This window comes from Bos indicus x Bos taurus, chromosome X (assembly GCF_003369695.1).
Source record: "Bos indicus x Bos taurus breed Angus x Brahman F1 hybrid chromosome X, Bos_hybrid_MaternalHap_v2.0, whole genome shotgun sequence".
Lineage (NCBI taxonomy): Eukaryota > Metazoa > Chordata > Mammalia > Artiodactyla > Bovidae > Bos > Bos indicus x Bos taurus.
The window spans coordinates 12165486-12453843 of NC_040105.1; the positions used below are offsets into that span (position 1 = coordinate 12165486).

Sequence of the window (288358 nt, forward strand, 5' to 3'; positions counted from 1 at the left end):
GTCCAACTTCATGTGTCCAACATAATAATTCAATATTTACACACACTGTGAAATGATCACCACAATAAGTCTAGGTAACATCTTTTACCATACATAGTTACAACATTTTTTTCTTATCATGGGAATTTTTAAGATCCACCCTCTTAGCAACTTGCAATACAGTATTATTATTATAATAGCAAATATGTAATATACTAGTGTTAACTATAGACACCTTGCTGTATATTTTATCCCCATGACTTATTTATTTTATAACTGGAAGCTTGTAGTTTTGACCTCCTTCACCCATTGCCTCCTCCCCCCACTTCTGGAAACCACCAATCTATTCTCTGTATTCATGAACTCGTTTTTTTTTTTTTAATTCCACATGTAAGTGACATCATATGGTATTTGTCTTTCTCTGTCTGACATTTCACGTAGCATAATGCCTTCAAGGTCCATCCTTATTGCTGCAAATGGTAAGATTTCATTCTTCTTTATGCCTGAATAATATTCCATTGTATATTTTCTATCCATTTTCAATTGAGATATAAATCACACATCATAAAATTCACCCTTTTGATATACACAATTAAATGGCCTTAGCATATTTGCAAAGTGTTGCAACTATCACTACTATCCAACTCAAGAGTATTTTTAGCACTCACCAAAGCCCCGTGTGATGGACAGGGAGGCCTGGCGTGCTGCGATTCATGGGGTCGCAAAGAGTCGGACACGACTGAGCGACTGAACTGAACTGAACTGAACTGAAAGCCCCATATGCATTAGCAATCACTCCCCATTTTCCTCTCTCCTAAGTTGCTGGGAAACACTCATCTATTTTCTATCTCTTTGAATTTGGCTTCAAAAAAAAAAAAAAAAAGCCACTAGCAAATTTCTGCTCAGTTTGGAGGGGGCTGATGGAATAAATATTCCAACTCACTTTGCTTCCCAACTCCGATCTCCTGCTGATGCCTATTGGCTGAAATCACCTGGAAACCAGTTGTCAATAAAACCTAATTTGTGTAGCCCATTGTCAACAGTCTCCAGAAGCTGGAGGGACACACAAGGAAAAGAGAGTGCCCAATGGCCCTATAGATTCTTGATGAGGAGATACTGGGAAGAGAATGGATTGCCAGACGGAAATGGAAAGTAGGTGTATGAAATCCTGGTGCAAAAAGCTATGACTCCATGGTGAAAGGACATGCCCCTGAGGATAATAGGTCTGTTCAACACAGTGGAATCAAGGGGTCTTAAGTCCACATTAAGATTGCTTTCAATGTCCTTATATATTAAATATTAAAAGATTAATCATGGCAGCCTTTCATTTCAATTTTTAAGTGGCTTCTGGAGACCAAAGAAAATGATTTACCATCCATTATTCACATTTTATTTTCATTTTTATCTGTATCAATGTGACTTTGTATACATGACACTGACAATTGCATTTACCCTTTCTTTATGGTAACCTATAAATAAACAGAAAAGCTTATTTTCTAAATATATGATGGGAGCCTGTGCAACTAGATTTTTCTAGTATTTACTTAAAAACTGATTTAGTTTTACAATATAATTTGGCCTTATCTTGAAAGCACTGCATTCCATAACAAAAACAGTTTTCCTTAAAAGGAGAAAGAAAAATGGTTACTCAATTGTTTCCATCTCTTTAGTTGATTACATTTCTTGGTGTGCTGGTCAAGAAGCAAACACAACTCAGTATTTTCCAGAGTCAGTCTTATGATTACATTAAATTATCTCTAGCTCTCTTCACAAATTTTTCTCTGACAAGAAAATCTTTCCTTTGTGTCAATTTTTTTAAAAAAATATGGAACGCTTGACGAATTTGCGTGTCATCCTTGCGCAGGGGCCATGCTAATCTTCTCTGTATCGTTCCAATTTTAGTATATGTGCTGCTGAAGCGAGCACCCTTTGTGTCAATTTAATTCTCCCCTCATTCATATTTAGCAATTGATCCAAGTCATTTGGCATGATTATTCAACATGCTTTTATTATTAAAGTTAGGAACTTTAAAGTTGAATTAGGTTTTCTTTTCAGAAGCTCATATGATAATTTCCCATCTGAAAAATAATAGGATCTTGCTTTCTTCACCTACAAATATTTTGTATACACTATCCATCATCAATGAAAAATATCTTTTTTCCCATGTTTTCCTAAACTAATGTGAAACACTGAATACAAATTATAATCCTCTCCTTGTGCTCAGTTGCTCAGTCATCCGACTCTTTGAGACCCCACGGACTATAGCCAGCCGGGCTCCTCTGTCCATGGGATTCTCCAGGCAAGGATACTGGAGTGGGTTGCCATTTCCTTCTCCAGGGGATTTTCCCCTGACAGAGGGGTTGAACTCACATCTCCTGAATTGGCAGGCAGATTCTTTACCACTGAGCCACCTGGGAAGGCCACCATCCTCTCCTCAGAATTAAGTAAACTATTATATATAAATGGCCTCATGTGACTGTGATAGTGGAAGCATTTATTCAAGAATAACAATAGCTTACATAGCTGGAGTCCTCAAAGTTTATATGGCCCACTAACCCAAACAGGGGTGGTAGACAAGGAAGGTGACACATCTCCTATTTTATTGAATGGAAAATGGAGTGCAGAGTAATTTGTCTATGATTTTAGAGCTAGTAAGCAGGAACTAGAATTTGGATATCCATCTTCTCAATTCTCAATATCACGTGCCATAAATGTACAAGCCTGGAGGGAAATAAGGTTTATGACTGACCCACATGTTTTTTGAAGGTTCTCTTAATGGAGACTCCATCCATTTTTTCCATCCAATTTACCAGGATTTCCCATCATTTATGTATCCTAGATCCATCCATGGCTACTATATGACTGTCCTAAAACACAGAGATAAACCATCTCTGGCATATTTTAGACAACAGACTTTATATTCTTGAGGGCAAGAATTACATCGTCCTTTTACATTCTTATATGAAGTGAACTAATTCAAGCATCTTGGTCTCTGAGAACCTGGAGTTAAGTGGTGGAGTGGGGTGAGAGGAGGAAGAGAGGGAAAAGGGAAGGATGATGAGGAGGAGGAGGTGAAGAGAAACTTTTGATGACTATGTTGAATACATTAATCCTATTTAACTTTTTTCCCCCTAGCATTTAATAACTTGTCAGGATGCCCCTCTGACTTTCTACTTCCTTTATTAACTCTGCTCGTCTTCATCTTAAATTTTCTTTCTGTTCTATTCCAGTGGGGTGTCATAGTGTAGCTTTAATCCAGATGATATGGGTACTATTCCTGGCTCTCTGTAGTAAGATTTTTTTTCACTTTAAAACTTACTTTTGTCTCAAATTAACATTTGTTGTTGTTGTTGTTCAGTCACTAAGTCGTGTCTGATTCTCTGTGACCCCATGGACTGCAGCATGCCAGGCTATCGTGTCCTTCACTATCTCTTGGAGTTTGCGAAAATTCATGTCCCTTGAGTCAGTGATACTATCAAACCATCCCATCCTCTGTCACCCCCTGTTCCTCCTGTCTTCAATCTTTCCCAGTGTCAGGGTCTTTTTTATGAGTCAGTTCTTCATGTCAGGTGGCCAAAGGATTAGAACTTCAGCATCAGTCCTTCCAATGAATGTTCAGGGTTGATTTCCTTTTGGATTGACTGGTTTGATCTTCTTGCTGTCTAAGGGACTCTCAAGAGTCTTCTCCAGCACCACAACTTGAAAGCATCAATTCTTCAGTGCTCTTCAGCCTTCTTTATGATCCAACTCTCACATCTGTACTGGAACAACAATAGCTTTCATTATATGGACTTTTGTTGGCCAAGTGATGTATGGCCTAGAGGTTTTCCCTACTTTCTTCAATTTAGGTCTGAATTTTGCAATAAGGAGTTCATGATCTGAGCCACAGTCAGCTCCTGGTCTTGTTTTTGCTGACTGCATAGAGCATCTCCATCTTTAGCTGCAAATACTATAGTCAGATTTCGGTATGACCATCTGGTGATGTCCATGTGTAGAGTCGTCTGGGTGTTTGTTATGACCAGTGTGTTCTCTTGACAAAACTCTGTTAGCCATTGCCCAGACTAACTCTGTTAGCTTGTTACTCCAGGTAGCTCCTGACTTCCTACTTTTGTATTCCAATCGCCTATGATGAAAAGATAATCATTCAGTTGTGTACGACTCTTTGCGAAAACACAGACTGTAGCCTGCCCGGTTCCTCTGTCCATGGAATTCTCCAGGCAAGAGTACTGGAATGAGTTGCCATTTCCTTCTCCAGAAGATCTTCCCTACCCAGGGATCAAACCCAGGTCTCCTGAATTGCAGGCAGATTCTTTACCAACTGAGACACTGGGAAATCCCATCTATGATGAAAAAGGACATCTTTTTTTGGTGTTAGTTCTAGAAGGTCATGTAGGTCTGGATAAAACTGGTACTGATATTATTTATTCATATTTACCAATCTATATAGCAATTTCTATGTTCACTACTTTTACTTGTATCTTATACCTTCCTTCTGCAGTCATTTTCTCTTTTTTTGAAATACTATTTACCTCTAAATTTTACTTCTCTTTTATCTCTTTTTTAAATACACACACACACACACACATTTGGCTGACTGGGTCTTCAGTACAGTTCAGTTTGTTGCATCAGTCGTGTTTGACTCCTTGTGACCCCATGGACTGCAGCACGCCAGGCTTCCCTGTCCATCACCAACTCGTGGAGCTTGCTCAAACTCATGTCCATCGAGTCGGTGATGCCATCCAACCACCTCATCCTCTGTCGTCCCCTTCTCCTCCCACCTTCAATCCTTCCCAGCATCAGGGTCTTTTCCAACGAGTCAGTTCTCTGCATCAGGTGGCCAAAGTACTGGAGTTTCACCTTCAGCATCAGTCCTTCCAATGAATATTCAGGACTGATTTCCTTTAGGATGGACTGGTTTGATCTACTTGCTGTCCAAGGGACTCTCAAGAGTCTTCTCCAACACCACAGTTCAAGAGCATCAGTTCTTCAGTGCTAGTTTTTTTTTTTTCTTTTAATTTTTATTTTTAAACTTTACATAATTGTATTAGTTTTGCCAAATATCAAAATGAATCCGCCACAGGTATACATGTGTTCCCCATCCTGAACCCTCCTCCCTCCTCCCTCCCTATACCATCCCTCTGGGTCGTCCCAGTGCTCTAGCCCCAAGCATCCAGTATCGTGCATCAAACCTGGACTGGCATCTCATTTCCTACATGATATTTTACATGTTTCAATGTCATTCTCCCAAATCTTCCCACCCTCTCCCTCTCCCACAGAGTCCATAAGACTGATCTATACATCAGTGTCTCTTTTGCTGTCTCGTACACAGGGTTATTGTTACCATCTTTCTAAATCCCAGTGCTAGTTTTTTTTTGTGGTCCAACTCTCACATTCATACATGACCACTGGAAAAACAATAGCCTTGACTAGATGGACCTTTGTTGGCAAAGTGATGTCTCTGCTTTTTAATATGCTGTCTAGGTTGGTCATAACTTTCCTTCCAAGGAGCAAGTGTCTTTTAATTTCATGGCTGCAATCACCATCTGCAGTGATTTTGGAGCCCCAAAAAATAAAGTCTGACACTGTTTCCACTGTTTCCCCATCTATTTCCCATGAAGTAATGGGACCAGATATCATGATCTTAGTTTTCTGAATGTTGAGCTTTCAGCCAACTTATTCACTCTCCTCTTTCACTTTCATCAAGAGGCTTTTTAGTTCCTCTTCACTTTCTGCCATAAGGGTGGTGTCATCTGCATATCTGAGGTTATTGATATTCCTGGCTTGGAAAATTTTGAGCATTACTTTGCTGGTGTGTGAGATGAGTGCAATTGTGCAGTAGTTTGAGCATTCTATGGCATTGCCTTTCTTTGGGATTGGAATGAAAACTGACCTTTTCCAGTCTTGTGGCCATTGCTGAGTTTTCCAAATTTTCTGGCATGTTGAGTGCAGCACTTTAACAGCATCATCTTTTAGGATTTGAAATAGCTCAACTCGAATTCCATCACCTCCACTAGCTTTGTTTGTAGTGATGCTTCCTAAGGCCCACTTGACTTCACATTCCAGGATGTCTGGTTCTAGGTGAGTGATCACACCATCGTGATAATCTGGGTTGTGAAACTCTTTTTTGTACAGTTCTTCTGTGTTTTCTTGCCACCTCTTCTTGCTATCTTCTGCTTCTGTTAGGTCCCTACCATTTCTGTCCTTTATCGAGCCCATCTTTGCATGAAATGTTCCCTTGGTATCTCTAATTTTCTTGAAGAGATCTCTAGTCTTTCCCTTTCTGTTGTTTTCCTCTATTTCTTTGCATTGATCGCTGAGGAAGGCTTTCTTATCTCTCCTTGCTATTCTTTGGAACTCTGCATTCAGATGCTTATATCTTTCCTTTTCCCCTTTACTGTTTGCTTCTCTTCTTTTCACAGCTATTTGTAAGACCTCCTCTGACAGCCATTTTGCTTTTTTGCATTTCTTTTTGATGGGGATGGTCTTGATCCGTCTCCTGTACAATGTCACGAACCTCCGTCCATAGTTCATTAGGCACTCTGTCTAATCAGATCTAGTCCCTTAAATCTATTTCTGTGGTGGATTCATTTTGATATTTGGCAAAACTAATACAATTATGTAAAGTTTAAAAATAAAATAAAATTAATTAAAAAAAATCTATTTCTCACTTCCACTGTATAATCATAGGGATTTGATTTAGGTCATACCTGAATAGTCTAGTGGTTTTCCCTACTTTCTTCAATTTAAGTCTGAATTTGGCAATAAGGAGTTCCCGTATACATATATCCCCTCCCTCTCGAACCTCCCTCCCATCTCTCTCCCCATCCCACCCCTCTAGATTGATACACAGCCCCTGTTTGAGTTTCCTGAGACATACAGCAAATTCCCATTGGTTATCTATTTTACATAAGTGTAAGTTTCCATGTTTCTCTCTATATACATCTCACCCTCTCCTCCCCTCTCCCTGTGTTATAAGTCTGTTCTCTATGTCTGTTTCTCCATTGCTGCCCTGCAAATAAATTCTTTGGTGCCATCTTTCTAGATTCTGTATATATGCATTAGTATACGATATTTATCTTTCTCTTTCTGACTCACTTCACTCTGTGTAATAGGCTCTAGATTCATCCACCTCATTAGAACTGACTCAAATGGGTTCCTTTTTATGACTGAGTAATATTCCATTGTGTATATGTACCACAACTTCTTTATCCATTACTAATAGCTATTTTAAACCATAAAAGTTTGGGGGATCATATATCATATATGATCTACACCCATCAATTAACAACTAAATGTGCATGACAGTCACATAGACAATTAAAATAGACAACATTTGCTCTAGGTATTAATTATTTTAAGTGTGCATAACATTAGAAACTTAGAAGATAATAGAAGAACACATCTGCATTATCACAATATTGATACTTGTAAGCCAAAAATAACAAAAAGCATAAGGGGAATATTAATAAATTTATATTAGTAATACAATAACCCCTTCATAGATCACAGGCTTGTCATGGCAAAAGGGCTTGCACAACTCAGTGAAGCTATGAGCCATACCATGCAGGGCCATAAAGGTTAACGGAGTTTTATCAAGAGAACACACTTTTTTCCACAAACCCAAGAAACAACTCCACACAAGGACATCACCAGGTGGTAAATACCGAAATAAGATTGTTTATATTCTTTGTAGCCAAAGATGGAGAAGCTCTATACATTCTGCAAAAACAAGACCTGGAGCTGACTGCAGCTCAGATCAGCTCATTATTGCAAAATTCAAGCTTAAGCTGAAGAAAGTAGGCAAAATCAGTAGGCCATTCAGGTATGATCTAAATCAAATCCCTTATGATTATATAGTAGAGAAGATGAATAAATTCAAAGGGTTAGATCTGGTGAAAGAAATAATTGCTCAGTCATGTCCAACTCTTTGCAGCCCCATGGACTGTAGCCTCCAACATCCATGGGATTTTCCAAGCAAGAATACTGAAATGGGTTGCCATTTCCTTCTCCAGGGGATCTTCCTGACCCAGGGATCATACCCGGATCTCCCACATTGCAGGCAGACTCTACCATCTGAGCCACCACGGAAGCCTTAGGTCTGGTAGACAGAGTGCTTAAAGATCTATGGATGGAGGTTTATAACACTGTAAAAGAGGTGGTGACCAAAACCATCTCCAAGAAAAAGAAATGCAAGAAGACAAAGTGGTTGTCTGAGGAGGCTTTACAAATAGTGGAGAAAAGAAGAGAAGTGAAAGGCAAGGGAGAAAGGGAAAGATGTATCCAACTGAATGTAGAGATCCAGAGAATAGCAAGGAGAGATAAGAAAGACTTGTTAAGTGAACTATGCAAAGAAATAGAGGAAAACAACAAAATGGGAATGACTAGAGATCTCTTCAAGAAAATTGGAGCTATCAGGGAACATTTAATGCAAGGATGGGCATGATACAGGACAGAAAGAGAAAGGACCTAATAGAAGCAGAAGAGGTTAAGAAGAGTGGCAAGAATACACAGAAGAACTATACACAAAAAAGATTTAATGACCTGGATAACCATGATGGTGTGGTCACTCACCTAGAGCCAGATATCCTGGAGTGTGACGTCAAGTGGCCCTTAAGAAGCATTACTATGAACAAAGCTGGTGGAAGTGATGAAATTCCACATGAGCTATTTAATTTCATAAAAGATGATGACTGTTTAAGTGCTACACAAAATATGTCAGCAAATTTGGAAAACTCAGCAGTGAGCCACAGGACTGGAAAAGGTCAGTTTTCATTCCAGTCCTAAAGAATGTTCAAACTACCATACAATTGTGCTCATTTAACATGCTAGTGTAGTTATGCTCAAAATCCTTCAAGTTAGGTTTCAGCAGTTTGTGAACCAAGAACTTCCAGATGTACAAGTTATGTTTACAAAAGGCAGAGGAACAAGAGATCAAATTGCCAACATTTATTGGATCATAGAGAAAGGGAGAAAATTCCAGAAATTCTTCTGATTCATTGGCTACACTAAAGCCTTTGACTATGTGGATCACAACAAACTGTGGAACATTCTTAAAGAATTGGGAGTACCAGACCACCTTACCTGTCTTCTAAGAAACCTGTATTCAGGTCAAGAAGCAACAGTTAGAACCAGACATGGAACAATGGACTGGTTCCAAATTGGGAAAGGAGTATGTCAAGGCTGTATATTGTCACCCTGCTTGTTTAACTTATATACAGGGTACATCATGCAAAATGCCAGGCTGGATGATGACAAGCTGGAATCAAGATTTCCAGGAAAAATATTAACAACCTCAGACATGCAGATGATACCACTCTAATAGCAGAAAGTGAAAAGGAACTAAAGGGCATATTAAAAAGCAAATACATTACTTTGCTGACAAAGGTTCATCTAATCAAAGCTATGGTTTTTCCAGTAGTCATGTATGGATGTGAGTTCACTTCAGTTCAGTCACTCAGTCATGTCCAACTCTTTGCAACCTCATGGACTGCAGCACAGCAGGCCTTCCTGTCCATCACCAATTCCCGGAGTTTACCCAAACTCATGTCCATTGAGTCAGTGATGCGACCAACCATCTCATCTTCTGTCATCCCCTTCTCTTCCTGCCTTCAATCTTTCCCAGCACAGGGTCTTTTCAAATGAATCAGCTCTTCACATCAGGTGACCAAAGGATTGGAGTTTCAGCTTCAACATCAGTCCTTCCAATGAACACCCAGGACTGATCGTGAGAGTTGGAGTATAAAGAAAGCTGAGCACTGAAGAATTGATGTTTTTGAACTGTGGTGTTGGAGAATACTCTTGAGAGTGCCTTGGATTGCAAGGAGATCAAACCAGTCAATCCTAAAGGAAATAAGTCCTGAATATTCATTGGAAGGACTGATGTTAAAGCTGAAGCTCCAATATTCTGGCCACCTGATGTGAAGAACTGACTCATTGGAAAAGACACTGATGCTGGGAAGGATTGAAGACAGGTGAAGGGGATGACAGAGGATGAGATGGTTGGATGGCATCACCCACTCAACATGAGTTTGAGCAAGCTCTGGGAGTTGGTGATGGACAGGGAAGTCTGGCATGCTTCAGTCCAAGGGGTCACAAGGAGTTGGACATGACTGAGTGACTGAACTGAACTGAACTGATGAGGGTGAAAGAGGAGAGTGGAAAAGCTGGCTTGAAACTCAACATTAAAAAAACTAAGATCATGGCATCAGGTCCCATCACGTCACAGAAAACAGAAGAGTTAAAAAGGGGGAAACAGTGACAGATTTTATTTTCTTGGGCTCCAAAATCACTGCAGATGGTGACTACAGCCATGAAATTAAAATCCACTTGCTCCTTGGAAGGGACGCTATGACAAACCTAGACATCATATTAAAAAGCAGAGACATCACTTTGTGACCAAGGTCTGTCTAGTCAAAGCTATAGTTTTTCCAGTAGTCATGTATGTATGTGAGAGTTGGACCATAAAGAATATTGACAGGTGAAGAACTCATGCTTTCTAATTATAGTGCTGGAGAAGACTCTTGAGAGTCCCTTGGACAGCAAGGAGATCAAACCAGTCAATCCTAAAGGAAATCAACCCTGAATATCCATCGGAAGGACTGTTGCTGAAGCAGAAACTTTAATACTTTGGCCATCTGATGCAAAGAGCTGACTCGTTGGAAAAGACTCTGATGGTGGTAAAGATTGAGGGCATGAGGACATGGGGGTGGCAGAGGATAAGATGGTTGGATAACATCACCAACTCAATGGACATGAATTTGTGCAAACTCCAGGAGATGGTGAAGAATAGGCCAGCCTGGTATGTTGCAGTCCATGGGGTCACAAAGAGTCAGACACAACTTGATGACTAAACAACAACAACAGTGCAATAAATGTGAAAAGCCAGAAACTGGAGAAAGATATCTGTAAATATTTGGCAAAACTAATACAATTATGTAAAGTTTAAAAATAAAATAAAATTTAAAAACTTAAAAAAAAGGTATCTGTAACATATATTACTAGCAAAAGATTGCTAGAAAATAGATTTTACACATAAATAAGGAAAAAGAAACAACCTAATTGAATAGTTTTCAAAAGAAAGAAACAGATTTTTCATAGATATAACACAAATGGTCAGTAAATATATTGAAAAGGTATTCAGGCTCATTAATAATTAGATAAATAAACATATACAGACTAAAAGCACAATGAGATGCTATTTAACATTGGCAGAAATTAAGAAGTCTGACAATGCCAAATGTTGCTGAGCATATAAAGAAACCAGAAACTTTCTCTCCTATGGTGAGAGTACCAATTATTAGAACACTGTAAGAGACAACGTGGTATCAGCCAATGAAATGAAGCTGTGTGTACCTTAGGATTCAGTAACTCTCCCTCCAAATATGCACATGTACGGGAGAAGAAGTGAAGAAGAATATTACGCAGCAGTATTTATCATAGCAAAGCACCTGGCAACAACCCAAAAGCCCATCCATCAGCAGTGGAATGGATGAATAAATTGTGAAATGCTCAGAGAACGGAGCAATACGGTGTGAAAATGAATGACTTCTTGCTACGTGCAATAACATAATATGGACCAAACAAAATAAGTCACAGAAAAATACAATCTCATTCAATTTACGTATGCATCAAAACATGAGAAACTACACAATATGTGTGTATGTGTGTGTTAGATAATAAAGCAAAGCAGGAATATGATGAGATCTTAGATTAGCATTCAGGGGGCTTCAGAAGTTTTGGTTTTCTATGTCTTACACCATATGTGGTTACATAGAAATTTGTTTTATCATTATTCTGCATATTCTATGAATATTTCACATACATATTTTAATAAAAACGTAATACTTCATAATATACCATTTTCAAAAAGCAACTTAAAGTATTAATCAGCCTGGCCTATGAGTGAGAGCTCAGTCGCATCCAACTCTTTGTGACCCCATGGAGTGAAGCCTGCCAGGGTCCTCTGTTCATATTTCCCAGGCAAGAATACTGGAATGAGTTGCCATTTACTCCTCCAGGGGATCTTCACAATCCAGGGATCGAACCTGCATCTCCTGCATTGGCAGGTGGATTCTTTACCACTGCGCCAGCTGGAAAGCCCTATTAATTAGCAGTGGAGTTGATTAGAAATAGAGCATGAAAAAGAGTAGTCTGAGAGCTTGAGATGTCTCCATCAGTCCATTTGAGATAGGATCTACTCAACTTTTTCACATTTCAACCATATGGTAGAGATCCTATACCTCTAATATCTCTAATTTCTGGTTTATCCCTGTTTATCATGAAACTTTCCAGGCAAAGTGCACACAAGAAGCTTACACATCACTCAGTCCACATGGGTTACGTGGCAGCCTGATAGCAACATTTTCATTCTATGTGGTTTCTATGTCAGGTTTATATTATATACAGTTAGTACGTCACATCCTAACATACTTGGGGCACAGAAAAGATTAATCTTGTGAACCAGCCAAGCTAATAACCAAAGTTTAAACTGATGAATCCATAGGCAAATGCCACATTTTGAAGCTCTTAGGTGTCAGTAAGCTGATCTCTGCAGATGATACCCTGACCTAGAGACCCGATTCCATAGTATTTATTTTTCTTACCTTCACATATGGATCATAAGTCTCTAGAGGATCAAAATACTGTTGTATTACTTTGCCTCATCTTCAGAGAAATACACAGTATTTTGTATATAGTAAATGCTTGATTAATATTTGTTGACTGGTTGATTGACAGAACTGTTGATTACCTATATTCTTTACTGTCAGTATCTATACTACACTTTACAACAATAATAAAAATGCCATCATTGAATACAATGAATGGAACTCCATTTCAACTACTAAGTGCTAGATTACTTGCAAATGTAAAACTATTGCTATTGTCCAACTGAAAATAATTCACTCTTTCAAAATCAGCTTCTTTTCAGTCTTCTGTGAACTTAGATGAGGCATTTTATATGGGTGGGGGCAAGCATCATCAAGTCAATAATGAAAAGTTAAAGCCTGAGAACTCCCCAAAAGAAAATTTCAGCAAGAGTATAATAATAACTAAGGTGATGTCGAAGTGGTTTTTGCATCAGTTGCAGAACCAAACTTAGGAAAGTCTAAGACAAGTGATACTGCAGCAGTCAATCTTATTGTTATTCATTATTTTCATTTTTAGAATTGTACCAGAGAAGGAACCTTTCTAATACATTCAAGAGGGACTATATTTGATTTATCCTCCAAATTATTGTTTGCCTTCTTCATGTTTATGAAAAGAAATGCTGTATTTTTCACATTAGCCAACAGAGAAGCAATCATTTGTATGAATCATCACTGGAAATAGAAATTGTTTCAAGTGCTGGACACATTTGTGGTCTGTAAACATTGAGCACTAATAAGCAGAAGAATTCCAATCATAAAATGATTTTTCTGACTTCTAAGTCATTTTATCCAGAAATGCTCTGGACAGACATCCAATTGTCTGCATGGAACCAAGAGCAGTGATTTCACATTTACACTTCATGGTCTTGAAGCCTGCCTCTCTGTATGTGGAGCATCTTTATTCATACCACAAGATTAAGAAGAGAGAATTTAGCTGGATTTCTAAAAATTAAAAAGAATAAATGTAGGGTGACATCAGCTCTTTAGGCATCCTTGCTCTGTAGACAATGTTGGACATTAAAAACAGCTTTAAAGTCCTGAATACTAGTAGCAGTGCGAACTATGCTTCATTTTTTTACCTCCATGCTAAAATTCCAGCCCTCCTATCAATTTATTTAACCCAATGCAATGGGCTCTACAGTGTGCCTTTGATTTCCGATATAACCACTGCAAGGAGATGAAGGACATAAAGGGCCAGTGAAGGACCATGCGAGTTGAAAGCCAGTTGCTGACTCTGCAGTGGTAGCTTAGAGATCTAAGATTTAAGAGACAGACTCTCTGTCTGATCCCTGAGATATTACATATAGCACCCCTCCGCCCCCCCCCCCCCCCAAAATGGCAGGAGCTTCCCTGGTGGCTCAGTAGTAAAGAATCCGCCTGCCAATGCAGGAGACACAGGTTTGATCCCTGGTCCAGGAAGATCCCATCTAAGATGCCACAGGGCATCTAAGCCTGTGGGCCACAACTATTGAGCCCATCCTCTGGAGCCCAGGAGTCAAAAGTACTGAGTCCACGTGCCATACTACTGAAGGCTGCGCTTTAGAGCCTGTGCTCCACAACAAGAGAAGCCTCCGCAATGAGAAGTCCATGCACCGCACTCCCCACAACTAGAGAAACACCTGCACAGCAACTAAGACCCAGCTCAGCCAAAATAAAGAAAGAAAAATTGTTTTAAATGGCAATCACTAATCATTGATCTCACAAGCTATACATTTTAACAAGTATCATAATAACCATGCAGGCTCATGTCAAAAGATTTTCTCACTCAGAAATCTATTCTAACCTAGGGCCCTCTAGTGAGGTCTTTTGGATACAGAAGAATTTCTCCTGAAATTCAGAAGGTGCATTTTATCAAAGTGAAATTGGCTTTATCATTTTCTGTGAGGAAGCATCCTTAAGCAACTAAAGATTTGGTAAAACAACTTCTTGCCCTAATTTACCTCAAACCTCTGCTTCTCAGTTGGTGTCAATTATAAATTAATGATTCCTTTCTTAATCACTACTTCATCTTTTCAATGGAAGACAGGATGCTCATATTTGAGAAAGGACCATGTCTCTTCATGAAGACCTGTAAGAGTTCATGAGGCAACCTGATGCAGGATATTGATCTATTAGACATCTTTCAACTCTTTTCCTAAGGAAATAGACTTTGAGACTCTTAATAATGGGTTTTTCATTTGACATTCGTGTGTATGAATTTAATGGAGACCAAAATTCCATCAAGAAAGAGGCATGACTGCAATGGAATTATAAACATAGTTTTAAAATAGTTGGGTATATAGTAGCTTCTCAGTGACTTGAAAAATATCAGTCATACATATGATAAGAAATAAGTCTGTTCTCTGGATAGGGAATATAGAAAGGATGACTTTGTCACTTAACAGTCATGTGGACTTGGGAGAATTGATCAACTTACATGAGCTTTACAGGGAAGCCCAGCATGCTGCAGTCCATGGGGTCACAGAGTCAGACACAACTGAGAGAATGAACAACAACAACAAATTCCTCACTGGAAAAAATAGTGAGAAATCATTGTTCTGCCTACACATGGTATGTATGTTTGTGTGCTACAAAGCACTATGTATGTTAGAAATGTATCAATGTCTGTAAACAATACTTATGTTCAAATGATACTGATGTTCATAAGAAACATCTCTTTGTTTACATCTATTTAGAATCTTTAAACATGTAGTATCATATAGACCAAATACTGTGTATTGATCCTTATGATGTTATAGGAAGGGTCAGAATCTTCTCATTTCTCTGATGAGTACAAAATGAGGGTTCCACATGCCTTAACCAGCTGTGATTTAGTGAATTAGAACCATAGGTGGATTTGACTTCGGGAGTCCATTGCATTGCAAATATGACCTTTTTCAAACTCCAGAGACTTACTCTCCTTGAAAGTGGAATTGTCCAAGGGACAGAGTGAAAACATGAATTTTAGCAGTCAAGAGATGCTAAGAACTGAGATTAAGAACCCAAAACACACAGTCAGCTATGATTTCATAAGACTTTCAAGAGTATTCTATATTTTATATAGCAATATTATCTTCCATATTTTATATATTATGACAGTGAAGCTCAAATGACTTGCCTAAGGTCATGTAACTGATCAGTGTTAGAGGTGGTACCTAAATTAAGGACATCCGGTTCATAGTCTCCTACTTGTATTTTCATTTCATGCTATAGACCCCCGAGCCACTGAGCTGGCTTTTCTTTCAAATAATTATATTCTCAACTTGTTAATCCCTTAACAAGTAATTTTTGACAGAATGATACATATTTAAGTATATTGGTTTTTTCAAGCAGCACTTTTGGGTGCTTTCAAAAAACTACATTCTAATCACCATCGATACCATTATGATTCCTGTCATTAACATTGAATGGATGGATATACTACGGTAGAAAAAAAACCAGAGGCCCTCCCCTCCCCCATCCATTACAAAGCTCACTGAAAAAATGAAAGTTGCTCAGTCGTGTCCGACTCTTTCTGACCCTATGGACTATACAAGTCCATGGAATTTTCCAGGCCAGAATACTGGAGTGGGTAGCCTTTCCCTTCTCCAGGGGATCTTCCTAACTCAGGGATCGAACCCAGGTCTCCCACATCACAGGCAGATTCTTTACCAGCTGAGCCACAGGGGAAACCCAAGAATACTGGAGAGGGTAGCCTATTCCTTCTCCAGGGGACCTTCCCGACCCAGGAATTGAACTGGGGTCTCCTGCATTACAGGCAGATTCTTTACCAACTGAGCTATCAGGGAAGCCCCACAAAGCTCATTATCTAAGCAATAATTGTACACATGTATACATGCAATGGTGACAAGCTCTTTGAATCAAAGTTGCTGAGTAGTAAAGAAATCTGTAATAGGGAGAGTTGACAGAGTCATGCAGGTTAGGAAAGCCCTTCTTGAGGAAATGACATTTGAAAACAGATTTGAGAAATAAGATATGCAAAAAAGACAAAATGAGAGGCATGAGCACTCTCTGGGATTATGCAAAATGGCAAATGTGAGGGACTAAAAAAAGACCAATATGGTTAGAAGAGAAGGAATAAGATGAAGGACAATGTGCTGCTGCTGCTGCTGCTGCAAGTCACTTCAGTCATGTCCGACTCTGTGCGACCCCATAGACGGCAGCCCACTAGGCTCCCCCATCTCTGGGATTCTCCAGGCAAGAACACTGGAGTGGGTTGCCATTTCCTTCTCCAATGCATGAAAGTGAAAAGTGAAAGTGAAGTCACTCAGTCATGTCTGACTCTTAGCGACCCCATGGACTGCAGCCTACCAGGCTCTTCCATCCATGGAATTTTCCAGGCAAGACTACTGGAGTGGGGTGCCATTGCCTTCTCCGGAAGGACAATGTAGGCATGGGCCAGACCATGTGGCACTTTCAGATCACGTTAAGTACTTTACTTGTTCTGCCCAAATATCAATAGAGAGTCATCATGTTAATCAGAGGGCATGACACAATCAGATTTTGATTTCTGAATAATTGTTCTGGCTGCAGTGTAATAATGAAGTGGTGGAGGATCTGCTGTTGGTGCGGGTAGAGAAGTAAGGTAACTATTGCTGCAATCCAAGCAAGAGATAGGATAGCTCTACTAGGGTCATGGAGGCTGAGACAGAAAGAAGTGGACAGACTTGGTAAATATTTGAGAGAGAAAATCAATAGGGCTAGGTAAAGACTGAATACGGTAGGTGATGGAGAGAGAGTCTTAGAGTTGATGCCTTAGCTTTTGTTTGGTGATAATGAAATAGGAGCAGCAGAACAGAAACAGGATTTGAAGGAAGTATTAAAACCTTGGTTTGGACATGTGGACTTTATGGAACCTTTGAGACATTCAATGGGAATTGTTTAGGAAGAAGTTGGATGTGTAGGTCTGCATGAAAGTGAAAGTGAAAGTGAAGTCGCTCAGTCGTGTCCGAGTCTTTGCGACCCCATGGACTGTAGCCTACCGGGCTCCTCCGTCCATGGGATTCTCCAGGCAAGAATACTGGAGTGGGTTGCCATTTCCTTCTCCAGGGGATCTTCCCAACCCAGGGATCGAACCCAGGTCTCCTGCATTGCAGGCAGACACTTTAACCTCTTAGCCAATATATTTGTGTGTCATCTGCATAAAAGGAAAATGCAAATTATAGATGTATATAGTATTGTCTAAGAGAGTGTAGAATGAGAAGATGAGAGGACCTAGAATACAAACTTTAGAAAATCCAACTAATATAACCCAGGAGGATGAGGAAACGCTTGCCAAGGAGACAATACACTAGGCAAGCCAGGGGTGTACTGTGTCACAGGGTCTAGAGAAGAAAGCCGTTGAAGAGAACAGAATGGTGGCTGCTAGGGGTGGAGGACAGGGAGAAATGAGGAGCTGCTAATCACTGGGTATAGTTTCAGTGATAATAAGATGAATAAGTTCTAGAGATGCACTGTATAGTTCTGAGCCTACAGTTAAGAACATTGTACTTTACACTAAAAAATCTGTTGAGAGAATAAATTTCAAGCAAAGAGCTCTTTCCACAATGAAATAAATATAAATTTAAATAAAAGAAGGGAAAAGAGATGTTAAGTGCCATGGAAATGTCAAGCAAGATGACAACAGAAAAAATATCCTTCGGCCTTAGTTACAAGGAATTCATTGGCAAACTCAGGGAGAGCCGTTTCTATAGATTGACAGAGCTGGAATCCAAATTGAGGAGAGCTGAGAAGTATAATGAGGAGGTTACATTAGGTCTTCTCCAAAGTTCCCTCCAACTCTAAAATAATATATACTTTGATTTCATGCTGCTAGCCAGAGTCTCCCTTTGTCACAGGTTTCCCTACTCACTCTACTCTCGGTTACTAACATTGAAAGAAATGACTGGCAAAGACTTTATTACTTGAAGCATCATTACAACCTCAAAAGCTTTTTGGATAAATAATTTTCCTATACTTTTACATATATAGTTTCACTTTTGGAAAGAATCTTGAGCACAAAAAAAATCTTGTATGATTTTTCCATAGCACCAACTGAAGAAATATATTTCCAGGAATTGATTTTATTTTTTGGGTCAGGACTGCAGGGATAAAATCAGGTCTAGAGTTTCCATGTGGATGAATTTGGAAGTGAACAGATTCAAACTGCAGTCCAGGGATGTCTCACTTTACACTAGACTGTTTTTCTTTTAAACTGAATCAGTTTTTCTGGGTTTTGTGAGTTAAGAAAACACTTTCAAAGAACTGATTTTGTATGTAAACAGAATGCTTGCGCACTGCTGCTTTTCATCTAAAGAAAGGTCCTATATTCTCACTGTCTTGGTGAGATAGAAATCTGATAAAAGGGCATACATAACATTGCCACTCAAAGTGTGATCAGTGGGGCCAGCACCATCAACATCAGCCAGGAACTTGTTAGAAATGCAGAATCTCAGGCACCACCTCAGACCTACCAGATCAGAATATGCATTTCAATAAGACCATCGTGATTTATGTTAAGATTAAAAGGTAAAAAGAATGTGCATTTTTTCTTAGAATTTCCTTTTTGAAATCACAAAATTCCTTGTTACTCTGCTATGATATTTAAACTTATCCATGCACATATTAGTCATTTATGGAATAAAAATTAATCATCTTATTTTATTTTAAAATTAAGACCTGCAGTGGAGTGCCAAGGAGACGGACAAAGTATATTTTGCAGACAAACAGTAGGTTACTCACCCAGCTCATGGCAGAACATGAATTTTTCATCTCCCCTTGCCAGAAGTTGATAATTACTTACACTGAACTATTTATCCTTCCTCTTTTTTATTAATAATATTTGTAAGTTTAATTTGAAATAGCAAGGTTACCTGTCATGCTTTTTGTACAGGATTTATAAACTTGCACTATTTTCTGTCTCTTTAGCCAATTTAGGAGAAGAACATTTATACTTTATGACTCATCCCTGGTGATTAACATCTGTAATGGGCAGAAGAAACTCAACCTGCAGTCTCACCCTTCCTTGCTCCAGCTCTTACTGGGAGCCCTAGTCTAACCTTTAACCAGGGCAGGAAAAGATTGCTACTGCCCCCTGCCGGCCCATTTTGTTTTTTCTTTATTACAAATCCGTGACTTGAAGAGGATGCCCAAGGATTTTGAGCCGCTAAAGAAAGCTCAGCGAAGGGGCTTTCCCTAGTAAAGAAGTAGAGAGATTCTTTGGGAACAGGTAGCTAAAATCAAATGAAAACACTCAAGGGGCGAGGAAGGTATAAAGGGCTTATAAATTAAATTATCGATCCTCAAGAATCATTTTCTGCATATGGGTTTCTCTATGCCAAGGAAATGTCCCCTCCTTTCAGCACAGGATTCCTCTTTTGCCTCTAGGTTCCACTGGTAAGGAGTAGACTACCCACTCCCCTACTGTAATTTCAGTACTATCGATTCTGTTCTCTGCTTCGCCCAATTTTCTTTTCCCACGCCTAGATCGTATTCCCTTCTTTTTTCTGCCTCAAACTCCCGTCCCGCCCACCCACCAACAGACTCGCATTTCCAGGAGCTCAGACCCTAGCCTCCTTCACCCTCTCCATCTATCCTGACCTCTGCTCCTCTCTGGTCATCACCGCACCCCTTCAGCAACCCTTCGCTGAACAGCCAGTCACTCCTTGCCTTCAAATAGCAGGCATGTCCGCTCTGGAATGCCTCTCCCCGACCCCCGCCCCAAGCGACTGAAAAAGGAAACATGCGCACTTCAGAGCTAGGAGCTGTCCGAGTGCTGAAATTTATCGGCTGGGTAAGATCACGTCTCCGTTTCTGTAGCCCTCATTCCAGCACAGGATCTCAGCAATTTTGCCCTCTTCTTCCTACCCACTCTAGCACGCAGAGTCCTTTCTTATCCCTCATTTGCAACTTCTTTTAAAAAGAGAACATTTTCTAGAGAAAAGAGATTCGCTAAATAGAAAGGACATAAAACAAAAGCCACTGCAACCGACTTCCAGCATGGCATTGTCACCAGCCCCCTTTGCATGGTGATGTGATTAAGGTAGCAGCATTTTTATTATTCAAGAAAAGCAGCTGGGGATCCATCAGTTCTAAGGCTTTGTCTCTCCTGGGTTAACTGATGGTCCTAAGCCCCCGTTTGACCTGACCACGATGCCTAGTACTGGTACTTTTTGTTTTTTCTCAGCAAACTGTACAAACCCAAATCTCTTTTTGATTTTCAAGGAAACTAGATTCCTGCCAAATTTTGAGTCTGGACAATAAATAGATACTTTGTCCTAGCTTCTTTCTGGAATCATTTCGGGAATATTTTCCACAAGCATCACAGATACAGGAATGAACCGGCAGCTAGTGAGCATTTTGACAACCTTGTTTGCATTTTTCTTAGAGACAAACCACTTCAGGTAGGTGAAACGACTTTGCATGCTGATATTTTCCACATGAAAACTGTTTGAAAGAGAATGTGCCATGTAATTTTTATCTATTTTCCTATGTCCTGGACCATATTATGCTAATTTTATAAAGGAGAGTTAGAGTTCTTTTGTTCTTTTAAAAAGCTTAATTATGGTGGGAAGGTGGTAAATTTTCACAAAGGCAAGTTTTACGATGCATAATCCTACTTTATGCACTTGAATGCTTTTTCACAGCCAATGTGGTATTAAGATACTCTGATGAGTTGCATGCTCTTTATATTTCTATATAATGGTGATTTTTTTGTTTTCAAATTCTTCTGCAAGTCATTTAAAGGGATTATTGAATGCAATGCTTTTCATATGGTGCAACTGATTGAATTAATTTGCTAGGAGCATGCTCATTTTATAGAAAATATAAAAGAACCCAAATTCTTAGCCAACTTGGGACTTCTATTGTATTTCAATAACTAGATGCATACTATGAGAACTACAATTCAGGAAATTTCTTGAAACATCAAAAACATTTAAAAACTCATGCTATCACTGTAGTCTACTGTTCAATAAATTCAGAAACGTTATTGCCTATCAAAACAAAATTAATATGACATCTTTGTATTTATCCATGCATGAGAAATGGACTATGCATAATTAAAATAAGCAAGAAATCATTATTTGCATGCTTGCATTTTCTACTTAATTTATAAATCATTTAATCAATTGATACCTCAAAATATCAGATTATTAGCAGTAAGTGAAATAGCCATCCTAATAGCTAAGAGGTTCTGAGACAAGATAGAGATAAGAGATGTTCATACAACAAAGTATAGGACTCTTCATTTAATTTTCACCAAATTTTATGGTATTTTTTCACAGAACCAAGAGAAATGGAACATATAGCAATAATGCTATGAGTACTGGGAAAACCCTCTATGTTCCTTTCAGGTTCACACCTCCTACTATGATTAAGAAAAATCGTAGGCTGGGTTTTATTAGAATCACCATCATCATCATCTTCATCACCACCACCATCACCATTATAATCAAATAATACTTGATTAATCAGATGAATCTGCTTATGGGAATGTGAGTATTTCTAGGTGATTGTATCAATTTTAACTTTTACCAAATGTCTGTATCATCTTTGCACTTATATTTAATATTACTTCTTTGAAAAACTGTCAAGAATGTGGTATTTTCTTAGTGATAAGAATTAACAAGATTATTTGTTAAACTATTGAAAATAAAGCTTGAAAATACATACTTTGTCGAAGAAATCAACATTCAGTCAACAACTATGTATTGTGAAAGAATTCATTACATTACAAACCAAATATGCTCTTTTTATAAGCCTTTTAAGGAAAATAGAAATCTGAGAAGTTGTCCAATTACCATTTAGTGTCTTAACAATGCAAAAGACAAACTGATTTAGAAGTTCTTTTTCATGAACACTTTACTAGAAAGTCAACAATTTAAATGCTAATATATAAATAACAATGATAAAATAGAAGTACAGACATGCTCACTGTTGACCTATTTTAGAAAGAAGTTAAATTTACAAGTGAAGATTTTCTTTTAGACAACACATTGAAAATAGCTGAAAGTTGGAACAGAATCTAGCAGGTGAGAAAATAAGCAATGGGATAATTAGTTCACGGTTTACTTTGTTCTGCCCATCTTATTATATATATGTAGAGGACTTACATTAGGGGCTGAAATGCTGGAAGAATATTTTGAAAGTCATGGGGAAAGGAGACAATCACATAAATTTTAGAAATTATCATTATTTCCCTGATGACACTAGAAAGAGCTTTATATATCCATAAAACGTATAACCTAAAGCTATGCATGCTGTGTCATCTTAAACATCTTATGGCAAAGTTTGGTAACTTAGGAAATATGACTCAGGATTTATACCACTTAAAGTTACCTCAAGACCATATACAAGTTAGGAAGTTGACCAAAAAGTTTATAATTTTTTTCTTATTAACATATCAAATATATTTATAAAACACAATGTCAAACATTGTGTGAACATTAGTTCTCAGGTGATAAGAATGGAATTGTTGCTAAAAGAGTTAATGATGTGTTTAGGGCGGCTTTCTGCAAAGACCATGACTCCAGGTCTGGAAAACAACCTTCACAGACCCTATCTCCTTCAGATTTCTTGGACAAATTAATGGGAAGGACATCAGGATATGATGCAAGAATCAGGCCAAATTTTAAAGGTAGGTTCCACTTAAACTTATGTTAATTAAGTCTATGGGAAGTCCAGATGCTTGAATACACTGAAAACAAGTTTTCAGGACTTTTTATTATGAAATGAAAACAAAAAGCACAGTATTCATTTCATTTTCCCATTCTTTCAAACTAGTTGATTTAATAGCTTAAATTTTATGTGTTGTTTGCACACAAACACATAAACTTGCAAAAACTTTCCTCATTTGTGTTATGTTCCACAAGGAAAACTAAAACCTGAGATTATTGCCACATTCCCTATGTTATCTTGAGTGGGAGTGTGACCAGAAACGAATATAAGAGCAAATGATGGATGTGATTCATATGAACGACTACACCAAGGTCTTTGGTTTGGGTTTTAAATACCTACTCCTAAAATGAAGTTTAAAATTCAATATATAACATGCCATTATATATACTTTCAAGCCCTCATTTTTAAACTTTGTAAGAAAAGGCTCTAATTGAATATATTACAAACTATTGGGTCCTCTTGTTTAAGCATTCTCATTGTTTATTTGAAATTATTTATCAGAAATTAACAAAGAAGATCATAGAATTGTAAAGTGCATATGTCAAAGATGGTGGATACTGTCTTTGTTTGATTAGAAACAAACCAAAAACTTTGGTGTTTTTGTATGTTTAGCATTACAAAAATGTAATTAATAGTCTGCAAAAATTACTTTTGATATATTTGATTAATTTTTATTCTGAATCAGAAAAATACTGAAATAAGAAAGAACCAGTTATTTATTGAATTGTTTTGATGTTTTAATTTTAAAACATATTTTAAATAAGTGCATTTTATTTTGTAATTTAATTTAAAATAATGCTGTGTGAAATATTTATAATATTTTATAAAATGATAAACCTATCTAGGTATTATGTCATAATTCATGCATTGCTTTGGTTTTGCTTATTAACTATTTAATTGGATTGCTTTCCTTGAGGGTTAATTAATTTTTATTATTGGCAAATATGAGCATGAAAACTAAATTCTAAATTCCTACCTTTTTTAAATGTTGCACCTCTGAATATACCCAGTGAAGGGCACATTACTTAAAGAAACATGTAAGATTTTTGACAAAACATTTTGATTTATAGATTAAATATAAAAAAGAGACAACAGAACTTAGTTCAAAGCTCAATTTTCCTAAAAATCTTCATGTTCACCCCATTTCATATTAATTTTATGGTTACTGGAAGTCAATATTTGAAATGAAATCCTATGAGTAACTAGTTGAGAATCAGCTTTGTCAATGAGACTGCTCACTCATACATTTATTCACTGAGCCATCTAATAACTTTTTAATCTGAACTACATACAAAAAACTACTGCATGCTTTGAAAACTTGAGAGATGTAACAGGTTTGGATGCTACCACCACAAATTTCAGTGGAGAGAGCAGATGTTACACAAATACATGTATAATAATATAATACATAATACTAGATAGAAAGAGATATTAGGAAGTACAGAGAAAATACTACAGGATTCCAACAAAAAGAAAGATGACTTTCTATTAAGCTATTCATGGAAAGTTTCATAGAGAAAGACCAGAGATGGAACTGTTTCAAGTTCATGAGAATCCTGTTTAATAGTAGTTATTAACATTATTTTCCAGAAATAATTTTTTGAAAGGGAAGAAAAGTACAAAGAGTAATAAAACAAACACCCATGTTGCTAGTGCTACTTTCAGTTCAGTTCAGTTCAGTTCAGTCGCTCAGCTATGACTGACTCTGCGACTCCATGGACTGCAGCGCGCCAGGCTTCCCTGTCCATCACCAACTCCCGGAGTTTACTCAAACTCATGTCCATGGAGTCGGTGATGCCATCCAACCATCTCATCTTCTGCCGTCCCCTTCTCCTCCCACCTTCAATCTTTCCCAGCATCAGGATCTTTTCTAGTGAGTCAGTTCTTTGCATCTACTTTAAGTGACCACAGAGAATAAGCAATACTTTTCACACCGTTTTTTTCTGGTTCTTTTGGGGATGTCACTCTTTGGAAATGACATTTCTCATGATTCTAAAGAATAAAGAAATGAGGAGAATATCAAGTATAGCAAAGCATGGCCATATTTTTTAGATCTGTCCTAAAGACCCAAGTACAGGATGTTTCAAAGACTTATCAAAGGGAAATAGGTAAATATAACTTAGGACTCTTAACATTAATGAACTTTACTGACTTTTCTCTCCCTTTCCCTTTAACTCTCACTTCAATGAACCCTGATACTCTTTCCTAAATGTTACTTAGATGGACTGTTTATATCAGAACAATTATAGAACAGCTCCCACAATTCTCTTTACTGTGAGGATTTTGGTTTTTCCTGGATGTAAAACATTCCCCACTATTTTAGACAGATGTGATCTTCCCTCATTAGTGTTCCCATGGAAGTTTATATGTCTAATATAGTTCTATTGCATATTTATGATTTATCAACCCATTGCCATACCACACCTTATTTTATATATATATATATATATATATATATATATATATATATAAAGAAACCCTCCTTTTCTCCAGAATGAGGAAATAAGGACCAAGAAAGAAAGGAAAATGCAGATCAATTTTTGAAAATTAGTGCTTACAATAAATTGTAGTAGAAGTTGAGGGCGGAGGGAACCTTTTTAAGAAATGAAGTATAATTCACTCATGGTATTTGTTAGTTTTAGGTGTACAGCATAGTGATTCAGGTTTTTTTGCAGATTACATTCCATTATAGGTTACTATCAGATATAGGTTACTATCAGATATTGGCAAGGGGTGGGAACTTCTGAGGAACCTACCAGTGGTTCTAGTGGCCAGCAAAGATGATTTTAGCTGAGTTGAGGAGAAAGAAATAAAATAGATAATAAGGAACTTGTAGCAATAAGGAGACTAGGAAAACAATAGTACTTACTATAGCTGATTAGCAATGTATCAATGAGAAATTTTATATAGTAGATAGATATGAAAGGTGATTAGGAAATGTGATTGTATCTGGAATAGTGATAGACTCCCTGTAAATGCCCAAACCAAACTATGATCACAATAAACATGGTGACAATGAAGACAATGATACTGAAAATAACAATAATGATGATTAATAAGAATACAAAAGGGCAAAATCTGACCACAAGAATACAAGCAAAAGCCAAATATGGGCTGTTGAGGAAAAGGGAATGGCTTTTCTAGAAGCTGTAAGAAATAACAGCATATGTCTCTGTTTTCTTTGATGCCATGTACTGGCATGGGAAAAAAAGTGTATATGCACAATTTTTCTTATTGGAAGAAATTTTTCCTGCATACTTTCAAGTCAGTAAAATACTTCATGTCTATTCCATATCCCTAATGGGCTCTGAAAGATGTCATAATGGGCATATATACAAGAAAGGAAGATGGATGTATGCTAGAAAAGGGAGCCAGAAATGATTCAGACTTAGACTCTGTAATTGAGAGCCATTCTTAGAAACTATCAAAAAAAAAAAAATAGCTTTTCTGATGTGCTGAAGCATAGTGTATAAACAAAGTCATGAGTCAGAGCTGCCAATTGCATTCCATCTATGAGATCCACAGAGACTTGGGTCAGATCTCGTCAAAACATAAATTTTGAAAATCCTCACTTCAGATAAAAACACAAGCTATATCTACTCACAGTTACCTGTGTTGAAACCATGGTAAATGTTGATTCTGTGTCAACAGAGAAGCCCTTTTCCCCACTTGGGTGATTTGTCTCATTCTCAGTTGATTTATCATGGTGTTATTCCATCATCCTATCAGATATTCCTTTGTCAGTATTATTGTATCTTGAAAATGCCACTTTAAACATTAAGCTTTTCAAGAAGCCAAATGAAATGCTCAAACCTGGGCATAATGCATTAGTTCTGATTTTCTCTCTTTGAAACAAAGCCTTTATCTATTTTAACGAAATTTTCTTTGAAAAGAAAATTAACTTAGAGTTATATCCTAAGTTTCATCCCAATGTGAATAAATGCATTTCACCAGAACATTCATTTTGGGATAGGATCTGGAATAGATAATGCCAGGAGATAATTATTCCCTCCACTTTTTTGTTCATGCCATGCACACTGATTTTTTCCCCATATCTGGAGACCTAAATTTGAAAGTGTGATGTGTGACATTAAAACCTACATTTGCATGCAATATGGTTTCCTTTATTTCCCAAGGAGTTATCAGCTCAAAAGGTGTTTCAGATGCAAGTAAGAAACAGATTCACTTCCAAAAACCTCGAGGTCTTCAGGTTTCTCCCCTTGAAAAGTCTCTTGTCTGTAGCCAACAGGAGCTCACATCATGTGTTGTGCTTATCAACCCCTGTAGGGCATGGCCTGAGCATAAATGTCCAGCAGGGACACTTGGAAAGAGTGATTCTCTCAGATGGTGGTAATGAAGCCCTAGCACAATCATTTCTTTGATCACCCTGGTAGATGCAGGCATCAGATATTACCATGGATTCTGAGAAAAAGAATAGAATGCTTACAAGCATCAGAAATATTTTTTGCAGAAGTATTTGACTTGAATGCAGAAAGCAATCAAAACCTTCAGACACCTAAAAGGGTACAGCCATATTAGAATCACACAACAGGAGATAAAAGGGGGAACTGGTTACTGAAAGGAAAGTCTGGCTGTATCAAAGAGAAATTTATATATGATAGTTTTATTCAGGTATGATGTACATGAAGATTTTTGAATATCCAAAATCTACTAGCCGTGTCACAATTTAGTTTAGCTTCATTTGTATATACTACCCAGAGAAGGCAATGGCACCCCACTCCAGTACTCTTGCCTGAAAAATCCCATGGATAGAGGAGCCTGGTAGGCTGCAGTCCACGGGGTCGCTGGGAGTCAGACACGACTGAGCGAGTTCACTTTCACTTTTCACTTTCATGCATTGGAGAAGGAAATGGCAACCCACTCCAGTGTTCTTGCCTGGAGAATCCCAGGGACGGGGGAGGCTGGTGGGCTGCCATCCACGGGGTCGGGTCGCACAAAGTCGGACACGACTAAAGCGACTTAGCAGCAGCAGCAGTATGGGCCTCCAAGGTGCTTGTCAGGAATTTGAGGTAACATCAAGAAGGAGGCATCTACAGTATTCTAACACACTCAGGCAATGTCTACTCCAAAGTATAAGTTCATTTATTGAAGTATGTCTTCCATTCCATGGTGACAGAGTAGTAGAGTGGGAGGGGTCTTGGACTTGGATCCAGAAAACCCAGGTACATGTCCTGGTTCAGCCACTTTGGAGAAGAGATGTCTCCATCTCTCTGTGACTCAGGTTTTATTCTGACTTTGCTCGCCTCATTTGGGTTGTTCTGAACATCCAAAGAAATCATAAATCTGAATGCTTTGCTTCTAACTATTAAAATTATAACAAGTAATTTGTATTATTATTACCAGTCTTCCATTTCTCTTTTATAACTGACACTGACTATGTATTCTCAAAACTTACCCTTCATGGTGATTGGGTCCTTAAAAGTTGTTTGAATTTGTTTTAAATGGGGGAAAAAAAAGAGTCAAAGAAGTTCTAGCATTTTAGAGTCCTACCACAGTAACCAGGATGTAGATGTCATATGTCTCAGCTGGTTCTTTTTTTTACTAGTCCAGTGGGAATATTTTCAACCTGAGAGGGCTATTGCATATTCCTAAATATGAAACAAAGAGGGAGCCATTTGTGTGAAGGAATTATCTTTATCAAATCTTTATTCAAATCTTATCCTTTATTATTTTCTTAGATTCATTTTTTAAATGAACCAAGTAAAAGACATAGAACCAATTTTGCTTGGTCTAGAAAGGACTCTGATGAATTTGATGCAAGATATGTGACTGTCCTTTCTGATGTATTTTCTTGTCCAGTTACTGCAGTTGCAAGGGTCACTGCACAAACGTGCTGAATTGATTTCCAATTTTAGAATAAGTATTTTAAACAGAACATTTAGTCTCTGCAACATGGCAGGTTAAGAGCACTGGAAATGGAAGCCCATAATTTAGTTTTTGAGAATGTATTGCTCCTTGGTTGATTCTGTGTGACTTCATATCCTTAATTTTCATTATTGAAAGAGCCTAAACATTTTATCCTGAGTTCTATAGTGCTTTCTGTTACTCCCCATGCTGAAGAACAATCAGTCCATTTTGTTGATAATCTGAGACCTTGTTTTAAGAAATAATGGCATATATATCAGGGTGTCTCAGTACTTAAAATGTGGACATTATAATGTGTCTAGTTGATATAATCAGGTTTAGAGAAAAATAGTTATCACCTTGTTCTTGGTGCTGTTGGATCAGACATGTTTGGTCTTAAAAATGAAAATATAGTTGATTAAGCCTCATTATAAGGTCTTTGGAAGCATTCTGTGTTCTCCTCGGAGTTAACACCTAAGAGGCTGTCTTGACTGTAGGAGGCAACGTTTTCTCATTGACTTTTTTCTTGAGAGGACTACTCTGAACACTTGTCACTGATTGCAGATACTTTAAGCCATGTGAAGCTCACTACAAGAGGGACATGAGTAAAAAGAATAGGTCTCTAAACTGGTGTTCTTAACTGTGAAGGACCTGTAGGAATAAAGTAACTAGATCTCCATTTTGGAGTTCTAGTCTGGCTAGCCAACCAAATGTGGTCGGGGGCAAGTACAAGAGGGAAACTGGACACTCTCTCTGACTCATGTCCTGGCTTATGCACCCTCCACTCCTTTATAAAGTACATGAGTACACAAAACGGTGGCTCTGTTCCATTAACATATCCATCCAAGAGGGAAAAATCAAATCCCGGGTCACGTCAAAATGTGGAAACCGAATAGGCAGTTACCATGAATGTGACTGAATAAGTCTTGTTTTCTATTTTTTTTTTCTGTTGGGAGATGGCTCATACTTTCTTGAGGAAAAATAAGCTACACCTGCCCATGCATTGTCAAAGCAACAGAATAAATTTGCAGCAAGGGAGCACAAAAAATTACATGTAAAGGTTTTCCATCTTTATATTTCTATCTAAACACACAATTCTTTTGTTTATTCCTTTAATAAATAAGCAGTGAGCAGTATCTATGTGCCAGGAACCATGTTCCTTGCTAAGTATACAGTGGTAAACAGAAAGTTAAGCTTTTAAATGTCAGTTCTCACTTTTGTAAAAGCTGGAATATAATTTGTAAGTTTAATGCTGTACCATCCAGGATCTTTGCAGGAAAGAGACGGCACATTCCAACTGGGTGTGGGAGAGTTTGGAAAAAACCAATCCCTAAAGGGAGAATGTAGTACTCTGGGACTGTCAACAGTAGACCTGAAGAGGCAAGAAAGGGAGTAGCTGCCAGAACCTCGAGAAAGTGGCTCGAAAGAGAAGCCACGCAGTGAGATCGAAGGCGCAATGGAGCCAGTATGTGCTGGCTTAGCAAGGAGGAAGCTGTGGATAAATATTCTGACCTCACTCTCCTCCTGCATTCCATTTTCTTGTGGACCCTCTCGTTGGCCAAATCCAACTAGAAGTCTGAAGGCAAGGGAGCTCAATGATGCAAACCCAGAAGGTCAGCTTCCCAGAGTACAGAGAAGAACAAAAAAGAGAAGACAGAATCTTGAGATGGGTGGGGAGTGGAAGGTAATCAGCATGAAGTCAGCTTATGAGCAAAGCCACCCTTCAACTTCGGGTGACCAGACAGACAGTTCCCAAACTGACAATAGGTTTAATAAGCCTTCCTTTGTCACTCTCGGGAAAGGATGGAAATGAAAACGGGATGCCACCTGGACATATTATCCCGATAGATACATGATACCTCCAAAAGCAGAGAAGAGAGAGGAAGATAATGGAACGTGATAGTTCTATTTCCTAAACAGATGAGTTAAAGAGGCGCAAAGGGGTGGTGGCAAAGAGGGAAAAAGGGAGGAGAGAGAGGTCTTCCTGTGGAATATACAAAAATAATTAATATTGTTTCCTTTCTCTCTGATTTGACATGTTTATATGTTTGCTAATATTGTTGTGTTTGCCCCTCAGTAATCCGCCCCCCTCCCCTGCCCCAGGCTTCCCACGCTGGAATGTGTTGTGGGCTTAGATTTGAAGCACAAGATTTAAATGCCAAGTCTCTTGGGGCAGCATTTCTGAGACACAGCCTTTCCTCCTTGCTCTTCTGTCTGTACAGAGCTGAAGAAGAAGTGTTAGATGCCTAGGGGCAGAGAAGTGTGTATTCTGAGGAAATGGTGGGTCTAAGGGACAGTTGCTTGTTTTCCACTCTTGGTTGGTTTGATTACTGCACCTGAAATACAGCTACTTATCATGGCAATTCTAACTACTTTAGGAAAACCTCAGAACCACTTTACCACCTAATTTTTCTTTCACTTTTAAAACCCAAGTGTACATAGAAGATAATATAATCTATCTTCTTCTGATTTATTTACATTTAAATACTTCAAGATGTGGGTTTCTAAGAACAAATTCACGCCCGACAAGGCAGCTGAGATTTCTTTTATCAGGCTTTCTCTTAGCAATAGATAAAGCACCCTTCCCCCTTAAATGTATTCAGAAAACAAGGAGTCTGTTTATTTAGCTTTGAATCTCCAAGTCTGAAAAGTGAAGGATACACACATTTGGTAAACCACACTGTAACAACCCCAGTAGGATGATAATTCAGGATAATTTATACATATACTGGAGTTCTCACAGTGAATTTCTCATATTCTACTTTTTCTTTTGAATTAACTGTGGTTTTAATACGTGAATGTTTTATAGAGTATGCCAAGTCAAATGACTTAGGATTTAATGCTAAACCAAACTGGCAACCAGTCAGATGTGTTTCTCAAACCACGCTTTTCAGAACACCTGCTTTAGAGCCCTGTGAGTACTGTTAAAAGGGCACATGGCTGGTCCCACCTTTCCAACTCTACCTCTCTAGAATCAACGAATGATGGGATGTTTAAACACCCACTTTAACAAATTCATTACTCCCTATAGTTTAAGAACTACAGGTCCAGAGTGAGAAATTTTGCTCCCGTAGCTGAAGAATAATATCTTCCTTATAGTATTTTTCCCCAAGATACTGTGTGCCAGTATTGCCTTACCAAATAAAGGTGGGGGACATCCTACAAGAAAAAAAATCTAAACTGAGACTCATGATGCCTTGTTTTAATTACAGTTTTGCCTGCTGTGACCTAGAGCATTGCCACCCAACCTCTCTGGGATTAATTCTTGTCATCTCCAAAATAAAAGACTTGGACCAAGATGTCTGTTTCACTTCTAATTTGGATAGTCCCTAGTCTTTACAGTCTAAGTGAATATTTTTGAGTATGTCCCTTTCTAAATTATTGATTCACCCACAGAAGAGCTTGGATGCAACCAATCTTCCCAGAGAACTGGTCTCTGAGAAATTGTTCTGCCCAGAATTCTTTACAGTTGCTTATATCTTATTTCAACTCGCAATACTTCAAGGATGATCATTATTCTCCAGAAGACTCTGGAAGCTTCCAAGAGGATTAGTGAAGGAATCAGCCATTCACAACTTTTTTTCTTGCTCTTAAAAGGTTTGCATGTAGCAAATTCATGTACAGAGGCTGCTTCTAGGAAAAGTAGCTATCGTGTTTCTTTAGTTCAGCATCTGGTCAAAGATGTTTCTCAAGACACTAGTTCCATGAAATGTTCTCAGATATAAGGTTTAAAATGTAAAATAAGAATGGAAATTCTGCAAAACATCCTCTAAGAGACTCTAATATTCATTAGCATGTTAAAATGTTTTGAAAAAAAGCTACAGTAAAAATATACAAATAAATATTTTAAAAACTTTTATTTGTAACACAAGGGCTTATCCTTCACTTATTTGATCATAGATTCCTTAAATGAGTAACATTCTCAGGAACTAGTGTTTTACAGACTGTACTTTGGAAAATGTGGTCTTGGTAAAAACTATGGGACCAACTGAAATTTTTTTTAACATGAAAATAGCTGCTGCTGATGGGAAACCTACATATATATATATATATAAAATGTGATTATCTGCTAGAAAGATAATATTCATAAGAGTAGGAAGGCCCCAGAATTCAGTAAACATGGCTTTTGTTTTGATACATGGTCAACATTAGCATTCCGATGCCACAAGAGAATTACGATACAAGTTAGATTATTATTGCAGACTATTTATCTCCTGCTTCATTTACATGAATAAATAAGCAAACAGTAGCATTTTGAAAAAACAAACATTGAAAACAAAAGAAAAGACATTAGTCAGTACAGCAAAATACTTTGATCTGATAATCACCTTCTGTTTTAGTCTTTATGATTCTTAAATGCTGAGTGACAAATATACACTTAAATAAGTGACCTTTAACCTTGAACTAAAGACTTTTTTTTCAGCAGAACATAACAAAATTTCATGGCTACATGGAAAATTTCCTTTTGGATTGCCATTCTCTTTCAGGCAGTTTTCCAAGATGAATAAATCTCGTATGATTTCCATTCCACTGTTTGTTAAGAATTTTTTTCCCTATTACTTCTTTGAAATTAAAAAAATTTGAATGCATACTATAAAAAAACTTCTTTTAACAATTGAAATTATGCAGTATTTATCTCAATGTGTGTAGATTTAGGGTTAAGGTATTCATAGTACTAAAATATATTCTAAGTTGGTCTGCTCAAAATTGATGCTTCATGTGCTGCTGCTGCTGCTGCTAAATCACTTCAGTCGTGTCCAACTCTGTGCGACCCATAGATGGCAGCCCACCAGGCTTCCCGTCCCTGGGATTCTCCAGGCAAGAACACTGGTGTGGGTTGCCATTTCCTTCTCCGATGCATCAAAGTGAAAAGTGAAAGTGAAGTCGCTCAGTCGTGTCCGACTCTAGCGACCCCATGGACTGCAGCCTACCCGGCTCCTCCATCCATGGGATTTTCTAGGCAAAAGTACTGGAGTGGGGTGCCATTGCCTTCTCCGGATGCTTCATGTAGTTAGATATAAATTCCCAGGAAGAACTATTGAAAATTGTTTTCAAAGAAGATAGATGCAGAAAGAGAAATGTCTTTGAAATATCACTAAATGTCTTGAGAAAAGAGTTACCTATATATAAAAGTTTTTAATTACTAGTTCTTCCCTTATACTTTCTCTGAATTTGTCAAATAAACAACTGATTTTTTTCTTCCTGTTTCTTATTTCAAGGTCTTAGTAAAATTTGGAAAACAAAGTAGGGGGTGGGAAAATACTAAACCTGTGCATGTGTGCTCAGGCATATCTGACTCTGCGACCGCCAGGCTCCTCTGTTCATGGAATTTTCCAGGCAAGAATACTGCAGTGGGTTGCCATTTCATACTCCAGGGGATCTTCCCAATCCAGGGATGGAACTCACATTTCTTGCATTGGCAGGTGGATTCTTTACCATTAAGCCACCAGGGAAGCCCAATACTAAAGCTCCCTTAGCCTGAATGGCTCCTGATCCACATCATTTACAATTGACTCTTGAACAATGTGGGGCTGGGGTGCCAAATCCCAGCAGTTGAAAGTCAATGTGTAACTTTACAGTGGGCCCTCTGTTATTCAAGTTCTGCATGGGTGGATTCAACCAAAGAGAGTGGGTTGTATACCACTAGTAGGCTTTTATTGAAAAAATATTGCATATAAGTGGGTCCATATAGTTCAAACTCATCTTGTTCAAGGGTCAACTGTATCTCATACAGTAGATGAAGACACATTGATGATGGAACTGCTACACATTCTATAGCAAACAAGCCCCTTATTTGAAACATTGCTTCAAGGTATCCATGTAATGGCATTGGTGCTGATATTCCACTGTACAACCCACAGATAATGGAACAGCAATTTTTCAGCTTTTCTGGTCATTGAGGGCTTCCCTCATAGCTCAGTTGGTAAAAAATCCACCTGCAATGCAGGAGACCCCGGTTTGATTTCTGTGTTGGGAAGATCCACTGGACAAGGGGTAGGCTACCCATTCCAGTATTCTTGGGCTTCCCTTGTGGCTCAGCTGGTTAAGAATCCGCCTGCAATGCGGGAGACCTGGGTTTGATCCGTGGGTTGGGAAGATCTCCTGGAGAAGGGAAAGGCTACCTACTCCAGTATTCTGGCCTGGAGAATTCCATGGACTGTATAGTCCATGGGGTTGCAAAGAGTCAGAAACGACTGAGCAACTAGCAATTTTTCAGCTTTACTGGTCATTGAAGGTTGGTATAAATTGGACCTAGCAGAGGAACTGAGTGAAGATGAAGTATAAAGAAGTGATTTAGCACACACACAGCTTGCTTGCTCTGTCTTCAGATTTTGTATCATATAGCCTGAGTGCCTAACTCAGATTCATTGCTATCATTTGCTTCCAGTATCAATGCAGCTTCTACATTTCTAGGAGGCAGATAGTGGCATTATACTGGGGGATGAGGAGATGGCTTTGCTGAATCCTAGTTATAGAAGTCATGGGATATGAAGATACGGATAACATTTTCCCTAGTATTTTCTGAAACTTGATAGTAAAATGATGTATGTAGTGTCTTCTCAAAGTATAAAAATTTAAGAAGAGATCATCTCTGTTTGAAAAGAAATGTCACAGAGGTCCAATGCCACACCTTGTGAATAGAAAGCCCTGGCACCACAATTTCTATTTTTTTCAGGAAGGTGTTTTTTTAATAGATAAAATGCCACTCTGCTTGTTCTCTCTAAAATTTGAGGTCATAGCTTGTTAACAATAAGGTTGCTATACTACTCAGCATTTATTTTCTCTGGAATATTCCTATTTTATTTTCTTGAGTTAGTGACCTCTCTGTGACCAGTGGCATACTTGACCTGACCCTTGCTAGACTAATCCTATATTATCAGACATGTTTCTCTAGTTCGAAATAGGAGGAATTACCCACAGTCTGGGATATGTATTCCTTTTATTTCCCCCAAGCACCTACATTTCCGATATTCACATTTGTTTATTGTGCACATATGCCTCATTTAAGCTCATCCTTTATTCAAATCTTCAGAGCAAATATTCCCACTTAAAACTCAGCAGGCAGCTTCCTGTTCCACAGATTTGATGCCAACCAAGTTTGTAACATGGAGGGCTTTCAGCAAAATGTATAAATCTCTGACTTGGGGCAAATATCCCAAAGCCCATAAAAAAAGAATTTCCTCAGCAAGAGAATACACTTATCTCAAGGGGAAAAATTCCACATTTCTACTTGTCAACAAGACTTTGCAAATGGCATAATCACATACACACACAGACACACACACATACACATTTTTTATTTCCTGCCTATGGCAAACTGGGCTTGCATGAGCCCCTGGGTGAAAAGGCTTCTTTAGCACCCATTTGCCTCAACTGTATTCATTTAAGAGATGTCAATGTACAATTAACAGCAATATGGCTTGTGTGAAGGAATCTTTGAAGAACTCAGTGGAAGTGGATGAACATGTGAGGTGTCCATGACTGAGTTATGTGTCCTTTACCATGAGACCTTCCTCACTCCTCCATACATTGAAAGAGCATAATTATTACATAAGAATCTGAAACCAGATGCTAATAACATCTGCCACAATAAACTGCATATGTAAAGTCTCAAGGAAGCAAGTATCACCTCAGTGTCTAACTTTCCACATACATGTCAGAATAAATTATCTGCTTCAGTGATGAAGCAAAGCAGTTGAAGGTATTAACAAAAAGTATCCATTAGTGACATCATGCAAAATTCCATATAAATCACAGAATAATGCCTCTGAAAAAAGTCACAGACTTTTGAGGGAGATGTGGCAGGTGCAAATAAAGCAAAGAATTATAGCATGAATAATAAATAGATTCTTAAGGAAAGCTAAGATCAGAAATAAACTCTTATACTTTTTTTAGAAAATCCATAGTGCAGCTGCTCTGGGGTGCCTGATTGGCTATGTCTCTATCTGAATGCATAGGAAAAGCAAGCTGAACTGTCATTTGAGGGAGTAAAGAGCTCAAAATACTAGTATCCTTGAATTTCTAGACCCTTCCATGACTCTTAAAACTCTCCTGGGACTTCTCATCACTTCCAGATAAAGTCTATACACCTGTACATGGCTTACTGGGGTTTTCACGGTTAGAGTTTAGACTACATCTGTTTGAGGTTGGGTTTCTGAGAAGCAGATGCTGTGTGGAAGTGATTTATTAAGGACAACTGAGCAAGGGAGACATATAAGAGAGTGATGAAATTAGACAACAACGGGTGGTAAAAACCCAGTTAAGAGCATGATTTAAAGCCAAGCCCAATAGTCGGTGAGTGTGACCTGATCCCTCAAGGGAACTCTGAAGTGTAAGATATACCCCAGAGTTGTTCTGACTAGAGATAAGAGAGCTGACTATTCATATCCCCCTCTGTTAGTTATTGGGTAAAGATGGCTCTCAGGATGTGTATGGGTGGGTGGGGAGAGTAAATTCCCAGATAGAAGGTGGGTAAAGTGAGCTTCCCTGGTGGCTCAGAGGTTAAAGCATCTGCCTGGAATGTGGGAGACCTGGATTCGATCCCTGGGTTGGAAAGATCCCCTGGAGAAGGAAATGGCAACCCACTCCAGTACTCTTGCCTGGAGAATCCCATGGAGGGAGGAGCCTGATAGGCTACAGTCCATGGGAGTCTGACAGGACTGAGCGACTTCACTTTCACTTTCAAAGTGAGTTCCAATAGCTCTGGAACAGCCCTCTGTAAGAAACCACACGTTCTGCCTGCTGCTGCTAAGTCGCTTCAGTCGTGTCCAACTCTGTGCGACCCCACAGACGGCAGCCCACCAGGCTCCCCCGTCCCTGGGATTCTCCAGGCAAGAACACTGGAGTGGGTTGCCATTTCCTTCTCCAATGCATGAAAGTGAAAAGTGAATGTGAAGTCGCTCAGTCGTGTCCGACTCTTCATGACCCCATGGACTATAGCCTACCAGGCTCCTCCGTCAATGGGATTCTCCAGGCAAGAGTACATGTTCTGGCTACTGGAAGCAAAAGCATGACATTTTGCCACATGCAGCAACATGGATGGACTTGGAGGGTATTGTGCTTAGATAACACAAACAGAGAAAGACAAATAGTGTATGATATGACTTACATGTGGAATCTAAAAAATACAACAAACTCAGGAATATATAAAAAAAGAAGCAGACTCACGGATCTAGAGAACAAACTCTTGGTTGCCAGTGGGAAGAGGGAAGAGTAAAGGGGTAATATAGGCATAGTGGATTAGGAGAAACAAACTATTATGTAGAAAATAAACTACAAGGATATACTATACAACATGAGGAATACAGCCAACATTTTTAATAACTGTAAATGGAATATAACCTTAAAAAATTGTGGAATCCTATATTGCACACCTGTGCGTGCATGCACGCTCAGTTGCTCAGTCGTCTGCGACTCTTTGTGACCCTATGGGCAGTAGCCTGCCAGGCTCCTGTGTTCATGGGATTCTCCGTGGGTTGCCTTGCCCTCGTCCAGGGGATCTTCCTGACCTAGGGGTCAAATCCCGGCCTCTTATGTCTCCTGCGTTGGCAGGCAGGTTCTTTATCACTGGCACTGCCTGGGAAGCCCTGTACACCGTAACTAATATTTTACATCAACTCTACTTCAATTTTCCAGAAAAAGCATACCGAGGTGAGGGGTGCACGATGATACACAGGATCCAAGGGCCTTGGGGGAGTATCAATATCATCCTCTTCAACGTCATTATTCCGCATCCCAAGCCATGCCTTCCCACTCTGTTCCAACCTTAATACCCTGTTTCCTGTTCCTCACACTTTTCATTGTTGTGCTTGGCACTTTCGTTTCCCTTTACCATGCCTGCCTTTTCACCAGCCTAATTCTTACTCATCCTACAGACTTCAGCGTCAGTACCATTTCCTCTAGAAAGCTCCCTTTAAACTGCTCAGTCCACCCTCTCTTACATGCGCAGTCTACAGTCTCTCTTGTGACTGGCTGCTTCCTTGTGCCTTCCCCTCCTAGACCAGGTCAAGGAGGCCATAGACTGGGCTTATCTCATTCTTCATTGTTTACCTCCAATACATGACAGTAGACAAGGAGCCAATAAACAAGTATCAAATGAATATAAGAATTCATAACACCTATTATTAATCCCAGAATCTGAAGAGGTGGCTGGGTGTGAGCAACGGAACTAAAATAATAAGTTATTATCTAACATTTGTGATTCTTTCAAAATGCATGAAGTCTTTTCCCATATATTATCTCATTTCATTCCTTAGGCATTTCTCATAATGGAAAGCAGCTGTAATTTTGCTCATCATTCTTGCTATTTAGTGGGGGGTGGGGGGGGGAGTTATCTTATTGCCAGACAGGATTTAGATCAACACTGCTCTCCAGATACATAAAGCCTAACCTGGAGAGGAATATCAATGACACTCGTTCTTGACCTGCAATACTTTATTGAATGTATTTGTAACACAGATGTCCCCCCTTTTCTATATTACAGAATGATTCTAATTTATCTTCAAAGCTGCAGGGTTTTGTGTATTTCCTGTCTTTGTAGGAGTTTAACAAATGTTTAATCCTGAATGAATGGATTCATTCGCATATAGATACATATCAAGCATTTACTACACACATGGCATTGTACTAGGTATGAAGTAAAGGAGAATTAAGAATTGTTAATGTACCAGCATTCTTATCCCCAGCCTTTCTATCCAACCCCTTCTACTTTACCACTATTCCAGGACCAACATCCCATGTATAAAAAGCTTTATTTCCTATAACCAATACTGAATAGGGATGTATGGTGGCATTAAGGTTACCCAAATAGAATCCACTGGCAACTCTCCTCTTCAGTGCTAGAAATGTTTAGTAAATAAAATCAATATAACCAATTGTTAATTTCCAACTGCTAAAGTAATGCTTGATGAGGGTGAAAGAGGAGAGTGAAAAAGCTGGCTTAAAACTTAGCATTCAAAAAACTAAGAGAATGGCACCCAGGCCCATCACTTCATGGCAACTAGATGGGGAAAAAGTGGAAACAGTAAACGGAAAAAACAGAAAAAGTGGAAACAATAAATAAGACTTTATTTTGGGGGGCTCCAAAATCACTGCAGATGGTAACTACAGCCATGAAATTAAAAGACACTTATTCCTTGGAAGCAAAACCATGACAAACCTAGATAGCACATCAAAAAGAAGAGACATCTCTTTGCCAACAAAGGTCTGTACAGTCAAAGCTATAGTTTTTCCAGTAGTCATGTAGGGATTTGAGAGTTGGACCATAAAGAAGGCTGAGTGCCAAAGAATTGATGCTTTGGAACTGTGGTGCTGAAGACTCTTGAGAGTCCCTTGGACAGCAAGGAGATCAAATCGGTGGATCCTAAAGGAAATCAACCCTGTGTGTTCATTGTAAGGACCAATGCTGAAGCTGAAGCTCCAATACTCTGGCCACCTGATGGGAAGAGCTGACTTATTGGAAAAGACCCTGATGCTCGGAAAGATTGAGGGCAAGAAGACATGGGGGTGGCAGATGATGAGATGGTTAGATAATATCACTGATTCAATGGAAATGAGTTTGAGCAAACTCCAGGAGATAGGGGAGGACAGAGGAGTCTGGCATGCTGCATTCTATGGGGTTGCTAAGAGTCGGAAACAACTCAGCGACTGAACAACAACAACGCAATGCCAGATTTACTGGCATCGTGGTTATAACATTTAACTCCTTCCAACCAGTGAGCTTGTGGTTGATTCTTCTAAAGAATTCTCCTTTTGGGCTTCATCTGCCATTCTCATCAAAAATTGAAAAGTGGTTCTCAAGCTACGGGATTGTCCCAGATTATGTATTAATGAACCAAAAATCTTTATAAAATCTGGGAAGTCCAACTAAGGCAGCTTCCACTGATGATAATGTTAATATTTCTCTGGAGCCCTTTACATGTAAGAGCTCAATCTACAGAGGAGAAAAAGAAGTAGTTCTAGGCTTCATATACAAGGTGATGTTTTAATTGGGTCTTCAGAGATGAGTAGGCATTCAAGGAATGGAAAAGGGAACTTCAGGTAGGGAACTCTCATGTCTGGAAAGAATTTGGCTAGTTTGGGGGATAACAAAACATGAGTATACCCAAAGAAAGTAAAAGGAGGGAAGTCATAAAAAATGAGGCTAGAGAATAAAGCTAGTTAGAGCTAGAGGGTCAAGTTGATTATTACGGCATTCAGATCTAACTGTAGGTAACAGGAAGGCACAGCAAGATTTTTAAGCAGAGAAGGGGTATGATTAGATGTAGATTAGATTCTAAGAAGATAATTCAAGATGCCTTTAGAAGGATATACTAGAAAGATGGTGGATCAGTGTATCATGACAATCATTCACAAGAGAGAAATGATGAAAGTTCAGGCTTCAGCTGTGGGGTTGGAAAGGAGAGGCTAAATTAACAGGATAAAGTGAAAGTGAAGTCGCTCAGTCATGTCTGTCTCTTTACAACCCCATGGACTGTAGCCCTCCAGGTTTCTCTGTCCATGGGATTTTCCAGGCAAGAGTACTGGAGTGGGTTGCCATTTCCTTCTCCAGGGGATCTCTCCGACCCAGGGATCGAACTCAGGTCTCCCGCATTGCAGGCAGACACTTTACCATCTGAGCCACCAGGGAAGCTAATTAACAAGATAAATGGAAGTTAAAATGCATTAAAAAGGATATAGAGGGTACAAGAGGAAGAGTAATGTTTGACTCAAGGTTCCAAGTTAGGCAACTGAGCAGATGATGCTCTCATTTGCTCAAAGAAGAGATGTTAAAGGAGGAAAATGCTGAGGAAGATAATGAGTTCAGTTTTGAGCATGTTTTTCAGATGACCGCCACAAATTCATGTGTCTAATCTGCTGTTGAAAATATTAATCTAGAACTAAAAACAGATGTTGGGGCTATCAATGCAGGGATGGAGTCATCAGATCATGATAGTATTAATTCAGATCACTCAGTGCAAATGTGTAGAATGAAGAGGGGAGTAAGGATGAGACTTCCATGAACATGACCATTGATGGCATGGGGACGAAAGAAGGACTGGACAAGAAATATGAACACATGGTCAGAACATCTGGAAGAGAATCAGGAAAAGATGCAGTCATTGATGTCAAGGAAAGAGAAAGCTTTTGGGTAAGGAAATCAAACCTGCCAAATGCAGCAGGAATGCTGAACAGAAAGAGGTAAGGAAATGGGCAACTGGATTTGGTCAGTGGGACGTTTTTAACCTTAGTGAGGGTGATATCTCTAGAGCAGCGAGCCCAAAGCCCAGATTGTAGCTGGTTATAGAGTGAATGAGATCAGAGAAAGTGGGAGGAAGTGTGTGTGTAGATTCCTCATTTAAAAGACTAATGCCAGCCAGAAAAAGGGAGATTAGATATTAATTCACAAAGTTTGAGGGAAGGGAAGTTTTTTGTTTTGTTTTTGTTTTTAATATTAAATGGCCTCTTTTCTTGGTGAAGCAGTGCTCTGTCATCTGGCACAGATGGGCAACCACCACCAGCTGGGCTGGCTGGTCCTGAGTACAGTAAGCATGAAGCTAAAAAAGCGCTAGGCCCTTGGTCGGAGAAGGCAATGGCACCCCACTCCAGTACTCTTGCCTGGAAAATCCCATGGATGGAGGGGCCTGGTAGGCTGCAGTCCATGGGGTCGCTAGGAGTCGGATACGACTGAGCGACTTCACTTTAACTTTTCACTTTCATGCATTGGAGAAGGAAATGGCAACCCACTCCAGTGTTCTTGCCTGGAGAATCCCAGGGACGGGGAGCCTGGTGGGCTGCCGTCTATGGGGTCGCACAGAGTCGGATACGACTGAAGCGACTTAGCAGCAGCAGCAGCAGCAGGCCCTTGGTGCTTTGTCTTGATGTCCTTCTTTACCATCAGGACAGACCACCCAGACATTCAGGAAACACTTGTAAAATTTAAATACATCATAAAATAGAGTTTTCTATGAAAATGTACTTCTCAGTAAGCTTCTTGAGTAGGAAGAATTTTTTAAAGTATTTTAAATGTAAGACTCACAAGATGAAGACAGAAGTATCAGATGCAATACTCAAACAGAAGATGAGGGGAAGTAAAGGGGCTCAGGGTCCAAGTTATCCATCATCTTCCTTCTTGACCAACACTTCACTACATCCGTCCATATACTTTGTACCATTTTAATTGTAGAAGCTCAGAAAGCATTAATAATAACGTTATTTATTTATATTATTTGAGTCCTTACCATGTGTTAAGCATTCTTCTAAGTACTTTGCATATTAATTCATTTAATCCTCCCAATAACTTTACAGAGAAGTACATGCATGTTATTATTATCTCTGCTTTAGAGATAAAGAAATGTGTTTGCTCATGATTATGTGGGTAATAAGGGTGCAGAGCTAGCTTTCAATTCCAGGCCATCTGGCAGGAGTCCATCCAGTTACCAGTGGTAAAGGCCTAGAAGATTTGTCTATTGTACACCAAGTTCATGAGTTCGCCTTATATCTGTTTCTTAATTACAGAGCTATGCTAGGAGCTACGAGTCTGGAGGCCTGCAAGAGCCTTTGAACATTTTGCTTCAGAATCTGTTTATTATTCAAATTTGCATCCTCAGATTCAAGCACATTATTCATCCTCCATAAATGTTTGATGAATAATGAAATGAATGAGAAAAGCTGATTCCTCTCCAATCACCCAACAGCTTTCTGCTTGGAATGTATTGGAACCAGCTTGTAGATCGTTTGAGGGGGAATGGGGGAGGCAGTTAGTGGCTGAGCAAAGGAGATGGGATACAGCAACTGCTACCTTGATGGGTTACACATTCTGTGATTCTGTCTCTGACTAATGGCATTTTGTAATCATTTACATCTCCTTTCAGTACAAATGTGTGAGGCATTTAAATATATTTCAGGAAAATGCTGACTATGACATACCAAAAGCATGTCCTTCCATCTGGCATTTTTCTCTAGTCCTATAGTCTGCTTCCTAGCGCAGTTTACTATCTGGGCTCTAGGAATGTTTTCATTTAATAATCTCAGTCGTTTGGGTGTAGTGGGAGAAAATGCTAAGTCTGAGACCAGAAGCTTGCAATTTGATTCTCTTTATGATTACTTTCCAACATATATGAGGAGTCCAAGCCTGCCAAGGAAGAGAGGAGGGAATGTTCTGAGTGCAGCTTACTTGCTAGGATAGCAGTGTTAAAGAATTGAGACTGTTACCGGAAACAATGTAAATGGCTGTTTCTCAAACAGAGGGAGTACTCACTGCTTATGTACAAAGTCAAGTTTACTTTGTAGCAAGCTACAAATGAACCACAAAGTTTTGTGCCTAATTTACAGGGGCTTTGGGAACTTACTGAAAGCAGTATCAGACAACCCCAGTCTTCTAGCAATGTGATGTCTTGTGGAGCAAATGAAATTGCACACAGAAAACAAGTCTGAGCAACATAAGCCAATTCTTGTCGTATAAACAGGCAGCTACATAGGGAATGATGCCATGGAAACTAGGAGTTCTATGTAAGTGGAGTTCATGGCTCAAGTATAAGGAAGAGGTAGGAAACAAGTGAGGGTGTGAAGTGCAGGTGGGGTTTACAGAGACAACGGCATGCATCATGACGTGCCAAGTAAATGTTAAGTGTGTTACACGCACGATCTCATTTATTCCTGACAAAATTGCAAAGTACCACTGTTATCAGTTCCTTTCTTCTAAATCTACACACTGATGCTCAGAATCCTTACATCTGGCACAGCTGTGAGAGGCAGAGCAGCCAGTCAAATCCAGGCTATTTGGGGCTGCAGCCTTCACACTTATCCACCACTCTTCCTTGTGGTGGTCTAGGCAGGCTACCACTGTCTGTGCGTGCACATGCACAGAACATCTGCCTGGAAGGGAACATTTATAGAGAGGTGTGTGTTGACTCAGGCTAAACCTCAGAAAGAAGACCTAGAAGGGTGGATGGAGGGAAGGGAGGGAGGCTCATGAGGGATGGGATGTATATATAATTATGACTGATTCATGTTGTTGTATAGCAACAGAAAGCAACAGAACATTGTAATTTACCTCCAATTAAAAATCAATTTATAAAAAAGAAAAGAAAAAAAGAAGACTCTCTTAGAAAGATTCTTGCCTTTTAACTTGAGGGACATGCTCTCTTCCTTCCCTGAGAGTTTGAAAATGGGGCCATTTCTCATCAAGTGATTTTCTTTGCTACAAAACTGCTCTATTGTGTTTGGTACAACACACCAAATTAGAACTTTTTTAGAAGCCTCAACAAATCTTGTCTCTAGTGTGAAAGGATTATGAGTACAAACCCCATTCTGTTTGTACCCCCATTCAAACTCCCATGTCTTCAAATTGTAAGCCTCTTGAGGTCCCAAGGGGATGATGCAGCCCATTGTCATGAGCCCATAAGAAGTGTTGGCATCTTGTAGGAAAAAGGCATTTTTCACTTTAAGCATAAACTCAGCTGTGCTAAATGCAAGGAGGCCACTTAGCTTCTTGACTCTTGGAGGGACAGCTCTACTCAGCTCAGTATCAGAAATCCTGTCACACTGAGATGGAGGTGGAAATATATGATATTAAAATCCAGACATAGGAAAGTTTCCCCACAACTTAAAAAAATCTCTAACAGCAAAATTTGAGGATCTTTGAATTTCAAGGAAGATATGCAAAACAAAGATCAATAACACAGGTAAAACTTTCAATGGCTGATTACACTTTCCTTGTGATATGTACTTTTTATAAAATAGAGCCATATCTCTGTCCTCCTTTGTATAAAGAAATTCATCAACATCCCTACAAAGATTCTCTCTTCTTCTCTCCCTTTCTCCTCTTCCCCTGCACAATTCATTGCCTCTTCTGCGACAGTTTTTTAACATGTTAGACATTACCATGTTACATCATAATTAGTCTAATTCATGTCTTTCTGCCATGACAGATTGTGAGCTTATTGAATTCAAGGATCATGTACATGTTGGTATTCCCAACACCACAGACACACTACCGTTTGCACTCAACCTATATCCCCAACCCCTTCGCATACCATGGTACTATCTGATTTCCCAACTCCATCACTTCAATTTCTTTGCTTGAGGGCTTTCTCCCACCTAAGCCACTTTGCCCACCCTTGTGACCAGCCAGAAGTGAAGATGAATTAATGCCCCCAAGAATATTCCTGTCTAATGACTGATGGGTGTTGATACAGAATAGCTTAGAAGAATGTGTCTGCCAGAGCTACTTATGGGATAAAGCTTCATGTGCCTTTGGGAGATAATGGATTCACTAAAGCACCTTTCCTTGGCTTCTTTCCCAACTCTGAATCTCTTCCCTACATCCCAGCTGGTGCATTATTTACCTCCTTTATAAACTACTTTTACCCAAATCCCTGATTCCAGGGTAACCCAAACTAGGTAAGCACCCCATATACAGAAAAAGTCCATTAAATATCATTTTAATTAAACTGAGTTACAAAGCTGGCTAGTATAGCATGAGATAAGAGAGATGGAAGCCTCTGCTACATAAATGCAAAGGGCCCATCAGTCAAATATGAGCACACAGACAGACAAGCACCACGATTTCAGGGCTTCCCTCTGCAGTAAGGAAGTGGCTGTCCTAGTTGTTAGTAGAGAAGAGTGCATGTCAGGAACTCTGGTTTCTATTTTTAGATAGCTTGCTGACATAGAAAACTTCTGTTTCCTCCCAATACAATGGTGACCTTCCTACCTCCGAGAAATGGTGCAGAATGCCTAATAAGGAAACAAGTTCCCATTTGTGAAAGTCACAGATGAACAGAGGAGGGGTGGGAGAGCTTAGGTACTATTCATTGGCAGACACGGTGTTCTAAGATCTCTTTTGACTGTGGAACAGGAAGTCCTGGGTTGCCTGGCACTGTCATGTCCTTGAGCAGGATTTTGGTCTTTAAGTTTCCACAGCCTGGCTCTGAGTCTAACAATTCCAAAGGGTGATAATGTTCCTAAAAATTCACATAAAAAGATGATTTTCAAAAAAAAAAGATAAAATCATAACTCTTGTGCAGATATAAAATGAATACGTGTTAAATATTTTAACTCATTAATCAATGAGAGAACCAGGCAGATGGCATAACCAGTTCAAAATAAAAACCTAAGAAATAGACACATTTATAGATGAAGAATATTGGCCTGAATGTGCAAACAGAGGCAAAAACCAGATGCTTTCACAGTGGAGGAGGGCAGTCACTTGAACTTCTTTGGGACAGCACATGGCAGGATTTGCATGTCTCTAAGCAAGCAATGGCAACCCACTCCAGTGTTCTTGCCTGGAGAATCCCAGGGACGGGGGAGCCTGGTGGGCTGCCGTCTATGGCGTCGCACAGAGTCGGACACGACTGAAGCGACTTAGCAGCAGCAGCAAGCAAGCAATATTTCCCATTGCTATCAGTTATACAATTTAAATAGTTGTAAAATAGCTCCCAGAGAATGAGAAGCAGATGAGAGGAAGGGGTATACTATAGACAATCCACAGTTTTTTCTTAAAGCACAATTTTCCCCTACACTCATGATTGTAAGATTCAGTAATATACTCCATCTCCAAAAAGAAGAGCTCTCTTTTTTTTTGCTAGAGATTATTTCAAATCCAGGTATTTTTCTTAACACAGTGAGTAGGGGTGAGCACAATAAAATGTAAAGCAGAGAGATGGTGCTTGAGAAAAGTACATCTGATTGTTAAATAAAGGGGAAAATCTCAAGGTTTAAGAGGGAGACCCTTCCTTGGTAGGGGAAGGAGATGGAAAGAGGAAAGAAGAAGGTGGCATATCACACACAGTATCAGATTCAGTCCTCCCAACAAACCTGTGATTTAGGCAAAGATTTTTTCTTTTATAGATGAGGAAGTTAGGGCCCAGAGTGATTAAATAGCCTACAGAGAGTTACACAAGTAGTAAAAAGCAGAGCCAGGTTTTAAATCCAGTTCTAGCTCTGAAGTTTATGATTTTTCCCCCCATTATTCCATGCTGTACTGGTGAGGGATGTCAGGAGGGAGGGCAACAGGCTAGAAGTTTCCCTAGCCCAACCTCAAACATGGCAGCTCAGTAGTAGTTTCAAAGGGCCATGTTGTACTGCTACTTGTTGGTGACTGTGATGTTTTTGTCATAATTTTCTCATTTTGTTGAGTGCTTTGGAAAGACAGTAAACAAAATTCACTTTTGATTTCACAGGCTGAGATGAAATTATTGATTTAAATGAAAGACTTTTTGAATGAACTCCCCTTTGGAGCTGAAAGGATGGAGGCCAACTGATGGGGTTAAAATGCCTTGTGTTGAAAGTAGCTCTGAAATGGAATGGGAATGCAGATTTCTTGGCATGCCACGGGCATCTACTTATACAAAAAGGCTTATATTCTGCTCAACAGCATTCACTGAGAATTTATTGAATGCCTACTACATGCTGAGTACTATAGAAATGCCTTGAGAAACATTACAGTGTATCAGATTTGAATCATACTCTGTCTAGAGCATACTAGAAAGAATTAGACAAGCGTGAAAAAAATTGACTATATTACAATATGGTAAGGGTTATGGGGCTCTAGAAGTTCCCAGAAAGATGACATTAAAGTGTGGAGAATCATGGGAAAATTCACTGAGTAGGTATTAATTGAAGAATAAGAAGATTTGAACATATGAACATATATGTATATATGTGTAAATTACACCCACCAATTTCATTATCGTAACCTCAAACAGAGCATACTTCCTTCTTAAAGATGGTAACAATAACCTGGTGTACGAGACAGCTAAAGAGACACTGATGTATAGAACAGTCTTATGGACTCTGTGGGAGAGGGAGAGGGTGGGAAGATTTGGGAGAATGGCAATGAAACATATAAAATATCATGTAGGAAACGAGTTGCCAGTCCAGGTTCGATGCATGATGCTGGATGCTTGGGGCTGGTGCACTGGGACGGCCCAGAGGGATGGTATGGGGAGGGAGGAGGGAGGAGGGTTCGGGATGGGGAGCGCATGTATACCTGTGGAGGATTCATTTTGATATTTGGCAAAACTAATACAATTATGTAAAGTTTAAAAATAAAATAAAATTGGAAGAAAAAAAAAATAAAAAAAAAAAAATAAAAAAAAAAATTAACTAATGCAAAACAAATCTATTTTCAATTTGTCAGGCCCTAACAAGTTGATGAACTTGCTATTCATTTTGCAAAGTAGTAGAGGATTCAATTAATGAGAGAAAGTCCTCTTTAATTCTATTTTTGTTACTTCCTAAAATGAAAGGAAATATCATTTGGGTTGATGAGAAATTCTCAGATCTCCTCATTTCAAAACTAATTCCAAATGGCATTTAAAATTGTCTTCTTCTAAGGCTAAATGGGCCTTTATTTATTATCTACCCTAATCCCAAGATAGCAAGAACCTTGTGTTTTCCAGCAATTCTCCATCTGATGACATTTTATTTATAGCATAAATAGAAATATATGTAGATTACACTTACAAATTATTCCCAACATGAAGGTTTCCACTTAGTATCTGAGATCTTTAAAATAGAAAATGAACCTTGTCACCACAAGCAAAGTGCCCTAAATCTCCCAGAACATAAACTGCTCACTTTAAGGGCACTATGATCCTGCAAAGAACAAAAAAGCAGCAGTTCACTTGTATTAGAAAGAGGCTTAACAAAAATGCCCTCTCTGTGATGCTTGGTTGAGCACACACTTTTTGTTTCATCTGACATTTCTTGCAGAATGACTCAAGGGCTTTTCAGCAAATTGTTTCTGACTTGTCCTTAATGCCCAATTTTCTTATATTTTGTCCCACAATTCACCACCTAAATGTAAAGGATAATTAGTACAAGACCAGCATATAATGGATACTCAATAAATGGTTGCTGATTGAGTGAGTGATGAAGAGGTATAAGATGGAAATGCACAGAATTTAGCAAATGCCTGCAGAGAGGCACCAAATTTAATTTCTTGATGAACACACCCAACAAAGGAGTACAAGTTGCGTAATACTGCCATGTGTTCATCCAAAGTATGTTTAAATATTTTTTAAAATCCACATTCTTGGTTGAAACACATGAGAAAGATGACTTTCTCATCAGAAAGTCATATGACCAAAAATATAATACATCCCTAGCATTTGCTTGGCTATGCAGCAGAATACTCTGAAGCTCCTTTCATTGTTATATAATGTTAAGTATTCTTGTTAAGTAGCCTTTCCACTAATCCTGCATTTTTACCTGACTTTTATAATCTAGTAGTTCTCAACCAGGAGTGATTTTGTCCCCCCTCCCAGGGAGGGGGCACTTGGCAATATCTGGACATGTTTTTGGTTGTCACAGCAGGGGCTGTGGGAGGGGGGGTGCTGCTGGTATCTAGTGACTAGAGACCCAAGATGCTGCTCAACATCCTACAATGCACAGGACAAACTCCCACAACAGAGAAAGATCTGTCCCCAAATGCCAATGGTCCTTGGGTTGAAAAACCCTATCTTAAATAAGGAAGCTAGCAGGAATGACCCCAAGTCTATAGTGCTGTTTAGTAGTCCAGATGCAAAGAATGCTTATGCATAATTCCTGGAAGCAAGCTACAATTTATTTAACAACTATTATGGGCTTTCCTTACATCACTACTAATTCTCATAATTAACATCAAAGTAAGCACCATTATTCCAATTTTACAGAATTAACAAACCCAGAGAGTTTCTATACTCTTTAAAGTTCACAGGTGATAATAAGCAAAGCTAGTGGCAAAAACAAGACAGACTGGTAGTTACCATACTTCATATATTGGCTCCTGTCTTATTCCTTCTTTTTTAATCATGGAGAAATCCACAGTATGCAAAGATAGAAACTTGTCAGCATTCTCAAAGCCCTCTGACATGGATCTGAGCTATGTGCACATATGTCCACTCACTCATCCTTGTGTGAAAGCAGGTGACAACTGGTAGCCATTAGTGGGAAGGCATCACAGGATCTGCCATTTGCTTCTCTATATTCAAGCTACCTTAGTGGCTAATTAATTGCTTTGTCTGGCAGTTCTAACCTTTTATCAACAAGGCTGGTCCAAAGCAAATGGTTTGCTAGACTATCTCATCAGGCTGTGGGAATCAGCACAGACCTGGATGTCAGCAACCAAACTGAATGCAGGGGAACTGATAAAATCATTCTGACCATGTGTTGGGCAGAAGAATCAACAGTATATAATTTATTAGTGATGAATTTTCAAGAAGATTTTAAAAATGCAATGAGTTAATTTGTGTGACTGTTTCTAATTAATGTCATGATGTTAAAAGAAAAAAATCTTTCTCCATTCTTTGAATTAGATGCCACAAATTACCCCTCACAAAGGGAGTGCCACCATGAAAAGCCATTCCCTCCCTTTGCAACTCTCTCATCCTCCAAGACTCTCTCTTTCATGGGCATCAAAGCACCATACAACACAGGAAGCTGTCATAAGAAACACTGCTTCCCTGTGTTCAAATAAGTCTCTGACCGTTAACTATACATCTTCTTGATTTCTCTATGTGCTTTATTTTTCCTTTATCACTTGAGCTAATGGTGAGACTCTTTTTGCTAGATAAAAATCTTCTTATTCCAAAAGAAATTTAATTTCTATAGATATCAAGCACATAGAGTTACTACTGCATTCCCACCCAGGGGCCCCACGCTAAGTCAACTGTGATACTTGAGGACACATTAAATTATTTAAAAGGAATAAAATGCAAAATCAAAATGTCATTCTTGTCTATTTGTGACAAGAGAGAAAAAATCACATTTTCATCTTAGAACTGAAAGAATGCTGGTTCTCAAGTCTTTTGCCCTAAAATGATGTTGGAAAATAACATAACTGAGGCAAAACTAATGAATAGTGACTAGTTGTTTTGGTGTTACAGAGATCCTCTACTCTTTTCTAGTTCTTATTTTTTACCTATGCTGTGGCCCTCATTTAAATTTTTTCAAGCTTTATTGAGATAAAATTGATATATAATACTGTGTAAATTTAGGGTGTACAATGTGTGGAGCTTATATATTGCAAAATTATTACCATGTAGTATTAGCTAACACCTCTATTATATCACATAATTACAATTTCTTTTTTATAGTGAGAACATTTAATATTTACTCACTTAGCACTTTCAAGTATATAATACAGTACTGTTAACTATAGCCACCACCACTAATACTGTACCTTAGATCCCCAGAACTTACTTATCTTATAACTGTGTGTATCCTTTGACCAACACCTCCCTATTTCCCCTCCTCCAGCCTCTGGTAACCACCACTCTAATTTCTGTTTCTATGAATTTGGCTTTTTAGAGTTTACAAATAAGTGACATCACACAATATGTGTCTCTGGTGATTATTTTTAAATAGAATCCATCACAAAGCTTTAAAAACAGTATGTATTGTTAATTTAGAAAGCTTTGTTCAATATGAATATATATAATCTTATTTTAATATAGTCACTATGAATAATAGATAAACCTTTCATTACCATGGTAGAAGTTATAAAAATCAGTTCCAGGTTTTAAATATGCAGGATACAGAGTGCTCTTTTCATTGATTCATTTTTATGAGCAAGTCTGAGTCATATTAAATATAATTGCTGAGTCAAATATTTGTTATCCACGTGATCTGTCCTGGCCTCACTTTTCTTCCACACTGCCTCCTAGCTTTTGTGACAACGCAGTGGTCTGACTGGAAATTGATGGTTTTCATCTGGGACCGCTACAGTGCAGCTGGCCCAAAGAATACCATTTCCCATAAATCCTTTCTGCTAAAGTGGATTTTACTCATTCATGCCACAATGCACAATATAAAACTATTTACTCACATAAATAGTTCTACAGACAGTCCCTATGATCCTCCATGTCCATGGCCAGTCCTCACTTACAGGTATGGAAAGATTATGGAATTCCGGGACAATTTCTGTTTCTCCTAATCTCCGACTCTGAAAGTTCAGAGGAAGGCCCAGCAAACTTGTTGTTGTTCAGTTGCCAAGTCGTGTCTGATTCTTTGTGACCCCATGGACTGCAGCATGCCAGGCTTTCCTGTCCTCCGCTATCTCCCAGAGTTCGCTCAAACTCATGTCCATTGACTCAGTGATGCCATCCAACCATCTCATGTTCTCCCACCTCCATCTCCTCTTACTCTAAATCTTTGTCAGTATCAGGGTCTTTTCCAACGAGTTGGCTCTTCATGTGAGGTGGCCCAAGTACCGGAGCAAACTTAGCCAAATCTAGTTCACCACTTGTTTTATGAATAAAGTTTTACAGTAACACAGCCACATTCATTTATTTACATACTCTTTATGGCTACTTTCACTACAAAGACAGAACTGAGTAATTGTAACAGAGACCTTTGTGGCCCACAAAGCTTAAAATATTTACCATCTGGCCCTTTACAAAAAAAAATGCTGCTGACCTGTCATTTAGCTCACTGAGTTTTTAAGAGAACTCATCTAGAAATTAATACATTTATAAAATCTGATTATAAGAAGAGTTTGTGACTTGCATCCCTGAATTACACTCCTAGACTACAGGACCATTACATAAATTGAGAGTCTTAGGCAAATACCTGGAAAAGATTAAGCTGATCTTTATTGATTCTTTGTTCCTCTTCCATTACTTCCTCATCCCAGGCACTGACGCTACAGCCCCCAGTACAACATTCCCTCCTTGTAGGATCACAGGGTTTGATAAAAACCTCTACAATTGTCTTTAGTCTTATTATTATTATCTAATATATTTATTGTTCAATAAGAATTTGTTAATTGAATTAATACATAAATTACTGTAGGTCAACATTTTCGAATGATGTTTTGAAGAATGCGTGTCATCTTCGAAATGTGCTCCATGAATGGGATGGCTTATTCTACATACAGAACAGACTTGTGCTTGCCAGAGGAAGAGGGGTTGAGGAGGGTTGGATTAGAAGTTTGGGACAAGCAGAGGCAAACCATCATACAGAGAATGGATAAACAACAAGATGCTACTATATATAGCACAGGGAACGACATTAAATATCCTGTGACAAGCCATAATGGAAAAGAACATGAAAAACAGTGTGTGTGTGTGTGTGTGTGTGTGTGTGTATATATATATAAAACTGAATCACTTTGCTGTACACCAGAAACTGACACAACATTGTAAACCAACTATACTTCCAATTTTTTTTAAAGGATGATCTATTTCAAAAAAAAACATAAAGTCTCCTATGTTCAAATCAAGTTGGGAAACAACAACACATACTTTGTTCTCCTTTAGAAGCACCATGATTCACATGAATGCATTAAAGTTTTGGGGAGGAAAAAGTTGACATCAACAAAACAGCAGAACAGGCAGCTCCAAGCTCTTGTTCCCCCACAGAAGTGTCAAAAAGTAAGTAAGACCTGTCAGAACTAATTTTGTTAGAGTTCTGGAAAATAGTCATAAGTCTATAGCAACCAAGAAACTACTGAATCAAGAAAAAGCTAACTTGAAAATGGCAGGAAAGTTTTGTGGTGTCTTTACTTGTCTTTGTCCCCTCCCCTCCCCAGTGGTGATTTTATTTTTGAATCAATGGCAACCTACATTTCCAGTGTGGAACCCTGGTCCCTCATTGTGGAGAGGGCAAAGTAAACAAGCAAACATTATCCACAAATTATTCTGTCTGTCTATTCTAACCTGTCTGTGTGCTACCAGAAGGACATATGCAAAAAGCTTGTATTAGTTTGCTAGGACTTTCATAACAAAATAACACAGGCTAGGTAACCTGAACAATAGAAATGGACTTTCTCACAATTTTTTAGGCTAGAAATCCAAGATCTATGTAATAGCAGTATTGGTTTCTCCCAAGGACTCTCTCCCTGGCTTGCAGATTGCTACATCCTCACTGCGTCCTTGTATGGTTTTTCCTCTATGCACACACATCTCTGATATCTCTTTTCCCCTCTTCTTTTAAGGACCTCATTCATGTCAGATTAGGAACTACCTTCATGACCTCATTTACCCTTAATTATCTCTTTAAAGACCTTCACTCCAAATACACGTACATTCTGAGGTACTGGTGGTTAGCACTTCAACATATAAAATTTGAAGGAACACAATTCAGCCTATAACAGTGCTCAGCTTTGTTCCACCTAATCCAGTAGAACTCAGGATAGAAAAGCAGTAGATATTGATCAAACACACTGCAAGAAACACTAAAAACATTCAGATACCTGGAGTAAAAGATTATAGTTGAAACATACAATAGACCATTTAAAGGCCTGAGAGCAAAAGCTGAGAAGTTTCTTAGGGAAATCAGGAAATTCAAAATCAGCCATGCATGCAGGAGAATTTAAAAAGCCACAGGCATTCTCAGGGCAAGATGAATACTCAGAAAGGATCTGAGCAGATTCTAAGAGTTCACCTTGGGCTGATCGCTAGATTCAGTTCAAGACTGTCTAAGTATCAAAGGAGTGCCCCCAGAATAGAGACAATGAATAAAAACTGGGAGAGGTATTTTTTGTTTGTTTGTTTGATTTTTTTTAGCCCTTGGTGTTTAAGAAAATTTCCATCAAAATCCTAGTACAGTACAAGCTGAGAAACAGACTATAATGGCCACACAAAAGTTAAGAAACATAGTCTTTGCAAAAATGGTGTTAGATAGTCACCAAATGGATGGCTTACAATAGCTTTCAACAACAACGTCAAAAGCATCCAGAAAACTCTGGCAAAGGGGAAAAATCTACTTTCCCCTTCTCCCCTTGAGTTACCAGTTATAAAAGTCAAAGGTCTAGTTATCAACAAAAATCACAAAGCATACAAAAAAACAGGAAAATATGTCCCATTTGAAGGTAAAAAATAAATGGACAATAATCATCCCTGAGGAAGTTAACACACCGGACTTACTAGATAAATTCTGTAAAGCAACTGTCTTAAATATGCTTAAAGATCTAAAGGAAAACAAGGACAAATAATAAAAGGAAATTAGGAGATTGGTATATGAATAAAATGAAAATATCAGTAAAGAGCTACAAATTATAAGAAGGAACCAAAAAGAAGTTCTAGAGCTGAAATGTGAAAAAACAGAAATGGAAAATTCACCAAAGGAATTTAATAGTATATTTGAACAGGCAGAAGAAAGAATCTGTGAATGTGATGATTGGGTAAGTGAATTATTGAGTTTGAGGAACATAAAAGAAAAAGAATAAAGAAAACTAAACTGAATCTAAAGGACCAATGGAACAACAACAGACCAACATACACATTCTGAGAGTGAGAGAGGGGTAGGAAGAATCTTTGAATAGAATATTTGAAGAAATAATGGCGTCTCAAATTTGATGAAAGATAGAAATCTACAAATCCACAATCTTCAATGAACATCAAGTAGGGAAGCCCAAAGAGATTCACACTGAGAAACTTTATAATCAAACTACTGAAAGCCAAAGACAATGAGAGAATATTTAAAACAGCAAGAAAAAAACCAAATCATTACTCACACGGGATGTACAATAAAATCATTAGCCAATCCCTCGGAAGAAGCCTGGGAAGCCAGACTACAAGAGACGATATATTTAAAATGCTGAAATTTAAAAAAAAAAAATTGTAGCTAAAAATTTATATCCAGGAAAATTATCTTTCATCAATGAAAGATAAATTAAGACATTCAGAGATAAACAAAGGCTGAGAGAGTTCATTAGAACTAGACTTACCCTACAGGAAATGATAAAGGGAGTCTTTCAGGTTGAAATGCAAGGATGCTGGACAGTAACTTGAAGCCTAACAAAGAAATAAAGTTCTATGCTATTCGATGTATAATAAATAAAGATACTATTTGTGACAAGAAAAACCTAAAAGGAGGATGATGTAACTGTATAAGAGTAGAGTTTTATATGTTATAGAAGTTCAGTTGGTATCAATTTAAACTAGATTGTTATAAATTCAGGATCTTAAATGTAATCCCCACAGTAACCACAAAGAAACTATCTAAAAAGTATATCTCTTTGAAATAAAAGAGAATCAAAATAGTTAACTAAAAGAAAAAATCAACTAAATACAAAAGAGGATGGCAATAGACAAAGGGAAAAAAAATGCTGTAAAATATAGAGATCAAATACCAAATGGCAGAAGTCATTCCTTACATAAGTAATTACTTTGCATGTAAATGCACTAAACTCTTTCACACAAAGGATAGAGATAGGAAGACTGTATAAAACAAACTATGATCCAATTATATGCTGTCTATAGGAGACTCACTTTAGATCCAAAGACATGAGTAGTTTGTGAAAGGATGGAAAAAGATATTCGATGTAAATAGTAACCAAAAGAGAGTGGAGGACTTATGCTAACATAAGTCAAAATCTCTTAAAAGAGACAAAGAATGACAATATACATTGATAAAAGAGTCAAATCATCAAGATGATATTACAGTCCTAGAAACACATGTACCAAACAACAGAATCCCAAAATAATGACGTAAACCTTAATAAAACTGATAGAAAAAATAATACTTTTCCAGTAATAGTTGGAAACTTTAATACACCATTTCAGTAATAGATAGAACATCAATACAGAGATTGGTATGGATATATAGGATATGAACAACACTAAAAACAAACTAGACCTAACAAACATATAAAGAATACACCACCCAACAACAGGAGATACACAGTCTTCTCAAGTGTACATGCAACATTCTCTAGGATAGATCACATATTGGGTTACAAAGTAAATATTAATAAAATTTAAAAGATTAAAATTATAAAAATATCTTTTCCAAATATAGTCAAATGAAGCTAAAAATCAATAATAAAAGGAAAACCAGGGACTTCCCTGGTGGTCCAGTGGTTAAGACTCCATACTTTCACTGTAGGGGGTATGGGTTCAATAATGGTCAGGGAACACAGATTCTGAATGCTGCATGGCACAGCCACAAGAATTTTTAAAAAAATTTTAAAAACAGGAAACTCAGAAAATTCACAAATATTTGGAAAATAACACACTCTTGTATAACCAACAGGTTATAGAAAAAAATCACAAGGGAAATTAAAGAATGGAAACAAAGATGCAACATACCAAAACTTATGGGATGCACTGATAGTGTTCAGAGGGAAATTTTTAAGGTAAATGCCTACACTAAAAAAGAAGAAAGATACCAAATCAATAACGTAATATCACATCTTGAGGAACTAGAAAAAGAAGAGCAAACTAAACACAAAGCTAGCAGAGGAAATAAATAATAAAGATCAAAGTAGAGAAAAAAATAGAAAAGCAATAAGAGAAGCAATACAACCAAAATCTGGCTCTTCTAAAAGATCAACAAAAATCACAAACCTTTACCTAGACTGACAAAGAAAAAAAAGACTCAAATAACTAAAATCAGAAATGCAAGTGGGGGTATTACTACTGACCTCACAGAAGTAAAAAGAATTATAAAAGAAGATTGTAAACAAATTAGATAACCTAAATAAAACTCAACATTCTGAAAACTAAGATCATGGCTTCTGGTCCCATCACTTCATGGCAAACAGATGTGAAAACAATGGAAACAGTGAGAGACTTTATTTTTTTAGGCTCCAAAATCACTGCAGATGGTGACTGCAGCCATGACATTAAAAGATGTTTGCTCCTTGGAAGAAAAACTGTTATCAACATAGACAGCATATTAAAAGGCACAGACATTACTTTGCCAACAAAGGTCCATCTAGTCAAAGCTATGGTTTTCCCAGTAGTCATGTATGGATGTGAGAGTTGGACTATAAAGAAAGCTGAGCACCAAAGAATTGATGCTTTTGAATTGTGGTGTTGGAGAAGACTCTTTGAGAGTCCCTTGGACCACAAGGAGATCAAACCAGTCCGTCCTAAAGGAAATCCGTCCTGAATATTCATTGGAAGGACTGATGTTGAAGCTGAAACCCCAACACTTTAGTCACCTGATGCAAAGAACTGACTCATTGGAAAAAACCCTGATGCTGGGAAAGATTGAAGGTGGGGGAGAAGGGAACAACAGAGGATGAGATGGTTGGATGGCATCACTGACTCGATGGATGTGAGTTTGAGCAAGCTCCGGGAGTTGGTGATGGACAAGGAAGCCTGGCATGCTGCAGTCCATGGGGTCACAATGAGTTGGACACGACTGAGCGACTGAACTGACCTGACTGAGATAAAATGGACAAATATCTAGAAATACATAATTTACCTAAACTGACTCAAGATGAAACAGAAAAATCTTGGGCCTATAACAAGTAAATAAATCTATTGAAAACTCAAAACCTTTCAACAAAGTTTAGGACCAGATGGCTTCACTGGTGAATTCTTACAACACATAAGGAAGAAATAACACCAACCCTTCTCAAACTCTTCCAAGAAATAAAAGAGAAAAGAATACTTCCTAACTCATTCTATGAGGCCAAAATTACTTTGACACCAAAGACAGATAAATATACCACAGGAAAATAAAATTAAGGACAAATAACCTTTGTGGATATAGATGCAAAAATCTACAACAAAATAGTATCAAAACAAATTCAACAGCATAGTAAAAGGATTATGCATCATGGCCAATTGAGGTTTATCCCATTAGAGGAAGTTTGTAAAGTTTGTTGATCTTTTAAGATAGTCAACTTTTGGTTCTGTTGAGGGAAGGAGGGAGGAAGGAAGGAGAGAATAGTGATATGAGTGATTAGATGTCTATATAATTCTTCTTCCCAGTCAAATTCTCATCAAATTCACTTTGGAGTATCTTTGCTGATAAACCAATTAGATGAGTTTAACTACTGTTAACTCTTTCTGCAGTTTATACAACACATTTGTTTGCTGGTGATCATATCTAAGAATGTGTTACTGTTAATTAGAACACCTTAGTAAAACACAGATGGAAGGTTGTGTTGGCACATGTCAGGATAACTCTTAACAGTGAAAAACAATTCTATTATTCAACCCAAAGAACTTGCAGACATTGTCCCATATTCAGGTAACTTCTATTCTCAGAGTGATTTTATTGGCCTCAGGCATTTTATCCTTCTAGTTAAAAAAGGTGTCCCTAAAGTTAGGCAATTTCTGCCTCTTACAAACTCTGTGACCTTGGGAAAATCAATGAATTTCCTTTGTGCCTCAGTTTCCTCATCTATAAAATGGGAGACTTTCAGTTCAGTTCATCAGTTCAGTCGTGTCCAACTCTTTGCAACCCCATGGACTGCAGCATGCCAGGCCTCCCTGTCCATCACCAACTCCCAGAGCTTGCTCAAACTCATGTCCATCGAGTCGGTGATGCCATCCAACCATCTCATCTTCTGTCATCCCCTTCTCCTCCTGCCTTCAGTCTTTCCCAGCATCAGGGTCTTTTCCAATAAGTCAGTTCTTTGCATCAGGTGGCCAAAGGATTGGAGTTTCGGCTTCAACATCAGTCCTTCCAGTGAATATTCAGGATGGATTTCCTTTAGGACTGACTGGTTGGATCTCCTTGCAGTCCAAGGGACTCTCAAGAGTCTTCTCCAACACCACAGTTCAAAAGCATCAATTCTTCAGTGCTAGCTTTCTTTATAGTCCAACTCTCACATCCATACATGACCACTGGAAAAGCCATAGCTTTGACTAGATGGACCTTTGTCAGCAAAAGTAATGTCTCTGCTTTTTAACATGATGCCTAGGTTGGTCATAACTTTTCTTTCAAGGAGCAAGCGTCTTTTAATTTCAAGGCTGCAGTCACCATCTGCAGTGATTTTGGAGCCCAAGAAAAGAAACTCTCTCACTGTTTCCATTGTTTTTCCATCTGTTTGCCATGGAGTGATGGGACTGGATGTCATGATCTTAGTTTTTTGAATGTTGAGTTTCAAGCCAGCTTTTTCAATCTCCCCTTTCACTTTCATCAAGAGGCTTTTTAGTTCCTCTTCGCTTTCTGCCATCAGGGTGGTGTCATCTGTGTATCTGAGGTTATTGATATTTCACCCTGCAATCTTGATTCCAGCTTGTACTTCATCCAGCCCGGCATTTTGCTGGGAATGGGAATGGGAGACATGGTAGCATGTAATTATTGAAGAATAAAATAAGGCACTTATTGGCATAGAGCAAGGTTTTAATATATGTGAGCTCATTATTAATACATGCATGTGAAAGTTACTTCTTTTTTCATTTCCAAGGTTTTATATCCAAATGCAAATGATTCTTAAGGCAGTGTCCAATGAAATGATCAGATGTAAAGGATCAAATTATCCCAGAAGTATATAAACCAATGAAAAATAACATGGTTTGCAGGTCAGAGGATATTATGCAATGAATCTAGTGCAGCAAAGTGATTGAAAATTTAGGATTTTGGAATCAGAATGATGAGACCTTGAGTCTCAGCTTCTTTAATTACTGTGGCATGACTTTAAGCAAGTTACTTAATTTTTCTAACCCCCAGTTTCCTCATCTGAAAATGTTTATTGGAGCACTAAAACAATTCCTTTTTTGTGAGGATTAAAACAGACAATTTTTTAAATGTGCTCAGTACAGTGTGTCAGTATGTGGTAACTTAAAAATTATTTTGAATTCTAGCAGTATACTCACACTGCCATGTACTGGGAAGGATAAAAACAGATGTATGATGGTATGGCCCAGCTTTCTAATTGGTTCCAAGCCAGTTGGGGAGGCCAGACAATCAGATAATCTACAGTACAAGAAAACCTACATTTGGATTTTCAAATTCCTCCTTTTAAGATCACGTTTCTCTCTTTCCTGTTTCTTTTCCCACATTATTCATTTTCTATCTCATATACAAAAATCCATGAAAGTTTTCCACCCTGAATTGGACCATCTAAAACGAAATATCTTGTTGTGAAGAGAGGAAAAAAAGTAATTTTTTACACACAATTTCTCATGACTTGACTCTACCTTCTCTACTTTATCTCTTACACACAGAGTCGGACACGACTGAAGTGACTTAGCAGCAGTAGCAGCAGCATAAAAATATATTTGTTATAGAATAAAAATCTATGGACAAGAAACAGACTCTTTTTTTTTTTTTGCTGGTTTTTTTTTTTTTTTTTTTTTTTTGAGTAACCTAAATAAGAAAACAAAATAAAGCAGAGCAGGAAGTGACCATGGAAAAGAAGTCATCTTAGCAGATGATGAATAACAAGGGGATAAACTAAAAAGACGTGGAATATTTCAAAGATGTAGGCTGAAAAATGTTTTGGTAATATGGTGATGTTTATGATCTGATGCCCAAAATCACTTTAAAAAAAACTATTTTTTCATTAAAAGCAGATAAGTTAGTTATATTAAAAAGAAAAACAGCTTACTACATCTCTTTTATCCAAATTCTTTGTTGCTTCTTTTATCAAAAGTTTCCTTGCCTGGAAATTTACATTAGCTGTTGAGCCCTTTTCTTTTTTTCATTTTGAGAACTCAACATGGACTTGAGAAGTAAAAATATGGCACTCAAGCATTGCTGCAGCTGTGTTTTACTATCAGCCTTTGAAGGAGGCTTCAAGCCAAACTCCTCCTCATTCAGATCCTACCTGCTTGTTGTGAACAGAGCCAACTGGGGTGTTGCTTGAACCAGGATACTGACACAGGAGAAAGCAATGAGTGAATAGATGGTTCATGGCAACATGAACCATTTCGTATCTTAGAAAGTATTATGTGGAAACCACATGAGGGCAATAAATACATTGCCCAGCATAACATGAAACTCGAAGTCATTGGAAAGTGATTCATCTATGGTCAGAGGGCGAAGAGTTTGTCGCTGTACCCTTTGAACGTGCCTGATTTTACCTGATCTCTGAAGCCAAACAGGGTCAGGCTGGTTAGTGCTTGCTTGGAGGAGAAACAAAGGGCAAGAGGAAAAGAGAGTTGTTCCCTATGTCTCTGGAGGGAAAAGCATGCTCTTTGTTCAAAGTACATCTAGGATTAATAAACCTCCATGGAATTTTCCAGGCAAGAATACTGGAGTGGGTAGTCATTCCCTTCTCCAGGGATCTTCGCAACCCAGGGATCAAACCCACGTCTCCTGTGTCTCCTGCATTGCAGGCAGATTCTTTACCGTCTGAGCCACCAGGGAAACTAAACCTTGCTTTCTACTACATTTATTGATGTAACAATCTGGACATTAAGTGACACTGCTGGGTTTCTTTCTTTTACAAAAAAAAAAATTGTTTGTTTATTTTTTTACTTTACAATATTGTATTGGTTTTGCCATACATTGACATGAATCAGCCATGGGTGTACACGTGTTCCCCATCCTGAACCCCCCTCCCACCTCCCTCCCCATCCCATCCCTCTGGGTCATCCCAGTGCACCAGCCCTGAGCACCCTGTCTCATGCATAGAATTTGGACTGGCGATTCATTTCACATGTGATAATTTACATGTTTCAATGTCATTCTCCATATCATCCCGCCCTCGCCCTCTCCCACAGAGTCCAAAAGATTGTTCTATACATCTGTGTCTCTTTTGCTGTCTTGCATATGGTGAGCTAATTTTCTTTGGTTTTGTATTTCTATACATCATTTCTCATTAGGCAGTCACAGGGTATAAAGAAGGAATGGGGTAAATTCAGAGGTATCATGAAAATCAAACTAGACCCATTGATTTAAAGGGTATTCCATAAAACGAGGTGGATATTCCTGACCCATCCACCATTCAAAATGTAGCTCCATTTGAACTCATGAGCCAGGCTATTTCATCGTCATGTGTACCCACTGTTGACATCTACAAGGTTGATGAGCCTAAGGTCAAAGAAAGCCACTCATCCAAAAGGCAATTTTGATCACAACTATTGACAATGAATTCCATTTAATAGTCTTCAGCTTATATTTTCCAAGTCCAAAACTCTTCAGGGTAAGTTATCATTGCTTAACTGTCATTATTTGAAATGCTAGTGGGAATGTTATTACTGTGAACCTCTCTGGGTAAAACTTTCTCTCTTTTTTTTTTTTTTGCAATCTCACCATCGTTTTAATTTTGTTTACATCTCTAGTCATTTGCACAGATGTTGATGGAGCTGTATTTTTGCTTCAATGTCTATTGCAACATTTTTATTGCGTTCTGCAGGTCCTCCAGTAAACGTTACTTGCAATATTTTTATCAACAGTTTTGGATCAGTCACAGAAACCACCATGGTAAGTGCTACAATGCCACTGGCAAGAGAAAAACATGACTTGATTATGCCATGAACACAACCTGTCAAATTTTCTATTTATTGTTCAACTTGCAGGACCTCCTGTAAATGTTACCTGCAACATATTTATCAACAGCTTTGGGTCAATAGCAGAAACTACAATGGTGAGTGGGACTGAGCATTGAAGCCATCGTGTGAAGGAATGGGATGTGTGATCAAAGAGCACTGTTGTACATTTGTGGGACATTTACTGAGTGCTAATTTCCAAGTTCATTCACCTCTAGAAAGCAATTAGTTATACTCTTTCACCTTAGGAATTCATTAGTCAAATATTCATTTGCTTAAAATTCAATAATCTTTCATCCATCATGCCAGAGAAATTTTGGAAACACTTGATGTTTGGTTATATTTAGGTAGAATTATCAGTAATGAGCTGGTGCATAATTAAGGATATTTAAATATTTGCATCTCCAATGTTTCAGAAATACAAATTTCAAAGTTTAGGAGATATTTTCATATAATGGGACACTTTAACATAATCAAGCTTCAGACATGCTACATTTAAGATATATGCCAAGAAGCTGACTGTAAAATGAACACACACACACACACACACACACCCCAATTTGATGACAGTAGAAAGTTGTTCCAAATCCACAGGAATTACATAACATGCATGACTCCCTCCCCCCAAAATAAACATAAAACTAATAAAACCCAATCATATTCTAAGTGCAGACATGTTTCACATACATGAAAAAGATTTCAGATACTTTAAAATTGAGATATTTTAAAATACTTTAAAATAAAGACTCTTTACTGGTGTCAAAGTGGTATTGTTGCCTGTGACACAGCCCATTAGATCAGTAACCTTAGAGTGCTAGGTACAGGGTGGAGATTACATTTTGAGTGAAATATTTTCTTAGCCTCTATATAATTTAAGTCCACTGACTGGTTCTGATTTTCATGACTATGTAAAAGTATGTTGTTGTATTAAGTCCCTTTAGTCATGTCCGCCTCTTTGCGACCCCATGGACTATAGCCTGCTAGGCTTTTCTGTCCATGGGATTTTCCAGGCAAGAATATTGGAGTGGGTTGCCATTTCCTCCTCCAGGGCATCTTCCCAACCCAGGAACTAAACCAGCGTCTCTTAGTTCTCCTGCATTGGCAGGCAGGTTCTTTACCACTAGCACCACCTGTATATGTAAAGTACACAGCTGTATTATTGGATGAGATCAAAATAAAATACAGTTGAGTCTGACTAAGTACTATGGTGGCTGATGTCCTAGAAACACTCAAGAAATGAAATAATAAGCATAGTGCCATTGAGAAGTAAAAAACGGTGCTCCACTGTGTTTATGAATTCTCTTTTAGACTATAGGATTGTGTTTAACAAATTACTGTACTTCTTGATGTTCTTGATGTTAGAAAAGAATAATTTACCTCAACATTCATTTCCACTGGCAAGCCAGACATAATACAACTCCACCATCCATTTTAATATTATTCAGACACAGCATTTTCCAGAAAAGAAACTTTTGGGACTTCGACCATATGTAGTGCATTAAGAATTTTACTCAACTAAGATAGTTTTGATAGGATTAGTAATTAACTCATAAGAAAATCTCAACACGGAAAGAAGACTCCAACTTTGGACTTGGCATTCAGTGTCTGTCCTCCCCTCTTGGTTTTATCTTGATAACAGAGGGGCAGATATTCCAGCCGCCCAAATCACTATCTCCAGCTTTACACGATGGCATTCAATGACAATACTTGCACGACCTAATGCTGATTGCATTAATTAGACCCCTAAGTTGCTTTGATTAAATTTCCTCATTGCATCTTATCCTCAATCAAAAATGTAAATATAAACCTTTTCAATGTTCATTAATGTAAGATAAAGCTAAACATTTAAGGAGATGAAAATGAAAACTATGGATATCCTTGTTTTCCTGTGTCTTTAAGAGCTACTGAAGGTGTTTAATAAATGGGCTGCCTAGGTGCTTCCTGGCCACTTACTAAAGTGTCCTTTGTCATGTTTCCTATGAGAAAACTTGGAAATCGTTGCCCGAGCGTAATATCAATGGCCTGTCTATTCTGCTGTATGAGATGTATTGAATCGCATGATCAGAAGAATGATGCCTATATGCTTCTTTTATTTTAATTCTTAGCTTCTGATGTAATAACAAACTGAATTTGGCTTTTAAAAAGTATCTTTATTTTCTTCAATCATGGCTCTTGTGTGAAACTAAAAAAAAATTTTGGAAACTCTACCACGCTTAAATCAAAGAATAAATTCTCATGTCATGTAGGGTAGTGACTAGCAAACATTCTCTAAAATGCCAGACAGTAAATACTAAAGACTTTGAGGACCAGACAATTTCTGTCACAACTACTTAATCCCACCCTTTCAGCATAAAAGCAGCCATAAACAACAGTAAGGAAATGGGTGTGGCTGTTCTCCAAAAAAAACAAAAACAAAAACAAAAACACTTTACTTATAAACACAGATTATGGCCAAATTTGGCCCACAGGCCATAGATTGTCAATTTTGGGATGTAAGGCATCATTATTTAACTAGACATTATGCAGGTGATCATAAGAACATGAGAATTGCTTCACCTTGAAAAGATCTTACCTTTCCAGATCTTTTAGGCTCTGCCTAGGTATCTACCTGATGCACCCAGAGAGTGTCATCAGAGCCCAAGTTTCCCTTACCAAAACCCTGAGACTCTGTGCTCATGAATATACTCACAAAATATGGCTCAAAAGATGGTCAAAAAAAATTAAACAGAAACAAATTCTTCCTTTAACTCTTTAGTTGACAAGACATCAGACTCTTAGTTTTTATGCACAGTAATGCATGTAGTTACTGAGGATGTTGATTAGTGCTATGAATGGGGGGGAGAATAATAGTTTTGCTTTCCCTATGTTTTCTGGAATGATTTTTTTCCAAGAATGTATCAGAATTTTGAGTTTCTAAACATGTTGATTTCTCTCATATCCCACTCTTATCCCACAACACTTGGCAGCATTATTGAAGAATTTAGTTTGGATGTTTGTTTCTAAATAAAAGGCAATAAGTATCTGTTTTAAGAACTCAGTATGACTTTCTTTTGGTGCTGTCCAGTGTGCCCTATTATGCTTGATGAAATCCCACTAAATTACTGTTGTTACTTACTCCCTGCAAAGAACAGGCTCACACAGGGACTCATATTGCCTCTTACTCCTTTGGTATATTAGTGTTGAAGACATGCACTCATAGGACAATATATTTGTGTTATTCTAAGGAATATTTTTATGGATCATTGTGGTCATACACAGTATTTCAAAATATATACTTCTGTTCATTAAAAGTCACAGGGATCTGTTGATGGTCATTACTAGCTGACCCTGTGTTAAGAGTATTCAGTGGGACAATTATTTGTTGTTGTTTATGATTCCAAAAGACTCATTAGACCAGAAAGGGGTGTATGATGAGACAGGTTATAATTTAGTTTTGGTATGTAAGTTTACCATTTCCTTTTCTTTCTTTCCCCTTTTTCTTTAGCTAGTGATGGCAAGTTAATTTACTGGATGACGGGTGTATTTACAAGCCCCTCCTTCCTAACACAAAGGCATAGTTCGGGAATACTCATAGTGTCAGTAAAGGTCAAGAATATTTGCATGCCATCTGCATGCAGCTGTCCCCAAGGTTGGGCCATTAGAAAACGGAGAAGAGACAGTCTCCTCAAACCTTCCAAATAACTGCCTGGAAGGATGTGGGTGAACAGAATGTGGCTTGAACCTGTGAGTGCTGGAACATTCCCCATGCCAAAGCAGCAGGAAATAGATTGCAACAGCAGGGAGGGGGTAGAAAGAGCTGAAAGTGTACAAAATGTGTCTACTCAGAGAGTATCTCTAGAATATGATTCCAGCTCCCCAGAATCTTCCCCAAATTCCACATCTTCTGCTGGTTACTGCTGCAGGGTGAAGAGTTGTTTTATCTCCAACCTGAAATCATGTTCCCAAAGAACTGGATAAGATGTATGTAGATAGCCCCTTAGGAGATTGTATGGTTGCTGTAACTGCTGGAATGATGTTACAGGCTCCTTTTCATTCTACAGCTGCATATGCTAACTTACCAGGAATAGCAGGTACCTACATTCTTTATTTCTAACTTCTTAAGGGAGAACCAAGAATCAACCTAACATTTTGTTAATCTAAGATGCAAGGTGACCTGGTCTCTAAATTTAAAATGCAATGTTAAAACCTGAATTGATCATAAAGCAACTGCTCCTCCCATAATTTCAAATTCAAAGCTAACTTTCCATATTCAAAGCTAGCACAAACTTAAGATGATGAAAACATTACTGCAGGGTAGCTGGAAGTTAAAACCAAAATGCCATATAGGTCTATGAAAAATCCACAAAGCATATCTTTGCACTGGGATGACCCAGAGGGATGGTACGGGGAGGGAGGTGGGAGGTGGGTTCAAGATGGGGAACACGTGTACACCCGTGGTGGATTCATGTTGATGTATGGCAAAACCAATACAATATTGTAAAGTTATTAGCCTCCAATTAAAATAAATAAATTTAAATAAAAAAGAGAAAACTTTATGACATAATTGGACTGAAAAATATATACATATAAAATAAAGAGAGAAGTAGTGAAGTTCAGTATGAATGTGGATGAGATAGAGTTGCAATCCCCAAGTACAAACGCTAGACTAAATATAACAAAATAATTCAATTTAAGGAAACAATCTTTGTGGCATGGGCATAGAATTAGAAGGTACCAAAATAGTAAAACTTTAGAAATTCTAAATTTGATGTGAAGTAATAGTATGGAATATAGGTACCTGTATTACCTGTGCTAAGAATATATAAAGATTCTATGACTTAAACATAGCTTTTGAAAAATAAAAGATAAATGTATGCATTTACACACATACAGACATGCACACACACAAATAAATAAATAAATATATATATATATATATATACACATACACACACACACATACACATACATTTTTAATTTAAATGTTTCCATTATCTAATCTAGTACCCAGGGAGTCAATCATAGAAAATCAAATTTTAATACAAGGAGATATGTCATTTACTTGAAGTAGAATCTGTCTCTGGAGAGACAAGGTAGTATAAAAGAAAGTTCAGTCTGCACTTAAGTATGTCTCTCAGTGTTTACTTCTCCTTTAATATTTCATTAAACCTAGAAGCAAAAATAAAGACAAAGAAAGGCTACAGAGCAATATAACTATCTTTGGTGGTTTGGAATATCTTGAGAGAAAAAACCTATCTGTAAATAAACAGAGGCAGTGCATGGATAAATCATGTGTCAAATTTGTACCCTATATTGAAAATGATAGTGAACTGAAAGAATTATACAGGCACAGCCCTGGAAGATCTTTTCTTTGGCTATCTACTTCTCTGTATCCTTGGGTGTTCTTTTCTATTCTTTAAAGTTTTAAGGGTTGCCATTTATTCTGGAATAATGTATCATCATCATGAACAAAATTAAGGAAAATTTTAATTCCTATACATTATAAAGAAAAAAATACTTCCAAAAGATCTAATAAAAGTCTTATTTTATATAATTCCTGTCACTATGGCATAAAATATATTTTCTCCTCTAACTTTTCCACTTATCCTTGCTTATGAACAGGCTAATTAATTTATTTTAAATTAACTCTTAGACATTAAGTGGTTCTATTGTGATAAGATAGATTCAGTGCTCTTTTTTATAGTTCTGATATTGGAAGAAAATTCAAAATAGAAAAGTAGGAAACACTGGAGAAGAAAACTTGTGGGAAAGACTTTTTTAAAAGATGTACATTAGCTGTGAAAATTTATATTGAGATTTTTTTAAAAAGGTCAATGTTTCATATTTTATGTCACTAATGTAATATTCTCTGAAATCTCTCAACATGCATATTTGAATCATTCTCAGGTTCAAAGGAGGACTATAGTGATGTTCTCCTGGTGATTTTGTTGCTGAATACTCACTCTCTGACTTTACATGGCCTCTCTCATTCTGTTTCCTTCCGGGGTAGGGGGTCTCCCTATGGCCTAAGAAATTTAACCCATTCATCTCTGTTATTTCCAGCTGTCATTACTTCCTATACTTAGAATTTTTCTACCTCCAGAATTGACTAAGAGATGACATCCTCTCTCTCCTACCTCCTGCTGAAACAATCTCATAAACCCTCACACAAAAATTTTTATTAAGGATAATTGGTTCCCACCCGAAGGAAAATAAAAGGGGTAGTTGTCACATAGTGGATACACTGCATTTTTTCCTTCAGGAAATCTTCAGAAAATATCACAGTTGGTCTATCTAGTACCTATTTATATGCAAATTGGATTATTTTATTTCCAACAGCCCCTGTTTTGGTTTTCCACAAATCACACATTTCCATTCTTTACTCACACAAAACTCCAAAGCTTCCAATAACTCCTGTTGCCAATGAAACACTGAAGTGGTCATCTATTTCCATTTACCATCCTCTGATTCCTTTCAGTTCAGTTCAGTCGCTCAGTCATGTCCGACTCTTTGCGACCCTATGAATCGCAGCATGCCAGTTTGGATAATTCCAAAAATGCAAAATATGTGATGGGGAGAACTTTTAAGATTTTGCCATTCTCTTGGTTCACTCTTGAAGGGAGGGGATAGCCAATGAGCAAATAGAATGGAAAAGAAGCTTCCCTGGGCCCACAACAGCACCCTCTTAGGTCTGGGAATTTGCTTCGCAGGTCTGGTATAAAGTAAAATGAAGTTTTTCAGTCGTGTTCGACTCTTTGCAACCCCATGGACTGTAGTCTGCCAGGTTCCTCTGTCCAATAATCCCAAATAAAAGTCAGCTGATAAAATTTTCCAAGTCAAAAAGTCCTTATGTTGTACAATAGAGAAACATACAATCATTATTAAAAATATATTTCAGCTTTCCCTAAGAAGCTAGGCTTTGATGACTGATTTCCAGAAGTTAGTAACTATTTGATTATTAGCATTCTTTAAACCCACATGGGGCACTCTTTCTAAGAACTGCCATTTCCAAAATACTCTACCAGCCTGATTGTCAAATGGCTGTATTACGGGGAGAAGTCATGAGAATTTGGAGAGTTTATTGATTAAGGAGAGGGAAATGGATTGACACTCTTTCATCCACCCTGATCTTTACAACCTAGTTGCGAGTTTTCTATTAGCTCTAAAGGGATTAACCGAAACAGACAATCCTGAGGTGGTCTCCATTGTACCTGATAGAAAAACCAACCATCCAAGTTTTGCCTATGCCTGAGTGGGTTCCCTGAATGTGGGACTTCTGAGGCTAAATTGGAAAAATTCTTAGGCAAACTAGGACATGTTGGTCACTGTTACAGAAAAGTAAGCAATGATCCAAAATCCAGATGCCAAAACACAGATGTGGAGACAAAGCAAATGAAGGTGGAAAAGGTAAAGAGAGTAAGATGGGATGAGTATATATCATCCCGAAAGCCCACAGGTGGCAGATGTGGACAAATGTGAGCTCTGAACCATAGTCCCGCTTAACTAGGGAATACTGTTGAAGCCTCTATTGGGTTTGCTCTGTCAAGCAAAGCAACAATTTCCATGAACCTAAAGACCTTTGAGTAAAAATCCTCTGAAGAGAAGTTACTGCCTCACGCTGATTCATTAGCACAGAAGAAAATTTCCAGGCCAAGTGGGAATGACATGGTGTACCTGAATTTCCACAGGGAGGAACACCTTTATCAAAAGGTACTCAGATTAGGAAAACATGAAAGAGATTTCTGTTTTGATGAAGCATCAAGTCGACTACCGTATATACAACCCATTCAGAGAAATGATAAAATATTTAAGAGTTTCAAAAGTAAGTAGCTGTAAGGGAATTATCTTGTCAACATGAAACATCTTAATATTTATGTTGATGAATTTAAAAACTACTGCCCCATCATATCAGAGTTTTATAATAAGATTTCCACTACAAAATTACAGAGTGGCTTTTCTTCTGCCTAAAGCATCTGAGAAAGATTGAAAACAGAGATCATGTCATTTCTGATTTGGAAAATATATCAGTTTTATCTGATAATCTGCCATCAAAGACTGACTGCTGTACTTACCATTATCTTTTTCTACAGCTAAATCGGATGGTTGTTATTTGTTTAGTCGCTAAGTCGTGTCTGACTTTGCAACCCCATGGACTGTAGCCCACCAGGTTCCTCTGTCTGTGGGATTTCCCAGGCAAGAATACTGGAGTGGTTTGTCATTTCCTTCTCCAGGGGATCTTCCTGACCCAGGGATCAAACTCACATCTCCTGCATCGCAGGCAAATTCTTTCCACCCAGAATGATTAAATTAAGTAAGAATTCAACCAATTCAACTTGTTCCATTAGTGTTCTGGTTTGGTTGAGTCTTCTTTTTTTCTCCCCTCTGTTCCCACTCCTAATAGAATTGAGTGGTTTATTTTGACCAAGATATACACAGTCTGGTTTATTCAGATACCAATATGGCATGCATCAAATCAGGGAGAAGAGTGAGGGGAAAATATGTCAGAGTGGTTGATAGATAACTCTTATGCATGGCATTTCTGTAGGACTACCGAGTGAATATTTTTCTGAGACAACAGTGGAATGATTCACGGTTGGCATATAGCGAGTACCCTGATGATTCTCTGGACCTGGACCCATCGATGCTGGACTCCATTTGGAAACCAGATTTGTTCTTTGCCAATGAGAAGGGGGCCAACTTCCATGATGTTACCACTGACAACAAATTACTTCGCATTTCAAAAAATGGCAAAGTACTCTACAGTATCAGGTAAGCTTCCTTCAGCTACCCTTTGCTCCCTTCTCCATTCTTCTCCTGACTTAGAGCCACCTGACTCTGCAGGGCAAGATGGATATGAATATTATCCTTTGTGGTCTCTTGTTTATTATTTGAAATTAAAGTCATTGAGCATGCCAGTGGTTCTCATTGTCTCAGAACTGCAATCTTCCACAACCAAAATATATTTGGTAGGATGTTGGTTAGGTGGTGGTATCATATAAATGTCTGCACAAATATGTTTTTTGATTGATTCAATAAAGGAAGTGCAGGCCATTTAGTTCAATTACTACTGAGCAAAGCATACAAGTTTTTGTATGTTTCATTCAACATACATTTCATTTCAAATAATTATGCCATTCTATAGCATTTAACCACACACACACACACACAGATTCAATGGTTCAGTATGGTCACCGATGGCATACTTATGCTCAGTGAATGGAAAACTGGTTCTAATCCCAGCTCTACTTCTAATTAAACATCTGACCTTCATCTGTTAACTTTTCTTGGGCTTGAGTTTGGGACACAAAATTCCTCACATGCATTTTCACTTTTGTATTCAAATATAATCTTCTCCAGAATCTTTATCACCCTATGATCAAAATAATCTCTCTTTTCTGAACCCTAATAATAATTTTCTGTGACTCTATAAGGCTCTGACTTCTTCCTGCCCCATATTTTGGCTACTTCTATACACAAATATAGCATAAGAACACAGATTTTTGGAACCAGATAAATCTAGAATTAAATCCATGCTTTGCCACTTGCTAAGTTACATAAGCTATACCTTCAGTTACCTTAATTGGAAAATGGGAAAATCTGTATTTATCTGAGTATTCTTGTGAGAACAAATTATATACAGCAGAGGTCAGCAAATATTTTCTATAAGGGCAGATAGAAACTTTATTTAGTTTTGCAGGTCAGACTATCTCAACGCTGTCATAGCTACTCAACTCTGCCATTATAGCACAAAACAGTCATAGACAATACTCAAACAAATAGATGTGGCTGTGTTGCAATACAACTTTATTTATAAAAACAGATGATAGACTAGATTTAGCCCTTTGGCCATAGTTTGCCAACCCCTGATATAGAGTATATACAAATACTTGCCACAGTTCTTGACACACATGGTATGTTCTCAATAAATGAAATGATGGCTTTTTATATTTTAAAATTAACATTCTTTCTAAATAATAAGTCCTTTAAAGTCAAGATATTTGGATTTTCCATCTTTTACACCCCCTCCCAAATGGCCAAGACTGTGTATTGTATAAGAGAGATATCAAATATATTGAATAAATATTGACATTTTAAAGATCACATTTTATATATTACATTATAGAATCTCCCTTTCTCTCTAATCTTACTACCAAAAAACAAAGTGGACAGCAAGTATCTCTGCAAATGATTTTCACAAGTTTGCAGACTCACCACTCACCACCACCAAAATTGTATTTCACAATTTTATATACAATTTAGTTCTGTACTGTACATTCCATTCTTAACCTAGTAATTTCGCAGCTTGCTGATAGTTGCAATGTCTTTTGGAAGTAAAGAGGCTGCTCATTTGTAAAAAGTGGCAAAGTCACTGCTTTCACAAAGAATCAGGGAAACTTCCCCTACTTTATTTTTAAGGAATTTAACTTTATTTTTATAATTTTTTTTAAGGAAACAGAATATTCCACATAGTGATGCATTTGGTATAAGATGCAGTATTGGGCACAACTTAAGTTGATGTGACCTGATGAAATGGGACATACGTAGAGCATGGTGCTGGGAAGGAGAGTTATAAAAAGCAGCACAGAGTATCAGCTGCTCCAGCTAACCCTCTGGGCCTTGGGTGGCATTTGCTCTAGTAAATACCTGGCATCAGGCACTGCTGAAATAAAACTAGCTTTTTTCCCCCTTCTGTTCTATAAAGCCCTTGCATTCTAGAACCATGAAGAATATAATTTTCGTCAGACTAGATCCAAAGGCAATTCTTCTATCTCTGCTTCCCAGTAGGCTCTGAAATACCCCCCAACAATTGTTTTGGGTTGGGTGGAGTTTGTCCTGTGACAGACTAGTTTCGACCTTTCCCTCATGGTGGGTATTCTATGAAGTGAGGGGAAAGACCCTTGGTGTAAGAGAACTTAAGGAAACATAGCTTTAGGCAGATTTGAACTGCAGGAATCTAATTATTTGTCAGGAAGGGTTTTCAGTGAGCCAGACACCGTGCCGGGCCTAGAGATCCAGAGCTGAGAAAAATGTGGTCTCTGCCCTGGAAGGGCTCCAGCCGAACGAGGCAGGCACATATCAGATAATTTAAGTAGCAGGAATAAATAGGAACAAGGGAAAGAAAAGTGGCTCTAACTCTGCAAACAAATTCTGTGACTCAAATATTGTTAGAATTTGGGGGTTGGCACCTACACTCCTGCTTATTTGAGTCACCTGGCCCATCTTAACTAGAGGGTAAGGAGGAATTAGTGCTAATACACGCCCAGCTACAGGTCCAACTCAAGTTTAAAGATCAGTTTCTGATGTCTAAAAGGTGTGGAAAGTCCTTGCTGACATTCCATGAGGAAAGACTTTCTCTTAACTCTCAGGTTTACAATGCAAATACCCGCAGGAGAGGGAACATGTTGTCCTCAATTCATACTAAACTATAAAGAACTGACACAAAATTTTCTTTCAGATAGTAGGTTTAATGTCTGTGAAGAATAGTGGAACAAGCATGTTGGATGCCTGAGAGGAAAAATCAGATAGGATGAAGAGAGTTAAGAAAGATACAAGGAAGGGATACAACAGAAGCACCAAAGATAAACTCATGAATTGCCTCCATCTGACACATTCTAATAATTACTTCAACACTGGTCCACATTAAAAAAAAATGATGTCCTATGGGTATGCTTCGTATTTGAATTTTCCTGAAACCTGAAGCATATGGATAGAAGTGCTGCATCCAGGAAAAATTCTACACTTTCTTAATTTTGTAGGAGCAGAATTAACTCTGCATGGAGACCAAAGCCCAAGGCTTTGACGGCCAAACAAAACACAATGAGAACTATGCAGCCACTGACTTTATAACAAGCAAGATCACACTTCCCACAATGTAATCTATCTTGTTAGTCTGAAGACCAAAGTTTAAAAAAGGGAGTAACAGTAGACCAGAAATCCATAAGTGTCCTGCAGATTCAAATACCTGGAGTATCTGAGTAAAATTTAAGCAAATACACAGTGATGCAGGACATAGTCTCTGTTGGCAAAAAAGTGTCAAATTTGTTCCTGTCTACTTAACCTCTGATTTCTATTTTTTAATTATTCACTTCCCTGACATGTTTGATCTTACCCTGTTTTGAAGCTTTTTTGTTGACCCACCCCATTAAGTACTGACCATTCTTGACCAAAGTGTAAACAAGGACACACATCTTGCTTTGTACAGTCTCTTCAGAGACACTCAAATTCTAAATTTATATTACTTAAAAGGCCAAAATCCATAGTGAAAGAAAGAAGTGAGCCTTGAGTATCATACATATTATTGCTCAAATAATATTTACTGAATCAAGTATAGTAAATTGTAGTAGACGTTAGGACATCATAGCATATGGTGTACATTATGAAAGAAAAAAGGAGAGGGTGAGCATTTTTAAAGAGAAGCAACTGGTCTCAAATGTCCACAATGTCTTTGCTAATATCTGTTTTCTTCCCTTCCTTCTCATTGCTCCTGAGAATTTTCTGCCAGAATGCTGACTTTTATAGATGCATAGGATTTTTTTTTTGAAGGTATTACCTTGCAAAATATCCTTATTTTACTGATAAGGAAGTGACTTCTTTCAAAAGTTAAATGAGTTAAAATAATGGAGCCCATAAATAGGAAAGCTCAGACCAACAATCAAAGCTCTTGACATCTGTTTCAGAGCTAACATCTCCTACCTCACATTAATTCTTCATTTACTCCAATTCCATTTAAAGACACAAACAAATACAATTCAAAAGACATATGGTTTTGGAACCAGTCTTTTGGGGACTCAATTTTCAATGGACTATTAGAGGAAGGAGGTAAGATTTAAGATGTGGATATAAAGTATCTTTGAATTTCACAAATGACCAAAAAGACTGTTTAAATTCAAGATGCCACAGTTTCGATTTTGTGTTTGTGCTCACTTGTGTTCGATTCTCTGCGATCCCGTGGACTGTAGCCCGCCAGGCTCCTCTGTCCATGGGATTTACAGGCAAGAATACTGGAATGGGTTGCCATTTTCCACTCCAGGGGATCTTCCCTACCGAGGATTGAGTCTGAGTCTCTTGTGTCTCCTATATTGGCAGGTGGATTCTTTACCACTGAGCCACCTGGGAAGCCTTTCAAATAGGAAGCTCATTTGATAGTTTTATGTAGCATGTATAGTTTATATAGCTTGCCTGGAGAATTCCATGGACAGAGGAGCCTGGTGGGCTACAGTCCATGGGGTTGCAAAGAGTCAGACATGACTTAGTGACTAAATGACAACACAAAACAAAGTTATTAAGTAAACTCCTTACCTTCAGGCAACTTGTTGAGAACTTATTCTATTTTTAAAGACCATCAAAGAAGCAGATTTTATATAAGTTACTCTAATATTGTACATAAATTATTACTTTTAAATGTATTTATTAGTTTTTGGCTGTGCTGGGTCTTTGTGGCAGTGCACAGGCATTTTCTAGCTGCTTGCCACGGGCTCTAGAGCACATGGGCTCAGCAGTTTGGACTGTGGTCTTCTCTAGTGGTGGTGCGTGGACTTAGTTGTACCATGGCATGTGGGATCTTTGTTCCCCAAGCAGGGATCATACTCATGCCCCTTGTATCGGAAGGCAGATTCTTAACCACTGGACCACCAGGGAAGCCTCCAGAACTTCTTCCTTCTATACCTTAAATCATATTTGCTACAACTTAAATTAGTCTCATTTTCCTACATTTGTTAACATGATAAACAAATAGTTACCATTTTTATAAGAATGGAGGGATTCCATCACTGATTTTGCTTTCATAAATTTTCATCCCCCCAGAGTTAGTGGACATATGTTTGGTCACCAATATTATGTTGCTGGTTTAATTTTACAGTGTGTAAAATCAGCACCAAGAAGTTCTTCATGTTGCAGTTTTCAGTTTGCTGCACAGTTTGAGGCCCCTACTCTGAATTTTGTGATATTGACTGCTATCTTGGTTCCTTCTAATATTATAGTCAACGAGGCTTTTAGAGTCAAATACCCTTGAGCTAGGGTCTCTGGCCTCAGAACTGTGTGACCTAGGTAAAATTTGTTCTCCCTCTGAACCTCTATTTCCTCAGCTTTGGAAAAGAGATGATTTGCTTAAAAGCTTTAGTGGAATATGCTATATGCATCAGTTCAGTTCAGTTCAGTCGCTCAGTCGTGTCCGACTTTTTGCAACCCCATGAATCACAGCACGCCAGGCCTCCCTGTCCATCACCAACTCCCAGAGTTCACTCAGACTCACGTCCATCGAGTCAGTGATGCCATCCAGCCATCTCATCCTCTGTTGTCCCCTTCTCCTCCTGCCCCCAATCCCTCCAAGATAGTCAAAAATGGCATTGCCCTCTGCTCTGGGGCCCTTGGTATTTTCTTGTAATTTCATGATTGTGCTTTCTGTCCCAGTCTGTAAGTCAAAGAGTAAACTGACCAGAATAGAGCCCCATGATTTCTGGACATGACTGTTTGCCTTCACTGTCTTCTTATTTGACTGATCAGGTAGCTGGGGGGGTCCTATGCTGTCTGCCAACTGCATAGAGTTCTCCAAACAATACATAGTTCTGCGATTCTTCCTCCATAACAGTATTCCATGTCACTCTCGTCATCAACTTAATCTGACCTGAAACTTACTCCTTTATGGTGTTAGAGGTGATTTCCTTGTTAATTTCTTTTGATTCGATTCATAAATCCAGGCATCGAGGATTCAGTGTCCCACCATCCCAGTAGTATCTGAGTTGCCATAGAGAACTCTTGGGGACTGACATGCCTTCTCTCTCTCTAATGATAGATTACAGGCAGCAATGAGAGTAGTTGAAGTGTAGATTTCTAGACAAGTATCCAACTGTGCTCGCCAAATAATCCTGTCTAATGACCTGTCTTTATCCACACACATAAAAGGTCAGCTTTTCTAACATCATCTCCTACTCTTGACTCATCCCTATGGCCTGATACAAGAACTTCAAAGATTCTAACTTCAGTTATAGAATGATTGTTATAGCAGAGGGAAAAAAAGAGCATGCTTTATTTAGATGTCAGAGCTGAAAATGGAGTGCACAGTGAACTAAGACCTGCCTAAATGTTACCAATGGTGATGCTTTGATTATCTTACTCTCAATTTTGATGAGACACATAAGCCCATATTTTCTATTAGAAGGCAGCTATGCAAAGCTGTGATTTCTTCTCTCTGTGCATATTTGGACCATGTTTATCTTTATATCCTATAATCCAGGCAAAATTACATTCTCATTTTCCAACTCTGTGTCCAAATCCTCATTAGTTTTGTGACTTGACTTAATGCAGTAATTAATGACTGTAACATAAGTGCCCACATCGGAATTAAGCAGTGAGGCTTCAGAGAAATGCTGGAAAATGCCATGGAAACCACGATTCCTTTCTTCCTAGAGGCAAGCAAGGTTAGGAGGCTGGGAGGCGCTGGCATGCATATGCGCTGGCGGCTTCAGCAGGAAACTGAGCTAAGTGGTGCAGAGGGGGTGCTTTTGGAGAGTGGGCCTCAAAAGAGGTGCTGCTGCTGCTAAGTCGCTTCAGTCATGTCTGCTCTGTGAGACCCCATAGACGGCAGCCCACCAGGCTCCGCCGTCCCTGGGATTCTCAAGGCAAGAACACTGGAGTGGGTTGCCATTTCCTGCTCCAATGCGTGAAAGTGAAAGTGAAACCGCTCAGTTGTGTCTGACTCTTAGTGACCCCATGGACTGCAGCCTACCAGGCTCCTCCGTCCATGGGATTTTCCAGGCAAGAGTACTGGAGTGGCAGCTGAGGGTAAAAGCATTAAAGTCTAGAAAGCATGTTCTGTACATGACAGATTCTCCTATAGCACAAGAAACTGCACTCCTGATTGCATTCAGAAATACACATACACTTAAGGGCATAATATTGGTTCAAACACAACAGAGTAAGGATCTTACCCTTGTTTGAAGGAAAAGAGGAATTATGCAATGAAATACAAGGCAGGCGGCATGACCACATGTCCTTGACTGTTGACCTGACTGGACTAGCAATAGCAACTGGTAGGGTATTCTCTTTTTGGAGGTAACTTTCCACTGCATTAATATTCATTAGAGTTTGCTCTGAAGGTGATGGAGCACCTTCAGAACAGAATACCAAGAAGGTAGCTTAGGGCACAGGAGCACCACCCTTCCTTCCATCATTTACTGTATCCTCTAGGCTCAAAGACTAGCCTCTCTAAGCCCATCAGTTTATCATTCTGAGTCTCACTTTCCTTACTATAAAATGAGATTGAACCAGGAGATTAGATGAAGTCTGAGGCTCTGTCCTAAGTCTATAATAATTTTCAAAATGATCTCCTCCTTCCTAAACCACAAGATTCCTTTGGGATGAGGAAAAATGAGTGGGTTCTTCATGTTCCTTAGGGCTTGGGAGACAGAATTAGGAGATTCTGAATTGTGAGGCCTATCTCAAACTACTTTTGGATCTTTGAACCTTTTTCTCCCAAACTGAGTATCTAACTTCTGAGGAGAGGAACCTGACTTTGGAGTTGGGTAGGGAAGGTTGGACTACTTGCTGTTTAAGAGGCAGCCTTATATTCAACATATAGTTTGCACAGAGACTAATACTTAATTCTAAGCTCCCTACTGAGAAATTTCCCAGTCGCAAATTAGATCATGCATACTCTCTGATTCAACCAGCAGGAGTATCCAAGAGATATTATTTTAGAATGTGTTCATGAATTATGGGTTTATATACTTTTAGACAATTATACAAAGATGGTTGACTGAGATAATTATTATCTGGATAAATAGACTGAAGGAAATCACCTAGTAGATTTGAACCAGTAGAGTTCAAGGGCTAGTATGCCATTATTCATCACCTGAATTTTCTTATGACAGGAAACCAAAGGAAATTCAGAGGTCCTGGTGAGCCTGCTCAACTTCTGTTGATGTAGGCTTCTGCCTGGTCCATAGTGCTCCTTTTCAAAGGCTTCCTGGATGGCATTAATCCCAAAATAAACACACATAATATCACCATGATGCTCATGAGACACACAAATTACTTTAGTGCATTCTCATAGTACATAACCCAAAGGAAGGACATTCCCATTTTAAAATGGGAAAATATTGTCCAGCCACAAAAGTCAGCAGGCCCCTATGTTAGCTGCTTGTTAAGAGTCAACTAAGGAACTGTACTTGGTTCCAAAGTGTTATCTAATCAAGAATGGACTATCCTTCCATCTGACCAATACTTCATTCTCTCTCCAACCTTAGCCGTGGAGAAACAGTGGCCAATAACTTTCCATCAGTTACTACAACTGAAGTTGTAATGCAGAAAAATGCTAGCAAAGTAACACAATTTTGCTCTCAGCTGTCAGCAGATAAAAGTTACTTTGGTTTTCTTAAAATCACATTGGCAGTTCTTTTTATTTTTTGCCAAAAGTAAAATAATCCCAAATAAAACAGTAAGAGAATTGCTATACAATGCTATTCCCTCTTTTTTCAACTCAGCATCACCATTAAATAGCTGTGAACTCAGACAACAGAGTAACCATGGACAAGTTAGTTCTCATTAATTTAATGTGCAGGTTAATAGCATTTTATCTTCATGAATATTTGGTGTATAAATAAATAGTAGCTGTTAAATGACTGAAATTTAAAACGTAACTAAAATGTGGGCAGAATTGGTTATTTGAATCTTTGATCATCTGAGCTCTTCTTTCTGATGGTGTTCATTATAGCCCTCTCCTATTCAACACCTTGATAACATTTTCGTTCGGGAAGCATCAAAGCATTTGGAAAAGTTTTAGCTGCAGATTTATCTGTTGCTCTCCAAGTTGAATCCAATCCATATTTGGGCTTAATTAACATGGGCCCACCATATGTGTGCACATTTTCTGAAGGGACAAGGCACAGATGGGAGCAGATATTGTATTTTTGTCCTTCCCAGCTAGTATTGCTGAATGTATATGGGTATTTTCTGTGATGCCTTTATGTTTGGTAAACATAGACCTTCCTCGTCAGCCACTGGTATTTTAGTCAGGGGAGAGGAGTAGAACAGCTGATGAACCAGCACTGTTGCCACTGACTCCCTGCAAAGCCCAAGGTCAGCATGGAGAAACAGGTCTTAGGCTTATTTGGAATTAACTAAAAGGATAGACTCTAATAGCAAAGCTTACTACCAACCTTGGGTTTAGTTTCAATCTTAGATAAAATTGAAGAAATGATTTCTCACCAGTGTCCTGCTGCTGCTGCTGCGTTGCTTCAGTCATGTCTAACTCTGTGTGATCCCAGAGACAGCAGCCCACCAGGCTCCCCCGTCCCTGGGATTCTCCAGGCAAGAACACTGGAGTGGGTTGCCATTCCCTTCTCCAGTGCATGAAAGTGAAAAGTGAAAGTGAAGTCACTCAGTCATGTCTGACTCTTAGCGACCCCATGGACTGCAGCCTACCAGGCTCCTCCGTCCATGGGATTTTCCAGGCAAGAGTACTGGAGTGGCAGCTGAGGGTAAAAGCATTAAAGTCTAGAAAGCATGTTCTGTACATGACAGATTCTCCTATAGCACAAGAAACTGCACTCCTGATTGCATTCAGAAATACACATACACTTAAGGGCATAATATTGGTTCAAACACAACAGAGTAAGGATCTTACCCTTGTTTGAAGGAAAAGAGGAATTATGCAATGAAATACAAGGCAGGCGGCATGACCACATGTCCTTGACTGTTGACCTGACTGGACTAGCAATAGCAACTGGTAGGGTATTCTCTTTTTGGAGGTAACTTTCCACTGCATTAATATTCATTAGAGTTTGCTCTGAAGGTGATGGAGCACCTTCAGAACAGAATACCAAGAAGGTAGCTTAGGGCACAGGAGCACCACCCTTCCTTCCATCATTTACTGTATCCTCTAGGCTCAAAGACTAGCCTCTCTAAGCCCATCAGTTTATCATTCTGAGTCTCACTTTCCTTACTATAAAATGAGATTGAACCAGGAGATTAGATGAAGTCTGAGGCTCTGTCCTAAGTCTATAATAATTTTCAAAATGATCTCCTCCTTCCTAAACCACAAGATTCCTTTGGGATGAGGAAAAATGAGTGGGTTCTTCATGTTCCTTAGGGCTTGGGAGACAGAATTAGGAGATTCTGAATTGTGAGGCCTATCTCAAACTACTTTTGGATCTTTGAACCTTTTTCTCCCAAACTGAGTATCTAACTTCTGAGGAGAGGAACCTGACTTTGGAGTTGGGTAGGGAAGGTTGGACTACTTGCTGTTTAAGAGGCAGCCTTATATTCAACATATAGTTTGCACAGAGACTAATACTTAATTCTAAGCTCCCTACTGAGAAATTTCCCAGTCGCAAATTAGATCATGCATACTCTCTGATTCAACCAGCAGGAGTATCCAAGAGATATTATTTTAGAATGTGTTCATGAATTATGGGTTTATATACTTTTAGACAATTATACAAAGATGGTTGACTGAGATAATTATTATCTGGATAAATAGACTGAAGGAAATCACCTAGTAGATTTGAACCAGTAGAGTTCAAGGGCTAGTATGCCATTATTCATCACCTGAATTTTCTTATGACAGGAAACCAAAGGAAATTCAGAGGTCCTGGTGAGCCTGCTCAACTTCTGTTGATGTAGGCTTCTGCCTGGTCCATAGTGCTCCTTTTCAAAGGCTTCCTGGATGGCATTAATCCCAAAATAAACACACATAATATCACCATGATGCTCATGAGACACACAAATTACTTTAGTGCATTCTCATAGTACATAACCCAAAGGAAGGACATTCCCATTTTAAAATGGGAAAATATTGTCCAGCCACAAAAGTCAGCAGGCCCCTATGTTAGCTGCTTGTTAAGAGTCAACTAAGGAACTGTACTTGGTTCCAAAGTGTTATCTAATCAAGAATGGACTATCCTTCCATCTGACCAATACTTCATTCTCTCTCCAACCTTAGCCGTGGAGAAACAGTGGCCAATAACTTTCCATCAGTTACTACAACTGAAGTTGTAATGCAGAAAAATGCTAGCAAAGTAACACAATTTTGCTCTCAGCTGTCAGCAGATAAAAGTTACTTTGGTTTTCTTAAAATCACATTGGCAGTTCTTTTTATTTTTTGCCAAAAGTAAAATAATCCCAAATAAAACAGTAAGAGAATTGCTATACAATGCTATTCCCTCTTTTTTCAACTCAGCATCACCATTAAATAGCTGTGAACTCAGACAACAGAGTAACCATGGACAAGTTAGTTCTCATTAATTTAATGTGCAGGTTAATAGCATTTTATCTTCATGAATATTTGGTGTATAAATAAATAGTAGCTGTTAAATGACTGAAATTTAAAACGTAACTAAAATGTGGGCAGAATTGGTTATTTGAATCTTTGATCATCTGAGCTCTTCTTTCTGATGGTGTTCATTATAGCCCTCTCCTATTCAACACCTTGATAACATTTTCGTTCGGGAAGCATCAAAGCATTTGGAAAAGTTTTAGCTGCAGATTTATCTGTTGCTCTCCAAGTTGAATCCAATCCATATTTGGGCTTAATTAACATGGGCCCACCATATGTGTGCACATTTTCTGAAGGGACAAGGCACAGATGGGAGCAGATATTGTATTTTTGTCCTTCCCAGCTAGTATTGCTGAATGTATATGGGTATTTTCTGTGATGCCTTTATGTTTGGTAAACATAGACCTTCCTCGTCAGCCACTGGTATTTTAGTCAGGGGAGAGGAGTAGAACAGCTGATGAACCAGCACTGTTGCCACTGACTCCCTGCAAAGCCCAAGGTCAGCATGGAGAAACAGGTCTTAGGCTTATTTGGAATTAACTAAAAGGATAGACTCTAATAGCAAAGCTTACTACCAACCTTGGGTTTAGTTTCAATCTTAGATAAAATTGAAGAAATGATTTCTCACCAGTGTCCTGCTGCTGCTGCTGCGTTGCTTCAGTCATGTCTAACTCTGTGTGATCCCAGAGACAGCAGCCCACCAGGCTCCCCCGTCCCTGGGATTCTCCAGGCAAGAACACTGGAGTGGGTTGCCATTCCCTTCTCCAGTGCATGAAAGTGAAAAGTGAAAGTGAAGTCACTCAGTCATGTCTGACTCTTAGCGACCCCATGGACTGCAGCCTACCAGGCTCCTCCGTCCATGGGATTTTCCAGGCAAGAGTACTGGAGTGGGGTGCCATTGCCTTCTCCACACCAGTGTCCTAGCCACATGATTTTGAGCCCTGTTATCCATCTAGCTTCATCCCTCCATTTGATACTCTCAGTATCAAAGTCTGCTCTTGGGGATATTGGTAAGGAACCTGAGAATCTATCAACTCACATACACAAAGGAGGAAATGACTAACAGTACTTGAAATACTACTCTCTCCCTAGATTTTCATCTTAGTAGTCAGGGAAGCCTTTAGCTAAATGTCTATTATCCCATTATGAAAGTGTTAGTAGCTCCGTCACGTCTGACTCTTTGCAACCCCATGGACTGGAGCCCACCAGGCTCCTCGGTCCATGGGATTCTCCAGGCAAGAATACTGGAGTGGGTTGCCATTCCCTTCTCCAGCAGATCTTCCCAACCCAGGGATAAGAGTTGGGAGGAGTTTGATCAGGAGCACGCACTGGAATCTTTCCAGAATCCTAATATTTTCCACACCATGACTTTTCAACCTTTACTTATATAAACAGTCTTACCAGGCAATGCCACATCTGCACCTGCCCGTGGATCAGGGGAACGGCTTAGGGCTGGAATGAGCAAGACCGTCTTTATGCTTTACATGATGCGCAAGGTCAAAGCAGCCATTTAATTACAGAGCTTTCAGAAGATGAGCTTAAAAACTTCATGCCTTACCTGCTTAGCCAAACTTGGACTGATTTACTTTTGTTCTCTGTGGACAAGGATCCTTTTGTGGGCACCTTGAGTTTTAACTCAAGATCATCAAATATTTATTGTAAGTCATACTTCCCTGACAGACCCAAAGGGCCCTCTAAGGATCTAGATCTGTAAGGTAGGTTATCCACTCTACCCAACCAGTGTAATAAAAGGGAGTAATGAAAAGCCTTTTACTTGATTGAGTTCAGCTATGTCTGATTTACATAACCTGGAACATTCTTTAAATGAGAATTTGAAAACAACTTTAAAAAGATGAATAATAAATGCACAACTATTGGAATAGACTCCATAAAAAGAATGCATATATGTATACATATACACACACATATATATTAATATGTTAGTGATATTAAACTATGATCCCTTCCAAGAAACTGTTATTTCAGGTGTCTGATAAGCATGATGCCCAATAAATGCTTGCCAAAAATTGCTGAATGGATATACTAGATTATACCCCAGATGGAGTTCTGTTTAACAGGAATCCCTCCTGACTAAAGACATGGAGCTGGTCTCCCTCCATGCTCTGTCTTCATCCCTGACCAGTACCAGGGGTTTTTATAAATCTTTAGTTGGGGATCATCCAGTGAATGTTGCAGCCACCACCCCAACTCTCTTTAAAATTTCTCAATGGCTCTCGGGGATATTAGATTTTCTAGTCAGAGACCAGAGACAGCACTCTGACACACTGCTACTGCCCTGAGTAGAGTTCCACTGCCTACTTTTGCACACTTGTGTGTGCTAACAAGCATCTGCTTTGGGTTCTTCTCTGCTGCACCTTCCACTCTTCTTAGCAACTACCCCAGTTTTTTCTAGTCACACCTACCATATTCTTGGTTGCCAATGAATTGACCTTGTGTGTTCTGCCTTGACCTTAGCAACTTGCCTCTCCCTGGTGACTGAGGTTCATGACTAACCTCCCTCACTGTCTCACTACCCCTGATCCAGTCACTTAGAAGTCTTCTTGAGCCTAATTGTCCAGATAAGGTTTTTAGTAGAAAGTCTTATTTTCCAAAGAGAGTGCTAATGCCACTGAAAAAAACAGACCTCTTTCTCAATCCCTGCCTATTTCTCTTTCAAAATGTTCTCCTCTTATTCCATTACACGGACAGTAACTAAAGTCCTCCTTGGGACATGCTGAAGTAGGGCTTCTTAAAATGTGCTCCACAAGATCAGCCCAGCATTAACTGAGTTTCTCAGGAGGGCCTGAGAATCTGCATTACTACCAAGCCCCTCAGATGATACCTACATCGACCAGAGTTTGAAACCCATTGTGCTAAAGAAGACCCTGATCAGCCAACTAGCCTAATGGTATCTTTTAATCCAATGGCCACTCTAACTCCTTTCCTCCATCTCCCCATATGTGTGGGTTGTATAAATGATGCATGTCTAACTTGACTTCTAACTTGCTCCAGGCTAATTTCACTTAAGAAGGACACTCTTGTTTAATACATGATGCATCCTGTCAGATCTCTCTGGCATTAGAATGTCACATGATTCAGAAATTTCCAAGTATACCTGAGAGGAAAGAGTCAACAGACCTACATGACCTACACTGTACAGTAAAGCTGTCCTTAACATTTTAGGAGAAAGAGTGAATAGTGTTCTAGGATGTGGTATGACAAAGCCCTACAGGGACAACAAATATAAACCCAGATTGCCAGAAAGTTCTAATTTTAAGAAGCATTATTATTTCAAATTAAGGCTTTCATCACATTCAAGAGTGGAAATTCACCTATAAGAGGAAATTTTTATGCTGATCACCTTCACTTGCAGTTTAGAATCATAGAAATTTTGAGTAGGATGGAGTTTTGGGTAAAGAATGAGGCTCAGAGATATAGTTAGGGTCAAACTGCTCTTTCTCTATAAGCCTGGTCCACCACCCAGGCCCCTGGATCCCCAGTCAATGATGCTTCTACTCTAGGAGGTGGCCAGGGGAGGCTAGAGGAGTTTTTAAAAGGAAAAGTCATGGGAAGCCTGGATAACTGCAGAAAATATGAAGACAACCAAGGTGTCTACAATCTATTCTGCTAGCTTTAAAGACAAAAGAAGATGATAAACTAGCAACAGATTCTAAGAAGGAACATTGTAGAGTAGAAAATAATAAACAAACTTTGACATCAATTAAAGTTGGGTTCAAATCTAACTTTGGTTGCTCACTGTTTTTGTGACTTTGGGGAAATGGCGTAACCTCTCTGAGCTCCAATGTGCTTATCTCAAAAACAGAGAATTCTCTCTGCCTCCTGGGATAGTACTCCACGACTACAAAATAATGAGAGCACTCGAGCTACAGCAGGTGCTCACAGAATGATTATCAATACTATGGAAATCACTTGAAGTTTTCTTTTTCCTTATTAAGCATTTTAATCCTAAAAGAACATAGGTTCTATACCCTCTGCTATTTCCATGTACCACTGAAGGTTTGCAATATGCTGCACAGAGTGTGCTACGCATGGTCCCTGAGAGAGGAATGGCAGGAATATACCCGAGACTCTTGCTTTTCCTAAAACACAAAAGCATCCCTTTACCCTTCCTGTCCAAACAAGACAGACTACTATATCAGAATTTACTCTCTGTGAATGTTGGAAATCTTTTCTTTAGGCAAGAAGATCCCTCATGACAATTTGTAATTCCATCTGAAAATTCGTTTTCTCTTCAAATGGCTTTTTCTTCCCTCAAGAATCTTTTACTGGGAATGGTCTTCCACTTACATGGAATTCCTTATGAATGATGAGTAGTTGCTTTACAAGTCAAGAAACCTTCTGTCCAACATGAAATTATAAAGTGATTAATATGCATGCTTCTAGCAATATGAGAACAGTCCTGGCCATGGACCCAGCTACCTGATCAAGGCTAGAGGACAGGTGGACATGGCTTTCTGGCTTTCTTTCCGTTTGGTTTGCCTTATTTCTAGTTCCCACTAGAAATGCTAGCAACTTACAGAGAGGGGCCAGGCAAGCTCTCTGGCTTCCTTTGCCAGTCTTGGAATTTGGCAACACCCCATGGGCTCTGGAGTGTTTTTATACGTATAATTATAATTACACATATGTACAATTATAACAATTACATATAATTATGATTTTACACTGTATAATTACGATTATACAGTGGAAGTGACAAATAGATTCAAGGGATTAGATCTGATAGACAGAGTGCCTAAAGAACTATGAACAGAGGTTTGTGACATTGTACAGGAGGGAGTGATCAAAACCATAACCAAGAAAAAGAAATGCAAACAGGCAAAAGGGCTGTCTGAGGAGGCCTTACAAATAGCTGTGAAAGGAAGAGAAGTGAAAGGCAAAGGAGAAAAGGAAACATATACCCATCTGAATGCTGAGTTCCAAAGAATAACAGGAGAGATAAGAAAGCCTTCCTAAGGGATCAATGTAAAGAAATAGAGGAAAACAATAGAATGGGAAAGACTAGAGATCTCTTCAAGGAAATTAGAGATACCAAGGGAACATTTCATGCAAAGATGGGCTCGATAAAGGACAGAAATGGTATGGACCTAACAGAAGCAGAAAATATTAAGAGGTGGCAAGAATACACAGAAGAACTACACAAAAGAGATCTTAAAGACCCAGATAACCATGATGGTGTGATCACTCACCTAGAGCCAGACATCATGGAATGCAAAGTCAAGTGGGCCTTAGGAAGCATCACAATGAACAAAGCTAGTGGAGGTGATGGAATTCCAGCTGAGCAATTGCAAATCCTAAAAGATGATACTGTTAAAGTGCTGCACTCAATATGCTAGCAAATTTGGAAAACTCAGCAGTGGCCACAGGACTGGAACAGGTCAGTTTTCATTCCAATCCCAAAGAAAGGCATGCCAAAGAATGTTCAAACCACCACACAATTGCACTCATCTCACACGCTAGTAAAGCAATGCTCAAAATTCTCCAAGCTAGGCTTCAACACTAAGTGAACCAAGAACTCCCAGATGTTCAAGCTGGATTTAGAAAAGGCAGAGGAACCAGAGATCAAATTGCCAACATCTGTTGGATCATACAAAAAGCAAGAGAATTCCAGAAAAAAAAAAATCTACTTCTGCTTCATGGACTATGCTAAAGCCTTTGACTTTACAAAGTCAAAGTTTGTTGACTTCACAACAAACTATGGAAAGTTCTTCAACAGATAGGAATACCAGACCGCCTTACCTGCCTCCTGAGAGGCAGAAGGGGACGACAGAGGATGAGATGGTTGGATGGCATCACCGACTCAGTGGATATGAGTTCAGCAAGCTCCAAGAGATGGTGAAGGACAGGGAAGCCTGACTTGCTGCAGTCCATGGGGTGGCAAAGAGTCAGACATGACTGAGCGACTGAATGACATGGGCTCTGATGATCCTCCTCTTCTAAATCCTTTGTGTTTTTCCATTTCTGCTGAATAAAAGCCTTACATTCTCCCACAGAGCTTGAGGATGCTGATTCATTCGTTCAACAAATGTTTATTGACTACCTACTCTGTTCAAGGCATTATTTTAGATGGTAAAAAGGAAAACTTGTAGCCTTTGTGGTTATTGCATAAGGGAAGAACCTTGCATAGGAGAGAAATAAGTAAATTTAAAAATTCATTTGATTTAAAAAACTGTAATATTAACGTGGTTTACAATGTCTGCATCTATCAGGCATTTAAACTTTAAGTAAGATATAAACCTAAGCTGGTATGATGAGCAAGGTAAACTAAATAGGAAAGTAGTAAGGAATGGAATGGGGGAAGCTGATTTCCTGTGCTTTGTCTTATCCTTTTGCTTTTAAAATAGAAATGTTCACTCAGCCTTCTCACTCTGTATAAAGAAGCAGGGTCTCTATAAGGGAACTTTATTCTTTCTCTTGGGCAAACAGGAGCATGGGTGCTCTGAATACCTGCATGTCTTCACAATAACAAAGGGGGACATGTGATAATGCTTCAGTAAATGAGTTCTTTAAGAAAAATCAAATGGGTTGGGAAGATCCGCTGGAGAAGGGATAGGCTACCCACTCCAGTATTCTTGGGTTTCCCTGATGGCTCAGCTGTAAAAGAATCTGCCTGCAATGTGAGAGACCTGGGTTTGATCCCTGGGTTGGGAAGATCCCCTGGAGAAGGGAATGGCTACCCATTACAGTATTCTGGCCTGGAGAATTCCATGGACTGCATATTCCATGAGGTTGCAAAGAGTCAGACACGACTGAGTGACTTTCACTTTTACCTAAAAAAGATGGAGAGCCAGAGTAAGGGAGATAAAAGATTGGTCACATTTTGGTATATGTTGTATGTGTCAGTCTTATCTGGTGCAATTTCTACATCTCTTGGGCTTCCCTGATAGCTCAGTGGGTAAATAATCTGCCTGCAATGCAGGAGACCCCGGTTCTATTCCTGGGTTGGGAAGATCCCCTGGAGAAGGGATAGGCTACCCACTCCAGTATTCTTGGGCTTCCCTTGTAGCTCAGCTGGTAAAGAATCCACCTGAAATGTGGGATACCTAGGTTCAATACCTAAGTTGGGAAGATCCACTGGAGAAGGGAAAGGTTACCCACTCCAGTATTCTGGCCTGGAGAATTCCATGGATGGTATAGTCCATGGGGTCGCAAATAGTTGGACATGACTGAGTGATTTTCACTTCACTCTGTATCTCTGTACAAAATAATATCAAGCTCACTTTTCTCCCAAGCCCATGTTTTTAAATTTAAAGATAGCTTTTAAAAATCAGTAGTGGTTACTTTGGAAGGTTCTTGACAGAAGAGAGCGCAAGGGAGTATTCTGCAGTGATGGGAATATTCTAAGTTTGGATCTTGGTGCTTGTTAAACAGGTGGGTATAGATGTAAAAAAGGTATCATGCTGTAACTTACGATTTGTGTATTTTTACTGTGTGTAACATATACTTCAGTGAAAAAGGAAAAAAATCTAAGTAAAACGCAAGTCTGTTTTAGGCCTGCAGATGTGTGGTAAACTAGACATCATAAATTATAGGCTCTGTGGTCCATGAAAGAACTGATTAGATCTTTCCAATTGCTTCCCATTTGCTCAGATGATGACATGATTTAGTAATGTGGGGAGCTGTTAACTTGCCTCCTTGTTATTGACACCCATTGGGTTCCCATACAAAACCTATCTAGAAAGGGAAATAGGAAAACAAGCAAGGAAGGAGGTAAACACACACGCAGTTCTCCACTGAGACTGAGATTCAGAGAGTTTCATGCTCTTCGGGAATTTCACTCAGCGGGGCTTTTCCATGGTGTTAATAGTTTTGACCCCAAGAACTCTGTAGGATTGTTACATCTGCCACAAAGCCAGAAATATCATGTCTGAAACTTTTTTCCCTAAATGAATGTGAAAAGTTCATAAAAGAATCCAATTAAGCAAACCTATGATTAAGAATATTAAAACCAGGTCACTTCCAATAGCAAACAAAATACCACTGAATTCCTTGTTGCATGTTTTAAAACTATTCATTTCTGCTATTATTAGTTTTTAATTTCTCAAAAGTAAACTTTTCAAAATCATAATGAAATCTCCAGGTTTTCTGGTTTTGATTCAATTAAACTATGCACATGTCCTCTGATTATTTTTATATGATGGACATATTTTTGTTTGATGAAAATATTTCCTCTGTAAAAAATGAAAAAAATAGATTCTTACTCTGTTAATAACAATTTTAAACTCACAGATCTTTTTGAAATTCCCCTCCCTTAATAAAGTGTCAATTTTTTTAAAATTTCTGATTACTAGAAATTTTCATTTTGATTCTTTTACTCTTCCTTTTGTTAAAGAGTTCATGGCATTGATCTCAATAAAATAAAACCTCAAAAAAACAAAGTCTTTATGCTAGGAAGAAATTTAAATATATTTAACTATATTTATATTGATATCTGTAAATGAACTCTACAACTGACAAAAATCATTTTTCTTGTCTAAAATGTTATTTTAACTTGGATATTTAGAACTCAAAACTATTGCTTTTCCTTTAGAAACGTGGTATTTGTGTTCTCAGAATAGCTCACAGAGGTAGGTTATTTATCTAGCAATGAAGGTGAAATACTGTATGTTTGTGGCAAAATTTTAACAATAATAATATAATTATAGTAATAGCAAAACATTACTGAATACAACATAATTTAATAATTTCACCTTTCAGCTATTGTTTGAAGAAAGGCATGCTTAATAACATAAAATTGATCATCTTCAAATAGCCTATACTTGTCAATATAAATAACACAGAATGAATAAAGAGTTAAAAAAATAGTATGAATCATCCCACAAACCAAAAATAACTACTCTTAATATAGTGCTGTGTTCACTTCTAATATTGAAAACATTTTCGCACGATTGGGAGTACGCTGTACTGTTTTTGTATCTTGCTTTTCCCTGTCATTGTTGTATTGTAATGATTTTGAAGACTGTCAGCATGGATTCTTTGTCTAATCTCACCTCAAATCCCAAATCTTTTCTTTCTTTAAAATAACTGGGCCACTCTTTTATTATTATTATTATTTTGCTTTGGATTGAATGGGTATAACACAAAGCTGAGAAAGGAAAGAAAAGGGAATCAGGAAGGGAGAGCATGACAGAAAGGAAGAGTTCAGGTAACAGTGCAAGAGTCAGAGGGGTCTATGGAGAGAAAAGATATTTGAGAGAAAACGAACAGAAACTTGGAACAGTGAACTTCAGAATAACATGGATTCTAGCATTAGAGCTAAATGGCAATAAGCACCATGTGATTCTACCCCATCATTTGATAGTGAAGTGAAAGTCACTCAGTTGTGTCCAATTCTTTGTGACCCCATGCCCTACACAATCCATGGAATTTTATAGGCCAGAATATTGGTGTGGGTAGCCGTTCCCTTCTCCAGGGGATCTTCCCAACCCAGGGATCGAACCCAGGTCTCCTGCATTGCAGGTGGATTCTTAAGGATGCATGTTTATCGAGTTTAATGTCTTGCTTTGGGGACAGGGACAGTTGGAGGCAGTTCTTGAAAGGGAACACAGATCTGCTGATTCTCAACCTTAATTTCCTTCTTTTAATCTCTGAGGTATAAAAAAACTGAAGAGCAAGAGGTGTGCAGCATTTCCTCGAGGACTAAGAAGGGAAATAGTGGAAAAGAGATGGTGAATTAATCAATATCCTGATAAAAGACTTGATCAGAGGTGGCTGGAGCCTGGAAAGTTAAGGAAAGGGAAACATAGTAGTCCCTCAAGGACGCAGAGAAGTGAAGACCATGTACAAGCTACGATCCTCAAATGGCATTTTCGATCCGGAATTACCCACTCCAGATTTGTGAAAATTCTAGAATGAATGCTATAATATACAAATGACCTGTCCATGTAGTTAGCAAATGAAAAGATAGTGAAGTATTTGCCCATTTGATGGAAGGAGAGCCAATACTTGCCACAACCAATTATGCTTATTACATCATTTTTTGTCCTTGAAGCAAAGCCCACCTGTCCAACTTCAAAGCATGATAAACTTTACATCTTTTGGACATCAGTGTGCATAAGAGCCCACTTTCCTGTTACATTATTTCTCAATGTTCTTCTTTATTTATTTAATCACCTAAATTATGTATGTATGTATTTATTTATGTAACTTTAAAGTTTTAGTATTGTAATCGGGGTATAGCCGATTAACAATGTGGTGGTAGTTCCAGATGAACAGCAAAGGGACTCAGCCATACACATACATTTAGCCATTCTCTCCCCAAACCCCTCCCATCCAGGCTGGCACATAATATTGAGCAGAATTCTGTGTGCTATATAATAGGTCTTTGTTGGTTATCCAGTTTTAATACAGCAGTGTGTACATGAACTTCACAAAATCCCTAACTATCCCTTCCCCCCAGAAACCTCTTCTTGATTCTAGAATAAACTTGAGACCAGTGCTGCTGGGGAGGTGACAGTCAGAGACTGGAAGATGGGAAATGGAGAGTAAGAGGTTACAGCAAAATTCTATAGTATTTTAAAAATTTACCAATGACTACTGCTCATTTGAAAATTAGAAAACATTGTCCTGAGTGACAGCTGAGATTTCATCATCTGTATCAGTGTCACTCTACTTAATACCAAATATATTTTTGGTTTGCTTTTCAAGAATCAGATCTCACAAATTAAAAACTTGTTTTCAATTTTCTTTTCTTTGCTAAGGCTCACCTTGACCTTATCCTGTCCCATGGACTTGAAGAATTTTCCAATGGATGTCCAGACTTGTACAATGCAGCTGGAGAGTTGTAAGTCATTACTACTTAAATAACCACCTGCTTGTTTTAAGCAATGACCTGGTTCTTTTCAGTGTGTTATTAAAGAGGAAAAAACCCCATAAGAGTCAATCTATACCTATTTAACAACTCCCGAGGTCCTAAGGGAAGGACAAGGAAAAGTGTGTGTGCATGACTTAAACCCAAGAGCACAAAGACCATTTTTCAAAGTAAAAAGCCAAATAACTTGACCTTCCTCAAAAAACAAGCCTGATTTAGTAAGCTTTTCTTTGAAATGAAAATGTCTCCTGGGAAAATTAAGATTATTAGTCATTCAACCTCTATAATGAATCACTCTCTAGTCAGAAAATTGTATTTCCTTCTATCTTGTGCTTGTATAGACCTTCACTCCAAAGGAATTTTAGAAGGAAGGGATAACTGATTTGAGGACAAGATACAGGGGACTTAGTTCAGTTCAGTCGCTCAGTCGTGTCCGACTCTTTGCGACCCCATGAATCGCAGCATGCCAGGGCCTCCCTGTCCATCACCAACTCCTGGAGTTCACACAGACTCAGGTCCATCGAGTCGGTGATGCCATCCAGCCATCTCACCCTCTGGCGTCCCCTTCTCCTCCTGCCCCCAGTCCCTCCCAGCATCAGAGTCTTTTCCAATGAGTCAACTCTTTGCATGAGGTGGCCAAAATACTGGAGTTTCAGCTTTAGCATCATTCCTTCCAAAGAAATCCCAGGGCTGATCTCCTTCAGAATGGACTGGTTGGATCTCCTTGCAGTCCAAGGGGACTCTCAAGAGTCTTCTCCAACACCACAGTTCAAAAGCGTCAATTCTTCGGTGCTCAGCCTTCTTCACAGTCCAACTCTCACATCCATACATGACCACTGGAAAAACCATAGCCTTCACTAGACGGACCTTACTCCAAGGAGTAAGCGTCTTTTAATTTCATGGCTGCAGTCACCATCTGTAATGATTTTAGAGCCCCCAAAAAATACAGTCTGACACTGTTTCCACTGTTTCCCCATCTATTTCCCATGAAGGGATGGGACCAGATGCCATGATCTTCGTTTTCTGAATGTTGAGCTTTAAGCCAACTTTTTCACTCTCCTCTTTCACTTTCATCAAGAGGCTTTTGAGTTCCTCTTCACTTTCTGCCATAAGGGTGGTGTCATCTGCATATCTGAGGTTATTGATATTTCTCCCGGCAATCTGGATTCAAGCTTGTGCTTCTTCCAGTGCAATGTTTCTCATGATGTATTCTGCATATAAGTTAAATAAGCAGGGTGACAGTATACAGCCTTGACGTACTCCTTTTCCTATTTGGAACCAGTTGTTGTTCCATGGCCAGTTCTAACTGTTGCTTCCTGACCTACATATAGCTTTCTCAAGAGGCAGGTCAGGTGGTCTGGTATTCCCATCTCTTTCAGAATTTTCCACAGTTTATTGTGATCCACACAGTCAAAGGCTTTGGCATAGTCAATAAAGCAGAAATAGATGTTTTTCTGGAACTCTCTTGCTTTTTTGATGATCCAGCGGATGTTGGCAATTTGATCTCTGGTTCCTTTGCCTTCTCTAAAACCAGCTTGAACATCTGGAAGTTCACGGTTCACATATTGCTGAAGCCTGGCTTGGAGAATTTTGAGAATTACTTTACTAGCATGTGAGATGAGTACAATTGTGTGGTAGTTTGAGCATTCTTTGGAATTGCCTTTCTTTGGGATTGGAATGAAAACTGACCTTTTCCAGTCCTGTGGCCACTGCTGAGTTTTCCAGATTTGCTGGCATATTGAGTGCACCAATTTCACAGCATCATCTTTCAGGATTTGAAATAGCTCAACTGGAATTCCAGTGGCCTTATAGGAGGATGTAAAAATGAGGGGCATTGAGATGACATGGAATAAGGGGATCTCCCTTAGATGGGCAATGGACATACAAAAATAAGGTGAAGGAAATAGAGAAATGCTACTACTTTGTGCCCTTTATGTCCTGGCTCTGATGCCACTGAAATCTCTAACATGTGCCATAAGTTGCTGATGCCTCCAAGGTAACGGAATTTTCAGTCAGCAGACATGAAATTTTTTTCTGGCTTGCTCTGTCAGTTGCTCTGTTTGTAAATGCAGAGAATAGTAAGTGCTACTGACCTACAGGGATGTTAGGAGATTTAATGAGGCAGGGGCAAGAAAATACTTTTAACTTCTTGGTTTAGAAAAATAATAAATGTAAAAAGACACATCAACTATTATTTAAAAAGAGGCGGTGACAGGGATTTCTTCTGATCATTTAAAATCATTGTAGATTTCCCTTGAAACTTTCTACAAAAATAAACAAAATAATGAAACATCTTTGTTTGAAGAGGATGTCAGGGATAAAATGAGAATTTCTGATTTGCAATAGGCTTTATGTATTTATTTTTCCCCATTGCCCCTTCTCTTCAGAAGATAGTTAAGAAAAACTTTTTCTTATGTAATGATTCCTTCTTTGTGTCTTCTCTACTGCTCCAAACTCTCCCCTACCTCAACTTAATACTCAGTTTTTCTATAAAGCAGCAACCATAGCTATCATCTGAGGTTCCTCCAAAGCTTAGTCATGTCTGACTCTTTGCATGCCCATGGTCTATACAGTCCATGGAATTCTCCAGGCCAGAATACTGGAATGGGTAGCCATTCCTTTCTCCAGGGTATCTTACCAGCCCAGGGATCGTACCCAGGTCTCCCACATTGCAGGCAGATTCTTTAACAACTGAGCTACTAGGGAAGCCCCCTTCAAGGCTTAAAAACTCCAATTAGTAAATATGCTTGGTGCTTGCAGGATCTAGAAGTAATGAAATCAAAGAAGCAGTGATGTGTTTACCACTAACTTTGACTGTGAAGGATGGGAAGTGTCCTTTACTTTTCTACCCTCATATTATACCGTTCTCCCCCACATTTTTCCCTCTTCTATTTGACCCCAAGCTGCAGCTTCCAAGTGGCTGACAAGGACTATTACTGTAGCGGTCAGCAAGAAAAGGGTGCTTGGCAAGCCTCTAGTATTTGGTGGAGATATCCAAGAAGTCCTCATACAGTACTGATGTGGAAGAGATAGGGTTGACCGCTCTCTTTGTGGACCATCAATGCTTGTACAAAGCCCTCTTTGTGACTCCTTGCTTGGTTTTAATTTCTGGCTTTGAATGGAAAAGGTGGTCCAAAGAAAGAGGAAAGTAGATTCCAATTAATTTTGCAATTGATTTCTGGGTAGCTTTGGTGAGTCATTACCTTTCAGTAAACAAGAATAAGAATCTATAACCTTAATAAACATGCTGGGGTTACTGGCTAGCCAAAACCTCACATAATAACCCTTGTCTGCCTCACTCTCCTTTTAGAGTTTATATCATACATAAAGGAAGAGGAGAGAGAACTGATGCCTGAAAAAAGAGTAGCCTTCATTTCCAGGGTGCAAAAAGATCCAGGAGTACCTGACATAACAACCTAGTTAGCAGGAGCTTGGAGACTAAGAGCTGACTTTGGTTTACTAAACTGATAATAATCTTACTTCGAATGGTTCAAGAGTCATGTAACAATATGACTATATAACAGAGAATCTGCTTTACTTCGTATTCAGCATTGTGATGAGTAGGCCCCTTTAGCAAGAAACTAGCACTAATGAATATGCTTAATTTGCATATTCTACAACTTTCTCTTAGGTTACCTACCTACAGCCTTTCCCATTTGCTAAAGTAATTGAGGATTGACCATAAGGACTTGAACATAAATTTTCTGAAAACAAAGGTAATAGACCCAAAGAGAGGAGCCAAGTTTGTAATGCAAATATTTTAAGCAGGGCTGTGATGACTCCATGGAGAAGGAAATGGCAACCCACTCCAGTATTGTTGCCTGGGGAATCCCAGGGACGGAGGAGCCTGGTGGGCTGCCGTCTATGGGGTCCCAGAGTCGGACATGACTGAAGCGACTTAGCAGCAGTGATGAATCCAACCTCATTTTTTAAAAAATGCTTTTCATTTCTCATACTGAGACTGGTGCCATGAACTGCATTGTTTTATTGGATAACCACAGACACAGCTCTTTCAAGTAAAGACAATCTTCAAAGCATTTCTGTTTGTTTACTAGTTTGTTCTTCAGAAGATTTAGTGGATAAAGAAGGCAGAGGAAAAATGGACTTTATAGATCCCATTCTCTCATTATACAGAAAAAAATCATTCAGAAATAGCTTTTTATCTTCAATTTCTTTGGCTCCAATGACATGTAGTTGTCATGATGATCACAGCTCTTTCATTAAAAAATGCTCTTGAATTGACTGATTATGTCTGCTTTAGATGACCCCCTTGATTGTTTCTTTACCTGGCTAGACTTTCAAGCTTTCTTGGAAAGATGCATTCAATTTTTCACTATGATTTGTTTGCTCCAGTTGGGTACACAATGAATGACCTGATATTTGAGTGGTTAAGTGATGGTCCAGTTCAAGTTGCTGAAGGATTGACCCTGCCTCAATTTATTTTGAAAGAAGAGAAGGAACTCGGCTATTGCACAAAGCATTACAACACTGGTAAGTTTCCTTTCAGCTGCTAAACTCAAATGGGCTCCATCTGCAGCTTGGCATATATATCATATCACCCTATTTTCTGCATATTGATCAAGAAAGTGGAGCTACAAAGAACTGCCCTGGGCTTGGCTCAAAATCCCTTCAGCACATAAGATGCCTATACCCCTTGGAATGGGTCAGAGAGCACGACAGGTAATTTTTTCAAAAGAGAGAGAGAAGAAAAGAGACTTGGGAATCTTGTGCTATTCTCTTGCTGACCATCTACTATCAAATGACTTTGAGGAAAGATGTATACTTTGTAAGTGGTACAGGAAATGTATAAATTTTGGCCCATTCCCAGCATCCACTCTTGACATTGGCTCCTCAGATCAATTTGCACTTTCAGGACTTCCGTGGGCCAGTGGTTAAGAATTCACTTGCAATGCAGGGGTCAAGGGTTCGGTCCCTGGTCGGGGAACTAAGATCCCACATGCTGTGGAGCAACTAAGCCTGCGTGCCACAACTACTGAGCCTGTGTGCTCTGGAACCCGTGTGCCACAACTAGAGAGACCATGCACCACAACAAAAGATCCCACATGACACAGCGAAGATCCTGCTTGCCACAATTAAGACCTGAGGCAGCCAAATAAATTAATACATCAATTTTAAATTTGTACTCTGCCTTAGTGGAAGAGAGAAATTATAGGTCTTTGCAAACCCAGAAATACAGCTGTTGTACTCTCCAGTCCTAAACAGCGTGCATGAAAATCAGTTGGTGGGAAGCCAGCTGGCTCTAAAAGCCATGCACTGTCACTAGTGCTGACAGACACATGGTGCAAGGGGAGAGTCTGAGGTAGTAGCAACAAGTGGGCATGTTGTTACCAGGAAGATTATTCCTGCTCAGTAAAGTCGACGGCTTTTCCTGGGATTGTCCTGGTCTTTCATATCACACAAGCTGATCAAGGAGAAGCAATTGAGACATGATGGTTTGTTCAGTGACTGCTCAGGGAGTCACTGCTGAGTAAATGGTCCATGAACATTTGTTCTAGAAGTCAACAATGCTTTCTATGAAATAACGAAAATCTGATTCTAAGGTCTTCTTCCTGAGCAAGAAGAACCCAACCCTATCTCTTATCATTTGTGTGGGCTGAGCCAAATTACCTCTGGGCTTCTAATGCCAAGCCAATTAAAAAGGAAGGGAAGTGGTAAGGGGCAGGAACATCTGTCTCTTAATAGTGTGTTAAAAGTTGTAATGTCTGTACATGTACTCTATTTTAGAGGCAATGCAACACTGTAAACAGATTCTAGGTATATTCTAAATGTCCTCAAGTAATTACACAGCAGATTATGAAATTTTTACAGTGATCAGATTAAATTCACAGCTTCTAAAAATGTCTATTTTTCTCTTGCTATTGCTAACATGAAGACAGATATACAATTATCCAAATCCTTTAGGAGCCTCACATGAACTTCACTGCTTAGGAAGGCATGGTTTCAACTATTTCATGTTATATGTTATGTATTAAATGCCATATAGTGTATGGTACACATATACACTGTAGGTTACATATTGTATGCTATATATTACATGCCATAATTCCCACAAAACGTGAATAGTCTCTTTCCACTGAACAGTCTAGAAAATTCTGAAGCTCTGTCTAAACAATCACACTGCAAGAAGCACAGATTTGGAAACTAAATATGCCATATGGTTTTGAGCCAGTGACTCTTTAGATCACTCATTCTCACACTGTCATTTTCATTACTGGTTGAGTTGGAAAAGAGGTGAATTGGGTTTGTAGGGTCAGTGTTTTGTGCAATCTTTCAAATCCATCTTTAAGGTTCTTTTTTAATAAAAATAAAGTGGGAGGCTGGAATGGGAAAGATGATTTCAAATTGGCTTTTAAATCATCATTTCCTGTTTCCAGGAAAGTTTACCTGCATCGAGGTTAAGTTTCACCTGGAACGTCAGATGGGATATTATTTGATCCAGATGTACATCCCCAGTTTGTTGATAGTCATTTTGTCCTGGGTCTCTTTTTGGATAAACATGGATGCGGCCCCTGCCAGAGTTGCACTGGGCATAACGACAGTCTTAACAATGACCACCCAGAGTTCAGGCTCCAGGGCATCTCTGCCAAAGGTAAGAAATCTCCTCACTTGACAAGTGACCTGAGAAGTTTGTCAAAGGTGTTACGGGCTGGAGAATTCTGTGAAGACAGAAATGTTTGCTCCTGTGCGGCACTGCTGGAGCTGCAAATGTAGTAAGAGAATGGAAAGCTAAGTTTAAGAGCATTAGAGTTCTTAGAACAAGGGGGGATCTTTGCAATCAGATTAATTAGGGGAAAGGAGATTCAGGGTTGAGAGAAAAGAGGAATGAGTGGAGGAAGAAACATGGCTCAGGAATTCTCAGAAGCCCGTGAGTACTTTTGACCCCATGTTGTTTACGAGGCATGAAGCTTGCAGGAATTGGAGTAAGATTGATACAACTTATGTTGTATTGTCAAGTATTTATTGGGGAGGCTATTGTGATTCATATACTCAGTGAAGTCATTTACTGTAATAAAAGATTGAATTTGTTCTTGTTTAGTGACTGAGTTGCGTCTGACTCTTTTGTGAACCCATGGACTGTAATTAAGCTACTGCAAATTTACACAGAAAAGCCATATGCAATGAGTGTACATAGGAAATGAACGTGCAGTATTAGGGTGCAGCAAATCAGATATCTGTTTGTTCACTATGCCTTAATTTACCTTAATGGCTAATAACATTACTATTTTGAGTAACATAACAGAGTAACATAATAGAGAATAACAGTGGAGTCACTGAAGATGGTAAAAATTCTGGCAACTGTGGCAGGTTTACAAAGAAGTATGGAGTGGATATTAGGGGCAAAAAGACATTTTGAAGTACCTCGAATAATAAATCATAATGGTTGCCTAATCTATTTTTATGTAAGAGTGGCCGTCTGCACTTGTAAATATTTCTCAGGAAAATAATGATAAACATCCTGCTTGTGAAATGCCTCAGCACCTCAGAATGTTCCTATGTATATTTGCCCCTTTCACTGAGTACATTGAGTCATTAGCCTCAATTTTCCAGGACTGTGAGTTCAATTTAGTATTCAGTATACACTGTCTCATACTGGTTTAGCAGTTACTACAAAATCCAGTTCCAGAAAGTAACTGAGATGTAATCCTCTATCTTTGCCGGCTTGGGCTTATGTTTAGTTGTGCTGCAACTGACACGATAAGAAATGTTATATCATGTTCCACATTATCGCCTGTGTTGGAAGATAAGATGACATATGGAAGAGTTCTGTGGCTTTAATGGAGTTTGGTTGAATAGTGGGGAAATAGTTATACTAATTTTTCAAGTTTCATGCCTCCAAAGATAAATACTAGATAATGTATGCTAATAGAGAAAGGAATAGATCTGTCTCTGATACTTTTTTACTTTATAGGATAACAAATAGTACAAAACGCTTATGTCATATTTCTACTGGAATACAGATGTCAGAAATGGTAACAGCTTTTTTTTTCAGCTACATAATCACATATTAGTATTGCCTAACATAAATTTTAATCCAGTCTGTGCCTCCTCCCAAACAGGTTGATTTGTTTATTTCCCATTATTTATTAGTTACCGCCATCACTGTATGCCATGCCATTTAACGTTAGGACACACAAACATATCACACAATTTAATAGATAAAGTATTGGTGGTACACTGCAAACAGATAATGTCAAAACAAGATATTTAGCCTCCAACAACTCATTGATACAAAAAGAATAGTCATTTATTTCAAAATGGGAGCTTGAGATTTTATAAATTTGTTATTCATTCTTATTAGCCATTGTGATTTTACATCACGGTCAAAACTATTGCTATAAAGGAGACTAATCAAGATGGTAGAGTAGGAGGACATGGAAGTCATGATGTATTCATTTGCCATGAATACATCAAAAATACATTTGCATGTGGAACAATATTCATTGAAAACTAAATGGAAACTAGCAGAAAGACTCTTGTACAAGCAAGGCTAAGAAAGATACATATGGAATCGAGTAGGAACAGGAGAAAAACAAGTCAGGGCCCATGACCCTGGGAGGGCTCTCAGAGGAAAAGAGAGATTACATGAACAAACACCAACACCAGCTTTGGGGAGTGAGCAGTGAAAACCACGGACTGGATGCCCCAGTCCGGGGGTCATACACAGAGTAGATGAGCCCTCTTGGCTGCTTGGAGGACACTGGGACCAACAGGAGGTCTGTAGGAAGCCTGGTCTCTGCTCCTGAGGAGTGCTTGTGCGCTAGCTTGCCTCGGGGTAGGGCAGTGAAGATGGTTAGAGGACTGCTCCAGGGGCTGTTTCCCACAGCTGCTTGGTGTTTGCTCCAGCAAAGCTTACTACATGTCTCAGTGTAGTATGTGATCTAGGGCTGCCACAGCCAGGGATAAAGCTAGGCCAAGGGATACAGAGATGACCTAGTCCCAGGGCAAAGGATGGGTGACGCAGCAGTAACTACTGTTGGCACATACTCAAGCATCGTATCAGAAGCAGCCCAGAACTCTGAGGGCGGCTACTCCACCACAGCTGACCCGGATACACAAAGAGAGTACACACTGGCCCCTCCTGCCCTTCAGTGCAGCTCCACAAAAGGGCGGCAGGGGCACAGACTGGGGGAACTGATCAGCAGTGAGGGACAAGTGGGACTTGGACCTGAGGCTGCATCTAAGCAGATAGAAATAATTGCTGGCACCTGCACAGGCAGCACGGAGAAGGCGATGGCACTCCAATCCAGTACTCTTGCCTGGAAAATCCATGGACAGAGGAGCCTGGTGGGCTGCAGTCCATGGGGTCATGAAGAGTCGGACATGACTGAGCAACTTCACTTTCACTTTTCACTTTCATGCACTGGAGAAGGAAATGGAAACCCACTCCAGTGTTCTTGCCTGGAGAATCCCAGGGATGGGGGAGCCTGGTGGGCTGCCGTCTGTGGGGTCGCACAGAGTTGGACACGACTGAAGTGACTTAGCAGCAGCAGCAGCAGCACAGGCAGCACATTAGAAACAACTCAAACTTCTGTCTATGGCAAAAATGAGCTGAGAGGGCTCACATGGGCTTCCCTTCTTCTGCAATTTCCATCTCTGGGGCGAAAGTCCCAGTGCTGGGAAAGGGAAAAGCAGACACCTAAATGGAACAGAGCCAGCTCAGGTCCAACCCACAGGGCTTCTACTCCAGCTACTTGGAGGGCAGGCCTGGCCATTGAGTAGAAGGAAAGTCCCAACTCACACCCAGCTACAGCTCTAGCTCCTCTGTCTCCAGCCTCATATCAACATAATAGCTACTAACATAATAGCTACCAGCACAACTTGAGGAAAGACCTCGCTTATGTCCAGATCAAATCTGCTCTCTCTCCAAAGGCATTAGGCACACACAGTCTGCATAGGGATGCTTCCATATATGACACCTCTTCCAGACTGGAATAGATAACTGTTTCACTTGAATTCATACAGGCAAAGAAAGTTAAGGAAAACAATAAAGCATAGGAACTACTCTCAGTTGAAACAGTAAGAGAAAAACCACTGAAAATACATAATTCAGGTCAGGTCAGTTCAGTTCAGTTGCTCAGTCATGTCCAACTTTTTGCAGCCCCATGGACTGCAGCACGCCAGGCCTTCCTGTCCATCACCAACTCCTGGAGCTTACTCAAACTCATGCCCATTGAGTCGGTGATTCCATCCAACCATCTCATCCTCTGTCATCCCCTTCTCCTCCCGCCTTCAATCCTTCCCAGTATCATGGACTTTTCAAATGAGTCAGTTCTTTGCATCAGGTGGCCAAAGTATTGGAGCTTCAGCTTCAGCATCAGTCCTTCCAATGAATATTCAGGACTGATTTCCTTTCAGATAGAGTGGTTGGATCTCCTTGCAGTCCAAGGGACTCTCAAGAGTCTTCTCCAACACCACTTTCAAAAGCATCAATTCTTCAGTGCTCAGCCTTCTTTATAGTCCCAACTCTCACATCCATACATGACTACTGGAAAAACCATAGCCTTGACTAGATGGACTTTTGTTGGCAAAGTAATGTCGCTGCTTTTTAATATGCTGTCTAGGTTGGTCATAACTTTTCTTCCAAGGACCAAGCGTCTTTTAATTTCATGGCTGCAGTCACCATCTGCAGTGATTTTGGAGCCCCCCAAAATGAAATCTGTCACTGTTTCTGCTGTTTCCCCATCTATGTCCCATGAAGTGATGGGACAAGATGCCATGATCTTCATTTTTTGAATGTTGAGCTTTAAGACAACTTTTTCACTCTCCTCTTTCACTTTCATCAAGAGGCTCTTTAGTTCTTCGTTTTCTGCCATAAGGGTGATGTCATCTGCATATCTGAAGTTACTGATATTTCTCCAAGCAATCTTGATTCTAGCTTGTGCTTCACCCAGCCCAGCGTTTCTCATGATGTACTCTGCATATAAGTTAAATAATCAGGGTGACAATATACAGCCTTGTCATACTCCTTTCCCAATTTGGAACCAGTCTGTTGTTCCATGTCTGGTTCTAACTGTTGCTTCCTGACCTGCATACAGATTTCTCAAGAGGCAGGTCAGGTGGTCTGGTATTCCCATCACTTTAAGAATTTTCCACAGTTTGTGGGGATCCACATAGTCAAAGGCTTTGGCATAGTCCATAAAGCAGACGTAGATGTTTTTCTGGAACTCTTCTGCTTTTTCAATAATCCAACAGATGTTGGCAATTTGATCTCTGGTTCCTTTGCCTTTTCTTAAACTAGCTTGAATGTCTGGAAGTTCATGGTTCACGTACTGTTGAAGCCTGGCTTGGAGAATTTTGAGCATTACTTTACTAGCGTGTGAGATGAGTGCAATTGTGTGGTAGTTTGAGCATTCTTTAGCTTTGCCTTTTTTGGGATTGGAATGAAAACTGACCTTTTCCAGTCCTGTGGCCACGGCTGAGTTTTCCAAATTTGCTGGCATATTGAGTGAAGCACTTTCACAGCATCATCTTTCAGGATTTGGAATAGCTCAACTGGAATTCCATCACCTCCACTAGCTTTGTTCGTAGTGATGCTTTCTAAGGCCCACTTGACTTTGCATTCCAGGATGTGTGGCTCTAGGTGAGTGATCACACCATCGTGATTATCTGGGTCATGAAGATCTTTTTTGTATAGTCCTTCTGTGTATTCCTGCCACCTCTTCTTAATACCTTCTGTTTCTGTTAGGTCCATACCACTTCTATCTTTTTTGTGCCCATCTTTGCATGAAATGTTCCCTTGGTATCTCTAATTTTCTTGAAGAGATCTCTAGTCTTTCCCATTCTATTGTTTTCCTCTATTTCTTTGCACTGATCACTGAGGAAGGCTTTCTTATCTCTCCTTGCTATTCTTTGGAACTCTGCATTGAAATGGGTATATCTTTCCTTTTCTCCTTTGCTTTTGGCTTCTCTTCTTTTCACAGGTATTTGTAAGGCTTCCTCAGACAGCCATTTTGCTTTTTTCCATTTCCTTTTCTTGGGGATGGTCTTGATCCCTGTCTCCTGTACAATGTCACGATATTCCATCCATAGTTCATCAGGCATGCTGTCTATCAGATCTAATCTCTTGAATCTATTTCTCACTTCCACTGTATAATCATAAGGGATTTGATTTAGGTCATACCTGCATGGTCTAGTGGTTTTCCCTACTTTCTTCAATTTAAGTCTGAATTTGGCAATAAGGAGTTCATGATCTGAGCCACAGTCAGCTCCAAGTCTTGTTTTTGCTGACTGTATAGAGCTAGAGATACTCTTTTAATTATTAAAATACATAATTAAATAGAAATAAATAATTGACCTGATAAAGAATGCTGCTGCTGCTAAGTCACTTCAGTCATGTCCGACTCTGTGTGACCCCATAGACGGCAGCCCACCAGGCTCCCCCGTCCCTGGGGTTCTCCAGGCAAGAACACTGGAGTGGGTTGCCATTGCCTTCTCCAATGCATGAAAGTGAAAAGTGAAAGTGAAGTCGCTCCGTCGTGTCCGACTCTTAGCGACCCCATGGACTGCAGCCTACCAGGCTCCTCTGTCCATGGGATTTTCCAGGCAAGAGTACTGGAGTGGGGTGCCATTGCCTTCTCCGGATAAAGAATGCAAAGCATTGCTAATAAGAATGTTAACTGAATTGAGGAAAACAATAGATAAATATAATGAGAATGTTAATAAGGAACAAAGAATATAAAAAAAGACTCAATCAGAAATAAGGAATTCAATAATGGAAAATAAACACACTAGGAGGAATGAAAAGCAGACTGACACAGAAGAATGATAAGTGATCTGGAAAACAAAGTAATGGAAATCACATAAAAGAAAACAAATTTTTAAAAATGAGAACAGTTTATGAGATCTCTGTCTTAGCATTAATTGTACCAATATTCAAATTATAGGGTTCCCAGCAGGAGAAGAGAGAGAAGGAGATTGAAAATGTATTTGAGAAAATTATGGCTAAAGACCTCCCAAACTGGTGAAAAAGGAAAGAGATATCCAGGTACAGGAAGCACAGATAGTTCCAAATAGTATACAACTAGACAGATATATCATAATTAAAATGGCAAAACTTAAAGACAATTTTAAAGGCAGCAAGATAAAAACAGACTCATATACAAGGAAACTTCATATGGCTATAAGCTGATTTTTCTGCAGAAATATTGCAGGTAAGAAGAGAGTTGCATGATATATTCAAAGTGTTGAAATGGAAAAACCTGCAACCTAGGATACGCTACCCAGAAAGACTGCTATTAGCATCAAAGGAGATATAAAACTCCTCAGAAAAGCAAAAGCTAAGAGTTCATCAATACTAAACCTACTGTAAAAGAAATGTAGAAATGTTAAAGGGTTTTCTCTTTGAGGGAGATGGGAAAAATGTAAGAATCTATAGAAAATTGAAGTTCCAAAACGAAAGGAAAGGAAAATACATAGTAAGGATTGAGGATCTACCACTTAACTAAGCCAGTACAAATATTAAAAGACAAAAAATTGTAAAAGCAACTATAACTACAATAAAGAGTTAAAGGGATAAACATGAAGATGTAAAATATGACATTAAAACACAAAATGTTGGGGAGAGGTGTAAAAAATGATCTTTTAAATGTGTTTGAACTAAAATGCTTATCAGTTTAAAACAGGTAGATTTGGTTATAGGTCAACATATATGAACCCCATGAAAACCACAAATAAAAAACCTACAACAGAAACACAAAAACTAAAAAGAAAGAAACATAAGCATATTATTACCAAAGAAAATCATCAAACCACAAGGAAAAAACCAAAAAGAAATAACCAGAAAAAACTATAAAAACAGCCAGAAAATAAGTAATAAAATGTCAATCAGTACATATCTATCAATAATTACTCTAAATGTTAAAGGACTAAATGTTTCACTCAAAAGACACAGAGTGGCTGATTGTATTTTTTTAAAAAAACAAGACCTATCTTCATGCTGCCCATAAAACTCAGTTCAGAACTAAAGACACACACAAGGCTGAAAGAGAGGAAATGGAAAAAGACATTTCACGTAAATGGAAATGACAAGAAAGGAGGCAGTAGTAATACTCATATCACACAAAATAAACTTTAAAACAAAGGCTATAACAAAAGACATAGAAAGACATTATAAAATGATAAAGTGATCAATACAAGAAGATATTACACACATTAACAAATGTGCATCCAATAAGGGAACATCTATACACACAAAGAAATACTAACAGAAATAAAGGGAGAAATGGACAATCATACAATAAGAGTAGGGAACTTAAATGCCCCACTTACATCAATAAACAGATCATCCAGAAAGAAAATCAATAAGGCAATACTCATCTTAAATGACATGATAGACTAGTTAGAGTGACTAGATATCTACAAGAAATTTCATGCCCAAACAGCAGAATACATATTGTTTTCAAGTGCACATGGACCTACTTCGAGGACAGATCACAAGCTAGGCCATAAAATAAGTCTCAACAAATTGAAAAGGACAGAAATTATTTCAAGCATCTTTTCTGACCACAACAGTGTGAAGTTGAAAATCTGTTACAGAAAGAAAAATGAGAAAAGAACAAACACGTGGAGACTAAAAAACATGCTACTAAAAAACTAATGGGTCAATGAAGAAATCAAAGAGCAAATGAGAAAAATGAATCAAGATAAATGAAAAGGGACACACAACTTTCCACCACAACTTTCCAAAATCTATGGGATGCAGCAAAAGCAGTTCTAAGAAATTTATACCAATACTGGCCTTCCTCCAGAAATCAGAAAAATCTCAAATAAAAAAACACAGTCTACCACGTAAAGGTATTAGAAAAAGAACAAAAAAGCCCAAATTCAGCAGAAGGAAGGAAATAATAAAGGTAAAAGGGGAAATAAAAATAGAGACCAAAAGAAAATATCAAAGAAAGTGAGAGCTGGTTTTTCAAAAAGATAAACTTGATAAACTTTTAGCTTGTTTCACCAAGAAGAAAAGAGAGAGGACCCAAATAAACGACACAATAAGTGAAAGAAGAGAAATAATGGACAATACCACACAGGTACAAGAATCGTAAGAGAATACTACCAACAGTATATGCCAACAAATAGTACCTCAAAGAAAGGACAAATTTCTAGAAGCATACACCTGCCAAGACTGAATCAAGGAGAAACAATTTGAAAAGACCAATAACGAGCAGAACCATTAAATTTGTAATTTTTAAAAAAACTAGCAAACAAAAGTCTAGGACCAGATGGCTTCACAGGAAAAATCTACCAAACATATAAAGAAGGGCTAATACCTATGCTTCTCAAACTATTCCCCAAAACTGAAGTCGACAGAACACTCCTAATTCAATCTATGAAGCCACCATTACCCTTGGTTCCAAAACCAGAAAAAGACACTGCAAAGGAAGAAAATTCCAGGCCAATATCACTGATGAACACAGATGCAAACATATTCAACAAAATATTAGCAAAATGAATCCAAAAATATATAAAAAGGATCATATAGCATGATCAAGTGGGATTTATCCCAGGGGCTTAAGGATATTTTAATACTTGCAAACTAATCAATGTGATACACCACATTAGCAAAAGGAAGAATAAAAATCATATAATCATCTCAAATAGCATTTGAAAAAATTCAATATCCATTCAGGATATTAATAAAAACTCTCATCAAGGTGGATATAGAAGGAATATATTTCAATATAATTAAAAACCATTTATGACAAACCCACAGGTAACAACATACTCAATGGTGAAAGATTAAAAGCCTTTATTTTAAAATCAAAAATAACAACATTCATTTATGATTAAAAACCCTCCAGAAAGCAGGCATAGAAGGAACATACCTCAACATAATGAAAGCCATATATGATAAACCCACAGCAAATATTATCCTCGATGGTGAAAAATTGAAAGCATTTCCCCTAAAGTCAGGAACACGAAAAGGGTGCCCACTCTCACCACTACTATTCAACATAGTTTTGGAAGTTTTAGTCACTGCAATCAGAGAAGAAAAAGAAATAAAAGGTATCCAGATTGGAAAAGAAGAAGTAAAACTCTCATTGTTTGCAGATGACATGATCTTCTACATAGAAAACCATAAAGACTCCACCAGAAAACTACTAGAGCTAATCAGTGAATTAGTAAATTTTCAGGATATCAAATTAACACACAGAAATCCTTTGCATTCCTATACACTAACAATGAGAAAACAGAAAGAGAAATTAAGGAAACAATTCCAATCACCATTGCAATGAAAAGAATAAAATACTTAGGAATAAATCTACCTAAAGAAACAAAAGACCTATATATAGAAAACTATAAAACACTGATGAAAGAAATCAAAGATGACACAAATAGATGCATGTCCTGATGAAAGTGAAAGTGGAGAGTGAAAAAGTTGGCTTAAAGCTCAACATTCAGAAAACAAAGATCATGGCATCTGGTCCCATCCCTTCATGGCAAATAGATGGGGAAACAGTGGAAACAGTGTCAGACTTTATTTTTTTGGGCTCCAAAATCACTGCAGATGGTGACTGCAGCCATGAAATTAAAAGATGCTTACTCCTTGGAAGGAAAGTTATGACCAACCTAGATAGCATATTCAAAAGCAGAGACATTACTTTGCCAACAAAGGTCCATCTAGTCAAGGCTATGGTTTTTCCTGTGGTCATGTATGCATGTGAGAGTTGGACTGTGAAGAAGGCTGAGTGCCGAAGAATTGATGCTTTTGAACTGTGGTGTTGGAGAAGACTCTTGAGACTCCCTTGGACTGCAAGGAGATCCAACCAGTCCATTCTGAAGGAGATCAGCCCTGGGATTTCTTTGGAAGGAATGATGCTAAAGCTGAAACTCCAGTACTTTGGCCATCTCATGTGAAGAGTTGACTCATTGGAAAAGACTCTGATGCTGGGAGGGATTGGGGGAAAGAGGAGAAGGGGACGACAAAGGATGAGATGGCTGGATGGTATCACTGACTCAATGTACGTGAGTCTGGGTGAACTCTGGGAGTTGGTGATGGACAGGGAGGCCTGGCGTGCTGCGATTCATGGGGTCACAAAGAGTTGGACACAACTGAGTGACTGAACTGAACTGAACCATGTTCATGGATTGGAAGAATCAATATAATGAAAAAGCAATCTATAGATTCAATGCAATCCCTCTCAAACTACCAACAGTATTTTTCAGAGGACTAGAACAAATAATTTCACAATTTGTATGGAAATACAAAAAACCTCGAAGAGCCAAAGCAATCTTGAGAAAGAATGGAACTGGAGGAATCAACCTGCCTGACTTCAGACTACACTATAAAGCTACAGTCATCCAAACAGTATGATACTGGCACAAAGACAGTAATAGAGATCAATAGAACAAAATAGAAAGCCCAGAGATAAGTCCATGCACCTATGGACACCTTATCTTTGACAAAGGAGGCAAGAATATACAATGGAGAAAAGACAATCTCTTTAACAAGTGGTGCTGGGAAAACTGGTCAACCACTTGTAAAAGAATGAAACTAAAACACTTTCTAACACCATACACAAAAATAAACCCAAAATGGATTAAAGATCTAAATGTAAGACCAAAAACTATAAAACTCCTAGAGGAAAATATGGCAAAACACTCTTAGATAAATTACAGCAGGATCCTCTATGACCCACCTTCCAGAGTAATGGAAATAAAAGCAAAAATAAACAAACGGGACCTAATTAAACTCAAAAGCTTTTGCACAATGAAGGAAATTATAAGCAAGGTGAAAAGACAGACTTCAGAATGAGAGAAAATAATAGCAAAGAAGCAACTGACAAAGAAATAATCTCAAAAATACACAAGCAGTTCATGCAGCTCAATTCCAGAAAAATAAATGACCCAATCAAAAAATGGGCCAAAGAACTAAACAGACATTTATCCAAAGAAGACACACAGATGGTTAACAAACACATGAAAAGATGCTCAACATCACTCATTATCACAAAAATGCAAATCAAAACCACAATGAGGTACTATATCATGCCAGTCAGAATGGCTACTATCAAAAAGTCTACAAACAATAAATGCTGGAGAGGGTGCAGAGAAAAGGGAACCCTCTTACACTGTTGGTGGGAATGCAAACTAGTACAGTCACTATGGAGAACAGTGTAGAGATTCCTTAAAAAACTGGACATAGAACTGCCATATGACCCAGCAATCCCACTGGGCATATACACCGAGGAAACCAGAATTGAAAGAGACACGTGTACCCTAATGTTCATCGCAGCACTGTTTACAATAGCCAATACATGGAAGCAACCTAGATGTCCATCGGCAGATGAGTGGATAAGAAAACTGTGGTAAATATACACACTGGAATATTACTCAGCTATTAAAAAGAATGCATTTGAATCAGTTCTAATGAGGTGGATGAAACTGGAGTCTATTATACAGAGTGAAGTAAGTCAGAAAGAAAAGCACCAATACAGTATATTAACACAGATATATGGAATTTAGAAAGATGGTAACGATGACCCTATATGTGAGACGGCAAAAGAGACTCAGATGTAAAGAACAGACTTTTGGACTCTGTGGGAGAAGACTAGGGTGGAATCATTTGAGAGAATCTCATTGAAACATGTATATTATCATATGTGAAATAGATCACCAGTCCAGGTTCAATGCATGAGACATGGTGTCAGGGCTGGTGCACTGGGATGACCCTGAGGGATGGGATGGGGAGGTAGGTGGGAGCAGGGTTCAGGATGGGGAACACATGTACAGCCATTGCTGATTCATGTCAATGTATGGCAAAAACCACTACAATATTATAAAGTAATTAGCTTCCAACTAAAATAAATAAAATTTTAAGAAAAGAACAAAACATCCCTGCTGCTATTTTGATCTGGGATGCTGAGCCTCCAGAACCATGAGAAAATAAATTGCTCCATTTAAGCTAAAAATAAAATAAAATAAAATCAGAAACAAGACAAGGATGCCCAGTCTCCTCACTTTTTTAAACATAGTATTGGAAGTGCTAGTAACAGTACTCAGATGGAAGGAAGCAAGAACAAGCATCCATATTGGAAGGGAAAAAGTAAAACTGTCACTTTTTGCAGATTATATGGTACTTTATGCAGAAAATCCTAAAGTATCCACCAAAAAACTAGTAGAATAAAAAAATAAATTCAGAAAAGTTGTAGGATACAAGGTTAATATATAGAAACCTGTTGCTTTTCTATACACTAATAATGAACTATCAGAAAGATAAAGAAAAAATCCTATTTAAATCACATCAAAAAGAATAAAGCATCCAGAAATAAAGCTTAACAAAGGAAGTAAAAGACCTGTACTTTGAAAAGTATAAAACAATGATGAAGGAAACTGAGGATGATATAAAGGAATGGAAAGACATCCAAAAACAAATGCTGTGATATCATACTCCCTGATTTCATATAATATGACCAAGCTACAGTAAGCAAAACATCATGGCATTGGCACAAAAGCAGACACATAGATCTGTGGAACAGAATAAAAAGCTCACAAATAAACCCAACATACACAGTCAATTAATCTATGACAAAGTAGGCAAGAATGAACAATGGAGAAAACACAGTCTCTTTCATAAGTGGTGGTGGGAAAATTGTACAGCTACACATAAAAGAATGAGATTAAAACATTTCATCACATCATATGTAAAAATAAACTCAAAATGGATTAAAGTCCTAAATATAAGACCTGAAAACATAAAACTCCAAGAAGACTCCAAGGCAGAACACTCTTTGACATAAGGCATAGCATTATTTTTTTTGGATCTGTCTCCTAAGGCAAAAGAAATAAAAGCAAAAATAGACAAATGGAACCTGATTAAACTCAAAAAAGCTTTTTCACAGCAACAGAAACCATAAACAAAACAAAAAGATGACTTACTAAATAGAAGAAAATATTTGCAAGTGATATGATTGACAAGGGGTTAATATCCAAAGTAAATAAATAGCTCATATAACTCAAGATAAAAAACTAAAAAACACAATCCAAAAGTAGGCAAAATACCTACATAGACATTTTTGCAAAGAGGAAAAGCATATGGCCACCAGGCACGTGAAAAGTTTTTCCACATCATTAATCATCAGGGAAATGCAAATCAAAGCCACAATCAAAACCTCACACCTGTCAGAATAGCTAGCATCAAGAAGCGTACACATAACAAATGTTGGCTGGTGAGGATGTGGGGAAAAGGGAACCCTCATACACAGTTGGTGGGAATGTAAATTTGTGCAGCCACTAGGAAAAACAATATAGGGCTTCCTCAAAAAACTAAAAATAGAACTACCATGATCCAGCAATTTCACTCTTAGGTGTATATCCAGAAAAAATTAGAAAACACTAATTCGAAAAGATACATGCACCCCAATGTTCATAGCAGCACTATTTGCAATAGGCAAGATATGGAAGTAACATAATTGTTCATCAATAGACAAATGGATAAAGAACATATTATTCAGTTGTATAAAAGAATGAAATTCTGCCATCTGCAGTAATGTGGATGGAGCTAGACAATATTATGTTTAGTGAAATAAGTTAGAGAAAGAAAGACAAACACTGTATGACATCACTTATGTTTGGAATCTTAAAAGTAAAACAAAGGAATGTATGTAGAACAGAAACGGTCTTACAGATATAGAGAACAAACTAGTGGTTATCAGTGGGGGGAGGGAAGTTGGTGGGGGAAGACAGAGTTATGGGATTAAGAGATTTAAAATACTATGTATAAAATCAAAAAGCAGCAAGAATACATCATACCTCACAGGGAATTCTAGTCGTTATGTTGTAATAACTTATAACGGAGTGTAATCTATAAAATATTGAATCACTATGCTGTACACATGAAACTAATATTTAAATCAAGTATATTTCAATTAAAAAAATGCTAAATAAGTGGTCACTGATTAGTCATCTTTGTATGAGAGGCAATCACGAATTCAGATAAACCTAAACAGAGTATAATAAAAACAATTTTTCATTCGGCTCTGAACTCATCATGATTATCCTTTTGCTACCACAGGTTTATCTTTCTATGTGTATTTTTATTAGGCTATTATTAAACATGGTTGGCTCTCAACTGACTGTGGGGAGATGTGACTCATATGGATGACAGTGAGAAAGGAAAATGGGATAAAAAATGAATCATGGAAAACAAAGAATTACTTACATACACACGCTCATTCTAATTTATACACATAGCAGTCCCTGAGAAAGTGCTTCACTCTACTGATCGCACAATTCCTCCAGGGCCTATGGCAATGCCCTATACAGAAGAGGTATGTGCATTGCACTATCTTATCTATAACAAGTAAGACATGCTTGTTATAAATAAGACAGAAAACACAGAAAATATCATTGACATTAATGAACCAGTATATAACCATTAAGATTTAGATTTATGTCCTTCAAGTATATTTTTCCATGTACATTTGTAGCCAAACCTCACACACGCACAAACAGAAAATTTAGATCAAAGTTGTATACATTTCTATATATTAATATGTGCCACTTCAAATCGATCATGACTATATTTGCAGTAACTTAACAGTAAATTTGATGTATTCAGTTCAGTTCAGTAGCTCAGTTGTGTCTGATTCTTTGCGGCCCCATGAACTGCAGCACACCAGGCTTCCCTTTCCATCACCAACTCCCTGATCTTGCTCAAACTCATGTCCATCGAATCGGTGATGCCATCCAACCATTTCACCTCCTGTTGTCCCCTTCTCCTCCTGCCTTCAATTTTTCCCAGCATCAGGGTCTTTTCAAATGAATCAGTTCTTTGCATCAAGTGGCCAAAGTATTGGAGTTTCAGCTTCAGCATCAGTCCTTCCAATGAATATTCAGGACTGATTTCCTTTAGGATTGACTGGTTTCATTTCCTTGCAGTCCAAGGGACTCTCAAGAGTCTTCTCCAACACCACAGTTCAAAAGCATCAAACCTCCAACACTCAGTTTTCTTTATGGTCCAACTCTCACATCCATATATGACTACTGGAAAAACCATAGCTTTGACTATACCAACCTTTGTTGGCAAAAAGTGTCTCTGCTTTTTAGTACAATGTCTAGGTTTCTCATAGCTTTTCTTCCAAGAAATAACGTTTTATCATTTCATAGCTGCAGTCACCATCTGCAGTGATTTTGGAGCCCAAGAAAATAAAGTCTCTCACTGTTTTCATTGTTTCCCTATCTATTTGCCATGAAGTGATGACACCAGATGCCATGATCTTAGTTTTCTGAATGTTGACTTTTAAGCCAACTTTTTCACTCTCCTCTTTCACTTTCATCAAGAGGTTCTTTAGTTCTTCACTTTCTGCCATAAGGGTGGTGTTATCTGCATATCTGAAGTTATTGATATTTCTCCTGGCAATCTTGATTCCAGCTTGTGCTTCATCCAGCCCGGCATTTTGCATGATGTACTCTGCATATAAGTTAAATAAGCAGGGTGACAATATACAGCCTTGACATACTCCTTTCCCGATTTGGAACCAGTCTGTTGTTCCATGTCCAGTTCTAACTGTTGCTTCTTGACCTGCATTCAGATTCCTCAGGAGGCAGGTAAGGTGGTCTGGTATTCCTATCTCTTGAAGAATTTTCCACAGTTTGTTGTGAGCCACACAGTCAGAGGCTTTAGCATAGTCAATGAAGCAGAAGTAGACGCTTTTTTTTTTTTAATTCTCTTGCTTTTTCTATGATCCAATGATGTTTCCAATTTGATCTCTGGTTCTTCTGCCTTTTCTAAATCCAGCTTGAACATCTGGAAGTTCTTGGTTCACGTACTGTTGAAGTCTGGCTTGAAGAATTTTGAGCTTTGCTTTTTTTTTTTTTTTGAGCTAGCTTTGCTAGAGTGTGAGATGAGTGCAATTTTGTGGTATTTTGAACATTCTTTGGCTTTGCCTTTCTTTGGGACTGGAATGAAAACTGACCTTTTCCAGTCCTGTGGCCACTGCTGAGTTTTCCAAATTTGCTGGCATATTGAGTGCAGCACTTTCACAGCATCATCTTTCAGGATTTGAAATAGCTCAACTGGTACTCCATCATGTCCACTAGCTCTGTTCATAGTGATGCTTCCTAAGGCCCACTTGACGTTGCACTCTAGGATGTCTGGCTCTAGGTAAGTGATCACACCATCATGGTTATCTTGGTCATTAAGATCTTTTTTGTACAGTTCTTCTGTGTATTCTTGCCACCTCTTCTTAATACCTTCTGCTTCTGTTAGGTCCATACCATTTCTGTCCTTTATTGTGCCCATCTTTGCAAGAAAAGTTCCCTTGCTATCTCTAATTTTCTTGAAGAGAATAATCACCATTTATTTTAACATCTGGAATATTTAAGAGTTTCTTTCCTTTTTTTTTTTTTTTTTTTTTTTGCATTTCGCCATGATGCTATTTTTTTTTTTAAATATTTAATCTGAAACTGGCTCTTTTACTCTCCTCCTTCATCCTCATCCAGAGGCTCTTTAGTTCCTCTTCACTTTCTGCCATTAGAGTGGTTATCACCCATATATATGAAGTTGTTGATATTTCTCCCAGCTATCTTGATTCCAGCTTGTAATTCATCCAGCCCCGGCATTTCTCATGATGTGCTTAGCATATAGGTTAAACAAACAGACAGCCCTGTCATACTGTTAGAAAGAAGTACTGGTGTTCATATTTTCATACAAAGCCCAAACTACTAAGGATACAAGACAGGTTCTCCTAGTAACTCTTACTGTCTGATCCCAGGGCAACTTGGAGTTTCAGCAGCTCAGCAGATATGACATGTGGAGGAGGTGCCAACCTCTTCCCTTACTGTGATAGGGGTGAACAACCTTCTCCTCTCTTCCCACCTTTAGAAGAGTAGGGAAAATGCCACAGCACTGTCAACATCCACAAATTCCATTATTTCAATTAATTCTTTTCAAATGTCTAGTCTTCCATATTACAGGGTGTCAGGTATAAAAGTCTCTAGATAGCAGTTCTTCTAGAAAGTCCTGCATCCTGAAAGCATATATGTAGATTCTCCCTTCACAGTGAGGCTTTCATAGAAATTCTGAAAAAATAAGCATCTCCAGCTCCAATGCTATTATCCTTATAAAATAAATAAATATGTTTAATTTTAGAGTTTTAGCCCTGTGAGGGCAAGGACTCTGTTGATTTGTCCATGTTTACATATCTACCATTTAGTACAACACCTGGCTCATAGGAGGTGCTCAGTAAAGAGTTGGTTAGTGAATGAATAAACAATGTTGAAAAGGCTTGCAGTCAAGAGGTATTCCAAGTATAATTTAATTGGTGGTTCATTCATCCATTCATTTATTCACCTTAACGTTTATCGAATATCTCCCCTGTGCTATTCACTGTGCTAGGGGCTGGGGAAACCAAAGATTAAAAAAGAAAAAAATAGTCCTTGCCCCTGCTCAGGGGCCTATAATCTGGTATGCCAAAGACAGATACGTGGAATGTTGGTTATTAAACAATGTGGAATACAGGACATCAGTGAAAATGCCTAACTTATTAAATGGAGGAGGATGAAACAGAGAGAGAAGAGGGAAGGAGATGAGGGGAAGGGAGCCAGAGAAGAGGGAAGGTGCAGTACTAGGAACATGACCTGAAGGAGGGATACTTAACTGAATCTATGAAGCCAACTAAATAGGTGAAGTAGGAGGAGGTAAAGGTCATTCCAGGCAATGAGGTCTTTACTATTCATAATATTTGGGCTACACTTATAAAACAAGCTTTCTGAAAAGACAATCTGGGCAGGTTTCCAACATGCTTCACGAATTTTAAACACATTTCAAGTAAGAAATTGTGTTTATTGAATCCAAGTTAATTTCCTGCCTTTCTGCCAACCAAAGCTTTTGTAGTTTTTATTTAGTTTGGTGTTTAGAAGTTCAGTCTCCTCCCTCAAAAAAGAAAAATGAAATAATGGCATGATATCTGTTCCATAGGTACTTTGCCATTTGAAACTATAAAATTGGTTTTTGAAATATACATTTTTTTTTTTTTACCAACCTCCAAGAAGAAGTTCTGCTGGTTATGTTCTAACAGTTCAGAGCATAGAACCCCTAGAGGCAGACTAAAGGCTGGGTATATTGTTGTCTTTTTGACCCACAGGAAAATATCAGGATGAACTGAATAGAAGGCTGTGAGACATCAGGCAGGCTTTGAGTGTGGCCAAGTGGAGTTAAACAATTCTTTTCCTTTATGCTGTTTGTTATTACAGCTAAATGATTTGCAGCCACTTGTAAGCATGTCTTGAGTCTAATTTGTGGCTACAGCCAAGAGGCTATAGAGCTGAGAGAAAGCACTGATAGGGGACAGTTGGGATGCAGCGTGCAGGTGACTCTGACAGGTCCATAACCATCTCCTTGGGGCAAAGTTCCAGAGGCATTATCCTTAGCCATTATTAATCAAGATGCCCTATTTCCTATATAAGGAAATTTTGCCTTACTTTTCAGCCATCTGGTCAACTAAGACCAGCTGGGCCATTTCAAGAAGCTGCCAAACCCAGGCAGCTTGGAATTTAAAACAAGAGTCCTGCCATGTTTGGTCATGCTTTATTCCCCATAAGAATGTTTCTATCAAGAGACTATAGCAAGACAAACTATGAAAGCAGCAAGATTGATACCTACAAAAGTTTTGAGATAATGAGTTTTGGAGGATGTCTGTTTTAACTTAAAAAAATAAAGATGAATGCTCCTAATCCCAAGCTAATTGGAAGGAATTTCCTAGGTCACATTGGTATTTCTGAAAGAGGCGGGGAACAATTCTGTTTTGAGAAATCAGGATTTTACTGAGCTCTTGGATAAAATATTGAAAAGTAACAAAGCCAAGCTTTGGCATATTGACCTTTGGGCCTGCTTGCTTCAGCCAGATGTCTGCATATATGGGAGATTTCATAAACTTTCCCTTCTGACATTTCCTGAGCCACAGCAAACTGAAGAATTGATGTAGTGAGTGTGTGATAAAAATATGCAAAGAGATGACGTGTGCAAATTCTCTTGGGAGAGAGCTGGAGCACTACTGGTACTTTAATTCAGGAATGTCACTGGGAGCCTTTACAGGGAGTTGACAGTAGGAGAAGCTATCCAGGCTGTGCCTCTGCTCACCTCCTGGTGAGGCTTATAAATATTTGGGGGACAGTATTTTGAGGTTCAGGATTATTTTGAATTCTCTTTCCATCTCACTAAAATGGGAACTCTATCTGGGTCATTTAACCTAAGTGACTTCAGTTCTTAAAAATGCCACACAGTGAGGAAAAGCTGAACTATTACGGAGCATGTACTATACACTCAGGATATAGACATGAAGAAACAGACTGATATATACATAAATTGGAGATTATAATTCAGTAAAGTAAGGGCAATGAGATAGAATTTTAACAAATATGGTTATAATAATCCCCTCTCTGTATCCATACCCTTTGAGTAATAGCCCCCTCCCACACTGACTGCCAACTTGGCCATGTGACTTGTCTCAGTCAAAGGAACAATGGCAGATGTGACATAAGCAGAGACTTGAAAAATGCTTGCACATTGTGGCTAGCTTTCTCCTACTGCTCGTAGGACCCTATGAATACCACCATGTGAATAAAGCCAGGCTAGCCTGCTGAATGATGAGAGACAGACGAGCCAGTTATTCAACTACCAAGATGGCAGCCAGCTAACCACCAACTTTCCTGCTCACTACTCCAGGCACACTAGCCTCCTTGCTGTTTTCCAAATACGCTAGGTACATGCTGTCATCCCTGGGCCTTTGCAGTGACTGTTCTCTGTGCCTGGAACACTCTGGCCCCAGATACTCACATGAGTAACTTCTCTACCTTTTCCAAGTCTTTATTCAAATCTTATCTTCTGACCTGTTCTAGCCATTATAAGAATGACTAGATGCCCTAGTCATTCACCCATGCCCTCATCAACACCTTGACCCAACTCTATTTTTTGATTTGTTCCCCCTGTATTTTATCATTTTAGAGCAACACAGATTTGTATCAAATTCTGTTATGTTGTCTTTATTGTATATTATCTGTTTCATTTAGCTTGAATATGAGCTCCATGAAAACAAAGGTCTTTATCTGGCTTGCTCCCTATAATAGCACCTATTTTGTGTGTGCTCAGTTGTGTCCCACTCTTTGTGACCCCGTGGACTGTAGCCCGCCAGGCTCCTTTGTCCATGGGATTTTCCAGGCAAGAATACTGGAGTAGGTTGCCATTTCCTACTCCAGGAGATCTTCCTGACCCAGGGATCAAACCCGTGTCTCTTGCGTCTCCTGCATTGGCAGGCAGATTCTACTAGTACCATTTGGGCAGGCGGATTCTTTACCAGCTAAGCCACAAGGGAAGCCCAAGAATACTGGAGTGGGTAGCCTATCCCTTCTGCAATGGATCTTCCCAACCCAGGAATAGAACCAGGGTCTCCTGCATTGCAGATTCTTTATCAACTGAGCTATCAGGGAAGCCATTATAATAGCACCTAGCTTATAGTATATGTTCAATAAATGTATGTTGATTGAATTAATGAATATATATAATACATCTCTAAAGTCTAGTAACTGAGAAGAATTCATCTATCCTTTCTCTAGGAGATAGAATAAAAGGGAAATCACATAACCAGGGGCCCATCTTTCCTTAACCAACTATTCTTCACCACTGAGAATCTTGGCTAACTACATGATGTCACACCAACATAATAATATTTTTATAAAGTTTTGCTTCTCTCATGGATTGTATCAAGTAGTGGTATATTCATTTTTCTTTGATAGCTGTTTCTTATAGAATAAAGTAACTAAAGAAACACTAATGAAGCAGCAATGGTTTATGTGAGAGGGTACACAGATGGGCTATTTTTATCTCCATTTTGTTTGCTTCCTCAGTACTATCTCAACCGATCTGGAGGTTTTTCAATGTGTTGATGCAAGGGTTCATCTCTGCTTCTAGCTCCTCCAATTTTCTGAATGCAAAGATATTCTTTGAATTCTGATAAAGGCATCCAGGGATCTCCTCCCCTGAACTGTCTACAGTCACTCTGGGCCAGAGGTGCAGCCCCCACACTCTTCCATAGGGGTCCAATCATCAGAAAACACCTCCTTTTCTTTACTGAACAAGAACCAAGTGGGTTTTTGTTTTCCTCTGATTTTAATGTGTCATTAAACAGTATCTGTGCATCTGAACCTAAGCATTGCTTTGGACTGTATCATCATCTAGGTCTTAAGAAGCCATGAGCTCCAATCTGAAGTAAACTGCATGATATACCTAAAGCAAACCTAATCCATCCCTAATGAAAAAAGGGGGATGATCTCAGTTTCTTTTTTCAAAACTGACTATGCCTTAATGAAACTCGAATATCCAAATATTTTCAAAACTACATATGAACTGATAAAATCTTAAACTTTTGTGTTGTTAACAGAAAAGGGGGCCCCAGCAATCTAGTTAGGGATAGGAAAACTGATGGCTAGGAGGTTAATTTACTTCTCATTTAAGATCTCCTTGAATTAGATGCCACTTCTTACATGAAGCCCTCATAGATCTCCATCAGATACAAATGGCCTCTCTCTCTTCCTTGCCTCCATGGAACTTTGTGTCTTACATGACACGCTGCATTCAAACTTGTGGCTTAGTGATTCGAGCCCTATGTACTTGTTCTAATGTTTTATAAACTCTTTGCAGAAAGGAACAAGTATCATTCAACTCCGCATGACCTTACATAGAAGAGTCCCTCAGTAGTTATTATTTTGTGGGAACTGTGTTCAATGATTCCTAATTTTCTGTGATCAGAGTAAGTGCAGGTCTGATAAGGAAGTATCAGTAAAGCGAGTGTGTCAACCTCTGTTGCACATTTGAATCAGCAGAGATTTTAAAGTTATCCCAGACTCCACCACAGATAAATTAAATCAAACTATCTTGCAGTTGGGTCTAGGCATCAGCATTTTTTGAAGCTGTCCAGGTTATTTTAATGTGTAGCCAGGGATGAGAACCATGGCTCTAAATTTGTTGTCTTGGGAAGTATATTCACTGTGCTTATAATTTGTCAGAACATAGACACATTTAAACTTAAAACACTATGAACTACATATCATTATTATCCTCACTTTGTAGATGAGGATATAAGGTGCAGAGGAGTAAAGTAAGTGGCTCAAGTTCCTATAGAGCTAGACCTTGAATCTGGGCAGTTGAGTCTGAGTTGGTATAATTCATCACTATGCCATACCAACTGTCACAGTTATTGTGTTTCTTCAACATGCCCTGCACCATGCTAAACCCTTTACATAGTTTATCCCACAGCAAATATATGAGATAAGCACTATTTCACATCACCAATTTATAGGTAGGGAAAATGGAAACATCAAGAGGTTAAGCAATTTGCCCACAGTTATGCTGCTAGCAAGTGAAGAACTAATATTCAAACCACTGGTCGATTCAAATCCTCCCAGAGGAAGAACTAAGAATTTTAAGTGTCATCACATGGTCTGTACCAGGCTAATTACAGGTGGAAGCTTTAGAGTGTGAGGTACATTCTTTTCTAGGCTCTGCAGTCCCTGTCTGTTGGCTATGCAGACTGCATTCACAGTTCATTACATGCAGTTGGCAACTTTGTTTATCATTTTGATGAAGAGACAATGTTTGCCTGATTTCCCTTTCTCTTTCATATTAAGAATAACTTACAATGATTCCTGAAGCTTCTGTTACATGTTCATCCTCATCAGACTTTCTAACTGAACTCAGTTGCTGTCTATTGCTTGTGTTAGCTGTAGTCATTTGAACCTTCATGTTCATCAGTGTGATTGTGTTAAGAGCCCAACCTGGTAGAAACTATTATCTGTCATTTAATGTCAACTAAAAGGTTGAACAAAAGTAGGTTGGATGACCATGACAAATAAAATGGTTAAATAAATTGTGACCTACTCATACAGAGAAATACTAGATGGAAATAAAAATGTCAGAACTGCAGTCACACATAACAGAGATTAATCTCTCAAATCTAACATTGAGGAAAAGTTAACAATCACAAAAAAATATTCACGGGCAAAATTCTTCTACAGTGCCCAAACTAGAATTTTGACGGGATTTGGGAAGTAGAGTTGGACTAATGATTGAGAGGGACAATGAGGGCCTGAGCTTCATGGGGGCCAGAAATATTTTATTTCTTGACCTGGGTGGCAATTAGATGGGCGTGTTCATTTTGTGGTGATTCACTGAACTGGACAGTTGTGATCCTGGTCCTTTTTTGTCCAATATGAATGGGACATTGTGTTTATAAAAAGATGAATAAAGGCTAGTTGGTAAAGCAAAGAAATATAGGTTCCCCAAGTAAGCTTAGGGGAACATTTTAGTACAAGCCCATTCTTTCTCTTCTTTTGATCCTGGTACTTTTAAATATTTTAATAAAGAAGTAAAAAAAATCCAGATTGCACCAATAATGAATAAATAATAGAGGATACGCATACACTTTAGGCAGTTTCCTCTTCTCCCTTTTTCAGAATGAAAATAGCAAAAGCTGATACTAATTGACTCTATGTTCCAGATTGCTATTAAGTGCTTTTCATTTGTGCATTATTTAATCTTCTCAACAATCCTATGAGCTAGATGTTATTGGTCCCATTTTCTGATAAGTAAATTTAGCCTCAAGGTTATATAACTAATAATTACCAAAGCCAGAATTCAAACTAAGTGGCACCCTCCTCTCTATTCTTGTCTTACTGTGCTACTCTCCTTCTCACTCTATAATATAAACTCACGTCCCTTCAGCCTTTAAAATGGATGGCCTTTATGCCTCTTATAGTTTATATGCTTGAAATTTGATCAATGGTGCTCAAAAGATTCAGTAACCTAGAGATTCCTTCCATATCCCTAAGTTGTGGTTCAGTTTGGAGTAATCACAGTGAATCTTCCATATAGTTCTGACTTCTCCCTGGAAGAGTTCCACCTTTGATTTTGCTTTCCACTGCTGTTTTCTGCTCACTTTCTAAACAATCCTTTCTTATAAAAATAGAAATTAGCACCTCTCTGTCATTGGAGAGAAAATGAAGATACAAGATATTAAATAGGAATTTGTATCTATTAGTGTTTCTTGCCCCACGTAACCCTAAATAAAAGAGAAATTTGCAAAGGGAATTAACATTTTGTAACTGGTTCATGTAGAAAACCATTCCCCATAAACCATAAATTTTATTGTTGGTTCTAAATCATATGCATAGATTACTCTTTTGGGGAGACTCCAGAAAAAGTATGCTCTGCAAATACAGTAATATGTGTTATAGGATTAGTTTTTACCCATTCATTCAGTCTATTTACTTATTCATGGTATATATTATAAGATGCTTTCTTCCCCTATTTTCACAGTTCTGAGACTGGATTGTAGCCTAACTGAAGGCAAGTCAGAGTTTAACTGGAGATGGTTTTCTTTCTTAGTGGCATGTAAAATAACAGTGCATTGTACAGTCACTAACATCTTAGATTTAATGAACTCCCATATTGAACTTCTTCTAGAGGCAGCCATTATGCTTGACACTGGGCATAGAGAAGCCAGTGAAACAGACATGCTCCCTGGCCTCATATCTCACTGGAGTCACAAATATTGAGCATGTAATTAGCTGAAGATGCGTTATTAAGAAGGGGCTTCCCAGGTGGCTGAGTGGTAAAGAATCTGCCTGCCAATGAAGGAGATGTAAGAGATGTGGGTTTGATCCCTGGGTCTGGAAGATCCCCTGGAGGAGGAAATGGCAACCCACTCCAGTATTCTTGCCTGGAGAATTCCATGGACAGAGGAGCCTGGCGAGCTACAGTCCATGGGGTCAGAAAGAGTCAAATATGACTGAGCACGCATGCATACATATTAAGAAGTAATCCTGAGTGCCATGAGAGCATGCAATAAGGAAATGGGTGCTTTTCTGAGTCTCAGAGAATACTTTTCCCAAGGAGGTAAAGTCTGAGTGGGACTTGGAGGCTAAGTAAGAGATGCCTAGATGAAGGTGACAGAGGAGAATCCCAGGGAGGGAAAGAGCTGGTCTGCAGGTTTTGAGGTTGAAAAGAGCCAGTGAACTTCAGGGAATTAGAAAGAAAACATAGTAGAATGTAGAAAAGTAAAACAAAGTGGCAAACACAAAGCCACCCAGGTCAGTCAGAGCCTTGCAGGCACCAGTAAGATGTTTGAGTTTTCTTCCTGTAGGGCTGTGACATGATCTATCTTTTTAAAAGGGCCATGATGACCACTCTGTAGAGTGAGCTTTGAGAGGGGCCAGGGTGGATGCAGGGAGACTAGTTGGGGAATGACAACAATGGCAATGGAGAGGTAGCTTGGATAGGAATAAAGAGATATGATATACTTGAGATAAATTTTGGAGGTAAAATTCGACATAGTAAGAAACACATGACTATATGTAAGGAACTGGGGGAGACAGAAATGGAAACAAAGTCAACAACTGGAGGAAAACTCATCCTAAGGGAATTAAAAATGAGGGCCTAGAGGCTTGAGCCAAGGAAAACATCTCAGGATTGGAAGAAGTAGGTTTTTGAGTACAGCCTGGGATTTGTAACTCAGACATGAGTCCTAGGGAAGGAAAGCTATGAGAAACCATGGAAAGCCTCCTCCACAAAGTGGTGGGAACACAAGCAGCACTGACTTGCAGCTTACATATCAAAGAGTAGTGTCACTGGGTGCCAGAGCGTACTTCCCAGTTCAGGGTTATCATCAGAGTACCGCGGATTGAGTACCGCTTGTCTGAACCAAAGAGGTGGGAGAGTCCTTGGCCTACTGTTTGGCATCAACAAGAAACAATAACTGCATCCCCACTTCTGTGATGACACCAACCTGTCGGGTTCATGACCATGAACCTTAGCAGAAAACCCTACCAGGGGTTCTTAATTGGAGTGCTTAGAATATTTACATTTAATATGATTATTGATATGGTGGTGGTGGTTTAGTCACTAAGTCGTGTCTGACTCTTGCGATCCCATGGACAGAGGAGACTGGCAGGCTACAGTCCATGGGATTCTCCAGGCAAGAATACTGGAGTGGGTTGCCATTTTCTTCTCCAGGGGATCTTCCCAACCCAGGAATCGAACCCAGGTCTCCTGCATTATAGGACTCTTTACCAACTGAGATTCATTTCACTATTTGTCTTTTATTTGTCCCATATATTCTTTAAACTTTTCCCTCTTTCCCTCCCTTCTTGTGGACACAATACCTTAGAGGCTTGTTATGTGATATCTTTTGTTGGCCTATTGTCCATGCTCTTTTTGTATTATTTTTGTTGTTGTTTTAATGTTTATAGTATAAATGTTTAACTCATCAAAGTCTACCTTCAACTAATATTATATCCCTTCTTATATAGTACAAGAGCCCTACAAAGCAAACTTCCATTTCATCTCTCACAGCTTTTGCCCTACTGTCATATTTTTATTTCAAAATATATTATAAAGCATTATTTTTGTCTACAGTCAATTATGTTTTACATGATTCTAATAATTTGAAAAATGTCTTGTATATTCACCTTTAGAGTTACCATTTCCAGTGTGCTTCATTCCTTAGGTAGATACATGATTCCATCTGGTATCATTTTTCTTTTACCTATGGGACTTTTTTTAAACATTTCTTGTAGTGCAAATCTGCCAGTGATGAATACTTTCAGCTTTTGTACGTCTGAAAAGTCTTTTATTTTGCATTTGTTTTGGAAAGATACTTTTACTGAATATAAAATACTATTTTTGTACTTTAAAGATGTTGCTCCACTGTCTCATTCCTTGCCCTGTTTCTAGTTTAAAAATCTGCTGTAATCTTATTTTTTCCTGTGTATATGTCCTTTTTCTTCTGACCATCTTAACTATTTTCTTTCAATTCCTACTTTTGAACAATTTGATTATGATGTGCCTCAATGTTGTCTCCTTAATTTTTCTTGGGGTTTATCAAGCTTCCCACATTTGTAGATTCACAGTTTTAACCAATTTTGAAAACATTTATCCATTCGTTTTTCAAATAATTTTTCTATACCTCTCTGTCTTCTCTTCAGAGAATGAAATTACATGTATATTAGGCCACTTGATCTCGTTCAACAGCTCACTGAACCTCTGTTCTTTTTGTAACCTTTTCTGTTCCATTTTAGTTTCTCTTGTCATAGTTTTAAATTCAATAATCATTTCTTCTTCAAAGTATCATCTGCCATGAATCCAAATATACTATATTTTTTTATCTCAGGCATTATATTTTGTCTCTAGAAGTTCATTTGGGTCTTTGTTTTCACATCTTCCATGTCTCTTATTACCCTGTCCAGTCTTTTCTCCAGGTTTTTGAATAGACAGAATACAATTACAATGACTTTTAATGTTCTTATCCTCTAATTCTAACATCTATGTCAATTCTGGTTGCATGCCTAGTAATTTTGTATTAGATGCCAGGCATTGTGGTTTTTATTTTGTTGGGTGCTGCATTTCCCTCTTCCACAGAAATTACTGAGCTGGTGAGACACAATTAAGTTACTTGGCAACAACTTGACCCTTTTGATTTTGCTTTTAAGATTTGTTAGGTAGGCTCAGAGCAGCAATTTAGTTAAGGCAAAGCCCTTCTGAATACACTGTCTAACCCCCCATGCATAATCAAATGCTCTAATCTGGCTTGTGGGAATAACAAGCACTATTATCAGGCTTGTGAGAACTCCAAGTGCTTCTTCCTCTAGCGTTTGTTTGTGTGTGCGTGCATGTGGTTCTTTTCTTGGCCCTGGCTACCTTCCTCACATGTATGCACTTATCACTACTGTGCTGACTGGTCCAAAGAAACCCTCTTCACACTTCTGAAAAGGGCCAGACAGTAAAATCTTTAGGTGTTGTGGGCCATAAGGTCTCTGTCACAACTATTCACCTCTGCAGACGCAGTGCAAAGGCAGCAATAGACAATGCATAAACAAATGAGTGCGGCTGTGATCCAATAAAACTCTTGTTCTAATGGGAAGAAGATGAGAAATACATCAAAAATATATGTATTAAAATGATAACCAAAAGTAAGCCCTATGGAATGTCAAAGAAGGGAGATTTATGTCTTAATAGGCGGTTTGTAAAAACAATGAATGATTTAATAGAAGCAGCAATATTTGAATTGCTGTATTAAGATTAGATAGAACTACAATAAGCAGAAGTGATAGGGGAAGATCTGAAATAAACATTATAGATGAGTAAGCACTGGAGATCTTACAGAAGTAACTTGTCCTGTTTATCTGGGATGTTAATCATTCTCAGGAGTAAGGTAGGAAAGTAAGAGACTGTAAGGCCTTTGGATGTCCCCATTCCAGACAGAAAGAATGTCTTCCTCCTCTAGACTGGTCTGAAAGGTGCTTAGTCATGTCCAGCTCTTCGTGACCCCATGGACTATATCAGATCAGATCAGATCAGATCAGTCACTCAGTCATGTCCGACTCTTTGGGACTCCACGAATCGCAGCACGCCAGGCCTCCCTGTCCATCACCGACTCCCGGAGTTCACTCAGACTCACGTCCATCAAGTCAGCGATGCCATCCAGCCATCTCATCCTCTGTCATCCCCTTCTCCTCCTGCCCCCAATCCCTCCCAGCATCAGAGTCTTTTCTAATGAGTCAACTCTTCACATGAGGTGGCCAGACTACTGGAGTTTCAGCTGTAGCATCATTCCTTCCAAAGAAATCCAGGGCTGATCTCCTTCAGAATGGACTGGTTGGATCTCCTTGCAGTCCAAGGGACTCTCAAGAGTCTTCTCCAACACCACAGTTCAAAAGCGTCAATTCTTTGGCGCTCAGCCTTCTTCACAGTCCAACTCTCACATCCATACATGACCACTGGAAAAACCATAGCCTTGACTAGATGGACCTTTGTTGGCAAAGTAATGTCTCTGCTTTTGAATATGCTATCTAGGTTGGTCATAACTTTCCTTCCAAGGAGTAAGCGTCTTTTAATTTCATGGCTGCAGTCACCATCTGTAGTGATTTTGGAGCCCCAAAAAACAAAGTCTGACACTGTTTCCACTGTTTCCCCATCTATTTCCCATGAAGTGATGGGACCGGATGCCATGATCTTCGTTTTCTGAATGTTGAGCTTTAAGCCAACTTTTTCACTCTCCACTTTCACTTTCATCAAGAGGCTTTTTAGTTCCTCTTCACTTTCTGCCATAAGGGTGGTGTCATCTGCATATCTGAGGTTATTGATATTTCTCCCGGCAATCTTGATTCCAGTTTGTGCTTCTTCCAGTCCAGCGTTTCTCATGATGTACTCTGCATATAAGTTAAATAAACAGGGTGACAATATATAGCCTTGACAAACTCCTTTTCCTATTTGGAACCAGTCTATTGTTCCATGTCCAGTTCTAACTGTTGCTTCCTGACCTGCATACAGGTTTCTCAAGAGGCAGGTCAGGTGGTCTGGTATTCCCATCTCTTTCAGAATTTTCCACAGTTTATTGTGATCCACACAGTCAAAGGCTGTGGCATAGTCAATAAGGCAGAAATAGATGCTTTTCTGGAACTCTCTTGCTTTTTCTATGATCCAGCGGATGTTGGCAATTTGATCTCTGGTTCCTCTGCCTTTTCTAAAACCAGCTTGAACATCAGGAAGTTCACGGTTCACATATTGCTAAAGCCTGGCTTGGAGAATTTTGAGCATTACTTTACTAGCGTGTGAGATGAGTGCAATTGTGCTAAGTTTGAGCATTCTTTGGAATTGCCTTTCTTTGGGATTGGAATGAAAACTGACCTTTTCCAGTCCTGTGGCCACGGCTGAGTTTTCCAAATTTGCTGGTGTATTGAGTGCAGCCCTTTCACAGCATCATCTTTCAGGATTTGGAATAGTTCAACTGGAATTCCTTCACCTCCACTAGCTTTGTTCGTAGTGATGCTTTCTAAGGCCCACTTGACTTCACATTCCAGGATGTCTGGCTCTAGGTCAGTGATCACACCATTGTGATTATCTGGGTCACATGGAATTCTCCAGGCCAGAATACTCGAGCGGGTAGCCTATCCCTTCTTCAGGGGATCTTCCCAACCCAGGGATCAAACCCAGGTCTCCCGCAGTGCAGGCGGATTCTTTACCAGCTGAGCCACAAGGGAAGCCCAAGAATACTGGAATGGGTAGCCTATCCCTTCTTTAGCAGATCTTCCCAACCCAGGAATCAAACTGGGGTCTCCTGCATTGTGAGTGGATTCTTTACCAACTGAGCTATCAGGGAAGCCCAGACTGGTTTAGTTCCTCTCTTTAGCTCATGATCTTATTCTGCCTTACAGTATAGTGGTTTTGGGACTTCTTTTTGTTTCTCTACTAGACAATCTTCACCTTTAGGGTGAGGATTATATATTGCTCATAAATACATGTTGCTCATCTTTGAAACACCACTGTTTCTAGCACAGAGATGGAACCCAGCAGCAGAGCAAAAGTATCTATGTGATTAATGAAAGAAACCATCCACTGCAGCCCAAACCACCTGGACTTACAAGAAACTGAGGCTCTGCAGAAAGAGTTTAAAAACTAGGTGGCTGACAAAGAGTGAAAATATTCACTCATTATCACGTAGCACCTTGATTTTTCAAGTTTTGGTAAGACAGTTTGCAATTGTGCATGGGTTAATTCCTTTAATTCCTCCATCATGTATATTTGACCATAATTAGTAGTCACTTGAAATACAGCTTTTAAGTTGCAATTCTCCACAGTCTATTTCAAGGGAAAAATCCATATAGATAAGTACTGGGCTTTTATTTTTTAATCAAAAGGTTAATTAAGTGAATTAATCTTTATGTTTGAATACATTTTTGCATGAAATTTGAAATAATTTAAATGGGTTAAAATCAAATCAGTGTGGTATTAAAATGAATAATAAAGCTAAGGGAATGAGTAAAAACCTTATGCATTCTATTAATTATGCAACAGCAGACAAAACTGCCTCTGGCAAGTTTAACCTGAAAAGACAGAAAAGCTGATAAAGATTCTCAAATTCTCTTGCAGTGGCTAGTATTCCTATAGAAATCATTTTGCAAAATGTATAGCATTTCACAAAGACATAGCTTGTTAGCAGTTCTTTAAAGAAAAACATGAAGCGGTTAGCATTTAAATGGACCTTCTGAACTGCACCAAGAGTAAATAACTGCAGAATTATAAATCGACTTTGTCATGTAAACTGAGAAAATGAAGACAGACAGCAAAAATGGAATCTGACTACACACGGATGGCTGAGAGAAAAGAGGGCCCAGAGCCATTTATGGAAATTTTTCTAGGAGCAAATAGTGACACCGTCCATCAGCAGGATCTGTTTATAAAACACCTGTGTCTGTGAGAGTACATAGGTTGTAGCTTATGAGTTGGAACCTTCTTTGTTAGTAAATATCACCAAATAAGCAAATAAGTTAAGAGAAATATGAGGGCTGCAGTCTGTGTCACTATTCTGAAGGAAATAGAAGGATATATGTATAAGAAGGATATAATGTACACTTCATACACTTCACAATATGAGAATGTAAGACAATTTCTGTCACTCTCTTTGGGGGCCTCCAGAGAATTGTTAATATGTTCTTTATGTGAAATTAATTTGGTCACGTGAAACATGTATCTCATGTTCTCTACTGGAAACTCTAGGAAGGAGATTTGGGTACTGTACATGTCTCCTAGCCCCAAGACATGGGGAATCAAATATCACAGTTTTAATTGAGAGCAAAGATATAGTCTCCCTCACGCCCAAGTAGAATCACCGCTTCCCTGGTCATTCTGAGATTGGGATAAAGAAGAAAAGAAAAAAAAAATGAGAATAGAGGTATGTCAAAGGGACACAAGAGTTAACTGAATGAGTTCCCAGTGGCCAAAGCTAGAATATCATAAGCAACAAAATAAAGTAGTATTGGATTATAACCCATATTATAAAATATATGTCCAGGAGTCTGTGCATGCTTGTGCTCAGTTGTGTCCAACTCTTTGTGACCCCATGGACTGTAGCCCACCAGGCTCCTCTGTCCATGTGATTCTCCAGGCAAGAATACTGGAGTGGGTTGCGATTCCCTTCTCCAGGGGATCTTCCCGACCCAGGGATCAAACCCAGGTCTCCTACATTGGCAGGTGGATTCTTTACCATTGAGCCACCTGGGAAGCCCATCCAGGAGCCCATACTGATATAAATAAATGACTGGATAAAATAGTTGAGGGATAGTAGGCAAATCTCCCATGCAGAAGAATTCCAAATAATTTATGTAGATATTCTACCCTCAAGGAGGTGCAGCATAGTTCTCCACTAATCTTAAATGTGGGCTCTGTATAGTGACTTCTTTCTAAAGATGACAATATGGGAAGAGGAATAAATAGGAGAGGAGAAACCTGACAGCCAGATGATCAAGGTCAACATCAATAGCGAGAAGTCATATTGATAGTATGAACCTTTGATATGATGTGATGAGAAGGGAACTTGCCCTCTGTTGTCTTTCTTCCCCAAACCCATAACCCTGGTCATATTCGGAGAAAAACATCAGATAGTTCCCAGCTGAGGGGCATTCTACAAAATGCCTAACCAGTACTCCTCAAAACTGCCAAGGTCATAAAAGCAAGAAAAGTAAGAAACTGTCAAAGCCAAAGAGAGCCTAAGGCAAGAGCTAAATACAACTTAGCACCTTGGATTAATCCTTGAACAACAACAACAACAAATTAGGCAAAAACTAAGCTATCCATAGTGGTTTCTTAGGCACAATAAATGTACCATACCAAAGTAAGATGTTAATATCAGAGAAAACTGGGTATATAGAACTTCTCTGTGTTATCTTGGCAACTTTCTATAAGTCTAAATTTATTCTAAACTTCTTAAAGTTTATTTTTGAGATGTGATACCTATTTTGCAACAACTGAAATATCCTATAAATCTAACAACTGATGTGCACTTGGGCATCCAAACTGGACTGGGGGATGAAAAGGACTAGGAGAAACCTCTTTGCTGCTGCCACTGCTGCTAAGTCACTTCAGTCGTGTCTGACTCTGTGCGACCCCATAGACTGCAGCCCACTAGGCTCCTCTGTCCCTGGGATTCTCCAGGCAAGAACACTGGAGTGGGTTGCCATTTCCTTCTCCAATGCACGAAAGTGAAAAGTGAAAGGGAAGTTCCTCAGTCGTGCCTTTGGCTGTCTCTAAATAAGAGATGTGATTTGTTCTCTTTCTCGCTTGTCTCTTATTTGCACAGGGTACAGAGCCTGGCTATAGATTGTGCTAGGATGTTCATTTTTGTAATTTGAGGCACCTAAAGAGGGACTGTTATTTCTCTTGGGTCCAGTCCCAGGTTCCCAAAGGTCATCAGCTGTGGCACAGGAATCCACCTGTTTCCAGTAGTTGTGATAGGCAGGGTCAGGGAAAGGACTCTGACTACCCTGGCAGATCTGGTTGTCTGTTCACTCCAGACAATCAATTATCATCAAAGAAATAGTTACATGTATGTACATGGTTGCTCAGAGACCCCTGCAGATAGTAGCGAGCCATGGGGAGGTGGGACAAGGAAGAGGAGTTTCTCACAGGGTGGAGAGCAGTGGGGATGGCAGGGTAACTCCCTCCAAATAAAGAATGGCCATAAGCATATAAGATTTGGTGGGGAGCAGACTTAATATAAAATATAAATACTTAGCACCTCTGAAAATATACAGGTCCAAAACCCCTATCCACACTTCTGAAACCCTCAAAGCTCTGCAAACCAAATGTTTTCCATAGCTCATTTGGCAGCAAACCTGTCCTGAACTGATGGGAGGCTAATTATAGGCTCTACAGATCCCATTTAGTGTGAATATTCATACCACTTGCCAAAGAAATATTAATGTGTTTGATTACAGGATTGTCCCTAAGCTCTACTAGAAGTAATATATAATAAATTGTATATGTTACAGTATTACCTTAATAAAATCTAAAAACCTCTGAATTACAGTGCTTAATTGCTCCCATGAGCTTCATTTAAGGGATACACATATAATAGAACATATACTGAAGAACATAAATGTCAATTGCCATGTAGCTCTGAAAATAAGAGCTACAAAAATAAAAACCATAGAAGAAAACAAAGAAAAAAAACTTTAAACATTGAAAGAAAAGTACACAGTATCTATGCTTGTTTTGGAGGACAGGCTAACTCTGTTATCAAGAATAATTCTTAGTCTTCAAATCTGTCAGATACTATTGACATTATTGCCTTTTATGGATAAGAGAGTGGTACCTAGAGAAGACTTTACTATGAAAAGGATAGGGTCTCAGCTGCATGCCTTCTAATCGCTAATCCAGCACCCTTAAATTCTAGCACTCTGTGTCTCAGATGGAAAGGAGTTATTGAATTGGCATTTTCAGCATGTAGGTAAAAGCATACCAAAGCTACTTAATATGCAGTTTCTTTGATGCTTGAGGACTATGAAAAGGAAGGTTTGCCAAGGATCCTTGGGAAGGTTGGTAGTGAGGTAGCTTTCTGTACTAGGATAAAATATCTAGGGTTCCTATTTCCTTGGATCTAAATCCGTTATCAGCCACAAGTGCCCTTGACCAAGCTACCTCTTCAGGCTACTGTGGGCTCTCACATGACATTTTATAAATAAAGTGTCACATGGTGTATTCCATAAAATATAGTTTTTTCTCCCTCAAACTCCTTTTTCTGGAAGTCACCCAAACTTCCCTTCCCAGGTGAATCTTAATGGGAATCATATCCTCAATGCTGAGAAATACGAGACTGTAGACCATACACATCATGAAAGCAGAGACCCATTGTGTACCCAGCATAACACAGAGCTTGGTATGAAGCAGGTGCTCAATTTATATTTGTTGAATGAATAACTAGAGGAAGACTGGGAATTGCTCATTGGATGAAATTTCACATCAGCATAAGGAAATCCTCAACAGTCAGTCAAATTAGGTGATTTAACACTCAGAATAAATTCCCTCCTGCACTGCAGTTATTTATGGTTTTCACTATTCAGTGACAATGCTTTTCTCGTTCAGTGTCAGTGTGGGAACCCTGGACTTCTCAGGGGGGTCAGTGGATAAAGAATCCGCCTGCAGTGCAGGAGATGTGGGATCAATCCCTGGATCGGGAAGGTCCCCTGGAGGAGGGCATGGCAACCCACTCTAGTATTCTTGCCTAGAGAATCCCACGGACAGAGGAGCCTGGCGGGCTACAGTCCACGGGGTCGCAAAGAGTCGGAAGCAAATGAGCACATGGGAATCCCAGGAATGATTGCTAGTCAGCTCCTCAGTTTTGGGCCCTGTGCCCCTCTGCTTTCTACTCAAGTGCTCCCCATCAATAGCAATTCTGAGACTTGTGTTGCCTCTGTAAGATTCTAAACTCTTACAAGAGCCTAAAAAAATCCACAAAAGAACTGAAATCTATTGAAACTTGAGAACTTAATCTTATTTAAATAAGCCTCCATTTATTTGAGACATTTGCTCCTTTTATTTTTCATGGGAATGTTTTCATGTAACTTTAAAAAACTTGTATTATTTAAATATTTGTAGTAATTATGAGAATTACTATAACAGATGTCAAAATAGCCATAGTAAAAAAAAAGTCTTTTCATGATATATAGAACAAATATGGGCTTCGCAGGTGGCACAGTGGTAAAGAATCCATCCACCCAGAAGAAGATTTAAGAGACATGGGTTTGATCCCTAGGTCAGAAGGATCCCCTGGAGTAGGAAATGGCAACCCATTCCAGTATGCTTGGCTGGAAAATTCCATGGACAGAGGAGCCTGGTGGTCAACAGTCCATGGGGTCACAAAGTTGGACACGACTGAGCACACACACACAGACACAGAACAAGTATATCTTATATGGGAATTTCATACATTTGGTGATCCAATCAGTATTTTAATATGGAAATTCAATTTTAATTCCTAATTGGAAGAATATTTTATAATTCTTTTTTACATATCATTGCACAGTTTCTTCCTCTTTGCATGGCCATAGTAGAGTGACACCCAACCCAGACCACAGCATGTGGGCATATATTTTAAATGGATATAAATTTTTTAATGTTTGCTTCCCTTAAAGATTTGTGCTTGTGGTTACAAATCTTTAAATCTAAAAAAAGAAAAGTAGCCCATTTCTTTATCAAGACATAGGCAAAATATAGCAGGCATTTTTAAGGAAGAAAAATTGCAATGCCTCAACAAATCTGCTTGAAGGATGCCTAGAATAAACTCATCAAAATATTCAGTGTCTCCTGTAAAGTAAACATACTGTAAAGTGTGCCCCTCTTGGAGTCATTCAGTTGGAAAAGGACCTGATTAAAGGATTAACAAGTAATCAAATTCCAATGAGGGTGAAATGCAGCTGCTCCTGACACATTAGTTACCCCATAAATTCCTTGTCCCACAGCCTCACATTTTTCAGGCTCAGAGGAGGAAGAAAAAAAAATATTAATTTCTTTTTTTCTCAAGAAAATCTTCCAGAGAAAAGGAATGTGGTCATCTTTAACTTTGCTGAAGCCCCTCTGAAGCAACTCTTTCTACTAGATTTTTAGGAAGACTAGAAAGACAAGTAGCCATGGCTGAAATGTAGCTTTGTAATAGTTAAACTTTTTACAAGCTTTTGGTGCCCTTTCTCTCACAGATGCCCAGGGACCTCATGCAAAAAAAAAAAAAAAAAAAAAAGAAAGAAAAATAATCGAGTATTGCACCACGAGGGAAGGAATATCATGCAAATGAAAAGGAAATGAAAAAGTGCTAAAACGCCCTGTCTAACCACATGTAAAAAAATTTCCCAGGCACAAATCTTTTCCTTTTTTCTGGAGTTGAAAAAATACATAAATTAAAATGCCCTGAAATAAAGTGAATATAATGAATCTTAACATGTATACACATTTCAGATCAAAATAGAGAATATTTCCAGTACTTCAGATAGTTTTAGTTCCCCTTCACAGTCAACACCTCCCCTCAGAAGTAACTACTGTTCTGACTTATTTAACTATTGATTAGTCTTTCCACATCTCGAATTTCATATTCGTGGAATTTTACAGTATGTATTCTTTTATGACTGGCTTCTTTCACAGAATGTAATGTTTGTGGAATGTTCGCATGTTCATGTAGCTATAATTTCTTCCTCTTTGTTGTCCATTTTCCTGTTGATGGCATCACTTCCAGGTTTTAGTTTAAGTGTTAAATCTGCTATGAACACTTGATATATAACTTTTGATGGATATACACATTCATTCATTTTAAGACTATATCTATGAATGGAATTGCTGGGCCACAGGGTATGAATACGCTTGGCTCCAGTATATATTGAGTTTTGCCAACTAGTTGAAGCAATTCACATTTCCCCAGTAATATATGAGAGATCCAGTTGTTCCACATCTGTGTCAACACTCATGAATGTCAGTCTTTTTTCATTTTGTCCATTCAGATGGTCTTTAGAAGTACTTCGTTGTAGTTTTAACTTGTGTGTATGCTCAGTCGTTCAGTCGTGTCTGACTCTTTGCAACCCCATGGACTGTAGCCCATCAGGCTCCTCTATGCATGAGATTTTTCAGGCAAGAATACTGGAGTGGGTTGCCATTTCCTCCGGTAGGGGATCTTCCCTACCCAGGGATCGAATCCACATCACCTGCATTGTAGGTGAATTCTTTTGCCACTGAGCCACCTGGGAAACCCAGTTTTAACTTGCATGCCCCTAATGACTAACGATGAGGAGCACCTCTTCATATGCCTAGTGGTCATTTATATTCTTTTGTGAAGTGCTTAAGCCAAGTTTTTGTATGTTGTCTTATTGCCTAACCATAATCTTTGAGTTTAACTCAATTATCTGAGTATACCATGCTGAGTTCTACATAATTTTAGTAAACCAATCTAATAAGGTTTTTCAGAGGTAAGACCTTTTACCTTTTAAGAAGTTCTCTATGGTGGTTTTCAAAATCCAATTTCAAAATGACTATTTTTTAAAGTGTAGAATTCTATATGATAGGGTTCTTATCCTATATATATTATTAGAAGTGAGAAAAAATCCTGCACAGTTTAGTAGTTCAGAGCATAGATTCTGAAGCCAAGATGCCTAGATTCAGGTCATATGATGTTGGTTGTACTTATATGCTTCTGACACCTCATCTGTATAATGGGTATCATGACAGCACTTGCCTCATAGTGGAGATGATTTGGGTTAACCCCTATAAAGCTCTTAAGAGTATGTGCAGTGTACAGCATTATTGATAACATTACTGGGAGTGGGGGGTTCAGATTATGCCCTCAGTGTGTCTGTTCAATCAAAAGAAGGCTGAAACATCATCCAGTGAATTGAGGACGCACTCACACGTGGATCTGGACCACTCAAACAAAAACTGTGAGATTGGATGTGATTCTGCAGAACTGGCTGTGTGAAACGACCACTGAAATGATCACTGAAGCCTGTTGAAAATGTTCTTTCTGGTCCATTTGGCTTTGAGGACCCAACATATGCCTAATGGCTTCATTGGTGTATGAGTTAGGAGGACCTAGGCCAAATTATACATATTCATGACTTGTAAATTGCTCAGTCTGGCTCTGAATAGGAAATAAAAGATTTAGGAGAAAAAGAACAGCTCCTCTTTCAGGCAGCCCAAGACACAGGAGCACTGTAATAAAATGAGAACTTGGGTTTCACAAGACTAAATTTCTAAAATCTATAATACACTTCTCTAAAGGTTATATATTCAAGGATATCCAAGTAGCCAGAGAACACAAGTCAAATGTGGCAGGGGAGAAACTGCCTCAGTAAGAGCACTTCCTCTCTGTCAGTAACATAAAGAGGGCCATGAGCTTTTCCTTTCATTAAGTCCATCTGTCTAGGCTAGGTGCCTGGCAGTTCTTCTGCTAATGAGACTCTGCTCTTCCTGATACTGGAAGAAATAAGTCTTCCTCTCTACTCCTTTGCATGTGCCAGCATGATGTCAGGAACAATTTTTTAGAAAAGAGACATTTCAACATACAACATACATACAGTGACCAAGCTCCTCAGTCACTTGATGCGATTTAGACAGAGGACAGTGTTGACTATCCTTCCTCTGAGAACTCAATAAATTCTGAGGGGAATCACACCATTTATTATCAATACCATCAGGATGTTAGCTTCCCATAAACACTCATGTAAGAATGTGCAATGATCTGCACTTGGTCATAATTTTTTCCTTTTGTACAATTCAAGTTATAACTACATGGATTTCTTGTTATCAGTATGTCCACTGAGCAGATAGTTATTTTTATCTTGTTTTTTTTTTAAAAAAAAAAAAACCCTAAGACTTCATGGATTTTAATAAAATGACTTTTGAGAATTATTTGGTTCAAAGGAAAGATAGTCTTGGGACCCTGTATCACATGTTCTTTGGCCCAGTGTGGTAGTGAAAATTCTAAAAATGCCCTTTCCCACCACGACTCCATGCCCCTTTCCCCCAGAAAATGTGCATGTGATGAGATATCACTGCTATGACTATCTTGTGATGTATGGCAAAGTTGACCCTAACATAGTAGATAATCCAGGTGGGCCAGATCTAATCACATGAGCCCTTAAAAGCAGAAACCTTTCTCTGGCTGGTTGTGAAAAGTCCGAGTTTTGAAGCACACAGAATATTCAACTCTGGCTTAAAGACAGAGTAGAGAAGGTCACAAGAGGAGGAGTGTGGGCAGCCTTAAGGAGCTGAGAGAGTCACCTGGCTGACAGAGATCAAGGAAATAGGTAACTCAGTCTACAACTACAAAGAATTGAATTCTGCCAATAATAGGAATGAGCTTGGAAGAGCACTCCAAGTTCCAGATGAGGACACAGCTGACTGACACCTCGACTTCAGCCTTGTGAGACCCTAAGCAAACAACCTAGCCATGCTGAGCCTGACTTCCAACCTACAGAAATCAGTTAATAAATGGGTGTTATTTAAAAGCCACTGAATTAGTGGTGGCATGTTACAGAGCAATTAAACAACTAATAGTTCTAGTTTCTTCTCTTTGCATTCTTTTAAAAGGCCAAGCAAGGACTGTGTAGAGAAAATTAAAAGGCCTGAGAAACATGCAAAGATTAACATAGGTTATTAGAGATCATGGGGTCATTTCAAGAAGAGGAGGCTCCAGTTGACACCATCTTTATAGTAATTATCACAATTCAATTGGGGCAAGGAAAAGAATATTGAGTATTCTAGTGGAAATATAAGAGAGTTCACCAAGTGCTGGATTTGAAAGTCATTTTTCCTCAAATTTGAATCATACCAGGCTTCTTGCCCTTCTCTTTCTTCTTCAACTTAGAAGCGCTCTTTCTCATTCTCCTAGCAACATGGCCAAGATCAGGAATGCCTTGACAGTTCCACCAATGAAATGGGAACATGCTGACATCATGTGTCATCATCACAAAATCCACTATTAAAGCCTACAGAGCATAGGTGTCACAATAAATAGATTAGGAGTATGCATCCTATGTGTGTTTAACACAGAGCAAAAGTAAAAGCCACTTCTCTAACCCCCACAACCTTCTAGTGGTTCTAAACTGTTTAAACTATTGTTCTGTCCTTAAATATTCTTACTAGTCAAATTAAATGCTGATTTGAGGAAAAGGAACTAATAGGAGAAGATACTTCAGTTCAGTATTGGCTTTTGGCTTTAAAGTTTGATAAAAGCAATTTCTTGCTTGCTTGTTTATCCTATACCTTTCTAGTGCTAACCTCTAGGACTCATCACAGCATTTTAAAGGGTATTGTAAACAGTGTCCATTGTTCAATCTCTGAAACATATTAATGCTTAAGCCTCCATCTTCATATGAAGAATTTTGATCAAGGTGTAAATAAAATGGCCTGAACAACTTTATTCTATGAGCATTAATGAGAAACATCGATTTTATATCACAGATATGACTTCTGTGATCCACAGTAATGGCATAGGCAGGTAAAGGTGAACAGCAAATCCCATTCTTGCTTTGTCCATGGTTTGATTACTCAGCTTGAGTAGATAAAAGATAATTGCAAGGTGAAGGATGTATATTTTAGTTGATGTGAGTCATAGACTCTTTATACCTACAGATCAAAGTGTCTAATAAATATTCTTCCTTTTCTTGCACTAAAGTAAAGGTGAACATAATTGATGCCTTCATTTTTCTCTTCTCTGTTCCTGATGGCTGTACATGCTCCATTTTCCTACTGGGTTATATTTTCCTGTCTCTTCCTCTGGGACAAGAATTAAGTTATACTCTTAGGAATAGAAAACAGAAAAATATGGAGAAATAATTGTAAACTCTATTTCTTCGACTTTTCTTCTTTGAGCCCATAATAACACACTGTGCACAAATATGTGTGCAAATGACAGAATCATTTTTCAAAGAAAAATGCTTAGAACATAGATCTAAACAAAACACGGCTCTCAACCCATTATCTTGCCTCTTTGTAATTAATCTAAAGGAAAGACTAGAGCAAGAATTCATCACAGCTTTTGGAACAGAGTCCACCTGGGGCCTGCCGAAATTGGTGCAGTATTAGATGGCTGGTTTTCCCACAGTGTGAGATGATAGATGTGCTTTGAAAAATACTTAAAGGGCTTTTATTTGTTGGGTTAATTAAAACTGCTCATTTGCTTGCTTGTTCCCTTGCTTGTCTTCCTTGTACAATACCTCAGTTGATCCTCTGTGAGTTGAGAAGTATCACAATTCAAGTTTATGCAAAAATGAATCTTCTACCACCTGACCTGACTTTATGAATATACAATGAAAGCCATCCCTCTGGAATAAACAGAAACATTTGAACAGTGCTCTAGAGACTAGTCATCTAAGAAAAAAAAAGTATCCAATTCAAATGCATGTTTATGTACCAAGCATGGTGCTAAAAGTTATTTGTTTGATAATACATGTTATTTAATGCTTAACATCTATGTGGTGAAGATTTTATTATTAGAGATGAAGAAATTCAGCCTACAAAGATTAATTATTTAGACTTAGATTGTGTGACCAAGAAATGGCAGAAAGAAGATTTGAATCTAGACAGTTAAAGGTGAGAAGCCATATGATTTATGGCTCTGTTTTAGGTGCAATTCAGTTAATAGGCATATAGCACTTCTACTGACTGCTTACTTGGTACTGGAAACTTTAATGAATCTTTTGTGTGATTAACTCATTAAACCCTTTAACTGACTCATTTAATCCAACAAGGGATTTGATTTAGGTCATACCTGAATGTTCTAGTGGTTTTCCCCACTTTCTTCAATTTACGTCTGAATTTGGCAATAAGGAGTTCATGATCTGAGCCACAGTCAGCTCCTGGTCTTGTTTTTGCTGACTGTATAGAGCTTCTCCATCTTTGGCTGCAAAGAATATAATCAGTCTGATTTCGGTGTTGACCATCTGGTGATGTCCATGTGCAGAGTCTTCTCTTGTGTTGTTAGAAGAGAGCGTTTGTTATGACCAGTGCATTCTCTTGGCAAAACTCTATTAGCCTTTGCCCTGCTTCATTCCGCATTCCAAGGCCAAATTTGCCTGTTACTCCAGGTGTTTCTTGACTTCCTACTTTTGAATTCCAGTCCCCTATAATGAAAAGGACATCTTTTTTGGGTGTTAGTTCTAAAAGGTCTTGTAGGTCTTCATAGAACTGTTCAACTTCAGCTTCTTCAGTGTTACTGGTTGGGGCATAGACTTGGATTACTGTGGTATTGAATGGTTTGCCTTGGAAACAAAGAGATCATTCTGTCATTTTTGAGACTGCATCCAAGTGCTGCATTTTGGACTCTTTTGTTGACCATGATGGCTACTCCATTTCTCCTAAGGGATTCCTGCCCACAGTAGTAGATATAATGGTCATCTGAGTTAAACTCACCCATTCCAGTCCATTTTAGTTTGCTGATTCCTAGAATGTCGATGTTCACTCTTGCCATCTCCTGTTTGACCACTTCAGTTTGCCTTGATTCATGGACCTAACATTCCAGATTCCTGTGCAATATTGTTCTTTATAGCATCGGACCTTGCTTCTATCACCAGTCACATCCACAACTGGGTATTGTTTTTGCTTTGGCTCCATCCCTTCATTCTTTTTGGAGTTATTTCTCCACTGATCTCCAGTAGCATATTGGGCACCTACTGACCCAGGGAGTTCCCCTTTCAGTATCCTATCATTTTGCCTTTTCATACTGTTTAGGGGTTCTCAAGGCAAGAATACTGAATCCCTTTGCCAGTGGACCACATTCTGTCAGACCACTCCACCATGGCCCTCCCGTCTTGGGTGGCCCCATACAGCATGGCTTAGTTTCATTGAGTTAGACAAGGCTGTGGCCCATGTGATCAGATTGACTAGTTTTCTGTGAGTATGGTTACAGTGTGTCTGCCCTCTGATGTTCTCTCGCCTATGGACAGAGGTTTGTGACACTGTACAGGAGACAGGGATCAGGACCATCCCCATGGAAAAGAAAAGCAAAAAAGCAAAATGGCTGTCTGAGAAGGCCTTACAAATAGCTGTGAAACGAAGAGAAGCGAAAAGCAAAGAAGAAAAGGAAAGATAGAAGCATCTGAATGCAGAGTTCCAAAGAATAGCAAAGAGAGATAAGAAAGCCTTCCTCAGTGATCAATGCAAAGAAATAGAGGAAAACAACAGAATGGGATAGACTAGAGATCTCTTCAAGAAAATTAGAGATACCAGGGGAACATTCCATGCAAAGATGGGCTCGATAAAGGACAGAAATGGTATGGACCTAACAGAAGCAGAGGATATTAAGAAGAGGTGGCAAGAATACACAGAAGAACTGTACAAAAAAGATCTTCACAACTGAGATAATCACGATGGTGTGATCACTGACCTAGAGCCACACATCCTGGAATGTGAAGTCAAATGGGCCTTAGAAAGCATCACTATGAACAAAGCTAGTGGAGGTGATGGAATTCCAGTTGAGCTATTTCAAATCCTGAAAGACGATGCTATGAAAGTGCTGCACTCAATATGCCAGCAAACTTGGAAAACTCAGCAGTGGCCACAGGACTGGAAAAGGTCAGTTTTTATTCCAATCCCAAAGAAAAGCAATGCCAAAGAATGCTCAAACTACCGCACAATTGCACTCATCTCACACGCTAGTAAAGGAATGCTCAAAATTCTCCAAGCCAGGCTTCAGCAGTACGTGAACCGTGAGCTTGAACATTCAAGCTGGTTTTAGAAAAGGCAGATGAAACAGAGATCAAATTGCCAACATCCCCTGGTCATCAAAAAAGCAAGAGAGTTCCAGAAAAACATCTATTTCTGCTTTATTGACTATGGCAAAGCCTTTGACTGTGTGGATCACAATAAACTGTAGAAAATTCTGAAAGAGATGGGAATACCAGAGCACCTGACCTGCCTCTTGAGAAACCTATATGCAGGTCAGGAAGCAACAGTTAGAACTGGACATGGAACAACAGACTGGTTCCAAATAGGAAAAGGAGTACGTCAAGGCTGTATATTGTCATCCTGTTTATTTAACTTCTATGCAGAGTACATCATGAGAAACGCTGGACTGGAAGAAACACAAGCTGGAATCAAGATTGCCAGGAGAAATATCAATAACCTCAGATATGCAGATGACACCACCCTTATGGCAGAAAGTGAAGGGGAACTAAAAAGCCTCTTGATGAAAGTGAAAGTGGAGAGTGAAAAAGTTGGCTTAAAGCTCAACATTCAGAAAACGAAGATCATGGCATCTGGTCCCATCACTTCATGGGAAATAGATGGGGAAACAGTGGAAACAGTGTCAGACTTTGTTTTTTGGGGCTCCAAAATCACTGCAGATGGTGATTGCAGCCATGAAATTAAAAGACGCTTACTCCTTGGAAGGAAAGTTATGACCAACCTAGATAGCATATTCAAAAGCAGAGACATTACTTTGCCAACAAAGGTCCATCTAGTCAAGGCTATGTTTTTTTCCAGTAGTCACGTATGGATGTGAAAGTTGGACTGTGAAGAAAGCTGAGTGCTGAAGAACTGATGCTTTTGAACTGTGGTGTTGGAGAAGACTCTTGAGAGTTCCTTGGACTGCAAGAAGATCCAACCTGTCCATCCTAAAGGAGATCAGTCCTGGGTGTTCATTGGAAGTACTGATGCTAAAGCTGAAACTCCAGTCCTTTGGCCACCTCATGCGAAGAGTTGACTCATTGGAAAAGACTCTGATGTTGGGAGGGATTGGGGGCAGGAGGAGAAGGGGATGGCAGAGGATTAGATGGCTGCATGGCATCACCGACTCGATGGACATGAATTTGAGTGAACTTCAGGAGTTGGTGATGGACAGGGAGGCCTGGAGTGCTGTGATTCATGGGGTTGCAAAGAGTCGGACACTACTGAGCATTTGAACTGAACTGAATCTAACAAGGAGTGAGGTAGGGACTCTCAGCAGCCCATTTTACAATTTTGTAAACTAAGGCAAGAGAAGTTCAAGAACTTGCAATCAATATAAAGAGAGTATGGGAAAGCTGGAATTTGAACTCAGAAAATCTTGCACCAGAGACTATGCTTTTAACCATGGCCTCTCCTTGTGTCATTAAATAACTAATAACTTGAACCTTCCCCATGAGGAGTCGGGAAAGAAAACTTAATTTGGGGAACTTGACTCAGTCTCAGATCAATCCAGAGGGCTTAGAAGAAGATAATTGGGATGTGCAGGTGGACATGTGACAGAAATGACCAAGGGTGATAACGTCCAGAGGGGAAGGTTTAATTAGAGTGGAAGGGTCCATTGGTCAAGGAAGGTGGGCACCCAAGTTGCAATAACCTCACAGTTAGTTTTGCGTAGGGAGGCACAATCCTTTGCTGGTGCTGAAAATATGAAAGTGAAGGTGAAAGTTGCTCAGTTGTGTCTGACTCTTTGCTACCCCATGGACTGTAGCTCACCAGGCTCCTCTGTCCATGAGATTCTCCAGGCAAGAATACTGGAGTGGGTAGCCATTCCCTTCTCCAGGAGATCTTCCCAACCCAGGAATTGAACCTGGATCTCCTGCATTGCAGGCAGATACTTTACTGTCTGAGCCACCAGGGAAGCCCTGGTGAAAACAGGAAAGGACTGTTTACTCTGGGTTGAAGCTTTCGTTTCCTGCCATCTGGATCCCTGGCCCTCATAAAAAACAATGACAGCCACATTTGGGCCAGGCTTCCCAACTACAACAACCTGAGTAAAACAGGCAAAATAAGTCATCATTCTCCTTCACATTAGCTAGAGAAATCCTGTCAGGAGGAAGCATACACAGATGTTGAGCATCATCCAGAGGGATCCAAAAATGTCTAATTAAACACAAAGCAAAACAGAGGGAGGAACAAGAGGGTGGTGTTCAGGGCCCACCGTGGCCACAGGGAGGCTCAAGAATTACGGGCCATTTTGAGGAAATGCCATAAATACACTTCCCCTAAAACACTTCTCCCAAACACATCTGACTTCAACTGTGGGAGCTGAAAGATGCATGGAGTCAAGCTAAATGTTGATTTCAATAATAGCCATAATAGCCTACATTTGTGTGGCATGTTAAATTTACAAGTGACTTTCAACCCATTGTATCATTTAATTTCTGGAGCAGTGTTCAAAGGGAGGCAGGTCTAGATCTCCTTCACAAAGGAGACAATTAAGGGCTCAAGTCCCACTACCACTGTCTGACAAAGCTAGAGTTGGATCCAGATCTCATGACTCTTGGTCTGAGGATATATGAGGTTGAACGGGACTACTTGGAGGGAGGAACAGCTGGGGAGCAAGGGAAACCCATGAATCAAGGAGAGCCACAGCCAGGACATAGGTACCAAGAGAAAAATGGTCTAAAGCTAAGGACAAACACCATCTATTTTAATTAAGGTAAGAAAGATGGAGGTGCGTGGTTGTGTAAGTGAAGGAGCAGTCACATTTAGCTGGTCGTTTACCTGGTCAGATCATGGGAAGGTACAGTGAAGTATTGGCTTTTGAGATGAGTAGGATATTCTCAAGCAGAGATGGACTGGAAGAATTTTAAGGTGGAAAAGATGACTTGTATGAATGTGAAGAGGCAGAAATCAAGGGCATAAATGAAGAATAATAAATTGCCCAGTGCAATGGTTCCATTGGCTATGTGAAAGGGGAAAGCAGAAGACAAAGCTAGAAAGGATGGGGGGAATAATATCCGAGGCAGTTTTTAATATTAAGCTAAATAGTTTGATCTTAATTCATTAGGCTTTGGAGAACCAACAACAGTTTGTAAACATGGAGGTAATACAATGCCTGTCTCGCGAGTTTCTTGTAAGATGTTGGTGAAGTACGGATACTAAAGTGCTTTGTAAAAATATGATTTAAGGAATAAATATTAAATAATTGCATTCTTTCATTTATTCATTCATCCATTCATTTCACAAGTATTATTTGAAGGCCTATTATATATCAGGCATAGTCTAGGCACTTGGTATTCATAAATGAGTAAGACTTATCACTATGCACTGAAGCTCACGGTCTAGTGGGGAAAACAAACATTTATATAATTGCAATTAAGCGCTCTGAGGTAAATGTCCATATGGTTCTGTGAAAGTACAGAAGGAAGGTTTGATGAACTCTTCCTCGAAGAGTCACAAGGAAAGTGATACCTGAACTGAATCTTGAATATCCATAAATCTAAAAATGTAGGAGTTAAAATTATTAAACTTTAATAAAGCACAGGAGAAAATCTGAGATATTGGATTAGACAAAGTTCTCTCAGACAAATCACAAAAAGCACAAACCATAAAATTAAAAGTGCTAACATGGACCTTATTAAATTGAAAATGGCATTTAAGAAAATGAGAAATGCAAGACACAGACTGGGAGAAAATATTTGCAAGACATATAACTAAAGAGAAAGCTTATATCCAAAATATAAAAACAGCTGTACACGTCAATAATAACAAGAGATACAACCCAATAAAATGGTGGGCCAAAAAGTTTTAACAGACACTACAAAGAAGATATGCAAACAGTCAATACACACAACAAAAGATTCTTGACACCATTAGTCATTAAGGTGATGCAAAATCAAATCACGAGACACCATTATACATCTCTGGAATGCTTACAGTTAATGAGACTGGTTATACTAATGTTGGTAGGAATGTGGAAGAACTGAAATCGTCATGTATTGCTGCCAGGAATGCAAAATGTGAAAGCCTATTTGACAATAATATGGCAGTGTATGATAAAGAGACACTTACCATATAACATAACAATCCCACTCCTAGGCATTTAGGCAAGAGAGTAAGACATAAATCCACATAGAGACTTGCATGTAAGTGTTTCAGCTCAGTTCAGTTCAGTTGCTCAGTCGTGTCCGACTCTTTGTGATACAGTAGTATTATTCATGATATTCTAAAACTGAACACAACCAAAATGTCCATCAATAGTTGAATGAATAAGCTCACTGTAGTATAACTATACCATGAACTTTAAGAGTATAAGGAATGATGGTCCTTATTTATTTGCAGACCTAAAACTAAATTAAGGCCATAAAGGAGAAAATATAGTACATAATGGCTTTATGCTTTGACAGTGTAGATACAGCACAGCTAGCAAAAATTAGAGGACTGTAAGTTCACTGCCTAATGATTTTAAAATATTTAAGCAACTTCAAATAAACGTTTTTAATGCAAAAGGACTAACATAACTTTTAAAGCAAATAAAGTTCAAGATGCAATATGTCATCTTTCTCCCTAATATTTGAGTTCTCCAACTTGTCTCATCTGATTCCAAACATGTATTCCTGTTTAAGTCGTTTTCTCTATCAAGTCAGGGATACATGGATTTTGATCACTTACTCTTAAAAAAAGAAAAAAACTAGAGCTAAAAAATGTTATAACTGGTGATTTCCAAAAAGTTGATCTTTACAATTCTTTACCACTGTATTAAATTAGTTACTTGACAAATATGTAATGTAATGACTGTTCAATGCAAGAATTCTGTTGTTTTTTAGTTGCTAAGTCGTGTCTGACTCTTTGCAACTACATGCACTGTAGTCTGCGAGGCTACTCTGTCTATGGGATTTCCTAAGCGAGAATACTGGAGTGGGTTGCCATTTCCTTCTCCAGGGGATCTTCCCACATTTCCTGCATTGGCAGGCAAATTCTTTACTGCTGAGCCATCAGGGAAGCCCACAAAAATTCTACATAAGACAAATAAAACATCAAGTTATAGATTCATATGAAACATCATCTGCCAACCCAAGGAACATTATACTGTACTACTAAAGCATAATAGGAATATTTCAGTTTCTAATTATCACAGGACTCCTGCACTAATCACCTTCAAGAACTAATCAAACATTGGCACAGGGAAAACAAAATCTAAACACACCATCATGACTATAGGGAAATATCTGATGAAATATTAATATATATAATAAATGGCAATTTTGAAACCTTTCTCAAACTCTGTTTTACTCATGTTTGTCTCCATTAAGCCTCTAAGTTAATTAAATAGGCAAACCGACTTGAGACAAGGAAATTGATTTTTTGCATAGGCCATTCTAAACAGAGTAGCAGACGAAAGAAAAAGGATCAATTTTTCTTCATGGTGTGCAAATTAAGCTCTGTTCAGGAAAAAAAAATTAACAAAATCCCTGTTCCCTTGTTGCCTTGTGTTCTTTTATTCTTTACTGACATGTTAATCAAGTAAATATGGCAAGAAGGGAAAATACATCAGAATGTTCTTGTACCTTTGACCTTTGGGAAAACAATAAAGTCTCCTGGCTCATTAAAGAGTGCCTCCAACCACTCCTTTCAGCCTCCTCCTTAATGGAGCCTGAGCTTGAAACCTAAGGGTGAATCCCAGCTCTTTCCCACTCACCAAGGAATTCTAATAGCTGTCTATGCAGCATGGGCCAAAAAAAGAAAACGTGGCTTGTACATTGCATGTCTTTATTATAATAGAGGCAACTTACTCCTTTGCCTTCTATTTCATTACAATTTCATCTTCACCCCAATGCCCTCAAGTGCACAAGGATCTCATTTTCATTTGCATCCTCAAAAGAAACCCCAGAAAGACCCACATTTCCTGTATTTTTAAGGCTACAGAAAACTTAACTATGACAACCCAAGCTTGGCAAGCACTTAGATATGCGATTTTATTGCTTTAGTGACTTCATAAATATCCACTTATAATCCGGAATAAGTGCCATGCTGCTTAACTAAAAAATCAAAAGAATGTTTTGTGAATGTGGGTGCTGAGAAGTGTGCTCTTGGATGGAAGGTAGAAGGAGGGATTTTTTCCTACATCCTTTTGATTATCTACATAATGATATTAGTAAAACTCTGTGTATTCCAGATGTTTTTCTGGAACTCTCTTGCCTTTTTGATGATCCAACAGATGTTGGCAATTTGATCTCTGGTTCCTCTGCCTTTTCTAAATCTAGCTTGAACATCTGGAAGTTCATGGTTCACTTACTGTTGAAGCCTGGCTTGGAGAATTTTGAGCATTTCTTTGCTAGCATGTGAGATGAGTGCAATTGTGTGGTAGTTTGAGCATTCTTTGGCATTGCTTTTCTTTGGCATTGGAATGAAAACTAACCTTTTCCAGTCCTGTGGCCACTGCTGAGTTTTCCAAGTTTGCTGGCATATTGAGTGCAGCACTTTCATAGCATCATCTTTCAGGATTTGAAATAGCTCAACTGGAATTCCATCACCTCCACTAGCTTTGTTCATAGTGATGCTATGGGGTCGCAAAGAGTCAGACACAACTGAGCAACTGAACTGAACTGCTTTCAGAAGATGTGTGTCAACAGTTCAACTATCATAGTGGAGTAGTCACTACAGAGCATGTCATCTCTGAAATAACTGTGTGCAAACTTGAATATATTCTTTATTCTTCTCCTGTTGAATTTGAATAACACTTAGACCATAATCATTTGTGAAAGTGGTATTGTTCATGAGGGAAGAATCTGCCTATAAATGAAGTTCAAGCAGTAGCTTTTAAGTTCAGTGGACTCTTGAACAACATTGGTTTGAACCACACAGGTCCACTTATACTTGGCTTTTTTCTGATAGTAAATACTAAAGTACTACATGATATGAAGCTGGTTGAATGCACAGATGCAGAACCAAGGGTATGGAGGGCCAATTGTAAAGTGGCACTCAGATTTTTGACCACATGGAGGGTCAATGCCCCTAACTCCCAACACTGTTCAAGGGTCAGCTGTAAGTCTTCACCACTGTTTATCCCACACTTTGTAATTCCAAACCTTTGGATGGGGAGCAACGTGCTTTTTTCAGATGTGAAGATCTGAGTGTTGAGAGATTTCAAAGTAAAACTAGGCCTGATATTATATTGTATATTGTAATATAACATTCTATAATTTTAAATTTAAAATATATTATTATATCAAAGTATACATATATATCACACAATTATAGCTTAATTCCATGTTATTGTATTCAGATGTTCCACAGTAAAATCAGGTTTATTGAAAAGTAATGCTCCAAGGAACCAGCCTAACTTAGAACACAGGCAACTACCTTTGCTTTGCCTGCTTTCTCAAGGCTGTCATCTAGTCAGTGCTTAGCCTGACTGAGCAGAAATCAAATTAGGGATGTAAAATGAAGGCAGAGAGTCATCCTGATGTCCTTGAGGTGGGAGAAGAACACTGCTTTGGTCTCCCTCTCCAAGCTCACTCTCCACACATAGTTAGCATGTGAGTGTTTCTTTCCCTTACTGCATTTATAGTCCCTGAAATCAGCATCCATCTCTGGTAAGCTAAGCATGACAGATCCTGAACATACTTAGGGATGAAAGGTGTGGCACGTTAGATTTTTCAAGGTATTCTGAGATGTAGTAGAGAAGAGCTGTTTGGATAGACACCAATAAGACAGGTTTCATTTTGGAAATAGGAGATGCCAGATAAAAACAAACCAGGAGAGATCAGAGCTAGGCTGGGTTGTGCGGTGCATCTGTGAGCAGGAAGTGTTGCCTGCCAGAGCTCTCTATTACTCTCGCAGTGATGAGGACCCCTTCTTCCTCTATACTCTGGCCAAGGACATCTGGACTGAGCCTCACTTCATTTTCTCTTCAGCCATCCCTGATTTACTCCCTGTTGTAGATCTGTAAGGTCTTCCCAGGTGGCACTAGCAGTAAAGAACCTGCCTGCCAATGCAGGAGATGTAAGAGATGTGGGTTCGATCCCTGGATCCAGAAGCTCCTCTGGAAGAGGAAATGTCAACCTACTCCAGTATTCTTGTCTGGAGAATTCCATGGACAGAGGAGCCTGGTGGGCTACAGTCCAAGGAGTCACACAGAGCCAGACACAACTGAAGCAACTTAGCATGGCAGCACGGTAGATCTGGAAAGGTAATGACCAGATCAGATTCCCATGAGACATCTGTTATTTTGGTGAAAATAATCCAAACTGAAGGTTCCTATGTAAACCCCCTCTGACCCTTCAATGGCCACTATTCCCTGAAGGAATCTGCAGTCAGCTTCTGCAGCTGTACTTTTAAATTTGTTCTATTCTCAGAACCTGTCCAGAAGGTTTCCATAGCTTGGTACTTATTTTCTGTTCTTAGGATTTTTTTTCATTAAAAACATTTTTTTAATGAACTACAGTTGATTTACAATATTGTGCTAGTTTCAAGTGTACAACACTGACTCAGTTATACACATGTGTGCGTGTATATATATATATTCTTTTCCATTATACTTTATTACAAGATATTGAATATAGTTCCCTGTGCTATACAATAAACCCTAAAATCCTTTAGGATATTTTCTTAATTGCTTCCCTCTACATGCTCCTAATATGTGTGGGCTGAGTTGCTTGTATTTGCACATTGTTGTTTTTCAATTTTTCCCCAAATATAAGGGAACTTCACTGTGAAATATGTAGTCTATGCCATGTATCCATCTTTGTTATAGCATGCATGCATGCTTAGTCACTCAGTCATGTCTGACTCTTTGCAACCCCATGGACTGTAGCCCACCAGGCTCCTCTGTCCATGGGATTCTCCAGGAAAGAATACTCGAGTGAAAAAAAAAAGAATACTGGAATGGGTTGTCATGCTCTCCTCCAGGGGATCTTCCCAACCCAGGGATCGAACCCAGGTCTCCTGCACTGCAGGCAGATTCTTTACCATCTGAGTCACCAGGGAAGCCCAAGTTATAGCATGGTTCTATGCAAATCTATTTCATAACAATATAAAGACATTATTTTCTAACATAGATCACTTTCTGCACTCAGAAACCTCCGTACTGTGGTCAAGGACCAGTAGTATGGGCATCAGCCAGAAGCTTGTTAGAAATGTAGGCTCTCAGGCTCTGTCCCAGACTTACCTTATCATCTGCAATTTAACAAGGTCCTTGGGTGATTCATGTGCACATTAGCAGTGGCTTTTGAGGCAGGGACAGTACATCAGTCACATGGAGAACTCTAAAAAATTACCAAAGTTGGGTCCCACTCCTATAGATTCTACATTTAATTAGTTTGAGGAATAGCCCCAACATAAAGTTTAAATTTCACATTTAATTTAAAGGGCAGTCACAGATGAAAAACAATTCTCTAGCATAAACAACAGAGAAGGCAATGGCACCCCACTCCAGTACTCTTGCCTGGAAAATCCCATGGATGGAGGAGCCTGGTAGGCTGCAGTCCATGGGGTCCTGAAGAGTCGGACACGACTGAGCAACTTCACTTTCACTTTTCACTTTCATTCATTGGAGAAGGAAATGGCAACCCACTCCAGTGTTCTTGCCTGGAGAATCCCAGGGACAGCAGAGCCTGGTGGGCTGCCGTCTATGGGGTCACACAGAGTTGGACACGACTGAAGCGACTTAGCAGCAGCAGCAGCAGCATAAACAACATCAGGTAAAATCTGTATGGTTAAAAGCCATACATGATGTGTATTCAATGTTAGATTGGAAGATCCTTGAGGGTCAAATCCACCTCTTCTATTTTTTAGGTGTCCTCCAAATTGCCTTTTGTACAGTGCTTAACATATGGTGGTTACTCACATGTTCATGCTTGAGGAGGTATTACAGCAAAAGGTTAAGGTTCATGTCCTGGTTTTGCACGATATGATATCTTTGACCTCGAGCAGCCCCCTAAACTTGTTGGGAAGTCAATTTTTATCAGTCAAATATGGATGATTTTATATTAGTTATTAGTCATTCATCCAGTTGCCAAATATTTATGAGCACCTATTCTGTTCTAGGTGCTGTTCCAGGCACTTGAGGATACATGCTTAAATAACAAAGACGAGAAAAGCTCTTGTCCTCTTACAACTCACATTATAATGAGATATGAATAACAAGCAAATAAAAAATAGAATGCAGAATAGAGGCATAGATAGTTGTAAGCACTAATAAAAATGAAGCATAGTAAAGTATTGGAGAGTAGTACATTGTTAGGTGAGAATGGGAAAAGCTAACTCAGCTGGGTCATCGGAGAACTCTGAGGAGGGGACATTTGAGCAGAGATCAGAATGACGAAGAAGCCAGCCAAGCAAACACAGCCTGAGATCCTGTAAGAATAAAAACCCTGTGGCAGAAAAAAGCTAGGAGAGGTCAAGGAGGAGACAGAGGGCAAGAGTCATTGCAGCAGGATTCTTTGTAATTGTCTCTAGTCTATGACTTAAGGAATCAGATAGATTTCTTTCTTTAAGTCTTGAAACTATCAAACCTTTAAGTGCATTTATGAGGAACATAAACTACTTGAAGGCAAAATTAGCTCATACTTGGGACAGCAGAAAAGTAACAGAAAACCAGAACATCATCATCATTGGCTCAACCTCTCTACTCAGTATAACATTCTGCTTTGGGATCTGCAGGAGTCTTCTCCCCAAACCATCACTGCCCTAGGCAGTGCCTTGAGTTCAGTGGATTTACTCCTGCTCTCTTGGATGATGAAAGGTCCATTTAGGTACTCTCTTGCTTCTGTCTCTTCTTCTCCGATTTATAGAAACTCTGTGAAGGGTTCAGAAAATCAGAATCAGGAGAAAGCCAACCCTCTGGGCCTGGAGTCCATGGCTCTGGTTCCAGAGTTCATGAGTCTCTTGTCCCAGCCAAGATATGGAACATCATTATTCGAACTGTGGTGCTGGAGAAGATTCCTGAGAGTCTCTTGGACAGCAAGGAGAACAAACCAGTCAATCTTATGGGAAATCAACTCCGAATCCTTGTTGGAAGGACTGACATTGAAGCTATAACTCCAGTATTTTGTTCATCTGATGTGAACAGCTGACTTATTGGAAAAGTCCCTGATCCTGGGAAGGATTGAGAGCAGAAGGAGAAGAGGGCATCAGTGGATGAGATGGCTGGATGGCATCACTGATGCAATGGACATGAACTTGGGCAAATTCTAGGAGATGGTGAGGGACAGGGAGGCCTGGTGTGCTGCAGTCCATGGGGTCACAAAGAGTCGGACACAACTGAGCAAATGAACAACAGCTTGCTTCTTAAACTACTTACCCCACCCAGATGTCATGGTTTTATTTCTACAGTTCAACTGCCAAAATCCATCTAGGTTTCAGAGACTTATGTCCCAATTATAGAAGTCCTAACTGCACAATCCTCAAGTCAGAAATATAAGCTCCCAAAGAAACAGTGTTTGATGATGATGATTTGTGATGATGATAATGACTAATGTATCCATGATGGGTGTCGCCTTTTCCACATGCTATTTGTCTCTAGTAAAGCAGGTTAAATATACATAATTACAACAACATTGACCAATATAAGATAAACTTAACTGCTTCATTTCCCTTCTAAGCACCTCACATGCGTTATCAAATTAGATCCCCACAATCTTCTTATGCATTAGTTACTATCATCTTCACTCCCAGGAATCTGAGTCACACAGAGATTGGACAACTTATCCAAAGGCCAAAAAGAAGTTACTGAACCAGGTCTGAAACTCCAGATTTTCTGATTCCAAAGCCTGAGCTCATAAATTAGCTTATAAAATTCAACTTAAGAGTCTACTCTCTATGTAGCATTCCCTTCTCTCCCCCTCATCAGGTATAAATACTAGAAGTAAAACTACATAATTCCCATTTTTTAATTCTTATTCTGTGTCAGGCTCTGAGCTTAGTGCTATACTTATGTAACTGTTATAAAGTTAGGCTGCCTCCTGGATAAGCAATAAAATGATTGTACTTCAAGTCCTATGCTGTAAAATTAAATTGTAGTTATAGTCTTCATTGCATACTCTAGAAACTCCAGAAAGAGAATTACATTCATAATACAGAGCAATACTTCTTAGGATCATTCTTTCCCTCCTTCACCACCCCCGCCATGCACCCTCCAGCCTACAAAGCAGTGCACGAGAGCTTCCTCCAATAACCCACTTCTTTCAAACTTCTAAAACTCTCCCCCTGAAATCCATCCCAGTATGGTTTTTGTTCTCCTGCCTCCTTCCTCATCCTTTCCAAATCCAGTTTTTTTTTTTTTTTTTCTTGAGTAGCTTTGTACCCTTCTCAATATAAACAAGTCTACTATATTTTAGGCTTCTTTTGTCTGGGTTCTACACAGCCAATACGATGAATGCTGAATCAACTGACCTCACCACAGAGGCAGAAGATCAACTAAAACCTTCCTCTTACAAGAAAAACAGAGGACACAATGGCCATCCATATGCTTATATTTTGCCCTTGTCATATACAGTCTCTCAACTTATTATCACCACTCGGAGACGGGTTTAAATTTTTGCTATTTTAAGATTTTTAACATGAAGGTTAGCTCATATACTTAACCAGATAGGTTAAATTAATGCGGAGTTAGAATTTGAATCCAGTCTGAGTAGATTAAAAATCCTTGAGTTTAGCCATTGGGTATGTGACCTCGTCCCTTCAACCTCCCTTCAGTGCTCCAGGGTCCTCTAGACCTGAGGTCAACAAGGGATGGCCCATGGGCTAAATTCAGCTTACTCTTTTTGTAAATAAAGTTTTACTGGAAGGCAATCACAGTCATTTATTTGCATAGTGTTTATAGCTGCTTTTGCACTACAAAGGCAGAATTGAATAGTTTTAACAGCTAATGTGGGCTTCCCTCGGAGGAGGCAATTGCACCCCACTCCAGTACTCTTGCCTGGAAAATCCCATGGATGGAGGAGCCTGGTAGGCTGCGGTCCATTGGGTCGCAAAGAGTCGGACACAGCTGAGCGACTTCACTTTCACTTTTCACTTTCATTCATTGGAGAAGGAAATCGCAACCCACTCCAGTGTTCTTGCCTGAAGAATCCTAGGGATGGGGGAGCCTGTTGGGCTGCCGTCTATGGGGTCGCACAGAGTCGGACACGACTGAAGTGACTTAGCAGCAGCAGCAGTGGGCTTCCCTGGTAGCTCAGCTGGTAAAGAATCCGCCTGCAATGCAGGAGACTCCGGTTCAATTCCTGGGTCATGAAGATCCCCTGGAGAATGGATAGGCTACCCACTCCAGTATTCTTAGGCTTCCCTGGTGGCTCAGATGGTAAAGAATCCTCCTGCAATGCAGGAGACCTGGGTTCAATCCCTGGGTTGGGAAGATCCCTGGAGGAGGACATGGCAACCCACTCCACTATTCTTGCCTGGAGAATTCCCATGGACAGAGGAGCCTAGTGGGCTACAGTCCTTGGGGTTATAAAGAGTCAGACATGACTGAGCAACCAAGCATACACACAAACACACAACAGCGAATGCATGGCCTACAAAACCTAAAATAATCACCATGTGGCGATATCTGTAATCACTTTACAGATAAAGTCTGCTGACTCCTGCTCAAGTAGATGACCCTCACAGCATGTCTAGCAATTAACTGGAAACAGCAATTCATCACAAATAGTTTTTAAATAATTTGGTAATTTGATAGGTTTGTTAAATATGGTAAACTGGTCATTCAATAAATGTATTTGTTATGAATTGGGTTCTGGAAAACTATGTCAAGCAAATTCATTCAAGAAATATTTATGGAGTATCTACTATCTACTATGTGCCCGATTCTCTTGGGATTTGTGAATAAAAAAGACTGTCTGTACTCTTACAGGTTTCATTCCTGCAGGAGGAGACAGATAACAAGCAATACATACAGTTGATAAGTAAACAATATGGTACTTCAGAGTAATATGTGTTTCAGGGAGAGGGGAGGAAAAGTCGAGGGGAGATGGAGAGGACAAATGAAGGGATGTAATTTTTAAAAGTGTGGTCAGAATTGATTTCATTGAGAAGATGATACTGTGTGTGTGTGTGTGCGCGCTAGCCACTCAGTCGTGTCCAACTCTTTGAGACCCCATGGACTGTAGCCTGCCAGGTTCCTCTGTCCATGGATTTCTCTAGGCAAGAATACTGGAGTGGGTTGCCATTTCCTACTGAGCAAGGACTAAATGGAGTGAAGAGAAAGGCACATTGATATCTAGGAAAGAACATTCCAGGCAGCGGAAAGACTGCAAAGACTCTAAGGCAGGAACAACAAAGAAGACTGCTTCTGGAGTAGAAAGTAAAAGGGATAGTAGATGAGGTCAAAGTGATTATGGTCCATGGTCCATGTAGATTCTTGTTGACCACTGGAAGGATTCCAGTTTATATTCTAAGTGAAATACAGGCCATGGAAGGTTTGAATAGAGAAGCAACAAGATGATTTATGTTCTAAAAAGGTTACTACCGCTGCTTTGTTGATTATAGACTCTGGAAGACCAAGGAAGGGAGTGGGGATACAAGTGAGGAGTCTGTTACAGTCATTCAAATGAGATGTTAGAGATTGCACCCAGTGGCTGCAGTGGGGAGATGAAAAATGGTCACGTTCTGGTGGATGTATATTGAAGAAAAACCAACATCTTCCTGATAGGTGGGATATGGAATTTAAATGAAAGAAAGTAGTATAGCATCTAGAATGATGGAGTTACCAACCAACATGACCGTGAGAAAGATGGCAGGTACAATGGGTTACTACATATGCCCACTAGACATAAAAGTAGAATTATTCAAGTGGCATTGGATATACAGTTCAGTTCAGTTCAGTCGCTCAGTCATGTCTGACTCTTTGTGACCCCATGAATTGCAGCACGCCAGGCCTCCCTGTATATCACCAACTCCCGGAGTTCACCCAAACTCATGTCCATCGAGTCGGCGATGCCATCCAGCCATCTCATCCTCTGTCGTCCCCTTCTCCTCCTGCCCCCAATCCCTCCCAGCATCAGAGTCTTTTCCAATGAGTCAATTCTTTGCATGAGGTGGCCAAAGTATTGGAGTTTCAGCTTCAGCATCAGTCCTTCCAAAGAACACCCAGGACTGATCTCCTTTAGAATGGACTGGTTGGATCTCCTTGCAGTCCAAGGGACTCTCAAGAGTCTTCTCCAACACCATAGTTCAAAAGCATCAGTTCTTCAGCACTCAGCTTTCTTCACAGTCCAACTCTTGCATCCATACATGACCACTGGAAAAACCATAGCCTTGACTAGATGGACCTTTGTTGGCAAAGTAATGTCTCTGCTTTTCAATATGCTATCTAGATTGGTCATAACTTTCCTTCCAAGGAGTAAGTGTCTTTTAATTTCATGGCTGCAGTCACCATCTGCAGTGATTCTGGAGCCCAAAAAATAAAGTCTGACACTGTTTCCACTGTTTCCCCATTTATTTCCCATGAAGTGATGGGACCAGGTGCCATGATCTTCGTTTTCTGAATGTTGAGCTTTAAGCCAACTTTTGTATGGAGTTAATACAAGGTTCGGTTTAGAGATGCAAATTTCATTGATTTTTATTGATCACTGTATTTCACTGATGTTCAAAAATGCTACAGGAATGAATGAATGAATAGATGAAAAGACAGATACTTTCACGAGACTGATTTATGCACTTTAAGAAAAGAGTACTTTCAATCTGTGCAAGAACGAAGACCTCAAATTGTCTCATTTACCTTTAATGATACTTAGGAAGACATGTTCAAGTAGGTCATGTAAAGGATCAAATACAACCTTAAAACTTGGCAGTATACTGTCTTTCTCATAATTTTAGTTGTATTATGAGATAATACATTGACAGTCCCAGTTCTTATTATTCCTGTCATAAGAGAATGGTTCATATCGATCAAAGAAGGGTTGCTGATTTCTGGGCAAGCAAGATGATCAAAGAAATTGAATTCCAAAGAAAAAAGGCCAAAAATGAATTCATCTGGGAAAAACTTATAGCTGAATGTTACTCCAAGAGAAAAAATAAATTCTAGGAATATTTAGCTCACTTAATTTTAAAATAGAAAAAACTTATCAACATCATCCAATCTAAGGATTACATACATTTTCAGAGATTATTAATAATTTTTGAGCTGAATAATATTAAGCCTATGATTTATTAAAATTTACAACTCTGTCCAAATAAGTGTAATAATAATATAAATAGTTCATCATTTTTAATTTCCATATCATATCTGAGAGAGGAGGTAGGTGGAAAGAAATGAAGTGCCAGGACATCTGGGATTTATTACTTTCCTGGATACTCATTAGTTTGTCACTATAATTCTATTTGGTGACTTCAGACAAATAAAGGGTGAATTATACATTATAAAATTGCTCTCTTTAAATTAATGAAGCAGAACAAAACACACACTTGTGCATGTATACACAAACACACACACTTACACTCAAAGACCTATTAAATAAAATTCATGATCAACAAGCCAATTTTACTTAAAGGGACAGATTTACCTTGATTTCAGAGATCCAGAAAGCTCAGTTCAGATTTTTTCACATTAACTTCAAGTTATATATTACTGCACAGAAAGATGAACAACACAATTCACTTAAACTAACTCAGTTTCAAAACTATATTTTAGGTGTGAATAATGATTTAAAAATAGAGAAATTATCTTGGTAAGAATGCCAGGGTTTAGATGTTTAATTGCACCTAACTTAATATTTACTTATTTTTCTGAACAGGTAATACACTTGCATGAATGCCTATATAAGGTAATTTTTTAAAAAGTCTCCCCCAATCCCATCTTCCACAGGCACAGGTCCTAAGTTTGTATCCCTCTCAACAGGTCAACATTTCATCTATTTATGAGGAACACATTATAGTCACAAATTTAACACATAAAAGGATTAAAACTTAAATAATATTGTACATCCTACACAAGTACATGGAATGTCTTCTCATTTGTTCAAATCAACTTTTGCATTCTTATGTATTTCCTATTCAGTTTAGTTCAGTCGCTCAGTCATGTCCGGCTCTTTGCGACCCCATGGACTGCAGCACTCCAGGCTTCCCTGTTCATCACCAACTCCCAGAGCTTACTCAGATTCATGTCCATCAAGTTGGTGATGCCATCCAATCATCTCATCCTCTATTGTCTCCTTCTCCTCCTGCCTTCAATCCTTCCCAGCATCAGGGTCTTTTCAAATGAGTCAGTTTTTTGCATCAGGTGGCCAAAGTATTGGAGTTTCAGCTTCAGCATCAGTCCTTCCAATGAATATTCAGGACTGATTTTCTTTAGGATAGACTGGTTGGATCTCCTTGCTGTCCAAGGGACTCTCAAGAGTCTTCTCCAACACCACAGTTCAAAAGCATCAATTCTTCGGCGCTCAGCTTTCTTTATAGCCCAACTCTCACATCTATACATGACTAATGGAAAAACCATAGCTTTGACTAGACAGACCTTTGTTGACAAAGTAATGTCTCTGCTTTTTAATATGCTGTCCAGATTGGTCATAACTTTTCTCCCAAGGAGCAAGAGTCTTTTAATTTCCTGTTAAGTTTGCTGAAATACTTTATTATTTTTCTATTGTTAATATTTTTATTTTATATGAATAAAAGTTTTTTATTCTATATATTAATTTTATACTTTGCTATAATAGAGAGAATTATACTGAATTCTCTTAATTCTTATAGATTTATCAGTTGATTCTCTTGTGTTTTCCAGGTAGACTGTTCTATAATTCACAAGTAGTTATATTACCACCACCTTTGCATTTTTTTATACCTCTAGATAAGTTCTTTTGTTTAACTGCTTTAATATTTACCTCTAGTACAATGTTACATGATAATGTTAATGTTGGCATCCCTGTCTTGTTCCTAATACTACTTGTAATTCTACCAGCCTTTCCCCATTAAACGCAGTTCTGGCTTTTGCATACATATTTTCTATAAATTAGTACTATTAAATATTTCATTAAGATTTTATGTTGAATTTCCTCAAATACCTGCTTATCATGTTATCAGTAAATGGTCTTACAGTTTTTCATATTAGATGTCACAAGTCCAGATGGTTTCACAGAGGACTTCTAGTATACCTTGAAAGAATAAATAATTCTACTCTGTTTTGTCTATTACAGAACCTAGTACATGAAAGAAAAACTTCTAAACCATAAAGCAAACCTAAGAGTGATGTCAAAATTCCCCAAGAAGATTAGACACACACACACATACACGTACACACACACACATACACACATGCATGCAGACACACACACATGATAACTGGAGGCAAGTCTTACCTAGGAAAATGAGTGTAATAATTTTGGGTGGCAAACAATTTGGTAAGGTATTAAAAATAGTAAGTTATTACCAAGTGGGATGTATTCAAGAATGCAATAATTTGCTATAAGCAAATCTAATACTAAAATAGTTCATACGATCACATGGTTATCTATATGTTGAAAAAGCCCTTGAAGCACCTGAAGAAATGTCTCTATTTCTTCCAGGGAAATGGTCTACTTAGATTTTTTTTTTTTCTTCTGAGATCACTTTCAGTAAATTGCATTTTTCTACAACATTGTCCATTTCATCCAGGTTTTGAAATACATATGTTAAGCTGAACAAAGTAGTCTAAGTCTTAATTTTCTTTTTGTTTTATTCCCCATTATCATGTCCTATTTTATATAGTTATGTTAGTCTAGTTATCAGTTTTTTGTTATTTTACATAAAAAGCTAGTTTTTCATTTATTTTTCAAATAATTTTTTTCTAAATCATTACTTCCTGCTTTTATCTTTGTAATTCCTTCCTTCTACTTTCCTATACTCTATTATCAATGTTAAAATATTAAATACAAATATTCAGAGTCAGCTCTAAATATGTCTTTCAAACTGTAATACATAGTTTTATTACAATTTTCTAGATACTGTGCAATTTCAGTTTATACTTCCTCTTTGATTCAAGGATGAAGAGAAATTCCTTTTCCCCCCAGAATGTAAGGACTTTTTATATTCTGAGCACTGCTATTCTTTATTTTGTTATTTCTAGTTTTGCCATATTATCATGAGAAAATGTTTGCTGGGCTATTTCCAATTTTTGCAACTTATTCAGGTTGTCTATGTAGTCTAACACATGGTTGATTTTTGTGAGCATTCTGTGGATATTTGCAAATAAGCCATATTCTCTACAGAGTTAGAAAATATCAGATAGATATTAATTCATTGATTACGGTATGAGGTCTTCCATTTGTACCTGCTTCAGGTTTCCACTTACTGAACATTTCCTCTAAGGCATGTTTTCAAACCAGGTACACCCTAAGCCTAGATAAGTTCTTTGTCTATCTGTTCATCTAGCACCTGTACTTCCTGCTATTTTAACAATTCTTGTGCTGAATTATAATTACTTATTTACTTGTCAATGAATTCAAGGTCCTTAAGAACAGAAAGCATGTCTCATTCACTGTTGTATTCTCAGAACCTGACAGCTCCTGGCACACAGAGGGCCTCATAATCATTTGGTGAATGAATGGATGAATATTTCCCTAACTTTCCATTCTTTAGGATTCCTCTTAGATCCAGAGACTGGAGAAAAGGAGTGAGACACTGGGAAGAAAATATTAAGGATAGATTGGAGGTGTCTGGCAAGTAGGTAGTCTTCCAAACAAGTCCTATGATTTCCCATCCAGACATTGGCAGTCTACCATATTGGTACTCAGATGTGATCCATAGCACATCATCCGCAAAAGTGAACTAGGAAAAATTGCAAAGTGGCCAGTGTCTATCATCAGCATTTTCTTTCTTTTTAAAAAAAACTTTGTATTTTATACTGGAATACGGTGGTGGTGGTGGTTTAGTCGCTCAGTCATGTCTGACTTTTGCGATCCCATGGACTGTAGCCTGCCAGGCTTCTCTGTCCATAGCATTCTCCAGGCAAGAATACTGGAGTGGGTTGCCATTTCCTTCTCTAATATAGTCGATTAATAATGTTGTGAAACTTTCAGGTACACAGCAGCGTGACTCAGCCATATATATACATGCACCTATTCTCCCCCAAATTTCCCTCCCATCCAGGCTGCCAAGAGCTCCATGTGCTATACATTAGGTCCTTGTTGGTTATCCATTTTATTACCAGCATTTTATACATCCCTTATTCTGTACCCTGCCCCTGAAGCAGCAACTACTCTCATAAGACTGCTCTGGTTCCAACATTCAGAAACCTCCTCAGTCGTTTTTTCACTTCTACAATGGAAATTCCAGGCAATTAGGTTGGTCTCAGTTGAGTATTGGTTTTATTAAAGTAATCTGCTATGAGTTGTGACTGACTCTATAAACTTCATTTTTCATCCCCAAATGGGAGCTTGCTAATCTGTATCCTGTGGCTACTTATCTCTTCCGAATATCCCCTCCCCCACCATGCTTAATTATGCTTTCAAAATGCATGGAATCTGCAGAGTTTAAAGCAGGCAGACATATAAAATCTCGCCCTTTTCTTTCATTTTCCTCATCTGAAAAATGATGGAATTCAATTAATTGATTTAGAAAGTTGTCTCGGTTCTAAATTTCTATGATTAGTGTTCTGTCATCTACCCTTTACAAATTACTCTGAATAGATTCAATCACCACTGGAGAATTAATAAGGACAAGCAAGGTAAATATTTAATTCTACAGATCCTCAAATTAGGGGAGAGGTCTATAGTCAGTCTTTGACCATCCACACAATGATGCATGGCAAAAATCATCTTAACACTGAATAAAATAGCCATTCCCTTCTCCAGGGGATTTTCTCAACCCAGGGATTGAACCCAGGTCTCCTGCATTGCAGGCAGATTCTTTACCATCTGAGCCACCAGGGAAGTCCAAAAAATCTGTTATCAATTACCAAAAACAAATAAAAGAATGGGGAAGGGTCTAAGAGAATATCTGGTTCAAACCCTTTTCACAGGCATAAATTACCTGGCAATAGGTATTGTAAGAAGCATTCCAGTTAACAAAATATTCTGATTAATAGATCTAAGACATTAGGATATAAAATATTGAAAAAATTACAATATTTACAAGAAAAATGTTTCAAGTGTTAAAATTAGAATAAATAGGTGATGTTACAGTAGAAATATGATTAGAGCAAGATTAGACCTTTGATCTTAACTGGTTTTTTGACATTAGGAAAATCTTTCAAGCTCTCTGAACTAAATATCTGCACAACTGTAGTCTGTGGAGACAGAATGAATTATGAAAGTGGAAATGTTAGTCACTCAGTCATATCTTGGAGAAGGCAATGGCACCCCACTCCAGTACTCCTGTCAGGAAAATCCCATGGATGGAGGAGCCTGGAAGGCTGCAGTCCATGGGGTTGCTGAGGGTCAGACACGACTGAGCAACTTCACTTTCACTTTTCACTTTGATGAATTGGAGAAGGAAATGGCGACCCACTCCAGTGTTCTTGCCTGGAGAATCCCAGGGACAGGGAAGCCTGGTGGGCTGCCGTCTATGGGGTCACACAGAGTCGGACACGACTGAAGTGACTTAGCAGTAGCAGTAGCAACAGTCATATCTGATTCTTTGCAACCCCATGGACTATAGCCCACCAAGCTCCTCTTCCGTCCATGGAATTCTCCAGGCAAGAATACTGGAGTGGGTTGCCATTCCCTTCTCCAGGAGACCTTCCCAACCCAGTCTCCTACATTGCAGGCAGATTCTTTACCGGGCATCTAAGCCACCAGGAAAGAATGTATTATATATTGAAATATTTTTGAAAGATCAATGTACCTTACACAACATACATAATACTAATTATGTATGCTGACAATACACTTCAGAATGTTAGAGAAAACTGGACAAAGTTGAAAATCCCATAGGCAGAGGAGCCTGGTAGGCTCCATGGGGTCACAAAGAGTTGGACATGACTGAGTGACTAACATAAACATGCAAATGTATTGTTTTCATGATGTTATTTATAAACTAAATACCTTCAATATTACCACCATGAGTCATAATATTGGATAAAACTCAACCAAAGTTCATATAAAAGATCAAATTCAATTATGAATTATAAAAACATTTGCAAAATAGGATTTGACAGAACATACAGTATGCATCCTTTTTATCTAGAATTCCACAGGAATAATTTTTCCCAGTTCTCAGAAAATTCAGTTTGGAACTTAAACTGAGCCATTTCAGGGCAAAGGGTAACTTTAAAACAAGAACATAGCAGAAAAATTAGCCCCTCAATGATAGCATTGATTTCAAGATACAGCAGTTGCTCGAAATCTCTTAAGTGCTTCCATCCAGAAAGAAGTCATGCAAGGCTGGCTCCCACATTTAACTTCAATGAAGATCCTAAATTGGATAAAACTATTAATTAATCTAACTAATTTGCAATACTCAAGGCATTGACTCTAATGACAGGACATGAGTTCAAGAGGTCAACTCCACCATGATGATGAGAGCTGACATGTTTGAACATTTGCAAGGTACCAGACCCAGTTCTAAGCACTACACCTTTGTTATTTCATGTGTATTTCGATCCTTAGAGCAGATTCATGAGAGGGGCTTCATTATTGTCCCCATTTTTCAGCTGAGTCTGAGGCACAGAGAGATTAAGTATCTTGTCCAAAGTGTACAGCTAGGAAGAGGAAAGATCTGATTTGGACTCTCAAAGTCGAACACTGGTGCTAATGGATTTTACCATCACATCTGGCAAACAGAGGAAACAGTGACAGACTTTATCTTTTGGGGCTCCAAAATCACTGCAGATGGTGACTGCATGCAGCCATGAAATTAAAAGACCCTTGCTCCTTGGAAGAAAAATTATGACAAATCTAGACAGAATATTACAAAGCAGAGACATTACTTGGCCAAAAAAGGTCCATCTAGTCAAAGCTATGATTTTTGCATTAGTCATGTATGGATGTGAGAGTTGGACTATAAAGAAAGCTGAGCACTAAAGAATTGATGCTTTTGAACTGTGGTGCTGGAGAAGACTCTTGAGAGTACCTTGGACTGCAAGGAGAGCCAACCAGTCCATCCTAAAGGAAATCAGTCCTGAATATTTATTCGAAGGACTGATGCTGAAGCTGAAACTCCAATCCTTTGGCCACCAGGTGCAAAGAACTGACTTATTTGAAAAGACCCTGATGGTGGGCAAGATTGAAGGCGAGAGGAGAAGGGAACAACAGAGGATGAAATTGTTGGATGGCATCACCAATTCAATGGACATGAGTTTGAGCAAACTCGATGAGATAATAAAGGAGAGAGAAGCCTGGGGTGCTGCAGTCCATGGGGTCACAAAGTCGGACACGACTGAGCAACTGAACTGAATAAACCAGGGTTGCCAGAGCACATGCCCATCATCTATTTTCTTATCTTTCTCTACTTTTAGAAAGCAGGTTTCTGAAAGGAAAAAAACAAATATTAAATAATTTGTATAAGTCTCAGCATTTCATACATGGGGAACAGTTTACAATCATTTGTGGACTGACTGCTAAAAATATGCAACTTATTTTGGGATCCTATATCTGTATTGGCAAACACAAAATTGAGAGAGAATGTAAGTGATTCCAGAAATAAAAACCCTACAGGGGAGTTCTGGATTATGAATTGTCCAGTTTTATTTTCTATGTCAACCAAAGTATACAGAAAATTTATTAATTTGGACTACCTTGGATAGTGGTTACCTTAAACCATAATGTATGATTAGATTGGGAGATCACTAAAAAAATGTTCTGTAAAGGACTAGATGGCTTTCTGGGCTGTACGATCCCAACTGTAACTATTCAACTCTTTAAGTAGAGAATAGAGAGCTACAGACAATGTGTAAAAGAATGAGCATGGCTTTATTTATAAAAGAAGGCAGCAAGACTGATTTAAGTCATGGGCAACAGTTGGCCAATCCCTGGACTCCAGGATAGGTAAATTAATTTTGTTTTGGGTGGCATTTTTTTGGTAAATTTATTTTAATAACTACTTGATACATGTTTAAGCATGTATCTTATTTGAATGAATACATTTAAAAATAATGCTGATGAAAGAAATTGAAGAAGACATAAACAATGAAAAGATATACCATGTTGATGGGTTTGAAGAATCAATATTGTCAAAATGACTATACTATCTAAGGCAATCTACAGATTCAGCGCAATTCCTATCAACTTACTAAAGGCATTTTTCACAGATCTAGAACAAAAAAAAACTCAAAATGTATACAGAGAAACAAAAGACCCTGAAGAGCCAAAGCAATATTGAAAAATAAAAATGGAGCTGGAGGAATCAGGTCCCCTGATCTCAGACTATACTACAAAGCTATAGTCACCAAAACAGTATGGTACTGGCACAAAAAAAAGAAATACAGATCAATGGAACAGGCCAGAAAACCCAGAAACAAGCCCATGCACCTATGGTAAATTAATCTATGACAAAGGAGGCAAGACTACACAATGTTGGAAAGACAGTCTCTTCAATAAATGGTGCTAGGGAAACTGGACAGCCATACGTAAAAAAAATGAAATTAGATCATTAACTCCATACACAAAAATAAGCTCAAAATGGATTAAAAACCTAAATATGAGACCAAACACTATAAAACTTCTAGAGGAAAACATAGGCAGAACACTCTGACATAAATCACAGCAACATCTTTTTTGATTCATCTCCCAGAATAATGGAAATAAAAACAAAAATGAACAAATGAGAACTATTTAAACTCAAAAGCTTTTGCACAGCAAGGAAACAATAAAATGAAAAGACAACTCACAGATTGGGAGAAAATATTTGCAAACGATGTGACCAATAAGGGAATAGTCTCTAAAATATATAAACAGTTTATGACACTTAACAGCTTCAAAACAAACAACTCACTCAAAAAATGAGCAGAAGACCTGAATAGATATTTCTCTGAAGAGGACACACAGATGGCCAATAGACACATGAAAAGATGTTTGATATTGCTAGTTATTAGAGAAATGCAAATCAAAACTACAATGAGATATTACCTCACACCGGTCAGAATGGCTATCATCAAAAAAATCCATAAACAACAAATGCTAGAGAGGGTGTGGAGAGAAGGGAACCCTCCCACACTGTTGGCAGGAATGCAAATTGGTACAGCCATTATGTAGAATAGTATGGAGGTTCCTTAATAAACTAAAAACAGAGCTAACATATAACCCTGCAATCCCATTCCTAGGCATATATCCAGAGAAAAACATGATCTGAAAGGATGCATGCACCCCAATGTTCATTGCAGCACTGTTTATAATAGCCAAGATATGGAAGCAATCTAAATGTCCATCAACAGAGGGATGGATAAAGAAGATGTGATACATATATACAATGGAATATTACTCAGCCATTAAAAAGAATGAAATCAGACCATTTGCAGCAACATGGATGGACCTAGAGAGTGTCATACTGAGTGAACTAAGTCAGTCAGAGAAGGAGAAATGCCGTATGACATCCCTTATAGGTGGAATCTAAAAAGAAATGATACAAATGAACTTACTTACAAAACAGAAAGAGAATCAAAGACTTAGAAAATGAACTTATGGTTGCTGAGGGAAGGGACAGTTAGGGACTTTGGGAAGGTCATGTACATACTGCTGTATTTTTTTTTTTTTTAATTTTATTTTCTTCTTTTTTTATTTTCTTCTTTTTTATTTTATTTTTTAACTTTACAATATTGTATTGGTTTTGCCATATATCAAAATGAATCTGCCACAGGTATACACGTGTTCCCCATCCTGAACCCTCCTCCCTCCTCCCTCCCCATACCATCCCTCTGGGTCGTCCCAGTGCACCAGCCCCAAGCATCCAGTATCGTGCATCAAGCCTGGACTGGTGACTCGTTTCATACATGATATTATACATGTTTCAATGCCATTCTCCCAAATCATCCCACCCTCTCCCTCTCCCACAGAGTCCAAAAGACTGTTCTATACATCAGTGTCTCTTTTGCTGTCTACTATACAGGGTTATTGTTACCATCTTTCTAAATTCCATATATATGCGTTAGTATACTGTATTGGTGTTTTTCTTTCTGGCTTACTTCACTCTGTATAATAGGCTCCAGTTCCATCCACCTCATTAGAACTGATTCAAATGTATTCTTTTTAATGGCTGAGTAATACTCCATTGTGTATATGTACCACAGCTTTCTTATCCATTCATCTGCTGATGGACATCTAGGTTGCTTCCATGTCCTGGCTATTATAAATAGTGCTGCGATGAACATTGGGGTACACGTGTCTCTTTCCCTTCTGGTTTCCTCAGTGTGTATGCCCAGCAGTGGGATTGCTGGATCATAAGGCAGTTCTATTTCCAGTTTTTTAAGGAATCTCCACACTGTTCTCCATAGTGGCTGTACTAGTCTGCATTCCCACCAACAGTGTAAGAGGGTTCCCTTTTCTCCACACCCTCTCCAGCATTTTTTGCTTGTAGACTTTTGGATCGCAGCCATTCTGACTGGCATGAAATGGTACCTCATAGTGGTTTTGATTTGCATTTCTCTGATAATGAGTGATGTTGAGCATCTTTTCATGTGTTTGTTAGCCATCTGTATGTCTTCTTTGGAGAAATGTCTATTTAGATCTTTGGCCCATTTTTTGATTGGGTCATTTATTTTTCTGGAGTTGAGCTGTAGGAGTTGCTCGTATATTTTTGAGATTAGTTGTTTGTCCGTTGCTTCATTTGCTATTATTTTCTCCCATTCTGAAGGCTGTCTTTTCACCTTGCTTATAGTTTCCTTTGTTGTGCAGAAGCTTTTAAGTTTAATTAGGTCCCATTTGTTTATTTTTGCTTTTATTTCCAATATTCTGGGAGGTGGGTCATAGAGGATCCTGCTGTGATGTATGTCGGAGAGTGTTTTGCCTATGTTCTCCTCTAGGAGTTTTATAGTTTCGGTCTTATGTTTAGATCTTTAATCCATTTTGAGTTTATTTTTGTGTATGGTGTTAGAAAGTGTTCCAGTTTCATTCTCTTACAAGTGGTTGACCAGTTTTCTCAGCACCACTTGTTAAAGAGATTGTCTTTAATCCATTGTACATTCTTGCCTCCTTTGTCAAAGATAAGGTGTCCATATGTGCGTGGATTTATCTCTGGGCTTTCTATTTTGTTCCATTGATCTATATTTCTGTCTTTGTGCCAGTACCATACTGTCTTGATGACTGTGGCTTTGTAGTAGAGCCTGAAGTCAGGCAGATTGATTCCTCCAGTTCCATTCTTCTTTCTCAAGATTGCTTTGGCTATTCGAGGTTTTTTGTATTTCCATACAAATTGTGAAATTATTTGTTCTATCTCTGTGAAGAATACCATTGCAAGGACCTATTGTATAGGACATGCAACTCTCCTCAATATTATATGCCAGCCTTGATGGGAGGGTGGTTGGGGGGAGAATGCATACATGTATACTTATGGCTGAGTCCCTTCACTGTTCATATGAAACTACCACAACATTGTTAATTAGCTACACCCCAATACAAAATAAAATGTTAAAAAATTTTCCCAAGGACTATTTTAGTTCAAAAGTAAATACACACACACACACACATATATTATGGTTCTTGTTCTCTTATATCAATTATACTCACAGATATCTCACTAGTTTTCTTATTTAAATTTTTCCTCTTTAAATAATCCAAAATAAACCATCAAGTCTTACCAAATTCTAGATTCATCAGGTCAAAAGTAAACAATTTATCTCTCTTCTCTCTTCCACCCTCTCCTAATGACGCCATCTATAAATTACCTACTGCTGCCTAACTAATTCCCACCTGCCCCAACTTAGAAGCTTAAACAACAAAATTTTTTCTCCGTTTCCATGGGTCAGGAATCCAGGCACAACAGAGCTGAGATCTCTGTTTCAAAGTCTCTCAGGAGACTAAAATCAAGGTGTCAGCTAGGACAGCAGTCTCACATTAAGGCCCAACTAGAAAAAGATTCACTTTCAAGCTTATTCAAGTAGTTGTTGGCAAGATTCAGTTCCTCCTGGGCTGTTGGACTGAAGCCTCAATTCCTCACTGAGTATTGACTGAATGCCACACTCAGTTCCTTTCCAGGCAACCCTCTCCATCATGGCAAGCAGTGAGGAGAGCCAGAGAGAATTCCAGCAAGAAAAAAGTGCAAGAAAGATGAAACTCAATCTTTTACAACCTTATTATGAAAGTAAATTCCTGGCATTTTTGCCATGTTGTATGTCAGAAGCAAGTTGCTAGGTCCAGCCCACAGTCAAGTGGAGGGGGTTAGCCAAGAATATGAATACCAGGAGGCAAGAGTCACTGGGGTCTATTTTACAAGGCTGCCTACCACATGATAGTAAAACCAAGTTTTCATTGGTCTTTCAGTGTAATGCCATTAACATTTTTAACTGATATCCTGACAATCAGAGTGTATGGCTGTTAGCCCAAGTGAGGCCATCTTGGGCCCTTAGTTTCTTCTGTCCTTTCACTGATCATACCCAGAACTATATTATGCAGTAAGGCTCTTTTCTGTCAAGGAAATTTTGTAATTAACTGCTATTGTTCAGTCGCTAAGTTGTGTCCGACTCTTTGTGACCCCATGGACTGCAGCACACCAGGCTTCCCCGTCCTTCACTGTCTCCTGGAGTTTGCTCAGATTCATGTCCATTAAGACGGTGATGCTATCTAACCATCTCATTCTTTGTTGCCCCCTTCTCCTTTTGCCTTCCATCTTTCCCAGCATCAGGGTCTTTTCCAATGAGTCGGCTCTTTGCATCAGGTGGTCAAAATATTGGAGCTTCAGCATCAGTCCTTCCAATTAATATTCAGGGTTGATTGATTTCCTTTAGGACTTAGTGGTTTGATCTCCTTGCAGTCCAAGGGACTCTCAAGAGTCTTATCCAACAATTGTTTAATAATCATTAGAACCCAGATGGCCTTTATGGTCTATTAGTCCCAAATTATAACGAAAATTTTTGCTGACATATTCCTGGCACCCACCAGACTAGTTACCCTTTCATGAATTCTGACTTAGGATGGCATGGCTATTTCCAAGCTCCTACCCCTATACTCTAGATTAACTATAAAACTGTACCAGTAGCCCCCTGGCCATGTGGAGTGCAGTTGCAGATGCTTCCAGTTCATTGTCTGCCTGATTCTGATCTCACTCTGTGAGTATGCTACCCTATAATAAACTGATTCATTAATAATATGGAGTTGCCCCCCTCATTTTTTGGTCTCAAGATGCCTTCTCAGTTCTGTGGGCACTTTTCATTCCCTCCATTCTCCAACGAGGAGTAATTTGCACCTTCATAATAGCTACAGCCCGTGGCTGATTCATGTCGATGTATGGCAAAAACCACTATAATATTGTAAAGTAATTAGCCTCCAATTAAAATAAATTAATTTAAAAAAATAAAAAAAAATAGCTACATCCTTTTGGGCTCAAAATATAACTGTGATTCAATCTCCCTAACAAACTCCATACCTAGCATGGAACAGTTTCTATGATGTTTCTACAAATAAGCTACTCTCATTATTTCCCTGGCCCCAGGAGGGTTGGTATATGCAGAATTGCATAGTAGTAGATTGGAAATTAGTTTTTGTTATACTTACACAATTCTAATTTTGTCAATTTAAAACTAGCTGTGAAGAGCAAAAGGGGATGTAATGGTTGTTAAATTGCATAGGTAATATAGATCCCAAATTGATTTGATGCTTACTTCTCCAGATTGGTTTCTGAACTGTGTTGACATTCCATTCTCATTGATGATGAGCAAACCAGCCAGGTATAGGGCTTTTGTGAATGGGAAAGGAATTTTCAGGAGGACCTGCGGTTTGTTTGCTAATCTGGTTCTAAACAGTGCATGATATGACAGGCATCACTTTCACATCAGGTTTCCTTGATTTAATTGTAGGTTTGTGCCACTTGCTTTAGAAAACTACAGCTCACATAACAAGTGTTGGATGTTACTTGCATAACAAGTGTTTGGGAGGCAGTCTCAGGAAAGGGTTAGTGAGAGAGCATGGAGAGTAAACAAGGAAAGGAGAAAAGCCAATAAAGTCTATTACTGATCACTTACCATGAACAGCAAGTACAATTCAATCCTGCTGGGGATCCTTTGAAAATCATATAGAATTCTTATCAGATTTATCCCACCAAGTAACCAGAAATTCAGTCTTTATCAATTCCTATCCTTCCATGGTTTACAGCTTCTTTGTATGCAAGTTGAGAGTTATTAAAGTGCTCCCCCCCAAAAATCTCTTAGGCAAAAAAGCAGCAAGGTTCAAGAGCTTAAAGTAAGTTGTTAATGATTTATAGGAGATTTTCTCACTAAACTTGCAGATGAATTCGTAGCACATTTGCTCCACACAGTCTTATGCAGATAAATGTTTTTATCAATACAATTTCTTTCTGAACAAGGAATTTACCATTTTAGACAGGTGCTGCCTAGAACATTGAGGTGCTCAATGAATACACATTACTGGATGACATTGAATGTGGTTAGATGGCAGAGCAGAGAGCCTGGAGGCTGGTTCTAGTATTCATGGCCCCTATTACCTTGAGATTGGGACCCCATCCTGCTACTGACTTGGTTTCCTCCCTCATCACTTTCTCTTTCCCTTGAGTCATAGATTATCAGAAACCTTAGAGATAATCATCCAACACTTTATATTTCCAAGAAGGAACCTGAGGCCCAGAAGGGTGAAATAATGTGGTCATGTTTGCAATGTCAGCCAGTGGCAAAGCCAAGACTCGCATCCCTGGCATCTTCTCATTGTCCTCTCCATCACAGCCCTGATCCCTTTTCTTAGCTTTTGTAATGCTACAGGATTGATTTCCACCAAAGGAGTAGGACTCATTTAAACTGTGTGAAGCAGATACATGCAGCTCACATATCAGAAACTGATGTGCTCAATAAGCCCAACCCAAATCTTTCCATATTCCCATTTTTTCTTTCTTCTTTTTTAGCATTCTGTACACTTAACATATTGAAATATTAAAATGCCTCCTGATAGCATGGCCTTTTAAATTTTGTCAAAGAGCTTGCTTATCTGTGTCATTTTATTCAAGAGGCTGTAGGATTTCTTTTGAATTACAAACAGACTCCTGTAGGCTCATATCCAGTGTAAGTAAGTCTAATTTTTAGTGGGTAGTTTGCAAAACTTCTCATTTTGTGGTGAGGAGAAAGGCATGGAACTGACTTGCATCAAAATGCTGCTCAGGAAATGGACAGAGTTAAGACCAGCTCTTTGGTAATTTACAGTAACAAAAAGTGAGATCACCAGCCCAGCCAGAGACTCTTGTAGCACGTTAATTCCCAGCCTCTGACTGACTTGGAGCTCTTTTTCTTGTTTTCTTCTCCCCATATGTAAACTTGAATGTGATGAGGGCCTGGAATATTTCCATGTCAGGTTCATTTTGAATGCTACTGAGACAGTAGGTAGCTGATTCGATTCAGGAGCTTGAGGTTGGCATGCCTCAGGCACGAGTGCCCAGGGTCCCAAGGCAAGAAGGGAAGGTTTCTGTCAAGGCGGCTCCTGTGGAGCCATCCTCACTGGTCTGCTGCCTGCATCATGAGCTCACAGTAAAGTACAGAGCTGATGCTAAGCCAGGTCATAGGCCAAGGGGTAGGTGCAAAGCTCCTTGGCTACCACCGACTGCCGTTCAATTGATACTGCTGTCTCAGGTGTGACACGCTCTGGCCCTCTACCAAAGGAACACTCGTCCTCATCCACAGGCAGCAGCATCCCAGTGCTCAGAGAATTCAGGTGCATTGTGGGGAAGTCCAGCACCCGGAGAGGCCTCTTTGTACCCCAGAGTCATCACAGGATCCCAGATGTTCTTGAGGAAATGACTCTATCAGTGCAGGTTGAAATGGGCTTCTCAGACTGCCATGGTTCTGTAGTCCAGAATCATCCATTGCCCATCTATCTCACCAACCCCAAGCATCTCAGAAATTTGCTTGCATCAGAAGTCTACCACCATGTTTGCTCTGGGATGATACAGAGCCTGTGCATGTCCCACAGTGGCCCACTCACTCACTCTGCTAAGGTTCAGGGTTTCAGAAATGGTTGGGGGTGAGAGATTTGGCCTGTGCTGTCTTCCTGATCTGGCCTACTCCAGGAAGCACAGGCAACTTGGAAATCACAAATCAATGAGCCCAGTCTCAGGGGTGAGACTGCTCAGCTTCTCCAGATTTCCTCTCCTTTCCAGCCTCCTCTCTGGGGAACACCGGATGGAGGGCAGGAGAAAACATTTGTCATCACTGCAAAACCTACCCACCATTCCAAGGCCTTTCACTCAGGCTGAGTCCAAAGAAGGAGACTGGACAGCTTTTTTTATTTTGCCACACTTCTCTCCTCTGCTTCCTTGTTCACAAGTATGAAATTTGAACCTGGGGTGAGGTGGGTGGTAGAGTAAACAAAGACGTAGGAAAAGCACTCATGGCTGAGAAAGAAAATGGTTCATCTTTCAACATTTCTTTTCATGGGAACTACATGGCTGCAGGTGTGACGCTGCTCTTCTGTACTCACCCAGCCCACTGCCTGGATTCTCTTACCTCTTTTACATGAGATGTTGTCCTCTGGTGAAATCACAGTCTATAATGCTCCTGACTCACTCCTTGGGGACAGAGGTTTCCACAGGGGTCAGGGAACCAGAAAACCCCTGAGGGTACAGTCAAGCCACAGTTCATGTGAATGGTAGCTCATCCACTTTTCTGCTGTGTGATCTTGGTAAAGTTAAGGAGTAACTCAGTTTTCCTATCTTTGTCTCAGAGATAACTTATAGAGTTGTGTGCTTGCAAGCGTTTCACTGATGATGGTGGTGAAAGTTTGTTGTTTGGTTTTCGTAACAGCACATTTCAGCTCTCCTGACATGTATGAGTACTCACTACAATGAGGTGCCATTTTACATGAACTTAGCTTATGTGAATTTGAAATAGGGCAGTATAAAAATACTAATAAAGTCTCACTGCATGCACAGAACATGAAATACAACAAATTTACATTTATACCTCCAGGGAAAACTGTCTTGAATTATGCAAGTTTTGAATTATGTAATGTCTTCCAGAACACATCCCTGGCAAACCAATGTGACTGAGGGTCTACAATCTGCCAATTAAGCGTTAAGATTTACCTAAAGTGTCTTATTCAATCTCTCAATGACACTGGAATCCTTGGGTCCCTAGTTTAATATGAGAAACTTGAGATTCCAAAATGTTCATTGGTCATTCAGCTAGGATTCAATCCAAGGTGGCCTGGCTCCAAAGCTCTTTATTACCTTCCTTCTTTTCCCATCTTCATATTCTCCCCAATTTTCCTCCTCTCTCTCTCTAACACACACACACACACACACACATACACACGCACACTGACTACACAGATATCTCTTCAGTGGAGCATCATCTCATTATCGAGCAAAACCCTGTGGTTATCTTTCCAAAACTGAGATCATCCAATTGGCTCTTCTCTTCACTGCAGTTATTCTTACACTGTTGGGCAATTTGCTCCCAACTCCCTCCTCATTTCTTCCCTTGCTTAAGAAGCAATGTATTGCACTTCTTTTGTCATTGAAGGTACACCCATACGAAGTAGACTATGGAAGGAGTCACTATTCCTGCCTATCAGCTGAGAATATGGTGAGCTACGTGGCAGACACAAGCACAAGGAAGAAGATCTCCCCTAGTCCTGCTTCCTCCCTTTCTTCAGATGCCACTCCCTTCTCACCTTGGCTCCCTCATCCAGATGCCCACAGTTGCTGAGCCTTGGGGGTGCCTTTTTCTAGGGTGTCAATTTGTTGTTGTTTAGCAGCTAAGTCATGTCCAGCTCTTTGCGACCTCATGGACTATAGCCTGCCAGGCTCCTCTGTTCAGGGGATTCTTCAGGCAAGAATACTGGAATGAGTTTCCATTTCCTTCTCCAGGAGATCTTCCCAACCCAGAGACTGAATGGGCATCTCCTGCATTGGCAGGCAGATTCTTTACTGCTGGGCTGCCAGGGAAGCCAGGGTGTTGCTATGATGCCTCTAACAGCAGGTGTCACCTAGGATTACTTGTGCGTTCTAGGGCTGGCCGTTCTGCCCTTCTCCTACCTCTCCACTCACAAAATTCACATGAATAGTGTGCTTTGCTTTGAACGGTTTTCTGACTACCATAATGAAACTTATTCATCTTTGGAAATAATACCAGCTAACGAGACTTGTGTGCCACTCAACACCAAAATTATCTGGTCCCTGAATGATGTTCAAATCCTGTCCTGATGATCTAAGGAGTATCGTTGGTAACTAGTTGGTTGCTGCAGGTACCAGGCTTGGAGGCACTGCCACCTAATGGCTGTTTCTACAAACAGCACTCTCACAAGAGTTTTCGTTTATTCAGTACTCTACCCAGAACCCAGCAAGAGCTTAAGACATGGAGAGAAAATGGGGTGGGGTGGTTACACTGGAACAGGCCAGGTAGTCAGTGCTGCCACCATCCTTCTCTGCCAAGGAAATCTGATTTTCCTGGCATCAAACAGCAGATGTGAGCTCTTTAATTAGGCAATAAAAATGGCAACTTGACAGTAAAATTGTAAAGATAAAAATGTACAACACCATGAATCTTTGGCACTAGGATTAATTCGACTGTCTATATTTTTCCTGATGATATTTTTTACCATGACTGAATGTAGGTAAGAGACAAAACAGAAAGTCAAAGCCAGAATTCTCATTTTCATCTTTGTTGATTGCTACCTGTATAAGGGTTAGACATGCATTTAATAAACTTATTTTTCTCCCCATAAAATAAGGATGGAGAGGGTGGTGTATACTTCATAGCACTCAATAAAAGACAAATTTATTGAAGCTGCCAAAATCTTTTTTCCACGTAATGGAAGTACAAGTCAGGCTACTGTGACCAACAGGTATCCATTTCAACAGCTGCATTAATCAGGGTTAATTAAAATTTTTCTTTCTAAATTGGATAAAAATAAACTGTACTGTACAGAGCAGAAAAGCTTCTATTCCAGTTTAGCAAGGGCTTGTATGCATACTTTGAGAATAATTAAACATTGACTCAAGCAGATGGGTGTGAGACATCATTCCACTTAAAGCAAGAAAAATATCTTAGTATTTTGAGATTGCCCTATAAATTCCATTTTGGATCTTTTCTATTAAAATAATATTTGGTTTACCACAATCACTTGTGATTTTTCTCTATTGTAGAGAACTTCTATCCATTCTTGTTCACAACCCATCCTCCTTGACTGGCTACTGGAGGAATGTCACAGTTCTCTGGGGTCAGCCTAGGGGCTGGGAATGCGGATATATTTTAGTTGGCACACTGACAAATAGGAGTGCTTGCTCATGATGGATGGAGAAGACACACACGCTGTAAGCACATTTAGGCAATTTTTATACAACAACAAGCCACTCTTCTATGTTGCCAATAAACATTGGGTAGAAAACGGCCCAACTCATGAATAACTGGCTTCATGACACAAGAAATAGACACAACAAATTATGGGACTAAAGTAAATACATTCGTGGCTTGATTCTCCATTTTGAATCTAATCTGAATATACAATAAATGAAAAGATTTCCTCAAGAAAAACGGCCAAGGTTTTTAAAAATACCTAGACAGAGTTGGGAAAAAAAAAAAAAAAACACTAAAAAAAAACATCTCTAAGAAATGTTAATATGATGCTAAAGTAACTGAGCAATGAACTAAACTGTACCAACTAACTAATCTGTTCAAATATCAGATAAATGCCTATTCAGTGTCATGAAAACCTAAAAAACTTCACTGACTCTACTGTTTCACTAGATATATTTGTAAAGTACATGAATTGTAAGTTCAACAGAGTAAGTATTCTTCTTTCCCTTAGTGAAAATAAATCTAGAGTAATCTCAGTATCATCAGTTATTGGCTTTAAAAGATGTAAGATAATTTTATCCCTTCAGTGATTGTGAAAGGAATCTGAATTTATATGCAGCTTGAATAACTTGCCAACGAACAGAAACTATGAGGCACTTAAAGAACAAAGCCTTGTCCTTGGTGGTACAGATAGAAAAGACATCCCTGAGTCTTTATCCCCCAGGAATCCTATACTTTAGTTGGACACATAATACATGCAAACATTTAGCAAACTCTCAACTATCTGATCCTCACTGTAAGTGTATTACAAATGCTAAAGATGAGCAAGGCTATTGTGGCCTAGATTAGGCAGAAAAAGCATGGGGATGGACTTTGAGCTAAACAGACAGAGAAAGCAGGAAAAGGGAGGAAGAACTTCCATGCTAGAAGAGTGTAGACCAAATTTCTCAGACCTTAACACTACTAACATTTGAAGCTGTATAATTCTTTGTCATGGGGGATTAAACCTGGGTCCCCCGCAGTAAAAGCACAGATTCGTAACCACTGGACCACCAGGGAATTGCCTGGGCCTTTTAAAATTAGTACAAGAATGCTGGTGAGTGATCAGGGCTGAGTGACGGGCTTGAGAGTGTGGGAAACACAGAACCCTGAAATCTCCATGGCTTAATAGAATAAAAATTAATTTCTCTCTCACATTACATTACACTGTGAACTGAGTGGCCCTGCGTCTTTTAAAGCAGTGTGTATTATTTCTTCCCACATTTCACTGGGGATTCAGCTGAACTGGAAATTCTAGTTTACTAGTATCCTAAGTTCAGTTCTTTTAGAACTGACTGGTTGGATCTCCTTGCAGTCCAAGGGACTCTCAAGAGTCTTCTCCAACACCACAGTGCAAAAGCATCAGTTCTTCAGTGCTCAGCTTTCTTTCTAGTCCAACTCTCACATTCATACATGGCTACTGGAAAAATCATAGCTTTGACTAGACAGACCTTTGTTGGCAAAGTAATGTCTCTGCATTTTAATATGATGTCTAGGTTGGTCATAATTTTTCTTCCAAAAACCAAGCGTCTTTTAATTTCATGGCTGCAGTCACCATCTGCAGTGATTTTGGAGCCCAAGAAAATAAACTCTCTCACTGTTTCCCCATCTATTTGCCATGAAGTGATGGGACCAGATGCCATGATCTTCATTTTTTGAATGTTGAACATTAATCCAACTTTTTCACTCTCGTCTTTCACTTTCATCAAGAGGCTCTTTAGTTCTTCTTCACATTCTGCCATAAGGGTGGTGTCATCTGCATATCTGAGGTTATTGATATTCCTCCCAGCAATCTTGATTCCAGCTTGTGCTTCATCCAGCCCAGCATTTCGCATAATGTACTCTGCATATAAGTTAAATAAACAGGGTGACAATATACAGCCTTGATGTATTCCTTTCCAGATTTGGAACCAACTGTTGTTCTATGTCCAGTTCTAACTGTTGCTTCCTGACCTGCATACAGATTTCTCAGGAGGCAGGTCAGGTGGTCTGGTATTCACATCTCCTTCAGCATTTTCCATAGTTAGTTGTGATCCACACAGTCAAAGGCTTTGGCATAGTCAATAAAGCAAAAATAGATGTTTTTCTGGAACTCTCTTGCTTTTTTGATGATCCAGCAGATGTTGGCAATTTGATCTCTGGTTCCTCTTCCTTTTCTAAATCCAGCTTGAACATCTGGAAGTTCATGGTTCAAGTGTTGCTGAAGCCTGGCTTGGAGAATTTTGAGCATTACTTTACTAGAGTGTGAGATAAGTGCCATTGTGTGTTAGTTTGAACATTCTTTGGCATTGCCTTTCTTTGGGATTGGAATGAAAACTGACCTTTTCCAGTCCTGTGGCCACTGCTAAATTTTCCAGATTTGCTGACATATTGAGTGCAGCACTTTCACAGCATCAACTTTTAGGATTTGAAATAGCTCAACTGAAATTCCATCACCTCCACTAGTTTTGTTCGTAGTGATGCTTCCTAAGGCCCACTTGACTTTACATTCTAGGATGTGTGGCTCTAGGTGAGTGATCACACCATCATGGTTATCTGGGTCATTAAGATCTTTTTTTTATTTTTTATTTTAGTAGTTCTGTGTATTCTTGACTGATGTCCTAGAAAAAGGAAATCGGATTCACAAGTACTTGGCCAGTCTCTGCTATAGGACACACACACACACACACACACACACACACACACACAGAGCGCTATAGGAGTGAATGAATTTATTGAGGACCTGAAAATACAGGGAAAACTGAAGAGGTAAGAGTTCAAGGACTACAGATAAATCAAAGAAGATTCAGCAAAGGATTCAGATATGCTGTTAGAAAGCTTGGAAGAGAACCAGCCGTGTGTAGAGTTGAGAGTGTCAAGAGGAGAGAAGGCAAATTTCTATAAGGAGGGAAAATGTCCACTTGTGCTAAGACTCTTGCTTTTACGACAAAGAAATTCAAGCTAATTAGAAAAGGACTTACACATCTATACCCCACCTCAAAACCATCCTTAGCTTATATTTACCGGTACTCTAAAGCCCATATGCCTCTGCTTGGCCTTCAGTGTGCTGCTCCAGCCTGTTGTCTACACCTGACCTTGCACTTCTCACGTACACAGCATGTCCTGTCACTGGATTGTTCACCATCCTCAAGCCCACCTACCCTCTCCCACCTTCATGGTTTTGCTTTCACAGCTTCTTCCACTCATCAGTCGTGGCTTTCCTCAAGCCCTAAGTAATATGCCATGACATTCAGTAATGAACCCATTTCTGATTTTCCCTGTCAACGTGGAACTCCCCATCGTCCCATCACCTTCTGGTTTTTCCTCTACTTTGGCACATGAGACCATCTGCTTTATATCAGTTTTATGTTCACCAAAATGTCTCCCTCAGGAGACTATGGTTTTCTCAAGTACCAAGCAGGACTACCAAGATGTACATCCCCAGGACAAACAAGAGAGAGAGCCCACCTTTACATTTCATGCAAAGATGGGTTCAATAAAGAACAGAAATGATATGGACCTAACAGAAGCAGAAGATATTAAGAAGAAGTGGGAAGAATACACAGAAGAACTGTACAAAAAAGATCTTCATGACCCAGATAATCATGATGGTGTGATCACTCACCTAGAGCCAGACATCTTGGAATGTGAAGTCAAGTGGGCCTTAGGAAGCATCACTATGAACAAAGCTAGTGGAGGTGATGGAATTCCAGTGGAGCTATTTCAAATCCTAAAAGATGATGTTGTGAAAGTGCTGCACTCAATATGCCAGCAAATTTGGAAAACTCAGCAGTGGCCACAAGACTGGAAAAGGTCAGTTTTCATTCTTATCCCAAACAAAGGCAATGCCAAAGAATGCTCATACTACTGCACAATTGCACTCATCTCACACGCTAGCAAAGGAATGCTTGAAATTCTCCAAGCTAGGCTTCAAGAGTACATGAACCATGAACTTCCAGATGTTCAAGCTGGATTTAGAAAAGGCAGAGGAACCAGAGATCAAATTGCCAACATTGCTGGATCATCAAAAAAGCAAGAGAGTTCCACAAAAACATCTATTTCTGCTTTATTGACTATGTGAAAGCCTTTGACTGTGTGGATCACAATAAACTGTGGAAAATGCTGAAGGAGATGTGAATACCAGACCACCTGACCTGCCTCTTGAGAAATCTGTATGCAGGTCAGGAAGCAACAGTTAGAGCTGGACATCGAACACAGAATGGTTCCAAATTGGGAGAGGAGTACATCAGGCTGTATATTGTCATCCTGCTTATTTAACTTATATGCAGAGTACATCATGAGAAATGCTGGGCTGGATGAAGCACAAGCTGGAATCAAGATTTCTGGGAGAAATATCAATAACCTCAGATATGCAGATGACACCACCCTTATGGCAGAAAGTAAAGAAGAAGGAAAGAACCTCTTGATGAAAGTGAAAGAGGAGAGTGAAAAAGTTGGCTTAATGCTCAACATTCAAAAAAAAAAAGAAGATTATGGCATCCAGTCCCATCACTTCATGGCAAAGAGATGGGGAAACAGTGGAAACAGTGAGAGAGTTTATTTTCTTGGGCTCCAAAATCACTTCAGATGGTGACTGCAGCCATGAAATTAAAAGACATGTGCTCCTTGGAAGGAAGGTTATAACCAACATAGACAGCGTATTAAAAGCAGAGACATTACTTTGCCAACAAAGGTCTGTTTAGCCAAGGCTATGGTTTTTCCAGTAGTCACATACAGATGTGAGAGTTGGACTATAAAGAAAGCTGAGTGCTGAAGAATTGATGCTTTTGAACTGTGGTGTTGGAGAAGACCCTTGAGAGTCCCTTGGATTGCAAGGAGATCCAACCAGTCCATCGTAAAGGAGATCAGTCCTGAGTGTTCATTGGAAGGATTGATGTTGAAGCTGAAACTCCAGTCCTTTGGCCACCTGATGTGAAGAGCTGACTCATTTGAAAAGATCCTGATGCTGGGCAAGATTGAAGGTTGAAAGAGAAGAGGACAAGAGAGGATGAGATGGTTGGATGGCATTACAGACTCGATGCACATGAGTTTGAGTAAACTCCAGGAGTTGCTGATGGACAGGGAGGCCTGGCGTGCTGCAGTCCATGGGGTCACAAAGAGTCAGACACAACTGAGCGACTGCACTGAACTGACCTGTGTGAATGACATTTTCTGGAGCACCATGTGAACAGGTTCCCCAGAGTCTCATCTGGGGAGTCCTGAGAAGAATAGGTGTGCATGTTAGTTATTGTCATGTCTTCTGCCCCGTCTTCCATTCAGCACCTACTACAGTGCCTTTCACATAGGAGGCCCTCAGTGTTTATGTTTCTGAATTAAATATACCTGGAAAACTAACAATTCAGTGAATCATAATAGCATTTTGAGAATTTCATTAATATAAAAAGTACTTTGCAAGATCGTAGTAAAGTAGTTCAGGAATGGCTCATGTAAGCCCCCAAATCATAAAGAATGTGACAGGGAAAAATGTGAGCTAAAAACATGTAAGAATTAGCAAAGAGAGATAATGTGACATCAGAGCTGGATAAAAGTAACAAAAAGGCATTTGAGTCCTGAGAGAGCAGCACTGAAGGGACATCCCATCATATGTAATAGTTGTCTCACAGTACCTTTTACATCCGTGTGAATAATGCATTTAATACCAGCACTTCAATGCTCAAAAGATGATCATGATTTGGAGGAAATTTGGAGACCAACCAAAATGATTAAGAGATGAGAAGGATTCATTTATGAGCAGTTATAAAAGAAGCCATTTATGTGCCTGGTCTGCTGATGGCTAGAAGCGGGGTGGGGGGCTAGGTTTACAAATGACTGAATGCTGTAAACATCAGGAAGGGGAGGAATGATGGTGAATTCTACTGGACTTTCTTCATATGGACATCTAAGAGGCATTGACAAATTCTTCTCATTATTAGGTCTTAAAACATTTAAAGGCCATCTGAATAATATATAACCGGGAATGCTGTGATTGGAAATATTCTATTATTACAGGAGAATAGGACTGCTCCAGAACAGCAAATACAAAAAAATTTATATTGCTTAGTAAGGAAAGAAATATTCCAGGAATGCTTGGTGAACAGAGAGACTTAAACTGCACTAACAGTCCACTCTCAGAAATATTCAATATGTGCAATTGTGGGTAATGTTATATAGTGAAGAATTGTTGAAATTACAGGACAAAAATGGAAAGACAATGAGGTATTTCCTTCATTCCTTCCTTCTGTCATTCAAACATCTGTTTATTCATCCATCCCACACCCAATGTTTACTCACTATTTGCCAGGTCCTGGACTGGTGATACAAAGAGTAATACTATATAGGATCTTTCTTTAAAAAGTTTACGGTCTAGTGAGTCTAGTGGTGGGGTAGGGAAGCTGGTGGACTAAAAGAAACAGACAGGTTCAACAGAGAGTTATAAGGGAGCAAAGAAAAGTGGTCCCCAACCCAGATGAGAAAAAAGTAGGAGGAATCTTACTCTTACATGTACGTAGGAGGCTTCCCGGAGGAGCTGGTATCCGAGCCAACTCATGAAGGATTCTGAGTCAATGGTTAATCAGAAAGACTGAGAATAAGCATCCCAGGTGCTGTACCACTTTGTCACAACATATGTGGGACTGACAAGTAGTTCAGATTGATGGAGACAAATAGTGTAAGGCAAGTGGTAACCTTAAAAATAATAATTGGACGATACTGGATGCTTGGGGCTAGAGCACTGGGACGACCCAGAGGGATGGTATGGGGAGGGAGGAGGGCGGAGGGTTCAGGATGGGGAACACATGTATACCTGTGGCGGATTCATTTTGATATTTGGCAAAACTAATACAATTATGTAAAGTTTAAAAATAAAATAAAATTAGAAAAAAAAAATAATTGGAATATACTAGGACTGTAGGTGATTTTTCTTTTCCTTCTTGTTTTTCTGTCTCTCCCAAGATTTTTCTTTAACAAAATCACACCTTTATGTAGTCAAATAATTGCCAACATTTACATAGCACTTACTCTGTGCCAAACACTACTCTAAGCATTCTGCATACATTAAGTGATTTTATCCACATAACTCTATGAACTAGCTACTATTATTTGCCTTTATACAGATGAGGAGGGGAGGTAAAGGGAGGTTAAACAACCTGGCAAAGTCAGAGTAAGGAATAGAGTAGTGTTTCTTAACTTCAGGCATCTTATTCTAGAGTTTCTGCTTTTACATCTTCTATGTTCCTAATAACTTTCTAGGTCAGAAGCCTATTTTATTACAATTTACTCCCATTGTCCCAAGTCTAAAAGCTGACCTAGCAAATAAACAGAAACACAGTCAAATATTAGGGGAAGGATATTCATAGCCCCCAAATTTATAGTAGCGTAAACTAAAACTAAAAATCACCTAAATATCCTATCATACAGAACAATTAATGATGGTTTAGAAAATTACACAAGCACTGGAAATTATGATTTAGAAGAAAGTTAAATGACATGGGAAATGCTTACTATAAAGATCAAAGAGAAACCAATGCAAGATACAAAGGGTATAATCCTAGTAGTATGTTTGTGTATGTTCAGAAAGGAGAATCACCAGTCAGACTGAGTTCCAGTTCCAATCTTAGCTCTGCCATCTTTTAGCTTTCTGATCTTCAGTAATAATTTAAACTCTCTGTAACCCAGTATCCTCATCACAAAGTGGGGGTAATACAGTTGCTATACTGGTTAGAAAATTAATATATATAAAATGCTTAAAATTCTGGCTGGCAAACATTCAGTGTCAGCTATCAAAACTGTGGAAACCCTATTTAAATTTGGAACTAGATAGTACACATTCACGGACTTCCCTGGTGGCTCAGATGGTAAAAAATCTGCCTGCAATGCAGGAGACCTGGGTTCTATCCCTGGGTTGGAAAGATCCCCTGAAGGAGGACACAGCAACCTACTCTAGTATTCTTGCCTGGAGAATCCCCTGGACAGAGGAGCCTGGTGGGCTACAGTCCATGGGGTAGCGAAGAGTTGGACACAACTGAACGACTAAGCCCAGCACAGCACAGTACACATTCACACAGACAGCTGAATAAGAATCCTTTGTAGTCTGTTGTCCAATATATTACAACTTTATCTAGCTATTTTTCCCCTCATATTTTAAAAAATAATTGGGAGGAGGGAGGTGGGTTCAGGATGGGGAACACGTGTATACCTGTGGTGGATTCATTTTGATATTTGGCAAAACTAATACAATTATGTAAAGTTTAAAAATTAAATAAAAATTTAAAAAAAATTGGAAGTTGAGTGACATGAGGGGAAATTTGTATTGCAAGTAAAAGTATTTGCTTTCAGATTCTGCTTTATCAAATTCTAAGATATATGAAATATTCAGCCAATCACCAAAGGGTTATGAAAGTTTCCTTTTTAACCAGATACCTTCCCAAGGCCCAGAACACTGATATTTTATTTTGGTTAAATATTCCTGAATTATGATAGCTTAAAAACATTTAACTTCAACATAATAAAAGCTGTATATGACAAACTGACAGCTAATATACTCAATGGTGAAAAGCTGAAAGCATTTCCTCCAAGATTAGGAACAAGATAAGGTTGCCGAGTCTCATTTTATTTAACATGGTATTAAAACTCCTAGACATAGTAATCGGACAAGAAGAAATAAAAGGAATCCAAATCGAAAAAGAAGAAGTAAAACTGTCACTGTTTACACATGATACTATAAATAGAAAATCATAAAGATGCCACCCAGTACTAGTAGAGCTCATCAAGGAATTCAGTAAAGTTGCAGGAAACTAAAAAAATAACTAAAACTAAAAAAAAAAACAAAAACACAGAAATCTATTGCATTTCTATATACTCACAATGAATATTCAGAAAGAGAAATTAAGGAAACAATCCCACTTACCACCACATCAAAAAGAATCAAATACCTAGGAATAAACTTACCTAAGGAGGTAGAAGACTTGTACTTTGTAAACTATAAAACATTGATAAAAGAAACGGAAGATGACACAAATAGATGGGCAGATATATCATGTTCTTGGATTGGAAGAATTAATATTGTTAAAATGATCATACCACCCAAAGCAAACTACACACTTAATGAAATCCCTATCAAAATTTGGCATTATGCTAAGTGAAATAAGTCTGACAGAGAAAGACAATTACTGCATGATATCACATACATGTGGATCACTTACATGTGGAATATAAAAAATGAAACAAACTAGTGACTATAACATAAAAGAACCAGAACCACAGATATACAGAACAAATGAGTGGTTTACCAGTGGGGAGAGGGAAGGAGAAAGAGGCAAGTTAGGGGTAGGTGATTAAGAGGTACAAATTAATAGGTATAAAATAAGCTAAAATGATATACTGTACAACACAGGGAATATAGCCAGTATTTTATAATAACTACAAACAGAGGTGTTGTTGTTCAGTCGTGTCCGATTCTTTGCTACCCAATGCATTGCAGCACCCCAGGCTTCTCTCTCCTTTATGATCTCATTGAGTTTGCTCAAACTCATGTCCATTGAGTCGGTGATGCCATCCAACCATCTCATCCTCTGTCGTCCCCTTTTCCTCCTGCCTTCAATCTTTCCCAGCATCAGGGTCTTTTCCAATGAGTCAGATCTTCGCATCAGGTGGCCAAAGTATTGGAGTTTCAGCTTTAGCATCAGTCCTTCCAATGAATATTCAGGGTTGACTTCCTTTAGGATTGACTGGTTTGATCTCCTGGCTGTCCAAGGGACTCTCAAGAGTCTTTTCCAGCACCACAGTTCAAAAGCATCAATTCTTCAGCACTCATCGTTTATGGTCCAACTCTCACATCAGTACATGACTACTAGAAAAACCATAGCTTTGACTATCTGTTCATTTGTCAGCAAAGTGATGTCTCTGCTTGTTAATATGCTGTCTAGGTTTGTCATAGCTTTTCTTCCAAGGAGCAAGTGTCTTAATTTCATGGCTGCAGTCACCATCTACAGTGATTTTGGAGCCCACGAAAATAAAATCCACCACTGATACCATTTTCTCCCTTTCTATTTGCCATGAAGTGATAGGGCCGGATGTCATCATCTTAACTTTTTGCATGCTGAGTTTTAAGCCAGTTTTTTCACTTTCACCATTATCAACAGGCTCTTTAGTTCTTTTCACTTTTTTCTATTAGAGTGGTATTATCTGCAGCATCTGAAGTTGCTGATATTTCTCCCAGCAATCTTGATTTCAGCTTGTGATTTACCCAACCTGGCATTTCGCATTATGTACTCTGCATAGATGGAGAAGGCAATGGCACCCCACTCCAATATTCTTGCCTGGAAAATCCCATGGATGGAGGAGCCTGGTAGGCTGCAGTCCATGGGGTCGCTAAGAGTCGGACACGACTGAGTGACTTCCCTTTCATTTTTCACTTTCATGCACTGGAGAAGGAAATGGCAACCCACTCCAGTGTTCTTGCCTGGAGAATCCCAGGGACGGGGGAGCCTGGTGGGCTTCCGTCTATGGGGTCACACAGAGCCGGACACGACTGAAGCGACTTAGCAGCAGCAGCAGCAGCACTCTGCATAGAAGTTAAATAAACAAGATAACAATATACAGCCTTGTCATACTCCTTCCCCAATTCTGAACCAATCCATTGCTCCATGTCCAGTTCTAGCTGTTGCTTCTTGACCTGCATACAGGTTTCTTAGGATACAGGTAAAGCAGTCTGATATCTCCATCTCTTTAAGAACTGTCAACAGTTTGTTATTTGTCAACAGTTTGTTGTGATCCACAGTCAAAGGTTTTAGCATAGACGATGAAGCAAAAGTACGATATGCCAGTCCAGGTTCGATGCACGATACTGGATGCTTGGGGCTAGTGCACTGGGACGACCCAGAGGGATGGTATGGGGAGGGAGGAGGGAGGAGGGTTCAGGATGGGGAACACATGTATACCTGTGGCGGATTCATTTTGATATTTGGCAAAACTAATACAATTATGTAAAGTTTAAAAATAAAATAAAATTAAAAAAAAAAGAATAAAAAAAAAAGTAGATGTTTTCCTGGAATTCTCTTGCTTTCTCTATGATCCAACAGATGTTGGCAATTTCATCTCTGATTTATCGCAGTTTCTAAATCCAGCTTGTACATCTGGAATTTCTCAGTTCATGTAATGCTGAAGCCTAGCTTGACAGATTTTTGAGCATTATCTTGCTGGAAAGTGAAATGAGTGCAATTATATGGTAGTTTGAATATTCTTTGGCATTGCCCTTCTTTGGGATTGGAATGAAAACTGGCCTTTTCCAGTTCTGTGGCCACTGCTGAGTTTTCCAAATTTGCTAACATATTCAGTGCAGCACTTTGACAGCATCATCTTTCAGGATTTGAAACAGCTCTGCTGGAATTCCATCACCTCCACTAGCTTTGTTCTCAGTGATGCTTCTTAAGGCCCACTTGACTTCACACTCCAGGATGTCTGGCTCGAGGTGAATGACCACACCATTGTGGTTATCTGAGTCCTTAAGCCCTTTTTTGTATCATTCTGTGTATTCTTGCCACCTCTTCTTAGTCTCTTCTGATTCTGTTAGGTTCATACTGTTTCTGTCCTTTATTGTGCCCATCCTTGAATGAAATTTTTCCTTGATATTTCTAATTTTCTTGATGAGATCTCTGATCTTTCCCATTCTATTGTTTTCTTCTATTTCTTTGCATTGTTCACTTATGAAGGTCTTCTTATCTCTCCCTGCTCTGCTATTCTCTGGAACTCTGCATTCAGTTGGGTATATCTTTCTTTCTCTCCTTTGCCTTTCACTTCTCTTCTTTTCTCAGCTATTTGTAAGGCCTCCTCAGGCAACCACTTTGCCTTTTTGCATTTCTTTTTCTTTGTGATGGTTTTGGTCACTGCCTGCTATACAATGTTATGAACCTCTGTCCATAGTTCTTCAGGCACTCTGTCTACCAGATCTAATCTCTTGAATCTATTCTTTATGTCCACTGTATAATCATAAGGGATTTGATTTAGGTCATACTTGAATGGCCTAGTGGCTTTCCCTACTTTCAAATTTAAACCTGAATTTGGCAATAAGGAGTTCATGATCTGAGCCACAGTCAGCTTCAGCTCTTGTTTTTGCTGACTGCATAGAGTTTCTCCATCTTCAGCTACAAAGAATACAATCAATCTGATTTCAGAATTGACCATCTGGTGATGTCCATGTGTATAGTGGTCCGTTGGGTTTTTGGAAAAGGGGTTTGCTATGACCAGGATGTTCTCTTGAGAAAACTCTGTAGGCCTTTGCCCTTCTTCATTTTGTATTGCAAGGCCAAATTTGCCTGTTACTCCAGGTATCTCTTGACTTCCTGCTTTTGCATTCCATTCTCCTATGATGAAAAGGATGTCTTTTTTGTTGTTGTTATTGTAGAAAGTCTTGTAGGTCTTCACAGAACTGTTCAACTTCAGCTTCTTCAGCATCAGTGGTTGAGGCATAGACTTGGATTACTGTGATGTTGAATGGTTTGCCTTGGAAACGAACCAACAGATGGAGCACAACCTTTAAAAATTGTGAATAACTGTATTGTACACCTGTAATCTATATTATTGTACACCTCAAAAAAAAAAAGAAAAATATGTGCTTCCACATCAGTTAGGATCAATAGTTGAATGGAAATTATGAACTGGTTTTTAAAGGACCCAAGGCCCATATAGTTTATTTCTCATCTGAGTTTTAGAATTATCTTAATTAAAAGATGCTTACTCCTTGGAAGGAAAGTTATGACCAACCTAGATAGCATATTCAAAAGCAGAGATATTACTTTGCCAACAAAGGTCCGTCTAGTCAAGGCTATGGTTTTTCCAGTGGTCATGTATGGATGTGAGAGTTGGACTGTGAAGAAAGCTGAGCACTGAAGAATGGATGCTTTTGAACTGTGGTGTTGGAGAAGACTCTTGAGAGTCCCTTGGACTGCAAGGAGATACAACCAGTCCATTCTAAAGGAGATCAGTCCTGGGTGTTCATTGGAAGGAATGGTGCTGAAGCTGAAGCTCCAGTACTCTGGCCACAAAGTACTGAAGAGTTGACTCATTGGAAAAGACCCTGATGTTGGGAGGGATTTGGGGCAGGAGGAGAAGGGGACGACAGAGGCTGGATGGCATCACCGACTTGATGGACATGAGTTTGGGTAAACTCTGGGAGTTAGTGATGGACAGGGAGTCCTGGCGTGCTGCAGTTCATGGGGTTGCAAAGAGTCAGACATGACTGAGTGACTGAACTAAATGAACTAACTAACTAATGTGTTTTTAAATGTTAAGAAAAATATAAGGAAACGAGCAGTTTCAAGAGTAACCCTGACTCAGTTTTACCTCAAAGTTTTGTTTTTCTTCCTTTTTTTTTTTCATGAAGGCAATTCTTGTAGTTATCTTTGGGGCTGGTCTCAGGGGCTACTTGAGCAGGTGGACTATACTGAGAAAGATAGAACAAGGTCCTGGGGCGGGGGGTGGAGAGGGGGCTGTAATGTTCACTGCTCTGCTCAGAATCTGCAAAGTGGGATGGAAAATGCTTAAGTATTTTCTTAAGGAAAGTCTAGAAAATAATCCTTGTTGAAGGGAACTGAGATTTGTCTGCTGCTCACACCATAAGGAACCTGGTTTCCCCAGCAGTTTTCATGGTGCTTCTCTCTCTCCCTTTCTGTCAGGTGTCCTACGTAAAAGCGATTGACATCTGGATGGCGGTGTGCCTTCTGTTTGTGTTTGCAGCCTTACTGGAATATGCAGCAGTGAACTTTGTCTCCAGGCAGCACAAGGAGTTTCTGAGGCTCCGGAGAAGACAGAAGAGGCAAAATAAGGTACCGTTGACTCTGAGTGCAGACAAAGTCAGGTAGAGTTCGAGGTGTTTAACCAGTCAATGTAATTTAGAAAATAGAACAACACATAGTGAGCAAGAAGCTGAAGTTAATTTTTGTCCTGATTCATCCTACTATACTGAATTACTGCTCAGGTTGGTCCTTTAAAATTGGGGCAGAGTTGTCACATTTAGCAAAAAAAATTCATCAAGAAATGAATGGATAAAACAGATGTGGTATACATATACAATGGAATATTACTCAGCCATAAAAAGAATGGAATAATGCCATTTGGAGCAATATGGATGGACCTAGAGATTATCATACTAAGTGAAGTAAGTCAGAGAAAGACAAATATCATATGATACCATATGATATTCATATAGGTGGAATATACAAAATGATACAAATGAACTTATTTATAAAACAGAAATAGAGTCACAGACATAGAAAACAAACTTATGGTTACGAAAGGGCAAAGGGAGAGGGGGGATAAATTAGGAGATTGGGAATAACATGTACACACTACTCACTATGGAGAACAGTGTGGAGATTTCCTTAAAAACTAGGAATAAAACCACCATATGACCCAGCAATCCCACTACTGGGCATATACCCTAAAAGTGAAAGTGAAGTCGCTCTCTCGTGTCCAACTCCTTGTGACCCCATGAACTGTAGCTCACCAGGCTCCTCCATCTATGGGATTTTCCAGGCAAGAGTTCTGGAGTGGGTTGCCATTTCCTTCTCCAGAGGATCTTCCTGACCCAGGGATTGAATCCGGGTCTCCTGCATCATATACCCTGAGAAAACCATAATTCAAAAAGACACATGTACCCCAATATTCATTGCAGCACTATTTACAATAGCTAGGACATGGAAGAAACCTAGATGTCCATCAACAGATGAATGGATAAAGTTATGGTACATATATATAATGGAATATTACTCAGCCATAAAAAGGAACAAATTTGAGTCAGTTCTAGTGATGTGGATGAACCTAGAGCCTGTTATACAGAGTGAGAAAAACAAATATCATATATTAACACATTATATATGGAATCTAGAAAATTGTACTGATGAATCTATTTACAGGGCAGGAAGAGACACAGACATAGCGAACAGACTGGTGGGCACAATGGGGTAAGGGGAGGGTGGTGCGAATTGAGAGAGCAGCACTGAAACATCTACATTAGCATATTTAAATTAGATAGCTAGTGAGAAGTGACTTTAAAACACAGGGAGCTCAAATTAGTACTCTGTGACAACCTAGAGGGGTAGGATCAGGTTGGGGGTGGGAGGGAGGCTCACTAGAGAGGGGACATACATATATTTATGACTGATTCACACAGTTGTATGGCAGAAACCAATACAACATTGTAAAGCAATTATCCTCCAATTAATAATTTAAAAAGAGGCCAAAAATCATATATATATACTACTATATAAAATAGGTAAATGACGAAGGACCTACTGTATAGCACAGGGAACTTTAATCAGTATCTTATAATAGCTGATAATGGAAAAGAATCTGAACAAGATTGCATATATATACACACATATATATGACTGAATCTCTTTGCTGCACACCTGAAACTAACACAACATTGTAAATTAACTATACTTCAATTAAAAAATATACAGGGCACACAAGCCTGAATTTCAGATAAATGATAAACAATATTTAGTATAAGTACATCCCAGATGTTGCATGGAACAGACTTATATTAATACATTATTCCTTGTCTATCTGAAATTAAAATCTAACTGAGAGCCTTGTGTTCTGCTACAGCCTAGCAACTGTAGTTGGAGATATATATTCATCTGACAAAATTACTTTAAAACCTTGTTGTTTTGAACATTAGTAATTTGTGTGGCTTTGAGCACAAAACTACTTTGACTTTTTCATGAATTGCTTGGCTTTATGTAAATAAGGTCCCTAATCATGTTGATTTCAACCTGATAAATCCAATTAGACTGATTTCATTGTCTCAACTTAAATTTTAATGCAGAAACCCCAAATTTACATTACCTAGAAGTTTGAAGTTGGAAATACATGGCTCAAAATCTCCACTTCAGTGGTTCCCAAACTTGCCTGCACATTAGAATAGCCTGGAGATCTTTCAAAAATCCCAAACCTTGGTCATACCTCATACCCATTAATCTCAGTCTCGGAAGTGGGCACAGGAGTATCTCTGAAGCTCCTCAGGTAATTCCAAGTGCAGATGCATTTGGGAAGCAGTGGTCTGGTTTATAATTCAATTTCATTTAGCACTCCAGAAGCCTTGCACTTATTTTCAGCTTCAGATTCCAGAAGAGAAACATGCTCTTTGGTATGTAGAACATTAGTGCCTGTAACAATATCACTAGAGAACTGAAGTTAAAGTTTTACACACAGGAGATGAAAGATAGTTTTCAAAATCTCCTCCCCCTAAAAAATGATAAATTGAACCTGTTGGTAAAGCCATAATTACATACTACTCTGTCGGAGCAAAAACAAAAATGTTTCATTGTCAATTTTAATGCTTCCAAATACCTAGATGTAAAGCTGAACATTGTAAGGTATGCTATTTTTTAAATTTTTATTTATTAATTTTTGGTTGCACTAGGTCTTCCTTGCTGCTGAAGGGCTTTCTCTAGATGCAGAGAGTGGGGGTTACTCTCTAGTTGCGGTACACGGGCTTTTCATTGCAGTAGCTTCTCTACTGGCAGAGCATGGGCTTAGGTGCCCTGTGGCATGTGGACTCTTCCTGGACCAGGGATCAAACCTATGTCCCATGCATTGGCAGGCATATTCTTAACCACTGGACCACCAAGGAAGTCCGAACATTGCAATTTAGATGTTGCTTACATTGACAAGCTTTTATGTGTAAAAACTGAGTCATTACAGCATGTGCCAAAATGTTTCCTTCGCATGCTCTGGGCTGGTATCCTGTGTGCTGCCCCCTTTCCCTCTTTCCCTCATCCCAGCAAACAATACACACAGGTACACGCCCTTTGCTGCACATTGCTCAATATCAAGCCTCTCTCAATTTTCACCTCCCTGTTGGTGCTAACCATTTCTTGAACCTCTTCCACAGGTGTCTAGCACAAAGTGGCAGAAGTTTGAGGTCACATGTGCCACTCAGGAAATATTACTAGAATGTAAAGCTATTACAGTTACATAAATTGTATTCTCAGAATTCCCTGGTTTAGCTTAGTAATTACCCACTGACTGTATGCTCTCCCAGACCAGAAATAGAAAAGGAGTTTCATTTTGCTCTCTGATTCTGAATAACTGGGAATACTTTCATGGAATGCTGTGTGGAGGATTCTTAGGCTGTATCTGTATCTTATCATAAGACACCCGGAATGCTTGTTAAGAATAGAGAGAGTGTCACACCCCAAATCTTGTGAAACAGAGTCTGCAGGGAGGTCCCTGAGAATTACTACTTTTCACAAGTGTCCCAGTGAGTCCTACAATAAGGTTGTTTGGGGGAAACGTGGGCAGTATTAGAGCAGGTGGTAGAGAATGAGAAAGATAAAAGAGTAGGAAATGAGGTTGGAGGAATGGTAATTTCAAGTTCATATAAGACTTTGTAGACCAGTATGAAAGAATAGATTTTATTCTGATTGGATCAGAATCACTGGCTAGATTCAACATAGCAAATATCAGGATGTTGAGTGGGTAGTTCATGAGAAGCAGCAGCAGATTAGTCAGGAGGCTATCACAGAAATATCGGGACATGTTGCTGGCATAGACTGTGGTACTAGTCATCGAAGTGGTCAGAGTCAAGATTCATTCATTCATTCCAAAAATATTTGATTCATATTGTGTGCCAGGAGCCACGTACATCATTAGAATATATAATTGAACAGTACAGACAAAATGCAATTCCATGATGAAACTTAGATTCTAGTGATTATTCTTTTGGGGTAAAACCAACAGGTCATGCTGATGCATTTGATGTGGGGAGGTGAGGAAAAGAGAGGAATATGTCTCAGATTCTTGGCTTCAGCAACTTGTTAGGTAGTGTTTAAGATGGGGACTACTGCAGACTTGGGGTAGAACTCAGGTCATTTTGATGCCATTAAATTTAGATGCCTGTAAGACATGCCAGTTGGAGAAGGAAATGGCAACCCATTCCAGTGTTCTTGCCTGGAGAATCCCAGGGGCGGGGAAGTCTGGTGGGCTGCCGTCTATGGGGTCGCACAGAGTCGGACACGACTGAAGCGACTTAGCAGCAGCAGCAGCAGCAAGACATGCCAGTAGGGTTAGCAAGTAATTATATAAACACACCTAAGGGAGAGAAGAAATCTGAAAAAGGATCTTTGAGAGTAACCAGCAAACAATGTTTTAAATCCACACAACTGGGTAAGATCACCTCCTAAGTGTAAATTCACAAAAAGGTAACCATGTGAGGTGATGGATATGTTAATTAGTTTGATGGTGGTAATCATTTCACAGTGTACGCTTATAGCAAAACCTCACACTGTACATCTTAAATACACTCAACTGTTATTTGTCAATTATAAAGTTTGGGGGGTTAACTTAATTACAACATTGAGTACTGAAATCATTCCTCAAAGAAAAGAAAAAAAAAAAGCTCTGAGAATGGAACACTCCACCATTTAAAAATCCTGTCAGGAACAAAGGAAATGATGGCAGAGTTTAGACTTCACTTCCATTTGCCTTTGCTGTGCAGGACAGCCTAGAAGATAGCATGGAAGATAATGTGGGATAATGGGAGGGACCTTTTTTCAAAATGGAAGATAAAAGAGCATGTTTAACAATAGGAATACTGTAGCAAAAAGGGAAAAATCAACACTGCAGTGAAAGAACACCAGAATTTCAAGGGGAAAAAAAAACACCTTGAGAAGAAAGGGTGACAATTCAGAGCCAAGGGTCAGGGTTAGCCTTACATGGGGACAGATATTTCAGCCATTTCAATAATGACTTAAATTAGGGTTAGTTCATTCAGGAGGATACCAAAGCAGTTAAATCATTTGCCCATGCTCATGAGCCACGAAGCAGCACAGCAAGATCTGAAGTGTGAGACTGTCTCCAGAGACCATGTGCTTTACCACTGTACAGACAAGAGGGGAGAATGACAGTGGTGCTGACCCACTGGTAGTTTGATGATGGTACAGTGTAGGGACTCCTAATCGCTCCTATCATTTTCAAGGATTATCAGGGAAGTTATAAGCTGAAAATGGGATGGAAAGAAGGGATACAGAAAGTTTAAGGAGGAAAGAGATATGATATTAAACAGTAGTTTGGGAGAGTAAAAAACCAATGCTCTCAAGAGAGATATGGGGTCAGGATGCTGAGGCAAATGTAGTGGGAGACTGCATCTGAGGTCTATGGTTATGAATTTAAAGTTTAAGCTGAAATTTAAAACTTTAATTAAAACAGCAAGCAGGTGTGTGTCCCTTTGTAGTCAAGGCTCTTACTACCACTGACAATTAAATTTGGAAAAAAAAAAAAAAAAGGCATTTCCAATTATTTATCCCTTAGGAAATGACATCTTTCCAAGCCAGTGCTTTTCACATTTTTTGAGTCTAACTATGTTAACAAAAAATGGTAACAAGAACTCGCAGTGATTGAGGGCTTACTATAAACCAGGCACTAATCTAGGTACTTTCCATACAGGAATTGATTTAATCCCCACAACTGTGAGTGCTGTGATCATACAGCTGGCTTACTACAGAAAGTCCTAGTTCTGCCTATTTTTCTGATGTCCTGTGTAATTTGGCATTTGTCCTGAATTATCAGTTCTAAAGTAAAACACCTATTAATAGTTGCATTAAAATAAACTGAGATGGGTTTGGTAGACCCTTACTCTGTATACATCTGCTTTCTGTCATGGTGTGATCTTCTGGGGTGGGGGCCTACAGGTGCAGTACACAAGTTCTCACTTCAACATGTGCTGAAATCTAAAAAAAAAAAAAAAAAAAAATCACCACCTGTGGCCTCTGCTCTGGAACCTTTCCAAAAGCAATGTCAGAGTTAACACTCTTTCCAGGATAACTGGAACAGAAGTTGCTGATAAAATGAAGTGCACTCAGACAAAAGAGGCTGGGGATAAATAAATCTTTCATTTGGTCTGTCAGTGGTGAGATACTGCTGTCCTGCTAACAAGCATTTGGGGCACCAGCCTTGGCCCACGACATGGCATGCAAAACCCATTAAGCCCCTAGGCAACTACTTGGTGGGGTCAGTGGAAAACACGGGAAAATCATAGGTTCAGTGAACATGAGACCATCATCATACAGGCTGAGCAGTCTTGCTGTGGGCATCTGAATGCTCATGATTGAATGGCTTTGTGATTTTCTGATCATTTAAATCTGTAATTGCCTTATTATTTGATAATTACTGCAAAATAAAAAAAAGCATCATCATTATAGAGCTGGATGGTCCGTGCCACTTTCCACTATCAAAACTGTCCTTGTTTGGATAAAATGTGGTCATCCTGTCAATAATGAAGGCAGTATTCTTATCTCCATCCTACAGATGACAAGAGGAAAGCACTGAGAGGTTAAGTAAAACAACCAAAGCCACACATGCAGGCAACTTGCTTCAGTGTCCCTGACCTCAGCCGCTGCTGTGCACAGTTCATGTTTTACACTTACATTCTGATCCAGTATCTCTCGCTCACTCACACACTTAAACATCTCTGCTGCTGCTGCTGCTGCTAAGTCGCTTCAGTCATGTCCGACTCTGTTCAACCCCATAGACGGCAGCCCACCAGGCTCCCCCGTCCCTGGGATTCTCCAGGCAAGAACACTGGAGTGGGTTGCCATTTCCTTCTCCAATGCATGAAAGTGAAAAGTGAAAGTGAAGGCGCTCAGTCGTGCCCGACTCTTCTCGACCCCAAGGACTGCAGCCCACCAGGCTCCTCCATCCATGGGATTTTCTAGGCAAGAGTACTGGAGTGGGGTGCCATTGCCTTCTCCAAACATCTCTAATGTACCCTAATATGTACCCTAATATTTTCTACTATGTTTTTTTAAGGCTGGTCCATCAGGGATGAGGTTGGAGTGAGGCAAGTGCAATTAGTCATATGAGTACAGGGTCAGATCTTGTTTTTATTTAAATCTGGTATTTTTTTTCACCACGGATTTTTGCATTAATAAGGAATTTTTCAAATATTGCATTAAAATAATGCTTTGAAGTACTGGGGTTTTGGCACCCCTTACATTTTGCACCCGAGACCTTACTCACCTTGCCCTAGTTTCAGCCCAGCTGGTGATGAACTATTAAATTTTCATAGACCCTACTAGGTTGTACCCTGAATATAAAACAAAAACAAGCCACCATTTTTAAATGTTCAATGTTTCCAATGAAAAGAGCATCTCTTTAGTTTCCCACTAGGAAACTGACCTCCCCAGCACAATGCAGTAGATTCTTTAGACAGTGTAAGAATATCCAAGAACAGATTACTTCCCAAAGTGACCCTGGCATAATGAGTTATTCAAGGAAGGTGTTTATGGAGGGAGCCCCTGAGACTACAATTACTTATGTGGGCAGAGTATGTGCAGCACTTACTGAACAAGTTATGAAATGGGGTCACTTTCAAGGAGGGGCCAGGCAATTTGCAACCAGGTGCATTCGCTTTTCCTTTTCTACATCTCAAAAAGCAGCCAATTTTATCAAAGCTGGGTTTCTCAGTAACAATCAAGCCAAGATCTTCACTGACAGATCCTGCAAATCCCTATGATTGGGCCAACCTTGGTCTATTAGAAGTTGATGCCCAGGGTCTATGTAGTAAAATCCTATTTTTATGTTATAGCCTCAGCTCCAGTAAGTCTTCACACCATGTGGTAGTTTAACAACTGTCCCACAAGAACTTTAAAGCCTCACTTGCACCTCACTCACCCTGTATTTTTATATTTGGCCACACCACTCCTGACTTTGGCATTGTGCCTGATTTCAGAGGTTTCCAGTTACCCACAGAGCCCTGACTTCTTTATTTTCAGTAACTAAACAGAAATTGAAGCTCTTTGAGAACACGGTTATGGCTTCTAAGCCACTTAAGGCTGAGCTGCCTTTTAAAGGGAATGTTGCAAACACACTGTTTAGACTTCAGTCTCCCCAGAAGAAAATAAGAGGTCTCAACCTAATTGGACAACAGGGTGACAATGTGAGGCCCTGATCAAAATGTCTCACATGAAAGTAACTTGGGAAAGTACTCATTCTTTGCAGTTTTCTCTTTCCCTCCCTTTATTTATCAGTCCTTCAATTCAATTTCTCAAAAGATAACTTATTAATTTGAAATATGTATACATATAACTGAGTCACTTTGCTGGACACCTGAAACTAATACAATCTTTTAAGTCAACTATGCTTCAATTAAAAAAATAATTTCCTGACCCTATAGGGCTAAAAGGATGCCATTCTTTCAAGCATCCATATTACCTAATTTGTTCCTTTTATAAAGTGTCAGTTTCTGCCCATTTGTTGCATGTTTTACAGAAGAATATAAAATTGACATGTATTGTGGGTATTATTTAGGACACTGTACCTAGAAGTACCTGAGTCTTGCTCTCAACCAATCATCTTCCCATTGACCTATTAGAGGAGAATAAACCTACAAGCACAGTAACTATTTTACTATTATCCAGGCTTTAGCCTTGGAGAAGGCAATGGCACCCCACTCCAGTACTCTTGCCTGGAAAATCCCATGGACGGAGGAGCCTGGTGCGCTGCAGTCCATGGGGTCGCTAAGAGTCGGACACGACTGAGTGACTTCACTTTCGATTTCCACTTTCATGCATTGGAGAAGGAAATGGCAACCCACTCCACTGTTCTTGCCTGGAGAATCCCAGGGACGGGGGAGCCTGGTGGGCTGCTGTCTATGGGATCGCACAGAGTCGGACACGACTGACGTGACTTAGCAGCAGCAGGCTTTAGCCTCAAATCCCAGGGCCATGCCTCAGGAGGAGAACACCTTAGAAGAAGCCCTGTCCCTCCACTCAGTAGGTCCAGAAGCTCTGTGCTATTTCCACCCCAATGTTTCAGAGTCCTTAGATCTCCCATCCCAGTGGGACCCAAGCCCCACTGCTGAAGGCCATAAGACAAGGACCCAGAGCAGATGTTCATCCAGGAGTGGCTTTTTCACACTCATGGGGTCCTGGAATGTCCCCAGTCAGACCAATACTCCTCCTTAAGGACCAAAGTCTCCTTCCTCTCTTCCTGGGGACATCCCTTTAAACACTTAAACATGGTGAACTGGAAGGCCTTTTCAAAGTTTCTGGGCTAAACTGACCAAGTCCTTCCTATGATACAGCTTATAGCTCCTCAGCATACTGGCCACCCTTTCTGTAGTTTGATAGTGACATCTTGAAGTATGAGTCACAGAATGTGACAGCCCAGACATGATCAGGATGTAACAGAGAAAACCAGCAATATCCCCCTGTTTATCTGCACTTTTCATAGAACATTAAATTACAGTAGTGCTTTTCAGTAGTCATATTCCACATTTGACTCATTTTGATGTTGCTAATGTTTGTTCATTTCCCAAGTCTTTTTTCCTATTAATACAAATAGCTGTCAAGTTATCTGTTCTTAATTATGTGCTTGATTTTTTCCAAACCTAAACAAAGGACTTTATATTTATTGTTACAAATTTTTACCTCATTGAATTTGGCCCATTTTTTAGATGGCATTAATCTTCTTCATAGTGATTTAGTCATCTGGAAAATTAGCTACCACATCTAGCTCTTTAACACTGACAAATAGGTGCCAATGCCCTTCAAGCAAAGGCCACCAGGAACAAGCCAGTAGTTAAGTTAGGCTTACTGTTCTTTGCAGCAAGGAAGAACGTGTACTATAGACAGGACTCTAAACTGGGCGATTTGGGAAGAAAGTCTAAGGAAGCAGAGGGCTGTCAGAAAGCAGGGGAAATTCTAGGATTAGGTATCTCAATAAATCTTATTTATAGGATGGCAGACTAGAATTAGAATAAAATTTTATTTGGTAAAGAAGAAGGAATCACTCATTTTAACTGAAAAATGTTGAGTGTTTTCTGAGTGCCATAGTGATCTTGTTCTCATCTGTGCTTAGTTAACATTATGAAGTGACCTTGTTTTGTTTCACTACTCTGATCATAGTCTCAGAGTAACCCTGAGGATGGTATTCTGCAAGATGATTTGAACCACCAACATACAAACAGACGCTCTGTAATTTACCAGTTATGTGACTTTGGCAGGTCACTTTTAAAAAGAGTCTCTGTGCCTCTGTTTTCTCATCTGTAAATAGAGTTAAAATGTATTTATCTTATATGACTGTGGTGAAAATGAGTTTCCATAGGTAAAGTTCCTACAACAGGCCCTGGCATGTGCTAAGTTCTATGTATAGTGAGTGCTTGTTTGAGTATCCGCTTTCTTCACCTCTAAGGTATGTGTATCCTTTATGAACAGGATCATAAAGGTTTTGCTCTATTTATGAGAGAACATATTCTATACAGTGGGCTTCCCACGTGACACAGTGGTAAAGAATCTGCCTGCTATTAGCAGGAGGCATGGGTTCGATCCCTGAGTCAGGAAGGTCCACTAGAGTAGGAAATGGCAACCCAATCCAGTATTCTTGCCTGGAAGATTCCATGGACAAAGGATACTGACAGGCTACAGTCCATGGAGTTGCAAAGAGTCAGACACAACTGAGCTACTGAGTGTGCACACACACACACATTCTACAGATTAAAATCAACTATCTTAGAATACAGCAATAGGCTGCCAACATGCCCCCTCCCCTATTTTTATTCCTCTTATCTTTCTTTCACAAAAGGAAGTTATATTGCACAGCAAGATGTCACCCATATACAGCTATTTTTATAATCATAGAGTTGAAATAATGAATTTGTGCTTTTATTCTACAGTGTCTACACAAGAGAAGCAGAAAGATTAAGGACAACCTGAATTCTTCCATTTTACCTCCCACTGCTAAGATGTAGTTTAGCCACAGTCAGTCTGCACAAGACCACTTTTCTCAAAGTCAGAGAGCCCATTAAGATGCTGCCAACTCCATCCTCAAGTCTGCTTGCTTGTAAGCCTCATAAGCATCCTATTCTAATAAATCACTTCTTATCTACAAAAAAAAAAAAAGACCCTGCCAATCCAATTAGAATGTAAATGGACTTTAAAAGAAGGCTGCTGAAATGCAGACGTCACTACCACTAAGCCTAACTGCCAAACAAATCTAAGCAAATGGGGAATTCATTGAACTATAATTAGAGTAGGGTCATCCTTTGAGAATCTTGCTTTTTAAGGTCTCTCACCTTTCTCTTAGTCGGACAACTATGCAACTGAACTGAATTGAACACCTTTCTCTGCCTCTCCAAAGGCTTGTTGTTGTTCAGTCACTCAGTCGTGACCATCTCTTTGCGACCCCATTGACTGCAGCACGCCAGTCTTCACCATCCTTCCCTATCTCCTGGAGTTTGCTCAAATTCATGTTCATTGAGTCGGTGATGCTATCCAACCATCTTATCCTCTGTTGCCCTCTTCTCCTCCTGCCCTCAATCTTTCCCAGCATCAGGGTCTTTTCAAGTGAGTCAGCTCTTCACTGTAGCCAAAGTGTTGGAGCTTCAGCTTTAGCATCAGTCCTTCCAATGAACATTCAGGGTTGATTTCCTTTAGGATGGACTGGTTGGATCTCCTTGCTGTCCAAAGGACTCTCAAGAGTTCTCCAGCACCACAGTTGGAAAGCATCATTTCTTCGGCACTCAGCCTTCTTTATGGTCCAGCTCTCACATCCATACATGACTACTAGAAAACCATAGCTTTGACTATAAAGACCTTTGTCTGCAAATATGCTGTCTAGGTTGGTCATAGCTTTTCTTCCAAGGAGCAAGCGTCTTTTAATTTCATGGCTGCAATCACTGTCTGCAGTGATTTTGGAGCCCAAGAAAATAAAGTCTGTCACTGTTTCCATTGTTTCCCCATCTATTTGCCATGAAGTGATGGGACTGGATGCCATGATCTTTGTTTTTTGAATGCTGAGTTTTAAGCCAGCTTTTTCACTCTCCTCTTTCACCTTCATCAAGAGACTGTACAGTAGGACCTTGTTGTTTATCCATCCAATATATATAATAGTTTGCATCTGCTAATCCCAAACTCCCACTCTTGGAATCCCTGGGAGCCAGTGTAGAACAGGCCTCAGAGGGAACAAGAAGTTGGGATGTTTACCCCCTGCCCTCAAGTGTTATTAACAGAGGGCTGTTTCTGGAGTAAGTCCTCAGTATTGCCAACTTGCCCTGCAAAACTTGAGCATGCGTTTGGGGCCTAAGACACTCCCCTTTTTCTCACAACAAGGTAGAGCAGAGCTTGTAGCAGAAAACCATGACTGTACAGTGAGTGCTGTAGGGATATGGGTGAGGCATCCAGTGTTTACATACAGCCTCTATCATGATATCACGACAGCCTCTATCATATGTACATAGACTACTGAGCAGACACATTTTCTGTCTCTCCCTGGACTGTAAGCATCTCAAGGGTGAACTTTGAGGATGGCTTATAGAAGGTATGCAATACATCTAAACTGGGTCTATGAATGAATGAATCAATAAAATAGTCTCAAAGTAAAGGAAAACAATAAATTTTGAAGAGAAGAAAATCAGAGTCAGATATGACCCAGTAGGAAGGTAGTAAAGAAAATATAGACAATGGGAAATAGCCTGAGATAAAAGAATTAGAGGAAAACAGTAAAAAGACAGGGATTTAATTTGCAAGCCTGCTTCTGCAAGTCACTTTTCTTTTTGCAAAAGGGAATTCCATATTGCATGCCCGAAAGTGAAAGTGAAGTCACTCAGTCGTGTCCGACTCTTTGCAACCCCATGGACTGTAGCCTACCAGGCTCCTCGGTCCATGGAGTTTTCCAGGCATGAATACTGGAGTGGGTTGCCATTTCCTTCCCCAGAGGATCTTCCTGACCCAGGGATCAAACCTGGGTCTCCCACATTGTAGGCAGATGCTTTACTGTCTGAGCTACCAGGAATGATCATGCATGCCCTAAAAGAACAGTCAATCATAATAACTAACAAAATGGAAAAAACTTGGAACATCTGAGAAATATTTTAGGACTATATACCTCTGACAAGCACCAGCTTTTTACCTTGATGAAACAGGGAAATTACAAAGTACCATGACATTTATTTTTTCTTGCTGGCTTTCACAATTAAGTCCAAACTCCTAATCCACTCAGGTCTGTTAAAGTGGCATCTAAACCCCTCAACCTTTAAGACAAAAAATAAACATGCTGCCTACCTCCCAGGCAAATCATTAACAACCTCTTCAAAATCCTGCTTGCTAAGGAAGCAGTTGTTACCTTAATTAATGATCTATGAAATCCTCTTTAAATACTTTGTGCAAACCTGTGGCAGAATATGGAAAAAATGCTAAATGACTGAAGAGAACATGCATTGTTTTACTGTCTTCATCTTGAAAGAAGAAAATTTCCATCCAAGGACCAAAAAAAAGGAGCCTTGCATTTTCAATCTAAAAATATCTTTATAAAGTATTTTATGTTTGTTAATCTTTCAATGGCTAGTTTCCCAACATGGAATCTGTGGGGTTAATGTCCTTGACATGACTATGCACACATTTATAGCAAAGGTGTGAAGCAAACATGGCATTTTATTACTGAAAGGCATTTTAGAAATTCTCTGGAACCTCATTACCCAATGTATGGGTCTCTGGACTAGCAGCATCAGCATTACCTTGCATGCAATTGTTGGAAAAGTCTCAGGCTCTGACCTACTAAGTCATAATCTCTTGGGCTGGGGCCTGGGAATTGGTATGTTATCTAGGCCTCAAATGATGCTCATGTGCATCAAAGTTGGAGAATTATTGATCTAAAGCAGGACAGTCAAGATGGAGTCCATACACCAGCAACTCCAGTGAGTTGTTAATTACAGTCTGCAACTGGAAAAGTGCATTTGTTATTGGTTATTCTCAATTCCTGCGCTAGTATAAGGAGTGAGGATTCCTATGTATTCTCCCAGTTTGAGTAACAAGCCCAGGGTAGAAATACCTTTCTGAAGCCATGTACTCCATGGAATTAAAAGATGCTTGCTCCTTGGAAGGAAAGCTATGACAAACCTAGATAGTGTATTAAAAAGCAAAGACATCATTTTGCCAACAAAGGTCCATATAGTCAAAGCCACGTTTTTTTCCAGTAGTCATGTATAGATGTGAGAGTTGGACCATAAAGAAGGCTGGGCACTGAAGACATGATGCTTTTGAATTGTGGTGTTGGAAAAGACTTTTGAGAGTCCCTTGGACAGCAAGGAGATCAACCCAGTCAATCATATAGGAAATCAAACCTGAATATTCATTGGAAGGACTGATGCTGAAGCTGAAGCTCCAACACTTTGGCCACCTTCTGTGAAGAGCTGACTCATTTGAAAAGACCCTGATGCTGGGAAAGATTGAGGGCAGGAGGAGAAGAGGGCGACAGAGGATGAGATAGTTGGATAGCATCACTGACTCAATGGACGTGAATCTGAGCAAATTGCAGGACATAGTCGAGGACAGGGGAGCCTGGTGTGCTGCAGTCCACGGGGTTGCAAAGAGTCAGACATCACTTTAGGACTTAGCAACAATAAAGATTATGCACGGGGCTTCCCTGATAGCTCACTTGGTAAAGAATCTGCCTTGCAATACAGGAGACCCCGGTTTGATTCCTGGGTTGGGAAGATCTGCTGGAGAAGAGATAGGCTACCTACTTCAGTATTCTTGGGCTTCCCTTGTGGCTCAGCTGGTAAAGAATCCGCCTGCAATGCAGAAGACCTGGATTTGATCCCTGGGCTGGGAGGATCCCCTGGAGAAGGGAAAGGCTACCCACTCCAGTATTCTGGCCTGGAGAATTCCATGGACTGTATAGTCCATAGGGTCTCAAAGAGTCGGACACGACTGAGAGACTTTCACTTTTCACATGCAAACCACAGTGTCTTACACACAGCCAACACTCATCAGATATTTCCTTTCTCTTCCTTTGTCTGTTTTGCTTCGCTTTAAGCCCACAAGAAAAGGTCATCAGCAATCTTCTAAACAGCAGAGGCTATCATTAATCTTTCAATCTGAAGAGCCTGTCACATTGTCTAGTACATACTAGGTTCTTGAGAAATGTTGAATGAATTGCTGGTTTCAACTCAGGGCTCCTTGCTCAGTGGCCTGAAGGTGGGAAACCAGTGAGCAATAAGTCATTAGAAGTCATGTCATTTCTTATGCAGGGCATTTTAAAGATCCAAAATTATGTCTTCACAAGAATCCAGCCCACTGGCATCTGACTTCTAGCCCCATACAAAAATCTATGGGGAAAGGAATAGACAGTTACCTGGAATAGTATAATTGAGTTCTTGATGTAAAAGTATCTCCACATGCTCCTCTGACTCTTGAAAACAATCTTGCATATTATTTTGATTAATTTCACTGCTTACTGTTCAGTGCGTAAGAGGCTCACATCTATATCATTCAACTCCAACCTAAAAAAGGGAAGCATTTAGAGAGAATAGGGAAAAGGTGTGGCTACTGCTAGAAGGAGCAGGAGGAAGTGCCCCTGGGAGGGAGCTATCATTCTCCAGCTAAGGATGGAAGGTTGAATTGTCATTCAGCAGGCAGACAAGTGAAAGAGAAGAGGACTTGGGAAGGCCCAGGGAGAAAGAAAAGTCTGGGTTATTGAGGGAACAGAGAGTTTGTAAAACAAAGGGTATGTCATGAGAAACAATGGAAAATGAAACTCAAACAGTCTGTTAGGGCCTGATTATAAAGGGCCTGGCAATCTGTGCCAACAGGATATGGATGTTTATCCTGGAGGGAAACTATCAGAAAAGTGAATTCAGAAACTTTCATCACTGGATCTTATTTCTTGTAACAAAAAGTTGCTTCCTCCAAGAAGTTCTTGAAAACTTGGAAGCATTTACTGCTACCTCATTGGTAAAATCAAACAAAAGCTGTATATAGGTAGAGTCTAGGGCTCAGCAGAAGTGTCAGGGCCTACCACCACGCCTGATCACAGCAGGCTGTCTCCCAGTCTCCCTGTGAAACCTCAGCACCTTTTCAAGCATGACAGACGACAGAGGCTATGTGTTTAAACAGAACATGTGATTCTTGGTCAGGACTCTTCCGTGGATCTGAAAGCCTCTCTTAAATTTTCCTATGACAAGCATGTACCTATCATAGCACACGCCTATCATACAGCAGATACTCAGTAAAGATGTGATAAATGAATAATGATAGCAAAGAAACCAACCAAGGCCATTAAACATACTACTTTTCGAATTGTGGGCTGTGAGTGACTTGTGGGTCATTAAATCAGTTCAGTGGCTTACCACTAGCTTCCTGGCAAAATAAAAATTAGAAAAAAACTAGAAAATGTCAGAGTGCATCCTGTTTTGGAAAATTAAATATCACTTTGCAAACCTCTTGTTTCTGTTAGATATATCAATGTGTTTGGGATGTGTGTGCATGTCCTGGCTGGTAATGGAAAATATGTGCTCTATCTTGGGTCACAGCAAAGAAGTGACTTCGGGGTACAGAAGGTTAGGTAAACAAGTTCATCTGAGCTTTTGTGGATTAAACCTTCTCAAATACCCTTAAGACTCAGTCACAAGTTCCAATAGCACAGGGTCCTCATTTGGTTGCTATGACGACAGGGACAGCCGGCTTATCTTGCACTCACTTTTGCGCCTTGCCACAAAGCACTGAGCCCCTTGCCCTACTTACTAGCCCCCATCCACACCCCACCTGATGACTGTGGTGCCCAAGACCCTGTGGGTTCACCAGGAAGTAACCTGTGTCTGTAGCATGGAAGCTGTGTCATAAGGAGGCATACGCTGGGGGAAAGAGATACATCTACTCAGGATTTCAATCTGTTTTCTATGAAAATGTATCTTCTTATCACCACTTAAGTTTTCCTCTTTGACTCTGCTTGTAACTATTGTGTTGGCATCTTTGAAAAGGAGAAGGAGGCTGAGTCTCCATTACATGCCATGTCCTATGCTACCTACCTTCACATACACTCTCTTAATTAGAAACTTGACTGGTGGACAATTAGATCAACGGATTCCGGTATTATTTTCAAATTGTGCCCAATCTCTGTCTTCTGAGTTTACTGCAATAAATCTTCCCTCTGGGCCTACAGACAATTTTCTGCCCGAAATCTCAGATCTGGTAACCATAGTAATGAAAGAGAAGGAGGGGACATCTTGGAAATGTAGCACAGATACTTAAAAAAAAAAAAAAAAAACTTGTTATTTTCCATTTTCCTTTTCCTAATTTTTTTCTGCAAGAGTTGCTTACAAGAAGCTACAGTTGAAGTGCTAGTGAATAAATGGTTTCAGGGAAGGATGAAGAAAGCTGAGGCACAGATGATCTACAGAAGTAAACAATCATCCAGAAGAATGGAGCATAGACTGTGTTTCTGGTTCACTTCACTGCCTTGCATGTCCTTGGAAGAAGCAACAGGAAAGTGCCTCCTGATGGTTTACAGTCTTCATTTGCTACTAATTTTAACACAGAACCTATACTCAACAGAGTAGACCTAGCTTATGAGGATCATTCAAATTCAAAAAAAAAAAATATATGATCAGCCACAGAAAGTAGGTTTACAGTTCTTCACCTGGAGAAAACGTGTTAGTTCTGCAACTGTGCAAAGCAATGAAGTGATGGCCCAGGGAGGTCTCTTTTTTCAGGATACACCTCACTGCCCCTTTGTCAAACCTTCCTAAGGCTTCTCCAAGTCACACCTGGGTGATTTCATCATGATGTTAACCTGCCTCTTCAAAGTTGGGAGGAAGGGATCAAGGGCAAGACTAAATATAGGTCCAATTCTGTGGATAGAGTTCTCAGTTTTTGAGTTTATTGAGCTCCCTGCAGAAATGAACAGTTTGCCAAACTTTGACAGCCAACAGCACTGACTGCTCTCCCACTGAGCAGCTTTCAGCAGAAATGGAGCAGTGGGAGGGAAGAGGAGAAAGAAAGAAGTGGCTATTTGGAAGGGTGTTATTATAGTATGGAGCCTGTAGGCTGTCAAAACTGGCTATGACAAAGAGAGACTGCCACAAACATGTTGTGTAGACCTCTAAAAATACATCCCTTCTGTGCCTAGTTTACATAATAAGAAGTTACACATTACTATTTACAGTTTTTTAATTATTCCGTATTATATATTTTATATATTTTGAGAAGGAAATGGCTACCCACTCCAGTATTCTTGTCTGGAGAATCTCATGGACAGAGGGACTGGTAGGCTACAGTCCATGGGGTTGCAAAGAGTTGGACACAACTGAACAACTAACACACACATATTACATATTATAATCTTCTTCAACATTATAACAGCAGCAAGGGACTTGCTGCTTAACTGAAACCCTTAGAAATGATGACATAGAGTAGTATGCAAGTCAAAGATAATCAAAAGAGAAAATACACCAGAACCAAACTGTTGCTGTGTGCTGATTATATTAGAGCAGAATTTCTCAAATGGGATCAGAATGACCAGAAACTTCTGGGAGATAATGAGGGTCATAGCAGGCACAGCTTACTAAGTACATCTTTCCAGCACTTGGGTCAGCACCTTCAATGTGGTTTGCCCTCCTGTACCTCTTAGCAATTTTCATATACAACCAGAGACTCTCATAATCAGAAGGTATATAAGTAGTCATCTCGTCCCCTAACCCACATCGATACCCAACATTGCCAATAAATGATCAAACACTTGAATATCTCTAACAACAAGAAATTCATTACCTTCCAAGATGTTGTGCTCCATGTTCAGGCACAGAGTTGTTTAAAGTTCTTCCACATGTTGAGTTGAATTCTGTCTCCCTGTAATGTCAACCAATTGTTTTTGATAAGCGACCTTGGAATCATTAGTACAAAGAGTCTTCTCTTTTCTGAAAACACCTGTTATATGAGCCAGGCTCACTTGTTTTCAAGGCCAGCCTCTCTTGTTCCCGCTGCTGCTGCTGCTGCCGCCGCTGCTAAGTTGCTTCAGTCGTGTTCGACTCTGTGAGACCCCATAGATGGCAGCCTACGAGACTCCTCCATCCCTGGGATTCTCCAGGCAAGAACACTGGAGTGGGTTGCCATTTCCTTCTCCAATGCATGAAAGTAAAAAGTGAAAGTGAAGTCGCTCAGTCGTGTCCGACTCTTCGCAACCCCACAGATTGCAGCCTACCAGGTTCCTCCGTCCATGGGATTTTCCAGGCAAGAGTACTGGAGTGGGATCCCATCGCCTTCTCTGCTTGTTCCTGCTATGGTTCCTCATTTGGTATGCTGTCAGGAACATTTAGCATCCTGGAAAGGTTCCCTTGCCCCCTACCCTGCACTCAGTCTGTCCTATCTATATCTCTTACCCCTTTTCCTATTCAATGATTCAAGGACAACAGTCCATCAACTGGGATATCAAAACAGTTTCTCTTTCAAGATTTTGAGTGGTCTAATTATGGCAAAGGCACCCCACTCCAGTACTCTTGCCTGGAAAATCCCATGGATGGAGGAGCCTGGTGGGCTGCAGTCCATGGGGTCGCTGAGGGTCGGACACGACTGACAGACTTCACTTTCACTTTTCACTTTCATGCATTGGAGAAGGAAATGGCAACCCACTCCAGTGTTCTTGCCTGGAGAATCCCAGGGACAGGGCATCCTGGTGGGCTGCTGTCTATGGGGTCGCACAGAGTTGGACACGACTGAAGTGACTCAGCAGCAATTATAGTAAAGACTTGCACTGAAAAGGTTCCCGTAGAGTTGAAGTTGGGGTGGCTCAGTCGAAATATGCATAAGTAAGGGAAGCTGAAAGAAGAAAAGCAGAAATATGGGAGAATGACCGCCCTAAGAAAATGTGAATAAATCTCACTTCCTGACATGGTCACTAGAGTTCCTGGACTGAGTAGCCCTGCTGACACCTTCATCAATATCACCCTTCTTGTTAACATTTATTGAGTACATATTATACACCAGCACTGATATAAGCCCTTCATGTGCATTAGCTCACTGAATCCTTTCAAAAACTCTCAAAGGAAAATGCCATTATTCCCCTTTATATTGCAGAGGAGACTGAGGCACATACAGATCTGAGTAACTGATCCAGCTCCCACAATGGTTAGTAACAGAGCCAAGGGTGGAAACCAGGAGTACTGGATCTGGAATCCAGGTTTCTTACATTTCCAGGGCATTAGAGCCTCTTCAGATTTTCTTACAATATTTTTAGAGTTATTTCTTAAAGACATTCCCCATTTAAGTTGTCATGAGGAGCTTTCTGTCCTTTGTAACAAATCCTTAATTATTAAGATACAAAAAGATTATAATCTACTTAAGTTAAAATATACTGAATATATAGTTATAATATACTGAAGTTCAGTTCAGTCGATCAGTCGTGTATGACTCTTTGCGACTGCATAGACTGCAGCATGCCACGCCTCCCTGTCCTTCACTATCACCTGGAGTTTGCTCAAACTCGTTTCCATTGAGTCAATGATGCCATCTGACCATCTCATCCTATGTTGTCCCCTTCTTCTCCCACCTTCAATCTTTCCCAGCATCAGAGTCTTTTCAAATGAGTCAGTTCTTCGCATCAGGTGGCCAAAGTATTGGAGCTTCAGCTTCAGCATCAGTCCTTCCAATGAATATTCAGGACTGATTTCCTTTAGGATAGACTGGTTGGATCTCCTTGCAGTCCAAGGGACTCTCAAGAGTCTTCTCTAACACCACAGTTGAAAAGCATCAATTTTTCAGTGCTCAGCTTTCTTCATGGTCGAACTCTCACATCCATACATTATTACTGGAAAAATCATAGCTTTGACTAGATGGTCCTTTGTTGGCAAAGTAATGTTTCTGCTTTTTAATATGCTGTCTAGGTTGGTCATAACTTTTCTTCCAAGGACCAAGTATCTTTTAATTTCATGGCTGTAGTCCCCATCTGCAGTGATTTTGGAGCCCCCAAAAATAAAGTCTGACACTGTTTCCACTGTTTCCCCATATATTTCCCATGAAGTGATGGGATCAGATGCCTTGATCTTAGTTTTCTGAATGTTGAGTTTTAAGCCAACTTTTTCACTCTCCTCTTTCACTTTCATCATGATGCTCTTCAGTTCTTCGCTTTTGGCCATAAGGGTGGTGGCATCTGAATATCTGAGGTTGTTGATATTTCTCCCAGCAATCTTGATGCCAGCTTGTGCTTCATCCAGCCCAGCGTTTTTCATTATGTACTGTGCACATAAGTTAAACAAGCAGGGTGACAATATACAGCCTTGATGTACTCCTTTCCCAATGTTGAATCAGTCTGTTGTTCCATGTCCAGTTCTAACTGTTGCTTCCTGACCTGCATATAGGTTTCTCAAGAGGCAGATCAGGTGCTCTGGTATTCCCATCTCTTTCAGTATTTTCCACAGTTTATTGTGATCCACACAGTCAAAGGCTTTGGCATAGGCAATAAAGCAGAAGTAGATGTTTTTCTGGAACTCTCTTGCTTTTTCAATGATCCAGTGGATGTTGGCAATTTGATCTCTGGTTCCTCTTCCTTTTCTAAATCCAGCTTCAACATCTGGAAGTTCATGGTTCATGTACTGTTGAAGCCTTGCCTGGAGAATTTTGAGCATTACTTTGCTAGCATGTGAGATGAGTGCAATTGTGCGGTTTGAGCATTCATTGGCATTGCCTTTCTTTGGGATTGGAATGAAAACTGACCTTTTCCAGTCCTGTGGCCACTGCTGAGTTTTCCAAGTTTGCTGGCATATTGAGTGCAGCACCTTCATGGCATCATCTTTTATGATTTGAAATGGCTTAGCTGGAATTCCATGACCTCCACTAGCTTTGTTCACAGTGATGCTTCCTAAGGCCCACTTGACTTCGCATTCCAGGATGTCTGGCTCTAGGTGAGTGATCACACCATCGTGGTTATCTGGGTAATGAAGATCTTTTTTGTACAGTTCTTCTGTGTATTCTTGCCACCTCTTCATAATATCTTCTGCTTCTGTTAGGTCCATACCATTTCTGTCCTTTATAGTGCCCATCTTTCCATGAAATGTTCCCTTGGTATCTCTAGTTTTCTTGAAGAGATCTCTAGTCTTTCCCATTCTATTGTTTTCCTCTATTTCTTTGCACTGATCAATGGGGAAGGCTTTCTTATGTCTCCTTGCTATTCTTTCAAATTCTGTATTCAAATGGGTATATCTTTCCTTTTCTCCTTTGTCTTTTGCTTCTCTTCTTTTCTCAGCTATTTGTAAGGCCTCCTCAGACAACCATTTTGCCTTTTTGCATTTCTTTTTCTTGGGGATGGTCTTGATCCCTACCTCCTGTACAATGTCACGAACCTCCTGTCCATAGTTTTTTAGGCACTCTGTCTATCAGATCTAATCCCTTGAATCTATTTCTCACTTCCACTGTATAATTGTAAGGGATTTGATTTAGGTCATACCTGAATGGTCTAGTGGTTTTCCCTACTTTCTTCAATTTAAGTCTAAGTTTGGCAATAAGGAGTTCATGATCTGAGCCACAGTCAGCTCACCTGGCTCAACAGCACAGAGAAGTGTCTCTGAGCTGCTCTTTAGTTGCACTAAAAACCAGGGTCAGTGAACCAAATGACAGTGCTTTTACATTCTATAACATATCTGTGATATTCATGTATTCTTCCAGAAGCAGTGCATTCCAGGGTACTATTAAAGAAAAAGCCTGCCATCTAACTTTCCTTTAATTACTCTAGCCTAACATCACCTCTTCTATAGTATCTTGTGGCCTGTACGTTCCTTTACCAGGTAGCAGATACCACATTATATTGGAATCATTTGTCTGTATCATGGTTTCCCAGCCTCAGCAGTATTGGCAATGGAAGCTAGATACTTCATGCTTTGTTGTGAGGTGCTGTCCTGTGTACTGCAGGCTGTGTAGCAGTGTTCTAGCCTCTACCCACTACATGCCAAAAGCACCAACCTCTGCTCCACTGTGACAACCAAAAATGTCTCCAGACGTTGTGTAATGTCCCCTGGGGGTAGGGGGCAAAACCACTCTTGGTTGAAAGCCACTGGTCCACATATTCTAGACCTCTTTGACCAATCCCACAATGACTTCAAGGGCAGGACTGTCTTTTGTACCCTTATTTCTTTCCAGTGCTTGGTACATTCTGATGCTCAATAAATCTTAATTGAAGAAAACTATAGTAACTTGCATCAAGATGGCTGGAAGCCTAGATTACCTATATATCTATATCTGGCTGGGTTTAGTCAGGAAAACAGAGACACCATACATACTACTAGGATAAGGGGTTTACTGTAGAAATTACAACTTATATAAATATGAAAGTAACTGGGGAAAGGAATGTCTGGAAGGCTACAGTCAGAAGACAGAATTTTAAGCTGAACTTCTTGTGAGGTAAGCAGGTATTCACAGGAAAATCTGAGAAGCTACCATATTTTGCCTCCAAAGCAGGATCGTAAAATTGGAGCCCATAGAAAGGTGTGGAATGCCACTTTATCCAACAAGTCAGCCTCATCTGACCCCCAAACACTCCCCAAAATAATGGCATCTCCTTCCCTTCTACTTTCCACATCTCCCAAATTCCTCTCACTGGCAAACCCTTACCTGGAACCAATCAAGGAGGGAATTCTGGGAAATGCAGTTTTTTCCAGCTGTAGGCAGGCACTTCTACAGGAGTGGAAGTGCCAGGTAAACAACAGATAATCTCACACAGTAACCACTTTTTGACACCAAGTGTGCATGTTACATATAGAGATCAAACCATGACAATAGTCGGAAGAATCTGGCAGTCACAGTCATTCACATTAGAAAGCAAGTGAGTGTGTGATACGATGGGTTGTTTCTATTGTTATTGCCTTTGGTTTGGCAGTGGACTCACCCTCTGATCACCTGTCCCCTCCAGTCTGTGCTGTGTAGACAGTCTCAACACTCACTTTGCTTACACCTTGCACAGATGGCAAACTATGTTAATAATTGAACAGCTCACACTCCAGATGGAAGATGTTCACCTTCATGCTTCTTAGACTTTAGTGTGTCTTCTGAGCATTCTGGCCAGACCAGAATTGACAGAGACTACTGGAAAAGAACTTCCATATGCAAGGCATTGCTTCCCTCTTGAGGCATTGAAACATCACAACCACGTTATTGATTCCTAAACTACTTTCTAAGACTGCAGCTGACATTAAGTGAAAATATTTCTGCTTTATAGATTTTGAGTCAAAAGTCAATTATTTTTAAATAATTACTTCCAGTCTATTAAAAACAATAGAGTGCTGGAAGTGAGGTGTGGTCCAAAGTGGAGTGAAGTATATAGCTCACTTTAGAAAATTAGATTCAAAATATGCATTAAATGGACCTATATCTTCAGGATAGCCCATGAAGTCTAACATATTTACACCTGGCCCTTTAAGGAAAATGTTTGCTGACACCTGGACTAGAGGGAAAGCAACAAGAGCTGAGCCCTGAGAAGTAAATGGGACATTACAAAGAGTTGTATTTTACTGAAGTGAGAGCCACTGGAGGTTTGAGCTCATGAAGATCTGACCTGACTCACATTTTAACACGATTCCTCTAGTTGCTGCATTAAGAATAGACATTTTTATTGGGAGGGAGGGTCTAGAAGCCAGGGGATCAGGTAGAAGATGATCACTGTGATTCTGGCAGAAATGATTCTGATGAATCACTGTATGGTGGCTCGGTCCACATGGAGTGGACGAGCTGGTAAGAGGTGCCTAGCAATGGCACCCCACTCCAGTACTCTTGCCTGGAAAATCCCATGGACAGAGGAGCCTGGTGGGCTGCAGTCCATGGGGTTGCTAAGAGTTGGACACGACTAAGCGACTTCACTTTCACTTTTCACTTTCCTGCATTGGAGAAGGAAATGGCAACCCACTCCAGTGTTCTTGCCTGGAGAATCCCAGGGACGGTGGGGCCTGGTGGGCTGCCGTCTATGGGGTCGTACAGAGTCGGACACGACTGAAGCGATTTAGCAGCAGCAGCAGCTCTGGTCTGGAGATTGAGCTGGTTAGACTTCCCGGTACTAGATATGTTACATGCCCTGCCCCTGCCATGTGCAGGGGAGGCTAGATACAGTTGTGCACATGTACGACCAACTAAAGCAGAGCTTTTTGAGTAGGCACAATGTTGCCCCCCAAGGGACATTTGGCAATGTCAAGAGACATTTTTCATTGTCACAACGGCAGCAGAAGTATGTTACTTCTAGCAGGTAGAGACCAGGGATGCTGCTAAATATCCTAAAATATACAACACAGTTCTCTACCACAAAAATAATTACTTGGCCCCAAATGTCAACAGTGCCATGAGTAAGGAACCTTGACCTCAAGAAAGGCCCACTAATGGAAGAAAAAATAAAGATGGGTTTTCATGGATAACTAGGAGTCTTAGCCCAGCTCAACTGCCAGTGCCCTAACTCCTGCAAGGCATCTGCAGGCTGTGGCAACAGCAATTTTGGAGTCCCAGCTCATACCAAACCTGAATCCTGCTTGTCCTCTCTTGCCCACATATCTTTCCCCAGTTATTGGAAGTGAGCTTTGTCCCAAATAAGGAACTCTGCTGCCTTTTTTCTGTGTGTGTGTGTGTGTGTGTATATATATATATACATACACACACACATACAGAAGTTTTTAAAAATAACATGTGTGATTGAGATGATGAAAGAGATTTTGTGTAATGACAGGCAAATGGTGCAGAGCACTACAGTGCAGGTATTAATTTGTTTAAAGAGATTTTTGAAGAAAAATGTTCTATTAATTAAAATTTCAAGACTTAAAACTTAAAGATGTTTGGTGATGACTGTAGATCTACAAGAATTTTACTCTCTTCATCAAACCCAAATGGACTGCATATGAATTCAAATACCCTTAATATTGTGCAAATATTCCTTAGTCTTTGCTATGGGTAATAACTGATAAGGTCTCATTTATTTGGTGAAATACTTGCATGTATATAAAACATAGTGGCTTTTCATTTACCTAGCTTTATTATTTTGATTTGTGAGTAGCTGCATAAATGAAAAACTATTGCTTCGTATTCTGGCTTGTCTATTCCATTTATTTTCTTTGCAAAGAAGTATGCATTTTTTGCTAAGATTGTTAATAAGATGGATCTAATTTTATATATTTTCACAGTATCTGGTCTACTCACTAGCTTAACACTGGGAAAAAATGGGCAGTGTTTCAAATATAGATCATAAATACCTCAGCTCTTGAGTGGCACTGTGGAGTTTAGGTTTGCCCTAATTTTCTATAAATTCAATATGTAAAAACAGACCATGCGATAAGTAAGCTAGAAAAGCATTTTTCATACCATGAAAGACTTTTCCAACATTCATCTAAGAAGCATTTATCTTATATACGTGCTTAGTCGTTCAGTCGTGTCTGACTCTCTGTGACCCCATGGACTGTAGCCCGCTACGGCTTTGTCCACGGGGATTCTCCAGGTAAGAATACTGAAGTGGGTTGCCATGCTCTCCTCCGGGGATCTACCCAACTCAGGATTGAACCCAGGTCTCCCACATTGCAGGTGGATTCTTTACCAACTGAGCAACCAGGGAAGCCCAAGAATACTGGAGTCAGTAGCTTATCCTTTCTCCAAGGAATCTTCCAGACCCAGGAATCGAATCAGGGTCTCCTGCATTGCAGGGAGATTCTTTACCAGCTGAGCTACCAATAGTATTCAACACAGGCAGCTTTAGCCCCGTATTGTTCTATGTACTGGGGCATTCAAGGTATGCAAAACTGGGTCCTTACACTTGAAGGTCACATAAAAGAGGCTGACATATAAGCAGCTAAGTTTAACATATGATGTAGCAGGTTCCATTATGGGGTCAGCTTCAGTGCTACAGACCCATGGCCCAGGCGCAGGGGTCAAGAAAAGGCATCCTGAATGAGATGAGTAGAATCTTGAAGAACATGCAGGAGCTCACCAGGTAGAGGGAGGTGAGGACTATTCTATGCAAAAAAATAAAGCCAAAGACCATGAAACACCATGAGAGAAGCAAGTATAAGGCAAGATATAGTGGGTCCTTGAAAATCACGAAGGAGCTTGGGAGTGGTCATTAAGGAGATGAGAAACTGTTGAAAAGTATTAAGCCAGGAATGGAAGCAATGTGCATTCCTTCAGTTTCACTAGAGCACAAAGTAGGGCTGGCTTCAAAATCTGTGGGACCTGGTACAAAATGAAAACGTGGGGTGCTTGTTCAAAAACCATTACGAACTTCAAGATGGCTACAGCAAAGCATTAAACCAAGTATAGGACCCTTCAAAGCACTGGGGTGTGTGTGACTGCACATATGCCTGCCCACAAGGCCGACTCTACCAGAAGGCATCAGGGCAGAGGGAGGAAGAAGAGATTAAGACCTTTGTTTGCATACTGTCCAGTCTGTAGTTGAGAAGAAAAGTCTTAAGCGTATCAACGAGCTAGAGATTAGTCTCGAGGCAATATACTAGACAGCATTATAGTCCCATACTCAAACTCAGAAAATGGCCAAATGGCTGATTTCTTCATTTTAAAGAGGAAATAGGAGACCAAACATGTTGAGAGACTGAGGGAATTCAATCCGAGCCTTTTAGATTCTATCCCAGTGTCTCCTCCTCCTCTTCAATGTCAAGGCAGTGAATCTGCAGTGAAAGGGATAGGATGGAAGTTCTTTGGGCAAGACTGATCCAGAGGCTGCAGAAAGGACTGCAAGTGACCAAGAAATGGAAATCAGCTAGGAGACAACTGCTGTCCCCTCCCTTCTCCCAGGGAGCACATCCTTTCTGAGACCTTTCTCAGAATCAAGAGGATCTTTCCAAGCACAATTTTAGAATATCTCATGGGCCTAGCATTGTGCCAGGGAAGAAGGGTACAGAAATGACTCAGGCACACTCTCAAGAGGTTATCCTTTGGTGAATGAAGACAGTAGTGGGAATCCGCTATCACAATCCACAGACTCTGTCTACCTATTCTTTAATATGATTGGAAAGCAAAAATTTTAAATAATAAAAAAGAAAATTGGAAACGAATTCTAAACATCAATAGGTAGCTACAGAGTTTTTTTTTCAGATTCAGGGGAGTATAGATGATTTGTAGATTGCCTTGTATATCTCTCAGTAATATTACCATCCATACCCTCACCAACTCTAAAGGCTTCAGGCTCACCTGAGCCCCAATAAACCTTTGTACATATCTCAAGAATCTCTCTCGTATCATTCTCTTCAGTTCTCCTGACCCCCTGAAAACCTAAGGTCTTATTCATTTTTTCCTTCTCTTGGTTCTTAATATAAGGCTTTAAACCAGCACCATGGCTTGCAAGGTTCTATATGATCCAGTCCTTGGTCATTTCTGAAACTTTGTCTCACCCCACTTTCTTTCTGCATTCCATGGGCCATTCTACCATCTCTCAACTGCAGGAAACTTTCCTATCTCCAACATCTCCCAACTCTGCTGTCCCTTCTTTAATGCTTCTCATTTTTTCAAACCTCTAATGAAATATCACTTCCCCAAGGAAAAGCTTCTCTTATCTGATCTGGCAGATAAGAGGACCACTATTCATAAGCTCTCATAGCACCCTATACTTTTCCTTCAGAGCCCTATCATAGTAATTCTGTATTCATGTGATTCTTTCATAAATGCTTGTCTTCACCTCAAGGCTGGGAACTACCTGAAGGCATGAGTCTGATCTGGTTTGCTCGTCACTGGATTCCTGGCAAATGGCACAGTGCCTGGCATGTCCTCGGGACTTTTATGACCATTTAATCTAAAACATCCATTTCTCTGCCTTCCATCTCTCTTAGGTGTATTACCTTGATTGTTTTATTTCAAGGCATTCATCATTATCTCTGCGTGTGTGTGTGTGTGTGCACACAAATATGTGGGAGTGTCCTAACTGTGTATATGTGTGTGTATATATATATATATATATATATATATGTATAAATATGTGTTTATGTGTGTACACATGATTTCTCTACTTGTTACTTGTTTTCTCCAATAGCAATGTAAACTCCAAAAAAGAAGAGACTTCACCTCCTTGTTCACTGCTGTATCCTCACCACATACCTGGCACATAATAGGTACTCGAGGAATTATTTGCTGGAAATATGAATACATAAATGGCAAGTGCTCAAGAAATGAACACCAGAGTTCATTCTCCTTCAAAAATCAGTAGTAATAGGAGGAATGGAGAGAGTAGCATGGAAATATATACACCACCATATATAAAATAGGTAGCCAGTGGAAATTTGCTGTATGACTCAGGGAATTCAAACCTAGAGGGATGGGATGGGATGAGATGGGAGGTGGGAAGGAGGTTCAAGAGGGAGGTTATAGAAACCAATCCAATATTGTAAAGCAATTATCCTCAAATTAAAAATAAATTAAAAAGAAAAATCAATAATAATGATATCCTGCATTGAAAAAGAGATGATCCACTGATAATGGCTTTCTTTTGGGGAAAAAATGCTATTCACTGTCTACCCCCAAATGACACTGTAAGAGTTTTAATTCATTTCGCCACATCATTAAGCAACAAGGGATTATATTTGGCTTACTTTATTTTAGATCAGTTGTTCCACAAATTTCGATTGGATTCTTCATCTATAATCTTGAATGGAAGTCATTTGGGGCCTGATAGAGACAAATTCATAAAACCCAGAAACTTCCAGAGTGTTCAGAATCAGAGAGTTTGGAGATCTGACAAATCAGATTTGAATTTCAGCTTCCATATTTATTAGCAATATAACTTCAGGAAGCCACATAACTTCTCTCAGTCTCAGTTTCCTCTGAAACCTTGTGACCTGTAGGGACAGTTTGGTGATAGGATTGACTGTGGTTTTAAGTGCATGGTTTATAATTATAATCAATATATGGTATCTATTATTCATATCTACTCCCAAGTCCCCGTGATACAGAAAAGAAAACTGAGGCCGTAAGAATTGGGAATTTCTCAAAGCCATCCCTCTTCTCCAAGTCTAGGTGATAGAAATCAGCAGGTCTACAACTAAGCACCACCTAGAATTGGGCTTCCCTGATGGCTCAGCAGGTAAAGAACCCACCAGCTGTGCAGGAGACACAGGAGATGTGGGTTCAGTCTCAGATCCGGGAAGATCCCCTGGAGAAAGAAATGGCAACCCACTCCAGTATGCTTGCCTGGAGAATCCCATGGCCTGAGGAGGCCTACAGTCCAAAGGGTCACAAAGAGTCTGACACGACTGAGCAACAAAGCACACACGCAAGGCTTCATTTGCTCAGGGGACTTTTTTGGGGAAAACCTGCTTGTGTTTGGACTCACACTGTTTGCAAAGCAGCGCTGAAGACTCCATTATGTCCTTGCATTGACTGAAGCTCAGTGCAACTTTCACTTTCACCTGGGCCATATCCTGGCCCAAAAGACTGAAGATTCAATCAAAGAATCTGGGTGAGAAATGGAATGGAGTTTTTCCCCACCTCAGTTTATAGGAGTCCTTTTATTTCCTCCTTTTTAGGACATAAAAGAAAAATTAGAAATACTGGTCCCACTGAAATCTTTCACTGCATAAATCCCATAATCTTTAATTATATTGAAATTATTTGCTTATAACAAACAATTCAGTACCATGCAATTCTGCTGAGTTTTAGGTTCAATTTCACATCTAGACAAGAGTTCCAAACACAGGAATGGGTAAATCTTATAATAAGTAAAACAAATGGCTAAGATAAGTAAAATAAGGTGATAAGTCTCCAACAAATTGCATAGTGCCATGGCAGTTTTTCCTATGTAGACAGGATTTAAGGAGATTTTATCAAAGTGGGATATAGAAATTGAATGTATTGAAACTTTGGATGATTCATTTTCTATGAAATTGAATCAGTGAATAACAAAACAGAATGAGCTACAAGTATTCACTGCTCAAAGATACTGAAGATGGTAGGTCAGCAGCAATAATTAAGTAATTAGTTTTCTGGCTAATTATAAGAAATGGAGAATATATGCCTGAAATTCTTTCCTCACTGAGAGAATCACACCAACTCTCCCGGTGAATACATTCAACTAAGCTGTGCCTTCAGATTGTTCTTTATTTCAGCTTTAGTTTATCCATGACTCAAGCTCATCTCCATTTTGCCTTCATATAGGAATCCTGCCATATTACCATAGCATTTTATTCTGAACCTGCTATAAAGGCAATTAGTCATTCATTATAACACCAAAATTCAAAGTGGTTGCAATTATATTTTCTGAATCAAGCCCTTTGATGTGGGTAATTTAAGGTTCTATATTTAAAATGCATTCAATGAGTCATAATGGTAAATAAGAATACCCTTAAACTAGCATTCATATCTCCTGCACATGAAAAATTAAATGGATAATTTCTACCTACAACAGATTTATTTTGTGGTGGATAATTTTAAAGAATTGATTTAATTAGTTGTAACTATGCTCAGAAGTATAATTTGAAATACCATTGAATGGAAAGGGAAAGTATTTTCAAGCAGAGAGAAAACTCTCTTAAAATTTCCTTTGTTCACTAGTCAATGAACGTTTATTAAGCACCTACAGTTTGCACGGCAATGTACGACACAATAACCTAGTCCGGCATAATTCTATTCTAGTTCTGCTAGTTAATTGAATGAGTTAACCTCTTTAGTTGTCCATTCACAGTATGCCAATAGACAACAGGAATTAAATGAATGAGTCAATCTGAGAAAAAACATGGATGTATTTAGGATTCCTTTTGTTTCATGTGCTAAAAACCAGTTACCAGCTAACTACTCTTTTTTATTTCTTCAGAGACCCAGGAATTTTAAAAGAATCTTATTTCACTCAGGCAGTGAACTATACACTTAGTCATGACTTTCTAAGTGTTGATACAGAACAGCAATTTGTAAGATTCTACAGATATGGAAAGGAAAAATAGCACAGTAATTTTAGGCAGATAAGGGGAAATATATTTTGAGGGCTGATTTTCACTTAAAAAATTATCTTAGACTTAATAACATAGACTAGGTTCAGCATTTTAGAGCTGGACATTAGAGCTGATCTAGGCCACTGGTTTCCAACCATTTGTATTAGAGACATTGGATTTTTTAAAAAAAATATGGATTCTCCATTCTCATTCCCAGAGATTGTGATTCACTTGGTCTGGAAGAGGCTAGGAGGGGAAGCAGGCAGAAATATAACTTGTAAAACTTCCCTAGCATCCAAAGCTGAGACCCACAGACCTAGTCAAGCCTCAATATTTTGGCATGGGGTCTCCAAGCCTTGAAAGAATAAATATCCTGCCTAAGGAAAAACACAGCTTATAAACCTTGGAGCCACGCTTAGAACCCAAACAGCCAAATTCCTAGTCTATATCTATTTACTAAACCAATTGACAGCATTTCTATTTCTCTCACACACTGGTTCAGATCTAATTACAAGTTAGTAGGTAGGAAGAATAAGACTGCTTATAACTCATAACTAACACATTCCCTCCTCCTAGAGACCTGTGTGTTTCTTTACTTGCTAACTAATGAGTCTTCCAATGATGCTGTAATGATTAATATATCTGTTTATTTCACATTTGTAAATACTTATTTGAAACTTTTGCACCTATAAAATATATCATTCCCATTTTAAGGCAAAGAAAGTAGATTTACTATTTGAATCTGAGTCCAGTTGAAGTCTCTACTATAGAGCTTTTAGAGCTGAGCACATAGCAGTACTCAAATATCCAGCTGGGTTTTCTTAGCCACGTCCCTTACATGAAAATGTCTTTAGTTTGGCCACTTCCACTGAGTTCTAAAAGCTCCATGCAGGTAGGGCTCTTGTCCAACTTCATCACCTGTCTCCCAGCATCTAGCAAAACGCTTGCCATAAACTCAACACTCAACAACTAATTGTTGAATGAAAAATCCTACTTACATTTTGTTAAGAAATGAGACAGAGTATCCTGAACCAACTTGTGAAAGACAGTCTCAAATACAAAAAAGTATTGGGAAGATGGTTTTATAAAGGAGTAGTTTTACAATTATTTTATTAGAAGAGCTTTGGCCTGACTTTCCTCACATAAATTTGTCTTTGTTGTACCATTTGGGTTACAGTTGGGCTTTCCCTCACTAATATTATGTTAACAGTCCTTCATTCAAATGATACAAATGAACTTACTTATAAAACAGAAATAGACTCACAGGTTTCAAAAACAAATTTACAGTTACCAAAGGAGAAATGTGGACGGGCAGGGATAAATTAGGAGCTTGGGATTAACATATACACACTACTGTGTATAAAACAGGTAACCAACAAGGACCTACTGCATAGTACAGGGAACTCTACTCAATATTCTGTAATAACCTATGTGGGTAAAAAGTCTGAAAAAGAATGGATATACATATATGTATAACTGAGTCACTTTGCTCTATACCTAAAACTAATATAACATTGTAAATCAACTAAACTCCAATAAAATTTTTAAGAAGTCCTTCATTTAGTATACCTTTTATATGCGTGAAAGCGCAACTGACATGCAATAAATAGTGATGAAATAAAATACCGAATTTTACTGTCTTTTGGGAAAATGTAACCAAATTAATTAACATAATATTATTCTCTGGAAAGATAAAGAGTGCGGTATCTTTGGTGAGTCAAAAGGGTGGCACAGTATTATAGAAAGCACTAATCTAGTTGCAGAAGATGATTCAATCGATGACTATTTAGAATTAAATTTTTATTAAGCAGATCATTTCAATCCTACCTTTTCAACCCAACCACACACCCAAATTCCATACTTTTGTCTCTATGAAGGGTATTTTCTCTTTACCCAGAGGTTATAACTTTGCAGTCTTTTATCTGATTCATGTAGAAATGAGGTACTGACATGAGCTAAAATGACATATGTTTAAATATGATAGAGATGAATAGCCAAAGAAGCAATGTAAAAAACTGACAGTAGAAAAATTAGCCATGGTAGAAATATTGAACACCAAACAATGAATATTTAATCTCTGATATCCAACTGAGATGAACTAGAGGGTTGGAGGGGGGAAAGGTATACATTGAAGGAGTTAATCTTAAATCTAACACTAATATTAAAGCCAAGGTTAATGGAAGGAACTGGGCTGTGAATGGGCCACAACAGCTCAGGAACATGATGAGGATTCAGTAAATGCTTTATTGAATGAATGAATGGGTAAATGAATGATTAAGTGAATGAGTGTATGAATGAACTGTCCTCTTTAGAAATCTAGAGTATAGTACTTGGATTTGAAGACTTGGCTTTAAAAACAAATCTATCCAAAGCTGTGGATTAATAAACTAGATTTCGGGAAAGTCAGTGCTGGATATAATATAGGTGTTTCTATTTTTCATTTAATTAAAATGACCACAGAGTCATTATTCTTACCCTTAATTTCTGAGTCTTAAAAAGTTAATGAACTATATCTGTTCCATGAATAACTGAGTTGAACTTGAAAGACAACTTCCCATTCCAAAAGCTTCCCACACTACCAGTTAACTGTGATTTACCCTTTTCCTTCTGAAGAATTTTAAGCATCTTCCATCTGATTTGACTGACAACCAATCTGTACTTCCTCTGTCTTTATTCTCCCAGGAAGAAGATGTTACTCGTGAAAGTCGTTTTAATTTCAGTGGTTATGGAATGGGTCACTGCCTTCAAGTGAAAGATGGAACAGCTGTCAAGGCCACACCTGCCAACCAGCTCCCACAGCCCCCCAAAGATGCAGATGCCATCAAGAAGAAGTTTGTGGACCGGGCAAAAAGGATTGACACGATTTCTCGAGCTGCCTTCCCATTGGCCTTCCTCATTTTCAACATCTTTTACTGGATCACATACAAGATCATTCGGCATGAAGATATCCATAAGAAATAGATGTGCTCTTCAGATCCTGGGACCTTCTTGCCTAACTGCTGTGCTTGTAAATACACAGTGAAATTGTCTTCATATCACTTTGACAGAGGAGAAGACTGGGGGAGGGGGGAGGGAGGATCATGGGGGTGGGTTTCCTGGCACCTACATGAATAAAGATAAGTTATCCGGGCGATGAAGGAAAATGTTTGCACAAAATTAAGGTTTTGCAGAATCACGTGAGCATAATTACATTCATAGTCTTTAGCATTGCTCTTTCAGATGATGCATTAATTAGACATGATATGCAAGGTCAAGTACTTGAGGGCTATTTGTTTTTTGGTTTGGTTTGAACTAATTCTGGAACTGAAAAGATAGTTTGAACACATGTGTGTGCACGCACGCACGTGCACACACACACACACACACACACACACAAGGAAAATGCTTACCATCTGACCATAGTGACTAGTCTATAGTGAGTTGAGGACCAAACTTTTTCAGGAAAATGCTGCCTTGTTTTTAAAACAGCCTCCTGAGCTATGTTCTTTACAATGTCTGTAATTAGTGTTTCACCTGAGAAATCCTTTTGTGGTCATAAATAATTTCTACTTATTGAGAAAACAACAACAACAACACATACCAATCACAAAGAACAGGTTTCTACTTTATTGTCTGTGTAAGTGTGCATTTTAATATTCTTTTTCTTTCCTAGATGCAATTTGGGGATTTGAATTGTATATTGTGAAACTGATTTGATCATATACCCTCTTGAAAATGAATGCCCATTTTCTTTTAGATCCAAGTTAGCACACAACAGTTTTTTTCTGCTTTGCCTATATTTACGTGCAATTAAGTGCTCAAGCGTGACCTAGCCATTGCAGCCTCTCAGCCACAGTATTTATGAAGATGATGTGTCCTGAACGATGTAGCTCATATTAGCCTGAATTTCCCATTTCTGCTTTCATTGTAGGTGTAACTCTTAATCTTAATGTCAACTGACCCATGATTTCTACTGTCAATCCAAGTGAATATTGTTTGAAATATCTTTAACTAATTTGAAGAATTTTAAAGTTGTACTGTGATTTTCATAACCTGTTTCCTTTTTGGTACCAGAGCTATGTGGTTTGAATCCTGGCTACATGTTTTAAGTAAGAAAAAAAAAAAAAAGACGTATTTTTGCTTACTCAGATAAAAGACAACCTGTAAAAAAATATAATGAAAAAATTAAATTTTACATGTGCTGTAAAAGGGGTTATTAAAAATATTTGTTCAATTTCAATAAAGCTAAGTGTGCCACAGAAGCTAAGTCTTTTCACTTTTGCATTACAATGTAAATAATTGAGATGAGAATGGTAACTTAGATTTTTGTTTCTGGTCTTCCTCATAAACTTGAAGTATTTACATAGCTATTATACTTTTGTTGTAATATAAAAATGTAGCTCATAGTACCCCCATGAAGAAAGAAAAAATACATCATTCTCATTGTAGAAACAGGGAAATGGAGATAAGGAAGTATTAGTAGTCATTGTAAACAGAAGCTAATACTGGACATGAGATACAGAACACTTCCAAGAGCACTTAGGAATCATAAAATACCAAACTGAAAAGAAATTTAAAATATCAACCTGTCCACCTATCCATCCTGCTTTTGTCAGGAATAGAGTTCCATGATGAAAAATAATTCTGAGAACCCCAGTGAAATAGACGTAACTCATCTTGGCCCTTGTAGATAAAGTGAAGTCGCTCAGTCGCGTCCAACTCTTTGCGACCCCATGGACTGTAGCCTATCAGGCTCCTCCGTCCATGGGATTTTCCAGGCAAGAGTGCTGGAGTGGATTGCCATTTCCTTCTCCAGGGGATCTTCCCGACCCAGGAATCGAACCCGGGTCTTCCGCATTGCAGGCGGACGCTTTACCGTCTGAGCCACCAGGGAGGCCCTTTTCTTAACTAAAGGTATCCATCATAAAATTTTCAGGAAGACGTGGATTCCTAAGCTGATGTTTATGGCCTTTTAAACCTATTCAAATATTGAATCATTTCCATAGAAAGGAATATTGCAGAACGGCTAAAAGCATGAATTTTAGAGTTAGACAGACTAGCTCAGCCACCTATCAACAGGGTTACCGTAGATAAGTTATCTGCTTTTTCTGAGTAGCTCCTATTTCAGAGACTTTTAAGAGGATAAACTGAGAAAAATGCAAGTAAAACCATTAACTTGGTGTCTAGCAGATAGTAAATTCTCAATAACTAACAGATAATAATAAAATTAGTATTATTATTATGAATTGTACTATACTGGGTAAGAAGCTACACAATTCCTAGCTCGGCTAGATTAATGCCATGCTTTTTGCCTTTTTCCCAAAACACTATTTCTGTCTTATTGCTCACTCCTTCCCAAACAAATAAGGCAAAGTCTTTGATTGGTCTCACATCTTTTGCTCCCATGGAAAAGTAGTAAAATTGAGGCTTACTCAAATCTCTTGCTCCCATGGAAAAGTAGTAAAATTGAGGCTTAAAATGCCTCCCAAAGATGGGCCTGACCCCGTAAGTGTACTAGGAAGAGCCCTGAGGCTACATATGATGGGATGGGGAGGCACCTTGGTGGAAAATCCAAAGCTAAACAATCATGTCTAATCAAAGTGTATACTGGCTGTATAATTTTCAGAGGGAGGGTGTAGTCCCCACATTAGAAAAAATGTTTGAATATTCACCTCTAAATGTATATGCCAGCCACACAAGTAGGTAAAGACATCCTAGATGACAAGTAGTGTTCTTGACTTTTCTCTAATTATAGTCCACATTCAGTGGGAAGACCTTTTTTAAAAATTAAGTATAGTTGATTTATAATGTTGTGTCAATCTCTGATGTAGAGCAAAGTGACTCAGTTATATACATATATATATATATTCATTTTCATATTCTTTTTCATTATGGTTTATTACAAGATATTGAATACAGCTCCCTGTGTTATACATTAGAACCTTGTTGTTTATCCACCCTATATAAAATAGTTTGCATCTACCAACCTCAAACTCCCAGTTCTTCTCTCTCCCTCCTCCCCTCCTCCTTGGCAACCACAAATCTGTTCTCTATATCTGTGAGTCTGTTTTTGTTTCATCTATAGGTTCATTTGTGCTGTATTTTAGATTCCACCCATAAGTTACATCATATGGAATTCGTCTTTCATTAGAAATCACTCTTGAATTTAGGTTTATAAATAAAATCTCAAGGGAAAGATTTTTAAGCACCACATATTCTGACAAAATACATAATTCCCTTATAATGGAGGAATTGAGGACATTTTTTCTTTCACAACAGTACAAGAAAATAGTTCAAAAGTAAAATCATGGCTCTGAGGAAAAGAATTTACCACTAGTTTTCATTAGACTGGAAGCTTCTGGAAGAAAATGGTTATGTTTCTAAGGGTTTTCTGCACTGCCTGCCAAAGCTGGAATGCTCAATGAGTATTATTACTATCATTAAGTAAAAAGTTGGTGAAGGAGGCTATGCTGTGCCTGTTGGACAAAGTTTACATAAGTTTTTTTCCACTCAAGCAATGAGAAGTAACCAACTACTGCTACCACTTTTCAAATAATGGATTACTTGGGGATTTGACTTTTAAACATTTTTCAATTCCTACCACTTGGTTTTACGAACAGACTGAGATGATTCAAGGCTTAAGACTCTTTACGGCACTCTCAAACACCTTGGTCCAAAACAGATTCTACAAACCAGACTGGCTGTTGATTTTTAAAAATCCTTCCAAACAGTATTAGCACTAAGCTCCTCATCTATGGACAGAGAAGCCTGGAAGGGTACAGTCCGTGGTGTCACCAAGAGTCGGACGTAACTGAGCCTACACACACGTGCTGCATCTATGCCACTGCAAAAACCTGTCAAATTCTGAAAGCAAATTTTCCAATAAACATTAAATGAATGTCACTTTACATTTTGCTTACTCCTTTAATATCAAATATGTAGGTTCTAACCAAAACACAGCATAAAATTCCATATCATATGATTCACCACTTTGGAAAAAGAAAAAAAAAAAAAAAAACACTTCGGAATATTTTTTAGGATTTTTGCATCTCCTAGTTTAAGCCTGAAGCCAATTTGTCGAATGAATATAAGCCGTATATCTGCCAAATGCTCTTTTTAAATTCCTTTTAACTTCCGCTTTAAACTTTTTCTTATTTTCACCAGTTTGGGTTTGGCTTTTTTCTTTTTTTTCAGTATAGACTGAATGATTCAAGTAATGTATGCTCTTCACAGATCACAAAGTATAAAATAGCACCACAACTTCATATAGTGTTTTCAACATATCAACATGATTTTATGTCTACAACAGCATTCAATTCTAATAATAATCCAAGGTAGCCAGATCACAAAGAATTGATAAATAAACAGAAGCTCCATGAATCATATACCTCACTCAAGTCATCTATCATATTAGAAGTTGAACATCTGCCATGTTTGTTTCCTAACTCCTCAGACTATTTCCTTTTACTATATCCATGGGCTTCCCTTGTGACTCAACTGGTAAAGAATCCGCCTGCAATGCGGGAGACCTGGGTTCGATCCCTGGGTTGGGAAGATCCACTGGAGACCACACTGTCTAAGAAAATAAAAGCCTGGAAAGTAAAAAGTCATTGTCCAATGATCCATATTCATGGATAACTAAATAAATTGGTAAAGGACAGCATACAATATTTCTGTTGAAAATGCCTAAGAGAGGTAGTTCAAATGGTGCATATAGTATTAAGAACATGTTCACTGAGAGTATATGTCTTGTGTTACTGAATGATCCAAAACACACTGGAGTTGAAAAAAAGACCAATGGAATTTAGTTTACAAGTTATTTATTCCCATTTTTGAAGGAGGGAAAATTACCCTCACACTGTCACACATGTCCTCACTAAAGAAAAGATACAATATTACTACTTTGGTGAAAATGCATCTCAAAAATAATAAGCAATTCAGCTTCCTCCAAGGTGAGGGTAATGTGTATTAGATGTTTTTGGACCATGAGCCAGAATTTAGAAAGTTCATTATTCAGTTCACTTCAGTTCAGTCACTCAGTCTGTCTGTGTCTTTGCGACCCCATGAATCATAGCACACCAGGCCTCCCTGTCCATCACCAACTCCCAGAGTTCACTCAGACTCACATCCATCAAGTCAGCGATGCCATCCAGCCATCTCAGCCTCTGTTGTCCCCTTCTCCTCCTGCCCCCAATCTCTCCCAGCATCAGGGTCTTTTCCAATGAGTCAACTCCTTGCATTTGGTGGCCAAAGTACTGGAGTTTCAGCTTTAGCATCATTCCTTCCAAAGAACACCCAGGACTGATCTCCTTTAGAATGGACTGGTTGGATCTCCTTGCAGTCCAAGGGACTCTCAAAAGTCTTCTCCAACACCACAGTTCAAAAGCATCAATTCTTTGGCACTCAGCTTTCTTCACAGTCCAAATCTCACATCCATACATGACCACTGGAAAAACCATGGCCTTGACTAGACGGACCTTTGTTGGCAAAGTAATGTCTCTGCTTTTCAATATGTTATCTAGGTTGGTCATAACTTTCCTTCCAAGGAGTAAGCGTCTTTTAATTTCATGGCTGCAATCACCATCTGCAGTGATTTTGGAGCCCAGAAAAATAAAGTCTGACACTGTTTCCCCACCTATTTCCCATGAAGTGATGGGACCAGAAGCCATGATCTTCGTTTTCTGAATGTTGAGCTTTAAGCGAACTTTTTCACTCTCCTCTTTCACTTTCCTCAAGAGGCTTTTTAGTTCCTCTTCACTTTCTGCCATAGGGGTGGTGTCATCTGCATATCTGAGGTTATTGATATTTCTCCCGGCAATCTTCATGCCAGCTTGTGCTCTTCCAGCCCAGCGTTTCTCATGATGTATTCTGCATATAAGTTAAATAAGCAAGGTGACAATATACAGCCTTGACGTACTCCTTTTCCTATTTGGAACCAGTCTGTTGTTCCATGTCCAGTTCTAACTGTTGCTTCCTGACCTGCATATAGGTTTCTCAAGAGGCAGGTCAGGTGGTCTGGTATTTCCATCTCTTTAAGAATTTTCATTATTAATTTGGCATAAATGATTCATAAATAGGTGAATGTGTCTTCAAAGAGGAGAGCAAAGCTCTGGGTTGCTCTTTGTGTAGTGCGTGCTACACCAGCCTTTTCCCAGTAGGACTGGTCATGGAGTAGACAGTTCGGTCAGTCCTCACACACACTGAAGTCTCGTCAGAAGTTCCCGGTCCTCAAAAATGATAGAATCAAGAGCTAGGAGACTCTTCACATGCAAGGATTAGAACTAACCAAGGCTGCATCCCTTCTATGGCTAATCATTTCTTAAGCTAGCCCTACTTTCTGAGGAGAAGGCTTTAATGGCAGGGTAGGGAGAAAGGCAGAAGAGATAAAAGGAAGACAGTTCAAGAAAGCTCCTTTCCAGGTATAAATCAGATCATGCCACTCTACATTCAACCTCCAATGGCGTCCCATCTTACTCAGAGAATAAGTCAGAACCTTCACTGTGGCCATGTGATCTGACCTCCCCCACCAACCCTCTTCCAATCTGACCCCCACCCCAACCCTTTTCCACCCCTCCCTCCAGGAATAGTGCCCAGCGCTTAAACATGCCAACCACACTTCTACCGCAGAGCGTTTGCTGGTGCTATTTCTTCTGCCTGGCACTCTTTCCCTAGACCAGGAGTGGTCAAACTTTTTAAGGCCAGATAGTAAAATGGTTAGGCTTTGTAGGCCATACCGTCTCTGCTAAAATTACTCAACCCTGCTCTTATGGAGAAGGCAATGGCACCCCACTCCAGTACTCTTGCCTGGAAAATCCCACAGACGGAGCCTGGTAGGCTGCAGTCCATGGGGTCACTCAGAGTCGGACACAACTGAAGCGACTTAGCAGCAGCAGCAGCTCTTATGGTATGAAAACAAAGACAATATGTAAACAAATGGAGGCTTCAACAATACATGAACCATGAACTTCCAGGTGTTCAAGCTGGATTTAGAAAAGACAGAGGAACCAGAGATCAAACTGCCAACATCCGTTGGATCAATGAAAAAGCAAGAGAGTTCCAGAAAAACATCAACTTCTGCTTTATTTACTATGCCAAAGCCTTTGACTGTGTGGATCACAACAAACTGTGGAAAATTCTTCAAGAGATGGGAATACCAGACCACCTGACCTGCCTCCTGAGGAATCTGTATGCAGGTAAGAAGCAACAGTTAGAACTGGACATGGAACAACAGATTGGTGCCAAATCAGGAAAGGAGTACATCAAGGCTATATATTGTCACCCTGCTTATTTAACTTCTATGCAGAGTACATCATGAGAAACGCTGGACTGGATGAAGCACAAGCTGGAATCAAGATTGCTGGGAGAAATATCAATAACCTCAGATATGCAGATGACACCACCCTTATGGCAGAAGGTAAAGAAAAACTAAAGAGCCTCTTGATGAAAGTCAAAGAAGAGAGTGAAAAAGTTGGCTTAAAACTCAACATTCAGAAAACTAAGATCATAGCATCCAATCCCATCACTTCATGGCAAATAGATGGGGAAACAATGAAAACAGTGACAAGCTTTATTTGGGGGGCTCCAAAATCACTGCAGATGGGGACTGCAGCCATGAAATTAAAAGACCTTTGCTCCTTGGAAGAAAAGTTATGACCAACTTAGACAGCATATTAAAAAGCAGAGACATTACTTTGCCAACAAAGAATCCATCTAGTCAAAGCTATGGTTTTTCCAGTGTCATGTATGGATGTGAGAGTTGGACTATAAAGAAAGGTGAGTGCAGCAGAATTGATGCTTTTGAACTGTGGTGTTGGAGAAGACTCTTGAGAGTCCCTTGGACTGCAAGGAGATACAACCAGTCAATCCTGAGGGAAATCAATCCTGAATATTCATTGGAAGGACTGATGCTGAAGCTGAAGCTCCAATACTTTGGCCACCCGATGCGAAGAACTGACTCATTGGGAAAGACCCTGATGCTGGGAAAGATTGAAGGCAGGAGGAGAAGGGGATGACAGAAGATGAGGTGGTTGTATGGCATCACTGACTCTATGGACATGAGTTTGAGTATGCTCCAGGAGTTGGTGATGGACAGGGAAGCCTGGCATGCCGCAGTCCATGGGATATGACTGAGTGACTGAACTGAACTGAACTGAACTGGATAGCACCAAGACATGTAGCATTAGTGACATGCCTCATACCACACAGCATATAGGTGTAACTTTGGGCTCAGAAAGCAAAATCCCCTGAATACTATCTTGGTTCCTTTCTAAATATCCCACCAGCTTTTTCCACGTATCCCAGGTAGAAACAGAAATGGAACTTTTTCTCCTTCAAATGATTTTACCTCTATGTAATTATTTGCCCATTCTTTTGGAAGGCAGGTGGCATTGTTGTATAGGCATAGTTTGTGGAGTGAGAACTGAGTTCAAATTCTCCCTTTGTCTCATTTTTGTCAGGGTGACCTTTGGCAAAGTTTTAACGTCTCTAAGTCACAGTATTGAAGATATTGTAAAATATATATAACATAATAATATCTACTTATACAACTGTAGGTAAGAGCTAAATTAATTGGTACCTGAATAAATAGTAATTCTAATTTCCCTCTATATCTACCTTTATTTTATGTTTTATTTCACTTAGGACATCATTCAGAATCTATCACCTGTGAATGAAATCTATTCTTGTGTGGTCTACTGTAACTCTTACAATTTTAAATTATCATCTAAACATCAAAAAGCCTGCCTAAAAGTGAAAAGACCCTTTCTATAGACAGTCTGAACAAATATCTTTGGTAAAAGGGAGAAATAGAATTCTTATTGTTTCACTTTGACCTAATACAGAGAGGAGACTATTTTCCTGATTGAAGTGTTGAAAATGTTTCAGTTGGCATACCAGGTTCAGTGGGAGAAAGTTATTAGGACTTTTGCTATATTTAACTAACATTTGTGCAGCACCAGGACAGTTTACAAATAGCTTTCACAAAAAATTCTGCCAGATCATCCTGTGATCACAGGCACGGTAGCCTTGGGCAAGTTTCTCTTGTAGCCTCCGTTTATTCTCCTGTAAACTAGAGAAGAGTGTTTTCCCATCAGAGATCCTAGCCTGATCTATGCATGTGGTGCATGACAACCATCGTCATCACTGCCATTATCATTCTAGGGATAAAGAAATGGAAACAACACTATGTTTTAGCATGGGACACTAGGCAATGTCTGCAGAATGATGAAGATATTTGCCTCACCTGCCCACCTTTCAAGGATGCTGTGAGACTAAAATGAAACCACAGATGTCAAAAGTATCTGAAAACTTTTAGGGATGCGGAAAGTAGGGCACAGGGAGGTAAAGTAACTTGCCAAGAGCACAAAGTTTACAAATGAAATGTCACAGCCGAGATTCAGATTCAGTCACTCTTTCTGCATAATCTGTGCTCTTAGTCATGTTATTTTGCATCTTAAATATAAAAATGATCTTGATATACATTTATATACATTATATATACAATTGGAGAAGGCAATGGCACCCCACTCCAGTACTCTTGCCTGGAAAATCCCATGGGTGGAGGAGCCTGGTGGGCTGCAATCCGTGGGGTTGCGAAGAGTCTGACACGACTGAGCGACTTCACTTTCACTTTTCACTTTCATGCATTGGAGAAGGAAATGGCAACTCACTCCAGTGTTCTTGCCTGGAGAATCCCAGGGACGGGGAAGCCTGGTGGGCTGCTGTCTATGGGGTTGCACAGAGTCGGACACGACTGAAGTGACTTAGCAGCATATATACAATTATCATGATGAGTATAGTATATTTATTTTGGGCAGATTTCATGTCATTTAAAATTATTTATTTCCTTATCCATTTCCCCTACAGTCTCTGAGACTTTCAAGGGCACTCTATCAGGGATGCTATAACAAATTATCACAAACTAGGTGGCTTAATTTATTAAGAGAGAAATTAGAGGTCAGAAACATGAAATCCAGGTATGAACAGGGCCACATTTCTTCTGAAGGTTCTAGGGAAGAATCCTTCCTTGCCTCATGGCTTCTGGTGACTGGCACTCCTTGGCTTGTAGCTGCATCACTCCAATTTCTGCCTGCATCTTCATATGGCTGTGTTACCTCTGCATCTCTCTCTCTCTCCAAAACTCTGTCTGCTTATGAGAATACCGTACAGGGGCCACCTTAATCCAGTATGAGCTCATCTTTTTTAAAAAATCAAAGTATAGTCAACTTATAATATTATGCTACTTTGGAGTGTTCAGCATATTGATTACATACTTTTATAGGTATACACCATTAAAAGTTACTGCAAAATAACAGCTAGAATTCCCTGTGCTGTACAACATAACTGTGTTGCTTACCTATTTTATACATAGTAGTCTGTATCTCTTAATCCTATATCCCTATATTACCCTTCCCCTCTTCCTCTCCCCACTGATAACCATTACTTTGTTTTCTGTATCTATGAGTCTGTTTCTGTTTTGCTACATACATATTCATTTATTTTTTAGATTCCACACATAACTGATGTCATATGGTATTTGATATCTCACTAAGCATAATATTCTCAGGTCCACCCATGTTGCTACAAATGGCAGAATTTCATTCCTTTTTATGGGTGAGTAGTAATCTATTGTGTGTGTGTGTGTGTGTGTGTGTGTGTACATACCACATCTTCTTTATCCATTCATCTGTTGATGGACACTTAGGTTGCTTCCATATCTTGGCAACTGTAAATAACACCACTAGGAACACTGGGGGGCATGCATCTTTTCAAAATAGTGTGTTCATTTTTTTTTCAGATATATGGTAGTTCTGTTTTCAGTTTTTTTGAGCAGCATCCATACTGTTTTCCATTGGCTGCATCAATTTACATTCAGTGTACAAGGGTTCCCTTTCTCCACATCCTCACCAACATATGTTGTTTTTGATGACAGCCATTCTCACAGGTATGAGGTGATATCTCATTGTGGTTTTGATGTGCATTTCTCTAAGAATTAGCAATGTTGAACATCTTTTCCTGTGCCTGTTATCCATTTGTATGTATTCTTTGAAAAATGCCCATTCAGGTCTTTGGCCCCCCCCCCTTTTTTTTTTGATTGGGTTGTTTGTTTTTTTGATGTTGAGTTGTATGAGCTGTTTATATGTTTTGAATATTAACCTCCTATAGGCCATATCATTTGCAAATATTTTCTCTCATTCCATAAGTTGTCTTTTTGTTTCATCAGTGGTGTCCTCTGCTGTGAAAAAGCCTTTAAGTTTAATTAGGTCCCATTTGTTTATTTGATCTTGCTTCTATTTCTTTGGCCCTAGGAGATAGCTCCAAAAAATATTGCTACAACTTATGTCAAAGAGTGTTCTGCCTATGTTCTATTCTAGGAGTTTTATTATTTCCAGTCTTAGATTTAGGTCTTTAATCCATTTTTAGTTTATTTTTGTATATGGTGTGAGAGAATGTTGGAATTTCATTCTTTTATGGGTAGCTGTCTGGTTTTCCCAGCAGCACTAATGAAGAAATTGTCTTTTCTCCAGTGTAGTAGATTAGATGCCTGGGTTTATTTCTGGGTTCTCTATTCTGTTCCACTAATCTATAAGTCTGTTTTTGTGCCAGTACCATACTACTTTGATTACTATAGCTTTGTAGTATAATCTGAAGTCATGACAGATAATACCTCCAGCTTTCTTCTTTTTCCTCAAGATTGCTTTGGCAAGTTAGAGTCTTCTGTGATTCCATGTATTTTAAAAAATTATTTGTTCTAGTTCTCTGAAAAATGTCATGGGTATTTTGACAGGGAGTGCATTACATCTGTAGATTGCTTTGGGTAGTATGGCCATTTTAGCAATATTAATTCTTCTAATCCAACAGTACAGAATGTCTATTTCTTTACATTCTTTTCAATTTTCTTCATCAGTGTTATATAGTTTTCAGAGTATAGGTCAGTATGACCTCATCTTAACTAATTATATCTACAAAGATCCAATTTCAAAACAAGGTCACAATCTGAGGTTCTGAGTGGACATGAATTTGGGGGAAACACTACTCAACCCAGTATATGCACCAATTGTGTTTAATTTTTTACAACCTTCTATGCATGTAGCAGTGTAAGGTACATACAGATTCAGCCAGATATAGCTTAGTGGTTGGGCATGCAGGTGCTAGAGTGAGACCGCCTGGGATCAAATCTTAGTTCTGCCTTTACTAGCTGTGAGCCTTTGGGCAAAGGTTTCAAACTCTACATGCATTGGAGTTCTAATGTGAAAACAGTACTTATTTCATGAGTTCTAATGCGATTTAAATTTGTCAATTCACATCAAGTATTTAGAAAAACCATTAGCCCATAACAAGTGCTTAACAAATAGTATTAGCATTATTTTTAGAGGAAAAAAACACAGCATTTGCTAAATAAAATAATGAAATCAAGGAGTGTCAGAGAGCACTGAAAACAGCTTATGTTCAAGCTGTTGATATTATAAAATATTGTCACATTAGCCCTTTCTCTGTGCATGGTCTTTTTAGAGCATGAATGAACATTCAATTTAAAAAAGACAAGGGCTATAGGAGCAAAGACAGTGAAAAGAAAAGCTTGCTTTTCCTTCTCCCTCAAGGGGAAAAAAATTCAACAGAGCCATGAAGAAGCAGTAATATTTCTAAAAGACCAATGCTAGGAAAATGGAATTGCTTTTCTGAAAGAAAAGAGATTAATACCTGGAGGGTCTAAAATGTAATTATGGTATTGATCTCAAGAAAGCCTTGGCTGGATCTATATTTTTTTCCCCTTTTTTGCTCTCCAGTGTCATTAAAATGGGCTCATATGTAAGAGTCTGCAGAATGCAAATATCAGAACATCACACATCAAGACAGGTTAAGAAAAAAGTCTGTTAGTGAATTCTGGGAGATATCAAAGTGACATTCAATATGCTCAATCCATGGTGCTCCTATTGGTTCCCTCTTACCAGGAATTTTCTTATTGGCTTCGGTGACTGGTTTAACAAGCTGTTAATGAAGTGGCAAGACAACACCAGGCTACATATCAACCTTAAGTTACTGTGTCCTGGCTCTATCCAGTCTGTTGGTTGACTGCAGGGGTAATAGAACTCTAAACCTCAGATTAAAAATGAATTAAGGTTGACTTAATAGTCCCACTTTCCTTTCTAGTCCCACTGAGGATATGATTTTTTCTTGATTCCAGCTATATATTCTCAGCTTCTTGGCCTTCCAAAGTATTCAGAATCCAACAGTGACATTCACCTTTCCCATTTAGCTGGACAAACACACAATCCGATGTTTTGCTGGGAGCGTATGGTCACTTCTAAACACAACAAAAGCCTTGAAACTGATAATTGGGGACTCTGGATTTTTAAGAAACAGTCTTAACTAATTATTAATATTTTAGGGGTACTTTGGGGCACTTAGTGGGCAAGTTGGAGCTGTATTTGAGACCTTTTGGGGATCTGATTCTATGGTTATATTTTTACTAAATTATTCAGTGTTCACTATTAGTGTTCCACATCCTCCTTCATAGAGAAATTATGCCAGCCGCAGATAACATAAAATGGCTGGCTCTTATTCTGGAATGGGAATAAGAAATAAGTCTAGAAAAAAAAAAGCAGGGATGAAAAATATAAAGTTGCATGCCTGGTTAAGGACCTTGGGATTTCTCTTGTAAGTAATGGTATGCCATTATAAGGTTTTAAGCAGGGGAGGAACAAGATTGATTTTGCATTTCAGAACATAATTTTGGCTGCAGAGTATAAAGGAGATCAGACAAAGATGAAAGAGAGGTGATCTCTAAAGTTTTTAAATTAAATATTCCTGTTGTAACCTGATAAGATTCATCTACTGCTGAACATGATCTAAGCAAAGGAGGAAAACTTCTGGCCTAGACAAAGACATAAACAAAATCGATCCTAGAAATGCAGATACAATTTTTTACTAGTTAAAATTTGTCTAAATTTACCATGTTATCAGCTAAAAATTCAGCAACATTTCACTTCTGGTTACAATCAAGATTTAAGTATTTTATGCAAAACAATACAGTATTATCACTCTGTGGCTATAGGATTTAGCATTGGATAGGACTGGGTTCAAGTCTCAAATGTGTCAGTCTTTGCCCCTTTTTGTCCCAGGTCCTTTGATGTGTTGCTTAATCTCTTACAGTCTCAGATTCCCCCATCTGTAATGGCAATAATGATAGCAACACCTGATTTGCAACACCATTGTGAGATTCATGTTTGTAAAGTGTTAGAACTATAGGATTTGTAGCAAGGGTCTTGTCTCCCAAACTCAGGGGCTTTCTTTACATGTGGAGAGATCTTACTGGGGTATTTCTTCTGGCCTCTCTCAGCTCCTTCCTAGAAAAGTGACTGAATCTGATTGGGAAGTTTGAAAGTGTTTTCCTGCTCGCTCCTCTCTCCTTTCTCTTGGGGAATGGCTGATCTTCCAAAACTACATGTTGTGCTCTGGTCTTGCCATATGCTTTCAACATAATGGAAATGTTTCCCATAAAGGAAATGTTTTCAACATTTCCCTTTAGGGAAAGCCCATGGTTCTTCAGCATGATGTATGACTCAATAGATAAGTCTGAATAATTCTACAGAGCAGAGTTTTAGAGCCTGCTCACCCACAGATGTAAATCACATTTTCCAATATCAGCACTATTTGCAAAAAAAGTGACACAGGTAGATACCACACAGAATGAATCTTTGGTTAATGTTTTCTCAGGAAAATGTCTCTTGGTTATTAATATCGAAATTTCACCTGAATACTTCACAGGGGAATGAGGGTTGTATTAAAAAATTACATTTATGCCTTAAAAATCAATACAACCTTTTTAACAAAAGAGTGGGTGAGAAATGTTCTCAAGTTTCACTCCTAATACAATTGGCATTTAGAATAAATCAAGTTTGGATGAATCAGAAGCACGCAGAGACACTGTGACATTCTCCACAGTGTCAACAGAGGGCTAGGATGTTGCTGACACTAAGAGGTGACTGTGACAAAGCAACTGCTTGTTAACAATCATATTAACTATTGGCGTCAAGGAAGCCATGTTTTAAGCATTTTACCTCATGATATGACAGTTTGCTCTTACATATGGGCATTTTAATGTGCTTTAGTTGGTTGGGGGCATGGGTTGATTTGTAATACATAATATTTTTTCCCACTTAAAATAATTGCAAAAGGGCTCCTTTAGAATTTGTGTGCAGAACATATAATTTAACTAACAGAAAACCAGTATTAAGCAAGAGATGTCTGCATTTGGCCTTCCCACCTGCCTTACCTATCTGTCTGACTTTTCAATTAGTTTACAATTCAATGGTAAAAGCAGACAGCTCTTTGCTGGTCTCCACTAATAAATTAAGTACGGCAAAAGGGACAGGTGTAATCTGGGGTCAGATTACAAAAGATTGTGATTTCTGTCTTGCTCTCTCTCCTCTTATTATTTACTTGCTCTGAAGAAGCAAGCTCCATATTGTGAACTGCCTACAGAAAGGCTTATGTGGCAAGGAACTGAGGGAGGTCTCTGGTCAACACCCAGCAAGAAACTGAATCCCTTCAGACCCTATGAGGCCTATAAGAAACTGAAGGCTGTCAATAATCATATAAATGGTCTTGGGAACAAATCCTCCACTGTTTGAGCCTTGAGTTGATTGTAGTCCTGGCTGACACTTTGCTTCCAGCTTTGTAAGAGACTCTGAGCCACGGAGCCCAGTTAAGCCCTGTACAGATTCCTCATCCAAAGAAACTGGGCAAAAATATATGTTAGTTGTATTAAGTTGCTACATTCTAAGGAAATTTGTTTGCAGCAATAGATAACTAATACAATCAGTAAATGCATGCTGAAGAAAGATTAAATGCATGACAAATTATTCCCCAAAGAGATCAACTGATTTGAATCCTTAGGTACTTACTGCTAGGAAATGAACCAAGACTTTCTGAATCTGCTCTGGTGTTTATAGAAAACTAAACAGGGCATGAGCCCCCAAATTGGCTGGATCCAATCAGTGTCAATCAAGCCTAAATTCAGAGAATTTCTTTCTGGAAAGGAACTTTGAGGTCATCAGCCAAATGCCCTCATTTTATAGAAATGGAAACTGAGGCTCAGAAGCACTATGTGACTTGCCCAGGGCCACAAAGTCCTTGGAAGTGTCAGAGTAGATCCAGGACTTCTGGTCCCTTCTCCAGGGCTCTTCTGCAGCATCCCACAGCAGTGTTTAGAGGACAGGAATATGAGAAGGGCTGCAGAAACTCTGATTATAGAAACTAAGGCTCATGCAGGGCTAGGAAGAGTAGGTTGGATGAGGGAAGGCATTACATACCAGGGGCGTAAGACAGATGGGACGGCACCTCATGAGAATTAAAATCTTCATGGTTTGGTCAATTAACTTGAAAATCATGTGAAAGCTAAGGGTGGGAAGGCCTTACAAAGAAATTGTACCTATAAGGAAGAGAAGTCAGCAGAGAAAAAAGGACAAATCTTGATGGACAGACAAACCAAGGAAGGAATATTCACATGAGACTATAGCATGCAGCCAGAGTGAATCTGAGAGTAAGAAAAATGGGTAGGCAGTGGAGGCGGAACTGGATAAAAGGCAGTCAAAAAGCACAAACTTCAGTAATAAGATAAATAAATACTGAGAATGTGATAAACAACTTGATAAATATAATTAACACTACTGTTACATATGAAAATTCTTAAGGGTAAATTCTATGAGTTCTCATCACAAGAAAAAAAATGGCTATTTCTTTAATGTTGTATGAGATGATGGGTGGTCACTAAACTTGTAATCATTTCATGATGTAAGTTAAATCATTACACTGTACATCTTAAAGCTATACAGTGCTGTATGTCAACCCCATGTCAATAAAACTGGGAAGAAAACAAGAAAAAAGGTCAGCAGAAAGAGTTAGTGAGCATCAGAATTTGGGAAACTTGCTAGTTTCCCAGTCTTAAAGTAGAAGAAAAGAGGAAGGGCTTATATCTATAGATAGAGGGCTCAGATCTGTGCTTAAAATGTGCCAAATCCTTACCCAGATCTTGTGACAAGAATATTGTCATTGTTATGACCATATGAGCTGCCAGATATGGTCATACTGTGATCCATCCACAATGCTGTACAACACAGCCCCGTGATAGTCTAATAAGGCTTTGCGAACTAACATGTAAAATTAACCCACAAGAAGTCAACAGTAAAGAAATTATTAGGAAACTGATTTCTTTAAATTACTAATTCTTCAGACCCAGATTGAAGAATCTTAACTGTAATAACAGCCGATCATAATGAGGTTCGGTAGGTTCTGCCATAATTCTCTGACTCCTGACACAGACGTAAGGGCATCAGAGACGAGTCAAAAGGACAGTGGACTGCAGTCACTAGTGTGGTTTCTAGTTCAGCATGACTGAACCTCTCTGCACTTCATTTTCTTCAATTGCCCACTGGAGATAATAAAAGCTGCCCGTCCCATGTCACAAAGCTTCCATGAGGGCTCAGGTTTGAAAAGCATAAAAGAGCTGTACAAATTCACGGCTATGTATAAAAAAGGTTCCACTAAGTTTTCTATTGTTGCCACTGAAAAAGCCTTTTTTTTCATTCTATAATGGCTTTCTTCACAAAGAACAAAGAGGTTCAAAGGCTAAATTACATTAAATTACATCACATTGTCACAGCACACACAATAAATAATGGGGCTTAAGATGATTCACAAAGATAATCAGATCAGGGCCCTACAAGAGCACAGCATTTACTTCCTATGATTCTAGCCAGTCAGAAAAGGCAGGGAATTAAGTCTTTAGGGTTTCAGACACGAAAAACGTACCAGAATCCAAATGATGGAAGTAGAAGGAAATGGTGAGATGAGCCTGGAGATGTCCCATGTGTATTAGTTGAGGTAACTGTGTGTGTGTGTGTGCGAAGTCACTTTAGTTGTATCCAACTGTTTGCAACCCTATGGACTATAGTCCACCCACAGGGCTCCTCTGTCCATGTGATTCTCCAGGCAAGAATACTGGAGTGGCCTGCCATGCCCTTCTCCAGGGGATCTTCCTGACCCAGGGATGGAACCCGTGTCTCTTCTGTCTCCTTCATTGGCAGGTGGGTTCTGTACCACTAGCGCCACCTGGGAAGCCCTAAGGTAATAATAGCTGCTGTAATAGACAAGCCCCCAAATGTCAGAGGTTTAGCACAACAGAAGTTTATTGTTCTTCACTCCTGCAAAGTCCAAATGGGCATTCCTGATGCGCAGGTAGCTTTCATCTCTTTCAAGCTGTGATTTGGGACTCAGACTCCCTTGATGGCTTCAGCATCACCATGGACTTAAAGGCCCACACTGAGTTGTCTATGTCTGTCTGACATGCAGAAAAAGACAGGGAGAAGGAGGAATACCGGCTTTGAACCATTTATGCCTGGAGATGACACACACCACTATCACATACATTTCTGTAGTGAGAATTTGTCATGTGGTTCCAATAGATATAAGCAAGATAAGAAACATAGATTCTGGTTTGCCAGCACTAACTCAACACTACAACAAGGGAGCTCAAATTTGGGGGAAACAAGTAGCATCTCTGCCTCACCTGGGAACAGAGAGAACACAGATCTCTACCATTTTGCATTCTTTTCTTTCCCCAGCATTTCTAGATAATACACACATTAAAAGTTTTTATAGCTAGAAATGTTATCAATAAAATAAAGAGCATTGCTTGGAAAGACACTACCATTTATCATTAAATTGTATGAAAATAGTCTGGCATAGCCCTAAATCTGAGATCATATGTATAGTAAGCTATCATTTAAAATAACAACAACAACAGGCTTTGAAGTCAAGTCAGGCTGGGTTCTAATCTCTGCTCTAATCCAAATAATACGGGATTCTGCACAGTGTACTTAACCCTTCTAAACCTCAGCATCTTCAGTAGCAGTGTAAGCTTCATGTAAGATGGCATGGAAGGTGCTTGGGCCATAAAAGTCATGTGCAAATTAATTATAAAGTTCCAAGCAGACAAAATTTATACGCTATGAGAAGTCAGAATGATGGCTACCTTCAGAGGGAACTCTTGACTAGGAATAGAGTGAGAACGGCTTGTGGGATGCAGGTAGTGTCCTCTTTTGAAATGGGGGTGGGTGCCTGGCGACAAAGTACATTCAATGTGTGAAAAGTCATTAAGCTGTACTTATAACAATAAAAAGGTTTTTTACAAATAGCATCCTTCCCTTGAGAGACTCTCAAAGTGTTTAAATATTGCTCCTGAGTGCCACCAGCCTTTGAAGAGGGGTGGGGTGCAAAAAGGATCAGAAGGAGAGAAATGTGAAAGTAAGCCATGAAGAGGGAGGTGAGATGGTTAGGATGCATAATAAGGCTGCAGAGTACCAAGAACCAGAGATATCTACCACTTTTCTAAAAATGCCATTTTGTGTTATATATCCCAAATCCCTGACAATAACAAAAGGGTCCAAGACACTGTTACACAGTGACATTGATATTCTTATTTGGGCTGTTTTTTTTTATGTTTTTATTTATTTATTTATTTTGTTTTGTTTTTTAAATTAAATTATTTTTTTTATTTTATTTTTAAACTTTACAATATTGTATTGGTTTTGCCAAATATAGAAATGAATCTGCCACAGGTATACATGTGTTCCCCATCCTGAATGTCTTCCAGATTATAATGTGTCTTTCTGTTCCATATGCCACCCTGTCATTTCTGTCATTGTGATTCTTCTCTCCTGTGTCATTTTGGGGAGCTAGGGTTATATGTATGTGTGTTAATTGAGAGGAAGGAGAAGGTGTTGATCCTGGCTAATGCCAGTCCTTGCAATCTATATCACTTACCCCGATCACCAATGAGGCCCTCCAACATCATGATCATGTAAAAGTCATTCTCTGCTAATATCATCCCAGATAGCCTAGTTTCTACAGGGGGAACCATGCAATAACTCAAGCCCATGCCCACTATACTTCTATATACGTAATGAGGCACCTATCTACAACCATAAATACATGGCTTGTGTAGTTATTACATAGTAACAAAGGGTCACTGAGATTACAACATTTGAAGTCACTGATCAACATATTTGGTTTCATTTTATAAGTATTTTGTAAATGTTAGCATTAGTAGCGGAGAAGGCAATGGCACCCTACTCCAGTACTTTTGCCTGGAAAAGCCCATGGATGGAGGAGCCTGGTAGCCTGTAGTCCATGGGGTCGCTAAGAGTCGGACACAACTGAGTGACTTCACTTTTACTTTTCACTTTCATGCATTGGAGAAGGAAATGGCAACCCACTCCAGTGTTCTTGCCTGGAGAATCCCAGGGACGGGGGAGCCTGGTGGGCTGCCGTCTATGGGGTCGCAGAGAGTTGGACATGACTGAAGCGACTTACCAGCAGCAGCAGCAGCATTAGTAGGACCCTTGAGAGATTACTTTCCCATGTAATCTATAAAGAAAACTGAGGCCAAGGGAGTTGAATAACTTGCTTTAAAACTTAAAGATAGTTGTGGCAGAAAGAAGACAAAAATCCAGATGTTCTGCACCCTCTCCCTCAGCCTCTTCACTACCTCTTAAAGAGCTTCTGTTGACCTCCACATGTCTTGGGCATAATATGAACAAGATTCTAGCATCCTCTATTTCCCATTTCAATCATAAGCCCCTAGATCTGATGTCTATATAAATACCTATCTTGGCTTTGGCCTACAACAAATATATTGAGACAATGTTTTTAGGGGTTTCTGAAGAAAGCTACATCAGTTAATATTTTATTTCTTCAATTGCTGAGTTTTTCCTTTCTCCTTTTTAAAAATATTTTTTGACTTAAAGATACAAGAATAGTATAAAAAACCTTTCTATAACTTTATCCAGGTTGATCAATTTTTAACATTTGCCCCAACTGCTTTATAATTCTCTCTTCCTCCCACTTTCCTCCTCCTCATTCTCTCCCTCTCTCTTCCTCCCTCCCTCCTTTCTCTCTCTCATACACATTATTATTATGACTTATTCTTTAAGAGAAAATATAATTATTGCTATTTTTCTCTGAGAGTAGGTTGCATAAATCATGTCACTTTACCTCATTACACTTCAGTGTTTATTTCCTAAGAGCAAAGATATTTTCTTACAGTCACAATATAATTACCAACTTTAAGAAGATTGATACTGTCACAATTATCTATTCTATTGCCCATATTCTAATTTTTTCGATTATCCCCATCAATGTCTTTTAGAACATTTCCCCCACGCAGTCTAAGACCTAATCCAGTAGGAAATGTTACATTTAATTTTCATGCATCTTTACTCTTCTCCAATCTGGGACAATTCTTTGGTCTTTCTTCTATGATACAGACATTTTTGAAAAATATAGGTCTTTTTGGTAACAGAACATTCTTTGACTTAGATTATACAAGTTTAGTTTCTGCTATATAATAAACCATCCCTAAACTTAGAAGCTTAAAACAAAAATTTATTAGAAGAAAAATCTATCATTTCTCACAACTCAGCAAGACAGCTAAACAATTCTTCTGGTTTGTGCCACCTTGGCTGAGGCTGGATGGCCTAGGATGCCCTCTTTCATGTGTCTGGACATTGGCTGAACACAGGCTGGGGTGACAAGGATGACTTAAGGAAGTCATGAGGCCAGCCTGGAGTCAGTGAGGGAGAGCACTCCCCTAGATCATGGATAGAAGTAGAACAATTGTAGCCATTTTCACAATGTATCATAGCAGCTCAATGAGGGGATAAAACTGTCGTTGTCATTTTTAAGGAAGAAAATTTGCTATTAATGGAAGAAATGACAAGACAAAAGCCTCCGAAACAGTGATATACAAACACCTAAATGTATAACTTGAAAGAATTTGAAATGAAGATGCAACAGCAGTGAGGGAAAAGGATCTATAACACAAGCTGACTAGGAAAGGGTTTGTCACCTGGATTGTTTTTATTTGTCAAAGGGGTCACATTTTAAAGGCTGTAAATGAACTGGAATGCTCACCTGCTGAAGCTTTAATGCACTCAACACAGATAACTGAACGACAGAGAGCTCTGTGCAGAGTCATATGTCCCTATTACAAGGAAAACAACACAGAGAGAATGTTGATAAAGGGAAACTGATCCTCCCCTTCCGGGATGCTCAGTGCTGCTAGGTAGCAGGGGAGGCCCTGGAATACCATGCTGACTTTTTTTTTTTTTTAATAAATAACAAAATCTAGATGTAAGTGCGAAATTTCCAGACTTCTAAACGTTGGTTTAAATATTTGTAAGAGCGCATTTTCAGGCTGAGTTAGGCCCAAAGGCCATATGTGAAATTTTAAAACTTGACTTTTCTAAACTAAAATTTAAAAAATCAACCTATAAGAACAGAGAGCATTTAAAAATTGAATACAAGAAATACTTATCCAATCCCCTTATAGAGATATAATACCTCTTTTAACCGGTGACTGTGTAAAACATACTCTTGATTTGTGCTCAGTAACTAAAAGACTCAGCATCGTGTATATAGCATGGCTATACCTTTATGTTACATAACTATTGCTTTTAGCATGATATATCCTATATAGATAGTACTCTGGAATACCGGCATAGGCAGACATTCAAGACACAGTGGAAAACTGACAAAGGATAAGACTGTCACACAATTTCTGAAACCAAAAGCCTGAATTTCTTTCTTACATAAGTAAGGGAGAGTTTTACCGGACAGGTAGAGTCTCCCTGAGAAAAACAAACTGCTGATTCAGGGGATGGGTTTGTTCAGGTTACGTTTGTCAAAGAGACAGGAGTGGTCAGCCTGAGAAATGTGAAGAATCTGTAGCTTTCTATCAGCTGACTGTCAAATTGTGAGACTGTTGCCGATTGGCTGCCCTTCAGAGAGTAATTAGTGATGAATAAAACTGATCCTATTCTGAGGTTTGATTGTTACCATGGCTAGAGAGTGACCTGTCATTCTCCAGTCCCCTTAGAGAGATGCAAGGGCTTCTGTGAATTAGCAGAATCGTGTAGAACAATGGAAGATACCACAAGGGTTACACTGCCACAGCTTCACATAGGCATGGACGCTACTTCACAAGGAGCTGAGCTTAGTACCACACAGGGTACAGCACATGACTTCTCTGTGCTCAGACAGCACTTCACTTCTCTGTGAAGTCATGGCTGCCCAAGTATAAAGTCGGGGCCACATCTCATCTCAACCTAAGAAGAGCTCTATCAATGTAGATGGGTAGATCTTGCTCCTCTGAAAGGTAACGTTCTCAACATCACAAACTACAAAAACCGTTAAGTCCACAAAATGATGTTCTACTGACAGCATAATCTAATTACCCCAATACTAGCACAAAAGGGGAGAATAAGAGAGCATGACATACTGAAGAGAAACAAAAGAAGAAATAAGAAGCAAAGGTAAAGTTAGTCTTATGTCTTATTACAACTATGTTTGGAATCAGGAAATACATTAAAATTCAGACAGCTGGATAGCACTCATTTTTTATATACTTCTGTGAAAGAGTTCCTGAATCCCATGACTAACTTTTTCCCCCTTATTGACAGCATGTCCCTAGCTTTAAATTAAATAAGATGTGGACTACCTCTTTAGAAATAATGAAGCACAGGCTAGATCTCTTGTTGAGATTCCCTTCTCCTGACTTTTCATGTAAAGAGAGTCATAAGCAGCCTTAGAGAACTGGAGGGTCTCCAAAAAGGACCATAGGAAGTAGGTGAGCTGAGAAGACCTTGCTGGGTATTCAGTAACAAATGCCACGTATCCAGTAAGTTTTGTACCTATCTGACCCTTGCAGTGGGAAATCTGTCTCCCCTTTCTACAAAACATATAGATTTTATATGGCTTTTAAAACTACATGACAAGAGAATGTGTTATTTATCATAAATGCTCATTCATCCATTCATTGCATAAACTGAGCATTTACTAAGGGTATGCCAGACTGGATGAAGCACTAGTTGAAATCAAGATTGCTGGGAGAAATATTAATAATCTCAGATATGCAGATGACACCACCCTTATGGCAGAAAGCGACGAGGAACTAAAGAGCCTCTTGATAAAAGTGAAAGAGGAAAGTGAAAAAGCTGGCTTAAAACTCAACATTCAAAAAACAATGATCGTGGCATCTGGTCCCATCACTTCATGGCAAATAGATGGGGAAACAATGGAAATAGTGACAGAATATTTTCTTGGGCTCCAAAATCACTGCAGATGGTGAGTGCAGCCATGAAATTAAAAGACGCTTGCTCCTTGGAAGAAAGTTATGACCAATCTAGACAGCATATTAAAAAGCAGAGACATTACTTTGTCAACAAAGGTCCCATCTAGTCAAAGATATGGTTTTTCCAGTCGTCATGTATGGATGTGAGAGTTGAACCATAAAGAAAGCTGAGCACCAAAGAATTGATGCTTTTCAACTGTGGTGTTGGAGAAGACTCTTGAGAGTCCCTTGGACTGCAAGAAGATCCAACCAGTCAATCCTAGAGGAGGTCAGTCCTGAATGTTCATTGGAAGGACTGATGCTAAAGCTGAAGCACCAACACTTTGGCCACCTGATGCCAAGAACTGACTCATTGGAAAAGACCCTGATGCTGGGAAAGATTGAAGGCAGGAGCAGAAGGGGGCGACAGAGGATGAGATGGGTGGATGGCATCACCAACTCAATGGACATGAGTTTGAGCAAGCTCTGGGTTGGTGATGGACATGGAGGGCTGATGTGCTGCAGTCCATGGAGTTGCAGAGTCGAACACCACTGAGCAACTGAACTAAACTGATAGCATTCAGAGCACAATAAAATTCATCCTTGTGGCTTCCCTAGTGGCTCAGAGGTTAAAAGCGTCTGCCTGCAATGCGGGAGACCTGGGTTCAATCCCTGCATTGGGAAGATCCCCTGGAGAAGGAAATGGCAACCCACTCCAGTATTCTTGCCTGGAGAATCCCATGGACGGAGGAGCCTGGTGGGCTACAGTCAACGGGGTCGCAAAGAGTCGGACACGACTGAATGACTTCACTTTCACTTTTTGCTCAAAGCACCATAACCTTAAAAGGAGAAAAAGACACAGATAAATTTACACACCAGGTGAATACAGAGACAGGATCGGTGCCTGAAGGAGGCAGGTATTTGAAAAAGCAACATTCCTTGTGGACATTGAGAATTCACTAAGGTGATATTTGAATTGGATCTGGAAGGAAAAGAAAAGGTTTGCCAGGTAAAGGAAGCTGCATGTCCAGGGACTCATTAGAGATTCACTTTGGTTAATCAGTCTACAGGATGAAGGTTCTTGGTGGGAAACAGAAATGAAAAGTAGGTCTGGCCTTGGATTTGGCAATATATTCTTAGTTATGATACCAAAAACACAAATGACAAAAGAAAAACTAGATTAATTGGACTTCATCAAAATTGAAAACTTGTGTGCAGCAAATGGCACTATAAAGAAAGTGAAAAGACAGGACTTCCCTGGTGGCACAGTGGTAAAGAATCTGCCTGCCAAGGCAGGGAACATGGGTTCGAACTCTGGTCCAGAAATATTCCACATGCCACAGGGCAACTCAGCCTGTGTGCCACAACTGAGCCCATGTTCTAGAGCCCACAATGAGACACCCTGCACCACAATGAAGAGTAGCCCCTGCTCATCACAACTAGAGAAAGTCCGTGCGCAGCAGCAAAGACCCAACGCAGCCAAAACTGTTTTAAAAAATAAAGAAAGTGAAAGACAACTTATAGAATGGGAGAAAATATTTGAAAACACGTATCTGATAAGGGTCTCATATCCAGAATATATAGAGAACTCTTAAAACACAGCAACAAAAAAAGATAAATCTATGTAAATGGGCAAAGGGCTTGAAGAGACATTTCTTCAAAAAAGATGTACAAAAAGCCAATAAGCACATGAAAAGATGCTCAGTGGCATTAATCATTAAGGAAATGCAAGTCAAAACCAAAATGAGATACCACTTCACATGTACTAGAATGGCTACAATAAAAAAATAAACAGAAAATAACAGCTACAGATATTAGACATAGAGATGACAATGATGTAGAGATATTAGAACCGTCATACTGATGCAGGAAATAGATGGGCTCCACATTGCACGCGTGCTCAGTTGCTTCAGTCACGTCTGACTCTGTGAGACTCTATGGACTGTGACCCGCCAGGCTCCTCTGTCTAGGGGATTCCCCAAGGCAAGACTACTGGAGTGGGTTGCCATGCCCTCCCTCCAGGGGATCTTCCAACCCAGGGATCAAACATATGGCGTCTCCTGCATCGCAGGCAGGTTCTCTACCGCTGAGCCACCTGGATGGCCCTTTGCTGCTGGGCTCCAGGTTAGACATTTATAAACAGCCTCCTGTTTGCATTTCCTGAGGCAAGAGATAAGTGGGCTCCAACTGAGGCACTTACAATCAGCCTCCTGTTTACTCTCCAAAATAGAAGTAACAACAGAAACAGGGTAAATAGCTAGTGGATGTCTCTTGTAAACACCTTAAGGTAATAGTCACGGCAAGGACAAAGAGGGGCAAAATCCTGTTTGAGTAAAGGATTAAGGGATCTCCACTCTCCCATTCTTTTGGGACAAGGGAGACACTACACATGTGCAGAAAGGCTCTTTGTGGGTCAAAAGTCAAGAGATAACTCGAGGCCATGATGAGTCTTGCTTACCTCAGAAGCCTTCACTTTGAGATCCATCTTGGCTGAGGGGTGCATGCACATCCCAGGGGAGGGTCCCAGGGTAGGTCAGGTGTGGACAAAGAAACCAGATCATTGGCCTGAAGGAAGACAAAAACCCAAAAGAACTGCCCAATATAAATGACTTAACCATCTCTTCACTGCACTCCTCACTAAGGGGGACACCCACACCCTTTCTCTCCCAATGTGCATCTCTGCCTTGCTTCTATCTCAACTAAACAAACTATTTCTCTAGGTACTCTCCCACTTGTTGCTGTGCTATATCTCTAATAATAAACTTTGTACCTGCATTTATAGTTTCTGCCTCCATGATACATGCATTTTTCACTGGGGGCAAAGATTCAGGGAAAATTAGTTTCTAGCCTCTAGCCCTTGCTGGTCTGGTGGCTAGGATTCCTGGTTCTCATCCAGGCTACCCAGGTTCAATTCCTCGGCAGGGAATTAAGATCTCACTCCATGCCACTGCTTGCTGCTGCCTGGCTGAGATCAATACCTCCCTGAGGGGAATGTAAAACAATGTAGCCCCTGTGGTAGTTACTCGGGAAGTTAAACACAGAGTTAAGATACAACCCAGCAATTCTACTCCCAGGTATTAATATATACCCAAAAGAACCGAGAGCAGGTATTCAAATAAAAACTTGTGCACAAATATTTATAGCAACACTATTCACAATCCCCCAAATCTAGAAACAACTGAAACGTTCATTCACGATATGGATAAACAAAATGTAGTATCTCTATACGGGGTTTCCCTGATAGCTCAGCTGTTAAAAAAAGTCTGCCTGCAATGCAGGAGACCCTGGTTTGATTCCTGGGCCAGGAAGTTGCCCTGAAGAAGGGATGGGCTACCCACTCCAGTATTCACAGGCTTCCCTGGTGGCTCAGACAGTAAAGAACCCACTTGTAATGCAGGAGATGCTGAGTTTGATCTCTGGGTTGGGAAAATCCCCTGGAGGAAGGCATGGCAACCCACTCCAGTATTCTTGCCTGGAGAATCCCCATGAACAGAGGAGCCTGGTAGGCTACAATCCATAGGGTCGCAAAGAGTCGGACACGACTGAGTGACAAAGCCCAGCACAGCACAGTGTATCTGTACAATGAATACAATTAAATAGACATGAAATATATGTATTGTTACAGAGGTAATCTTCAAAAGTTTTAAAGAGTAACACAGCAGTTTCGTATTTGTGGAAGAGTCTAGATAATTGTAAATAAATTACAGAAGGGGGGAGTGGTGACATGGAGGTCAGTTGCAGATGAGTCCAGAGATGGTAAGGGTCTGGATTAAAGCATGGCAGAAGTAAAAAGGTTAATACGACATAAGCTTTTGAAACAGAATGGTGAGCAGTTCATGATTGGGTACAGGGTGAGAGATCAGAAGGAGTTGGGGACACAGTGCTGGTAGAAGATGGTATTGTTACCCAGGTTAAGTGATAACACCAGGAACAGGTCTGAAGGGAGTCCTGGTACTTAAGCCTTCACAGACTGGGGGAAGGTGTGTAGACAATGGATTAGCAGCATGATTATGACATCTGGGCAAAGACTGAACTTTTAGAATTGCTAAGAAACAATTGCCTCCTTTGACAAGCCCCAGGGAAAGTAAGTCTATTCTTGGTTCATGTATCTCTTCACTTTTCTGAATAGTGACCATAGGTTTTATAGAATGGGCAGTAACAGTCTCAGAAACTCTAAAAGTGAATCCTGATTGTGGTGTAGGTAGAAGGAAAGTGTCTAAAAGACATTATTTTCTTGACATAAGAAAAAAAAAATGAAGTAGGGTAGGGAGCCTGGGCAAGGAAGTCATCTGGAGTCATTCTGTCCAAGTCATTCAAGAGAAGGTAAGTGCGTGAAAAAAGGGGTAGAGAGTCAGCAGTAGGTGTGGAAAGCAAAAATTGGTCTTGAAAGGGTTTTCTGAGATAGAGTGGATGGGATTTAGTGAATGGTGGAGAGAAAAACTATGACAGACTGGGGGAAATGAGTGGAGGGTGATGATGGGTGGATAGTGGATACTTGGGGAATAGACATGAAACAGGTTTCAGACAGCTATGATCCTTGCTGGTAAGGACAGGCATATACTTCCTTAAAGAGTGGGCTTCCTGTAAAAAGAGTGAAGAAGGAGTCGTTCTAAAGGTGTGCATAGGGTAGACATAATGGCTAACCCTGGGTGGGGGTGAATAAATAGAGCACACTGGGGGAAGTCTAATCATAACATGAGGAAAGTACCATTTTAGATGGAACTGTCTCAGTGCATGGAGGAGACACATGTCTAACCAGAGAGAATACAGGATGTCCCCTTTGCCCAAGCATAGGCCTGCATTTCCATTACTGAAGTATTGGAATCATGGTCACAGGCACTTGGACAGTGGCCCTCAGGCTTTTTCTGTGTTCTTTACAGTAGCATCTGCAGAATATCTGCCTACTATAGGAATGCATGGTACTCAACAAAAGCAAACCAGCAGCTCCACGAACTTTCCCATTCTTTCATGAAAAATCCCAGCTAAGTCTTCTGGTTGATCCAGGAAAAATCAATGATTAAATGCAAAGTCCTTTACCAGAAAACATCAACACCAGACTCAATAAACTCTTTCAAGATCAAATATTTTTTGTGGTTCACAATTATTGAAATAGTCAATTTGTCTGCCCATACCAGACTTGCTTCCTTTTCCATTCATTCTCTAAAACTTAGCCAGGAAGATATATTTTGAATTAACTTTGAGCTTTCACTTACTTTAAGCCTTTAAATTGTTCCTTGGAATAAAGTCGAATTCAAACCTGGCTTGCAGGGCAGGGAGCAGTCTAGCACTGGGCTACCCGTCTGACATCTCTGCAGATTATCCTCTCCTCTGAACACTTGTATTTCAGAGCGTAGTCTAAGCCAAGTTTGGAAAGGTAGGCTGGTGTTGCACTGCTTTGTAGCCTGTAAGCCACATTAGAAGCCCCACTCCTTGACTTCAAAAGTCCAATGCCTTTATCCTATGACCCAATTCCACTCCTAAGTATCCACTCAGCATATGTTGTAGTTCACCAAAGCCCTGCACAAGGATGTTCATAGCAGCACTATGCATGTGACAGCTCCAAATGGCAAATAACTCATCACCCAGATGAGCATGAATAAAAGTGGTCTCTTCTTTAAAGGGGAATACTCCACAGCCATGAGAAAGAAGTAACTACAGCTACATGCAACAACAGGAATGGACCTCACAAACAAAACTGGGGGAAAACTCGGGTACAGAAGAAAGAACACAGGCTATATTAGTCTAAGTATACAAAGTACAAAAACAATCAAAACTAAACTATGGTATTATGAGTCAAGACCAGATTACCCTTGCAGAGAAAGAGGGCGGATTACTTTCTGGAATGGGATGGGGAGGGGGGTGGGCAGAGCAAGGCAGGGTGCTCCTCAGAGGCAGGGAGTACTGTTTGCTGAGCTGAGTGATAGTTGCATGGGTGGTCACTTTGTGAAACTTTGTCAAGCCACACACAGGATTTGTGTACTTTTTCTGTCATATCACAATAGTTTACACTTTTGAAAAATTCTCTGCTTTCATATTTCGCATCTCTTCTTTCTGCCTAAATAACTTGCTCTTCCAACTTTTAAAATCCCTTCCTCCAGAAGCCCTTTCCTGAATTCCTCTTATTTTAACTAACCCTGTGTGTGTTCAGTCCCGCTGTTGTTCACTTAACAACCCTCCACATTTAATTACAACTACTTGTTGAATCAAGTTTTTGCAAATTGGCTTTCTATCTCGCTTCAGGCACACCGTGAAAGTGCACACTGTTTAATAGAGGGCATGTAAAAGGAGTAAGATTTAATAATACTCTCCTGAAGGTAGACTGTCAGCCCTAATGCAGCACAAAAGACAGAAAGGATGAGCTAGTGCTCTACTGCTTTGTAACAAATTACCACACGTTTAGTAGCTTAAAACAACACACATTTATTCTCTCAGAGATTTTGTGCATCACAAGTCCAGTTTAGCCAGGTCCTCTGCTCTGGGGTCTCACGATCAAGGCATAAATCGTCCTGTCACCAGGGATGTGTTTCTCCCAGGAGACCCAGGATCTTCTCCCAAGCTCACACAGCTGTTGGGTGAATTTAGTCCCTTGCCACTGTAGGACTGACATCTTTACTTTCTTGCTGACTGTCATCCAAGGGCCACTTTCTCTCCACTCCTAAAGCCCACCCACCTTCCCTGTCGTAGACTCTCTAGCTGACATCTCAACAGGGCAGCTTCCTCAAGGCCAGCAAGGGAGAGTCTCTCATTTTAGTAGTCTAAGAGGGACTCAAACAATGCAAAAGAATTTTGCAAATAAAATCTCATCTCCTTGACCATATAACATAAGCTAATCAAGGTAGTGACATCTCATTACCTCTGTCATATTCTTTTGGCTAGAAGAAAGTCCTAGCTTCTGCACACATCCCAGGGGAGGGTATGATACAAAGGCATAACTCACTAGGGGTTACCTTAGAATCCGGTCTACCACTGTAGGGTAATATTTGGAGACTGAGGACCATCTTACTAGCCATGAAACTGCACAATGTAGATGAGGGAACCAGCCTCCAAGATGGTACCTATAGTCAGATCCTTCTATAAACCCCTCCCATGCTGCAATGTTACCAAAATGCCAGTCCGTGTACCCAACGCCCAGAGAGCAAACACCACCAAAACGTCAGAATTCGGAGCACAGAAAGGTTTACTACAAGGCCCTGGAAAGTGATGGGTGCCTTATGCCTTAAAAACCCCAACTCCCCAAAAGTTTTCAGCAGAGCCCTTTTCTAGGAAAGGGGTGAGAGGGACAAACGTCTTGGTGTCAAATCCTTTGTTCTTGAGGTCAGATGACAAAGTTCCTGCAAACCTCCACCAAGCAAGTATTATTCTCTGTTCTGACAAGAAAGGGCAAGGTCCCAAGGCTCAACCTTCAACCTCAGAGTTCCAAGTCCTGGCTGAGAGGAGGGGGTCCCTGTGCCAGCTGGTCACCCTACCCCAAAGCGTTCACCCAGCACCCAGGCTGGGTCCTTCCAACCACTGCTGGGCCTGCTGAGGAGACAGATCTCAGCTGGCAGCACCCTCAGGGCCGGGTCCCCAGATCTCGCCTAGCCATCCTCACTGAGACAGCCAGGCACCCAGGGCCTAGCTGGCCCTCAGGCTCCTCAGGCCATCGAAATTGGGGTGTGGGGCAGAAGGTCCCACAGTCTGTGATCTATGCAGATGGCTGCTGCCATTAGGCCGCAGAGACAGGGGTGGGGAAGAAGGTCACTGCCACCTCAAGGCCTGGGCCCGGCCAGTGGGCAGCCTTGGCCAGGGCTCTGGAGCCCTCCAGGGCACAGCCCCCAGCCTGTCCCCTGGGCCGCCGGTCCCGAGGGCTGGGATCTGCCTCTTGCCTCAGTCTCCACCTGCAGAACGCCACTCCCCGACTGTTGGCCCACCAACGGTCATTTGGTGACAGCTGCTCACTTAGGCCAGTGTGGTGCTGACCAATGGCTGAGCAGGACCACTATTGGTTGCTTAGTGACAGTTGCTCACTTGGGGGAGGGGCCCACTGCAGTGCCAACCAATAGCTGAGCAGGACCACTAATGGTGGCTCAGTGACAGCTGCTGGCTTGGGGCAGGAGCCCACTGTGGCACTGACCAATGGCTGAACAACCATTGAGGGTACTGTGGTAAGTGTTGCTCGTGATGCTGTACAGGCTGACCGGTGCACAGCAATGGCCACTTGCTAAGGGCTGTGCACTGAAGTGCTTTATTATAGTATCTGCTGCTAGGTTGCTTCAGTCGTGTCCGACTCTGTGATCCCATGGACTCTAGCCCACCAGGTTCCTCTGTCCATGGAATTCTCCAGGCAAGAATACTGGAGTGAGTTGCCATTTCCTCCTCTAAGGGATCTTCCCAACCCAGAGATCAAACCCATGTCTCCTGCGGCTTCTGCATTGCAAGAGGATTCTTTATCCCTGAGCTACCAGGGAAGCCCCAATGAAAGTATCAGAGTTGGTCTATGTCACCAACAGAAATTGACAGAAATGATGACATGTGACTTTTGAGGCTAGATCAAAACCGACAATGCATATTCCACCTCTCTGATACTCATTATCAGGAAGGCTGGCCATTATCCCATTGTTGTTGTTGTTTAGTCAGTAAGTCCTGTCTGACTCTCTGGGACCTCAGTCCATGGGATTCTCCAGGCAAGCATACTGGAGTGGGTAGCCATTCCCTTTTCAGGGGATTTTCCCAACCCAAGTTTCGAACCTGGGTCTCCTGCATTGAAAGCAGATTCTTTGCCATCTGACCACCAGGGAACCCCTGGTCACCATGCTATGAGGACACAAAAAAGCCCCGGAGAGAAACATAGCAAAGAAAGTGAGACCTACTGCCAATATGGCTGTCAGATGCAAAAAGGACTGCCAGAAATTTGAATATCTGATAAACAATGAATAATAATTTGAGTATGTTCTAAATATTACTTGTAACACACTTATACTACAAAATTATTTGTGGTTTATCTGAAATTCAAATATAACTGTTTTGTTTTTGTGTTTGTTTTCCACAATCTGCTAACTCAACCTGCCAACAGCCATGTGAGTGGAATGAATTCCTCTGCCCAGCTTCAATCAAATCTTCATCTCACTGAAGCCATAGCTGACATCTTGATTGCAACCTTGGGAAAGACTGTGAACCAGAATCTCCTGCCTAAGCTGCTCCTGAATTCCTGACCCACAGAAACTGAGATCATACATGCTTGCTATTTCAAACCACTAAGGGTAGAGAGTTCTTTGTTACACAGTAAATAATAACTAATACAATAGATAACTGTCTACCCATTATCTTGGCCAGTCAGCCTGTCTCTCTAATGAGACAAAAACCAAGAACTGTTCCATCAAATAAGAAGCAAACACCTTCTCTAGTCGAAAAGTAAGATGACAGCTCAGAAATGACAGCTGAGCTCGTCATTTATTAATGAAATGCCTCAGTATCTATTTGATTGAATTAAATCTGTCAAACAGGACTTCTTGGTTAGAGTAGTCAGAAGGCAGTTTTTGTTGTTCCTGCTTACTGAAGTTGGCAATGGCAGCTTCAACATAACAAAGCCTGACAGCTTGATTCAACCCCAAAATGCTGATGACAGGCAAGCAATGTCTGCTGTAAATATGAGGTTCTGCTAGTCCTCAAGCAAAGATGGGACTGGCAAATGCACATTAGACAACTGAGAGAGCCACTGGGATCCAACTGGCCACTGGAGGAATGGAAAGATGTTTAAAAACGATAAACATATTAGTAAACACATAGCTGGAGAGAAAGGAGAAAATGGGGAACCGAAGGATTTTAAGAGCCATGGTTCTCATCTGGGATGATTTTGCCCTCCAATGAACACCTGGCAATTTCTGGAGACAATTTTAGTTGTCAAAATGGGGGCCTCCAATTAAAATAAATAAATTTATATTTTAAAAAAAATGGGGACCAGAAGTGGTGGAAGCTACTAGCATCTAGTGAGAAGAGCTCTGGGACTCTTTTAACCATCCTACAGTGCATAGGACAGTCCACTCCCACATCAAATAATTATCTGACCCCAAATGTCATCAATGCCAAGGCTTACACATCCTGCTACAGAGAAACAGAAATGAACAATCTGTTATACTGACAAGTCAGATTGCTGTAATTCTCTGGTACTCAGAAAATCTCTACTTTGCTTGGTTGGGACTGACATGCACATAGTGCTACACTTAAAATAAAATGCCTTTCCATGAAAAAATAGAAAATTTCTCCTTTGAAAACATTTTCATCATTGATCTATTCTATACTTTTTCATTTATTCATTCTATAGTCATTCATATACTCATACACTTATTTGTTCATTCAATAAATTGTTGAGGTGCTTTGGGAAAAACTAACATAAGACAATTCACTTAACCATTAAATAAATTAGTCAGCACCTATATGTAATGTGGTAAATGAATCAAATTTGTGTCCTTCCCTCAAAAAACATCAAATTTCAAGTTAATACTAAATGAAAACAGAAGAGAAAACAGGAAAAATAAAGCAAAATCCTGCTGACTTAACAATCAAAACTTTATGTAATTCCAATAAGGGGTAATTTTATTTAGGCAAACATTTAAAGAACAGTTGTCACAAGTCTATAAGCTAGGCGAAGACAGCATTATCGGGCTTCTGTGTGATGCTAGCTGGTCAAGACCGTTTTCATTGATTCACTTTCAATTTTCTTTAACCTTATATAGCATATAGCAATTTACAAAGAGGTTATTTTTAAAAGGTGTTTTAAAAAACAGCAGTCAAGTGAAACCCACTTCAATGATGATTGAAGAGCTAGCTTTAGGACATGCACATGCCTTGCACAAAACTTCAGCTCAGAAGAAAGTCTGAACAAACATTTCAAGTTAGGAAAGGCGAGGGTCGTGAGTGCTCTGAATATACTTCTTATGAAAGGTGAAGTATCATAATAGTGCTATTCGAATCAGAAAATGAGAGGCTCTGGGAGTCTTGGAAGAGGTTTAAAAGGCAAGAAAGGTGTAGTCATAAAGCAGTCTGGCTGACATGAAGGGTGTGGGGAGGAATAAGAGAAACAGATACCTGTGGAAAGGCCATGACCACAATTTGGAGGATACTCAACACTCAATAAGATCCTCACATCTAAACAAAGGCATAGAGGGAGGGAGGGAAAATCTATCTTATATTGCTCAGTATTATTTCAACACAAACTATCTTTATATCACCTCACACCTACTAGAAGGGTTACTACCCAAAAGGTGAGAAGTGTTGGCAAGGGTGTGAAGAAAAGGGAATCCTCCTACACTGTTGGTGGGAATGTAAATTTGTACAGTAACTATGGAGAACAGTATAAAGGTCGCTCTAAAACCTAAAAATAAAACCACTATATGATCCAGCAACTGCAATATTTATCCAAAGGAAATGAAATCTGTATCTTCAGATATCTGAACTGCCATGTTCAGTGCAGCACAATTCACAATAGCCAAGATACGGAAGCAACCAAACTGCCCATTAACCAATGAATGAATAAAGAAAAATGTGTTATAAAAACACAATGCATTAATAATATCATCTAGCCATAAAAAGATGATGGATGCCGTGAAAGTGCTACACACAATATGCCAGCAAATTTGGAAAACTCAGCAGTGGCCACAGGACTGGAAAAGGTCAGTTTTCATTCCCATGCCAAAGAAAGGCAATGCCAAAGAATGCTCAAACTACCACACAATTGCACTCATCTCACACACTAGCAAAGTAATGCTCAAAATTCTCCAAGCCAGGCTTCAGCAGTATGTGAACCATGAACTTCTGGATGTTCAAGCTGGATTTAGAAAAGGCAGAGGAACCAGAGATCAAATTGCCAACATCCACTGGGCCATAGAAAAACCAAGAGAGTTCCAGAGTAACATCTACTTCTGTTTTATTGACTATGCCAAAGCCTTTGACTGTGTGGATCACAACAAACTGTGGGAAATTCTTCAAGAGATAGAAATACCAGACCACCTGGCCTGTCTCCTGAGAAATCTGTATGCAGGTCAAGAAGCAACAGTGAGAACCGGACATGGAACACCGGGCTAGTGCCAAATTGAGAAAGGAGTATGTCAAGGCTGTATATTGTCACCCTCCTTATTTAACTCATCTGCAGAATACATCATGTGAAATGACGGGCTGGATGAAGCAGTAGCTTAAATCAAGATTACCGGGAGAAATATCAATAACCTCAGATATGCCAATGATACCACCCTTATGGCAGAAAGCAAAGAACTAAAGAGCCTCTTGATGAAAGTGAAAGAGGAGAGTGAAAAACCTGGCTTAAAACTCAACATTCAAAAAACTAAGATCATGGCATCTGGTCTCATCACTTCATGGCAAATAGATGGGGAAACAATGGAAACACTGAGAGACTTTATTTTTGGGGGCTCCAAAATCACTGCAGATGGTGACTGCAGCCATGCAATCAAAAGATGCTTGCTCCTTGGAAGAAAAACGATGACCAACATGGCATATTAAAAAGCAGAGACATTACTTTACCAACAAAGGTCCATCTAGTCAGAGCTATGTTTTTTCCAGTAGTCATGTATGGATGTGAGAGTTGGACCATAAAGAAAGCTGAGTGCCAAAGAATTGATGCTTTTGAACTGTGGTGTTGGAGAAGACTCTTGAGAGTCCCTTGGACTGAAAGGAGATCAAACTAGTCAATCCTAGAGGAGATCAGTCCTGAATGTTCATTGGAAGGACTGATGCTGAAGCTGAAGCTCCAATATTTTGGCCCGATGCATAGAACTGACTCATTGGAAAAGACTCTGATGCTGGGAAAGACTGAAGGCAGGAGGAGAAGGGGACGACAGAGGATGAGATGGTTGGATGGCATCACCAGCTCAATGGACATGAGTTTGAGCAAGCTCCAGGAGGTGGTGATGGACAGGGAAGCCTGGCATGCTGCAGTCCATGGGATTGCAAAGAGTGGGACATGACTGAGTGACTGAACTGAACTGAGCCATAAAAAAGAAGGAAATTCTATTATTTGTGACAACATAGATGAACCAGTGGAGCACATCATGCTAAGTGAAATAAGCCAGATGCAGAAAGAAAAATACTGTATATTCCCTGGTGACAAAGTAGCAAAGAACCTGCCTGCCAATGCAGGAGACACAGAAGACAGGGGTTCAATCCCTGGGTCAGGGAGATCCCCAGAGAAGGACATGGAAACCCACTCCAGTATTCTTGCCTGGGAAATCCCATGGACAAAGGAGCCTGGTGGGCTGCAGTCCATGTGGTCCCAAAAGAGTCGGACACGACTCAGCAACTAAACAACAACAAGTAACCAGATTAAAACAGTTACTCACAAGAAAACATCAGGGTAGGCTGTGGGTAGTGATGGTTGTTAGCAAGAGATGGAGGGGTTTATTTGTAGGCATGCCACTGTGAACCTAATAAGGATTTGGAGCAAAATGGGGCTTGCTAACACAAGGGCTGGAGACCTGCCATCTGGACCAGAATGGGTAGGCTTTTGGGCAGTCATGGGGAGGAATCTAGGGGAAGAGGCTGGAATAAGAGGTAGAAAGAGGAAGAAAGGCAGGAGTCGTACTCGGTACTCCTGTGAGGTTCATCTGGGTAGTTAGAAGATGCTTACAGGGGAGTGGTCAGAGACACTGGCCCTGTCTACTGCTCTCTGCAGATATTTCTGCCTTCCCACAGGTAAGACTAGGTTGTTTCAGAAATCTTGCCAGGCATTCCTGGGTCTAAAAGCAGGTTTACCAAAATAAAAACAATCATTATAATGCTGAAATATTTAAAGGTTTACAAACCCAAATCCCCCAAATTCAAAAGCCTCTCTTAAATGAAGGTCTGGTGTAGTGTAAATTAGCCGGTTTTTCCCAGGGTCTACCTATTAGGGCACCTGCTGGGATCAGTTTCTCAGCAGTTACCTATCATCACTTTGGGAAAGCTTGAAAACAGCAAATTATTTTTCTAGGATGAGAAAGTAATGACTTTGTACCTGTTCAAATTCCTGAGATTACAATTTGCAACACTCAATATTTTTTTCAATTCTATCTGCTCCTAATAGAGATATAAATATTCAACGGTGAAAACTGAATTAAGGGGATAATTACTGGATTAGGGTAAAGTTGCAATTATAGTAATTTGATGATTTCAATTACTCTGGCTTTCTCTTTGACAAGTATGACTGAAACAAGTTGAAATTGGAATCCATAGGTCATATAAAGATAAGATTACTAGACAACATATGGTATGGAAATATTCACTCCTAGATATGCCTTATTAGAATCACAGTCAGAAAACACTGTCAATCTTTCTTTCTAAATAAGAAATTGGCACATGCTGTCTGACCCAACAACATTTATTCTATTCCTCTTGTCCCCAGTAAAATGTTATCAAGGAAACAATCAATCATTATCCAATATCACAGTCTGTCAATGGCTGCTTCTCAAATACTGGATGGAGCAAGGCAGTCTCCACTCAAATCCTGGCTCCTTCAGAGACTCAAGATATGATGTATGTGAGCTCTCTGGTCTCAGAGATCCAGATGTTGCTCAAAGCATGGCTCCTCAAATTCTTGAATTTGAAATATGTGAGTTTCTTCCCCGTTACTTTCTCCAATGTCAAAACCCAAGCAAAGCGAAACAGAAGTAACCAAAACACCAAAATGATGCACGAAAAACTGCATTATTTAAAGAGAAAAAGGAGGAAAATATTTCCAGAATTTTAAAAAGTCCTGCTATTATTCAACCTGCATGGTTTTCAAAATTGAAACCAACTCTCTGCACAGTTCCTATGAATTTCTTTCATCCAGTGGTTCTCAACCACAAGTGATTTTGCTCCCTAGGGAACATTGGGCAATCTCTGGTGACATTCTGGGTTGTCATAACTTGAGGGAGGTCTACTCGGATGTACTGGGTAGATGTCGAGGATGCTGATAAATATCTCACAGTGCATGGCACAGCCCCCGCCCCCCGCATTACAAAGAATTATCCAGTCCAAAATGTCAATAGAGGTTGGGAAGTTCTGCTTAACTCAGTTACAAATAACGCATACTTGGGGATGGCGTTTAACTGGACTAAATAGAGAAGTTCTTCATTCATTCCATGTGTTTCAGAAGAGAGACCAATTCAAGATTATGGCTGAGAGAGTACGAGTTGCCAGACACTGGCGAAGTGGGGCAACTTCAGATCTGACATGTGCGGAAGACCTCTTACGTGCTAGCTTCCTAGATGTATTTTTAAATGACTTTATTTATTTATTTTTGGCTGTACTGGGTCTTCATTGCTGCCTGCAGGCTTTTCTCTAGTTGCAGAGAGCAGGGGCTACTCTCTAGTTGCACGGGCTTCTCACTGCAGTGGCTTCTTTTGTTGCAAAGCAGGGGATCTGGGAACAAGGGATTCAGTAGTTGCAGCAAAGTGGGCTCAGTAGTTGAAGCTCCCAGGCTCTAGAGCACAGGCTCAGTAGTTGTGGCACACGGGCTTATCTGCCCTCCACATGTAGGATCCTCCCAGACCAGGGATCGAACACGTGTCTCCTGCATTGGCAGGCAGATTTTTTACCAGAGCCACCAGGGAAACCCTCCTAGGTATCTTTTTTAATCTGCAGAGTAATCCTCTGAGATATACAGAACTATGCTCATTTAAAGAAGCCCAATCTAAGAGACTAAGAGAAGTTTAAACATGGCCAAAGTCTCTTGGCTGGGTAGGGAGCCAAGATTCACCTGCAGGGCTTACTTCCCATGGTATTAGGAAGTAGAAGGTGGTACCCGCCACACAGCAGCACATGCTGGAGGAAACGATGTGAGAGAAACTGAGATCCCTCATACCACTTCTGCGCACACTTCCCTAGCTTCGGCACGATTTTGCTCATAACAGATATACCTGTGACTTTGTTTAGAAGACATCCTTAGATGCCAAGAGTCACTTGGCCTGCCCACATGAAAAGCCCACAGTGCGTGGGATTCTACTTGGCCCTGAGCAGCCCTCAGCCAGTAACTCAGGCCCCTCAAAGTACAGAAGTCTAGCTCCTGCTCTCAAGGCAAGGCAAAGGCTGAGAAGTAACACCCACCCCAGAGCTCCCCATGGGATGAGGCTGGAGTACCCTCTATGGGAGCTCACCTACAATCCCACTCTTCCCCATCCTGCACACCCCATCCCCTCACTTTTTTCTCGTGAGAGCACTTCCTTAAGAAATCACTTGCACACAAATCCTTGTTTCCAAGTCTGCTGCTAGGGGCACCTAATGCATAAGAAGAGATAGTGTGGAGGCCAGGGAGGTTGGGGATGCTTCTCAAAGTAAAAGGACATTGAACTGGAGGATCATGGGAGATAAGTTCAGCAAGATAGGTGGCATCCAGGACCAACTAAGGAATCTGCATGCAGCCTGTGAGCAATGGAAAACTATCCTCAATTTTTTTCTTTTTTTTTTGGTAAGGGTGAGCATTCTCCATGAAATGGAATCCCCTCATTAATAAACCTTAGTTGATACTAAAAGTAAGTTATTGGATATTTTCCAAGTGTATTAGTAAGTAATGGGGAACTTGCAAGTACAGCAAAATGTAATAAAGGAACATGAAAAATTCTTACAAAGTGAAACACTTCTCTCTATAACAAGTTAAGTTATGACTTATTAACATGAAAGGAAAACTATCAACACTTGGTCTCTCAGAAAAGTATCGTCATTTTTTTTTTGCTTTACTACTGACTATTCCCTACCTGCCTACTATGTGCCAAGCATTCAATAAGATTAGTTAAGGAGTAAATCTTAAGGTTAAACATTGAAATAATTCTCTGGGTTTTTAAAGTCTATGTGTTACACATATAACAAGAAGAGAGACATTACAGCATTAAATCTTAGTCTGAGGCCTAAAAAGTAAGTTATTAATGATAATTGGGTAGAAATACGTCTAAACATACGTCTAAACTTTTTAAATGCCTAAAATATTCTGAAATAGTTGATTTTGATGTAACACAGAAGGTTAGATTTTAGTGTATACTTGATAGCGTTACAACTCAGTTTTAGTAGAACATGTATTGCCCAGGTTCATTGGTCAGCAAGCTTTTACCGTAAAGAGTTAGATAAGAATTATTTGAGGTTTTGTAGGTCAGATGGTTTCTGTCACAATTACTCAACATGGCTCTGCAGTGCAAATGTAGACAGATAATACAAAACTTAATGAGTGCAACTGTGTTCCAATAAAACTTTGCACTGGAATGTGATTTTCATGTAATTCTCATATTTCACAAAATATTTTGATTTTTTTAAACCACCTAAAAACACAAAAATCATTCACAGCTCACGAGCGGGCTACAGAAAAACAGGCAGTGGGGTGGGTTTGGTTCAACAAACTAGGGTCCTAGTTTTGGGTGTCCCCAAAGTAGGGCTAAGGCAAAGGTTTGGGGGTACAGGTAGTTTATTTGCGAGGTGACCTCAGGAAGTGGGCATGAAGGAGTATGAAGAGAGAGAAAGACTGGAAAAGAGAAACAGCCAACAAAGGATATGGAATCATATCCATTACTGAGGGCAGCTGGACTCGATGTCACCGGGGACTCTCCGAGAAACCAGTAGAATGTGCTCAGACATTCCTCTCTAAAGGATGGGAGGCTCCGGATGGCAGTGCCAAACTGAAAGCATGAGAACAAAAACCTCATATGCCTAAGCTTTCGCCTTGAGGCACAGATTAAAATCAAAGACTTTCTGTATCATGCGTTAAAACATTTTCTCTCTTAGAGCAACAAAAATAAAATACCCAAAAATCTAACTCTGACTTTGAGTCTGATCACATTCAAGTTTGCCTGCTGAATCACAGTAGCGGTTGGATTCATAGCCCTGCCATGTCTTTGATGTGAGTGAAGACAGCGCTCCGGAAAGAGTGCAATTTTAGCAATTCGAATGGAAATATCTAGAACAGTATGACAAATACTCTGAATTCCCAATTCCCCGTGAAGTGCTTCCCACTGGGCCTCGTGAGTCTGCAGAGCAGTTATCCTACCCTTGCTTAGAGAAACTCTTACTACCTTGCCTGAGTTTGTGCCCTCATAGAACAAATTAATATTTTGTAGCCCACCAATCATTGTCACCAGAGAAGGCAATGGCACCCCACTCCAGTACTCTTGCCTGGAAAATCCCATGGATGGAGAAGCCTGGTGGGCTGCAGTCCATGGGGTTGCTAAGAGTTGGACACGACTGAGCGACTTCACTTTCACTTTCCACTTTCATGCATTGGAGAAGGAAATGGCAACCCACTCCAGTGTTCTTGCCTGGAGAATCCCAGGGGCAGGAGAGCCTGGTGGGCTGACGTCTATGGGGTCACACAGAGTCGGACACGACTGAAGTGACTTAGCAGCTTAGCAGCAATCATTGTCACTCAGTCAATAACCATAATCACAGTTCAGCATGCCCTGGGAGAGAGGCCAAGGATGGAATCAAACTTAACAGTGGAAGACCTTTAGGAATTTATTAAATTATAACAATGAAAATCAGAGGGATATTTTGGGGAATAGATCTTGAGGATTTTGAAACCAAAGGAAAGAATATATAAAAGAATAAAAAAGAATGTAATGCACAATAAAAAAACACTACATATTTCAGGATGGGAATGCTGGGGCATAACTAGAGGAGTTACTGACTACTATTCTGGAGTAGTCAGACACTTGCCTGTTCACTGTTCAGCTGTTTGCAGCAGCTGCAAATGCCCATGGATGCAGATGTGCTATGTTAGCAATACATGTGTGGGTTGGTATGAGTTTCCTATTGCTGCTGTAAGAAAGTACTACAAACTCGGTGGCTTTTAAAAACACAAATCTATCCCCTTACAATTGTGGAGGTCAGAAGTCTGAAATGGGTCTCCCTGGGCTAAGATCAAAGTGTCCCCTGGAGCCTATACCCTCTCTTGGATCCAGCCTTTTGCTCTCTTCTGAATCCAGCACTCTCAAGCTCCAGTACCATAGTTCTCTTCTGGATACTAACACCATATGTTGGCTAGCTCATGCAGCAATTTTGGGACACAGTCCCCTTTCTCCCTTGGAAGGTCAGTGCTTCTGGCAGGGCTGTGCTGTGACATCACCCCAATTTCTCTCCTAACTGGCTCCAGAATATAAAAGCATTCTATCCCTGTTTGCCACCTTTGAAAGTTTTAACAATCCCACCTTCCAAGTCCTATTTTAGAGTGAGCTTCCTCAGATCATTTCTGGCACCAGATCTCTTAGGTTGTAGGAGTGCTCTTGGGAACACACATAAAGGTATGAGGAAAGCAGGTTTGGGCACATACAGAAGTTAACTGCAATGTTTTCACAACCTTGGCCTTAGGCGAGCATACGTGAAGCAATCTGAAACTGAGATGGTCCCTTAAAGAGTCCTGCCTCGAGGCAAAGGGGGCCAGGGATTCCTACTGTATCAGCTAATCAACGGCTATGGGTGTCCCTGAGGAAGGGCTGTGACCATTGTGACATGGCTCTCTTCAGAGAAGGGCAATTCTCAAAAAGGGACTTTAGCATCCAGCAGATGAGGGGATTGGTGCTTCAGTCCCCAAGGAAACCTGGGTGACAGCATCTACTACCAGGCAATGATAAACAAACAAACAAAACAAATCAAAAGTTTTTAAAAGCATTGCCCCAGCAGCTTTGATATGTTGAGAGGGCTTTTCCTGGCACCAAGTGGAAGCTGTGGGGTCTTGGACCTAACATCTAACAGTGGTGGGGTGTGGCCCTTCTTGTCATTGGTTGCCAAGAATGGAACCTGACAAATCAAAGGACCTCCCCCAAAGGACAGGAACTATTTTAAACTCCCATTTGTGCTAATGCCTGTTTCATCTCGTCTCTCTCAGGCCCTTGTGGTAAGGGAAGGGAGCTGAGGAAAAGTGTACCTTGAATGAGCCTTATCATGTCCCTGATAAGAAAGTGAGGACAAGGAGCTCCATAATTAGTAGGCAGGCAGCAGACTTGGGTAAAATTGTCCAAGAAGCAGCCACATAATCTATTATCAGGCCTCTACTGGCATCAAGTTCATGACCACCTAAGAGCACCATGAGTTCAGCCTTGCCCCGGGTGCCAACTCCTTAGTGCCAAGTTCTCCACATTTGTGACACCATAAGGCCTTGTCTTGAATCCAATGACAATATATTTCATAGATAATGGATCTAGAGCCCGGCAAGTTGAATGATGAGAAAGGTCAGCATGCAAAATGCTTCACTGAAGAAAATGGGTCAAAGGCAAAATGGGGGTTATGATTCTGAAGAGAGGTAACTTACATATGGCCTTGGTCACTATATGGTGAATTTCTTGGGAGAATACGCCTCCCTGGGCTGGGAGCTCCATTAGGGGGAGTCAGAGAATTAAATGCAAGGACGCGAGAGGAAGGAACACCTCCATTTCCTTTAGCATTTAAAGTATTCCCTCATCAGCGCCCTCTGACACTCCCTCAGTTCTTGCTTTCTTCATGAAAGGTCATTTAAAACATACATGAAACAGGATTTTCCTGGTGGTACAGTGGATAGGAATCCGCCTGCCAATTCAGGGTACATGGGTTCAATCCCTGGTCCAGGAAGATTCCAAATGCCACGGAGCAACTAAGCCCTCTAGCCAAAACTATTGAGCCCGTGTGCCACCAATACTGAAGCCTCTACTCCACAACAAGAGAAGCCACTGCATGAGAAGCCCACACACTGCAGTGAAGAGGAGCCCTGCTCACCACTAGAGAAAGCCCGCGTCCGGCAACAAAGACTTGGTGCAAGCAGAAATAAATAAATAAAGCATATATGATGTACACTCATGTTCACAGCAACATTATTCAGAACAGCTAAAATGTGGACTCAGTTCATGTATGCACTGACAGAGGACTGGATATACACATTATGGAATATTATTCAGCCTGTAAAAGGAAGGAATTCTGCAATATGCAGGAACATGGATGAACCTGGAGAACACTATGCTAAATGTAATAAGCCAGTCACAGAAACATAAATATTGTAAGATTCCATTTATACAAGGTACATAAAGTAGTCAAAGCAATAACAGTAGAAAGTATAATAGTGATTGCCCGGAGCTGGTGGGAGGGAAAATACCGGGTTATTGTTTAATGGGTATAGTTTCACCTTTTACAAGATGTTAAGAATGACAGGGGTGGGTGGTAGTGAACAACATGAATGCATTCAATACCATAGATCTGTGCACTTAAAAATGGTTAAGATGGCAAATTTTATGTTGCATGTATTTTACTATAATATTAAAAAAAAAGCATATATGAAGCCAAGAACAGAGAAAAAGCAAAGACAAATTGATAAATTAAAAATAAAAGAAAGTTAATTTGTTCATTTTAAAGCTTTAAAAAAAAATAAATCCACTCAAATAACAAGAAGGATAAATAAATGAAATAGATGAGACTTTAAACGAGGAAGTCAAGAATAAAACAGGAGAAAATAAAAAGACAAAACAAAAATAGTAATAAGTAAAAACCCAATTTAAAGAAAATGGAAAATTAATATGAATAACAAACAGATCCAGTGAGAAAAGCAACAAAAACAGAAACTGAAGGTGGTATGGTTAAAACAAACCTTAACATTTTTTGGTTAAAAGGTGAGGTTAAGAATTAGTAGGAAAAAAGGGGAAATCTGGCTGGACTGTGTCAGAGGTGAAGTTCCAGGTGAAGTCCCGGGGCTGGAGTTGCATTTGGCTGAAATAACAGGAGTATGTCCCACACAGACTGAGATCCCAGGAGGCTGGTATCCGGCAAGGTCCATGCCAGGTATTTTAATAGAAAAGATTTAATCTGGAGAACTGACTGAACTGTTGTCAGAGAAACCATAAGAGAAAGGTAGGAAACTACAGCAGCAACCTGTCCCTATAGAAGACGTTAGAGTTCTCGGAATTTAAAGGTTTGGAGTTCCACGGAATTGGAACCCAGACCCGGGGACATGGGTGGAAGGGGCGGGCACTGTCCAGCTGGTCCTGATATCTCTGAGGGGTCCAAACGGGCATACTAGTAGGAGTGTGGCAAGTACTGAAACCAACTGCCACTGTCAGACTGAAGAACCACTGCTGTGGTGACTGACAGGAACAAAAGTGGACAGGAAAAAACAGGTGCCGTCTCCTCCCAACTTTGAAGTCTCCCTCTAGTGCCCCCTACTGGCAGAGCCTGGCAAAGGTTTGCAAAGTCTCGTCCCTAGCATATATCAAAACACAGTGCGGTCCAGTCTGGTTGTCACTAGAAACAAGCAGCTATTTAAGTTTCAGTTTAAATCATGAAAATTAAGTGAAACTAAAAATTCAGTTCCTCAGTTGCACTAGCTGCATTTAGAGTGTTCAAGAGTCACGTGTGGCTAGTGGCTTCCGTGTTGTAGGAGATGGTGAGGCCCTAAATCACCTAAGAAGGAACGCAATTCATCTGGATTAGTTTCACTTCCTATGTTGTATCTTCAGACCCAGAGGAACCATCCATACTGTAGCAAAGGCACTCTTTCTTCAAACAAATAATGGTATTATGTCATTTAAAAAGAACTTTTCTTCAATACGATGGTGGTGGTGGCAGGGCAGTGGCAATGTTTTATTCAGCATTTACATTTAAGAGCCAGGTCCTGTGCAAAGTATTTTGGTTTCAGGATTTCATTTAATAACACAACACTAACAGCTGAGTACTTTTTTGATCCTATCTTACAGATATAGAGCCTGGAATTTAGGGTGGGTAAGGAACTTGTCAAAGCCACACAGCCAAACCCTTGACTTAATCTCTGGAATATATTGTCTCAGGCTATAAAATCGTCACAAGGAGATTTTATTTGCTTGCCATTGTTTGGTAGAACATTATTTCCTCAGAAAAAAAATTAACTGGGCCAAGAAAACCAACAATTAATAGTGGTGCTTAATAACATAAGGAATTATGACAATGAAAGTAATTTTACTTTAATAGAATTCACTCCTAGCAGACTTGCAACAACACAATGAGGAGAAATAAAGGTTCTTTCTGGTTTTATGTGGAGTCATCACACTCCATCAGATTCAATGTTTAGAAATATCTTGGATTGAATCATATACATTTCAAATGGGTTTCCCTAGTGGCTCAGATGGTAAAGAATCTGCCTGCAATGTGGGAAACCCAGGTTTGAACCCTGGTTCAGGAAGATCCCCTGGATAAGGGAATGATTTGTTTGCAAGATGATTGCTTAATTTATGAATAGAGATTAAACCTCCTTGTGTCCTCATTTTCTATTGCATTAACAACACAGTTATCTAAGTTACGTTAATCAGAGGCCACATGATCAAACATGATTGGGTCAGTCATTAGCTTTGTGATATTAAATAGCTATGAAGTTCCTCTAAGCTTTAGTTTCCTTATCTCATACGAATATTGCTAGGATGAAATCAGATCATGCGGCTACTGCTAAGTCACTTCAGTCGTGTCCGACTCTGTGCGACCCCATGGACTGCAGCCTACCAGGCTTCTCCGTCCATGGGATTCTCCAGGCAAGAACACTGGAGTGGGTTGCCATTTCCTTCTCCAATGCATGAAAGTGGAAAGTGAAAGTGAAGTCGCTCAGTCGTGTCTGACTTCCAGCGACCCCATGGACGGCAGCCTACCAGGCTCCTCCATCTATGGGATTTTCCAGGCAACAGTACTGGAGTGGGGTGCCATTGCCTTCTCCCAAATCAGATCATAGATATATGTAAACAATGTTGAACATTCTTGGACATGTATGGTAGTGCTATTATTAATGGATGTTAGGTGGTCCTGTAACAGAAGGCAAAAGAGACAGAAACAATTATTTCTTGTCTTTCAAGCATGTCTACAGGTATTTGTTTACTCAACAAATATTTGTCAAATGCCTACTATGTGCCATACACTATCCCAGGTTCTTCGGACATACCAATGAACATATCAGACAAAAATCTGGGCCATTATGGGACTAACATTATATCTAGTTAGCATCCATTTTATACAAGACATTATCCCATTTGTCACAAATATAAATAGGAATCCTCCCTGCCTTTACAAATTTTATGTTCCATTACGTTAAAAAGCATGTAAAACACCCTCTAAAAGGAACATCTATGAACATATGAAGTATTCCTGGCAACAGGAATTAAACATGTAGTGGGATATGAGAGTTGGACCAGAAAGAAAGCTGAGGACTGAAGAACTGATGCTTTTGAACTGTGGTGTTAGAGAAGACTCTTGAGAGTCCCTTGGACTGCAAGGAGATCCAACCAGTCCATCCTAAAGGAGATCAGTCCTGAGTGTTCATTAGAAGGACTGATGTTGAAGCTGAAACTCCAATACTTTGGCGACCTGATGCAAAGAGCTGACTGATTGGAAAAGACCCTGATGCTGGGAAAGACTGAAGGCAGGAGGAGAAGGGGACGACAGAGGATGAGATGGTTGGATGGCATCACCAACTCAATGGACATGAGTTTGAGCAAGCTCCAAGAGTTGGTGATGGACAGGGAGGCCTTGTGTGCTGCAGTCCATGGGGTTGCAAAGAGTCAGACATGACAGAGCGACAACTAACTAGGGAAAGATGCTAATTTAGGTATCAGAGAATCTAGGTTCTAGTCCTCTCTCTGCTTCTAGCTTCTTGTATTATCAATTATACTCTGTGAATTTCAGTTTTTCTCACCTGCCAAAATGGGAGTAGGTATTATCAGCAATAAAGTTATTTCTACACGTCTACTATAGTCATACAGCAAGATGCCACATTTATGAAGAGTAGAAAAATATAGTTTTTCATAGTTAATATCATAATCAGAGGCACGGTTGTCATTTTTTTTTGTCACTAGCTGTGTCTGACTCTTTGCAACTACATGTACTGTAGCCCGCCAGGCTCCTCTTTCATGGGATTTCCCAGGCAAGAATACTGGAGTGGGTTGCCATTTCCTTCTCCAGGGGATCTTCCCGACCCAGGGATCAAACCTGCATCTCCTGCATTGCAGGCAGATTCTTTACCAATGAGCCACCTGAGAAGCTCAAATCAGGGGCACTACTATCATGCATAACTTGATACGTAACCTTTAAGGAGATTGCTTAGTTTTTCTACCGAAGATTGAAAAAGCAGATGTTTGGATAGTCACCAAAGCAGAGTTTGAGACAAAGAGATCATGTCAGCAGAGTGTTGGTGATTTGTTTGAGGAAATCCCAAGAAGTTATAGTAAGAGAAAAGAACAGTGAGACAGGGGAGAAAGTCAACGTCTGGGTGTGTTAATGAAGTTGCTGTTGTAGCAATTGGGACCCAGTCTTAAAAGGACTTTTGAGAAAAGATGGAATACCTGCCAGAATAATCCATCAAAATGAGAGGAGTCTGGTGCATTTTTTCACTGGGTCCTGCCCCTGACTGATTGAGGACTGCCCCAAGGGTGTCAACAGCTTCACCTTCTGAGCTCAGCAGCTTCCACAGCTTCAGCTCTGATAAGGCCATGAGACAGAAAGCAAGGTGTATTTAAGGTGTGACGCTGCTTTGGGCTGAACTGTGTTCCCCCACAAACTCTGCATGCTGAAATTCTAACTCCCAGCACTTCAGAAGGTGACATTATTTGAAGACAGATTCTTCACAAAGGTAATCAAATTAAAATGAGGTTATTAGGATATGCCTGAATACAACATGACTGGCATCCTTAGAAAAAGGAGGAAATTTGGACATAGATAGTACTTTCCAGGTGGCTCAGTGGTAAAGAATCTGCTTGCCAATGCAGGAGATACAGGTTTGATCCCTGGATCAGGAAGATCCCCTGGAGGAGGGAATAGCAATCCACTCCAGGATTCTTGCCTGGAGAATTCCATGGACAGAGGAACCTGGTGGGCTACAGTCCATGGGGTCACAAAGAGTTGGACGTGACTTAGCGACTAGAGAACAACAATAAGCACACAAGGAGAATATCATGTGAAGATGGAAGTTCTGCTGCCACAAGCCAAGGAGCTGCCAGATACTGGGAGAGCAGCCAGGAACAGACCTTCCCTAGCACCTCTGGAGGGGGCGTGGCCTGTCAACACCATGATCTGGAATTTCTAGCCTCCAAAACTGTGAGACAATTCATTTCTGTTGTGTAAGGCACACGGGATTTTGTTACTGCAGCCTTAGCAAACTAATATACGTGCTTCTGTGACGCATCTGCATGTGCAAGGAACTGTGTGACACAGAAACGGCTGAAGTTAGAAAAGGGAAGTGACACGGGCACTAAAAACATCTTCTAAAGAGTTCCTAGAAGGTGACGTGCTGGAGCACGTGGAGAGATAACCCTGTTGCTTCTCGGCTCCCCTTCAAGAAAGGGTGAGAAAACTACAGCCTGCAACGGCTAAAACTATAACCCAGACTGTCAAAAGATATGTTCTGTGTGTTCATTATACTTAAAGCAGTGATAAACCCTCCTAGAATCCTCTCAGTTGTTAATATAACTTTTGTTCCTAAGGCAGCTATTGAGATGCCATGGCCTCTTTTATATGAATGGATTACATTTGTTAACACGTTTGACAAAGGGACATTTTAATAGCCTGGTTTCTAGAGCAGCTTCCATTCCTTCTAGGGTAAGAATGGCAAAAACAAAAAATGGATGACAACCATGTTACACCTAAAAATCTTACATTTATATTCATACTTTTTATTGGGAAAGGTTTAAAAATTGTAATGCATCCACTCAAATGTGTCATAGAACTGCCAAGGAAATTAGGAGCATGGATTTTTGCCTAAAATTTGAGTCTCTTTAACTGGGTCAGGAATATCCTGCTAAAACTGCTGTTCTCAGACACTGTCATTTTGTACTTTCCTTTCCAAAGCATCAATCTCAAAAGAAATATGTGCACAAATTAGTGAGAAGAGTTTTTCATGACACTGAATATGTTTGATCTGAAGAAAAAGCAAGGCTCTCCATGGAAGTCATCATGCCCTACTTTGGTTAGAACATGACTCTCCCTCCCCACCTGGCTGACCTGTCCTTCCTGAAACTAAGCCATTTTCTGAGATGAATATATATACATTGAACCCTGCTGGCCAACAGAGATCAAGGGCTGGATTTCAATATCAATGCCTCATTTCAAAAAAATTAGACCTACTGCCTCATTGTAAAAGGAGTTCTAATTTGTCAAGAGTTTAAAACACAAAAAGTAAGTCGGAAGTAATCTGGACACTTTGTCATAAATAATATTTCCATTTGGAATACTGTAAATTAAAAAAAGGAAATGTGCCGTTTAGAATCTATGTTGTTGGATAAGGAACTTAAAGTTCAGATTTTTCTTACATGAATTCATTTTTCTTTTCTGGCCACACACTGCTCACCATGTGGGATCTTAGTTCCCCAACCAACCAGGGATCAAGCTCATGACCCCTACACTGGGAGCATGAAGTGTTAACCAGTGGACCACCAGGAAAGTCTCTCTAACATGAATTCTCATTCCTTCCTTTTTTCAGCTTTATTGAGATATAATTGGTATATAACACTGTGTATGCTGTATCATGTGATAATTTAACACATATATATTACAAAATGTTTACCACAATAAGGCAAGTCAACACATCCTTCACCTCACTCAATTACCATTTTGCTGTTGTTCTTACAGTGAGAACATTAAAGCCATACTTTTGCAACTTTCAAGTATAAAATACACTATTTTTAACTACAGTTACCATGCAGTATATTAGATCCCCAGAACTGATTTATTTTATAGATGGAAGTTTGAACGCTTTGACCAACATCTCTCAATTGCTTCCGCCCCTTAGCCCCTGATAACTTCCATTCCACACTGTTTCCATGAGTTCAGTGTTTGTTGATTCCATATATATGTAGATTCCATATACTGAGGTTGTATAGTATTTGTCTTTCTGTTTCACTTATTTCACTTAGCATAATGCCCTTAAGATCTATCCGTGTTATCACAAATGGCAAGATTTTCTTTTTTATGACTAATATTCCATTGTATACATATATACTACATTTTGTTTATCCATTCATCTGTCAGTGGACACTTAGGTTGTTTTGAAAGTAAGTATTAAACACTCTTATTATTATTTATCATTGCTTATTACTCCCTTCAGATATTACTATTTGCTCAATATATTTAGGTGCTCCACTATTAGGTTGATATATATTTACAATTGTTACATTCTCTTGCTGAATTGATCCATTTATCACTATATAATGACCTCATCTCTTATTACAGTATTTGATTTAAAGTCTGTTTCACTTGATGTAAATATAGAGACTCTGTCCAATTTTAACTTCTATTTTCATGGAGTAACTTCTTCCATCCTCTCACTTTCTGCTTATCTGTGTCCTTGAAGATGAGTCTTTTGTAAGCAGTATATAGTTTGGCTTTGTTTTTATCCATTCAGCTGCTCTGCACCTTTTAATTGGATAATTTAACCGACTCAGTGGACATGAGTTTGAGTAAGCTCCAGGAGTTGGTGATGGACAGGGAGGCCTGGCGTGCTGTGATTCATGGGGTCGCAAAGAGTCGGACACGACTGAGCAACTGAACTGAACTGAATCCACTTAAATTTTATTATTGATAGGTGAGGACTTACTATTGCCATCTTGTCAATTTATAAGCTATCATTTTAGCTTGAAGACCTCCTTTAAGCATTAATATAAGGGGGTTGTAGTGGTAAGTCTTTATATCATCATTTCTTTTTTAAAATTAATTTATTCATATTTGGTTGTGCTGGGTCATTGCTGTGCACAGGCTAATCTCTAGTTTCAGTACATGGGCTTCTCATTGCGGTGGCTTCTCTTGGCATGGAGCACAGGCTCTAGGGCACATGGGCTTCAGTTGCAGCATATGGGCTCATTAGTTGTCGTTTCTGGGCTCTAGAGAACAGGTTCAATAGTTGTGGTTCAGTTCAGTCACTCAGTCGTGTCCGACTCTTTGCAACCCCATGGACTGCAGCACTCCAGGTCTCCCTGTCTTTCACCAACTCCTGGAGCTTACTCAAACTCATGTCCATTGAGTCGGTGATGCCACCCAACCATGTCATCCCCTTTTCCTCCTGCCTTCAATCTTTCCCACCATCAGAGTCTTTTCCAATGAATCAGCTCTTTACATCAGGTGGACAAGGTATTGGAGCTTCAGCTTCAACATCAGTCTTTCCAACGAATATTCACAACTGATTTCCTTTAGGATGGACTGGTTTGATCTCCTTGCAGTCCAAGGGATTCTCAAGAGTCTTCTCCAACACCACACTTCAAAAGCATCAATTCTTCCACACTCAGCTTTCTTTATAGTCCAACTCTCACATCCATAAACAACTACTGGAAAAACCATAGCTTTGACTAGACAGACCTTTGATAGCAAAGTAACGTCTCTGCTTTTTAATATGTTGTCTAGGTTGGTCATAGCTTTTCTTCCAAGGAGCAAGCGTCTTTTAATTTTATGGCTGCAGTCACCATCTGAAGTGATTTTGCAGCCCCCAAAAATAAACTTTCTCACTGTTTCATTGTCTCCTCATCTATTTGCCATGAAGTGATGGGACCAGATGCCATGATCTTTATTTTTTGAATGTTGACTTTTAAGCCAACTTTTTCACTCTCCTCTTTCACCTTCATTAAGAGGCTCTTTAGTTCTTCTTCACTTTCTGCTGTAAGGGTGGTGTCATCTGCATATTTGAGGTTATTGATATTTCTCCTAGAAATCTTGATTTCAGCTTGTGCTTCATCCAGCCCAGCATTTCACATGATGTACTCTGCATAGAAGTTAAATAAGCAGGATGACAATATACAGCCTTGACATACTCCTTTCCCAATTTGGAACCAGTCTGTTGTACCATGTCCAGTTCTAACTGTTGCTTATTGACCTGCATACAGATTTCTCAGGAGGCAGGTCAGGTGGTCTGGCATTCCCATGTCTTCAAGAATGTCACAGTTTGTTGTGATCCACACAGTCAAAGGCTTTGACATAGTCAATAAAGCAGAAGTAGATGTTTTTCCTGGAACTCTTGTGCTTTTTAGATGATCCAACAGATGTTGGCAATTTGATCTCTGGTTCCTCTGCCTTTTCTAAAACCAGCTTGAACATCAGGAAGTTCTCAGTTCACATACTGTTGAAGCCTGGCTTGGAGAATTTTGAGCATTACTTTGCTAGTGTGTGAGATGAGTGCAATTGTGTGGTAGTTTGAACATTCTTTGGCATTGCCTTTCTTTGGGACTGGAATGAAAACTGACCTTTTCCAGTCCTGTGGCCACTGCTGAGTTTCCCAAATTTGCTGGCATATTGAGTGCAACACTTTCACAGCATCATCTTTTAGGATTTGAAATAGCTCAACTGGAATTCCATCACCTCCACTAACTTTTGTTTGTAGTGATGCTTCCAAAGGCCCACTTGACTTCACATTCCAGGATGTCTGTCTCTAGGTGAGTGATCACACCATCGTGGTTATCTGGGTCATGAACATTTATTTTGTATAGTTCTTCTGTGTATTCTTGGCACCTCTTCTTAATATCTTCTGCTTCTGTTAAGTCCATACCATTTCTGTCCTTTAATGAGCCCATCTTTGCATGAAATATTCCCTTGGTATCTCTAATTTTCTTGAAGAGATCTCTAGTCTTTCCCATTCTATTGTTTTCCTCTATTTCTTTGCACTGATCAATGGGGAAGGCTTTCTTGTCATCCCTTGCTATTCTTTGGAACTCTGCATTCAAATGGGTATATCTTTCCTTTTCTCCTTTGCCTTTTGTTTTTCTTTTTTGTTAGCCATTTGTAAGGCCTCCTCAGACCACCATTTTGCCTTTTTGCATTTCTTTTTCTTGGGGATGGTCTTGATCCCTGCCTCCTGTACAATTGTCATGAACCTCCTGTCCATAGTTCTTCAGGCACTCTGTCTATCAGATACAATCCCTTGAATCTATCTACCACTTCTACTGTATAATTGTAAGAGATTTGATTTAGGTCATACCTGAATGGTCTAGTGGTTTTTCCCTACTTTCTTCAATTTAAGTCTGAATTTGGCATTGAGGAGTTCATGATCTGAGCCACAGTCAGCTCCAAGTCTTCTTTTTGCTGACTGTATAGAGCTTCTCCATCTTTGGCTGCAAAGAATATAATCAACCTTATATCGGTATTCACCATCTGGTGATGTCCATGTGTACATACTTCTCTTATGTTGTTGGAAGAGGGTGTTTGCTATGACCAGTGAGTTCTCTTGGCAAAACTCTGTTAGCCTTTTCCCTGCTTCATTTTGTACTCCAAGGTCAAATTTGCCTGTTACTCCAGGTATCTCTTGACTTCCTACTTTTGCATTCCAATCCCCTGTGATGAAAAGGACATCTTTTGGGGATGTTAGTTCTAGAAGGTCTTGTAAGTCTTCATAGAACCATTCAACTTCAGCTTCTTCAGCATTACTGGTCAGGGCATAGACTTGGATTACTGTGATATTGAATGGTTTGTCTTGGAAATGAACAGAGATCATTCTGTCATTTTTGAGATTGCACCCAAGAGCTGCATTTTGGACTCTCTTTTTGACTATGATGGATACTCCATTTCTTCTAAGGGATTCTTGCCCACAGTAGTAGATATAATGGTCATCTGAGTTAAATTCACCCATTCTAGTCCATTTTAGTTCGCTGATTCCTAAAATGTCAGCGTTCACCCTTGCCATCTTCTGGTTTGATCACTTCCAATTTTCCTTGATTCATGGACCTAACATTCCAGTTCCCTATGCAATATTTTTCTTTATAGCATCAGACTTTACTTCCCTCACCAGTCACATCCACAACTGGGCATTGTTTTTGCTTTGGCTCTGTCTCTTCATTCTTTCTGGAGTTATTTCTCCACTGATCTCCAGTAGCATACTGGGCACCTACCAACCCAGGGAGTTCAACTTTTAGTGTCCTATATTTTTGCTTTTTCCTGCTGTTCGTGGGATCCTCAAGGCCAGAAAACTGAAGTGGTTTGCCATTCCCTTCTCCAGTGGACCAAGTTTTGGCAGAACTCTCCACCATGACCCATCCATCTTGGGTGGCCCTACAGGGCATGGCTCATAGTTTCATTGAGTTGGACAAGGCTGTGGTCCATGTAATCAGTTTGATTAGCTTTCTGTGATTGTGATCTTCATTCTGTCTGCCTTCTGACAGAAAAGGATAAGAGGCTTATGGAAGCTTCCTGATGGGAGAGACTGACTATGGGGAAAACTGGGTCTTGTTCTAATGGGCAGGGCCATGCTCGGTATATCTTTAATCCAATTTTCTGTTGATGGCTGGGACTGTGTTTGACCTGTTGTTTGACCTGAGACAAAACTATGGTGGAGGTAATGAAGAAAATGGTGACCTCCTCCAAAAGGTCCTATGCACTCACTGCTGCACTCAGTGCCCCCGACCCTGCAGCAGGTGACTGCTGACCCACCCTCTGCCAGACTCCTGGACACTCACAGGCAAGTCTGGGTCAGTCTCTTGTGGGGTCCCTGTTCCTTTCTCCTGGGTCCTGGTGCGCACAAGGTTTTGTCTGTGCACTCTAAGAGTCTGTTTCCCCAGTCCTGTGTAAGTTCTGGCAGCTCTATGGTGGGGTTAATAGCGACCTCCTCTAAGAGGGTTTATGCCACACCCAGGTCTGCTGCACCCACAGCTCCTGCCCCTGCGGCAGGCCACTGCTGACATGTACCTCTGCAGAAGACACTCAAACACTCACAGGCAGGCCTGGCTCAGTCTTTGTGGGAGTCTCCTGGTGTGCACAATGTCTTGTCTGAGCCCTCCAAGCGTCTCTGGCGGTTATGGGGTTTGATTCTAAACATGATTTTGCCACTTCTACTGTCTTTCTGGGGCTTCTCCTTTGACCTTGGATGTGGGCTATCTTCTTCTGCTGGGATCCAACAGTCTCCTGTCGATGGCTGTTCAGCAGTGAGTTGTAATTTTGGAGTTCTCGCAAGAGAAGATGAGCACACATTCTTCTACTCTGCCATCTTTCTTTATCTTAGTAGTTGTGGTGCACAGATTTAATTGCTCTGTGGCAGGTGGGGTCTTCCCAGATTAAGGATTGAACCCCTGTCTCCTGCACTGGCAGGGGGAATGTTTATCACTGAGCCACCAAGGAAGCCGTCACATTCATTTGTTAAAGACAACTGTGCTGGGTAAACTATCCTTGGCTGGTAGGTTTTTTTTTTTTTTTCTTTCAATCCTTTTAATAGATCATTTCATTCTCTTTTGGTCTGCAAGGTTTATACTGAATAATCCACTGATACCCTTATGAGGGTTCACTTACATGAGAGAATTTTTTTTCTGCTGCTGTTTAAAATCTCTCATCTTTGACTTTAGACAGTTTTATTATAATGTATGTTGGAGAAGATCACTTTGGATTGAAATTTGAGGATGCCTGTTAGCTTCATGAGCTTCCCCCATGGGTTAGCAGGTAAAGAATCTGCCTGCAATGCAGGAGACACAGGTGACACAGGTTAGACCCCTGGGTCAGGAAGATCCCCTGGAGAAGGAAATGGCAACACACTCCAGTATTGTTGCCTGAAAAATACCATGGACAGAGGAGCCTAGTGGGCTACAGTCCACAGAGCTTCAAAGAGTCGGACACAACTGAGCAAATAAGCGTAACTAACATTAGCTTCATGAATTTGAATTTCCAAGTCACTCCCTAGGTTTGGGAGGTTCTTGGCCATTATTTCTTTAAATAAGCTTTCTACCTCTTTCTCCTTCTCTTATTCTTCTAGGACTCCAATGATGCATAGATTATTTCTTTAATGGTATCTCTAAGAACCACAGGCTTTCTTCACTTCTTTTCATTTCTTTTTTCTTTCTCACTCTTATTTTTTTTTTATCTGGCCACACTGTGTGGCTTGTGGAATCTCAGTTTTCTGACCAAGAATTGAATTCTTGTATTATTTTCTTGATTTCATTAATTATTTGTGTTGCTTTATAGTTCTTTGAACATCTTTAGAATACTTACTTAATTATTTAAAGAATTATTTCATTATTTGTTGGGCACTTCCTGTATCTTCACCTCTTTGGGGTCAGTTATTAGAGCTTTCCTATATTCCTTTGGTGGAGTCACCTTTCCCTGAATCTTTTTGATCCCAGT

General features: G+C 39.5%; 1 protein-coding gene and 2 non-coding genes across 6 annotated transcripts; 1 reads left to right on the forward strand and 2 right to left on the reverse strand.

Moving 5' to 3' along the window:
- Positions 1–1798: 1798 nt before the first annotated feature.
- On the reverse strand, positions 1799–1905 carry LOC113888321. The gene has a single exon (XR_003509947.1). It is a non-coding gene; the product is annotated as a U6 spliceosomal RNA (small nuclear RNA).
- Positions 1906–20143: 18238 nt separating this feature from the next.
- GLRA2 (glycine receptor alpha 2) lies at positions 20144–231482 on the forward strand. 4 transcript variants are annotated; one of them, XM_027534633.1, is made up of 10 exons: positions 20144–20376; positions 20808–20986; positions 23087–23220; positions 64084–64151; positions 72741–72964; positions 95186–95268; positions 99649–99786; positions 101691–101905; positions 195263–195412; positions 229924–231482. In XM_027534633.1, exons 2-10 carry the CDS (start codon positions 20919–20921, stop codon positions 230200–230202), a joined length of 1359 nt encoding a protein of 452 aa, XP_027390434.1. In that variant the 5' UTR covers positions 20144–20376; positions 20808–20918; the 3' UTR covers positions 230203–231482. The 4 variants fall into 4 exon arrangements, with proteins under 4 accessions (XP_027390434.1, XP_027390435.1, XP_027390436.1 ...); XM_027534635.1 differs by lacking the exon at positions 20144–20376 and adding an exon at positions 21869–22078 and having other exon boundaries at positions 20898–20986; XM_027534634.1 differs by lacking the exons at positions 20144–20376; positions 64084–64151 and adding an exon at positions 64247–64314 and having other exon boundaries at positions 20383–20986.
- Positions 231483–232042: 560 nt separating this feature from the next.
- Positions 232043–232114, reverse strand: TRNAC-GCA. Its single transcript has one exon. It is a non-coding gene; the product is annotated as a tRNA-Cys (tRNA).
- Between the last annotated feature and the right edge of the window lie 56244 nt (positions 232115–288358).

Coding starts and splice junctions, on each gene's coding strand:
- GLRA2 (XM_027534633.1), top strand. CDS start 20,919: ATGAACCGGCAGCTAGTGAGCATTTTGACAACCTTGTTTGCATTTTTC. Junction 20,987..23,086: donor TTAGAGACAAACCACTTCAG/GTAGGTGAAACG, acceptor TGATGTGTTTAG/GGCGGCTTTCTGCAAAGACC. Junction 101,906..195,262: donor CCAGGGCATCTCTGCCAAAG/GTAAGAAATCTC, acceptor CCTTTCTGTCAG/GTGTCCTACGTAAAAGCGAT.